General features: G+C 40.5%; 10 protein-coding genes, 2 long non-coding RNA genes and 1 other non-coding gene across 27 annotated transcripts; 7 read left to right on the top strand and 6 right to left on the bottom strand.

Annotated features, from left to right (window-relative positions):
- The first annotated feature begins 542 nt into the window (after positions 1 to 542).
- vdac3 (voltage-dependent anion channel 3) lies at positions 543 to 12667 on the top strand. 2 transcript variants are annotated; one of them, XM_054773668.1, is made up of 10 exons: positions 543 to 620; positions 3462 to 3565; positions 7531 to 7602; positions 7679 to 7728; positions 8186 to 8338; positions 9580 to 9632; positions 9762 to 9989; positions 10356 to 10506; positions 10586 to 10643; positions 10721 to 12667. In XM_054773668.1, exons 2-10 carry the CDS (start codon positions 3466 to 3468, stop codon positions 10810 to 10812), a joined length of 957 nt encoding a protein of 318 aa, XP_054629643.1. In that variant the 5' UTR covers positions 543 to 620; positions 3462 to 3465; the 3' UTR covers positions 10813 to 12667. The 2 variants fall into 2 exon arrangements, with proteins under 2 accessions (XP_054629643.1, XP_054629644.1); XM_054773669.1 differs by lacking the exon at positions 3462 to 3565 and having other exon boundaries at positions 555 to 620.
- ikbkb (inhibitor of nuclear factor kappa B kinase subunit beta) lies at positions 11408 to 33075 on the bottom strand. Its single transcript, XM_054773667.1, has 22 exons — positions 32936 to 33075; positions 32134 to 32255; positions 29505 to 29599; positions 27006 to 27126; positions 26074 to 26143; positions 24595 to 24683; positions 23019 to 23108; positions 22815 to 22939; positions 22098 to 22205; positions 21811 to 21940; positions 21113 to 21307; positions 20914 to 21028; positions 19462 to 19585; positions 19230 to 19381; positions 19022 to 19083; positions 18844 to 18944; positions 18698 to 18747; positions 18521 to 18620; positions 15897 to 16044; positions 15706 to 15803; positions 14013 to 14106; positions 11408 to 13864 (listed from the first exon to the last, which is right to left on the bottom strand). Exons 2-22 carry the CDS (start codon positions 32236 to 32238, stop codon positions 13805 to 13807), a joined length of 2232 nt encoding a protein of 743 aa, XP_054629642.1. The 5' UTR covers positions 32239 to 32255; positions 32936 to 33075; the 3' UTR covers positions 11408 to 13804.
- On the bottom strand, positions 18105 to 18186 carry trnas-aga (transfer RNA serine (anticodon AGA)). The gene has a single exon. It is a non-coding gene; the product is annotated as a tRNA-Ser (tRNA).
- Positions 33076 to 36259: 3184 nt separating the features above from the next.
- Positions 36260 to 56847, top strand: plat (plasminogen activator, tissue). 5 transcript variants are annotated; one of them, XM_054774895.1, is made up of 15 exons: positions 36260 to 36397; positions 47704 to 47790; positions 48100 to 48223; positions 48398 to 48532; positions 50187 to 50297; positions 50988 to 51162; positions 52050 to 52141; positions 52249 to 52423; positions 52495 to 52580; positions 53512 to 53577; positions 53666 to 53870; positions 53969 to 54105; positions 54802 to 54942; positions 55054 to 55202; positions 56068 to 56847. In XM_054774895.1, exons 2-15 carry the CDS (start codon positions 47734 to 47736, stop codon positions 56233 to 56235), a joined length of 1821 nt encoding a protein of 606 aa, XP_054630870.1. In that variant the 5' UTR covers positions 36260 to 36397; positions 47704 to 47733; the 3' UTR covers positions 56236 to 56847. The 5 variants fall into 5 exon arrangements, with proteins under 5 accessions (XP_054630870.1, XP_054630872.1, XP_054630869.1 ...); XM_054774897.1 differs by having other exon boundaries at positions 48100 to 48142; XM_054774894.1 differs by lacking the exon at positions 36260 to 36397 and adding an exon at positions 42589 to 42697.
- Positions 56848 to 57088: 241 nt separating this feature from the next.
- On the top strand, positions 57089 to 67244 carry si:dkeyp-117b11.1 (B-cell linker protein). 2 transcript variants are annotated; one of them, XM_054774899.1, is made up of 19 exons: positions 57089 to 57233; positions 60865 to 60890; positions 60965 to 60996; positions 61084 to 61121; positions 62299 to 62395; positions 62460 to 62530; positions 62599 to 62650; positions 62731 to 62835; positions 63922 to 63950; positions 64134 to 64170; positions 64284 to 64356; positions 64572 to 64602; positions 64732 to 64768; positions 64864 to 64954; positions 65075 to 65112; positions 65890 to 65933; positions 66010 to 66078; positions 66651 to 66809; positions 66907 to 67244. In XM_054774899.1, the coding sequence occupies exons 1-19, from the start codon at positions 57225 to 57227 to the stop codon at positions 67021 to 67023; spliced, it is 1155 nt and encodes a 384-aa protein (XP_054630874.1). In that variant the 5' UTR covers positions 57089 to 57224; the 3' UTR covers positions 67024 to 67244. The 2 variants fall into 2 exon arrangements, with proteins under 2 accessions (XP_054630874.1, XP_054630875.1); XM_054774900.1 differs by lacking the exon at positions 62731 to 62835.
- On the bottom strand, positions 57588 to 58562 carry LOC129180426 (uncharacterized). The gene is made up of 3 exons (XR_008570149.1): positions 58358 to 58562; positions 57863 to 57921; positions 57588 to 57778 (listed from the first exon to the last, which is right to left on the bottom strand). It is a non-coding gene; the product is annotated as an uncharacterized LOC129180426 (long non-coding RNA).
- A 3073-nt stretch (positions 67245 to 70317) lies between the features above and the next one.
- cltcl1 (clathrin, heavy chain-like 1) lies at positions 70318 to 105755 on the top strand. Of its 2 annotated transcripts, XM_054774201.1 has the most exons (32): positions 70318 to 70681; positions 82300 to 82507; positions 85207 to 85475; positions 85754 to 85915; positions 86078 to 86191; positions 86542 to 86715; positions 86814 to 87011; positions 88105 to 88305; positions 88908 to 89060; positions 89220 to 89342; positions 90132 to 90269; positions 90344 to 90508; positions 90628 to 90808; positions 90903 to 91066; positions 91481 to 91606; positions 91933 to 92075; positions 94679 to 94913; positions 95818 to 95940; positions 96022 to 96167; positions 96264 to 96447; positions 97571 to 97763; positions 97832 to 97989; positions 98366 to 98530; positions 98635 to 98910; positions 99639 to 99788; positions 99876 to 100007; positions 100889 to 100999; positions 101249 to 101419; positions 101512 to 101733; positions 102013 to 102039; positions 103824 to 103899; positions 104332 to 105755. In XM_054774201.1, exons 1-32 carry the CDS (start codon positions 70640 to 70642, stop codon positions 104454 to 104456), a joined length of 5055 nt encoding a protein of 1684 aa, XP_054630176.1. In that variant the 5' UTR covers positions 70318 to 70639; the 3' UTR covers positions 104457 to 105755. The 2 variants fall into 2 exon arrangements, with proteins under 2 accessions (XP_054630176.1, XP_054630177.1); XM_054774202.1 differs by lacking the exon at positions 102013 to 102039 and having other exon boundaries at positions 70320 to 70681; positions 104332 to 105754.
- An 803-nt stretch (positions 105756 to 106558) lies between these two features.
- On the top strand, positions 106559 to 130990 carry si:dkey-178e17.1 (tricarboxylate transport protein B, mitochondrial). The gene is made up of 9 exons (XM_054774762.1): positions 106559 to 107083; positions 118747 to 118854; positions 119997 to 120096; positions 126109 to 126247; positions 126336 to 126420; positions 126515 to 126619; positions 128218 to 128333; positions 128431 to 128504; positions 129600 to 130990. Exons 1-9 carry the CDS (start codon positions 106972 to 106974, stop codon positions 129712 to 129714), a joined length of 954 nt encoding a protein of 317 aa, XP_054630737.1. The 5' UTR covers positions 106559 to 106971; the 3' UTR covers positions 129715 to 130990.
- Positions 130991 to 131360: 370 nt separating this feature from the next.
- Positions 131361 to 160149, top strand: LOC129180458 (somatomedin-B and thrombospondin type-1 domain-containing protein-like). 3 transcript variants are annotated; one of them, XM_054774954.1, is made up of 6 exons: positions 131361 to 131497; positions 134818 to 135099; positions 150217 to 150402; positions 150735 to 150825; positions 155445 to 155603; positions 156987 to 160149. In XM_054774954.1, exons 2-6 carry the CDS (start codon positions 134841 to 134843, stop codon positions 157090 to 157092), a joined length of 801 nt encoding a protein of 266 aa, XP_054630929.1. In that variant the 5' UTR covers positions 131361 to 131497; positions 134818 to 134840; the 3' UTR covers positions 157093 to 160149. The 3 variants fall into 3 exon arrangements, with proteins under 3 accessions (XP_054630929.1, XP_054630928.1, XP_054630930.1); XM_054774953.1 differs by lacking the exon at positions 131361 to 131497 and having other exon boundaries at positions 134681 to 135099; XM_054774955.1 differs by lacking the exon at positions 131361 to 131497 and having other exon boundaries at positions 134682 to 135099; positions 150220 to 150402.
- Positions 160150 to 165836: 5687 nt separating this feature from the next.
- snap29 (synaptosome associated protein 29) lies at positions 165837 to 169288 on the bottom strand. Its single transcript, XM_054773422.1, has 6 exons — positions 169121 to 169288; positions 168323 to 168559; positions 168042 to 168235; positions 166888 to 166973; positions 166700 to 166804; positions 165837 to 166095 (listed from the first exon to the last, which is right to left on the bottom strand). Exons 2-6 carry the CDS (start codon positions 168557 to 168559, stop codon positions 165935 to 165937), a joined length of 783 nt encoding a protein of 260 aa, XP_054629397.1. The 5' UTR covers positions 169121 to 169288; the 3' UTR covers positions 165837 to 165934.
- A 127-nt stretch (positions 169289 to 169415) lies between these two features.
- On the top strand, positions 169416 to 196808 carry pi4kab (phosphatidylinositol 4-kinase, catalytic, alpha b). 4 transcript variants are annotated; one of them, XM_054773416.1, is made up of 55 exons: positions 169416 to 169576; positions 170298 to 170414; positions 170742 to 170835; positions 171139 to 171227; positions 172115 to 172187; positions 172267 to 172529; positions 172623 to 172689; positions 172799 to 172947; positions 173027 to 173092; positions 173181 to 173277; positions 173372 to 173563; positions 173666 to 173766; positions 174165 to 174294; positions 174783 to 174912; positions 175005 to 175100; positions 175192 to 175375; positions 175513 to 175616; positions 176015 to 176183; positions 176265 to 176315; positions 180130 to 180238; positions 180618 to 180754; positions 180836 to 180969; positions 181059 to 181141; positions 181213 to 181283; positions 181361 to 181485; positions 181557 to 181638; positions 181752 to 181835; positions 181962 to 182051; positions 182212 to 182331; positions 183046 to 183060; positions 183150 to 183242; positions 183675 to 183831; positions 183907 to 184034; positions 184120 to 184278; positions 185067 to 185218; positions 185305 to 185412; positions 185482 to 185609; positions 185820 to 185978; positions 186046 to 186125; positions 186213 to 186412; positions 187846 to 187936; positions 188360 to 188527; positions 188614 to 188667; positions 189909 to 190029; positions 190113 to 190242; positions 191697 to 191840; positions 191927 to 191997; positions 192473 to 192579; positions 193594 to 193698; positions 193776 to 193901; positions 193983 to 194103; positions 194319 to 194478; positions 194549 to 194638; positions 195792 to 195875; positions 195955 to 196808. In XM_054773416.1, the coding sequence occupies exons 1-55, from the start codon at positions 169478 to 169480 to the stop codon at positions 196004 to 196006; spliced, it is 6309 nt and encodes a 2102-aa protein (XP_054629391.1). In that variant the 5' UTR covers positions 169416 to 169477; the 3' UTR covers positions 196007 to 196808. The 4 variants fall into 4 exon arrangements, with proteins under 4 accessions (XP_054629391.1, XP_054629394.1, XP_054629393.1 ...); XM_054773419.1 differs by having other exon boundaries at positions 192473 to 192558; XM_054773418.1 differs by lacking the exon at positions 183046 to 183060.
- On the bottom strand, positions 176655 to 180091 carry serpind1 (serpin peptidase inhibitor, clade D (heparin cofactor), member 1). The gene is made up of 7 exons (XM_054773421.1): positions 179825 to 180091; positions 179468 to 179746; positions 178753 to 179396; positions 178435 to 178583; positions 178247 to 178371; positions 177392 to 177536; positions 176655 to 177323 (listed from the first exon to the last, which is right to left on the bottom strand). Exons 1-7 carry the CDS (start codon positions 179950 to 179952, stop codon positions 177132 to 177134), a joined length of 1662 nt encoding a protein of 553 aa, XP_054629396.1. The 5' UTR covers positions 179953 to 180091; the 3' UTR covers positions 176655 to 177131.
- A 36574-nt stretch (positions 196809 to 233382) lies between the features above and the next one.
- On the bottom strand, positions 233383 to 242985 carry LOC129180480 (uncharacterized). 3 transcript variants are annotated; one of them, XR_008570157.1, is made up of 4 exons: positions 242923 to 242985; positions 242009 to 242461; positions 240350 to 240421; positions 233383 to 238803 (listed from the first exon to the last, which is right to left on the bottom strand). It is a non-coding gene; the product is annotated as an uncharacterized LOC129180480 (long non-coding RNA). The 3 variants fall into 3 exon arrangements; XR_008570159.1 differs by having other exon boundaries at positions 242009 to 242384; positions 242923 to 242982; XR_008570158.1 differs by having other exon boundaries at positions 240350 to 240501; positions 242009 to 242951.
- Positions 242986 to 245889: the final 2904 nt, after the last annotated feature.

Consider the following 245889-nt stretch of genomic DNA (forward strand, 5'->3'; position numbering starts at 1 on the left):
ACTTAAAATCCTTAAAAGTCAAGAACTATTCAAAACTATAGACTTATTTAAATTAGGTTAGCTCTAAATATTTCATTGATTTAATACAATTGTAAAAAGGTTTTTTGTATCTTTTGCACACCTATTTTGCACATATTGTTGTCGTGAATGATTGCTGGTGATTGTTTTTTTGGATGATGTTGCTGTTCTGTTTTACAGTATATTGTTTCACGCTACTAACTTGTCATTTGACATTTTTAAAACGTAAAAATGATGTAATTCTCAGAAATATGACATCACAGAGATATACCTATTTCGTTACTTTGTGTGAATAAAATTCTATTCTTTTATTTTGAGTTGATCTGGCAAAACTTGCTCTTTTCAAAACAAATAAACATGATTTTTAATAACCTTTTATTTATATAATTTATTCAAAATTGGTAGTCGTACACAACTTTACAAACGTCTACATCTATGACGCCATTAAATAACATTTGTATCCAATGTCAGTTGCACAATGGCTCCGCCCTCAAACCCAATGTCGCGTATACGCATGCGCTAGCTACTATCCCCTGTGTGTTTTCTCCTTGTCCCACAGCAGCGTGGTGTTGTCAGTGTGCTTACATCGCCAAACCTCAAAGGTAAGACAACAACTTTCTTTTTGTTTTTTTTAAGAAGTTCTGACCATGTGGATGATTTACAACATTATGCTTGGGTAGGAACTGTCAAGATGTGTTTGATTGCTGGATAAAGACAAACAGCTGTCATGTACTCTTGTCAGTTCAGGCATATGCACACTTGTCAGTTTATTGACACTCACTACTTAAAACGCATTCGATCTTATTTCAGTAAGCACAAACTGACCGTAATTGATGTTGGTGAGTAAAGTGGTGTTCTATAAAGGCTGGATCTGCAAGGTATAGCCTGGGTAACGTGCAGTGTCTAATAAGAAGACTTTGTTTCCACCGAAACTTGTCACAAGAAGGAAAGGTCATTATTTTCTGTAGAGTGAGGGTCTTATCTGTTGGCACTCACACCACCACAACCTATTGACACCTTCCTTGCTATTGTGCTATAAGAAACAGTCTATGGTGCGCATTAAAACATTAACACCATCAGGTGCATCAAGTATACATGCTGGAATTAGGACTGTAATGATCTATATGCTTAGAATAGTAACTTACAGTAGTTGAACTGTTACAGTCCCACGACTAGTTTTGTACATTCACGCTATATGTGTAACTTGACTGCTCTTGGCCTTATCACACGTTGGTCTATATAGTATGAATGCTCCACACTTGACTTTGATCAAAACAGTAACTGCACATTTTAATTCTGTTGCACAACAAATATACAAAGTCATTTAAAAAGTCCATTTGCACAAATCATCATGTTTCAGGTGATTGCAACGTTAGTGCAACATGAAAAATACATTTTTTTCTTAAATAAGGTGCTGTAATGAATGCATTTGCCATCTTTCCGGCTGTGTGTCACTTTTTTTTTTTTTATCTTTTTGACCTTTGAGCGCCGTCAAGGCACATTGTGTATGAGGGTCAGATGGCTCATAGCCATGCGATATAAAAATAGAACAAAGATGGCCCAGAAGGACAAGTAAATGCACTTGCATTTGATGGATTTAGTCGCGCTGAACCTGGAGGACCCATTTTAAAATCCCCAGTCACATGTGTGTTAGTGTCAGGTTCACCCAGGTACTAAATTTAGAACAGTCTACGAGAGAGGGAAGAGGGGGTCAGAGTGTAGAATAAAGGGGTCTTGGTGTGCGATGAAGGAAGTGAATAGGTACATGACAGACTTGTGAAATGGGTGAACAAATGGGTGAAAAGTCACTTCAGACCAGTCAGTGGACTCACTTTTGACAAATGGGGGACACTTTTCATGGCACATTTTTATGATCAATGTGCATGTTTGTTTTAGAGAGTTGCCGCTTTTAAACGATAACATAACATATAACAATAATCAAAATGCAACCTGGTCTGAATGTGCTCATGTTGATATATTATCGAAAACGGGGGTCTTTGTCCAAGGGCCAGAATATTTCTCAGCAGACACCGTGAATGTCAGATGCTATGGTAAAAAATAAAAAAAGTATTCTGTGGAGGTATTATATAGGCTATATAAAATTTCATCTGAAAATGCCTCCACTGGTTCTATTCCTTCGAAACAGTGTTTACTTTGCAAAGTAAACATATTGGCTTCCCTTCTGCTTTTTTGCTAAATGCATATTTTGTAGTCCAGCTGCTGTTTAAAGTCCAATTTTCAGTTCATTCTATTTTCCTTTTTTTTAGACTAGAGAACGTCATATTCCGTGAGTGGAAGAAGTACTGCATGAACAAGCACTTCTTTACATAGTTAGACTGAATGCTTTACATCAGGGGTCTCAAACTCAATTTCACTGGGGGCCACTGGAGGTAGGGTCTGGTTGTGGCTGGGCCGCATGAAGTATTAGGAATAGGGCTGGGAATCTCAGCGTGCCCCACAATACGGTATGACACGCGGTGCATGGCTCCCGATAATAATATCTCGATACAGTGATAGGGTGGAACAAAAAAATAAATACATTTTATAGTTTGTATTTTGCTGCATTCAGCTGGGATAGGCTCCAGCTTGCTCATGACCCCAATGAAGACAAGCGATACAGAAGGGGTGGAATTTTTGCAGCATATTTTAACCAGACTACAAGCAGCAATGGTACAAAAAGAATGAGGGTGTTTTAGCAACATAAGTGTAAACAGGATTTTAGTTTCAGTGTCTGAAAAACAGTAAAGCTGTTTTAAACTCATTCAGAGAACACAACATCTCATGTCTCTCAAGTAGATCGATGCTATAAAGTAGAATCATATCAAAAAGAAATATTTTTTATAGCATTTACACTACTCCTCCATGTCTAGTCGCGCGCCGCAAAATATGACCCGGCGGGCCGCGCGTTTGAGACCCCTGCTTTACATTATTTGGATGGCAGGCCAAATGAAAAGTTTTGGGGGTCTTTTGTCTGGTCTTTACTCCTCATTGCTGGTATTGGTATCCTTCTCCGGTGGTCACAGATGAAAAGGTGCTTGCTAAACTGAGGTCTCATGCTTGGGTCATGTTCTGGATTGTTTTTTGTGACTTCAGACTTTTGTGATTTTTTTTGGCAGTAGGAAATTTCGGTTGAATTCCTAATTCGTCAAACCTCAAGAGCACCGGATGCCCCTGTAATTATTATGTTTCATTGTGTGTTGAGGTGTTAATCTTATCTCCGCGCCATTCATAGTCTTATCATGTTCCCATGCTGTGCACAAAGTACACGCAGTCATCATCTGTTGGCCTTTGCAACATGAACTGAACATGTGACGCAATAGGGGGTCTCTGCGCTCTGCAGGGACTCCAGCTGTAACAACAAATAAATGCATAATCACTGAGTTGCTATCGAAAAGAGTACATGCCAAAGTTGTCTATTGTCCCTCCTCCTCGCTCCTCTGAAGAGACATGGCAGAAAAAGGAAAGGGCAGGGTGCCGCAGCAGAACAAGACAGGGAACAAAGACCGCTGTGTGACATGTCAGCACCACGCAGCATCCAAGGGACACGGTGAGTGCAGAGTGCTTCATCAGACGCTAGAATCATCAGAGTCCCAAAGATTGTGAGCCTCGGCTTTTTTCCAGTTTGGCTGTGGTTGATAAGAACGTAATCAAATATAGTAGCTGTGTAAGCTAATTGTGTGATGTTGGGATTGGGACACTGATGATGACGGTCTGAGGGCTCGTATATTGTAATGCAATGCAGTTCTTTGACGGACAGCTGGTTGCTGTCCTTCAACCAAAACAGCTAAAGCTAGCTTCCGTCACTTATTCTGCTCATAATGCACACACGGCTACATCTGCACAGTCACATATTGTTAACTGAATACCTCTCAAAACAAAGCATCATGATCTTTGTACAGCAAGAATATATAATACAGCCGTGGAATGAAATGAACTAATATTCATTACCCGTAGGACTACAAATGTAGTTCAATACTTGTAGTGTTATTTTTGTAGCAATGAGAGTTTATTAAAATACATATAGTATGTCAGGATTGTAGTGTATCAAGAATATCACTTTGCTGATGTGTCACAGAATTGCAGCCTGTGTAAAGGAAGGACTGCTGAAGGCGAGTCTTCTTCATGCTTTTTCACGTTTTTACTAGTCAAGTGTGAAAAGAAGTTAACCACTACATTAAAACTAGTTCCTTCACATTCAAGACTAAACACAGCTGACTTTGCGGTGCATATGCTCGTCTTCTTTTAGTATTATTGTTGACTTATTGTTGCTTTCGCCATGTTTAGCCACGAGGGTTCTATCTATGGTCATCAGTACACAGTACACATCATTACCATAGTGCAGGTGCACCGAATGTAGTGTCCACAGAGTATATATGCTTTTGTCGGTAAACTGGCTAGGTGTTGCTATGCAGCTTTAGCGCTGGTTTCTGTGCCCTGCCTGACAGCTTGCAAACACACATTCTGCTTAGTCGTCAGTGGGGGAGGAGGAGAGTAGTCATACATCACCTTCAACCAGACAGGTCTCCTGCAGATGGCAAGGCTTTTCCCCCCCTTCCTCCTTTGTCCATAGTGACTGTGTTTGAAAGCAAATATTTGGTAGAAAATTGTTGTTAAAAATAGCTAATTGTGATGCATTGAGTGCATTGTATGTTTCAAAGTTAGCATGAGTCATCTTGTTTATTGCAAATCGTGCCTCAGTTTGTTTGTTTTGTTTTGCTTTAAAACAGATGTTGTGGGCATTATCAGTTTGTAAAACACATGCTACACACATGGGTATTCAAAAGAATGGTTCTTTCATTCTTGTGAAAGAATCAGTCTTTTGAATACCCTCCAGCAGAGACTATGTAGACCCCATGTAGACTCCACCACCTGTGGGGGGAAAGCATGTGGGTCTGGTGCATTGTGGGCAGCTCGGAGACCTGGTCTCTGGTTGCCAAATCGGGTTCTTGGGACATGCAACGTCAATTCTCTGGTGGGGAAGGAGCCTGAGACAGTGCAAGAGGTTCAGACAATCTGACTAGACACAATCAAACTCACCTAGAACCACAGTTTGGATTCTGGAACTTCTCAAAAGGGGTTAAACCTTGTTTTACTTTAGAGTTGCTGCAGGGGAAAGGAGACAAGCAACTGTGGGCTTATTAATAGCCCCCCAGCTCGGTGCCTCTGTACTGGAGTCATCCCCAGTGAATGAGAGGGTCACTTCCGTACACCTTTGGGTTGTGGAAAGGGTCCTGACTGTCGTTTGTGCGTATGCGCCAAATGGCAGCTTAGAGTACCCAACCTTCTTGGGGTCCATCAGAGGGGTGCTGGAGAGCATCCCTGCTAGTGACGCCGTAGACCAAGTGGCACGCAGCTTCGCCGGTGGTGAAAGCAAAAACTTGGATGTGGGAGGAGTTCGGTTTGGCCATGGAGCACAATTTTCGGTCAGCCTCAGAGAGGTTCTGCCAAACCATTGAAGGCCTCGGAAAGGGGAGGCAGTGCCTTGTCCACACTGTTTACTGTGGGTAAGGAGGCCTGCTAACCTCATCTATGGATATAGTCGGGCGGTGGAAGGACTACTTTCAGGCCCTTCTCAATCCCACTGATGTACCTTCCAAAGAGGAAGCAGAGTCTCAAGGCACAAAGGTATCTGAGGTTGTCAAAAAACTCCCTGGTGGCAAAGATCCAGGGGTGGATGAGTTTCACCCAGGATTCCTGGAGGCTCCGGATGTTGAGGGACTGTCTTGGTTGACACGTCTCTTGAACATTGCGTCGGGAACAGTACCTCTGAATTGGCAGACCAGGGTGGTGCTCCCCCTTGTCAAGAAGGGCGACTGGAGGGTGTTTTCCTATATGGAGATCACACTGCTCAGCTTCCGTGGGCTATTCCAGAGTGCTGGAGAGAAGGGTACGACCGTTAGTCAAACCTCAGCTTCGGAAGTGCAATGTGGTTTTTATCCCGGTCGTGGAACACTGGACCAGCTCTACACCCTTGAAAGGGTACCAGAGGCTGCATGGGAGTTTGCTAAACCAGTCTACATGTGATTTGTGGACTTGGAAAAGGCATTCAATCGTGTCCTATGGGGGCTGCTCTGGGAGTACAGTACGGGGTTGGTGGCACGCTACTAAGTGCCATTGAGTCCTTGCACAACTGGAGCAGGAGCCTGGTTTGCATTGTCAGCAGGAAGTTGAGCCTATTCCTGGTGAACGTTGGCCTCCACTCCACTAAGGCCGCCATTGGTCACCGATTCTGTTCATAACTTTTATGGACAGAATTTTGAGGTGCAGCCAAGGCGTCGAAGGCGTCCGGTTTGGAGGCCTTAGGATCTCGTCTCTGGTATTTGCAAATGATGTGGTCCTGATGGCCTTATCAGGCTGCTTACTGAGGCGGTTTGCAGCCGAGCGTGAAGCTTCTTGGATGAGACTCAGCACCTGCAAATCTGAGGCCATGGCTCTTAGTCAGAAACGCGTGGATTGCACCCTTGAGGCTGGGAGCGAGGTCTTGCCCCAGGTGGAGGAGTTTAGGTATCTAAACTCGAGGTCTTGTTCACAAGTGAGCGAAGGTTGAAGCCTGAGATTGACAGGCGGATCGGCGCAGCGTCTCCATTAAGGCAGTTGCTGCACCTAACTGACGTGGTGACCATAGGGTGGCTGGACTAACCCTAAGAGATAGGGTGAGGAGCTCGGTCATCTGGGAGGGGCTCAGAGTTGAGCGGCTGCTCCTTCACATCGAGAGGAGCCAGTTGAGGTGGGTCGGGCATCTAGTATGGATGCCTCCTGGTACCCTCCCTGTTGAGGTGCTCCGGCGTGCCCAACAGGGAGGAGACCTAGGACACGCTGTAGGGATTATATCTCACAACTGGCCTGGATGCCTCTGTCGTACCGGTGGAACTGGAAGAGGTGGCCGGGGACGGGGGAAGTATGGATTTCCCGACTGAGACTGCTGCTCCTCCGACCCGGACCTGGATAAGCGGAAGAAAATGGATGGATGGATGATTTTTTTTTTTTTTTTGTGTGTGTGTTAAGACAGGAACAAATCTCCCTTTTTACAAAAGTTTTAAGGTATTTAAAAATAGAACTAATGCTGTTAGAAGTTATTATAGAAGTACTGGAAGGACAACATGTACAAACATACAGGGTGTCCGGAAAGTCTGGATACAGGCAAAAATGCATATTGTACAATTATTAAAAAAAAAAAGTGTTAAAAAAGTAATGTATTTAAATTATATAATTTAAAGAAGTAAAAAATAAAAATGACATAATATGTGTTGAGAAAATTGAGATTTATTTTTATGAGAAAATAGAGAAAAAAAATACATGAAAAGGTTGTAAGAAAAAATGCCTTTCTTTTAACAGGGAAACGTTATTATGAGGCAATAATTGTACGTAATGTTGGGGAATAAAATCATTTGATCAAAATATTCATTTTTCTTTTTTTGAAATGGCTCCAATACTCTTTTGAAGAAAATATGGTGACCCATGAAAAGAAATCATTCATGTTGTTGTTTTCTACATCCATTATTGTTTCCTCAGACACAATGGCCGTCCCTCCTGCCTACTCAGACTTGGGGAAATCTGCCAAAGACATCTTCAGCAAGGGCTTTGGTGAACATAACTCCTAATATGACATACAACTAACTTTATTATTAAATTGCATTCATCATCCTTTCATGCCTGCCAGGTTATGGAATTCTGAAGCTCGATGTGAAGACCAAGTCCCAGAGTGGCGTTGTAAGTATTTATGGTCTTCTCAGCAAGTCATACTTAATACAGAGTGTCACTTTTTTCAGTGAGCATGCTGTGGGAAAGTATTCCCTGTCTAAGTACAACAAACTGATCATCTTTTGGCCATGTGGTGCATGTGGTTGTGATACCTCCCATTTCTCGCTCTAACCGAATCCTTTCTCTTGTTTTCTGCTTCTTTCTTCTTTGGATGCCCCGTGTCAGATGGTAAGATAGTGTGTGCGCGTGTTGGGGTTACACACCAGTGCACTGCAGCTTAAAAGAGTACATGTGTACAAAAGCTTGCAGATGGAGCCCATCCAAAGCATAGACGCACTCACCACCTGCCTCTCCTTCGCAGTCTCTCCCCTTAAGATTGGCTTTTCCTCCCTGCCTCTAGTTGCTTCAGTTGTCATCTCTTCACTCCTTCAAAACCTTGATTTCTTCCCTCCGTTTTGTCTTGCAGGAGTTTGCCACCTCAGGCTCGAACAACACAGACACTGGCAAGTCAGGCGGCCACCTGGAGACCAAGTACAAACTCAGCGAGCTGGGCCTCAGCTTCAGCCAGAAATGGAACACGGACAACACTCTGACCACAGAAATCACCATGGAGGACCAGGTGGAGTCCAACAGGAACATTTTTAAACATTTCAATATAGTGGAACCTCCAAAGGAAATAATTGAAAGTGCATTTATCTGTTCCACTTTTAAACTGTCACCAGCATGGACCCATAACAGAGGAAACGGGAAGCTGTTTACTAGTGGCGTTTCATAAGTACAGTCACCCCTCGTTTATCGCGGTTAATTGGTTCCAGACATGACCGCTGTAAGTGAATTTCTGCGAAATAGGATTCAGTATGAATAAATGGAATGAATATCTTCATAGTTAGAGCATGGAAAACCTGTTTATGACTTTCTAAATACAGTTTTTACCATTATTAGAGCCCCGTAGACATTAAATAACACCCCTATAATCACCTTTAAACCCCTATTATTCTTTCTTTACATCACATTGCTCACCACTAATGCTCAGGCTACGTGATCACTGCAGGGACATAAGAGACGGCCACTGTTCATAACATATAGCAAGCTAAACTTCCAAACGGAGTGGGGAAGAAGGACAAAGTAAGAAACCAAAAACGGTACCACTTCCACACGGAATGTGAGGAGAACTTTTTTTTTTCACTCTATCATGTTGGACATGCCATGGCTGACTCCATGCAGTGGTAAGGCAACGTAATCTAAGCTAATGTCTTGTCAGTGTAACATTACTGACGCCTAGTGGCCAGAATACTACATATGACTTGTCTTTCAATGTTTTACACAAATTATAGGCCATAGTCAATCATGAAACAGCAATCATTTATTCAATAATACATTTTTGAAAAACCACAATAGAGCGAGGGAGCGATGTTCGAACGGCGATGTAGCGAGGGACGACTGTATTGCTGGAAAGAGTAAGTATTCAAGAGTAAGTTGTAGTATATACTAAGGGTATGGTTAGCGTCTTTGTAGAAATAATTTGCGTATGTAATTGAATTTATTTGAATTTAATTGCATTTCTGATATTGTACTCAGCAGACAGCGCCCATTTCCCAGTCTATGGTTATCGTCACACTTTTCCTCTCTGCCATCGCTGATACCCTTCTGTGGTAGCGTAACAAAAAGCAAAGTACTTTAGATGCTCACTAGGCTAAGTCTCATGAGACAGTATGATGGTTGACTTTTTTATGTTTGACCTTTTAGTTTTATGCATATTTGTTGAACTGGTACTTAAAACTTGTACAACATGGAGGTTCAACTGTAACGTTAAAAATGAGCTACAATTACTAATTCTAAATGATTTCTTCTGGTCTGCAGCTGGCAAAGGGCTTGAAGCTGGGTCTGGACACCTCATTTGTACCAAACACTGGGTAGGACTTGTCTTCCTCCTTTTTAGTAACCTCTGTAGTGTTTTCATGCAGAGGAAAATGACTAAATGTGTGCAGTGTTATGCATAGCTCAGCTCCATTAATGAGCTCTTCATTCTTTGCTCTCTGCAGCAAAAAGAGTGCCAAAGTGAAGACGGCGTACAAGCGTGACTTTGTCAATGTGGGCTGTGATCTGGACTTTGACATGGCCGGCCCCACTGTCCACGGCGCCGCCGTACTGGGCTACGAGGGTTGGCTGGTGGGCTACCAGGTGGCGTTTGACACGGCCAAATCCATGATAACCAAGAACAACTGTGCTCTGGGATACAAGGCTCCCGACTTCCAGCTTCATACCAGCGTGTGAGTGTCACCTCCATACCAACACGGGCTGTTTGCTTGTTAGCGCCCGCTTGGCTCTTACGTCCCCTAGCCGCCACCTCCACTCATCACCATTTTCACCAGCAAATTCTTCAATAAACCAACTATCCATTTCATTCTGCATTTATATGTATTTTACATTGTTTTGGGGCGTCTGGAATGGATTAATTGGATTCACACAATTTCCTATAGAAAAAATTGCTTAGGTTTTCATACATTTTGCTTTTCATCTGACTTTTTGGAACTAATTAATGAAGAAAACCGGTGTCCACTGTACACAGTAGTTATAAATGTGTGCTGAAAAATATACACAATAGCGGTGTCTTATACTCTGCTTGTATTTTCCAGCAATGATGGCACAGAGTTTTACGGCTCCATTTACCAAAAGGTGAAAAGCAACATGGAAACAGCGGTCCACCTGGCGTGGACGGCCGGAAGCAACAACACGCTGTTTGGTGTGGGAGTCAAATACCAGCTGGATAAGGACACCTCTCTTTCTGTAAGGAATGGTGACATGACTAGTTCTATTCAGATCATTATGTCTGTGGACACTCAGGATGCTTTGTTTCTCCACACAGACCAAAGTCAACAACGCATGCCTTGTCGGCGTTGGATACACACAAACCCTCAGGCCAGGTTTGTTTGTTGCTTTACTGCTGCTCCTTCCTGAAACAACAAAATGAGCATCACCACTGATGCTTTTCTTCCTGCAGGAGTCAAGCTGACGCTCTCTGCGCTTGTAGATGGGAAGAACATCAACGGTGGTGGACATAAGATGGGCATGGGCTTTGAGCTAGAGGCATGAAGATGACAAGAGAAGAAAAAAAGACACGAGAGACAAAAAGCAGAGGAAAGATCCAACCAGCAACATTGAAACACATTCTAAGGGCTTATTTAACCTTGCAGGACTGTTTGTTTCACTGTCTGTTTCAATGCAATATCCATTCAGTACAGAGACTTAGTGGTCACTACATACACAGTCACATCTATAGTAGATAGATCTATAGTAGTAATTGAACATTTTTGTCAGGCAGTTCAGCCAAGTATTAGTCATACACTGGCCAAGTGATTTTTTTGTATTTGTTGAATTAGTTACGAAGTGGTGCAAAACTGCAAGAAGTTGCTCAGAGCCATTCTCAATACAAGCAGATACTGTACATTTTCCAACTACAATTACCATGTTCTCAATCAATGGTGATCAAGTACCACTGCAAAAATGTGGCTTTGCAAGTACAGTAAAGTACAGTTTTTGTACTTGTGAGTCACTGACTTGTAGCATATCCGGAACGTTAAGCATGAAATCTTTGTAGAAGTCTTGACTGTTTGAAATTCATTTTTAAATGGTAGTTCCTGGGTACCACCAGTGATATTCCTACCACAGTTTGAGACTTTTCAAGTCACAGAAGCTACATTAGAAAAGTCTTGCTGCACAATCACCAAACAAAAATGTCACAAAAAGTACATGTATTAAAATAATGAGTTGGTTAAATATGTGCCTTCTGCTATTACTTTGTTTTGCCTGTCATATACATCTCTGCCACAGATAAACACAGATACATATTTTGTAGTAGGGGTGCATGATAATTATCGGACCGACTTTATTAATTATGACATTAAAAAATAGCTCAGATAAAGAATAAATAAAATAATACAATAATTTAAAAAAAAAAATTCTCCAATGAGGTAAGATTACGTGTACAGTGCTGGTGAGCAAATCAAATGCTTTTTTTCACCTGCATGTGATAACGACCTATAACTTCCCCTGTGCTCACTTGTATAAAGCAACATTCATTGTTCCAGAGGAAGACATTTCCCATGCTAGTTGCATCAAATGCTCTGTGATGAGGGGGAAAAAAAACATTGAGCTTCAACACATCAAACCTGCTCAGCCACCTGAAACACCAGCATCGCTACGACGCCCGGGGCTTGGTCCTATCGCCGCAGTGTTTGAAAAGTGCAAAAAGTTTCCCAGAGATGACTCAAAGGTTCATCACAAAAAAATATAGTGCATCCCTAATTTCTAGTAAATAATAATTTTCAGACCATTTATGTTCAATTGGATAATTTCCCACGGCACAGGTGGTTGGGAATCATAGTACTAGATTAGAATTGAAAGTACCTGGATCCATTAAAACTGTGGAAAAGACTGCATTTCCTCTAAATTATCCAATAAGATCAGGAATCTAAACTTCTCAAATGTAAAAAAACAACTAAAAGGGCATCTTTTATTTTATATCTTTTCGCACTTCTTACAGTATTGTATGACTTTGTCATGTTTGACCAGGGTATGAATAATTTTGGGCTTGTTCATATTGAATAGTCCTTATTTCAACTTTATTATCAAATTGTTTGGCTCTCATATTTATAATTTACTATTAGAATGTGCATGCTTGGGTGTTTCATTGTTGCATGCAAGCAAACTTCCCTCACCATTTTTGCCTTGTTGCCAAATACAGTGACTCTAATGAACAGTGCAATAAAAGGTGAAGTCACCTATAATTCCACCACTTCACCTCAGCGCCTTCAGTTGCCCTAAAGGTCTATTTTTTTAGGCTCTTGTCCCGTTGTGTTCAGCAACATTTCCCTTGTTATGCTTGTATAAGAATGTTAGTTCTCTTAACTGATTTTATTGAATCAGTGGAATAAAAAAATGAACAATGTGGTGATCATTTGTTTCTGTGCCTTGACACGTAAACATTACAAATTCATAAATCATGATATCAACGTCTAAAATAATATACAACATTAATGTAACAGGACATTGACAGTATGACCGCCTCTCTTTTAGGTACCAACAGATGGAGACATAGTGTGCAATATCTTACAAAAGTGAGTACATCTCACATTTCAGTAACCACTTTTATGAGATATCTTCCCAGGGGAAAATACTTAATAGTAGTCAGTGTACAGCTCGTATAGCAGTATAGACTTACTATCCACTGAAAATGAGCCAACACACAGCCATTATTGGCAACACAAGCAAGCAGCAAGGTAACTGTGGTGGTAGCGCCATGGTCTGGGGCAGCATGAGTGCTGCTGGCGATGAGGAGTGGCGGTTCTGTGTGTGATAATTATGGCTGTGTGTTGAGTCATTTTCAGAGGACAGCTGTACACTGACTACTATTAAGTTACATCACGTTTAATTTCTATAGTGTGATCCCCTTGAGAAGATATAATACAATGGCGAATGTTGCCTTGACACATGTAAATCTTAAAAAAGACAAAGTTCTCCCTGAGTAGATGCTGATTTTAGTTGAATTTACTTTCTGTCTTACCTACTTGACTGTTATTGGCTTGACATTTTACTGTTATCCGTGGCTAACTTCATTTTACACTTTATGACAGTTAAGAATCTGAAAATGTTACCAAAAAATGGCCGTAGCGGAGCAAATTATTAATAGTAAATGATTACAATTATTATTAGTAAAAATGGTCTCCATATTGGATGTTATCCAGTGACCAGTAACGGATTATGTTCTCAACTCAATCAGAAACATGGTGGTTGTGATGGGGAGGTAACAAGATTGGCCATCTTGTGTAGAATGACACTTCACACCCTTGATCTGGGGCCTCTAAATTTGTTAAAATGTGTATACAAAACAACAAATGAACGCATAAATAACATACAAATGTGGAATATTTGAAAATTTGCGACAGTGCTTTTTAGACTGGAAATACGTGGATTAAGTCACTGTGCATCAAATAAGTCACAAAAGGTGGGCCTTTTTCCCTTCTGTTGAACACAGTTGTGTAGTTTGTGCTCACAGCCACTCAGAGGCAGCAGAGGACGTCCCAATCTAGGAGAGGTCGCTAGAGAAGCTTTGGCTTCCGTGCAGCCACGTCCACTCCCTTAACATCTGAGACACAAAGACAGACAACAGGCTGGGGTGTTAATCGGAAGCAGGCGCTAACTGGAGACATTTGCATTTGTAGATCATGCACGTAGGAGACTTGGCGGTTAATTGAAGCATTTACGGTAACTTCTTCCAAAACAGACCATCTTACCTCCATACTGCTCGCCGACTCCTGGATGGTATCATGCAGCAAACTCTGCAGTCGACTCTCAAAATTCCTGCTCTCCTCCACCAGAGACTCGTCCCTGACACGTACAAAGAGGCAAGTTATGCTGACGCAAAAAGTAGCTTTCACAAAAATTTGTGAAACTTTCGGGGGGGTGCATGGGCCAATTGCAATAAGGTGCAGACCTGGATAACGATGCACATCAAAGGATTTATTATCATATTTGGCCATTACGGTCTGCTTGCAGTGGGCAATGATTCACAAGATCCAGCAGATAAATACTTGCTGTGTGAAAAAGTGTTTGCCCCCTTCCTGATTTCTTATTTTTTTTTACATGTTTGTCACACTTAAGTGTTTCAGATCATCAAATTTAAATATTAGTAAATGACAACATGACTGAACACGAAATGCAGTTTTTAAATGAAATGTTTTTATTATTAATGGAGAAAAAAAATCCAAACCTACATGACCCTGTGTGAAAAAGTGATTGCCCCCTAAACCTAATAACTGGTTGGGCCGCCCTTAGCAGCAACCCCTGCAATCCAGCATTGGCATAACTTGCAATGAGTCTCTTACAGCGCTGTGGAGGAACTTTGGCGCACTCATCTTTACAGAATTGTTGTAATTCAGCCACATTGGAGGGTTTTCCAGCATGAAGCGCCTTTTTAAGGTCATGCTACAGCATCTCAGTAGGATTCAGCTCAGGACTTTGACTAGGCATCTCCAAAGTCTTCATTTTGTTTTTCTTCAGCCATTCAAAGGTGGACTTGCTGGTGTGTTTTGATCATTGTCCTGCTACAGAAACCAAGTTGGTTTCAGTTTGAGGTCACAAACAGATGGCCGGACATTCTCCTTCAGGATTTTTTGGTAGACAGCAGAATTCATAGTCCCATTTATCACAGCAAGTCATCCAGGTCCTGAAGCAGCAAAACAGTCCAGAACATCACACTACCACCACCATATTTTACTATTGGTATGATGTTCTTTTTCTGAAATGCGGTGTTACTTTTACACCAGATGTAATGGGACACACACCTTCCTTTTGTCTCCCAACGGTCTTGGGGATCACCCAGATTTTTTCTGGCAAAATTAAGACAAGCCTTAATGTTCTTTTTGTTCAGCAGTGGGTTTCATCTAACTCTGCCATGCAGGCTGTTTTTGCCCAGTGTCTTTCTTATGGTGGAGTCATGAACACTGACCTTAACTGAGGCCAGTGAGGCCTGCAGTTCTGATGTTGTTGTGTGGTCTTTTGTGACCTCTTGGATGAGTCGTAGCTGTGCTCTTGGGGTAATTTTGGTCGGCTGTCACCACCCTTCACCACTGTTCCATGTTTTCGCCATTTGTTCAATTTTTTGCCATGGCTCTCACTGTAGTTCGCTGAGTGCCAAAGCTTTAGAAATGGCTTTATAAACTTTTCCATACTGATAGATCTCAATTAATCTCGGGGAGGCAGCAATCACTTTTTCACACAGGGCCATGTAGGTTTGGATTTTTTTTTTCTCCCTTAATAATAAAAAGTTTCATTTAAAAACTGAATTTTGTGTTCAGTTGTGTTGTCATTCACTAATATTTAAATTTGTTTGATGATCTGAAACATTTAAGTGTGATAAACATGCAAAAAAAAAAGAAATCATTTTTTCACTCCACTGTATATCGGTGCAAAGGCGTGTGTACTCACAACTGCTGCAAACTGTGTCTGGGGGTCATTAGGGGTGGCACTGAAGAGGGTGTTCGAGATCCATCAGGACTCCCACTTACGGGGCTCCGAACTTTACTCTACACGATATAAGCGAAAGCAATTTATTCATTCACAATGAATCACTAGCATGTTCTTAAACAAATGAGGGATAAAAATGCGTATTTCCTCACACATGCGACTTTGAGGAGGTTCCAGAGCTCCCTTTGTCGCTTCTCTTGCAGACCCATCAGGACTTGTTCGCTCTCAGCCATCTTCATCACCACACCTTCCACCTTTGGCAGCAGCTCCATCACACGCTGGCGACAAACGCCTGTCTTGCTGCAATAACCAACCAAAAAAAAAATAACAAAAAAAAAAAAACAAAGGGCGTGTAAATGTCTTGCTCTGTGTCTTTTTTTATTGCGCTAAGAGCTGGAGGACATTATATAAAGTCTTGTGTGTTCTGTTGAACTGTAATGTGGGTGCCAGATGTGGTCGACATAATTTTGTGAATTAGCGCACAGAAGAACTGTTATCTTGGCCGAGTGGTTAAAGCGATGCCTTTGAAATCCATTGGGGTCTCCCTGCACAGGTTCGAATCCTGCCGATAACAATTTAGTCTTGCATCAACAGGTGGAAATTAATGCAGAGACAAAAATTTGGCTAGAAGTTGGTCTGCACTCCATTGTAGGCGAAGTGTATATAATGCCACTGACCAAGTGAAATACAGAAGCTTTTCTGAATAGTCTCATGTAATAACGTTGATGTTGTCAAAACCATCCCTGTTCACATACGCCGTCAAAACAAAATGTCATAAGCATGCTGGGCCAGTGGTGGGCTACATCACTTTGTGACATTGTGTTATTGTGACCAAGTAGTTAAGGCGATAGCCTAGAAAGCCACTGGGGTATCCCTCTTTAGGTTCAAATCCTGCCGATAACGCCTCAGTTTTGTGGTAACAGATGGAAAGAACTGTTGTGACAGCAAATTGAGTAGAGGTTGGTCTGAGCTCTATTGTAGACTAAGCATATATCACAAGAATGGCCTAGTAAAACACAGAAGCCTCTTTTTTGAAGTCCCATGTAATGACATCAATGCTGACAAAGCCATCACTGTTCACACACATTGCCTGAACAAAATGTAATATGCATGACAGGCCAGCACTGCGTGACATCACTTTGTGAAGCAAGGGAAGGTGAAGTGTGTTATCGTGGACTAGAAATCCATTAGGCTCTCCCCGCGCACATTTGAATACTGCTGATAAGAGCTTAGTTTTGCATTAACAGATGGAAACAACTTGTGAGCTCCATTGCAGACTAACCCTACTGTACAACAATACAGAGGCCTGGGCCTGTACTATGAAGCAAGCTTAACTTATCCAGGGTCTTCTTTGTTTTGCTGCTTAACCAAGCCAAACATTGAAGATGTGGGATACAAAGCTAGATAAAAACTTGATTGGTCGAATCAGGCTTTTCTAGGCTTGTCAGGAGTGTGTTCACATTAACTGATTAGCAGCAAATGTAGGGCTGCAACTAATTATTATTTTAAATCGATTAATCGGTCGATTATTTTTTCTATTAATTGATGAATCAGATAAAAAAAAAAAAACACATTTAAAATTTCCGCCTATTAGCAGGAATCCCTTTAAGAATGCATGAATGGACTTTTTCCCTCCCCAATGTGTATGTCCCCCCATGTGAGTCCCCAATGGACTCACGATGTCCAGCGAGCTTCGCAGTCTAAATTATGTAGCACGACGAGCTTTACGACAAATGTACAAGGAAGTCAGACAGACAGACAGTTGCTAAGCCTGATGCAGTTGACAGGTTGGTGTTCCTGGCACAAAATAAGGACATGCTTGTGTCTTCTTAAATATTTACCTAGAAAATGCTACTGTTCAATTTAAAGTATTTTTGAGTTACTGACATTTTAAAATTTCCTCTTAAACCGGGCACTTGTTCGTATTTTGTTGTTTTGTGCTTTTGTTGAGCATAGCTAAAGGTTTGTTATAAAAAAGATTATATTTGACTTTTTGTATATTTATTTTAAAAAATTGCCTATTGTGTATCTTGCATGAAGCTTTAAAATTTCATGTTAAGTAAATTTCCTCATGTTAAGTATTTATTTTAAAACAACTTGACATACATATTTGGCTTTCATTTCGTCCAAACTCACTTTGCGGAAAAAATATTGGGATATACTGTCTATACTGTCTATCGCCCATCCCTACTTTAATCAGATGCTACTTCAAAGTATGTTATGATGCCCTTATTTACACAGGTGACAAAGCTCTCAACACCACACACACTGCAGTGGAAGGACAAGCCTGAACTCAACTGTAGCACAACACAGATGTCTTTCGTCTTCACTAGACAGTCCTAATGCTGTTCCAAAAGGAACGTTGTCGGCAGGATTCGAACCTGCGCGGGGAGACCCCAATGGATTTCTAGTCCATCGCCTTAACCACTCGGCCACGACAACACAAAAGCAGAGAAGGATTGGGTAACAGGCATGTGGACAGACAACGCCATTCACTGTGTTAGAAATTCTGTAAAACACGCAATTAGATGTCATTAACTGCTCTACAGAAGAGATGCTAGAATTTAAACCAACATACACTACCAGTCAAAAGTTTGAACACTTTCTCATTCAATAGCATGAGGAAGTGTGTCACTTTTTACTAGTACTGTATGTCTTGAGATACTCACACAGATTCATCAGATTAACGACTCTTTCATGTTTTCCAATTGCTTAAAAGTTCCTTGTTTTTTTGTACTCGAGACACATGAAAGCAGTGTGTGACGTGTTGAAATACCTCAGATGTGTGTAGAAGTCTCTGAGCTTCCTTTCGTAGAATTGCACTGCCTGAACAACCAAGCGCACTACCTCCTGGCCGTCACCTGAAAACCGCTGGTCTACAACCAGACCAAAAAGATGCAGAGAATAACAGCACAAATGAGGTAAAGGGAAAAAATGCATGTATAGTACAAACCTCTAGGTTTCTCTCTGAGTTTACGCAGCAGCTCCATGGCCTTTCCCTCACTAAAAACAGAGAGGGATTAGTTCATGATGCATCTGTTGACCAACCCAAAACCTGATCATCCTGATGTGTCACAGAGTAGTTTGCAAGTGTCTCACAGTGTGTCCAAAGCCTCCCCGCTCCTCCACGGCTGGCGCTGAACGTCTAGAATGTCTTGCTGTAGGTGCATCATCTCATCCTCCAGTTCACTCACTTTGGGCTGCAGGCATACCAGCAGTCATTTTAAGAGCAAGTGAGAACGCACATCACACACAGAAAGATATACACACTTTGTACCTGACCACAGCTGACAGCGGTCTGCTCCATTTCCCTCCACACTCCCAGCAGTTTCTCTGAAGCTAGACATGTATACTTTGTTTTAAAACCACAAACTAGGACAGAATGATGTACTATGCACGATAGTAGAGGAAAATAATGTACCCCATCAAACATCCTTTAATTGTTTGCGATATAGTACAATGTTGTTGACCAGTGAAAAGCCTACCAATCCCGGTGGCGGTCTGTTCCTGGTATTTGTCCATGTCTATGTGAAGGCTCGTGGTGAAGAAGTCCAGCTTAGCCATGAGTCTCTGGTGCATGGACACCATCTCATTCTTTTGCTTAGAAAGTGACGAGTTGTGCCTCAGCAAGCTCATGCTGGAAGAAAAACACTGTAATTATTACAGCAAACACTTCGGGCAGTTTGTGCTTTACGTGTGTATGTCTATCTTTCCTACATGGCAGCTTTCTGTCCCTGCTGTAGCCTCTGCCAATCCTCCTTCAGGGAGCGGATGCTGTGCCATGCCTGGCCACAAGTCCTCCTCAAATGGCTGTAGGCCAAAACGTGCTTGGGGTCATTTTCTGGTCAATAAGAAGGCATATAATGATCATTTTATTCATTTAAATAACTCATAGGCTAAATACAGTTGACCTTTTATTCTAAGGCAAATTACATCCAACACATTTAAAAGGTATACAGTACAATGTTTGCATTTGCATTGTAAGAATAGAGGACTAAAACTGTCAGAATAATAAACATGTAAATTAAATTAAAAATGAAATGTTGCAATAAATACAGTAACATACATTAAAGCAGCAAATGTTGTGTGAATGAGGTAAAAAAAGTACTCACAATTAGAAGTAGTAAATTAGTAGAACTTAGAAGTGGCAAATTACTTATTTTCATGACTATAATAATAGTTTCTTATTATGTTAATGAGGGGATGACCCCCATTTCTGTGCATACCTATATAAGACATATACTGTATCTCTGTTATATATGTAAAAATAACAACAAAAGAGAGATATTGATTAAATAAATAATATAAATAATTTTAATTGGTTCCAGACTCAACCGTGATATGTGAATTCCCGCTAAGTAGGATTCCTTATTTATAAAGCAAACATTTTCATAGTTTGAGCATAAAAACCTGTTTAGTCCCTTCTAAATTTGACATTAGAGCCCTCTAGACATGAAATAACACATCTTTAGTCACCTTTACACTTGTATTACCCAATATATAGTAGATATAGTAGAAAATAAGCCATTTAAGACATACTGTAAATATGTCTCATGTTCGTGTGTGTTGCAATAAATGTCTTCCAGACGTGTGGACAGGAGTTTTAGTTGGATTATGGCCACAACAGTAGCCCATTTTATGATTGTTATTATTATTATTATTATGTTATTACTATTGTGCCTGTTGTGAGATAATTCAAACCTGCAATAAAAGCCTGTTGTTCCGGCAACCAAGTCTGGTATTTGTGTTACTAGTGACACCTGTTTACTGGTGTATAATACTATATTTCATCAACATATTTGAATGCCTTATGTTTGTATTTTGGGTTCATTTAGCTATTTTTATGCCTGAAAGTGCTTAATTTAGGCCAACAATATATAACATGTTGCTTAAATATGCACATTTTTGACAAATAATACGCTGTAGTCAATCACAAAACAGCAATCATTTATTAATTATTTTTTGAAAAAATGTGATGGTTAGGGCACGAAGTGGCGAGGCACTGCACAGGCATTTCTGTAAAAAATCTTAAATGATGCACAAATGTACAACAATAAATTATTGGTACATTAGCCAGTTGAAACTGACATTTTGAATAGTTAAGACACAGAGAAGAAGTATACTGTAATATTTTGTCACTAGAGAAAAGGAAAGAATGTGCACACTCACGAACAAAGCAGATGTTTTCGGGGAGGGTGCGAGGCGTCAACGGTGGCTCGTAACTACAAGAGGAGCGATCAAACAGGAAGACGAGAGGTAAGTCTGTCCGTCGGCCATCTATCTCCTGCAGAGACATTATGCATTATCACACAGTGTTGTCAAATATTCTGTAAAGAAGGCATTCTGTGCTATGAGATGCTATTCGTACGCTGTAATCAATGGCACACTGCATGGCCGACCCTTGGGCCTCCAAGGCTAAACCGGCCTCCAGCAGCAGCTCCTGCTTGGCTGCAGGGATGCTTGTGTCCTCTTCTATCCTCTTTTGCAGGTCGGCCACCGTGTCGTCATTGGAGACTGAATATGTCAGGATCTTCGCAGTCGTCATATTCAAAACGTGAACCAGCTAAGCGGGAACGACAAGAGTCAACAATTTAGGACAGTAGTTTTCAACGTCTGAGCACCAGAAGGCATTAGGAGAGGTGCAGCAGCATGAGAAAAATAAAGAACAATTTAAACTTGGTAATCTACCTTTTTACCAGTTTTTGTAAATCACAGAAAAACCCTAATTACAAAAAAGATTTTGAAAATCTGTTTATTTTTTGTGATGTCATCACTGCGTAGAATAGACAATTTCTTCCAAAGTCTGACTGAGTGTTTCTTTCTGTCACTCACACATACCAGTGAAATGGAGAATTATTGATTTTGTCTTAAATCATATTTTTCCAAAAACTTGTGTTGAAAAAAAGGGGTCTTATTATATTCAGGGTTGTCTTGTAGTCGAATCAATATGGTAACAATGTGTATAACACATAATAACACGTATGCAGTGCTTTTCCAGACACCCAAAGATGCTTAAAGTTTGAGGAGGTGGAAAAAAAACCTTAAATAAACCTGAGTAAATCTCACTTTGAGCTGCAGAATAAGATCCAGCTGGGAGAAACAGTTGCTGGGTGTGGCTTCAGGATCTTTGCCTCTTTCTTGCGGAGACCACTTGAGCATCAGCCGCAGCCACCTCTCCAGCTTCTCTGCTAAAAGACTATGACACACACACACACACACACACACACACACACACACACACACACACACACACACACACCCCCCCCACACACACACACACACACACAACATGACAGGTCAGATATAGTATCTCTATTACTCAAAGCAGTCTTATTATATTTGACATGTGTCACCTGTTGAGGTTGTTGGGCTGAGGAAGATGTTTGGAGAAGCGGACCACAGCGGAGAGGTCCTCATAGACGACAATGTCAATGTCTTGCTTCATTCGTAGTTCATTGTGCCTAAAAATAGAAGAAAAGCATTGGTTAAAAATGTAGAAAATCATCATATAGGCACAATACAAGAGTCCAGCACAAGAGGTTCATTTCGTGTGTCATTCATACATTCTAAACAGTTCTTTTTTACAGACCAGAGTTAGCTAGTTTTTCGTACCTGACAGTTTCGACTGCTCACTTGCAGTCTTCCTCACAGTGGTCACGTGATGTTGAAACTGTCAGGTACAAAAAATAGCTAACTCTGCATTCTAAGTGTTTAGAATGGAAGAGCGGTGTCATAAATACAACAAGGAGAAAATTAATCTTCACTTGAAACTGAAATGGGAGGGTGTTTTTTCCTTTTTGCAACCCAAACTGCCCTCAGATTTTATATCTTTCATTAAGCATAACAGTGAAGGACAAGAGTCATTGATGTTGGCACAACCCACATATCCTGCAATTCTTCATGTTGACCACTTCTGTTTATTTAGGTGTTCCTTGTATGTTCAAATTAGTCACGTAACTGGGGTGAATGTTAAGAAAACTCAGGAAAAATTGTTTAATTGTGCAACACCTTGATTTGTAAAGGAAGGAAGAGTTACAGTATTATGAAATGTGAAAGAAAGGTGACTTTACCAGCGAACAGGTTGCCAGTTTGGCAAAAAGGGGCGAAATCCAGTAATGCATTCAAACACCAACGTCCCGAAGCTCCAGTAATCCACAGTGACCGTGTACTTCTGCCTCTCGATGAGCTCTGGAGCCTGGAATATATGATGCACGGAGGAGGAGGTCAAGCAAGACAAGACCATGAGGTCACGTGTCAGTGGGTGTCTGACTTACCAAGTACTGTAACGTTCCCACAAAGGAGGTGCAAAGACTGCTCTGGTCCAGCTCTTTTGCATAGCCGAGGTCGATGATCTTGTGGATCAACTGAGGTTGAAGGAAATAAAAGTCCGTTTAATTTTTAAAAAATAAATGCGTGGAAATGAAAACATAACTTTCCTTTGCATAACAAGTGTATTGCATAACGTAGCAGCAACAGAACCAGTGCTGTAATAGCGATAAGGGGCAAACTGCTTAGCTAGCAGCAAGATGATACACCCAGCTCACGAGACCAGACAACACACAATATTGGACGAGACGCTAGTATCACATGTTTTGATAGAACTTATATGCAGCGATCATGTTCTGATCTGACAAGTCTTCAGTAACTTTGATCAAATGTAGAATTACTACAGCTTCTGTTTGGACACATGAAAGCCGATGAAAAAAAACAGCTACATGAGCGAGTGACGCTTGGAACACCGAGGTAAGTAGGTTGGCGTGCAGGTTTATAGTGTGTGTAAAGCACTTAATGTGCGGTTCCATTCCTGCCTCGTTATTTCCACTTCCATATTATGTGTACTATCATTCACAGCAGTGATGCCATACTGTATCTGATTGGCTTCTGGCTGGCCTGTTCTCGCGAGAGCTTTTCTCTAAACGAGAAATATCATCATGTTTTAATCTACCCCTAATTAGACACCCTTAATTAATACTCGTAATTAATACTTCTAATGAGTTCATTGTAAACAACAGTAGGTAAAGTGTGACATGCATGAGTTTCACACCAACTGCTGAGTAGCGCAGCCAACATTTTAAAGCGCATGCAGAGATAGATAAAGCTGCTGGATGCTGACTGCTCATGATACTTCAAATGATGCTGCTGCCAATAGAGTTAATGGGAGGATGCTTACTAATTATAACAATCAGAAATTATTTTTGTAGTCCACCAAATAAAAAATGATTGTTTACTCAAAATTTGGCCATAGCATGAATAATTTTGGGCTTAACGATAACTGTACGGGCACAGATGTGGTTTTGTTCCTTAGATGTTATGTCTCTTACAGCCGTTTTATTTTGGTTATGGTCCTTCCTGTAGTGTCTTTCTCCTCCGTCTCTTCCCTCTCATGTCATTACTCACACATTTCCCTAACATGCTTCACCTGTGTCCCTTTCCCTTTTTTTCCACAAATATCCTGGCCTCTCCTTTAACAGGAAGGAAATCTGACATGGCTCATTTGGTTCAAATTAATTGTGCCTCAACAAAAAGAACAACTTATCAAAATAATACATTTAAAATAATAATAATAAAATAATAAATGTCTCTCTTTGTTAGATAACGATGCACTAGATGAAGAATAAGATGCCATGGATTGTTACGTAACCTCATAAAAAAGAGGCCCAGAAAGGAAGTTAAGAGCAAACTCAACAAGAACCTTATAAATGCAGGGATAAATTGAGGGATTCGTTTTTCCGTCATAAAGTCATACTGAGGCATAGCTCAAATCTTGTCCTCCCCGTTGAGCCAAAAAACCAAACCTGACCTCATTTTTGTGGTTTGTGTATACTTGTCATGAGGAAAGGTTCAACTCACCCGCTTCTCTCCCTGCTGCAGGACAATGTTTTCAGGTTTCAGATCTCTGTGGATTATCCGTTTCTTGTGGAGGTACGTCAGCGCTGAGGCTGAGAAGAAGGGAAAACAAGGATGTGAGCAATTTACAATTTGATTCATAGCCTAATACAACTTTCATGACAGCAACCTCCAAAGAATAACGCTTCTGAGAATTGATTTTACACTATGAGCATGTATTGGCTTTTTGTCCATCTCCATGTAACCATTTTTCTGGCTTTTCTCGTTTAAATGACATCACAGCACATGCCCACTATTTTTCTTCATTTACTGTTTTTCTAAGATCACAGTGTGGTGTGACATTCACGAGTAACTCCTACAATTCACTTATTAGGTGGCTTTTGATTTAGTATTTTTTCATTGCATTGTGGATTTCCCCCCAAGTTGCTTTCTTCAAGCTTCTGATTGGCTAAAATGTTTGACGGTTATGTTGATTTAGCATACATATGCGAATGTATGCAAATTGGGTTTTTATGTTAGAAAAGATTCTTTGAGATTTAGGAGGGCAAAAACATTGAAATAATAAATATATCTGGATATATCTTTGGGATCACTGTCATGCTGTAAGGTGAAACGTCTCCTCAGCTTTCAAGCACGAGTCTGGTTCATGAATGGTAGAAGATTCCAAGAAGTTCTGGGTCTACAGACTCTTAATGCACATGTGTGGAATGATGGGCGCCAACCATAATCTTGTACAGCATGTCACAATGATTACACTCCTCACATTTCAGCAACTATTTTAATTACAGTATATCTTCTCAAGGCAGAATACTATAGAAATGAAATGTGGATAAACTTTCTAGTAGTCAGTCTATAGCTTTTATGGCAGTGTAGATTTACGATCCACTGAAAATGGCTCAGCTGTCAGCTGTTATTGAGATACATAGCGCCAATCAAGTTGACCGAAAGTGTACTTAATCTGTAAACATTAAGCTAGAAAGTGTTTGTCCACCAAATGTTACAGTGTGAAAGTATGCCAAAGAGTGCGTAGCATGTCGTGTTTGCATGCGTGCGTGTCGATGCTTTCATTATGACTGTGTTGTAGGAAAAGATGAAAGGAGGTCAGTCAAATATCAGGAAACACCCATCAGTGTGTTACAGGAAAAGCCTTTTCTATACTAAATGGCCCACAGCACATGTGCGTTCTGTCAAAAGGTGTTTACGTACTAAGAGACCAGGTCCACATGTTGCACTGAGCGAGCATACGTTGCGAAAGAGAGCGCCGTCATCGATGACGACGTACGCTTCTGCCTCAGCGTGAGCTGTCGCCATGGTGACTAAGCACTGCGGTTTTCGGGTCACCAATGACATCATAACACAGGCCACAAGGACCTCGGCTTTGAAACGACAGGAAACTACCGTAATCACCCTGCCAGCTCATTCAGACGCATAATTAATCAAACAATAGTTACTCTTTGACAAACGTCACGTGGCGATACTCACAAATGTCGCACAACAGAATCAAAACGGAGCCCTCTCGCATTCCACAGCAGTTCTCCAAGAGGTTCAGATACTGCGGCGGGAAGAGGACACAGACAGACAAGAATAATGACCTTCATATCATATGAAACTGTCTTCCTCGTGATTTAGAGCATGCCTTCATTTCGTTGCCATTACAGAGCTATTTTCCATCCATTAAGTACATTGTGTTCCTGACGGATCAGAAGTGCAATAAGATTAGTGCAGACAAGCACAATACTTGACTCAAAATTGTTGATCTTGGTTTCTGTCTCATAGACAAGAAACAAATCAGCTATTTGCTTTCCAAAAGTTTTATGTGATTTTTAATGATAAACTGACTGAGAGGACGAGACTGAAATCTATCTGTATCTGGACATCTGTGCTGTTTAAAAATGGCTTTGTTGCTGGTTAGAATGTTGCTTTTCTTTGGTGTTAATAATCTTCATTGCCTCAGGCTGCACACTCACTGGTTTCAATAGGAAAACATATTCAAAATTTGCTGACTGAAACAAACTGAAAACACCATAAAATAAGGTTGCACCATTGTCATATTTCCCCAAACATAAGACGACCTGTTTTTAAGACAAAATGAAAGACATCTTAGCTACTCAGTAGTTGTTTGATGTATATGCCTCATTGATGACTATTATCGTAAAATTAGCATCAGAAGTGGTCCTCTGTTGTTTACTAACACGCCTCACCTTTGAGACACTGTATCGTAGCTGTATCTCTCCAGGTCACTGGTATGTGTGTGAATGATGGGAAGAAAAGCTCTAATTTGCTTGGTGGCAAGTTGTTCTGGCCTAAATATAAAGATAGCTAGATAACTAACTAGATATAACTAGCTATATAACTAGATATAAAGACAGCGTGGCTCCTCCGATAAACACATTTACTTGTAATCATATCTGTACCTTTCTCAGATCCCCTCCCTGGCAGTACTCCATCGACAGCAGCGGCAGGTCGTTGGTGGCCACAAGCTTTTGCATCCCCTCAGGAACCTCCCTCGCCGCCACCACGTTAGCGTGATCCAACCTGAGTATTGGGTTTAGACACGTTTCATGAATGTATGCTCTTTTACACAGTACATTGAGGTCTTTTAATAGGACGAGTTATTAACAAACAAGCTAAGAAATTCCAGAATGAGGTGATTTGTGTGCCTGAAGACCTGAAGCTGAAATCTATTCATTTTGCTATTTCACTATTATATCCAAAACACTTATTAAGCAGGTTCATATTAAGCAGGTTTCCCCCCCAGGCTTGACAATTATGATACTAGAGAGACATAACAAAAAATCAGATGAGTAAGTACTTGGCAGCAATTGTGAGGAACACACCCTTCGACAGGATGAAACCTTTCGGGCAGCTACCGACAGCATCTTGCCTTACATATTATCATGAGGTTTGTAGTAGAAAGCTCTAAAAAGTAAAAGATTAAGTTCAGCATTGACAGCCGATGAAAGAAACATGGACCTAGACATTTGATCTTAGCCACTTTATAGTGTACATCCTGCAGGACTGGACTGTATAGTTTTAGTGCTTAATAGTTTAAAGAATATAACCTTATTATTGGAACCTGACAACTTTTTTTGTTTGCTACTTACAGTACATATAATGTGGTAAACAAGTAGAAGATGCCTGTTGGGATAGATTGTGGTCATTTTTGACCATGTAGCTGTAGACAAATAGGGGCTTTTGGTCTTCTTCCCAGTCCGTTCATGTTGTCACACATAAGTGACTGTCGGCCAATCATTCAGAATCAAGTATCGTTGGTATCGTATCCAGAGGAATGTCAAAAAGTAAACAAATCAGTTATTTTGGTATCTGTAACAACTTTTGACAATAGAAACTGCACAGTACAGAACTAACTGCCTTGTGGAAACTGACTTCACTTCGTGAGAGCGATTAAAACACTCCACTTCTGCTTTGGCCAGGCAAAGCAAAGGATAAAAATCCAAATAACAACGCTGTGGAGCAAGTAATCAGGGCGTGACAGCGCCAAGAGCAGGAGACACTGCAATAATAAGACACAAGCAGGTTATTGTGAAGCCCTGACATGGTAATTTCTCTGCAGACATACAGTGTTTGATCAAATTTGTGAGCAAACTTGAATGTGTTCTGAGAATAATCACAGGATGCTTTCAGAAGCGGGGCGATCACAACTACATACAGTATATGACCTCACATGGAAAATACATTACATTTCTATTTAAAAACACATTTAAGTGTAGGAGAATGGGAGAAGTTAGCAAGGATAGTCCACTAAACAGAGTATGGCAGAACTCAACCCAAAACACTATTAAGGTCATGTTTTTGTCAGAATAAGTGCATGTAGACATTTGTGCTGTAATAATATAATACCAGGCTGCCTCAAGCATGTCCCCTGGACAGTGTTTGTACCACAAGTGGGGTGGGGATGTATCAGAGGTCTGTGGTCGTAACCATGTCTGTCTGAGAACGATGCACTTGTTAAACTGAAATGCTTTCATACCCACGTTTGGGTTGACACACACATACGTGTCTCGAGTCACAATTTAAAGACACGCCCACAACACAGACATAAGAGGAAATGAAAACACCAACGTGGAACACAGTGCGGAGGTGGCACATTATTCTTTCAGAAATAACCACCTAGTGTCCATAAATAACCTCAAACCTCTGAATATGTTATTCAAGGCTCTGTGTGATTTTTACTATTTTGGGATAGACATTTCGTGTCGAGAAAACAGATGGGGGTGTAACACTAAAACGTCAAACACATGTCATGGAAGTCACAACAAACGAAAGTGTTTTTTTCTTTCTAACACCAAATGGAACGCTAAGCAATGCAACAAAGAGAGTGGATGGTACAAATTAAGAGGAAAACCCCTGAACATCTGGTTCAAAACAGAGAAATGGCGCTGGTGACTGGTGGTGCACTCATGCGCACACAGGTGGGTTCGATTCCAAGCCAGTGCCCCAACAACACCCATCCAGTAGAGGTCTCCTGGATAAATTGCTTAAAATAACTGATAACTTCTAAACGTTACTGTTTACAGAAGTGAGTAAAGAAAGTGCTGTATTTGTGGCGAGTCATGGATTCTGATAAGTCAACATAAATAAGCAACACAAAACATGGACAATACAATTGTCAACTCTGGCATCGAGGAAACACCCAAAACAGCTAATTGAACCGGAGAGAAGATGAAAATACCGTCTTACAGTCGGGTGAAATCAAGACACATCATGAAGGGGATGATGAAATGCTTGATGACAGCAGCGCTTATGTGTACAGCAACAGAAAGCAGGCCTGCAGTGTATTAAGTCATCAATACAATGATCCATCTTTGAGAGCTTTGAGGAGTACAAACCTTCAGTATTGGCCCCAGTGAACTATGAACTTTTTCCCTTTTTTCACAGAACGACTGACTGACCTCTTCATCATCTGTATCTCCAGACACCATCTCTCCTTGTTTCGCTCACTCAGCTCCTGGCGGCACTGTTTAATAGCAATCTGCTCCTCCGTTTCCTGCAAGCACACACACATTATTAAAAATGAAAATGTGTCATTTTTAAAGGGTAACTGGCAGTACAAGGATGTGTTGCCATAAATAAAAGGTCAAACTGATTTGACTCATGTATTAATAACAGAAGAAGCAATGGGCTACAGATTATTTATAGACCATTGTATCATTTATACACTGAACACTCATCAGATACATATGATGTCCTGCAGAGGACCAAGGACATAGTCTATTGTAGTTTACAGTCTGTCAAAAAGGTGATGAGCAACACAAGAGGACATACAGTATCTCATTCCGTGTTTCTCACAGAGTCATCATGGACCCGCTTCCCGTAACCCGATCTACATCCTAATAATAACCCGCGGCATTGTCAACAATACGGGAAGAAGGAAGTTTAATCATCAGCATTGCCCCCTTCAGGTTCTCAGTGTTCCACCCTTAGCTGGAAGAACACCTTTTTTTTAATTTCCTGATGTGCGGTGGCACTTAAAATGTGACTAGTTGTGCTTCACTCATTGTGATTACATCATCTCAAACAGATTACTAACAATTACAAATGACTACTGAGACTAGTTACCGCTCTCAAGAAACAATGGAAATATTGCAATGGCAATAATTGCACGATTAAGTAAATGTACTCAGTTTAAAAATCAGTTTTGCTTGTGTGACAATATCAAATTAGTTAAAAGGGACTGTATGCAGCGGATCTCTTTGTCACAAAAGCATCTTTCCAGGTCACTGGTGCGTGTGTGAGTGACAGGAAGAAAAGCACTGATTCGCTCAGGGAGATGTCATTTGTTTCCACCTGTTGGTTTGCAATGTTAAATCTCTAGACCCTGAATTTAAGACGACGCATCTCCATCTCATATGTGGGTGAATATGATTATGTAGACGTCAGTAATTCAAAGTCCATTATATACACTCACTAGCCACCACATTTGGTACCCCAGCTTAATGTAAAGCACAAGCGCTGGATCGAAAATTCCAAAATAGAAAATTTATGTTAGAAAAGTGAAATAATCTGTTTGAAAGGTAAGTAGTCACATCTAATTTCCACCAAAACAAACAGCAGTGTCGTAACAAATTTCCTTCCTATTTCAGACCACGTCATTTAAAATATTTACACACGGTACAAACTGTTTAAACTACCAAAAGTTCTTATCGTTTGACATGCTAAACATACACACACATCTGATAATGACTAACGCCAGTGAAGCACAGTCATAAAGAAAGGAAGAGGAAGGTCCACTGATCGTGTGTGTTCATACTTCCATACTGTACCTCCCATAATGCTCTCATCCTGTGACTAGGAGTGATGTCATTATGGCGATTACAGTACATCATATTGGATCCACTACAAGACGATAGCGTCCTGGGATGACGTCTAAGTATTTACAGAGCAAGAAAGAATTGGTTTCTCACGCACACTTTAAGAGGAAAACATCTTTACTGTTTTCATCACCTGGGAGACCTTTAAGGGTGAAGCAATCTTATCTGCAATGTGCGAAAAAGATCAAAGTTTCCTTAAATGCAACCTAAATACATCCAGTTTGGACCATCAGGTCAATATCAGAAAACTACTGTCTTGAGTGCTGATGTTATGTGCTACAGTGCACAGTAATAGCGTAAAATGTTTATTTATATATACTTTTTAATGTTTTATTGTTAACAAATTTTTATGTGTGTAAACTCAGCGGACACAAGGTTAGGTGCATTTGCACAATCTCATGGGATCTGATACAAGAGCTCAGCCTTTATAAAACATACCATAATAAAATAATAACAAAAATATGATACTGCTTCAACATGTACGAGAGCTATTAATTTATTATGCTGAGAAATGCTTCTAATATTTTGCTCTCTCTTGCAGCAAAATATTAGAAACAGCTCTCAGTATGATATAGTGCAGTTGTACACCAATAATAAATACATTACTAAATTAATACCCCACTTCCAAAGCTGTTATATTTTCGCTACCATGGGTTTGGCTGTCTATTTTTGAAAATTTAAGCACCATTTGCTATGTGTGTGCAAGGCCAATTTTGAATCAAATTGCATCCGGCTCTGATGTAGATTGTACATTTGCGAGTTTTTTAAATGTCACATCCTGAAAATCATTAAGACTTTTATCCCTGTCAAATCTTCTGCGATTCAAACAATGTTTGCTGCGTGTCAAAATCGAATACAGATTTCATATTTGGCAGCTATTTATTACAGAAAATCCAATTTAACATGTTTATGGCTCTTTTAAGTCTCAGCACACACTCATGTAGCTATAATACGGAGTAAAGATGTTATTACATAATAATACATTCTTGGTCTAGAAGATGTTTATGTTCTGTATGTAATTTTATTATATGTATAGTATGCATAGTATGAAGCTAGTAGATTGTAGCTGTTCACTCACTGATTTTGCATGTGACAACAGGTCTTTGTTCAGTTTGTCTTGGATCGCATTCCGATTGTGCAGGTGTACCTAATGTTGTGGTCAGTGTGTATGTATAGGCAGGAAAGAAGCCAGTAAAGTTCCTGCGGCAACCTTATTTTGCCACCTAGTGACATTTCCAAAGCCTCCGGTCCCCAGACGCTCCTTCAGCTCCCAGGGCCCACAGCTCTGTGGTTGCTGCAGAGGGACGCGGTTCATGACCTCTCCGGCAGCTCCTGCATTAGATCACGCAAACAAAAACAAAAAAAATACAATTAAACATACTATGCTTTTCACAACTGATGCTTGATAGGTTGAAGTATATCACTCTGCAGGTAACGTTATTGTAAGAAAGCATCGACTCTGCAGAACAGTGGCCAGAAACATGGCCGCACCTGACCAACAAAACATGGCATTCATTTTTAGCATTTTACATACTACTAAATATCAAGTTATATTCTTCTTTTTAATCTATAACATACACGCCTTGAAGGACACTTTATACATCTTCAGATGAAACGGTCATAATATGTTTATTATTGTGGTTTGTGGTGGTGCTGGATCAGAGCTTTTTGGAGCCTCTCATGTAGTTGAGGTACTCACAATATCAAAAACACTTTACAGTGCAGGACGATGATCATGATAATAAATATATTCATTCATCTTTCTAAAGGATAATGCTCTTCAAGGTGTTGTAATGTTTTGATCGGTGAGGTCTGTTTAGTAAACGTGTACAACAATGAACTTTACATTCATGCTCAAACAGTTTATGCCGTGATAACGACAGTATATCCTCATTTGATTTGGGCAGAAAAACGACGACATGCGTCTGTTGTTTATACAATGTCTTCCTGAAGTGTTCTTAGGGTTGTTTCATGCACACGTTCAAAGCTATTCGGTGAAATGTCAAGCTTACCTGTTGACTGTTCTAAGCGCCTGAAATTCTGACAACGAGTAAAAGTCCACTCTTTTGTTTTTTTAGTTTAAGTTAGAGAAATGAAAATATCGCCGAAAAGTTCTTCTACTTCCTGATAGTGATATTTCCTGTAAACCTGCATGGTCACGCCCACAAAGAGGCGGAGTCGCAGCTTGCTTCAATTTACAGTAGATGTCACGTGACTTGCGCTAAATATGCAGTACTGTAATATACGTATAAATACTGTATATATAATGGTCACACGTGACATGTGTTTTTATGTAAGTAATATAATACATTGTTGTAAATTTAAAATTTCACAAAATGTAAACATAAATAGAAAGATAAAAATCATAAAAATACATAAATTAAAAATAAAATAAAAAATAAATGCTAAAATAAAAATACCTAAAAATATGATGACTGCGCAACTTAACTTTTTCTTTTTTACCATTTGTTTATTGAGTTTTATGACATAACATTTTAATAGGACAATCAAGTATCAAATGTCTTATTTGCAACAAGTAACTTTTTAAAGTTCTTGCACTCCTCCCCAATATACCCTTTCTGAGAACAACACCGATTTTGTTATCTTTTCTACAGTTTGGAAGACTGCACACTATTATGAAGACGTGATGAGATTTGAAGGTTATATAGTATCAGTAATCTGACAGTTTTTAGTCATGCATTTATTGTTGCTTAATATTATTTAATAAGGGACTAGTTATCATATAGTCTTTATTTATTTATTCATTATATACTACTCACAAAGGATAGGCACAACTGTTATGTTCGAGAACAGCAAGTTGTGGGTTAACTGCGTTACATATTGAACAGCGCCGGTTTCCTCCCACATTCCAAAAACATGCATATTAGGTTAGTTGGAGACGTTTAATTGTGTGTGAATGGTTGTTTGTCTATATGTACCCTGTCTTTGGCTGGCGACAAGTCCAGGGTGTACCCCGCCTCTCGCCCAGAGTCAGCTGGGATAGGCTCCAGCATACCCCCTTGACCCTAATGAGGATAAGCGGCCTAGAAAATGGATGGATGGATGATGTCATTAAATGAAGATGTGTTTGCTTGTCAACTTTGTCATACATAATTATATTTTGAGCAACCTTCAAAAATAAATGCAATTGTGAAATAAATCAGTATTGTGTACATGGCTACTTGTAGGTACAGTACTTGATTACTTGAATCAGTGTAGTTGTCTGTGAAGTGAAATTCATGGAACCACAGAAACCTTCACTGAAACACCGAGACAACATAACCAGCAACATATTAAACATTAAATTTCCCACCACGCCCTTTACTGCAACACGTCTGAGGCTGCTTTAATATTTCACGTCAAACACTCCAAACTCCAAAAGATAAGCTTTTGAACAGGAACGTGACGGCATCTGGTATCATACAGAAGAGATATGATTGGAAAGTATCTGTGTGTGCGTACATTTGCTCATTAATAAGAGGAAGAAGAGCACTAATGGAACACAGATGGGACCAAACCACCTCCGCCCATCACACTGGTCTTCTAAGATACTTTATATGGGCCTTTTATATGAAGTAAACAGAGTGTGTAAATTAACACTTTACACCCTACTTTAAAATGTGCACCATTCTGGAGGAAGATTTCCTGAGGAAGGAATGATTGAATAGTTGTGGTTGTGACTGCCGGTGCCAAGCGGTTCATCAAACTGGCACAATGACAACAACAACACACAATCTTTGCAAAGCACAAGGGTTCACAGACAGTTTCTCAATTGAACAGTCTCAAAAAGAACATTTGTGTACAAGTTGTTACCACAAAAAAGTGAAAATGTAGGTCTTTAGAAGACACAATGGAATAAGGTACTGTATTTACACTCACGGTACACCCGCATACTCTAAAATGACCCAGTATAAGACCTACTTCCAAAATTCTGCCTTTACAAAAACAACATTGCTCAATTTTGATTTAAACCGTCACAATTGTGGTTGTAGTTTACAGCGGTACTACTACTGTAGTACTGTCGTATGATGTAATACTACTGTACTACGTCATACTGATAGTCTGTTTCTAATATTTTGACAGTGATAATAAATAAATAATAAATACAAGTTTACTGTAGGTCTTGTATTGGATCTCATTAGATTGTGCATCAAATTAAGTATCCAATTAGTGTTTAATTCTACACAATTTAAACTAATCTACATTCATTACAATGTGTCAGATTTAAAAGGACAAACTCACGCTTAAAAAAAATGCCAGCTTCCCAAAACCTGCTGTAAAAATATTATGTATTAATATTTTTTTTCAGTCAACCTTTTAAAAGTATTTCAACACTTTAAAGGCCAGTGTGTTTAGAGAACGCCACCTTCTTTTTTTAATAGAAAAAAGCTAAAGTAGAAACACGCAAACACAGACCTTACCAAACATCAATAGCAACGCACACTTATTTTCTTTGCGAGGCACCCTTGTAGAAAACTAAAAATATGGTGTGAAATGTTACTAATGCCCTTTGATTGGCTGCCGACCAGTCCAGGGTGTACACCGTCTCCCGCCTGAAGTCAGCTGGGATAGGCTCCAGCATACTCCCACGACCCTAGCGAGGATAAGCGGCATAGAAAATGAATGGATGGATCTTACTGCATGCTTTGATTGGGAAACTGCAGCTGCGATAGCAGGACTCTTTGCATAAAAAATTGCATTAGTTTATGGGAACATAAAGATGTATTACAAAATTTTCTGATTTTAAGTGGGCCATTTTTGTCACAAGGAACAAAAGTGGCGTTGCCTAATTTAAGTAACAGAGATGACAATCTAAAATGTCTTAAAAATGAATAAAAAATGCCACATGTATTCATTCAACTCAAACAAAATGACTTGAAAATAAAAACCTGAACGGCACAACGTGTCCTTAGGATCTCTTATTAAGGCTCATGCAATACTACTTAAGGAGTCAAGGTTCAAACCTGCAAAAGACCATCCCTATAAATCATCATCTCTGTCAGAAAAGTGAAGTGAGCAAGTAGAGTAATGAGTAAATAGGTTTCTCCTACATTTTAATGAGTTAAAGAGAAACTTTAAGAGAAACTTAAAGGACATGATGTTGAAACAACTTACTCATTATATCTCCTCCCCATACACTATGAGTTACAAACGTCTGGAGAAATGAGTAAATGTGCATCTGTACGTTTTTGTGATTTAAGCAATCCAAAAAATGCTTCTGCTCCTGCCCAGTTCACGCACTTGATGGGAGGGTGGTGCGTAGGGACGTAAGCTCCTCCCCTGCTGCACTGTCATCATCAGGCTGGCAGAACTGCAGCATTTCCCCTCTGAGGTCACAGCAGACGTCCCCCCCCTCTACTTTCTCCTCTCTCTCCTCCACACATGGAACCTTAAAAAGAGAGAACGACGCTGGAGGCGCTCAGTCCCAGATGCGACACATCCACCCAACATCCTAACATCATCATCTTTTTTTGGTAAGCTACTCTTTTCTTTGCACATGCCATTTTTTGTTTAAACATTGACTTTTCTGCTTAGCTACTTTAACTGAGAAATACTACAGAAAAGGCGTTTATATTTGAAAAATGATTATGATACACAGGTGTGGTGTTGTTGCTTTACACTGACTGGATGTGTCTTTCATATGTGAAAGTGTTACAGTAATTAAAATTCGGTCAGAAACAGTTACTTAAAATATTTAAATTTTGATTCAAACATTACATACTGTATGATATGAAAACATGACTAATAATTCTGAAAAAATGTCTTCTAATTATAATGCTAATAATAACAGCCAATCATTCATTTTCTATACCTTGCCCTATCTTTGAGCGAGAGGCGGGGTACACCCTGCACTGGTCGCCGGCCAATCACAGGGCACATACAGACAAACTAAATAATATTCACTAGAAAAACATATTAATATTGAAATATTTAACAGGTGGCAAACATGATGAAATAAAATAAATTTAACAGCATCTTTCTTAATACACTAGGTCCCCAACTTACGAACACAATTGGTTCCAGACGACCGTTCTTATGTCGAATTGTTCTTAAGTAGGGGAAAAGGTAATATTACCAATGATATAGGTACTACATGTACGTGTATACATATACAGTATATGTGTATGTATGTAAATATGAGTTTGGATGCAGTAGTAATATTAAACAAGGATAATTAATGAAAAAACAATAATAAAAGTGATATAATAATACGTAATGATAAATGTTATTTACCTTTGAAGAGTTGGAGTTGGAGTTGGAGGAGGATTTATTGAAAAAAGGACAAATAGTCATCATTGTTAGACTCTTCTAAAAGAGGTAGTGTTCTGTGGGTGGTGTAGAATTAAGCAGGCCTATTAACTCTTCATAAACTTTAATCACACGCTCTGTCTGGGTTGTAGAATTTAGCTTTCCATTTAGCTTTATCTCCCCAGCGTCTAACTCTTCCTCTGTTGGTCCCATTAGCTCTAAGGCTTCCTGTGTTGGTCCCATTAGCAGTGTCACAGTGCCCTCTACTGGTCAAGCATGTACAGTAGCAGTATAAATACTGTTTGAGCGACTACAAGGCAAAACAAAATAAAATATAGACCAGTCGGCTTGTGTTCGTATCCGCGAATGTTCGCTAGTCGGGTGTTCGTAAGTTGGGGACCTAGTGTATATAATATTAAATTTTGTGGTATAAAATGTTTTTAAATAAAAATCTATTAAAACAGGTGCTGTTAAATGTATTTTATATTATCATGTTTGTCACCTGTTAAAGGTTTCATTATAAAAAAAATTTTCTAGTGAATATTATTTGCTTTGTTTATATGTGCCCTGCGATTGGCTGGCGAGCAGTCCCTAGTGGGGACAAGTGGCATAGAAAATGGATGAATGGATGAATATTATTTATTCATCTTTTAATGTTTCATTCATATAAATGACAGTACATTTCAAATATTAATACAAGTGATTTTGAACACATTATTTTGTAGACATTTTAAGGTTATATATATATAAATATACATATACGGAAGCAGTGTAGAAAATGGATGGATGGATATACGGTATTTATACATGTAGACATGCATATACATATATTAATATACATGCATTTTATATATTAAACTAATTACTGCACTCATTAAGTAAAAGCAGAAAAACATGACATTTATATAATGTATACTAATAAAATTAATATATTAATAAGATAAATTTAATATACAGTGTTAAATAGCCCGCAATAACTGAAATCCAGGAAGTAGACAAGTAGTAGTTTACAATTATTATATATGTTTCAAGGCTGTAAAACCCCTCACCATACACTTTGTACACTTTTCTCAGACAGGCAATAACATTTTCTCACATTTCTCTCTTGTTTAAAAACTCTCAAAACGCTAGCGATGACACAGGAGACATGGCAGGACAGCACGAATTGATTGACAATGGTCTGCAGGCAATCAAGACGCAGAAAACAATGGGACAGAGGGAAGAGAGAGACACACAACTTCCCACAATGCAATTCTTCTTAAAGGGCCAGGCTCGGCCTGTAACTGCGTTCATACGCTGTAATAACAAAAAAGAAGCCCAAAAAAATCCGCGAAACAGCGAAAGGTGAACCGCGATAGAGAGAGGGAGACCACTGTAAATGTTTGTTTAGAGCACCTTTCTGAGAACTCAGAAGTTCATAAAAAACTGTAAATCAATGAAATATAAAAGTTCTCTCTATATCTACAGTATATTACAGTAAACAGTTTGGAGGTACTGCATTTTGTTCTGCAGCTACTTTACTTTACTTATTTTTTTCTGGCATTCAGCTGTAAAATTTGCACAGGATCGTGGAGCTGCGGCCTCTTATCACACTAATGAGTCAGATTTGAGCCCCTTGCATTCTTTGGCATTCTTTTTCCTATAGGAGCATACTGTACAGTATGTCATACTGATACTGCTGATACTCGACAGACTTGCATGTTGAGTGAAAGTAGCGTTGCATTCTCTGTGCTGTGGTCATCTGGGTTCATGACTCATCAGGTAAAAAAGCTTTAAGAGGTGGTGATAACTTTGTGGCCGACAATGGCCACATAGTTTCACTGCAGTTTGGAAACAAAAAGTTGAGCTTTCTCAGGCTGAATTTAGGGCATGTGTCCTTGTCTAAAGCTTTTATAAAAAGAAGTCATCAATGCATTCATCTGTGTCTTCCTCCTCCTGCCTCAGTGCAGTCCTGAAAGACGGGATGACTCAGGAGGACTCATTCTCTTTATGCTGACCTCTGCAGATTTTTCCTCCTGCCTCCCATGTTGCACTCTCCCTTTAAACTCCTTCCATGGAGCTGTCTCATCTCCACACCTCCTCCTTACCTGCCTAGTCTTTCTGTCTGTCGACATTTTCAAAGCTTCACTGTGCGTCCAGCAGGGGGGAGCCTTATAGGCAACAATTGCAGCTTTATGCTCCATGGGACTTTTACAGAGCCTGAGTGAGTGAAGAATGAATAATGGTTGCTAAGTAGCTTTCTGACATAGCACATATTGTAGCACATTGTAAAGGAACAATGGCTATAGTGATGCTTTAGTGACCCCGGCAGGTCAAACGGGTTCAAAAACATGTTATGATCTGCCAGTGGAGACCAACAAAAGCATGCCGATGGTGTTGTCCTTCAAATGTTCAGTTCTAAAGACCATAACTGCACCACAATGCCCCCACTAAAGGTGTTTCCTGTGCCAGTTCCTCTCGCGAGTGTTCACTTCATTAAAGGGCCCATATTATAAGATTTATCAACAATCTGAAATAAGTTACAGAGGTCCCATGATAGTGCGTTGGCCAAAATCTGGCACTTCCAAAGTGCTTTTGGTAAACCATACTGGAAACACACGCTGTTGGATATGTGTAGCTTTAATGCTAATGAACTGTGTTTGGCCACGCCTGTATCCAACAGAGTACGTCTCTGACAGAGTACGTCTCCGACAGAGTATGTCTCCGACAGAGTAGTCTCCAAGATGTGCTGTTGTGCACTTTATCCAGTTTTTACACATACACTGTAACTCTGCACTTTTCCAATGAAATAGATGCTATATATCACATACAACAACGTAACACTAAGGAGTGGGACGGGAGGACACAAACGTTAGTAGCGCTAGCATAGCTATGTGAGATTACAATCACATAAACATCAACATCATGCTAGGTTGGCGTATTTGTTGAAGACAAACAAAATTATCACATTTACAGCTCCCATGTCTGCAGCTGATTGATGGATAGCTGGCAGAGCTTTATTTTAAGATAGGAGATATCCAGCTCAGCCACATCCATTTCTCGAGTCCCACATTGAAGAGGACGGCCTGTATAGGGGGCAGGTGGTGATAATGTGGTCTGGACGTTATCGTTTGGCTCTAGGGATATATGTTACAGTTAGAAGATCATTAGCATAGTAGGGGACCATTAAGTCATGCAGATTGCAAAGCACATGGGAGCCATGCTAGAATTAGACTTTTCACATGCAAATGCAAGTATGTTCCGTGCACGTTCTCACCGTTTTAAACTTCCATATTTCGGCCTCATTGCTGGAAGACAAGAATGTCTCACCTCCACCTCTTACAAGCTCAGCGCCTCGTCATCGTTGCACTTCCTTGTCAACATGAACTCGCTGCAAGGAGTCCAAGAAAGCAGTCAAAGTAATACACCACAACTAAATTCATATACAATACAACAATATCCCATCATGTGTGCAGCTGTGCTGGTTTATGTCTTATCTGTTGCATGTGTTTGCCCCACAAATGTGGCGCTGTCATGACTCAGAGTCTGGGTTCTTCTCCTCCTTTTCACTTCTTCCACTCATGTTTGACCTACTAAAGAAACCACACTCCCCTCTAACAACACTCATGACACTTGAAGTTTCCCAAATTAAGAATAGACGCAATTGGTGCCATGACAGTTTCTGCTTCTTCTTCTTAGTGTATTCTTTTCTGTAAATTACTTGGACTAAGAACAGGCACTAAACAACTAGTATGCAATAATAGAATTCTGCCAAAATGTTTGGTTGTATCGCCATCTGTTTGTTAGCGACCAGACTACAGTACTTCCTAGTTTATGGACTATGGGCTCCCATTTTTACTCAAGGGCAGGTGGAATAGTTCCTTTGTGTCACAAATGGCAAAAAGAGAAACTAATACCTCTCACAAATAGTAAATATTCTTTGAGAGCCCCATTTGTAATTGTTTGCCTGTCTTAGTGTAAAACTACCTCCAGGCTGCCCGCACTGGGGCTCAAACACAGGAGTTTTGGAATGGGAGACGAGAGCCCTGACCGTTAGGCCAAAAGACCGGACTGTAGACCCAGCATTGAGTGCAGCTCTTAAGGCAGAGGGAGTGAGGTTTACCAACGTACTCTTGTGCAGTCACACTAGCTGGCATCAGTTACACTAGAAACTAGAGACACTCGAGACTTCTTGGTTCAAGGAGGATGTAAATAAAGAATAGATAAAGGGGGTTCTACCATTTGCGTTTTGGAGTAGGGGGAATGTTTCTGTTGTGACTCAAAACAGCAAAAAGGGAAAATGTCCTTAAACTTCGAAAAAGGCAACATATTTGTGTTTATCTATTTGTTCATTCCTGGAGGTTGTGTTAGGAATAGCATTTACATTTGGCAGGCTACTTCCTGGATCACAGGACTGTACAATTTGATTCTGCAGCACAGGGAACGATTCCATTGTGACTCCAACGGCAAAACGACAACATAACAAAAGTGATAGAAGTCATATTTTTGTTTGTCCATGAGTTGGTTTGCTAAGTAGCTGCTTATTCCTGGTTCATGGAGAATGACGGATGGATAAAAAATTATATTAGAAATACAGTCGTTCCTCGTTTATTGCGGTTAATTGCTTCCGTGATCAGTGAATTACCGCAAAGTAGGATTCAACATTATTAAATAAAATATTTTCGTAGTTAGAGCATAAAAAACATGTTTATGACCTTCCAAATATGTTTTTTACCATTATTATAGGCATGTAGACATGAAATAACACCCCTATTGTCACCTTTACACTCGTATTATCCAATATAGTACACATAATAATAGCAAATAAGCCATCTTATAGATAAATAAGATAAGATAGACTCAGGTAGACTTAGCATTAACAGCATACTTCCTGGTTGCCATTGTCTCATCAATGTAACCTTACTGATACCTAGAGACCAGTGTAGAATACTACGCTACTGCCGCTGTTTATTGTTAAGGAGAGACCCATTATGCACTTCGATTGCTTTATTAACAATCAGAAAACCCATTCAGTGAACATTTGCACAGGAGCTGCTGTCGGCCAATCTCTACACTGCCAACCTGCTGCTTGCACTCAGCTAACAGTCAACTCTAGCCAGTTGGTATCATATATTATTAATTAAGTAATTATTAAGAAGTAGCACAGTACTTCTTGTCTTCACACTTTGGAACTAATATATAACATTTTGAGGCTGTCAAACAGGGCCTCATGCAGGTCAGATACCACAGACTCCAAACAGGGTGGGAGGCACATGTGTTCATGTCTGATGCGAGCGTGTTTATGCATTGCATGGCTTGATACTGTGCGTGTTTCACAGCCAGTATTTTAGCAGGAAACATATGCTTTCAGCTGACAGGGGAGGGACAGAGAGGGGGGACAGCTAATCCCCACAGCTGCACAAAAGGAAAACAAAAAGGACTATACACACGCTCGCTCGTCCGTGGGGCTCAGTTTGGGGGTTAAAAGTATTCGGGTTCAATTGGTTTGTTTGACAAAACAACTCAGATGTGACCCTTCTTTCATGGTGAGTGTGTGAATGCTTTAATAGCCCTTGAAGTGTTGGTTCCTATGTGTGTTTGTGGGCTGTGATATGAAAATACATCTGCTTTCTATGAGCTCAGTCAACCAGAATAGGTGAGTCAGCAGACAGCACAGAATGAAAACTTTCCCAAGATTAGAGGATCAGACATGTATGTTTGGTTACTATGCACTCTGAAAAAAAGTACCTTTAAGGGGCTTCAAATGTAGTGCTTTTGTGTCCATGACACCTTACAACTTGCAGCCAAGAAAGGTACAAACCTTTAAAGGCACATTTGGATTGCAGGAGCTTTTAGAGGACCTATTTATTGTGTGATAAACTGCAGGAACTACAGTATTGTCTAAATGTAATTCTGGGGTAGTTTATTTACCCTTAAAATAATCCCTGTTCCTAAGATGTCTTTTGAAATGATCCGGAACCTTTGGTCTGCAGTGCGGAAATGTCTGATAGGATGACAACTCATTGCAATTTAGCTTTTTTTTAATGACATGCAGGACAAAAAAGTCGACCACAGATGAGTAGACAATGAGGCCATGCCATGGCCTTGTTGGAACCAATTTTTCCAACAATGACACCCAAAAATAATAGTAAACTGCAGTCTGAAATGAAAGTGTTTATTGAAAGACTGTATTATTACTCTTATTACAAGGGAAGCACCAAAGTTTCATGGCCCTAAAGTTGTACAATTTTCCGGAAAAATATGCTTGAAGTCAAACCAAATTTCAAACCATTATCACACGTGCTGTGATGTCATGCGAGGCAAATCTGGTGTCACTTCAGTTCTCTAAGCCACCAAAGAATGGTCAAGAGGAAAAATGTTGTGATAACCATAGAACCAGAAATTGAACTTACACGTATTATAAACTCAGCAACATTTATTAATTCCAACAATACCTTTAACACACCACTAGGTGGCAGTATCTCAAAGCAAACACCTTCCTCTCTCTTTATTGTGGTTAATTGGTTTCAGAGCCGACCTGTGATAAGTGAAGTTAGACTATAGAAAACCTGTTTACTACCTTCTAAATATGGTTTTTAATGTTATTTGAGATCTTTGGACAAGAAATAACACCCATTACAGTAGACATAATAACAGAAAATAAGACATATTAGACATTAAAAAACATAACATAGACTCACACTTAGCATTGCGAGAGTTCCTTTTTTGTTTTTTTGTGGACACTGTCTTAGCTTAGCCAGGACACATACCTGTCAAATACATTGCATAATACTGACATATTCCTATAAATGTAGGATAAAGAATACAGTAGGCATGAATTTACTGCAACAAAAGTGAATCACGAAAGCCTTTGCCAAGAAATAATGTGCCTGTTTATTGATTATGAAGATCGCTTACAGCTTTTTACTTCCAGTAAAAATGAGAAGGATGTTTCTGCATTCTTACAGGTACGTACAGCATATAAATAAAAAGGTTACTTCGAAACAAATGTCAGTCATATTGTGCATGTAGCTTCATTCAACCTACTTTTGTTTCCTCAATCTCAGCACGCAACCCCCACGTCTTGTGACTCACGTTTACTCACACTGAACTTGAGATTTAGCAGCTGCTCCCCTCGCACTCCATTTTCAAATGCAGCTTGACAACACGCTTAGACACACACACGCACACACACACACACCCAACAAAAAGTGGAACATAAGAGGAAATCCACGCTGCGTTTGTTATCTTTTCATTGAGCAATAAAAAGCAAATTGACTAACTGAGTTGACGTTTTCTTCCTCCAGGCTTCCCTTTCTGCTTTCCTCTCATTTCCTCTCCAGTCTACGGTGCATTATTGTGATATTAGAGACGCAATTTTGCAGAAATGCTCAGCTTGAATGTATACAGTGCAAAAGGTTTCCTGTTTCCTCCCAGTGTGTGTGACTTTTATGAAATATGACTAACTTAATTGGATGTGAATGGAAGAGTGCTGCGCATTGAATAAGACAGGGAAGTAAATGATAAGCTGGGGCCCAAACTCATCTCTAATTGAGTGTTATCACTTCTTGTGTGACTCAAGCAATCGACAAAACTTCAATAGATGACAATTGCCGCCATGTACACCCACACCCGTCCCACCCTTTCCTGCCAGTGACCTCGCTTAGGAGGTATGCAGGAAGGAAGCAACAAAAGAAACATAAAATTGTAGATAGAATTATGCAAGGTGACCTGTACTGTATGTATGATTTTCCTGCAATTGTTAGGTCACGATTGATGGCACAACGAAACATGCAGTGAAGTGGTTCAACAAGGACGTTCAGCTCTATTAGTCAGCTTCCTGGATTATTTGATTGTACTGTATGTTTACAACCTTGAGTATGTTTCCACTGTATGCAAAATGGTTGTGAATGTTCCTACTTCCACGTGATTACTTGGAAATACAACATTACTGTAAATGCTCCAATTATCGCTTCAGTTATTCAATCAATCGCTGAGTCTACAAAAACAAATGATTGTCAGTACTTCAAATGAGCTCTAATTGGCATAAGAAATCTCCCAATGTCATTTTTATGAAGCTGCATAAAAGCTGCGCTATTCATTGGTTGGTGTGAAACTCATCTGTTACAGTATTGTTGATAATGAGCCAATCAATGGTACTGTATTAACGCTGGCTGAACAGTTTGCTCCTCACCGCTATTACAACATTGGTTTTGTTGCTGCCATGTTGCGCAATATACATATACAGTCAAACCTGTCTTAGCGGCCACCTTTATAGAACGGCCACCTGCCTATAGCAGCCACTGAAAAATCCCCCGCAGCAAATTTACATGTTATAGACCCTGTGTATAGCAGTCACCTGTCCAACGCGGCCAGCGGCCACCCAGTTTGTCTCCCTTGGTCAATATCTGACCGCATATAGCGGCCAAATTACCGACTCAAGCAGAAGCTTCATGCACGAAAAAGTTTCGTTTTTTAATCAATGAAGCACTGGTCAATACTGTAATGCCGCTTGTTGTGGGGAAGGAGCGACTCACGTCGCCGATGCACTTTAATGGCTTTATTAACAGCGGAGAACACTGCAGGACTTTACATCCACGCCAACATAAACACACTTCCCAACTCTCTCCAAACTCACAGCTAGCACTGAGCCTAGCTCTCCTGCTCGGGACGCCCACCGTCACTTCCCGTCACTTCCTGATGAACTAAAGCTGTAATGACACTTGTATAAAAAGTAAAATATAAAAAACAAGCGTAAGACATTACTAGCACAGCTTTGTTCTGTGGGTCGTGGATTTATTCTATCAGTTATTATTAAGCCTCTAGCTTCCTTTTAGTAAGTAAAAACCTTGGCTATGATTGCACTACATTGTCATGTAGACCTACAAAGTACACTTGGAAGAACAAGAGGTGAATAAATGTATTGCAACTGATGTGAAACTGATGAGGGGTAGGATTAAATAAGCTTTGCTTCTTCCTACTCCTTTTTGGACATGCAAAATTGTGAATTGTACTATGTGATGTGCTACTGTTTGACTCATATGCATGTTCAGGATTAAAACCATGAACCATGATAATAACAAGCCTAGTAGTGCTGTACAACTTTTATCCGCAGTCCGCAGTGCCTTCTACTGGTCAACATTATTATTATTATTATTTCCCTTTTTTTCTTTTTTTTTCCTCTACTGGTCAACATTCAAACTGGACGCCAACCTGTCTATAGAGGCCACCTGTCTATAGCGGCCACTTTTGCAGACTCCCTTTAGCGGCTGCTATAGACAAGTTTGACTGTATATAATAAATGACCACGTGCTCAAAGAGCGCTACATTTTTCTTTCCACTTTCTCAAGCACTCCAAATCATGCATCCATCCATTTTTCTATGCCGCTTATCCTAATTAGCGTCGAGGGCGTATGCTGGAGCGTATCCCAGCTGACTCTGGGCGAGAGGCGGGGTACACCCTGGACTGGTCGCCAGCCAATGGCAGGGCACATGTAGACGAACAACCATTCACACTCACATTCATACCTATGGGCAATTTAGAGTCGCCAATTAACCTAACATGCATGTTTTTAGAATGTGGGAGGAAACCGGAGTACCCGGAGAAAACGCACGCACGCACGGGGAGAACATGCAAACTCCACACAGAGATGCCCGATCTCCTGACTGTGTGGCCAACATGCTAACCACTAAACCACGGCCCCACTCAAAATCATGTTAAAGTTAAAAAAAACATGTTATATAAAATTACTTTTTACATTTCTGAAATAATAATGTCAATGTAATGCAAAACTAACTCAAATAAGCGTCATAGTCAAATGTTAACAATGTTATTGTATTAGTTTGTTTATATTCACTGGCAATTTTCAAAACTACAAGAACATAAAACACACAAAACAGTAAACAATTTGTAAAATTTTTTTATTTTTTATTTTTAACTGAAACACAACCATTTTTTTCATACAAAAAACAAGCTTAGAACTACAAAACTACACAAGAGTATTAGCACTACACACAAAAAAAACCCTTCTGTTACAAGAAGAGGAGAATTTGACTTGACTCACTTGTTAAAATGAAGTCTTTATTCTGAAATATAATAATAATATACAGTACATGCCAAAAGTTTGGACACACACAACATAACTGATGGTCCCAACCCCATTAATAAGGCAAGAAATTCCTCTAAGTAACCCTGACAAGGCACACCTGTGAAATGAAAACCATTTCAGGTGACTCATTGAGAGAACACCAAGGGTTTGCAGCGCTCTCAAAAACGCAAAGGGTGGCTACTTTGAGGAATCTAAAAGATAAGACTTATTTAGAATTATTTCACACTTTTTTTGTTAAGTACATAATTCCACGTGTGTTCATTCATAGTTTTGAGAATCTACAATGTAGTCATAAAAATAAAGAACACGCATTGGATGAGGTGTGTCCCAACATTTGGCATGTACTGTATAAGAAGTTTATACAACAGCGATTGTTTATGTCGTTCACCATTCATTTTTATCTACTTAATGTGATGTAATGTAAATTCATTTTTCACTTGCAGAAAACTGAAGAGTTTCAAACTACATCAACCATGAGCAGAACACTGCTATTGCTCCTGTCTGCTCTCTGCTACTCCCTAGCGGACAATGTAAGTAGTACACTTACTGTTTACTGCCCATGAAACAGTAAGTGAAGTGTGATAATCTCCAAACTTGCCTGTTTAATGTATATGTTTAAACTTAAGTGTCGTAAATATCATATACAACTTGTATGGCCTGTGAAAAAGTCTTTAGCCTCAGAGCAAACATTTAGTCAGCTTAGTAAATTCTCACATTTTGAACAAAACGAATAACAAGAAGTGTGTGGTTAGCTAGCTTAAAGGCAGAGAGAAATACCAATGTTTAACCCCCAGTATCTATGAGGGACAACCAACATTTTTGCTTTTATGTTTTTGTAGGTAGAGCTGTTCCGTTCCAAGAGAGGAACTCGTTTTTACCGAGGTGAGCCTAAGCGGCAGCCAGCTAGACGGACAGTTTTCATTGTTCATGTCCAGAAGCCTTCACCTTCCTTTGACACATCCTGTGAGACCCACCACTCTTTTTGTTTGTCTTTCCTTACAATAACACCTTCATAACCAAACATCACATTCTTTTGTTCCTCTCCATTTTTGTATATGTAACAATCACTACTGTTGAATCGGTTTGTCTTCCATTTTGATTGGCTCATTGTTTGTGCGCGTGTGTGTGTCTTCTCAGCACGTTGTGTGGATAGTGAGACGTCAGCCGTGCGTAATTTTGGGGACACTTGGCTGCGATGGAGGGGACAGCGTGTGGAGTATTGCCATTGTGGTTTAAGAGGACGAGAACTTTGTCACATTGTGCCTGTCATCAGTGAGTGAGACATACAATCACTAGTCTGCTTTCATATCATATTTAATAACTGCAAAGTCAAAACAAGTGTTTGTCTGCAACACTTGTTCTTCACAAAAGAAATGTTTTTTTTGCTTGGAATTGTAACCAGTCCAACACAAAAAATGTGGTATTATTAAGCATATATAGAACACAGACAATCCAAAATGAATTCAAATGTCCATGGGCAGTGGTCAGTTCAAAGCCTCAGGGCTACAGCCAGGCCAAACATATACAGTGGTGTGAAAAAGTGTTTGCCCCCTTCCTGATTTCTTTTTTTTCTTTTTTTTTTTGTGCATGTTTGTCACACTTAAATGTTTCAGATCATCAAACAAATTTAAATATTAATCAATGACAACACAACTGAACACAAAATGTAATTTTTAAATGAAACTTTTTCTTATTAAGGGAGAAAAAAATCCAAAGCTACATGGCCTTGTGTGAAAAAGCGATGTCCCCTAAACCTAATAATTTAGCAGCAACAACTGCAATCAAGCGTTTGCGATAACTTGCAATGAGTCTCTTACAGTGCTGTGGAGGAATTTTAGCCCACTCATCTGAAACATTTAAATGTGACAAACACATGCAAAAAGTAAGAAATCAGAAGGGGCAAACACCTTTTCCACACCACTGTAAATCATAAAACTCTTTAGTTTTCCTGACCTTGTAATGCGGCACAATGTGCTGTATATCTCAACACAGACATGGTGTGTCAGCTGACATGATGGGTTGCTTTTTAGTTTGCCTGTTTGCGTGCCCTTTGTCTTCCCCTTTAATTTCTCCTCCCCTGTCATCATAATTTTTTGTTAGCCTGCCTCACTACTACCCACTGTCAGCTTTCTTAGATGTAGTTTAGTCTGAGATCGTTTGTCCCGAGTGAGCTTTCACCATCCCCCCCACATTGATGAATTTGAGGGTCGCCCCTCCCTCAGACAAATTATAACCCCATTGTAGCCAGCCAAGTTATGAGCTCAGGCCACAGGCGCTGAGCCCACTGCTGGTGTTGTCCTCAGCTAGACCTCTTAGAAAAATAAATAGAAGACCTGACTGTCAACTGCATGAAACCATTTTTCCTCAAGAGTTCTATAAAGTCATGATAGACTAAGCATTACTGTAGCATTACTACAGTTGGTGGTACCAAACGACTTCTCTCCAAGTAAGCTTGTCACTCACACGCACACACCAGTGACCTAGACAGATGCATTTGTGATGCGGAGAGCTGCTGGAAAGAAGTGTCTGAAAGATTGTTAGTAAGTCAACAAACAATAGGGGGGAAGAATTATGATGCTAATTTTATGATAATGACAGAGTCATCAAAAAAATGTTTTGCAGCTAAAAAATAAGATGTCCTTTTTATTGTAATCTACCAGTTGTTATTTCACTGATAATGAAAACAAATATTGAAAAAAAACCCTTCATTTTGTCTTAATAATCTCCTCAAAGAGGTCTTGAAAAATAAGTGTTGTGTTCTATTCAGGGGTATCTTATGTTCTGGTCAATACGGTATATTATATAGTATCTATATCTATAGTATCTACAGTATCTATATATATATACACACTTGTAATATATATATATATATATATATATATATATATATATATATATATAAAATGTATTCTTCTGTCTCTTGCAGACTGCTACATGTCTCATTGTTACAACGGAGGGACGTGCAAGGAGGCCGTGTACTCGTCAGACTACATCTGTCAGTGCCCACCAGGCTTCAGTGGCAATCAGTGTGAGATCAGTAAGTACACATGTTCGTATATCATGTGTTTTATTTCACTTTTATTGGGCTCCAAACTCATCCAAGCATGCCTTGCCTTGTTGTGTGCACTGGGTCACAGTCATGCTGGAACAGAAAAGGGTCTTCCCCAAACAGTACCCACAAAGTTGGAAGCATACAATTGTCTAAAAGGTGCAAAAACACTGTAATATATAATTGTTTTTTTTTCTGAAGAGTGCTTTCTAAGACTGTTAGACACCACACCCTCTCTGTGAATAATTGCACAAACACCAGTCAGTCCCAGCCAGCCAGTGATGGCCTTTATGGAAACCAGACCCAATAAATCTGATTGCTTTTTTAAGTGTATCATTACACCAATTGGAAAAACACTATATAATTGCAATGAGGACTCCAGTTATGCATTTACCACCCTAAATAACTTCAAGAATTAACCTTCAAATTCTGTTTTACATTCAGTTTGCACTTGAAAAACACACATGCACAATCAAACTTGTTGGCATGCACTAAGGAAGTCATTTCAGAGTGATAACATTATCAAATACTGTGAAGAAGTGTTCTGGAAACAGGAAACAGGCTTTGTTTGTTCAGAATCAATGAATTACTCTAGATGAGCTGTTTTTTTAACACCAAACGAACGAGGCACTATCTCATCACTCTGCAATTATTTCTCTAATCTTTTCTTTTCAATAGACAATAGAGAGAACTGTGTTGCTGGGCGAGGAGAAGGGTACCGTGGCACTTGGAGTATCAGCAAGTCAGGATCAGGGTGTATCAACTGGAACGCCACATCCCTGAGAGGGAAGAAGTTCACTGCCAGAAAAGTGGATGCCAGCAGTCTTGGACTTGGCAATCACAACTACTGCAGGTCTGTGGCCCATTGGGGTAAAATACAAATTCAAAGTTGCATTCTGTGCATGCAGTTTCATTTTGTTAGTTAACCACAAATGCATTTTACTTCCACTTTTGCGTTTTTAACAAAAAAAAATGTTGCAAACTACTGCTTGACATAAAATGTTGAGTGCAAATCTTTATTTTATTTTATTTTTTGCATCTGAAGAAAGAATATGTTTAGTGAACACTGTCAACACTGTAAGCCTTTTTTACATGTTTTCATTGCATCTTTTTTTGGAACAATTAGGAGGATATTGCAAAAACTATGAAATCAATGGAATTTGGGTCAAGGAAAGATACTTACATTTCTGCATGGGTGCAAGTGAATGTGTGCATCCAGTCTTGTCATATTTGTTAACATTGCAGAAATAAAGCCTTTTTTTGGCAGTGAATATGAGTTGTTAATACCAAAATTCAGACATATGCTCTATGAAGGTTGAAATTACTGGCCTACATCCAAAATAGGATTTATTTACCTAAGAGAGGAAGTCATTTTTGTAGGGGAAGTCCCAAAATGAAGAATAACAACAATATTATTTTAAAAAGTGTAATTAAATAAAATGTTGTAATATTATAAAATATTTCAAGATATTATTTTTTTTAAAATGAAACAAAACCAATATGTATTTTTCACGTGTTTCATGTATTGTTGTAATAGAAAACACTCATGCAGGAGTTCATGGAGTTTATTTTCATTTATTGTGTGATTAATTCATTTATTATTTTTCCAGGACATTTTTTTTCTGAATGAGAAATCTTGTCACAGTTGAATCTCACCAGATCTTGTGACACTCCTACTGTCATGTCTCTGCTATAGCACAAATGTTGGCAGCATAACAAAAGCTGATCTTCTTCTTTCAGGAACCCTGACAATGACAGCGCCCCCTGGTGTTATACATATAAAGGCCCTCAAATTGCCTGGGAGTTCTGTTCTGTGCCCAAATGTCCAGAAGGTAAAACTTCACATACTTGCTGACTGAAATTGTAATAATTCATTATTTTCAAAGAGGAAAATAAAATAATTATTAGATTTTAACCTTCACCGTGTGATCTGTATCAGATAAGTACGAAGAGTGCATGAGGGGCATTGGTCTGACCTACAGAGGCACAGCATCCCTCACTAAAAGTGGCTCCCACTGCCTCCCGTGGGACTCTCCAGCTATCATGCACAAGTACAACAATGCTTGGAGGTCCGACGCCCTCGAAGTGGGGCTTGGAAGCCACAGCTACTGCAGGTATGCACCCAATGAAATACATTCCCATGAAACACAAGCCACCTCCTAATTCATTCATCTTCTCTCAATAGGAATCCTAATGGTGATGAAGGTCCATGGTGTTACACCTACAAGAACATTCAGCTAACCTGGGAGCTCTGTGATATACCCAAATGTTGTGAGTTGACCTTGTTGACCCTTCTCTTATTCTACACTGTGAGTGTCTTCATGTAAAGTCCACTGGAGCCTCAAATTTCCTCACATTTTAGAAAAAAGAACATATTCACTTCTATGAAATGAAAAATATAATCATGACATCCATAGGACCCCCCCCCCCCCATGTAAACTCTACAGCAGGGGTGTCCAAAGTGACAGTAATTTTACAAGAATAAAGTAAAATTATTAAGAACAAAAAAGTTGTAATTTAACACAAACAACACTGTAATATTATTAGGAAAAATTGTGTTATTTTAGTATAAATATTTAAAGAAAATGACTATATTTTTAACGTCGTAATATTATCAAAAACAAACAACAACATGCATCATTTCATTTTTCAGTATGTGGCCCTTGGTGGAAAACTTTGGACACCCCTGCTCAGCAGCAATTGCAACACAATAAATTGAAAAGAATCCAGAAAATGTTCCGGTATTTGCAACTTCTCAGGAAAAAAACAACATAATTGTAAAAAAATGGTTAAACGAGAAGGTTTAACATGATGTTATATGCTTATATTTATAGAAATGTATGGAATACTCCAATTATCGCCGCTATTCAATTAACCGCTGAGTCTCCTATAGAAAATAACCGCCGGGGTAACCTCTTCATATAGTTTTTATTTACTGTACTCCCCAAGATGTCAGTAGCTGCATTATACTGAGGTGTCATGAGTGCATCTAGCAGCTTTATCCGTTGTTTACAATGAACTCAGCGTATTAATGCTGGTTGAGTAGTTTGCGTACTTACCGCTATTTCAACATTGTTTATGTTGCAGTTGTGTTGTACAATATACTGTACTTGGTAAACAAATGTATCATGAAACATTTAAGATGATTCTAGAGTTAATACATCTACTGTATTAGCGTAACCATGCTGCTCACCTTTTTCAGTAAGTCGCCCACCCACAATCAACCCTCTGGGACCTCGAGCCCCCACAACCAACAATGACAACAGAGGTATGACATCATCATTACATCATCACATCTCCAGTCAGGTTGTGAGCGTTGTTGAAGCATTATCTCACCACGTGTCCTCTCGTAATAGCGACGTGTGGCCAGCGTTCAGACAATACCCTCACCCAGCCTGCCTTCCGTATGTTCGGGGGCCGAGAGAGCGACATCACGGAGCAGCCCTGGCAGGCTGGCATTAACGTTTACCAGCCTCGCGCACGTCAGTACTTCCACCTCTGCGGAGGGGTGCTGATCGAGTCCTGCTGGGTCCTGTCGGCTGCACACTGCTTTGAGACAACGTAAGAATCATCACAGTTGCATATAGGCACACAAGCCATTTAAACATGACAACCATGCAGCACGCATTGAATCACCTGCTGTTTTCGTTGTTGTTCAGGCATAAACCCTCAAAGTTGGAGGTGATTCTGGGCAGGACATTCCGCAAACAGAATTCAAGCAGTGAGCAGATTTTTAAAGTTGAAAAGTACTGGGTCCATGAGAAATTTGACAGTGAGACATTGGATAATGACATAGGTGGGTGCATTTTGCCTTGTTCTAATTAAGTTTGCCTTCTTCACTCTGACCTCTTTCATTGTTTTTGTTTGTAATCAGTTTGAGCTCCTTGCATGACTGAATAGTAAAGAAAAAACATCCTATTCATCATTTAATTGGATTACCTCACATTTTTACTTAATCATTGGTTAGATAGACACAAGGACATTTATATATACAATGATTACATCAGTAACATCAGTAACACATTTGACAACACAAACATGCAGCATACACACTCGTACAGTGGTGCTAAAGAGCATAGATACTGTATTTCCTCAACTATTGTTTATTTGTTATGATGATATAACCTTATTGGGTTATTGGGGTTATAACCTTAACGGGTCACCATTGTATTAACATAGTAATGTCAACTATAGATCATACGGTAAATACAGTACAGCCATCTAGTGGCAACCCCTGTTATTTCATTTACTCAGGTGGAAAAAGTAGCTTTTATTTGAGGTGAGACATTTATTAGTTCAACTGGCAATTAATTGATGCATGGCGCCACTATTTTGAGGAAACGCAATAATAAAAGTTGAAAAGCGCCACAATATCCTCAGGAAATGTTGTGAAATGACTAAAGACTTGTTGCTTGCATGAACTGTAACTTTTTAAAGAGAATCCCATACAGTGGAGAACCACCCTGACATTCTTCCATGCAATCTTTTCCAGCTCTGTTGAAGCTGAAGTCAGACATTGGTGTCTGTGCCGTAAACTCTCCAGAGGTTCTTCCTGCGTGTCTTCCTGATGCTGGCCTGGTGCTTCCTGACTGGACCGAGTGTGAGATCTCAGGCTATGGAAAAGACACAGAGTGTACGCTAAACCCCTATCCCTGAATATTGTGACATGACTTAAATAGCATAGTTATCCAGTGTTAGAGGTGATGATAATAATAATAATCAACTTGACCTTTCGTCTTCACAGTTTCTCCTTATTACTCTGAGCGCGTCAAGAGAGGTTTTGTTCGCCTGTGGCCCAGAGAACGCTGCATCCCTGATGTGCTGTCAGGGCGTACGGTGACTGCCAACATGCTTTGTGCGGGCGACACCAGAGGACTGGATGATGCCTGCAAGGTGAGACTCCCCTGCAATGTTTATCACTGTGGTTGGACATCATATTTACAGCGGTATTTAAAATAATGTATCTCACTATGATGTAGTACAGTTTTACACCGCTGCAACCACAATAATACACATATTGTTTCAAGCAAGTTGATATATATACAGTCATCCTTCGTTTATTGCGGCTAATTGGTTTCAGACCCGACCGTGATAAATTGATTTCCGCAAAGTAGTATACCTTATTTATAAATGGAATATTTTCATATTTAGCGTGTAGAAAACCTGTTTAGGTCTTTTAAATATACACTATTAGAGCTCTCTGGACGTGAAATAACACCACTGTATCACATTACACTCATCTTTCCCAATATAGTAGACATAAGAATAGAAAATAAGACATAATATAGGCTCATACGTTTTAGCATTGGGAGAGTTCCTTGTTGTTTGTTTTTTTACTTCCAGGACTTCTTGCAGTGGCTGATGTAACATTACTGACACCTAGTGACCAGTATAGAATGCTACATATCAACATGTCTTTCAGTGCATTTTCTGAATGTCTTATTGTATTTTAGCTCATTTTTTTTGCTTGGAAATGCTTAATTTAGGTCAAAAATATGTCAAATTTGCTTAAACATCATATTGATTGACTAACAATAAAAACAGTGATGGAGTGAAGCTGCGAAATTGGAAGCAAGATGCAGCGAGGGACGACAGTATCAGAAACCACTTTGTGACCAGCATCACAGTCACCTACAAGACTGGACTTGACCATTTTTAATAAAGCTCTCATGACATTGTTGTTTATGTGCAAGTCATGTATGCATTAGTTCAGCTGTGCTCATTCACGACTACTTTTTGGTTATTCCCCCCCCCCCAGGGAGACTCTGGCGGTCCACTTGTCTGCCGCAACAACAACAAGATGACCCTCATGGGTGTCATCAGCTGGGGTGACGGCTGCGGCCAGAGAGATAAGCCTGGCGTCTACACCCGCGTCACCCGCTACATCGACTGGATTCAAAGCAAAATCAAGGCCAGCCCGGTCTGAGTGACAGATGTATGCTTACGATGTGTCTAAATCAAACTGGTGGATGTTTGACAGCAGCGAAACCACTTTTTTAGAGGGCTGACGGGAACAAGAAGGTTGCGAGCGTTAACACAGACGCTCCATGTTTTTCATTGTGAATGGACAGAATATGTCCTCCCTCTTGTTCATCTGTGTTTGTCTTCATGCACGGACATGTTCAGTTGTCTTTTGTCACCCTCCAACATCACCTCTGTGGGGGGTTTCTGAAGTTACAGAGGTTGACGACACTTACGGTATAGACTTATGCTTAAATGATCCAACTCCTAAAACTAATCTGCTGGTTCAGATTTAGCTAGTTTTCAGTTGACGAGAGACAGTTTAGTTTTGTCTTCTCTGTTTCTACACAACACTCCTCCAGACCCCTGGGTTGAACCCAGCATGTACAACAGGCGTCATGTATTATGTCTGTAAATTGCCTTTTGTATTTTAATTAACGGCTTTTTTTGCTGCACAGCATATCTCTTAAATATGAATAATTTGTATTTCCCAGGAAGGGTTTTAGAACTTTTTGTACTAATTTAATATTTATGTGTATTTTATAGAGATTTACATGTATTGTAAATAGTGTGTCATATAATCTCATCTGGTAAAATACAATAAATCATATTTGCAGTTAATACTTTGTTTTTAAAAAATGTATTTATATATTTATGCACACACACACACACACACACACATACTGTACCTACACTATAATATGATCAAATTAATTTAATTTGAAATCAAGGCTTAGTTAATATATAACTGCTGGCTGTATTACTGACACAGAGGCTGCCGATAAAGAGACTGCAGGGAGAGGAAATGCAAATGGAACCATAGCCCTGAACTGTCCATCATGTTTCTCTGTCTATATAGAGTGTGCTCTTAATCCTTAAACCATTTGCAGCCTGGACACCAAACAAAGACACTGATTTCCTCCTCACTTGAGAGACCTAAATTGAACCCAAATCATGAAAACGGTAATGTATATTTGTTGTCCGATAGGTGGATTTATATCCCTTTAGCCGAAGTGAGCAGGAGCTTTGCTGTTTTATCGAGCATAATTAATATACGGTAATCACAGTGGGATTAAATACATTTTGGTGTGCCTTATACAATATTGCTTTAATTCACAGTCAAAATGTTTCCTTTTCAGCTATTTGTTTTTCTGCTTGTCAAGTTTACCAAATGGCTCAAAATATGTGAAATTGTGAATTACGTAGAAGTTATCCTGTCACATTTAAGAAAAAAAGGTGCAGTGCAATAATTTCCTTAACTATGTTAAATACTTATTATATACAGTATTATAAAGTTTTTAACTACTAACATCGCCTACTAATGTTTTTAATATTCTAAACTGGAAACACTACTGTGGTCGCTATAAAGCATACGTGCATGTCTCTCTTGTATGCAAAGAGAATGATTTGAATGCGGCAGATTTTCCCTTTATTTCCTTTTCCTCCTTCCATAGTAGAGACAACGTTGTGTGCTGTTGTGTTTCCCTTCAGCGAACCTCATCAACGTTCTAAAAATCAAACCAGACATTTAATTTTAAGTACAAAACATACAACAATAATGAGGATAATCCACAACAAAAAAGGGAGTTGACCTTATTTCCTCTGTTTTTCAAAAACGTTCCTTCCTGGTCTTACTTTGGTTATGTCATCACTTACAGGAGACACAAAGAGCACATTGTCACTGCAACCTTGACAAAAAAGTACTACTTTACCCCTCTTTGCCTATCATTTATCAACAGCGTGTGACATGGCGTGTGTGTATATACAAGCGCGTTCGCACATAAGATGTGTTTCACCTTCTCTCACCTTCCATAATCAATTACTCTCCCTTCATAACAAGATACACCTCAGGATTTGCGTGGGAAATCTAACACTGGACTGGAAGTTAATACACTTCCTGATTCTGTATTTTTACCTTTTGCCACTCAGATATCTACTATATCATTATGACACGATGTAATAAAAAACAGCTTTTTGGCATGTAGGTAGCACCTGATGGTTGTTTTGGAGACTTTGTGACCCCAAGATGGTACCATTTGTTGCAATTCTTTAACAGAGAGCTTTGGAGGATTTTTTAGTTCTCTTACCATCCTCCTCACTCAGCCTGGTGGCAAAATTCACTTGCGTCCTTGTCCAGGCTTGTTTACCGCTGTTCCAGTGGTTTTAAACTCGTTAATGATTCCTCTGACAGTAGATATGGGCAGGTGCAGGTGAGCGGCTATTTTCTTGTAGCCATTGCCTGACTTGTGAAGGTCGATGCACATCTGCCTTACTTGAATGGTGTGTTCTTTGTTTTTCTTTCCCATGTGGAAGAGTGGATAAGAGAAATGGCTTCTGTGTCACATCACACTTATACCCCAAAGAAACAGGAAGTGATGAATTACTAATTAAATGTTCCTCGATACTCTGATCATCTTTGTAAAGTACTGTAGAAATGACAGAAATACTTCAATTACATTTATTTCCTAGGAATTGTTAGGGGTGCCCATAATTGTGGGATAGGTCATTTTATGAAAAATAAATATTTCTTACTCTGGGATTTTTTTATTTTCTTAAAATTCACTTGAGATGAAGGTTATATTTTTCTCCAATTTTCAGTATGGTCCTATATTTTTTAGAACAAAAAAAAAAAAATTAGACGCTAAAGAACAAATCTTAACCAGGGGTGCCAATAATTATGGAAGGCGCTATATGTATGCATATACAGGGTGGGCCAATAAAATGTTACCACTATATAATCATACACAAGTTTTTGAAATGAGAAATTCAAAAATCGTATTAACAGATTTGTAACAAAAACGTCAAATTAACATTTGATACCAAAGGTTTCCCACTTTGTCTCTTGTTTTCTACACAGTTCAATAATTGATGACATGTTCAATCCACGTTCCTCTTCTGTGGATTACAGCTGCAACACGCACATTGAAGTTTGTGATGGCATTGCCACACATTCTGTGGGGATACCTGAAGGAGAGCGTGTACTGCAACAACCCACAGACCAATGAGGCCCTGGAGACCAACATCTGTCAGGAAATTCGGAGAATCCCTCTTGAGGAGAATCCCTCATTGGCAATGTTGCAGCGTGTTGCAGCTGTAATCCACAGAAGGGGAGCGTGGATTGAACATGTCATCGATTACTGTACTGTGTGGAAAACAAGAGACAAAGTGGGAAACCTTTGTCTGAATAAATGAGTTTTTAAATGAGATTTAAAAACTGATAGCTCTGTTATACACCGTAGCACAGGTGGAAGGGAGTTCCACTGCTTGGGGGCAAAGGCATCAAAAGAGCATTTTTTGTATCTCATCCTCGAGACTCGGGATTATGAGCGCTGGGCCCTGGGGTGGTGAGGGACAGTTAAAAGTTCAGCCAAGTATGCCGGAGCAAGACCATTTACGGCCTTGAAAACAAACAGGAGGACTTTAAAATGGATTCTAAAACGTATCGGGGAGCCAACGGGAGAGAAAGACAACCGACCTGATATGGCCGTGTTTTGGAGCATTAGCGAGAAGGCGAGCAGCTGCGTTTTGCACCAACTGAAGCCTGCAGAGGAGGGACTGACCTACCCCAGTATAGAGGGCTTTATAATAATCAAGGTCCGCTCTTGACAAAAAGGGTTTCACCTTTGCCAGGAGTGTTAAAATTGGGTGCATTGTGAGGTGAATCAGGGCTAAAAACAATGTACTCTGTTTTACCTTCATTTAAATGAAGGAAGTTCTGCCACAGCCATTGCTTGGTGTTATGCAGACATCTATGGAGGGGATCTAGTCACTCAGCATGACTAGTAGGTAGAGCTGAACATCATCAGCATAAAAATAAAAATGGACATTGTGCTTGCAGATGATTGGTTCTCATGGTAGCATGTCGAGTGAAAATAGGATAGGCCCAAGGATTGAACCCTGCAGCATGCCAGAAGAGAGGGGAGTGACTGTGGAGGAAAAAAATCTTGAAAATGTCCTGTTAGTGAGATATGAGGTGAACCATTGAAGCACAATGTAGCGTTCCACGCGGGAGAATGTCGTTGTGCACTTTCAATAACGCAGCTTCTGTGCTGTGGTGAGCCCTAAACTTGTTAGCAATATCATGGATGGACAGATATGGCTGAAGATGTGAAAGGGCAAGTTTCTCCATGACCTTGGACAGGAAGGGCATATGTGAAATTGGCCGGAAGTTGGAGAGGATTGATGGGTCAAGGTTAGGCTTTTTAGACTACAGCCTACAGGGCAGTGGGGACAACACCCAGCCTGAAGCAGGTGTTAATTCAAAGAACAAGGCTGAGATCGATGATATCCATAACCGTCATTATCCTTGCAGGGACAGTGTCTGGAGGGCCGTTGGTGGGGTTTAGCTGTTGGACTGATTTTTTAAGAAGCGATGGCTATTGCTAGAGATGATGTTAGATATTTAGTTGTTGTTATATTTATGATTATCTACTGAACATACTGAAATCTCTCATGTCTTGCCTGGGTTTGATTTTATTTTGTGATTTAAGTGATTCAGTTCATTATGACATTTTGCAGAGCTGCTGGAAATGTGAATTTCTCTTGGAAATTAATAAAGCATCTATCGATCTCTTTTCTTTTCTTTATGAAACAGAGCTTCTTTGGCAAGCTGAAGAACATGTAAGTCTACAGACCTGAAATAAAACACAATTCTCGTATGAGGCTTTGAGCTCGTCTTCTTCTTCGTCCCACAGCGGCCCTCCTCCGGCGCCACCTAGAAGGACAGGTGATGTCATTACCTTCCTCCTAGAAAATATACTGCTTTATTTACAGCACATGTGTACACCTATGCGCATCTTTGTGTCCCCACCAGGCCACAGTGACAACATTGGGTGGAAACAGCCTGCGTTTGTGAGTTTACACAAGCAAATAATTACATAATATATACATGAATGTGTTTGATGCAAGCCTGGCATCAGGGAGCAGGTCAAAGTTCAGCGTGACAAGGACAGAAATTAGTTTTTAACCAACAAAACGTGTCGAGTCATACCTCAAATTAAATCTCCTGGCGAGGGATTTCCAGATATGAAATATTTAAAAATATTTTTAAATATTGAAACAATCACCGAAAACGTGTTTTTTGGTTGAAAATCTCATTACTGTTAATCGCTTAGTAACTGTTCACTGTCAACTTTTGACAGGTCAAGGCTTTATACACAAAAATAAATTCAATATTGAATCCGATATTAATGTTAGTTTGCTTTAAGTTTTCTAAACTCATGTCCAGGTCAAAGTTCATTACTTAAGCGGTGACACTACAAACCATCGAGTCAGAAGTCAAAGTAAAGGCTTTGATGAGGCTTTCTAGATCTGTGATTACTTTGTGAATGTGCCCTAATATGATGACGCAATCACCAAAAACCCATTTTTACGAGACAATGCACATGCAGCTTATTCAATGTCCTTGACATCATGACGATGAACATGTCAAAGCTTTCAGGCAAAGTGTGGAAAAAAATGTCTGTTTTACAGGCTTTACACACAAATAATTACATAATAGTGTGTTTGCTGCAAACTTCAAAAAGTTAGTGTCTCTGGTCAAAGGTCAAAAATCTATTTGCAACAAACCACTTTGAGACATAGCTCCAATTCAATCCCTGATGAGGGCTGTTGTTATTTTGCCACTATGCCCTTACGTGATGACGCAATCACCAAAAAGGATTTGTTTTAATTAGAATCTGCACTGCTTATTTAACGTTCTTTGGCATCATAACGATTGACTATTGACACATTTTTTGCTGAAAAACATCACAAATCAACACAGAAACGTTTACCATAAACCGATTAGGTTTACTGACATCGTTTTGACAGGCTTTACGGTAAAGGTCGAGCGAATCAACAGGGTCATACGTGCAAATGACTAAATGCATTTATTTTGAAACCATTTTTGCCAAACTTTGTGGACATGAAGTCGGTCAACATCTGCTGCTACGTGCATCAAATGCATTCCATTCACGCATATGATGTAAGAAACAATTAATTGAATGCGTGCACCTTTACGAGTCATTTTGCATGTGATCAATGGCAGGAGGAGGAAGAGGAAGGGGACATGTATGAAGCCCCTCCTTGCGAGCGTCCAGCTGTCAACGTCCCACAGAGACAAGTGGAAGAAAATGTTTATATGGGTAGGAAGAATCCTACGCAAACTGACAGGATCAACACGAACTGTTGATGTGTTTAATTCTGCAGAAAGAGCAACCAGAGTTTCCGTTCCTCAAAGAATGGCCGCACCACCATCAAGGCTTGGTGTCAAACCCCAGGTAAATACAACACACTGTCTGTTGGATGTCTGTTTGGAACTCAATCTGCAATGCCTTCTGTACACTAGAAGCCTCAACAACATCCCAAAGAGCCCTGCTTTGATCCCAACACCAAGAAGCGTGAGTCAGTATGCAGTCTGCATGGAAGCAATGTATGTTCTAAATATGTTGCATCCTCTCTCTCCGCTCTTGCTGGTTAGCACCTGAGGTAGACAGAAATGAGAAGCCTGGCAGGAAAAAGATGACGCCTCCTCCGGCAGTGCGACATGCTCCAACTCCCTTTCTTACATCTAACATGGAGGAAGGTGCACTCCTTTATTGCATCTTACACCAGGCGTGTCCAAACTGCGGCACCGGGGGGCATGTGTTGCCCGTGGCTGTTTTTTATCAGCCTAAGGCACATTCTAAAAATGCAATTTAGCAAAACTAAAAAACAACAACAACAACAACAACAGAAAAATGGAAACATTTGAAAAAAATATTGAGAAAAAAATGTCCAACAGTCTAGTGGTGCATGTCTTTGCTGCCTGGTGGTGGGATGTGTCCTTCAGGACAGTGTCTGTTTTTTGCAGACAACGGGAGGTGAAAAGGCTAAGTAGGGTTGTGTTTGTTATTTTTTTCCACAAACTTTTATCACCCTTGGCATGGCCTTTTTGTCCGCTGAAGAGCTGCTGCCATAATAAAAACTAAGATGAAAACCAAAAGTTGGTATCTTTTTCCAAGAATAACGTAGTAATATTATGAGGACAAATAACATTATTTTAGTAGCAGAAAGTTGAAATATTAAAGAAAAAAAGACATTATTTTTTTAAATATTAAAAAAAAAATAAACAAAACAACAATAAAGCTATCATTTTTGGATGAATTTTTGGATAACTTGGGCAGAAGTTATAATATGATGAGAATAAAGTCATAATATATATAAAAAAAATGAACATTTGAAAAAAGTTTAAATAGTTGACACCCCACAAAAAAAATGTAGAAAATTTAATGAAAAAAATTTGCAAAAACAGCTGTAATAGGACGAGAATACAGTAAAGTCCAAATATCAAGAGAAAAAAAGTCCTATTGTAATGAGACAAAAAGGAGATGCGATGTGGTTTCCGTCACTGGACACTGGACCAGCTCTACACCCTAGCAAGGATACTGGAGGGTACATGGGAGTTTCTATATAGTCTATGTAGTCCACTCATAAAGACATTTTCATACACTTCACGAGTGAGTGAGCGCAGCACACATTATTCCTGAACCATGTAATGATGGCGCCACCTTGTGTCGCTGTGCAAGCACCTGGTGAGGACTCGAAAGCGACGGTGCACCGTAATGACACTAATCAGAATAATAATATATTACATTGTGCAAGGGGTGATTTACGTTTTTCTGTATTTCAGATGTTTATCTAGATCCAAATGAAGAACAGGTAAATTAATTTCAACTTATTTCTATATTTATTCTGTTGATTTTGCACTCAGTCAGAACATGCAAAGAGTATAGGTACAATACTAAGTAAGTTCAACTCTTCTACATCTACATTATAAGTTACCATACATACTGTAAACTAGAGCGCCATTCCCTGTCATCAAACTGTGCTCTCATGTTTCAGGGGGATAATGACGACCTCTATTTAGAACCAGCAGCTGGTAGGGTGCATAAATGTGGACATGATTATGCTGATGCATTGTTTGTATAGTTAGCATGAACAGTGCGCCAGTTGAAATATATTCATTTCATTCCTTCTTCATGTCCCCTTCAGCTTGCCCTCCGGCCCCCCAAGGCCCGATAAGAATGTCTTCGTCTACGAAGACATCACTCACCCCTTCACCTGTGTATGTACCCATCTACCAGATACACTCACTGGCCACAACATTAAGTACACTTACATAATACAGTTAGTTAGTTTAATAGTATGTTTATTATTGTACAGTAGTTGTGCTTTTTTCTTACATTTTCAAGAGTATCCGATGTTGTGACTGGTCAATGTTTTCAGATGAATATTTGACATTCCCTGCACATGTAACTTTAACATACCATCACTGCGCAGAACGAAGCCTCCAGTTCCCAGAGCAAAGTCGGTAAGTGTTCACATCCATGTTCTCTCTTCCTTCCAACGTAAGGACTTCATTCATTAATTCCCAATCATTAGTTACACAACATTACTTCCTGTTGTGTTCACAACATTACAATAATTAGATCTTTTTCAGAATTCCTTCCTGCCCTCATTGATAGAGGCAAAGACAGGTAGAAGCAACGTTCCTCATAATAACACATTTATACCTTTATACCATAATACACTGTACAAAGTTCATTCATATCATCATATTTGCACATTTCAGCTCCTACCTTTGAAGCAAGACCTGACACCTATTCCTCCAAACCGCCCCCACCTAAGCCAGGTTTTAAGCCCCCTCTGCCAGCCATGCTCAGGTAGGAGACGCAGTAAAGTGTACATACTTTTCAATTTATATCGGCTTCATTTTGCATGCCTCATCAAAGTATTCATGCTAGAAACTGTGATTGATTACGACATTCCTGTCTGCATTTCAGCCCTCCAAATCCTCATGTGACGGATATGAAGCATGCAAGTAAGCACATTTATTGAATTCCGAAAAAGATGATCACTTTTGATAGATTGTTTTCAATAACAAATTCCCTATTTTTAAAAATACGCTGCAACTGCCTGCTTGGAGTACAATCCGTTCCGTGATGGTAGTTGACTTTTAAATTATTCTCATTTCAAAACCCCTAGAAAACAAATCATCAATGACGCAGACACAGGCATATTTTGACAAATTGTACAATTTAATATGTTTGAGTTTGGAGGTTCCACTATAATAACCAAATCAATTATTAAAGGGACTGTTTGCATCTGGCTCAAGATAAAAGAACACCACCACCGGCTAGCCTATGTTATCAATGATGGTTTAAAAGACTGAACAAATAAACATTTTTCGCAATTAAACTGCATAAAAATTGTCGTACACTTAAATTCGGGCCAAATGAGACGACTGGCGTTCACTCACCGCTGTCTCTTAGACATGTACATGTGCGTCGTGCGTGCGCACACACAAGCACAGTCTCAGAGAAGCGACCATTAATTTTCAGTCATTCTGTTACGATAGGCTGTAAACTCAATGATGGCTAATGATAGAGGCTAAACTTTGCCAAATCGTCAAATCATTAGCTGACAACAAGCATAACTACTGTAATGTGCGTGTGTGTGGAAAAGGTCGGGATATCATACTTGAAGCCCTTTCAAAAGTTAGCGCCCTCTGGGCACCCTCTTTAATAATGAATATGTTATATAAAAAATATATAAATAATAACGCATACATTATTGTATTCTTTTTCTCTCTAATGAGACCCCGGTGGAGTAACCAGAGTAAACGAAGAGTCAGAGAATGAGGTAAAACAAAAGTAATAAATGATAATAATTGTGTCCAATCGGAGACATCTATATTTATGTTTATATGACACGATAGGACCCAGAATGGTTTGCAGGGGATTGTAACAGGAAGACAGCAGAAGATCTCTTACTGAGAGTCAATATGGTAAGACACCTTCTCTTCCTATTACAAGTTTACTGAACGTAACCATGTTTTGATGAAAAGAAGTAAACACACAGTCATTACTGTGTAAATAGCTGGCAACACAAGTGAGCGCACCTCACAGGGATTGTGTCCCAATTGTGTCCAACGTGTCAAGTGTGAGCATCATTGTTTTTTAGCACTGCCTTAATCCTCTTGGACATGGAGTTCGCCAGAGCTGCAGCAGTTGTTAGCGGAATCTTTAGAATGTCGCAGTACATGTTGACATTCTCTCAATGAACCGCAGATCCCCAGTGCTGATGGCATTCATGCATCCTACCACCATCATGCTTGGCTTTCGGGAAGACGCATTTATCTCAGTACTCACTTGTGTTGCCAGCTGTTTAGACAATAATGGGTGTGTGTTGAGTCATTTTCAGTGGATTATAAATCTATGCTGCTATACAAGCTGTACACTGACTACTCTAAAGTATATCCAAGTTGAATCCCTTGAGAGGATGTGAGGGGTTCCCTCACCCATAAGCAACTTTTTCTTGTCGTGATTAGCTGTCCCATACTCTGCGTCCATGTTGTAGGACGGCACTTTCCTCATCCGACACAGCTCGGCCCAGAACGCCCGCCAACCTTTCACCCTGGCTGTGCTCTACCAGCAGAAGGTCTATAACATTCCCGTCCGCTTCCTGGAGGAGATGCAAGGCTTTGCTCTGGGAAAAGACGGCAAGAAAAGCGAAGAAGTATGCTTGAACAGAATTAAATTAGGGCGAGCCCGTGGAATAATTCTACCCGAAGAAAGCACTCTCAGAGATAAATGCAGCTTCTCCCCTCTTGCAGGTTTTCAACAGCCTGGATGAGATGGTTATGCACCACAAGCTGTGCCAGCTTTATCTCATAGACAGCAAGAGTCAAGCCAAGCACGCTGTCTATTTAACTCAGCCGGCACGCCGTTAGAGCATCTCAGAGGCGTGACATGCAATCAGATGACGTGTCACATGAAAAATGCATAAGAGGCGTCACTCGCAGGCCATATTATTACCTACACCTCCACAATATTATCCAATTGAATATAAGAACTTCATGAAATGGTGTATTTTGATTTTGCAAAGCTTCTGTATCATTGGACTGTTCCTGTTCCTAATGAAGTGTCTTATGAATAAAGATAATTGCGCTTACTGTGTAACTGACAAGCTATCATGAATTTCGTCACCACTGCAAACAACAAAAACAGCAATAAACATTGTTATTCTACATGTTTCCACAGAAACAATCCTTTCATTCACTCTTTGTATCCAACAATACAATTATTCTTGAGTCAACACATCCAAGATCTTTATTACATTTAATCCCGAGCGAGATGAGTCACTGCGGGTAAATAAACAGTTGGCAAATAAACAGATGTAAATCAGAGCGAGGGAGTTTAGACAGCCAAAGAGGTCAGGAAGTGATGTTGTAAATAAACACACAAGCAGATAAGTCGGCTTCATTAAATTATGCAGTCCACATTCGGTAACACTGAAGCAGCTATTGACGCGTTATGTTCCACTCTGTTTCGTGGAATAGCACAGTTCAACGTCTCTTTAAGAGTGTGTTGTGTACCTTCTGTAGTAGCTGGTATAAATGAACACTTAAATGACTTCCTGGAAGCGCTGCTATTTGGCAGGCGGGTGTGAGAAATTCTGCTGGGATGACGTACTGTACAGTATATTCCCCCGAAACACAGCCCCATAACATCCTGTTATCACTATTGATAAAATATATACTGAATATAGCAGGACCGTCACCATATAAATTGTATATATTGTTACAGTTTGAGTTTTTAACCCTGTAAAAGTACAAACGTGTGCCAGTAACATGTCTACTTCCACCCTTAAAAGCTGACAGTACACTTAATTAATTCCTTACTCACACACAGCATAGTTTCCAGTAGAAGAACTTGAAACTTCATTATGCTGCTCTGGTGCCTCACACACAGTGGCCTCTTTGATCAGATCTGCTGTGTTTACATCCTGTGGGCCGTTCTGACTCTATTTCAGCCTGTGTTAAAGTGTTGCTCAGACCAGACAGCTAATTGCATCTAAATGATGTTGACTTTCATTCATTCTTTTTTTTAATCTATCACTTATCCTGCTGGAGCCTATCACAGGCGCAAGGCTCTTTTTTAATGAATGGGGGGTACCAAACCCTAAGGTAGGCGAAATAGCATGAAAGTATAATACTGTTAAACCATTTTAAATATGTTTCAGAGGTCCCACAGTTGTGTATTTGGAGTGTGTTGGCCCAAAATCTAGCCTTGGTGGCCGAAGGCAGGGGTGCCCAAGCATTGTCCTTTGAGGGCTGCATAATGAAAAATCACCGGATAGACGGGCCAGTTTGACATTTAACATTTTGTAAACCAACCCATGTAGATATGCTTCGAAGTTTTCAAGAAAAAACACCCTACATGGGGCATGGCATGGCATGGTTCAGGTGGTAGCATGGTCGCCTCCCAACCTGAAGGTTGCGGGTTCGATCCTCCGTCCTCCTGTGATTGTGTCGAAGTGTCCATGGGCAAGATACTGAACCCTCAGTTGCTCCTGATGCTTTGAGTGCCTTGGAGGTGGAAAAGCGCTACTATACAAGTGAAAGACCATTTACATCTCAGCTTTGTGATATAGGTGGTAAAGCCTATTATTCTTAGGAATATTTTCTCCTTGAATTACTCATTTTTGCTCGTTTTTCTATATCTTTTGTTGTTTTTTTTCAAATATTTCAACATTTGTGTCTTCTTGTAATATTATAATTTTTTCCCAATCTAATTGTCCAAGATTTGCAACTTCATTCTTTGTTTTCTTTTGTCTCTCACAATATTACGACTTTAGAAAACATCTTTTTTTTAATATTTCGACTTTATTCTTCTGAAAGTTACATATTTTTTCAAATACTATTATGACTTTACACTCATAAAAGTAAGCCATTTTTTCAATGTATTTTAAATTTTTTTTTCTTGTAATTATGATTTTATTCTCCTAACTTTTGACTTTATTATCGTAAAACAACTGCTGTTTTTTCCATTTTTGCTGTTGTTTTCTTGTTTAATTGTATTTTTAGAATGTGCCATGGGCCGATTAGAAAATAACTGCTGGTCACACTTGGCCCCTAAGCCGAACTTTGGAAACCCCTGGCACAACGCTACGTTCACACTCGTCATTTTTGGTCTGGTTAAAACACACGTAGTCCATTGCACTGCTAGTACGGTTAGTTTGGTCAATTGTAAATGCAGTCCACTGAAGCCAGGACTGGACAAAACAGGCGGGCCGAGACCCAGATGGACTTTATTCCTGAGCGAGGCAAGCGTGAAAGCCGACGGCACCAAATGATGATGATGTTGTCACCAAATGCAAGCGAAACCAGGTGATAGCTTGCAAAACAAAACAGAAATCTGAGTGAAAATCAGCAAAAATGAGAGTTAAATGTAAGCCCAGAAGTAAGTGTACATACAGTAGTTCAACATACCTGGACTTTTTCAACAAAGAGGATGTTTCACTCAAAAGTCTTCCGACACGTCTCCTTTTATTTTTGGTCCAGACCAAAGTACTGGACTACAAGTGTGAATGCATGTCCACAGGTGTCAATATAAGTATGAGTCGTTGTTTGTCTATATATATCCTGAGTGGTGACCAATCCAGGGTGAAACCCCGCCTGTCACCCAAAGTCAGCTGGGATAGGCTCCAGCTACCCTAATGAGGAAAAACTTATGGATGGATGCAATTAATGACAAAACTCCAAAATAGCTACTGTATCTAACAGAAGCTGCAAATCAGGGCAAAAAGATTGCGCAATGTTTTATTCAGTGGTCGCTTGTTGCGAGGCAGAAGTCAGGTCGCATTAATTTGTGCCCTTTAGGCTAATGAAAAAAGATAAGTAGCCTAAAAGCCACGGCCATTTTAGGCAGAAAGGGACAGGACAGGAAGTGTTTTGACTGACAAGTTTTACATGAATTTGTTTAAAAACATAACTATAATGATTTTGAGACAGGTCTACCGTATATATACAAATCAATAGATATTCCATATTGTCATATAATTGTCTTTGGAATGTCTGTGAGTAAAGTTAGTAAGGAGGAGGGGGCACTGCGGCGGAGGGATACACACCGCACATCTGACCTTCTTGCGTTGACAGCCGTGAGAAACCCCCTCCCCAAAACTTCTGACAGTGTCTCTTTGTGAGTTTAATTTTAGGACTGCCTCCGACTGTATATTTTATTCTAATGTAACACAAAGAGGAAGCTGTCACACACACACACAAAAACACGACTGCTGGGTGTGCGCAAGTGGACTAGTTTTCTCAGCGGAGGTGCTTATTGTGCCTCCGCACTGTCGTGGAGTCTGTGAATGGGAACAGCAGTAACGGTGTTAGAGAGTGAGACTCAAACCACCTCTCTCTCTTACTTCCTCCAAGGCCATCTTATTCCACTTTTGAGGACGTTGTCTTTGGGGACATTAACAAGTGCACATCCAAATCCTCCTTATCGTCCCCCCTTTCCCCTTTCCTTCCTATAGAGGACCCTTGTAGCAGAGACACGTCCAGAATGGCTCAGATACTGCCCATACGATTCCAGGAACATCTGCAGGTAAGGAGAAAAGCTTCATGAAATGTTTTTCTCACGCCTTTTTTTGCTGCAGTTCCTCGCCCTTGTATCCGCACACAGGCGGCACATGGCGCATTTAAATGGGAATGTGAAAAGAGAGCTGCGGGCTGTTGCTCAATATAGCCACAGGCCTGCTTTAGCCAAGGATGACTTGGAGAAATTGAACACTATGCAGATCCACAACGTCTTTTTTACCTGCATCATGTGTTGGCAATGGTAGAAAAACACCACTGTCATTTGCACTGCAGGCGCCAGTGCAGTCACTTGCTGTGTTTTGACACTTGCCGGCGAGACATGAATGGTCCTCAAAGCTGTGCGGCTTCCATGTTGTTCCCATGTCCTGCAGCAGCATTTTACTAGCTTGGAACCGCCAGCCCCAACATAGGGATCTTGGGATAAACCATTTCTTGTATCTCAAAGAGATGTTATGTCCATTCCTTTCCGATACCGCTTGTCCTCATAAGGCTCACAGGTGTCCTGCAGCAAATCTCAGCAGACTTTGGGTGAGAGGCAGGGTATACACCCCGGATTGGTCACTGGTCAATCACAGGACACATGTTTTTGGGATGTGGGAGGAAGTACCCAGAGAAAACCCATGCACACTTACATTTATCAGCGAAATCAGCCGCCATATTTAAATAGTTGGGACTGAGTTGGGATATGTTGGGGTGGTTACGGTATTTCCTCCAATAAACAAGAAAAAAAGTCTTGGAATGTGGATGAGTTATGACGTAAGATGCAGCCCCCTGAATTGCAAGGCAGATTTTGTTTACTATTCTTTTCCTTTCTCAGATGATCCCTCTGTCCCAAGTAAACAGTTGCCAAGCAAACAGCACAGTGACAGCGGCTGTTGCATCCAAATACATTTACCCCATGAATGCAATCAGGAAGAAAAATTGTCCCTCGTTTATTGCGTTTAATTGGTTCCAGAGCCGACCGACTGTGATAAGTGCATTTCTGCGAAGTAGGATCTAATTTTAATAAATTGAATATTTTCGTAGTTACAGCATAAAATACCTGTTTCTGGCCTTCTAAAAACTGTTTTAACATTATCAGAGCCCTGTAGACATAATGTTAAAATAACACCTCTACAGTCACCTTTACACTTTTATTACCCAATGTAGCAGGCATAATAATAGAAAAAAAGCCATCTTAAAGGTAAATCAGACATGATAGACTCACATGTTAGCATCAACATGGTACTTCCTGGTGGCTGTTGTCTCATCAGTGTAATGTTACTGACACCTAGAGACCAGTGTAGAATACTGCTCTACTGCTGTTTATGGTTAAGAACAGACTCCCAATGCACTTCAATTGGTTTATTAGCTCATTCAATCCCAGCCATTTTTCAAAAGACAACACTTTCAGGCCATTTTAGACGATTTTGACTGATTTTTCAAGGCACATAGAATATCGTGTTCCATGGCTACATAAACATGGAACCTACCAAACGCAAGATTAGACTCTCGTCTTTCATCAGAAAAAAAGGTTTGTTTCTACCCTTTTCCGTTCTTTAGTAATCAGCAGTAGAACATAGGTACGTTTCAGGGAAATATCAATTCCTAACGAGAAAAGGGAGAAAAACAGCTTTTTGTGAAAAGATATACTGTAGTTCAAGCTTAACTTTCACTTTGACACAAAGTTTTTGCTTTTGTGACACCTCAAATATCTAAACAACTATACCACAACATAAACAACACAAAAAGGGTTGTTTTACATTAAAAATAACAATTTATTTACAAATATAACAGCATGAACTATTTATATATTTGGAGCTAAACTGTGTGTGTGTGTGTGTGTGTATGTGTGTGTGTATGCGTGTGTGCATGTGTTCAAATTTCTCTATAATGCGTAACCATCTGCACACCACACTCCTCCATGCTCTTCCACTTCCTCCTTGCTGTCGTGCAAAGGATCCATGTCGAGCGCATATCAAATGCACTTTTGTCACCTTGTGGCCGTTGCTATGCGTTGCACTTGCATCACCACCTCTTTTTGCCTCTCGCGCAAATGAACGCAAAAGATGTATAAATACATCTTTGGGATTGGGCGTTTTGATTTATAAACATGGATAAATACGTGTTTGGTATTGAATGAGTTAACAAGCAGAGAACCCATGCAGTGAACATTCACACAGGAGCTGCTGTCAGCCACTCTCAGAGCATCTATGTTGGCAGTCCAGTCCAGTTTATCATCCAGATGCACCCCCAGGTATTTGTAGGTGTGAACCACCTCCACACGGTCATCTTTCCTGAGTACAGGTACTGGGTGTGTCCTGTTTCTGCTAAAGTCCACCACCATTTCCCTGGTCTTGGTGGTGTTGATGTGAAGGCGGTTTGTGTCGCACCAGTCGACGAAGTCCTGGATCAGTTTTCTGTACTTATCCTCCTGTCCTTTCCTGATACATCCCACCATGGCCGTGTCGTCCGCGTACTTCTGTACATGGGAGAGCTTAGAGTTGTACTGAAAGTCGGACATGTACAGGGTAAACAGAACAGGAGAGAGCACAGTTCCCTGTGGCGCTCCCGTGCTGCTGGTCACAGTGTCAGACCTGCAGTTCCCCAGTCGCACGTGCTGAGGTCTGCCAGTCAGGTAGTCTGCGTACATAACATAACACAAAGCTCCAAACAGAACAAATGGTGATTTGTGGTGATGTAGTGATTTGCAGGTCCAATTTTCCTCATGGAATTAATATAGTATTTATGTCCGTCAACCAACAAGTGGACGCAAACTGTGACAACACAGATGGCCCCCCCACGGCAAAACAGGGCCCTTTGTAGCCCTTCACTCTATGTGTCAAACATGCAGTTGGCCTGCACTGTATTGCTGTCTTGGGTGTATGTCCCACATACACTCGCCCACTTGTCTAGGATATGGTGAATAATGACTCATCCTGCTAGTTCACTTTTTTCCCTGCACACGTCTGCAGAATTGCGTTGATGGTTTTCCTGAGCCTTTGTACCCTTGATTATTTTGCGCTGCAACCTGAATGTATAACATCTTTCTCTGTTCGTCTAGTGAGTGATGTCTTCTCAGTTTACTTGTGATACAAATTAACTATGGGAGGTAGCAACCGGTTCATTGATTCCACAGATAAAAAGACAAAGACGTTTTATCATGAAAGGATGTTCAAGGAACTTAAAGAGATTATTAATTTTTTTTTCTATTGAACACCAGCTGGTTGAGGACTTTATGCGTCCAAATCTGTCAGCAGTGTCCCAGCAGTGAAGTTTCAAGGTTACGTGCTTCTTTTTTTGTCCTCATGTGACTGGGATCACCTGGGAGTGTTTAACATTTTTATGTTCTCCACAAATCGTGATTGGTTAATGAATTGCCATCTGTCGCTTTAATACAGGAACAAGAATGAGATCAGGCCTTAGTAAGGTGGAAGAATCCTTGAATCAGTTCCAAATTGTAGAGCTTCATAGAATTTCCTCCATATACCTCAATTTTTATCCAGATCTACATTAAACTGAATATGTTCTTTCTAGAACTTTATCCACAATTTGAATAGAAGACAACTGGATCTCTGCTGGTGCTGCTGTCTAACCAAATTTTGTGGATTATGTGACCTGGATGACTGGGGCTCTACACAGACATATTTCTAGGACCTGCATTCTTTGCCATAAGTTTGATTTTCAAATCGTGGTATGAGTGCCACTAGTGGTACACCAGATTCAGTCACCAGATACAAAATAAATAAATTGGCGGCCAACTAGTTAGCTTGGTAGATTGCTAAAGTATTGTTGAAGCGGTGTCACTTCAGGGATCCCGTAGCCTACGAACAAGTGGTGCATAATGTGATGTAAACAAAGCTAGCAGTATTGTCGGAGTGTACGTCTAAGTATGGCAGATTTATGTTAGACTGGCTGTCCTGTATATCAATCCAGTGACAAAGGTCATAGTGTGGATGGATGATAGGCTGTCATTCTTTTTTTTTTAATGGCATGCGATTGATCGACATTACGTTTGAGATATGATGACAACAAGGAACTTTCCCGATGCTAAAGGGTGAGATATTACGTCTTATTATTGCTTATCATGTCTACTAGAATTCCCAGGGTTTTCTTACTCCTGCTCCCATGCTCTTAGGACAGCCGAAAGGCTGTGTGGTTTAAAATTAATAACTCAGTAGCCTACAATTACCCACCTTTGTTTTGTAAACACAGCCATTACCTGCCAGATTAGCGGTTCGCAGATGATGACTGATTCTCTGAATATATTAGGATATTAGTTCAAAAGTAATCCAGCCACTTGGCTGTCCTTTGGGCATGAAAAGCCAAATGGCTGGGCTGTGGGACTTCTAGTGTTTAAGTAATACGAGTATAAAAGTGACTATAGGGGTGTTATTGAATGTCTACAGGGCTCTAATAATGTTTAAAAAAACATTTTTAAAATGTCATAAACAAAATTTTCCATTTATTAATATTGAATTGTTCTTTGCGGAAATTCACCCATCGTGGTTGGGTCTGGAACCAACCGCGATAAACAAGGGACGACGGTATTTCGTTTTTAATATAAATAAAATTGTATGAGATGATTGTATAACAAAAAATCGATTAAAAGTGCTCAGTCTGTCAGTTGGTTAGGTACTGCAATTGGGGCGCAAGCGTTCAAACGTCTCTGCTCTGTCATGAGTGCTAATTATTGATAGCGTCTCTGAGATAGTGTGTATGTGTATGTGTGCGCACACTATGGGAATGTACCCGTGCACAAGCCGTGAGTGACAACCATTAACGCCACTCCCTCTTTTCGGGCCAAACAACAAATCTCATTCAGTTTAACTCGTAATTGTGAAGAATATAGCATTTTTTTTTTGTACAATGTGTTCTCTGAAACCACTACTGTTAACACATGAACACGGTGGTGGTGTTTTTTGGGTGAAAAAAGTGTCATTTTGAGCCACACAGTTATAGCACCTTTAACCAAAGATTAGCTGAAAGTAAATTCTAGTATTTTCCTTTGCTGAAATATGAATTTTTATCTCACTTGACAATTACCTGTGAGTACAAGCCACATCTTTGAAGCTAAATGTAAGTAAGGTTATCTCGCAAAAACGATGACACTTGTAAAACAGATTATTGTTCTACTTGGTTTGAAACCCATCGCCATAAATTATTTAATATTGCTTCTTCAATAGCAGTAATAAACTGTGTCTTTCACTTCATTTACATAATGCCACAACAGACTACATCAGTCAGAAAAAGGCTCAGTGTTCTTCGCTTGGAGTTTGTATGAAACAAAGTGCCACTTCAGCAGTGTGGGATTAAAAGGAGAAAGAGACAGTTATTTAGCTGTCCTCTGTGGAGGAACTATTTCCACCATTGCGTCCCATAGCAAGTCCCCCTCTGCTTGGTGTTTTGTTGCCAAAAACTTGGTGACGTATCCCCCCTTCCACCTCCCCTCATCTCTTGCTCGTTGTTATGGTAACAGCAGGCAGTGAAATGGCCTTTCACGAGAAGAAGCACAGAGCCCCTCTCACTCCCGCCCCCTTCCTCTGGCCAGCAGCCCCACTTTTGCCAGCCAAAGGGCCTTTATCCATCAAAGTATGACTGCTTGCAGGCTAGTAGGCTCCTTCCGCAGTGATGCTTGTTGATGGAGGCTGTGTGCTCGCTAGCAAGGTCTGGGTTATTAGTTCAACAGTGCATAGTGTTGTGCTTGAGAGGGTAAAGCAGCTCCAAGAAATCCCACTCTGGCACAGTCATGCACCCCTGTGAAAAAAGTTGGCTCCAGTAGAGAGAAAAATGCTTGGAATTTCAAAATGGGGGACTTTGGGCCTCAAGTTGTTTAGCTTTTTTTTTTTGTGGCCTGGTATTTACAGCCGTCTGGGTCGCAGTTCAGGGGTGAAACATGGACCCAGACCGCTTTCCACCAAAAAGAACCCAATGCTGGTTGGGTGCAACTCTCCCATTATACTAAGTGGTGTGTGACTAAGACGCATATTGTTGATTTTAATGTTTTTATGACAGTTTTTAGCATAATCTTGCATATTGGGTTAGGGGTGGGTGAAGTTAACTACCAGTGGTGCGTTGGCGCTTCTCTGGGAACCAGTTCTGAGAGCCAGGAGGCGGAGCTTGGTGAAGTAAAAGCAAAGAACTGGTGCTAAATCAGGCTCGGGCTTCAAACCAGCCAACTCAGTGCAATGAGGTACTAACCGGTGTCTTTTTAGACTGTGTTGGAAGTCAACTGTGACTAGACATGTTCTTGTGAGCTGTGAGGCGCAAAGTTACTCTCCATCATCACTCTTTGCCTTCCCTGTTTATTTCTGTTATCTATCTATGATGCGGGCTGTGCAAAAGAATGTACAAGTGCCATTTAACTGGATGGATGGATCAATAGTGTCGTGTTCACATAGATGGCTGGCAGGGGATCAAGTCCCAATCCATGCCCCATTCACAATTGACTGATGACCAGTCTAGGGTGTCGTCCACCTTCTGTCTTAAAGCTTGTTATGTGCTAGAGCCCGACCAGTCTGGGATTTTGGAACTCGGGCAGGATGCAGCACAAAGACACACAGGAATGGAGCAACAGAATCTGCGCACAGCAAAAAAAGTTAATATATCTGTTACATATTCACCTATCTTAGTTAATCTGTGATACGTCATAATCGACCCGATTAATCGGGCGGGTTCTATTATGCACTATACGAATTAAGCCTGATTTGATTCGCACAGTCTACGCCCAGTGTGTTAGGATAGAATATGAATATAGGTGACATCACTTTTCTCCATCAAACACCAGATAGCATCAGTGGACAGTCTTGCCATTGTCTTTGCACAAACCATAAAACTCCCTCCAGCTCTAAACCACCCGTGTCAAGTTGAGAGCCAAGTCAACCTGTAGCTTTTGCGGCTGCATCTGCACTGATCAAACAATGCCGCTGTGTCAAACCAGCGGATGTGCTGTACAAGACAGGGTCAGCAAATTGCATCAGGGTTCTCCTCCTCAGGATGTTGAGGAAATGTTGATTTCATCCCGTCCGTGACTAACAGGATACTCTGGGATGTTTAGGAGCATCTGTGCTCAGTCACCTAACTAAATCACAAATGCCCAGAAAGCCATTCATAAATTTTGATTGATTAAGACTCACAGTGCTGTCAATGGCTTTCTCAAACACAGATTTTATTACTACAAATATACAAGAATATTTTCATACACACCCTATCTTGCAGGAAACATCCGATTCAAAATCAACAGAAATTTTCTTTGAGTCATTCTCTTCACCTACTTCAATATTGGTGAATGAAATATCCACCGACTGTAGGGTGACCAAGGCAATGCAAATCTTATCAGAGTTTGGTAATGGTATAGTTAATTTCAAACATGCTTAGCAAGTTACATTAAGGAACGTCATACGGTTACTACAATTCAACATACCTGAAAATGAGTAGGAAGAAGCCGAGTTTATTTAATCCTACCACTTCTCCATGTCTCAGCGATTACTGATTGTTTGTTCCCTTCTTGTGTTTAACTTGTTCGCATATTAGATTTATATTATATGCATTTTAGGTTAGGTCTGTACTCAGTCAGTTCCATAATTATACTAATATATACTAAATGTTTTTAGAGCTTGCACGGTTGAATTTCAGCTGTGTTTAATCTGCTTGTGCGCCAAGGCTTCCGCAGAACATCCACCCAGTCTGTGACTCACCAGATCCCGTCAACGTTGTGTCATCCCTTTTTGTGATTCTCGTCTCATGTGTTTGGGATCTCTTAACCCCAGCAGCTGCTAGAAAAGGGAAGGTCCAACATGTGTGTACATGTGTGAGGGTGTATCACTCTACGCCGTTTGTGGGTCACTTGCGACTGGAGGTTATAGCTGAGGTGTGATTTTTGGTTTGGAACGCTCTGTTCAAAGAGGATGTGGAGGATGGCGGGGGGTGTTTCTTGTGGTGAGTCACTCACTCCACCCGAAACCATTGGTTACCAAAGACCTGTTCTTACTGGAATTTAGCACTGCAGCTTCCTTTTCTTCTCATTGGTGCCCTCTCAGTAGGATACTGTGCCGTATCTTGTATTGTATTGTATGTACTTTATTTATCCCACAGCGGGGAAATTTACTTGTTACAGCAGCAAGACAAGTAAAGAGAACAGTGTAAAGAAAGCATAGTGTCTACAACATGGTTCAGGTGGTGCAGGTGTTGTAGAGCCTGACAGCGGTCGGTATGAAGGACCTGCGGAACCTCTCCTTCTTACACCGTGGGTGTAACAGTCTGGTGCTGAAGGAGCTGCTCAGGGAAACAACAGTGTCATGTAGCGGGTGAGAGGTGTTGTTCATGATGGATGTCAGCTTAGCCAACATCCTTCTCTCCCCCACTTCCTCCACGGAGTCCAGAGGACCGTCCAGGACAGAGCTAGCTCGCCTGATCAGTCTATTTATCCTGCTCCTGTCCCTGTCCGTGCTGCCCCCTCTCCAGCAGCCCACAGCATAGAAGATGGCTGAGGCCACCACAGAGTCATAAAAGGTCCGTAAAAGAGCCCTGCACACACCAAAGGACCTCAGTCTCCTCAGCAGGTGAAGGCGACTCTGGCCCTTCTTGTAGAGGGCGTGGGTGTTGACGGACCAGTCCAGCTTGTTGTTAAGGTGAACACCCAGGAATCTTGAGGCTCCTCATACTCTTCTTGTCATCCGTTATCTTTATTGCCTCCCTCCTCCACTCACAAATCGTCTGGCACTCCAATAGTGATGCAGCATATGGCTGTATTCCTCCCTCGGGTCTTGTCGTTGGCTTTTCCAGGAGCCTATCGCTTGTACTCCCCCATGTTGCACAATGAAGTAGGCCTCAGTGCTATGATGGATATTTGTGTCATTGTATGTTAAAGGTGCTCTCCCTCTTCGCCTGCAAACTACACTTTTTTTCAACCCCAAAAATATAAAAACTCCACCACCCGCTAGCAGATGTTACCAACAGTGATTTAAAAGAACAGATTGAACAAATAAATGTCTATATTTGTCACAATTTGAAGTTAAACTTAAAAAAAAAAAATGTTGTTTTTGCATGGCATTCACTTACCGCTGTCTGGTATTCACATACGTGTCCATGGCACTTGCACATACATCAGGGTTTCCGCTACATGTAATTGATCATGGCGGTGCGGCACAACAAAATAAAAGCTGCCACACCTAAAAAATGTGTTTGTTTGTTTTATTTACTTGAAAACAATTTTAAATAATATATTGTATGAATGGATATATTTGCTTTATAGATACATATATATCTTTTTTACGCTAATATTGACCACAATTAGTTTGAAAACAATTTAAAATATCATAAAAATGTTTCAGTGCGCTTTCTTTTGCTAAGCATGCACCGGAATTGCCTGGCCGCCCTGATGGCACATGCGCATGTGTTGACTTTCACTTTATTTCTTATTATCGGGAGAATGAAAAATAGCCCGTAAAATGTGTAGTCAATTGACGACAGCTTGTCACATGCTAACCATATCTATGCCAGCCTGTGTGATCGCTCATGTTTCAATCTCATTCAACTTTCTGGCATTTTTGTTTAGACATTTTCCCTGGATGGCAGCATCTAGCTAGCTCATTTTTGTCCCGTGAGTGAGCTACAAGTGGCTGTTATGTTCATGGGACACATCGATCATCATCACAGCTTACTTTTTCAAAGTGTCACTTACTGTAACAATCATGCTCTCTTGTGATCATTATAATACTTATAGCTTGTCTTCAAAACACTATTTGTTGTTCAAAGTTGTTCAAGTTGTTGTTAGCCACAGTCCTCCCTCCCATGCAGCCCACCACCACATCTTCAAAAAGTCCTGGGGAAACCCTGTACATGCGACAGCTGTCTCAGAGAAGGGGTAATTTGGAGTCATTGTGTGGTTATGATGGGCTACACATTCAATGATAGCTAACAAAAATCGTTATTTGCTGACAACAAACATCTTATGCACGTGCATGTATGTTATGTGGGGCATGGCTTGCTTTGTTGGAGCAGGAAGTGGGCGGGATATACAGTTATTGAGGGTTAGTGCCCCAATGCAGCACCTAAATCAGGGGTTGGCAACCCGTGGCTCCGGGGCCGCATGCAGCTCTTCAGCCTCCTTGTTGTGGATCCCTTCGCAATGCTTGAATATTTGGGCGCCGTGAATGCATCCTGGATGAGTTCTGATTGGTGACTGGTTGAGTTGAATTGCTAAGTTGTGGGTGTTTACATGGGTGGGGGTCATCTAGCTCGGGTAGGTCAGAGGCAATATCATGTCCATGAGGAAGGAGGTTTTCCTTTCATGATGTCATGAAAACCAGGAACTTCAAAAAAAGCGAATGGGCGCCTCTTCTCTCAAAAGTGGAGCAAACCAGTGAGGGAGATGATAGATTTTTCATGTTTGTGGTTACATGTTACATTAAAAACGTCATTAAAAGTCCATTTTTGGATAATGAGGGACCTTTTACGCATTGTAAACTGTTCATGATTATGGAAAGCCTCCTTGATAGCAGTTTTTGTTCAAAGAAAGCAAGGCTTTCAGAAGGTTTGAAATTAATTTATGTGCTTGTATGTGAATCAGCTATTTTCCATTGTTCTCGAAATACTTCCAGAGATTTATAGCTGCATGGAAAGAAACATACTATTGTAGACTATGTGCCTATTGTTCCCTGGCTTTCATGTAGGGTATGCCTGAACACCAATACATTCTTGTAATAACTGATGAAAGGGTGGTAGTTTTTTGCTTGTTTGTCCATCTTCCCCACTGCATTTGAAACTTAAAGCCATTGTCTGTTGTGTCCCTGCAGTGATCCCGTAGACTGCGCATTAGCAATGTGGTGTAAACAGAGAATAATAGGAGTGTAAAGGTGACTATATGGGTGTTATTTCATGTCTACCGGGCTCTAATAAAAATTTTAAAAAAGTATTACATTTGAAGATTAGAAGTCATAACCAGATTTTCCATGCTCGAAATATTCCATTTATTAATATGGGATCCTACTTTTCACTTATCGCGGTCAGGTCTGGGACAATAAACAACAGCTGTATATTTATTTAAATATGGGAGAACTACCTAATGTGCAGTTAAAACAACAAGTTTGTATTGTTTCAATATTTTTCAACAAAATAAGATTGGAACTTTGAAGGTGTATGCTGTCAGTTACAGTATTTAAAAAAACATCGGTATCGGCCAAAGTCATAATCATCAGGTGAGTCTTTTTTGGGTTGTTAGCTTTAGCTGATTTGCTACAAAGCTTCAGTGCTCTCAGACTAGTATTACTTTGATTAATGTTCATTTTGATATTGTTTGTTCTTTAAAAATTTGTTGTTCATTCATTAATAAACAAAGTGGGATTTGAGTATTTGTTGACTGCTTCCCCATTCCCAGTATACATGCTAGCCAGCTACTAATGTTAGTAGTTTGGACATTTGAATGTTTTTCCTATGCTAGAAACCTATTTAGTCAACAGTAAAGCCCGGAAATGTTAATGATTTGGTTATATTTTGAATTGAAGTGAATGTTTATATTATAATTGGATATCTTTTAGCTGCAAATGACACAAATAATGTGTGACTACATATTCATTACCTAATCAAGACTAAGCACAATTATCAGTTCAGGCACCATAATGACGTAATGATGTTTTCCAACTCTAGCTGCAGAACCTGGGCGTGAACCCAGCCAACATCGGGTTCAGCTATCTGACCATGGAGTCGGACAAGTTCATCTGCATCAGAGAGAAAGTGGGCGAGCAGAACCAGGTGGTGATTGTGGACCTGTCCGACCCCACGAACCCCATCAGGAGACCCATCTCTGCTGACAGCGCCATCATGAACCCCACCAGCAAGGTCATTGCCTTGAAAGGTGAGCGTCACATTTAGTCTGCTGCACTGCTGCATGAGAAGTTGTGGCTTTATACCAAGAACAATATTTGTGTTTTTCTATTCAGAATCATGATGTCTGCATGTGATTTATGTAGCTTTAGCTTGAACAGATTCATCTACTAGTAATGCTGTGGGAATATCGTGGTCAAGTAGTGACTAATGTTCTCATGTCATTAGTGTCAAAAACTAAATCAAGATTGACGCTGAGTGCACTCAGTTCGACTGCCTGAATGTCCAAAAGTATTTGTGCGAATTGATTTTGTGACACACAGAGCGCAAACACAAGCATTAATCAGTATGATTCGCCAATAATGCTACTCTTTCTCCCTGAGGATAGTATGTTCTTATTTACCCTCTCCCTTTCATCTGTTTTGTTCTGGTCTATCTTATCTTGACTGACTTTTTTTTTTCTGCTTTCTCTCCCTGGCTTTCTGTCATTTCCCAGACGGTGAGTTGCTATCTATCTGTCTGCCCGCCTGGCGCTCTGTTGTGACGATACAGTAAACTTACCTCTCGCATAAAAGCTTCCAAAATACCTTTCGCAAGTCCACAGAGCTATTTTGGCATCCAATCAATCAAAGGGCAGACAACTGTTTAGGAAACACACACATACACACACACTGGATGTACTCTGCCTCAACATAACTTGTTGGCACTGTCCCTCTATGAGAACTAACGTGTGTTAGCATGACCCGATGTGTGCTGCTAGAGTGAATGTCTGGTATGCGTTATCAGATAGATTATACACCCAGAAGAATCGTCACTTCTCTAGCAATCACATGAATCATAACCTGCATGGTGTGTAATGTTAGTTGAAGTAAAATTTGTTGGTCGCCATATTTATGAGCACATAATATATATATTTTTTAATATAAACGATATGGGACATAATCAATTATAATATGAATTCATTAATTTGTATAAAATATATTTATTGCACACCATATGTAGTTCTTAATTTTATGTTTTGTTTTGAAAAGTTGACTTAAATTAAAAATACAATTTTTTTGGACCCACATAATAATTATAGAGGAGTGTCCCGAGACACCCAATTAACAGATGGGTTGATGCACGAGATTGGGTCAACGAAAAGGAGACGACATGACATGATTTTAACATTCATTTTAAGAAAAGCACAATGAAAAAATACAACTGGATGAACAAACATCCACCCATCCATTTTCTATGCCGCATTTCCTCAATAGGGTCGCGGGGGCATGCTGGAGCCTATCCCAGCTGACTTTGGGCGTCAGGCGGTGTACACCCTGGACTGGTCGGCAGCCAATAGCAGGGCACATATAGACAAACAACCATTCACACTCACATTCACACCTATGGACAATTTAGAGTCGCCAATTAACATGCATGTTTTTGGAATGTGGTAGGAAACCGGAGTACCCGGGGAAAACCCACACACGCACGGGGAGAACATGCAAACTCAAGAGAGAATCGAACCCAGGTCTTCCCGATCTCCAGACTGTGCAGCCAACATGCTAACCACTAGACCACCGTGCGGCCATGAACCAACATAATTACCAAAAAAATATTATTGCCTACATTTTTTTAGACGAATGTGAGTGTGAATGGTGCCCTGCGACTGCTGGCGACCAGTTCAGGGTGTACCACGCCTCACGCCCGAAGGCAGCTGGGATGGGCTCCAGCATACTCCCGCGACCCTAATGAGGATAAGCGGCATAGAAAATGGATGGATGGACATTTTTTCGATCATAGACCTGCAGCCTAGGGTGTCCTGGTGCCAGGGGCACTTGTGGGCATCCTTATGTTCGAACATGGTGTCCAATAACATCACACCGCACGGGTTCATATCGGGGACGCTGTTCCTCCCAATTACGCCCTTCCAGGTCACACTGTCATTGCCCACATGGGCGTTGAAGTCTCCCAGTAGAACGACGGAATCACCAGTTGGGGTGCTCTCCAGCACCCCTCTGATAGACTACAAGAAGGCCTCCTCTTGCATTTATTGATAGGGTCTTCTGAATCACTCTTGGTCTGGCCTGTCACCCAGGACCTGTTTGCCTTGGGAGACCCTACCAGGGGCATATAGCCCCAGACGACACAGCTCCTCACGGAGGAGCTGTACTTTGCAAATTAACATAAATATGGTTAATGTTGACATTGCTGATTTCTCAGTAATATTTTTCAGACATCAGAAATCAAACAGGTCAGAACATATTTTCAGACTATGTGGTTATTTCAGGTCAAATCAATTAATCCTATTGATTTTGAATGGGGTTAGGCTTTTGGATACATTTTTATTAATTGATCAGTGAATTTATTAATCGTCCCTTCTTAAATAATTAATTTAATGAGATGAATTTTCTGAACTCCTGTCCAATGCCGTTGTTGTATTGTACCACAGTGTGACTGTAGATGCCACAGCTCATGTAATGTTGTTCTTCTTTAAACCATAAACTAGTTGAGGCTGATTCAACAGTGCCTCTGCTCGTTGCAGCCAAGTAGTGCACTCCGTTTTGAGTCGAGATTAGTCAATCACAAATCCCGCATAATTGTTCCCAACTCTTCTTGTGACCATGTAAAAGTGTGAGGTCATCAAAAGCTGAGAGACAAAGAAAAAGCCCCATTTCATTCCACAATGAGTTGAATAGCTGCCTGCTTTGCCTGCTTATTGAACTGATCTCTTCCTGCGCCACCCTACAGCCGCTAAGACTCTGCAGATCTTTAACATTGAGATGAAGAGCAAGATGAAGGCTCATACGATGACTGAAGAGGTCACGTTCTGGAAGTGGATATCGATAAACACTGTCGCCTTGGTGACGGACACAGCTGTCTATCATTGGAGCATGGAGGGAGATTCCCAGCCGAGCAAAGTGTTCGATCGGCACGCCAGTCTGGCAGGATGTCAGATCATTAACTACAGAACTGATGAACAACAGAAGTGGCTGCTGCTGATAGGGATTTCTGCACAGGTAACCATGCACTTATTCACAAAAATGTGCTGTAGAACAAGTGGAGTGTTTGTCCAGTCTGGGATTCCTTATCTACATTCTGATAGTGTCCATTCTTCTTTATTTGACTTGAGTTGATATTCAGTCAAGAAGTCTCAAGTGATGGAAAACTGAAAAAACAATGAATTGAATAGCTAGCAGATATTATTTTTTATTAGCGACTGTTCGAAAGAGCAGGAAGAGGAGATTCAGCAATTTACTGTACATTATTTAATGTTTTTGTCTGCTTGTCCTTGCAGCAAAATCGTGTGGTTGGGGCAATGCAGCTGTATTCTGTGGAGAGAAAAGTGTCTCAGCCAATAGAAGGTCACGCTGCTGCATTTGGGGAGTTCAAAGTGGAAGGCAACGGCAAACCGTCCACCCTCTTCTGCTTTGCTGTGCGCTCTCAAGCTGGGGGGAAGGTTAGGCTCTTTGAATGTTGCACAAAGATGCAATAAGTCTATAACAAACAATGGTTTTATTATTATATTAACATTTCTAACACTCTTTGTATGAATGCACACTTTTTACTGTGGTTGTCTCCTTATTGTGGTTCTATGTTAATGTGTTGAAAATTCATCCAGCTGCACATCATTGAAGTGGGTCAGCCAGCTGCAGGAAACCAGCCATTTGCTAAGAAAGCAGTGGATGTCTTTTTCCCCCCTGAGGCCCAGACAGACTTTCCTGTAGCTATGCAGGTACGTAGACAAAGCGTACACTTATGCAGCTTTTCCACTGCATAGTGCCACCGCGGCTCAGCTCTACTGTTGTTTATTCGAGAGGAGATTGTGGGCATCAAGAAAAGCTGCAGAAAAGTGGAGACTGTGGAATCTAATATTACTAGCAGTGGTTTGGCATCAACCCTATGGCAACTGTTTTCCATGCTTAAAACTACTACTTGCTAGTAGAAAAAGTGCCTGGTAGTACATGCTTTTGCCAATGGAAAGCATCAATCTCGAGTAGATCTGTGCCGAATAAGTACCATGCATTGGAAAAGGGAATTAGGGTCACTTTCAGTGTTCAGTGATCTACCTTTGTTTCCTTTCAGATTGGAAGTAAACACGGTGTGATATATCTAATTACCAAGTACGGTTACATTCACCTGTACGACCTGGAGTCAGGGGTATGCATCTACATGAATAGAATCAGCGCTGAGACAATCTTTGTCACATCGCCTCATGAGGCCAACTCTGGAATTATTGGGGTCAACAAGAAGGGACAAGTGAGGGAATATATGACTGTCATGACACAATGTATTATCTCAAAAACACATTTAATTATGCTTCTTAGAACTGTAGTATTTATGTTATGCCTGTATAGGTCTTGTCGGTATGCGTTGAAGAAGAAAACATCGTCAACTATGCCACCAACGTCCTCCAGAATCCCGACCTGGCGTTACGGATGGCTGTGAGATCCAACCTCGCTGGCGCAGAGGAGCTATTCGCCAGGAAGTTCAACACAATGTTTGCCCAAGGAAGTTATTCAGAGGCGGCAAAGGTGGCTGCATCGGCACCCAAGGTTGGTGTAAATGCAAAAAAAACCTGATGTTTTTTATTGTGGAATCTCCAAATTCATCTTAATTGTAGGCCTCTAGAAGATTTGTTCCTCGATTTTGTTTTCATTTTTCTAATGATTTTTTTATGATGCAAACACAGAAAGGTACTACTGAAAAGTGTGGTGATGACCATAGAGTCATAAATGGAACTTGTAATAGTAGTGTAATAACATAAGTGCATAAGTGACACTGATAGGCTACTAAAAGAAGACTGCAAAGTTTACTGTGTTGACTCTTATGAGAAGAGACTCACCTCCCAATCACACATGTCAGCTCCCTCACAAGTCCCTCATTTTCATTGTGAGTATGCAATTTAGTGTTTCCGGTTTTAATATCCAGTGGTCAACTTATTTTTCCATTGTATGACAATTAACAAAGCAAGCCTTCCTCTATGTCGCATGTCATGAAGAGTTAACTTCCTTTTACACTTGTATGGCAGTTAAGTATGTCACTCTATTGCGGACTATTATTAGTCAAAAAAATATTGAAAGACAAGTCATATATAGTATTCTGGTCACTCGGCGTTAGTAATGTTACATAGATGAGACATCACCTTAGATTAGATTACCCATGATTAAAGCGGTGGCTGTCTCTTGTGTCCCTGCAGTGATTCCGTAGCCTGCGCATTAGCAATGTGGTGTAAACAAAGAATAATAGGAGTGTAAAGGTGACTATAGGCGTGTTACTTCTTGTCTACTGGGCTTTATCAATGGGAAAAAAAAATTACTTAGAAAATCATAAACAGGTTTCCACACTCCAGCTATGAAAATAGTCCATTTATTAATATTGAATCCTACGGAAATTGCAGAATGTGAAAATTCACTTACCGAGGTCTGATCTGGGATCAATTACCTGCGATAAACAAGGGACAACTTTATTTCTATTTTCATTGTTTCATTGTTTCCTATGGGAAAAATATTTTTAAATGATTGTGTGTGTCCGATTTTGTCCAGCTTGACTTTCACTTTTATGTCATTATGTTATGTTTTTTTTTTCTTTCTTCCATCTTTTCACAATGCATCTTACTCGATTCCAATTCTTTTATGCCTCACTCAGGGTGTTTTGCGGACAGCAGAGACCATTCGTAAATTCCAGAGTGTGCCAGCTCAACCAGGTCAGGCATCTCCACTGTTGCAGTACTTTGGTATATTGTTAGACCAGGGTCAGCTAAACAAATTCGAGTCATTGGAGCTGTGCAGGCCTGTCCTGCAGCAAGGACGCAAGCAACTCCTGGAGAAGTGGCTGAAGGAGGACAAGGTAAGACTGGACGCAAGTGTCCTTTTTTGGGGTGTCATGAGACACTCTGTTCACGAGCCGAGACGATACACAAGATTGGTTCTATGGGACGAGACGAGATTTTACCATTACGTTCAAGAAAAGTACAATGAAAAAAATAAAACAAATTTATGACAACATATTGCAGTCTACTTACTGTATTTAATTTCTTCTACGTTACACTCTTCTGCACTCTGTGTGCATGCTACCGGCCCTGCCTCCACCCACCGAGACAAAGAGACTGTATGACACAAAAAGGGCTTACTATGTTCACGGCAAGATGCTGAAACCAATGCTTGCCTTTTTGGAGGCGAGAGACAAGGAAAATAGACACGCGTTCACATGGCAATATATTGAGGCTGGCAAAATTATCAAGTTAATTTGCATTTATTGTGTGCTTAATTAATGAATCTATCATTGTCCCAGGCTTGGTGAGGACAAAACTTTTTTTTTTCCCGAACGACAAATCTCGTGACATGAGATCTTGTGACACCACTAGTCCTTATATTTCAATATGACATGCATATTATAGCATCTTTTCTCTATAAAGCAATTTTGCATTTTTTGCTAATTGTGTGTTGCAGTTGGAGTGTTCAGAGGAGTTGGGAGATCTGGTAAAAGCGTCTGACCCCACCCTTGCTCTTAGTGTGTACCTCAGAGCTAATGTCCCCAACAAGGTCATTCAGTGCTTTGCTGAGACTGGCCAGTTCCAGAAAATAGTCTTGTATGCCAAAAAGGTAAGCACCTCGCTGCTATCAATGCATACTGAGCACATACTCTCTCACTCACTCACTGGACAGTTCATTAGGTACACAGGGCCCAATGTAATGTCATACCAGTCGGCATATCTGCATGTTTGACTTGTAAAATTCCCTCAACCTGCTTCCCTTCCGTAGGTTGGCTACACTCCTGATTGGGTGTTTTTGCTGAGGAATGTGATGCGTGTCAATCCAGACCAGGGACTGCAATTTGCCCAGATGCTGGTCCAGGATGAAGAGCCGCTGGCCAACATCAACCAGGTAAACTCATAATCTTCTCATTGATATCATTACCCTTTTGCTGTGAGTTTCGGAGCACATCTGCACGTTTGCCCCTTAAACATACGTGCGTGCAAACAGAAATAACGTAGCCAATATGCGAGCCTCCATCTGTTGTTATTACAGATGTGGCAGCAATGCCAGGAATTCACTGAGTCGGTAACCCTCTCCTCCTTTTTCAAGCCACACCACATCTTTGCTTAGTTCCAGATTCTCTTAAGTTAATTGGTTTCTTGTGTGAAGCAAGCCCCCTAACCCAATTTCAAGTCGGTGGACTTACTTTGGAATCTGGGCCGATTTCAAGACTTGTCGGATGTTGAAGTTTAATACTCAAGATTCACTTCCTGTGCCTTGTTGTGTTGGAAGCAATGGTCACTGTCATAAGAGGCTGGCACTGAGTGTGGGTTGCCGTGTGAAAGCACACACAGTTGAGCTAATATCTCACTTTGCTGGGCTCTGCACAGCACAGTTGTTACAACTCTGATGAAGACATTTTTGGTGAGAAGGCAGTTATATTTGGTGGTATTGTTTATTTTTAGTTTAGCATTCTAATTCCACAGTTTTAGTGAATTACTGCCACCTATAGGACTTTAGTGGAACATCTCCATGTACTGTACATTGTGAGCGCCTATCAAAAGCTTTGACTTACTTGTGCAGTGTGACACTCCTGAAATTGTTCAAATACAGTAGGTGCCTTTCAGTCGCTGACTTTCATGTACAGTAAGTGTGCCCTGTTTTTTTTTTTGTTTTTTTTTTTACTGTTGCCTGTAGATTGTGGACGTGTTCATGGAAGGCAACCTGGTCCAGCAGTGCACCTCTTTCCTGTTGGATGCTTTAAAGAACAACCGCCCAACCGAAGGCCACTTGCAGACACGCCTGCTTGAGATGAATCTCATACACGCGCCACAGGTCAACATCCTGACGCAGCTATTGTTAGCCTTATCCATTATTTGCTTTAACAATGTCTTCAACAATCTTTACAGGTGGCAGATGCCATCCTGGGGAACCAGATGTTCACACACTATGACCGCGGACACGTTGCTCAGCTATGTGAAAAGGCGGGCCTTCTGCAGAGAGCTCTCGAGCATTACACTGACCTTTATGATATCAAACGAGCTGTGGTGCACACTCATCTTCTCAACCCTGAGGTACTCCTAAAGAAGGGTGGTCATTCATTCATGTTTGACCGCGTTTTTTTTTGTTTTTTTTTGATGTGTGACACCTAAATGATTCACATTCTCCATGTTTTTTCCAATATATCTGACAGTGGCTAGTGAACTTCTATGGCTCTCTGTCAGTGGATGACTCCTTGGAGTGTTTGAGAGCCATGCTGTCGGCCAACATCCGACAGAATCTACAGCTCTGTGTACAGGTGGCGTCCAAATATCACGAGCAGCTGGGGACTCAGGCTCTCGTGGAGCTCTTTGAGTCCTTCAAGAGTTATGAGGGTGGGTTCACAGTTCATACTATGTGCCTCCAACTCGGTGTTAATTGTCAGAGCTGCCTTAGGTAATTACACCCTCTGTTCTGTTTCTATTCAAGGCTTGTTTTACTTCCTTGGCTCGATTGTGAATTTCAGCCAGGAGCCCGACGTTCACTTCAAGTACATCCAGGCAGCCTGCAAGACTGGACAGATCAAAGAAGTGGAGAGGATCTGCAGAGAGAGCAACTGTTATGACCCAGAGAGGGTTAAGAATTTCCTCAAGGTGAAACATTTCTCAACTTATTCAATTATCATTCAACAATACAGTCATCCATTGTTTAAGTAAGTAGTCAAACACGTACCACTTCCACACAGAATGTGAGGAGCACTTTTTTTATTCTCATGTTGGCCTTGCCATGGCTTACTCCATGCACTCTTGTCTCTGAGGTACTGTCATGTCTCATCAGTGTACCATTAATGATGCCTAGTGACAAAAATACTGCATATGACTTATCTTTTAATATTTTTTTACTAATAATAGGCCATAGTCAAACACGAAACAGGGATCATTTATTAATTGATGTATTTTTTTTTTAACCGTGACAGAGCAAGGGAGTGATGTTCGAACTGCAATGTAGCGAGGTGTGACTGTAAACGTTTTGCACTCAAACTAACACAATGTTTCTCCCCTGACTAGGAAGCCAAGCTGACAGACCAGCTTCCTCTTATTATTGTGTGTGACCGCTTTGACTTTGTCCATGACCTGGTGCTCTACCTCTACCGCAACAGTCTGCAAAAATACATTGAAATCTACGTACAGAAAGTAAGTGACAGTCAAACTATTTCACTATTTTATGCTTGTTTGTGGTCATCAAAATATTGGTAAATGTCTTCTAGTATTGTATAAGTATTGCATTTTTTCCTTATAGATCCAATGTTCAAAAGCTTTTTAACAGACCCTGTTACTGGAACCTGTTTTTTTTTCTTTACTGACATTTTCACTATCAGAAACAATTGTATGATGTCCTGTGAGATGCATTTTGGCTGTCTACAACCACGCATTTCTAGTTAAATTATACATAAAGGAATTACTTTTCTATAATTAGTTTTAAGAATTACTTTTACAGTATATATATTTTTTGTTTCCAGGTTAACCCCAGTCGATTACCAGTAGTAATAGGAGGCCTACTGGATGTGGACTGTGCAGAGGATGTCATTAAGAACTTGATCATGGTGGTCAGAGGGCAGTTTTCCACTGATGAGCTTGTGGAAGAGGTGGAGAAGAGAAACAGGTAAGTTAAAAAGAGTCTATTTGTCCAACAAATGCCACCTTGACACGTGCACGAATTTGGCCTCGCATTGGCCTGCAAATAACCGTGGCAGTGCGTGTCATTTAGACGGTACGCCTGAAAAGCATGAAGACTAGTTTGCGCACTGTTTACACATAATTTACACATGAGGCATGCAATTTGTGACCGAAAATGGTACGCATTGGCACAAAATGCCACGCTCCCACGTGACTTGTGTACACCGAAGTCAAATACTGTTTATGTCTAGTTTATGACATACTGTAGTACGTGTGCCGCGCATTGTTCCTGCATGGTATGCATCGTCACCACCACTCCTGCTTCTGTGAAGCAGTCGTGGCATACGTTGGTCCCGCGTGAAGCCACGCTATAGCAGGCATCACCCCTAGCTTCATTAATTCTTCTATTTGCAAGGGACTTACAAGATATTAAACTCCAGAGAAGAAGCTCTCATAGCAGAAAAGAAAAGGTGTCTGTATTATCTCACAGCTGCAGTACCACTTCTGGTTCAATCATAAAAAATAAAAAGTTCAGAAAGAAGAAGGCATAACCCTAACTCGAAAAAAGGAAAGCTGGACAGTGCGGGTGAGGGAATGGCTGACTAAATGACATCACTCAGTTTTAGTTCCAGATAGAACTACCACAACTGTTTGCGGGCTGTGGACAGCAAAAGCATGTTGACATGAATAAGTGTCTATTGTAATTAGGGAGCCGCACGGTGGTCTAGTGGTTAGCATGTTGGCCACACAGTCACAGTCAGGAGATCGGTTCAAATCTCCGTTGGGCAGCTCTGCGTGGGTTTTCTCCGGGTACTCCGGTTTCCTCCCACATTCCAAAAACATGCATGTTAGGTTAATTGGTCACTCTAAATTGTATGAATGTGAGTATGAATGGTTGTTTGTCTATGTGTGCCCTGCGATTGGCTGGTGACCAGTCCAGGGTGTACCCCGCCTGTCGCCCTCCAGCATACCCCTGCGACCCTAATGAGGATAAGCGCCATAGAAAATAGATGAATGGATGGATGTAATTAGGGATTTCTGATAACATTGCCCCACTAATATTATCGGCCCGATATTGGCATAAAAATGTGATATCGGTAGATATCGGCATAGTTTTTTTTTCTCGATAATGAAAAACTTTTTTTAAAATGATGTGTAGATGGACATTTTAATGTTCGTATGGCCAGGATGACCACAGTTTGTTCACATACAGTGCAAGCCTACCTCCTTTGTGCTTTTCACAGGCTCTTGTGTTCCTGTCCGCTCTGACTGCTGTGAAGTCGGCTAGCTCCCCATGTTAACATCTGGGATGCTAGCCATTCACTGAAGCATAAATAAGCTTGACGTTCTTGCCAGCTCGTTGCTCTTGCTCGGTAGTGAATTCACGTTTCCCATGATAATTGAAGGTACCGAAGGCTTGAATCTCCACTTCTACACATAGGTAGACAGGGAATCACAACGATGCAGGACGTCACTCTCATGGCACGTAAAAATGTGCTTGAATAAATAAACAGAGCTGCTTGAAAGGCAGGAGATATGTTACACATATTGGTAATTGAGACTTTGACAATATTGGGAAAAATAATGGATAGGTAGATAGATAGATAGATAGATAGATAGATAGAAGAGAAATTTATATTTCCAGCAGCTCTGCAAAAATGTCATAATGAACTTAATCACTTAATCACAAAATAAGACAACCAAAGCAAGACATGAGAAATAAGAAAAATAAGATAGAATAAGATTAAATAAATCAATAAATACGGCACAGATCACGTCAAATTTGTACTGCAATAATATATAATAAATAATAATAACACATAGTAATACTAATACATAATAAGGTAATAAGTCCAGTCCTGTCCAGACCAGGAGATATGTGATGTTACATATGGAAATTGAGAACTGGACAATATCGGCATATCCGTTATCGGCAAAAAAGCCGATATGGAACATCCCTAACCTATGTAACACGCTTTGATATGCACCATCTGCATTGTTTGCGAATAGGTTGCGTTGCATTCACTACTAGTTCACGCAAGTGGTGCCAATTTGTGCATGGCAGAAATTTTGTCAATTTGAAAAAAAATGTTTGCGCACTGGAACACAGCCCCGCACAGTTTACATCACACCTCTTCATGACAAATTTAATCATTGGTACGTAAAAATTACCTTCAAATCAGAGGTGTCCAGACTTTTTCCACCGAGGTCCAAATATAGAAAAACTGAAGGATGTGGGAGGCACTTTGATTTTGTGCATTAAAGATGTTAAAAACAATCCATTGTAGGTCAATATATGCTATGCTCTTTGAAGCAACATGACATTTTAGCTTTGTGTTGTCAGTGAGAAAGCAAATTATTGTAATATATAATAATATATCTCATTAATAATGAATTAATCTTATTTTCAGTAATTGCAGAATGCCAATAAAAAAGATGTGGGCCAGCAATGGCCCCTCGGCCGCATTTGGACACCACAGCTTTAAATCAAACGTATGAGCGAAAGAACTCACAACACTGCCATCCAGTAGAGAAACTGAGTTTCACTACAGAAAACTGAAGCCATTGCCTTTATTATTTGCCATCCAGATTAAAACTTCTGTTGCCGTGGTTGGAGTCGCGTATCCACGAGGGCTGCGAGGAGCCAGCCACCCACAACGCTCTGGCCAAAATTTACATCGACAGCAACAACACTCCTGAACGCTTCTTGAAAGAGAACCCATTCTACGACAGCGCCGTGGTCGGACGCTACTGCGAGAAGAGGGACCCCCACCTGGCTTGCGTGGCTTATGAGAGAGGCCAGTGTGACATGGACCTTATCAAGGTGAGCATTTATAATAACACTGCAGGCCATGTACAAAAGTGAGTACAGCCCTCACATTTCAGCAACCATTATATTTAATCTTCTCTGGAGACATACTTGGCCACTTCGTCACCTTCACCTTCAACTTGCTCAGCAAGGCACTTGTCATCTTGGATATGTGATTTGGCTCGTTGTCATGTTGGAAAACTGCCATACTGCTCAGTTTCCCAAGAGAAGGGCTCATGCTCTGCTTCAAATGTCACATCCCACATTGGAATTCATTCCCTCGATGAACCGCAGCTCCCTATGCCAGCAGCATTCATGTAGCCCCACTGTAGGCAAGGCGCAATTATGTTGATGCTCACCTGTGTTGCCAGCCATAGAGACAATAATGGTTGTGTTTTTGTGTTGCTGTTATTTTCAGTGGAATCATAAACCTACATAGTCATCCCTCGTTTATTGTGGTTAATTGGTTCCAGACCTGACCGTGATAAGTGTATTTCCACGAAGTAGGATTCAATATTAATACACTGAATATTTTCGGAATTATAGCATAGAAATCCTGTTTATGACTTTATAAATATGTTTTTTTTACCATTATTAAAGCCCTGTAGACATGAAATAACACCCCTATAGTCACCTTTACACTTCTATTTTTCTTATATTAATGCACAGGCTACGGGATCACTGCAGGGACACAAGACAAGGCTTTAAGCATAGCATGCTACCTAGCTAACTAATTACCTCCAATTTATTTATTCTAAACTTAAGAAAGGGTTTCAAACGGAGTGGGGAAGAAGGACAAAGTAAGAATCCAAAAATGTTCTATATTGAAAATGCTTGCTAAATGTGAGGGGTGTATTGACTTATGGGAGCTACTGTAAATGAGACAGACCAAAAAGTGTAGGCTTTTTGTTTTTTGTAGGTGTGCAACGAGAACTCGTTATTCAAGAGCGAGTCTCGGTACTTAGTACGGCGGAAGGACCCAGAACTTTGGGCCAATGTGTTGGAAGAAAACAACCCCTACAAGAGGCAGCTCATCGATCAGGTCAGTTGCCTCAAGTGGTTCATGGTTTTTAATCCATCAAACTTAATTACATAGTTTGCTTCTTGCTTTTGTTCATTTCAGGTGGTACAAACTGCATTGTCTGAGACCCAGGACCCTGAGGAGGTATCGGTCACGGTCAAGGCATTCATGACTGCCGACCTGCCCAATGAGCTGATTGAACTGCTGGAGAAGATTGTGCTTGATAACTCTGTTTTCAGTGAACATAGGTTCAGACGATTTTCTTCCACATTTTAATAATTTACAGTACCCGTAGCTTTTAAGACATTCCATTATCTTTTTTTGTTGTGTGTCTCTTTCTCCAGAAATCTTCAAAATCTGCTCATTTTGACGGCCATCAAGGCAGACCGTACTCGCGTGATGGAGTACGTCAATAGGCTTGACAACTATGACGCCCCAGACATTGCTAATATTGCCATCAGCAATGAACTCTTTGAGGAGGCTTTTGCCATTTTCAAGAAGTTTGACGTCAATACTTCAGCCATACAGGTAGTTGGATGATTTTTTTTTATTATTTTATCTCTAATTTTTATAAAATTCTCTATTTCCGAGTCTTTATAGTGCATATCTAATTGGAAGAATGTTGAATACTTTCGTATGCATTATATGACTAACCTGGTGCCATATATAATAAAGAACTCCGGGGGCTGATTTCAGCAAAGATTCATAATGGCGACCTTTACCGCAAATTAGTTTGAGCATCTGTCTTCTCACAACAATGATGCCGTAGACACTTAGGCTGCATTCCAGACTGCTGCTCGGAGGCAGGAAATGTCCCACTTGAAGCTTACAAGGTGCAAACTTTAAGTGATCCAGTGGAAAGTAAACAAAAAGCATGGGTGACTACTGCAAAAAGTGTCTTTAACACGGAGTTGTGAATGTACGTCTATATACGTAAGTTTTCAGCAACCTTTCTCTTCTTTTACATTTCACCAAACTTAATTTACGATGGAAACAGCTCTATATCTAGTCAATAAATACAGATGCATACGTTTTTTTCATACTATTATAAGCAATCGGTGAGAGACACTATTGATGTGTGGTGTCTGATTTCATCTTTGTGGTGAAGTCACGATCTTAGCAAGTTCTGACTTGGTGTTCCAATGAATTTTCCCTTGGTGGGAATGTGTTGACTTCCCAGTTCTCTGTAATGCAGCATTCATTGTGTGGGCCACTCGCGGTGTTAAATTGTGTGATACTGATGCTACAATGCATCATTGGTGCAGCTCATCTCATTGATTAAATCAGGGGTCACCAACGTGGTGCCCGCGGGCACCAGGTAGCCTGCCACGACCACATGAGGTGCCCGCAAGCCTGCTTTTCATTCAGGTTTTTAGTTAATAATGAAAGAACAGTAGAAAGAAATGCATTCTGAAATACAAAATGTGAGTTGTGGACACCAGCATTTTGTTAATGTTCTGGTAAAACAAGCATATTCACTTTGTTTGGGTTTAAAATAAGCTCTGAAAAGAAATGTTACAAAAATGAGTAGCTCTTGGCCATTTTCATTTTGTAAAAGTAGCTCTCACAAGGAAAAACGTTGGTGACCCCTGGATTAGTCTATACTACAAATATGTAATTGATATATTTACTCTGACCTGCTCGGTCTTAGGTTTTGATAGAACACATAAGCAACCTGGACCGGGCCTATGAGTTTGCAGAGCGTTGCAATGAGCCTGCAGTGTGGAGCCAGTTAGCCCGGGCCCAGCTCCAAAGAAACCTTGTTAAAGAGGCCATTGACTCATACATTAAAGCAGTGGACCCCTCAGCCTACATGGAGGTTGTCAATGCTGCCAGCAAGAACGGTAAGCCTTTGATTGAAGCTTCAGCTTTTTACCGCATTGGCATTTATCTTTGAGGTGCTGTCTTGCAGACAACTGGGAAGATTTGGTTAAATTCCTGCAGATGGCTCGGAAGAAAGCACGGGAATCCTACGTGGAGACGGAGCTGATCTTTGCTTTGGCTAAAACAAACCGCCTGGCTGAGTTGGAAGAGTTTGTCAGCGGGCCCAACAACGCTCACATCCAGCAGGTAAGATTAACAACATATTAGTAGTGCAGGGGGTTTCAGGCAGATGACTACATGGGAGGTCCAGCAGCTTTAGAAGTAGAAAGAAAAAACACTTTTTAAAATCTGCTAAGCTAACTAAAGTTATGTCAAAGGCAAAAAAAAAAGTTTATCGTGCCTGCAGTGAGTTGAGTAAACATAGTCTAGGGTGAGCAGAAAAACTCCACAAAACATGCACCAGGAAATGAGTTTTTCAGGGAGTAAAGGAGGGACCAACTGTATTATATTTTGAGTGGAGAATACACTTCAAACAAATACACACAAAATCCCTGCATTAGCGGCATGAATAATGTACATTCACTATGATAATGACATAATAATGTGCACTGTCCCTCTGCAGGTGGGCGATAGATGTTACGAGGAGGGAATGTACGAGGCCGCTAAGCTCTTGTACAACAACGTGTCAAACTTTGCTCGGCTGGCATCCACATTAGTGCACCTGGGAGAGTACCAGGCCGCTGTGGACAGTGCCAGGAAAGCCAACAGCACACGCACTTGGAAGGAGGTAACTGGCATGCCAAGAAACAGGCTGCTGCTCTTCAAGTTGCCTGCCATTCTCATTATGTCCCGTATGACACATCTTCTTTCTATCCTCCCTCTGTCCTCTAGGTGTGTTTTGCCTGCGTGGATGGTGAGGAATTTCGGCTGGCGCAAATCTGTGGACTGCACATCGTGATCCACGCCGACGAATTGGAGGACCTGATCAGCTACTATCAGGACCGTGGCTACTTTGAGGAGCTGATCGCTCTGCTGGAGGCAGCTCTTGGCCTGGAGCGGGCACACATGGGCATGTTCACTGAGCTCGCCATCCTCTACTCCAAATTTAAGCCTCAGAAGATGAGAGAGCACCTGGAGCTATTCTGGTCCAGAGTCAACATTCCGAAGGTGAGAAACATCACCGCTCCCAAGAATGCTGATGCCGAATACTAAATGTGCTATACAGTGGCGTGAAAAAGTGTTTTCCCGCTTCCTGATTTTTCTTTTTTTGCATGTTTGTCACTGAAATGTTGCAGATCATCAAACAGATTTAAATATTAGTCAATGACAACACAACTGAACACAAAATTCACTTTTTAAATGAAACTTATTATTAAGGGAGAACAAAATCTAAAAAGTGATTGCCCCCCCTCTTAAAACCTAACTGTGGTTTATCACACCTGAGTTCAAGTGGAAAAGGTTAGAAAGCCAATGCAAAGCTTTGGGACTTTTGGCCCATTATCCACAAATGAAAACATGGAACAGTGGTGAACCTTCACAAACATGCAAAAAAAAAAAGAAATCAGGAAGTGTGCAAATGCTGATTCACACCACTGTATGTTTATTATTGTAGCTGTAGCGTAGCACTGCACCGCATCATACTGAGTTAGGAACATCACTCAGTATGATGCAGTGGTGTTCTACACTAATAAAACTGCTAGAAGCGCAATAATGAACAATTAACAAATCTGACAATCAATTGGTAAAGCCTAAAATACTTTTTGATATAACTTTACAAGATGCCTTTATTGATGCCATAATTGTTGGGGAGAACTTTACCAACTGTGTATGTTCTCTTTTCTGGATATAAACACAAAAACATGTCATTATGTTTTCTATGTCTGCTTGCTTACTAGGTCCTGCGTGCAGCTGAACAATCCCACTTGTGGGCCGAGCTGGTTTTTCTTTACGATAAATACGAGGAATACGACAATGCTGCCATCACTATGATGTGTCATCCGACTGAAGCGTGGAAGGAAGGCCTTTTCAAAGACATCATCGCAAAGGTAAAACTGCAGTGCCTGGCTGAGCTGCTTTTTGTTCTTGACATTTTGTAATTTTTTCCCTTGAACATGTCTGCTTCGTCTTTTTAGGTGGCCAATGTGGAGCTGTACTATAAATCACTTTCCTTCTACTTGGACTACAAGCCTCTCCTGCTCAATGACCTGCTGACCATTCTGTCTCCACGACTGGATCACAATCGAGCCGTCAACTTTTTTACCAAGGTAATGTAATGAAATACGGTTGGGACAAAATACTGATAGTTGGATATGCCACAGCACTATCAGTTATTGACACTCTCCAAAGAGCGTGCAGTTGTATGCATTGCTTAATGAGATGCAATGCTTATAACTCTTTTTAAAAAATTTTTTTTTTTTTTTACAAAAACAAAGACTCACCACCAATAATATAGCTTGTTACTTTGTTGTAATTAGTGAAGTGTTGACTGATGGACACAGGTCAAAATCAGTCATGTAAATTCACTATTAAACTACACAACAACAGTGACTCGGTGGCGGGAGCAAGGATCAAATTGCCAATCTTTCAGTGTCTGGACGACCTGCTCTGTCAAATGAGCCACTGTCCCCGTGTAGGCGCTGTGGTTTGATAGCATCTTGAGCTCTTTGCAAACATGATGTTTTACATTACTTTATAAATTGAAGATTTGCATCATCACCAGTCCTTCCTTTACGTATGCATTCAGAAGTGTACGATTGGACATAGCAGCACACAAAAAGTATGGAAATATTGTGAGGGCAAAGTGTAACATTGTATTAATCCAAAATATCTTTATTTGAATGTATACTTTATGTGCGAAGGACTTGTTTCCTTTCATCAGTTACATACATATTGTGATGTATTGCATATGATCGGATCGGATCGGCAAGGCTATTAAAAAAAATCTGATCGGATCGGAAGCCAAAAAATGTGGATCGGGACATCCCTATTTTATATTGTAATCATTGGCCAAATAGTGCAATAATGTCAGTTTGTGAGTTACTTTGCAATTCGCAGTGCTAGTAATCAACACAGAGGGCCCACATGACTATCCCTCTGTATGAAATATTAACCATTTTGTTGTTATTGTATTTTTTCTTCTAACCAGGTTAACCAATTGAAGCTGGTAAAGCCTTACCTGAGGTCTGTGCAGAATCACAACAATAAATCTATTAATGAAGCGCTGAACAACCTGCTGACAGAGGAGGAGGACTACCAGGTCTGTCAGTCATCCTCTTAACTAAAACCTTCCTTATTTAAACAGTCAGTGTTTTGCCTTTTATTCTGTTTATGCTGAATTCAAAAGTAAATGCAAATTGGGACACACTGTCATCTGTTCTGGCATCCCAACAAAAACCATTAGATGGCGCTGCTGTTCAGTTCAGTTACAATGATGATCAGGATTCCATTCGCAGCCATTCTGCTCTGAATGTTGTGGGGTTTTTTGTTCTCTGTATGTTTCCCACAGGGTCTGAGAGCATCCATCGACGCCTACGACAACTTTGACACAATTTGCCTCGCCCAAAGGTTAGAAAAACACCAACTGATTGAATTTCGGCGCATTGCTGCTTATCTGTACAAGGGCAACAACCGCTGGAGACAGAGTGTGGAGCTCTGCAAGAAGGACAAGCTCTACAAGGTGAGAGGATAAGGAGGGGTAGTTAGTGCCGTGTATATATCCTATCCTATCCTTGATGAGTTAATTAATCACACTTGTTCCGCCTTTCCCAGGATGCAATGCTGTATGCTGCAGAGTCCAAGGATGCTGAGCTGGCAGAGACTTTGTTGCAGTGGTTCCTGGAGGAAGGCAAGAAGGAGTGCTTTGCTGCCTGCCTCTTCGCCTCTTATGACCTGCTGCACCCAGACGTGGTGCTGGAGCTTGCCTGGCGTCACAACATAGTGGACTTTGCCATGCCCTACTTCATCCAGGTCATGAGAGAGTACCTCACAAAGGTGAGTACTCAATTGAAGTGTGTATTTTTGTCTTAAACAGCCTATATTTTTTGTTTTGCGCTAAATGCTTTATTTTCCTCAGAAGCATTTCTAGCAGAACCATGTTGCTTCAAGTGTGAAGCGGAATGTATGTAATAACCACGTTTGTGTTTAAAGACATATAAAAATGAGAATATGTAATTCATTTTGTAGTAAAATTAAACTCCATCTGATAAAGTTCCAAAATGTAGACCCATGAGGTCACTTGAGGTCATCTCTTTGGGTTTTGTTTTTTTCCAGGTTGATGAGTTTTCGACGAAGGTGACGGTCTCTGGCCCCCTTTTTTATATTTCTCTTACGTGTCCTGTCTGCTACTGTTGTAACTGCTCTGTGATCTTTTTGGTCTCTGATATAGTAGTAACATAGCATGGACTGTAGACTGAGTATGTTCTAACTAGTTGTGAGACTAGTGTGTGTTGGCTTTTGTTTCACTTCAGCACTAAAACAACAAGTTTTACAATTACAGTCAAACCTCTGTTTTTGTACAGCATTGCGCGTCACAAACTACAGTTGTCCGTTTGCTCAGTACCGGAGCATTCTGCAAAATCAAGTGCCCATACAAAGCATCGTACACATTGCTGACTCACTGCAATTTTGTGTGACTGGTAAATAACCTGTGATGGGGCCAAAGAAAGTTGCGAGTGCAAGAGAAACACTACAGAGGATGTACGGGAAGTCTGCATCAACAATAAGTTCCACCCATTCATCATTTATAGTTATTTTGCATTGTTTTCTGCATGTAAAGCTATAATTATCCTCTATAAAATTACTTTTTGTTAATGTTTTTGTGTGTCTGGAAAGGATGAGTTGGATTTACATGATTTCTTATGGGAATAATGTTTTTTAGTTTTCATATATTTGTTTTTCATCTGACCTTTTGGAATGAGTACATGACAAACTGAGGCTTCACTATAGAGCAGTGTCTCATAATTTCAATGGTACAATTAGAGGAAGAATATGCAAAAAAAAATTGCACATGCATGACCTTGCCCATCATCTTGTGAAAGCTCACTTCAGCCATCATCAAAAGACATACGTTTTGCTTTTTGGACTCATATTCAAGCACTAAGGCACTAGTCATAGGAATCAACTGCTAATGTTATCCGCTAGCTAACCATTATCAAAGGTGTAGTGTTTTTGTTGTGTGAATCTTCAGCACAAGATACTTTTTTGTTTGTTTTCTTGTTTGTCAGAACTTCTTTTGACACTTGTATTGCTGTTAAGGATGCTAAAATAATATTTAAAACCTTGCCTGGACAGTTAATGAGGGTTCTATGATGGTGATTGTTTAACCCTGGTTTTCTGTTATTTTCTGTGGCCAAAATTTGTTTTGAAAGTCTCAGCACCAGCATCCCGAAACCAGTATTCTTCTCTCAGGAAATTATCACAACTCAGTGAATATTCAGCAGAGAATTACATTCATTCAGCTGTTGCAAGTTCATAAACTTTGCAAGTGAGTAGACTTTACATTAGGGTTGAATCATTTTTAGTGCAACTGTCTCTGTCCACATGTATCGATGTTAGGAACTGAAGCCGTCACACCATCCTTCTCTGGAGCAGGATTAGTCTCTTCTGGCCTAACAGTTACCTTTCTCCGCTCTAACTCCTCTCTGATGATGCTGCATATAGTGTTATTTGTGTGTGTGTGTGTGTGTGTGGATAATAATAATAATTCAGTCTCACTTGGAATACTAGCATTGACGGTATTATGAGAGACCCACTGATCTGCCTCATGTCAGACTTGTTACTAATAATCATGAACTGTCTCCCCTGTGCAGGGTTAAACACTAACTCCACATGCTTTGTGGCCCCTTTGTTATTATTTTACCTTAATTTGACAAATATTCTATAAAGATGATAATATTTGGGTGTGATTGACACTGTCAGAGAGGTAGTAAGTTATCAATATATTGTTTTTATATATTTATATATTGTTTATTATTGTGAAGATTGTTTGCAGTGTTGTTTTACTGCATCATTCTTGAACGAATGTAATATTTGCATGATTGTTAAAGGGCTTAAAAGTGAATACGGCTCTGTGGTGCCCTCAGGTCGACAAACTGGAGGTGGCTGAACGTGAACGGAAGACAGAAGAGGAGGTGACAGAGCCTCAGCCTATGGTGTTTGGTAGGCGCACAAACCTCTGATTATTCACTTGTTTGAAAAAATAAATGGTGTTCAACCTGCTGTTTGGTCGGAAAAGGTATCTCCAAGTATTTTTACCATAGTTTCCGATATTTAATCTTACTTAGTTGTCAGTTTTTGGATTGTATACACAGGAACTGTGGAAAGTAGTTTGACTTGACACATTTGAAACTAAGATTTTCTTTCCAGTGTTGCTGGTTATCATGGTATTAGTGTGGAAAAAAATGTAATATTTTGCATGAAATTACAGTAAGTTTGAGTCCTGTTGCCTCTTTCATGATGTTAAAAATGTTGCCTCAGTCTAGATATTAAATGGCAAACCAATAAAGGCAAGTTAAGTCAGTTGAAAGCTTTTGTTGTAAACTTGAAATGCATGACCTCACTGTGTGTGTGTGTGTGTGTGTGTGTGTTCAGGCCAGCAGTTGATGCTGACCAACTCTCCTGCTCCAGTGACACCCCAGGCGCCGTACGCAGGCTACAGCTACCCGGCCAACGCTGCGGGCTACCCTGCTCAGCCCGCCTATGGCTTCCCCATGTAGAGGGATCGGCGCCGTCCACTTCCTCCTGTTGCGCGTGCACACACACTTTAGGAGGTCAGCTGCATCAAGCTGCTCTGGGTTGTTCTTGAACTTCAACCTCACTTTCAAATCAGGCTCCACGCTACTTCATTGAAACTGCAATAAGCCCCTCCTCCTTTCTCCACACCCTGTTTCAGCCTTCTTCAATGTTGAGGGATGGTATCAACCCTGCCCTTCTCCTATTTGGGACATCATAGTGCACTGAACTGCAGAGCATGACGTCATCTCCACCCTGTTGCTCTTACATGTTGACTTTTACCATCACAAGTTCTGCGACTACAGCCTTACATTTGTAGAACACGGGCTTAGTTTGCTTCCACACAAGTCACGCTCTGCATAGAGAGACTGTTACCGTGCAATAGCGTTCTTTTATCCTTTCACACAAGTTTCCAAGCAAGCCCATGCTGTTTATGTGCTGTGCGTTTGTTAGCGCGTATGTGTGTTCAGCCTCTCAAGCCTCAGAGCAAGTCGTCACACAACCATGAGACACTCAACAGTTCCACTCCCTCCAGCTGCAAAGCCTTTTCGTAGGACACAGCGATCTGAATCCTGATCTGTTGCAAAGTTTCAATAAACGCTATGTGCTGCAGTCTGTGCATGTGCTGCCAAACTAAAATGCTGCAAGGAGGAGCACAATTTCAGTTTCACTCAAAAGTATATTAAGTATTAACAATGGAACTTTGTCATCTGACTAACAAAACATTTGGGGATGGATGTATGGAGGAGGAGACAATTTGCCTGTGTCCTGGTGCCAGTCGAGTCAACAATAATTGTACTGAAAGCAGTGTGTAATTTAAGATATATATTGAAATATCTAACTAATCAAAAGAATTATTATGGAACATCGTATGTATTGTCTATATTGTGTTGTTGTAGTCTTAAAAGCATAATGACATTTTTGTAAGAAAATGGGACAAAATGCAAAAAAACAGGTTCAGGTTATTAAATGCTTTTGAAGCACGTGTTGCTTGTTTACTTCCTTCCTTACTCATAAAAGCTCTCATTTTGTCTGCACAATCGAGAACAAATTTTAGACACAATTTGGGAGCTTTGTCATCAGTGCATGTTAAAAGTCAGGCCACCATATTACAAACACATGCACAAGACAAATACAAGCGCTAGGTAAAAAAAAATTATATTTTCCAAAATTAATAGTCCTATAATAACGCAATTTGTCTGACACCATCACGGAGGGATTCATATGTGCTTGTGGTTATAATTTGCAGAGATGTAGAACAACAAAATTGCAATACTAAAAGCTGTTTGTAAAATTTGGTTTATCTTATGTGTGATCCACCAGATTTGGAATACAATATTTAAACATCTGAATGTGTTTAATTATATTTTCTTTGTTACTGTAAATTCAAAATGCTGCAGAATATTCAACCAGGATCAGGAACATCTTCTAACTGTGAGTCTATTTTATTCCAATTTGCATATGATTTGTGTCAAGTCCAATTAAATACACAGGTTTAAAAACCAACTCAAGTGAAAATAAACTATTAAAATGTAAAGATGCTGAAATAAAATAAAACTATCGTCTTCCTGTAGAATTTACCACCAGAGGGTTGTTGTTTTTTATTCATATTTTTTATTTAATTATAGATAAGATACAAAATGTAGTGAAGTACGATACTCAAGTAAAACTACAGGTACTTAATATACTACAAATATATTACAGACAGAGCATCTTAATTACCGTAAGCGATATTTTCTGTCATGTCGATATTTCCTAAAACGTATACAGGAAGTTGCACACCGGAAGTTCCAGTACATAAATATAAAAGAATAAAGACAACCTCCTTAATGGAAATAATCAACAACCCGCTATTATTGCATTTGTTGAAATTAGTTGAACCCGAATAATTTAGCAAAATCAAAAAGGTGATTTGCGTTTTGGTGGTGGTTTCATGTTTCAACAGTGGAGCTTTTTTTTTAACAGTGGCTCTCGTGAGTGGTGGTTTCAGGGTAGCGTGAAGTGTGGTTGATTGTGGAGGGCGTGGTCGTACCGTGGAGGAACAGTTATGAACTCTTTTATGCTAAAATATAAAACTCTATTGGGATGAAAACAAACAGAAATGCAAACAGAGAGAGACTAGGAAGCCGAGGGCCCCGCCCTCCTCTGCTTTCTACATAAAAGCGCCCTTCCCTTCTTAGGTGACACCTACCATCCTCCAAGACCTTTCCCTTACTTCCGTACTTCTGGGTTGCTTCCGCCACATCTCTTTTAACGCCGAGATTCGCTCGTCGCCATGGTGACACATGATAGTTATGGACTGTAGACTAGAAGGACCCCAAGTTCTTTGCCCGGCAGTCCACGCGTGTCTACTGTCCACAGTGGACGCACAGAGACGCTACGCAAGTCCGCGTAGCTCCACCTGAGAGTCCGGGAGTGTGCGACAGCCTCGCGCATACGTGTTACAACGGTTAAAAGCCGTGACATTTTCTTCTCTTTGATTGTCTTTTTGTGGCACAAATGAGGGGAAAAGAAACATTTCGAAGCCCATTTCCCACACCGAGATGTCTGGCGGCAGCGGCGCCCGCAGGGAAGTCGAAGTTAACCCACCCGGGAAAAGCGATTCTTGCAGGTGCGTGAAGTAACACAAAATGTATGACAGTTTGATAACTTTTCTTGTACTTACTTTGCGTGTTGGTTAGCTTTAAAGTACTGTAATATTAGTCAAGCATCCTTAGTAGTTGCTTAGTCATCTATTAGTCTTATTATCTCACAAAATTGTCTCACATTTCTGCCACCGCTTTCATTACAGTATATCTCCTTAAGGGACAATGCTATAGAAATGAAACTTGTAGAGTAGTCAGTGTACAGCCCGTATAGCGGTATAGGTTCCTTGCCACTGAAAATGGCTGAACACACGGCTTTTATGGTCGAAATAGCAGGCAACACAAGTGAATACACCAGTGAACATAAAGTGTCAATATTTAGTGTGAGCGCCATTATCTAGCACTGCCATAATCCACTTGGCCATTGAATTCACCAGAGCTGCACAGATTGTTACTACAATCCTCTTCCACTCCTCCATGATGACATCACTGGTGGGGCTGGTGGGCGTAGGACACCTTGTGCTCCTTCACCTTCCTCCCACTTGAGGATGCCACACAGGTGCTCAGTTGGGTTCAGTCTATAAATCTATACTACTATACAAGCTGTACGCTACTCCAGAGTATATGCTGTAGTATTTTCCCTTGAGAAGATGTACTGTAATAAAAAAAACCTAATAAAAATGGTTACCGGAATGTGACGGCTGTATTTACTTTCGTGAAAGGTTGTGTTTGTTTGTGATACTAAGCATTCATACCAAGACTATTTTACCTTAGTGCAGTGCTTCTCAAATAGTGGGGCCGGCCCCCCAGGGGAAGATGCGGTGAACTGTCAGGGGGCTCGTGAGAGGCAGGGAGGACTTTCAGTATTAGTGCAGATCTCCCAACATGTGTGAATTTGTTGTACTCAGCATGCAATTAGACTCTTGAATACGCTTGTATGCTTCACTCCTATCAATTTTGTTGCATTTCTCTGGTTTCAGTTTCCACTTCAGTCTGTACAGTGCAGATAAATAAATAGATATTATCAGTTTCTCAATCATATTTCAAATTGGGGGGACGTATGAAAATATTTCTGAAAATAATTGAGAAGCACTCCCTTAGTGGAAATTATGTGTCAATGCAGCAGCCCTTCCTGTTTTCCCCACTTTTCCAATTTCAATACATGTAGGTGTGCATTTGGGTGTGCAGCTTCCCAGCCTAGGACTGTTTTTTTGGGGGGGGTGAGGTCAGCACAAGTGCCGTTGTACCATAGTTGTGTGTTTTGTATTTGTACAAGGAACATAAAAATGTAATGTGTCCTGTAAAGATATTGTATTTATCAATCATTACGTTCTGTGCAAAAACCCTGAACTTTTGACTCTGTACTGAAGATGGACAAGCAGTCTGTCCATCTTTTCAGGCTTGCAGCCGTCGTGTCTTAACCGCAATTACCTGCTGCAGTGATGTAATTTCATTAAATATCAGTCGTGGTGCACTGTGCTTCTTAATGCTTTTAGAGTGATGCATGTGGAAGGAGTACAAGCCATTGGAAAAACAGAGCAATACTTCGGGGTAAAAGCCACCTGCTGAGAAGTTTAGAAAAGCTCTAAAAGGAACTTGGTATATTAAAACGTAGTATAGTTTGTGATTTACAGTATTTGGGATTTACTCTGTGTGTGTGTGTGTGCATGTGTGAGAGCAAGAAAGAAAGACAGAAAGCTAAGACTAATGTTTGTTTTAACATGAACAGTAAAGAACGATAAAGTTGTGTTTAATTTATTATCTGTTTTCCTGGCTGCGCTGTTCATTCTCCATTGTGTTGTCATTCCTGTGACCTCCTGCTGCTATGTTGTTGATCAGCACTTCCAGATGATTGGAGTGGCTCCTTCAGCGGGGTTCTAATGTGGTCGCAACAGGCTGTCACTTGATTTTAGCTGTGTGTGTGCATACAGCAGTTACACTGTTCACGTGTTTGACTGCTCATTGAAAATATAATGGGAATTGTGTACAATACAACAAAGCTTTCTGTCATACAGTAACGTGTGTGTCTAATATTTTGGTTAACAACTCAGTATGGTGCAGTGGAGCTGTACAAATTACAACCACAATAATAAACATTGTGTTAAACAATTTTAAATGAGTCTGAGAGGTGCCACAATAGTGCATTGAAGTGTGCTAAAATCTAGCCTTGATACTGGAATTTATACTCTTAAAAGTTCTTTCTTTAAGCCGTACTTGGAACATGCCATTTCGTGTGTCTGTAGTTTTAATTCTAATCTCTTGCTAACACGCCTCTATGTGGCTCCAAGAAGCGCTATTGTGATCTTTATCCACTTCTTACGCACACCATACATGGTAACTCTGCACTTGTGTAACAGTGATCACCTGTGCAGCCCTGCATCAGCCGGGACTCGAACCCACCAGTCAGCGCTAGCTGATGAGCTAAAAGCCCGATCTGTCATTACAGCCACATACTAACAGCATCATCATGCTAGCTTAGCTTATTTGCTGAAGAAAAACAAGATGATCAAACTTACAGCTTCCACGTCTGGAGCTGACTGACTGATGGCAGAGTTGCAGGCTTTATTTTAAGCTGTGTAGTGAAGCCTGCATCATAAAAACACATAATTCCAAAAGTGACAGTTTAAGCGCCTCTTCTGTCAAAAGTGGAGCAACCAAGACTCTTGGGACACATATTACTTCAATAACATCATTTTAAAAATCACTTTGGCATAATAATTATTTTACATTACATTAATACCTCCCAAAACTGAGCATTGTGTACGTGTACCTAATGTCTGGTGAGGCGGAAACCAAGAAGATTACACATAGTTTTTCTATGGAATTTGCCCCGATTGTTTCATGCTATTCTCTCAGTGACTATGTTGGGAATCTGTCCCCTCCCCCTCACCCCGTCAGTCCTCAGCAGCCTGATTGACTGGCTTGGGCCGCCATGTCGCACCCTCTTCCCTGCCCTCACTGAAGCTCGTTTCCAGCCTGTCCGTCCAGTTTTGCAATGACAGCAGCATTGCTTTGTGGCTGTCGCCAGTCCTCCGGGCCTCCCTGCCAAAGATATTGAGTGGGGGAAAAAATACACAATTTAGGTTAAGAAGAATGACTGTGCATCACCTCTCACAGTAGGATGCTTAGCGTTCTCTGTATGAAGGGAGAGGACTCTCTGGTGCATGCCTGAGGGCTCTCAGTAGACAAAGCAAAGAAGTAGAAGGTCAAAGCTTAATGCACTACAGCCCACATACAGTGCATAGACAGTTTCAAAAGCTCTCTCCATTCCCATTGGCTAGTCCAGCTCCTCTCACACTGATGGCCGAAGTTGGGAAACGGAACGAGGGCGAGTTTTATCCATGCGAGGCCTGAGGGTGGGAGAGAAATGGCCTTCACATTTGTTGTTCCATTTAGGGTCTTTTCTTCTTGCTTGTTTAAAAAAAAAAAAAAAAAAGATTTATATGTCATCCATAACAGTTTTTTTTTTAAATGCCACATTTTTGTCATCCTTTTGCTTTCTCCACCCTCAGGCAGAACAGAGAGCCTTTCTGAGTGGTTGTCTCCTCTCGGGCTCAGAGGGCTTGTCAAAGTGTGCGCTTATTTCCTCAGTTCCTTTCGTCACTCAGTGCACACACCTCCAGCTCAACCGCCTCACAGCTTGTCACGATAGTACAATGAGAGCCAAGCTTGCTAGCTTTTTGTGAATGTACTGTCAACACTGAAGTAATGATTACAACTTACCATACCACTTTTTTTTTTGTGTGTGTGTGTGAATTGATCAACACACTGATTTGAAGATCATAAACTGTAATCAATCAATACTTTCTATTTTGTAGCCTTTTTTGTCTGGGTTTTAATTACCGTAAATAAAAATTTTACCTACACTGTACAGGGGTGTCCAAAGTATGTCCCAGGGGCCATTTGCTGCTTGTGGTTCTTTTTTTTTCCCTTTGTAGAAATAAAATTAACCAAATAAAACCCTGCAAAAATGGGAAAAATACAGCAAAAAGGCACAATGTAAAGAGAAAAAAGTCCATCCGTCCATTTTCTTTGCCGTTCATCCTCATTAGGGTCGCGAGAGAGAAAGTTTTTAGGCTTAAAAAAAAATATGTCGATCATTTTATTTTTTAAATCATTTTTATACAATTAAAAATATGTGTACGTATATATCCAAGTGGTCCCCCCCATTCTTTGATTTTAAGGCTTTATACGGATGTGTGTTGTTTAACACTTTTAATGATAAAGACGTGAAACGTTCAGTCTGCCTGTCTGTGATGTCATAGTCTTCCGGGTATGTGGTGGTCATGGGAGTTGTAGTGAACCTGTGAAATACAGTTGATTCGCTTCTTCTTCTTTTGGTCAGTTGATTCACTTCATTCAGTATTCATATTTAACTCATCTGTCTTTATTTGAAACACCTTTTAAGTGACATTTATGGAGACAATCCGCAAAGTTGTACGCCTCTAGATGGTAGTTTATGGGTCAGTAGCAGTGACACTTAGTGATGTCATCATCCAGTGCGGCATGTCCAGGTCAAAACACATATGTGCGTTGCAAAACGTCTGTCATTTGTGTATTCTTGCTAGTTGCTGCACCACTCTTTCAAATGGCTGCTGCGATCAGGATGGCAAGCTATACCACCCTCTGTTCATCCTGATTTTGTATTGCATTTTAACCAAATTTTTGTACTCATTGATTTTTTTTTTATTATGTCAGCATTATTAATAGTTTATACCTGATTCCCTTACAAAAACACCAGGAATCTGGGAAACTTCACCTGCATTGTCCAGTGTCCAGGTATTTATTTCAGTCACACTGGTTGAAATTTGGCTAAAATGTTACTGAATCGTTTCGCATTGTATCATTCTAAACCATTCCAAACCAGTGTCTGAACCAATATCGTCCTTGAATTGTATCAGAAACCACGGATCGTGATACGAATCAAATCGTTCTTAAAACAAATCGTTATACTCCTACTAAAAACCCTATTTAGAAGATTGTAAACAGGATTCTATGCCATATCTTCGAAAATATTCCCTTTATTAATATCGAATCCTACTTCACGGAAAATCACGGTCAGGTCTGGAACCAATTAACCGCAATAAACGAGGGACGACTGTATATTAAATATTGTGGAAAAATATACTGTTATGTACCGTAATAATTCTTATTGCTTTAATAATAGGTACATGTTGAAAAGGTAAAAAGTACAATTATTTTCTGGGGTTAACAGTATTTCAATGAGTGGCCTAAGGGTTAAAATTATTTGACAGGGAAATGTTAGCACAATTAAACTTGTAATTGATTGCAGTTCAATCCTGAATGATATTTGCATGCACAAACAGAAACATCAGTCACTTCCGTGTCATTGCACTACATAACTCAGTCTACAGCTGTCCACACAGTGTTGGATGCTCGCTAAAGTGATAAATAAAGCTTGTAGTATGATTACACTTCACGTCTTGTCGACCAAACAACCTAAAATAAATTGTTGTGTTCATGTGAAATGAAACATGTATGCTGCAACCTGTTCAAACAGTTGTCATGTTCATGAATCATCTGTGAGGACTTGTTGTCATTAAGAAGAATCAGTGAGCCATCAGGGAGTGTTGGCCAGCAGGACAGAGGCACCCTAAAAGGCCACACCGAAATGAATAATTCTTTTCATCTTCTTCATGACCGTAAATACTGTATTGTACAGGTCTATTTATAGGAAGCTTCCTGTTTGAAGCGTACGTGACTCCTCTGGCGTTATTCTTCATCAGGAAATATGGACATAATCACATTTTCTTCTGTCACCCCCAGAGAGTTTAAAATGAACATCATCTAGATCAATAATTAAACAATTGTGCTACAAACACATAAGCATGCATGATGATGATGGCTATGCATTATTCATTGTTTGGATTTTAATTTTATCGCCTGCTGGCTAATAGAACCCCAACCTTATACTGTATGGAATGTCGCATGTATTTTTCCAACGTGCAGTTTCAGATTAGACCAGATGTGTCGGATGCTCATTAGAAGCACCAAGCAGGCAAACAGGAATGTAAGGAACTGTTCCTCCCCATCAGCTGGTTATTAGTCTGCTCACCTGGCCACTCTGGAGCATCCATGTTAGAAAAGCTGACTGCACATTCCAGTAAACATGCTCAAAATATTGCATTTTATTGTGTACAACAGGGGTGTGAAAAATGAAATTAAAAAAAAAACTGCATCTCAGCTTTGTGATAAAGGTGAAACAGCCTATTATTAATATCAACTTCAGTCTTTGCTCTTTTTTCCCCCCAAAATATTTCAACTGTCGACTTAAATTAGCCGCGTACAGTCATGGAAAAAATGATTAGTCCACCCTTGTTTCTTAAGTTTATTGATCCATTTTAATGCCTGGTACAACTAAAGGTACATTTGTTTGGACAAATATAATGATGATAACAAATATAGCTCATAAGAGTTGAATTTAAGAGCTGATATCTAGCAACTTCCATGGTTTTCTTGATCATAACCAAAATCAGTTTTTACATGAATAGCTATAGCATTGCACTGCCAAAAAATTGAACTCTTATGAGCTATTTTTGTTGTCATTGTTTTATTTGTCCAAACAAAGGTACCTTTAGGTGTATCAGGCATTAAAATGAACAAGAAACTGAAGAAACAAGGGTGGTCGAATCATTTTTTCCATGACTGTAAATTTACTTCTCATAACATTATGACATTATAACATTATTTTGAGTTTATTCCAATAAGATTATAATTTTTTTCTCCAGCCTAATTTTCTTAACTCAATTTTGTTTTGTGTGTTTCTCATAATATTACCACTACGCCCGTGGAGCTACGTACGTTACTGTACGTAAGGTTTACGTAGGGTCACTCGTGGAATTACTGGATATTACCCATTATTTCTGCTGGACTTGTCCTCTGGACTTCATAAGAACATCGGTACAGTGGCACCTGTTGTAGCTGCCTTTGTGTCATCATAGCGCGGGGATCCCTGCGTTGATACTCCTGCATCCAGGCACGTTTCTGCTTTTATATGTTACATTTCCTTTTTGTTTTCATTCAAAATAACAGGCTTTGCAATCTTGGCGGTCTATTTATGGTGTTTATTGAATAATTCCAAATGCAACAATGTTTTACATTTGGTTATAGTATAAACTGATTGATGTTGCTCACTCAAGTGTGTGCAACGACAGTGACAGGGTTAGCAAAGGCCGAGAATGGTAGCTTCTCGGAGGGTTTTGGTTGTTTCCTGAACTTTTTTTGCCCTCATGATGGACTAGTTTAGTAATAGAGTTTTCCGAATTACATATTTTTAAACAATTAGTAGTAGTTCTGAGGTATAGGAGATGTCATGAGATTAGAACATGACCAAACCAAGCACCATGGGAAATGGAGTTGGATGGAGCACCGGTGTATAAGCCGCAGGGTTCAAAGTTTGAGAGAAAAGTAGTGGCTTGTACAACGGAATTTACTGTATATCATGTTTGAATCATGTCATAACCCATGTATCTAGATGCGGATCGAATCGTTTATCACAAAGAGTGATCCAAAAGGAAACATAAAAAATCTGTACCAAAGAAGCCTAATCATATTGCCTGGTGAAAATGGGGTTTTGGTTCAACAAAACAAACCAAATTTTTTTGGGGACTTTAAAAATTGCACTGGAAGACCAACTGGGACGGGTTGGGTCAGAGATTTTTGGGACAGCGTACAATGGCAATGCAATAAAATGTGTCCCAAACTGTACCAAGCTGACCTGCTTGGTGGAAATGGGGTTTTGGTTCAACAAAACAGACACTGTTTTTTTTTTTTCTTTCAACATTGGAAAGTTGGGGTAGAAAACAATTGGGACGTTTCAGATAATTTGGGATTCTGTACCTTTTAGAAATACCATATGAAACTGTACCAAACCATACTCGCTTGGTGAAAATGGGGTTTTAGTTAAACCAAGCTAAAATTGGGAGTGTTTTTTGTTGGGCTTGGGATTTTTCAAAAGGCTAGTTTTCATGATCCTAGACCCTGTTAATTTTACATTAATCAAGATGGTTTTGATGTTGTGTCTCGATAGAAGGCAAGCGTGTTTTTCCATTTTCCATATTAAGAGCGTCCACAGAGTGTTTCTAGCTAGTCTGACAAGGCACTGCCTCTTTGCTCCGAATATCAATCCTATGCCATTTCCATTTCTTTCCTGTGTAATAGCAAGTGTCAAGGATCTATGTGGATGCATCGATTTTATGACCGTGTGAGACGAGTCGCTGGGGGGATGAGGATGGAGGATGGGATTGGTGCTGCACGATAAAGATTAATGGCCATTTGGCACAACATGTATCCCACGTTTGCCCATTCCACTGGAGTCATTTCTGCAAAAATGGACCAGACAAGCAAAGATGTATTGTCCTCACAGGCTGTTTTAGAGTCTGAAGATTCATCATCATGTGGTTCTGATTGGCTGCTAGTCGGTTCTCTTGTACTGTGGACTCATGAATGAGGTTGATTGTTTCCTCTTCCTCGAGGCACAGTGGCCCGATTAGCGCAGATCATCATGGCTGGTATGGCCTGTTGTGACGCTCATGAGACTTCTGTTAACCCTTGGCAGGCTGACCTGCTGTACGACAGGAGTGGTCGGACTACTTAAAGCTGCCGTATGTCACCAGCTCAAAATTACATTTTTTTTTTTTTCAACCAAAAAATATAAGAACACCACCGACAGCTAGCATATGTTACCAATAGTGATTTAACAGAACATACGTAACCAAATATGTCTATGCTTGTCACAAGTAGACATAAAAAAAAATTGCCGTTCTGGCCCAAATAAACGACTGCCGTTCAGGCTGCCAATCACGGCTGTTTTGCACAAATGTGCATGCCGGTCACAAAAGAGCTCTTTAAGAACAAAAGACTTTAGAAACATATGCTGTATTCCTGTTGAATCAGTGAGTGACGGATGCCTTTCCAACATTGCTTTTGTAACAATATTATTCTTTCGTTGCATGTGTGTTTATTAATGGGGCGCAGTTTACATGGTCCGACCAGGAAGAGGGCAGGATATAATGCTTGCAGCTCATTTGAGCGTGAGCGTCCTCCACAACGCTGCAAACAGCAGCTTTGTATGCGTTACGTCTTTATTACGTGTGTGAACTTGCTGAGGATTTTGAAGAATGGAATGGAATGGAATGGAATGGAATGGAACGTCTTTATTACATGTGTGAACTTGCTGAGGATTTTGACTTTGTGGTTTAATTAGAGTCTTTGTATTGATTTCTGTTAAGAAAGGTGGCTGTTGCACTGGTGAGAGTTGTGGACTTATAGGAAACACTGAAGCCATTGCTAATACAGTCGTCCCTCTGTTGCCTTTTTGTTTTTAAAGTAATTAATAAATGATCGCTGTTTTGCTGTTCCTATTATTAGTAAAATGATTCAAGAGTTTTATTGTCATATGTACAGTAAAACAGGTAGTTCTGCTATGCAATGAAATTCTTGTTCTGTTCATTCTCCCAGAAAAAGAAAGAAAGAAAAACACAAGAAAATGAATAAGAACATCAGAAACATAAATACCAATAAATTAAGCAACAACAACAGAAGAGACATTAATACAAATAAATATATCAATAAATAAATAATAAAGTGCTATGAGTGTGTTGTACTTATTCTTGGCCTTAATTGAGCATTTTCAAGCATAAAAATAGCTAAATGAACTAACGAAATGAACTAGAGTACAAATACAAGGCAGAAGAAGCATTCTAATTGTGAATGTAGGATTCTACATTGCCAATAAGTGTTAGTAATTGTTCGGTGAGACAAGCACCAGACATGATCACCAGAACAGGCATTTCTTGCATGTTTAAATTATCTCATAACAGGTACAATAATAGTATCATAATAATAACAACATGGGCTACTGTTGGGGCCATCAGCCACAACAAGCAAAAACTCTGAACAAATCTGTCCGCCCGTCGTGCCAAGTACACACGAACAGGAGGTTTTTTTTTTTACATCTTAAATGGCTTATTTACTCTTATTATGCCTACTAAATTGGGTAATATGATTGTAAAGACATTTAAAGCCACCATTACAGTACATTGATAAGACAATAGCCACTGCAGGAAGTACGCTGTCCAGAAAAAAACAACAAGGAACTGTTAAAGTGTGAGTCTGTGATTTTATTTATGTCTAATATGTCTTATTTTCATTGATTATATCCACAGTATTGGGTAATACAAATATAAAGGTGACTTTATTGGTGTTATTTCATGTCTAGAGACCTCTAATAATGTTAAAAACCGTATTTAGGAGATCGTAAACAGTTTTTCTATTCCATAGCTACGAAAATATTTCTTTTTTATTAATATTGAATCCTACTTCTCAGAAATTCACTCATAGCGGTCAGGTCTGGAAGCAATTAACCGCGATAAACGAGAGACAACTGTACAGTGGTTCACATAGCTGACTTTTATGCATCTGGTTTAATATTGATTTCCAATCAATGGCCTCTTCACAATTGCCCTGTGCTTGACTGGCAATCAGTCCAGGGTGCCCTAAATCAGCTGGAATAGGCTCCAGCTCCTGCATTGAAAAAAGGCGAAACTGCATAGAAAATGACCGTAGCCATGTTTTTTTTTTTTTTGGAAGGCAATTTTTTTACAGCTCTTTATTAGATTGAAGAAAAAGCTCCCGGTATCTTCCTTTATTGATTTCCCTTAAATTAAATTAGCCCCCGCCCCCAACGGCTGAGATGATTTAGTTGATACACTGTAAAATCAATGAGTTAACCTTACTTAAAAAAACATGCAAACCGGTTGCCTTGAAAAAAAAAAAGAAGAAAATTGAACTTAATAGTTATATTTGACCACAATAGATGTTTACGTTTTAGTTGGTACGTTTTAGTTGTGGCTGAAAAGAAGGTAGTGCCCGTTTTCTTATTGCATTGCTTTTCTCTTTCTAAAAAGAGTACAAATAATCCAGGGTTTGGAGGGGCGATAATCCCAGCAAACATTTCCCATTTGAAATTCACTTCTGTGTCGGCATTTATGGCATTTAGGCGTTTTTATTTTCCTGTTTCCTCCATTGGATGTTGTGTCTGCTTGTGTGTGTTAGCAGATAATGTGTGAGTGTCACAGTGTGCTTTTGTGTGTGTATGTGTCATTGAGTTAATGGAGGATCTTGGCCTGTGTAATGGAGCCCCTCCCAGCAGGCTACATGATTTAATTAATGTCAGCCTTCTCTGTATCCTCCTTCCTTCCTGTGTGACTCATCGGTATTGTGCATTAGGCAGTACAATTTTGGGCAGCCTCCCCGAATCTATGCCAAAGTGGCTGGCTTGAGTTTGAACTCCTTTGCTTCATTTTCGTACTTCACAAGCTTCAATTTTGCTATTTTTCCAGACAGTAAACCTGAGAATTCCTGATTCAACCTGTAATTTGTGCGACTCCTCTGACAACATGGCCACTGTGGTTAAGTTTTGGGGCTGATTCACCTTCTCCCAGCTTGTTCTTGTTCCTCACTCGCCAGCACAGCTTTCAATGTTTATGGAGGGAAAGTAATTTTCGGTTTGGCTGTAATGATCCATGACGTAATGGCACCTTGTTGTCATTCAGGGACAGGTCACTGAGGCATGCAGCAAAGATGGGCTACAGGCTGAGTGGCCGATGTAGCCTATAGTATTGATCCATTTCCTTAAAGTTGTTTCATTTGTTTCTTGTATTTTCAGGTGGTATTGCAGGCGGAATCGAGATTTGCATCACCTTTCCCACAGAGTATGTGAAGACCCAATTACAGCTGGACGAGAAGGCCAACCCTCCTAAATACAGAGGAATAGGTGGGTGTATAAAATGTGCTTATAAATAAACTTCTCTTGACTTGGTAATGTTATTTGCAGGTTTTTATTCTGAACATATTCACATTCTGTGTGATTGCTAACATTGCTTGAAATCCCACCATGGGCCAAAAATGGTATCCTACACTATTTTGATGCAACATGAATTAAAAATAATAATTAGCATTGCATTAGCAATGTGGTGTAAACAAAGAATAATAGGCGTGTAAAGGTGACTATAGGGGTTTTATTTCATGTCTACAGGGCTCTAATAATGGTAAAATACATATTTAAAAAGTCATTAACAGGTTTTCTATACTGTAACTACGAAAATATTGCGTTTTTTTAATATTGACTCCTATTTCGTGGAAATTCACTTATCGAGGTCCGGTCTGGAACCAAGAGAGAAAATAGGACAAAGGGGTTTCAGACAATCCAAAAGGTCTGTCCTGTGGGATACACCGTGCTCATCTACAACCATGCATGCATGCTGTTGTTGATTTTCTTTTTGAGCCTCTAACTTGTGGTCAAAATAAAAAAAAAAAAAAAAAAAAAAGTCTGATTTCATAATTTTTTTTCTCATGTTTTTATGATTTAACTTAGCACGTGTGTTCTAAAATGACCACAAAAATAACCACAATACACATAAACGTGTAAGTTATGATTCACATGATAAACATTTTCTTTTTAAACTTAATTTAGAAGTTTTTTGGCATTTATTGTTAATGCTGTTTAAATTCAAACTTGATAAGGAAAACACCAATAAGAATGTCGTCGTCACCCTGCCTCATAGGAGCTCATTATCTAGTTACCCATCATCCTCTGGTGCATTAGGGATACTGGGCAGACTGTTTCTGTGAATGTTTGTCACCTAAAAAACACACACACCCAGGATCTATTGATGTGTGCTGAATCTTGGGGAACATGCTAATGAGCGCTCCTGACAGCTGCTGCTTTTTCTGCTCACTCGTCAAGAGACAGATAAACTCTTTTAATTGCTGCAAGTGTAAATAGGCTACTGCTGTTTACTAACATGCTTGTCGATAAGTTTGTGTGAAGTAACGAGTCTCCTCCATTGCAGAAATGTCCTCCTATTGCACATGAAACTGTTCTTTTGCACTAAAACAGTGACTTGTGTGTTGCAGGTGATTGCGTGAGGCAGACTGTACAGGGTCACGGTGTCAAAGGACTCTACCGAGGCCTCAGCTCGTTGCTCTATGGATCCATTCCTAAATCTGCAGTTAGGTAGGTGAAAAGGAGTGGCCACTGAAAACAGGATTTCATTAGCTAGATCTGTATGAGAAGTAACAGCCTGCAGATGTTTGCTAACCACAGGGTAAAGTAAATTGGTCAGTTTATTGCATGCACCTCCTTTCATAAAACTGATATTGACTGAAGACCATACAATAGCTCCTGTTTGCATAAGTTGTGTCTTTTAGATGTGGGAGTGAGAATAGTGAGTAGAAAGTTAAATATTCTTGGCTTTTTAGCACATAAACAGGTGTTTGTGTTGGTGGACGGTTAGAGTTAAAGAGCACAAAGAGTCTGCCATGCTAGCGTCTACCTGGAACCACAAACTCACACATTCCAATTATTCTAGTCCATTACCCACAATGCAAAGCAGAAATGCCATGCCGCTCTTGAGAGTGATGATGTTGTTGTTCTCTCACAGCAGTGACATTTACCACCTGTCAAATGTAAGCGCACACACACGCACACAAGACAGGGTTTTACTCACATTCCGGTTTAATTTCACGTCATTTTCTCTAGTCTGTATGCATATCTGCATGTGTGTGGTATCTAAACAACCCATGAGTGTGTGTGTGTGTGTGTGTGTGTTTATATATATATTTATATATATATATATGCTGTTGTCTGCATGATGGAAAGACAGGTCCAGTCAGGCGGAGCAAAGATGCCACTCAAACCCAGGCGGGGTCTCTCAGTGGGCCACAGTCTGGAAGGGTTTGTCAGTATGTGTGTTTGCGTGTGCTTGTCTATGTACTGTACATAGGAACCAAGTTGAGTTTTACACCATGGTGGGGATATTTTGTTTTAATCCGAACTTATTGGTGCAGGGTTTTAAAAGGTATTAAAGGAGGTAGTAAACACTCAATGAGCACAGTGAGCACTCAGTTTGTTAGGTGCCAGTATACGAAACCAAGACATATTTTTAGCAATAATTTTCATTGAAAACAGAATCCTACAAAAAGTAGGGCGTACGAAAACCGTGGTTCCACTGTAAAGTTGTCTCTCGCTACATCGCAGTTCGAACATCGCTCACTCACTATATTGCGGTTTTCCAAACATGAATGAATTAATAAATGATGCTGTCTAATGGTTGACTATGGCCTATTATTAGTCAAAAAAGTCAAAAGCAAATTGTACATATTTTTTGTCCAAAGTAAGCATTTTCAAGCATAAAAATGGCTAAATGCAGGAAAATGCAAATACACCATAAGCTATTAAGAACAACTTGTGAACAACGTTCCATCTAAGCTGCGCATGTGCACAATTGTGCACAGCAAATCTCACAGGATCTAATAATGTTAAAAAACATATTTAGAAGATATTAAACAGGTTTTCAATGCCATAACTATAAAAATATTCAATTTATATTTGCGGAAATTCACTTATCACGGTTGAGTCTGGGAACAATTAACAGCGATACACGAGGGATTACTGTACTGTATATCTCTAACCAAGTTGCTGCATGGTAATCAAGTAACGACATGGTTTGATCTAATCTTATTATCAGTCAGTCTTATGATGAGCCGCAGTGATAAACAGCTGATGCCAGGCACCTGACTAATGTGTATGGTTTCAGTGCCTCTAGAAAAATACATGCCTGTTCTACACTATGCTTTCATTTCAAAGTAATGTTAACTTAACCTAAAGGAACCTTGTATATCAGTATGGTTATTAAAAAAACACACACCCAAGCAATTATGATTAATAGTGAAAATACACTGCAAAATGACTACATCAATAAGAATAAATATAAAAATGTTTTCTACTGTTGTATCTCAGTTCTCTTCCAAAGGAATAACAACTACAAACTCAGAAGATGATTGTTAGGTTTTTTTTATATACCGTAAATTGGCTGTTTCCATTAAGTCATTTTAAAAAATGACTTTTTTTTTCTTCCATTACCCCATCACTTTACTCTGCTACCCTCCTTGCCTCTCACCACCCCCTTTCTTTCTCCATCCCATTAGCTGATTGCCTGCGCGCCATCATGTGCTGCACAGTGTCCTACTGGGTCATCAGAAAGACAGGCAAAGGGCCGTTGACCCCTTCTTCTCCTCAACATTTCATTCACGTCTCTATTGCTCTCTCCTGCCTCCTTTACTTAAATTAGGTACAACTGTGTGTGCGGTGTGGGGGCGCAATAACAGCTAAATTTACAGTATGTGTTCATTTTCCCCATAGTCAACCAAATCAAATAAATTTAGCCAAATCCATCTCAAACTGCTTTTGAGAGGAGAGGTGCTCACATGGTCGCTTTTAAAGTTCTGTGTTTTCATGGTATCGTGAAGGGGAAAAACCTACTTCCTCATGGACATGATACCACCTCTGACCCATCCCTAGCTAAATCAAGCCGCCCGATGTAATATGCCCACCACTTCACGGGGGGGCAGCTTTGTTAAAAAAAAACAAAAATTAAGGCTTTGCTGCACATCTTAAAATAAATCCCGGAACTCTGCCAACAACTGCCAACTATCCATTTGACAGCTACAGTGGGAGCTGTACATTTAGTTTTTCTTCAGTCAAGCGAATAGGATAACTGGTCATGATGTTGTTGTTAAAATGTGGGGGTAATGTTAGCACTGGAGCTCACATAGCTATGCTAGTGTTGCTAACATGTGTCCTTCTGTTCCACTCCTTAATGTTACATTGTTGTGTGTAATATATGGTGTGTATTACATTGGACAAGTGCACTGTAACAGTATGCAGTCATCCCTCGCTACTTCGTGGTTCGAATTTGGCGGCTTCACTTAATCACAGGTTTTTATCATTCTGTTTCATGGTTAAATATGGCCTATTATAAGTATAAAAAAGCATATTGTTTGACTTATAATGAAAACAATGCGTATTTTTTGACTGCATATTTCTTGCCAAAATTAAATTTTCAAGCATAAAAATGGCTAAATGAACTAAAATACAAATATACCTGTAAGGCATTAAAAAGACACATTCAAAGACATTGAAGGCATGCAGTATTCTACAATGGTCAGTAGGTGTCAGTAATGTTATTCACTCACTAGGGAACACATTCATAGCAACACGTACTGTACCAGCACGTGTCTTAAATAGCTTCCATCCATCCATTTTCTCTGCTAGGCATGCCAGAGCCTATCACTTCTGACTTTGGGCAAGAGGCGGGGTACACCCTGGACCGGTTGGCAGCCAATGGCAGGGCACATATAGACAAACAACCATTCACACTCACCTTCATACCTATGGACAATTTAACCTAACATGCATATTTTTGGAATGTGGGAGGAAACCGGAGTCTTGGAGAAAACCCACACACACAAAACATGCAAACTCCACACAGAGATGCCCAAGCGGAGATTCAAACCCTGATCTTCCCGATCTTCCCGACCTATTTAGAAGGACGTAAACAGGTTTTCTATGCTCTTAACTACGAAAATATTTGATTTATAACTAAGGAATCCTACTTTGCGGAATTTCAATTGTCAGGGTCAGGTCTGGAACCAATTCACCGCCAAAAACGAGGCATTACTGTATATGTAAAAAGTGGATAAAGTGCACAAAAGTGCTTCTTTAAGCCATACACTCTGGTGTGAACAAGTACAGCTCATTAGTATTAAAGCTACACACACATATGAGCACACACACACAAAACAAACACACGCTTCAGTAGAGCTTAAAAGCACTTCAAACTTCCAGCATCAAAGATAGATTTTGGCCAACACGCTAACAATACAGTATTATGTACCCCGTGAAACTATAAAATATAATATGTAACCTTTTAACATTGCGACTGTATTTCTTATTTAATTTCCTTCACTTCCTCCTTTCATCTACCAGCCAACCTTGTACAAGTAGAAAGACTCTCTAATGAAGATTGTTCAGCGCTCTGCTGTCCAGAATGACTCCTCTCAGACTGTCAGCCAGAACATGGGGTCATGTTCTAAACCAGGACGTTTGGTCCATTTCCATTGACAGTGGACATCTGGAGGTCAGGTTGGCAGCTTTAGACCAACTTGGCTGTCCAATTTAATGAATAGTGTCGTTTGCAGAGTTGCGGTATAATTTTCTTCCATTTTGAACCTGATGTGTGAAATGTGTACGTTTTGGGATCCAAGCTTGGTCGGGTGTGACAGCAGAGCAGATGTGGCGAATTAATGAGCAGACGAAAATCTTGCAATAAAAAAGCAGACTGAGTTAAAAAGATAAGATTTCAGTAAGAGTAATTAGGGTGGCATGTAAACATGTTGAGCAGACTGGCAAAAGCCAGACAAGAAAACACAGCATTCGTCTGTCCTCCCTCACATCTTTTTGATAGATTTACTGGACAGCATCCTCCCGATCCCATCTATAAATAACCTTGTAAAGGACACGCTGACAAAACAATGTTTGATTGCATTGACGCTTAAAGCCCACCTATCCATCCATGGTAGCCTTCGCTCATCCCTCACCAGTTCTTGAGACACAACATTTCATTTGTAGCGTCTTTTATGAGGTCCGTGCAGAGCTTCCAGCACTTTCTGCATTTTAATTATATTGTCGTTTGAAAGTATTCGCATTGCTGCTTTTGTTTTATGCTGTGCACAACACATAACAGAAGGGTATGTTTGCTTTTTAGTGTGTTTTGTAATGGTCTTCAATTTTGTTTGTTTTCTTTTTATATATATATAAGGGATTAACAAACTGACAACATTTGGATTGAGTATGGTTTATTTCATGTCTTATCATTTTAGATGGCAAAAATGCTATGAAGTGTTTTCTATACACTAGAGCACTGCTTTTTTTGTATGGCGAAAATCCGTAATTCAGACACTCATAAAAGTACCTATTTTTGACACACGACTCGCTCCCCCTCCAGACCCTCCTGCTAGCTTAAGGTTGACATTCTTCTCCGATTTCAGATCACCATTTTCAATAATTGGGACTGTTGTAGTTATTAGATTAGATTCCGCTCCAGAAACCTCCCCTGTCTCTCTTCAATATGCCAAACACAGTTATTAAGTGCATTTGTTCTAATAATATAATGTACAGTATATACTCACCCCTAATGAATGATAACATATGCTGATCGATAGAACAGATGGAATTGGAGTCATGGCGTAGAAGTTATATATAAATCTCATTTTTGCATCTCACAGCAACTATGATGCATTCAAGAACCACCGAACAAAGTATGACATCTCAAGGCGTGATGAAAAAAAACATTATCAGTGAAGCATAAAGACATTAACATGTAAAAATGGTGGACTTTTGTAACAGGGATACATGCACTGTACATTTTACCTGTATTATCACTAGGAATGTCACAAGATAAAAATGTTATAAGATTTCTTGTTCAGAAAATCAACTGTCTCAGTAATAAATTAATCACACAATAAATGAAAAAGATCTCGATCATTTTGCTGTGCTCAATATATTGCCATGTGCATGCGTGTCTGTTTTCCTCGTCTCTCGCCTCCAAACAGGCAAGAAGAGGATTCACCCTGTGCATTGGTTTCAGCACCATAACGTGTTTGTTTTATAGAAGAACAGAGTGAACCCTTTTGTCAGTAATACAGTCTCTTTGTCTTGGTGGATGGAGGCAGGGCTGCTAGCATACACACACAGTGCAGAAGAGTGTAACGTAGTAGATTGCAATATATTGTCATATATTTTTGGGGGTTTTTTCGGCAAATGAGATTTGTTTTCTGCAGAAAAATCTGCCTATTTTCTGAGGAAAAAAAAACAAAAATAAAAAAATATATATCTTTGGACTAAAATTGTGCAAATTTGCGTGGCTATGAATGTGCAGTTATCCAACATTTAGCTGTATTTATTTTATTTCAAAAATAAAAAAAAATTCCCCACTGTTATATTAAATTAATACTTAATTAATATTCAATGTGATGTACAAATAGACATACACAGCCATAACTGTTGCTGTTCTCCTTTAGATCACAAACTGAATCAACAGCGCCTCTGCTGGTTGCAGCCAAAATGTGGATTCTCATCTGTTTTGCAGAAATGTACTGATGGGAAAAAAAAAATGTTTCTGCTCAGGTTTGGAGTGTTTGAGTTCCTCAGTAACCATGCAAAGGACGAGTCAGGTCGACTGGACAGCACTCGGGGTCTGCTGTGTGGTCTCGGAGCTGGGGTGATGGAGGCCGTGTTGGTAGTTTGTCCCATGGAAACTGTCAAGGTATGTGACAGTCAACCTTATTAACACCTGGACTAGCATTTGGACCATTTTCTGTTTAGTATTTAACCGGTTTTTCTCATCTCCTAAGGTTAAATTCATCCATGACCAGACGTCGGCAAACCCCAAATACAGAGGTTTCTACCACGGAGTCAGAGAGATAGTTAGAGCTCAAGGTACATGAACATTGTAGCTGACATCTACTGGTCAAGCATGGCAGTGCAGCTTTTAAATAGTGCCACATTTGACCTCCTCTTTTGTGCCAGAAAGGTTTGAGAGGTACATACCAAGGTCTCACTGCCACTGTGCTCAAACAAGGCTCCAACCAGGCCATTCGCTTCTTTGTGATGACCTCGCTGAAGAACTGGTACAAAGGTCAGCACACAAGTCTTCATGTGTACAAAGAGATTGTCGAAAGAGTTTTCTGTTTACTCTCTCACTGTAGGAACTAATTACTGACGTTAGCTTACAAGGTTTGAAAATTATGTTGTGTATTTTTGTTAAGATGTTGCACCTACCCTGGAATCTCCTGGCACCGCCCGGGGGACACCACATCACACTTTAAAACTCTTCATATACCCAATTCCAGCAAGAAGAGACAAATAAATATGGACTTCTTACCTCAACTCTTATTGCTTACAAAAACAGCATCACCTACCACAGAACGGGTTTTACTAGCTGCCTCTCAGATGTTGATAGTTCCCTGCACCATATCATGATCCTACATATAAAGTGGCGACATCATCTTTTAAGGTGTTCCAGTTGCCTCTGTGCTTACTCTGCAGGGTTTTTTGCCTCCATGTTTTTGTTGGGGATTCTACACGCCTTCAGATTAGTGTCACCTCGCCATTTCTCAGTAATATAGTGTCGTATTGGACTTGCATATGTTATGATAACTAGATATTACTGTATTTATAGAAAAAATGTGGGTTGTCAAAAATAACGTGTTAACAAATTTATTTCATTAATTACATGAAACTTTTTAGTGTAATTAACGCATGCGCACCAGACCAAGTATGCGTCTGTAATGACGGCAGACGGGAGCACGGTGGAGCGTCCCCACACAGTCACACAGAGTCTGACCCTCTTCTATAACTTCAATCTGACCTGAACACATCAACAGCAGTACGAGTCCAACTCACACACGTCCCTAGTCTGTTCATCCTGGGAATGACACTTCCTCGTTCTCTTGACAAGAACGCGAGATGAGGGACACTCAGAACATCACAAAAATGGCTTTATTATGTGTGTGTGTGTGTGTCTGAATGTGTAAATAAACAGGAACATGAAGTGGATATTCATATCACTCACTTCAAAACTATTAATTCAGTACAATTTGCTACATTAAAGTATGCTGGAAAATACACTGAAAACAAGTCAATTTACCTTAAATCACGTGATGTCTTTGAACGCAACCCCTCATTCCTCATAATAACAGGGGTTAAAGTGTAATTCAAATGTTCTGCTACTATTATAGAGACTAGTGTTAGACAAATAGATTTGTAGACTTGTGTGGTATCTTTTTAGCTTGATTTGACATATTCAGTTCATTTGGAGCTGCTAACACATACAGCACAAATATATATAATCCTGTCCTGTCATATAGCTTTCTGGTAATTAAATACACTAAAAATGGGCATAATTACTAATGGTGATTAATCATGATTCATTTAAAAACTGTGATTAATCTGATTTTTAAAAAATTTAATCATTCGACAGTCCTAAAAAAATGATACATATCTACAGTATGTAGAATTAATAAAGGCTTCACCTCATACTTTCTCCCCTAGTTGAGTAAATAAATGGCGCCTCCCACTCTGTGAGGAAATATGTTAGTGTAGTTTTTGTAAGCATTTTCCACATGTAACTGCGTCCTCATACCTATTTAGCGCCAATGGGAGTTTGCATTGATATGCAGTACTTACAGTATTAGTAATTATGACTTAATGGTGTGCTTTGTCCCCTCTCACTAGGTGATAACCCCAACAAATCTATCAATCCTTTGCTGACCGGAGTGTTTGGAGCCATAGCTGGAGCAGCCAGTGTGTTTGGTAACACCCCTCTCGACGTCATCAAGACAAGAATGCAGGTACAGCGTTACCTGTCATATCAATGTTGATTGTATTCATTCATTGTTCTAGACACCAGCGTGCAATAAAAAGGAGGGTTTTTTTGTCCTTCCTTAGGGTCTGGAAGCACATAAGTATAAGAGCACACTGGACTGTGCTGTGAAGATCCTGCGTTATGAGGGCTTGGCAGCGTGAGTGATGCCTTGTTTTTACTGAGAATAGAGAAGAACAGAATGTTATTGTTGAATGTCATTATTGCTGAAGAACAAAAACAAAGGAGTTGAATCTCTTTTAAATGTTATTGATACACACTTATTGGCCACTGTATGAGGTATACCTTGCCTTACTCATATAGCTAAATACAGCAACCAAAACATCAGAAACAGGTCTTTTTTACACCAGTGGTTCTCAACTGGTTTGGTTGCGAGACCCACCGTAACCCTTCAATGACAATCTTGTGCTCTGAGCGTGTACGCTGCGCCCCAGGTAACACACACATGCACAGGAGCCTTTGCTATGCGCTGGCAGTGTCATTTTGAGCCAGTTGCAAACAGTCCCTTTATTGAAAAGACATTAAAGTGCAGTTTGAATTTGATGTAACGCAAAATAACATGCTGTGCCAGCAAAAAACAAATGTTATGATACACTTTGATTCACATATTGAAAAATTATTTGGAAAAAAAAGGGTGTGTAACGGTTTTCAGTACATGTTAAATGTGGGGAGTTGAATCAGAGCTTTTGCACGTGGACCTGGATGAGAAGTGGAACAAGAAGTGAAAAATCAAGCGAGTCCAGTTGGTCTGATTCAACACTCAGCAGGGGAGTTTACGGTAATCATTTCTTCTGTAGACCACCCCTCTGCCTGGGTCCCTAGGTCGAACCGGGCATTAAACAATACCATCATACAATACCTGGCAGTCGCGATTTTCCCCACGCAACACAACGTGAGCTTTCGCTTTATCTTGCTGTGTGTCGAACAGGTCACTCTCTTTCTATGTCCTTCCCCTTCCGCTCAAGCTTGACCAAGTCGCCCGTCAACATGGCACGCACCTCGTAGTGGCGTAGCAAGCGAATAGTACAGAGGCGAGATGCGTTCATGGACATTGGGTCATTACAATACATTTTTGGGCCAAGATCCCGCTGAAAACAGCTCTGTGATCCACCAGTTGAGAATCACTACACCACGATGGGAAACATATTGTTAAAGTTATACTTCTCTGTCAGTGTCAGTCAACACTGAGCTTTATTAATGATGGACTTGTTCTTCTCTCTATCGCCATCACTAGTTTCTATAAGGGGACCGTTCCTCGTCTGGGTCGTGTATGCCTGGATGTGGCCATAGTATTCATCATCTATGAGGAGGTGGTCAAAGTCCTCAACCGAGTCTGGAAGACCGAGTGAGCTGCTGGACGGCAGCTTCCTGCTTCTTTTGCTTGAGTTTAGTATACTTGTACTTACCTTTTATTGTCGTAAAGCTAGCTGCTGAGAGCGCGAATGTTAAACATGTAGTGAAAAAAGGCAATCTGTCGCCCTCATGTGGCCACTTTGCGTAAGTGCAACGTTAGACAGTTTACATGGCCAATTTCACTGCTGTTACATAACTTGATTTATGTACTGAAATCACCTGGAATCTTAAAATCGGTTACCTTTTCAGCGATAAATGCTTTTTACTTCTACTCAGTTCATAGCCTGATATATTCAAATTGTGCGTAACTGTGTCAGTCGTTCCTTATTGCAATGCATATTCATTCATTTAATTATATAAACTACAGTCGCATCCATAAACAAAGCCTTTAATAGACCGATTTGACATTTAGAATATAGTAATTATTTTTTCATACAGTGCAGATTTGATTTCCCAGCTTGATACTTTTATTGTAAAGTATTTTATTCTTGTGCCAGATGCCAAACCTATTGAGAAAAAAAGTATTTACAAAATATTTGGTAAATTCCTGCTGTTTATGGAGTATTTATTGACACTTGAATGTTGCGTATCCATAGGTTTAAAAAACAAAATTGTTGTTGTGTCACTCTAAGTCAGTCTGGATGGTGTTAAAATATGTTTAGAAAACAAATATATATCCAATTGCTGTATTAGAAGTGTAACTGTGAGAGCCAACACACAGACCTCAAAGTGCTGTTCAACTTCCGCTTGATGATTTATTTGTCTTTTGTTTACATTCAATTTTTTTTAATTATTGCCTATGTTTGTAATCTTTTTTTTTAAGCAAACTTGTTTCTCATGGAAATGTAGTAGGGAATCATACAAAAAAATGATAAGAAAACTTTACATTATGTCAGAAATTCAAATGATGTATTCATTAAAAAAAAAACATATGAAGTTTATTTTATACTAATTCTCGTGAAAACATGCTCTTTTAGTGCCATGCTTCATTGAGAGCTTACGCTGAATCTTTCACTTGTGCCTTTTTATTGATGATTTGAATAGCATTACTTATTTAACATTCCTGACGAGCATACTTAAAAAAATGTGTCTCTTCTTTTTCAACACTGAAAAATGCGAGTATACAATAAATGTGCATTTTATGTTTTTCCATCTGGCCGGAGACAATGTGTATACACTGCAGGTGAATGCGCGTCCTTGAAGCCTGTTTGGAATAGACCTTGTCCTTGGTGCACTGTGTAATGGTTCAAGGAGGAGTCCTAACTCATTAAAAATGAGCTTTTGACAACTTAAAAGTATACCGACTTGTTATTTTGCACCAAGTGAACTTTTTGGTTTGCTTTCTGAAGAAAAAGATGGAGTTATGTCCAAAATAATAACAAAAGACTGTTTACTTTGTAAACCCTTTGACAAACTGTACCAGAGGCCTCATCTTCAGCAGCATCAAACAGTGGCACGATTATCTGACGCTGGCACACACCCAGTGATGAGAGAGAGCTCCTCTCCATGCACAATGAGACTTTATGAGGAGGTCCACCAGCCTCCATTCATCCTATCATCATCATTATCATCATCATGATTTTGTCTTTGGCTCTCAGATGTTTGGTCCAAAAACGGCTACAGTTTGTTTAAAACCTCTCATTGGTCATGAAAGTACGTTAAATAGTCTTGTTATTGCATTAATTTTATATGTAACGTAAAGCTCCTTTAGGAAAATGCCATCATTCACCATCTTTCAGAGCGTTTGTCCCATTCAGCTTCATTGGGAACCAGTGGAGGGTAAGTCATCTTTACACTTTGATATCCTCATTTGTTTCATTACCATTTCCGCTTCACTCTTCAAGGTAGTGACTCACTGTGCTTTTGTATTGTTGTCATAAGCAGTTAAAGCTACGGTATAACAAACTTTGACATGCCCGAGCAGATGATTGCAGAGGTTCCGAAAAAGTATTGTAAGTATTGACTTTTTTGCAACCATTTGACTTATTGTCCAATTAAGCTCACATCAAAATGTTGGCCTATGTGTGTTAAACATAACATACAATCAAGAGGAAACTGTTTATCGAGGATCTTTTGGCGCCAACATTAAATACAGTAATCCTTGGTTTGACGTGATAAGCGAAGTTCCATGAAGTAGGATTTGTTATTTATGAATTGAATATTTTTGTAGTTAGAGCTTAGACAACCTGTTTATGACCTGTTTTAAATTATTTTTTTTAACATTATTAGAGCCCTCGGGACATGAAATAACACCCCTATAGTCACCTTTACCCTCGTAGTACCAAATAAAGTAGACAAAATATGAGCAAATAAGCCATTTAAGACATAAATAAGACTGGTACTCATGTGTTAGTATACTGTAGATGTGTTCCCCATGGGACCTGAAAGGCAGGCGAACAGGAAGTGACATTCAGGGGTTTAGAGTTGAGTTTTAGCTTGTGTTTTTTATTTGGGACACACAGTCTTCGCTCGTTTGTAGCGGTTAACCGGTTCTAGACCTGAATGCGATAATTGAATTTCCGTGGTACAGGATTCAATGTTAATAAATGTCATATTTTTATAGAGCATTTGACTAATATGTTTTGACCAGCTAACCAGTTGGCCTCAAATGTATTTCTTCTCAACTTAAGAAGCCAAAAACTTACCACTTCCACATGAATGGGAGGAGAGCTTTTTTTCACTGCCATTTAGGACATGCCATGGCTGACTTCATGCAGTGCTGAGGTAATGTAATGTAAGGTAATGTCTCAGTGATTTTTGTCATTACTGCCGCCTAGTGACCAGAGTACTACATACCACTTGTATTGCAATATGTTTTGACTAATAATATACCATAGTCTACCACGAAACAGAGATCATTTATTAATTAATTTAGGAAAAAAACGCGAAATAGCGAGGGAATGATAATCTAACCGTGATATCACAGAGAGACGACTGTATTGTGCCTGCTGTGAGATCATTCAAACCTGCAATAAAAAGCCTGTTGTTCCGTCAAGTCTGGTGCTTGTGTGTCTTACCAAATATTACAGTAGCATTACTGACATCTAGTGACCAGTGTAAAATACATTGTTCCCTCGTTTATCGCGGGGGATAGATTCCCAAAATAGGCCACAATAAGTGAAATCCGAGAAGTAGCCTACTTTGTTTACAGCTATTATATGTTTTAAGGCTGTAACCCCCCCACAATACACTTTTTACACTTTTCTCTGATGGGCATTAAAATATTCTCACATTTTAAACCCTCTTAAAGTTCAAATTTCGTTTGTATTTTAATGATCAATATACTAGGTTGGACACAAGAAATGATGAAGTGACTCACGCGTATTCACTCTGCCTTCGTCAGTTAACTAGTTTGCCAGAGCACAAACGAGATTGATTGACAATGGTCTACAGCCAATCAGGACGCAGAAAACAATGGGCGTGTTCTCCCTTAGCCAGTGAGGGCTGTTGTGGCTCTATATTAAGCCGACTATTGTCTACTGTGGGTTCCTAATATGCTCTACAAGCATAAACACACTGAAAGAGGTGGAGCCACACATCTTCAACATGAGTATACAACACCCTCTACTGGTAGCAGTAGTAAATACAATAACACACATACAACGGAGCACCGATAGATCGCCCTAATACACCACAAGGACGCCCAACAATCCGCGGAAGGTGAATCACGATGTAGCGAGCGAACACTGCTACATTTCATCAATGTCTTATATTTGTATTTGAGTTGATTTAGCCATTTTGATGCTTGAAAATGCTTAATTTAAGCAATAAATATGCATATTTTGTGACTAATAATGGGCCTTATTGGGCCTTAATCTATTTTGGAAAAAACCATGAGTTGAAGCCTGAATTGGCAAGGGGCGACTGTAAATATAAACATGAATTGTTCGAATATGAATTCATTCAACACAATGTCAACCCATTTTTGACATGATCCATAATTCATTCAATTGTGACAAGTAAGCTTAAATAATTATATTGAAGCTATTTATTATTAATTCCGTGCCATTTTAGATATTTCATTACCTTTTTTTTTTTTTTTTACATTTTGACCCCTCCATACATGCCAAAAAACATGAAAAAAGTCTTTTTTTGTTGTTGTTTCTTTGACAGAAATGTGTAAAACACGTGTTGACCCAAATATAAGTTTTCCTGCCCTTGAAGGGTCTCAGCAAGATAGGTTGTCTTATATTTGACATCTAGAGATTTCTGCATGAAAACCAACAAGTGGCACCGTTCGAGCTTTTCTTCATGTCACTCACACACACACACACACACACACCAGGGACCTGGAAATTGTTGGAAAAAAGTGTCTCAAAGACTGTTAGCGAACAGAGAAGGAATTAGTAAGATAATGCTGATCAGTGGAGCAAGGTCATCAAACACCTGACGACATACGATTTTAAAAATTGTAATCAACCAGAATGATTTTTGTTTTAAAAATATTTGTGCAAAAACAGGTCTTTAAAAAGATAATATCATATAAAATATTGTCTGAAAAGGAAGAATAGCTCTTAACTGGGGCGAACGATCAATCCACAGTTGATACACTCATACTGTTATTTAGACAAATCAGCCCGCTTTAGTTCTTTCATCAATACTGTATATATGCATTTATTCAATGTGTCATGCGTTTTCCCACCTTCAGTTATATATTGCTTTCCCCCAAATTATATTGCTACAGTTAATACAAGTTTAACATATTGATGAATGAAAACTGAGCAGTACTGTGTTTGTAATGGCATATTCGCGTACTGCAGCAGATTAAGAGTATTTAGGTGTACTGATGTTGTGTTTACAATGTCAGTGGTTGAATGGAAGCTCTTTTAGCAGGTGTGGTGGTCCACCAAGCTCGAGAAGGAGAGAAACTGGGAGGTTGGTACAGTGAAAAGTGCTTGTGAAGACGCAACAGTAGCTCCAAGGGGCGTGACCCTGCACTGGCTCATAGAGAAGAGTGGTGCGCACTCAGGCTGCACTTTTACGCATCACTGCCTCGTTATTGTCATCCATCCCAGAGTAGGACCATGCTGTGTGCGGCTTTATTGTAGATTAGAACAAAGAGAAAACTACTTTGAACCCTTTTTTTTTTTAATATCCAGATTGAAGATACAGCAGGTTCGTCATGGACGCGCACAGAGGGAGCGCCTTCGCGCGTCTGGACTTTGTCCTGCTGTGCGGATATTTGTCCATCCTGTGCGGCGTGATGGTGGTGCCCCAAGCCGAGGCTGGCTGCAGGGAGAGGGAGAGCCCCAACTGCTGCACCGGGAGAAACAACGACTGCTTTGAGTTCACCAGGAGGAAGACTGCGTGCTACTGTGATACGTACTGTCAGAAGACTGGAGACTGCTGCGAGGATTACCAGAGTGTCTGCCAAATATCTGGTGAGTCAGTAAATCCCCTTAAACCATAGATTCTCGAACTGTGGTGCGTGTGCCACTTGTGGTACCCTGTAACGCTAGAGCTAAAAAAAATACAAATAAAATGATATCAATCTTGTGCAAAAATGGTGGTACTTGCAAAGCAAACTATTATGAAGGTGGTACTTGGTGGAAAAAGCTTGAGAACCATTGCTTTATACAATCAATACTATCGTCCATTGTTGCTGGTCTATGAGACAAAGTACACGTAGACGTCTACCGGGCTCATTAATGATGTTTGTTTTAAGTTCCTCCTAAACGAGGTTTCTTTAATGGTCAGCTGACCCTTCAGAGTGTATTTACCAACTTTCATTAACTCAACTGGTTTGACCCATGACCTTCACAATGAAGCTTTAAAATGTGACAGACTAGACCCGACAACCGGACTAAACCTAACCCCGGTCATCCACACAGAAATGGCGTTCTGGGTGCCCTGAAACTGTATTTTTGTTCAACTGCTTCCAGAGTGGGAAAAGCTGAAATCCAACTTTCCATGTAGACGAGCAAATCCGCTGCTTTTTTGAAAATGATGACATCACCGACCCGTCGCCGTCACGTGACCAGAAGTGAGCTTTGACGACAAGCCAACATAATATCTGAATATGTGGACTGGCATGACTCACCGCAGTCTGCATTCTCCTGATATTTTGTTGTATTACACTCCAAAATGACTTGCAGGAGTACCGTCATTTCCGACGTATAAACCGCTGCTTTTTCTTAATCTTTGAATCCTGGAAACGATACAGCGGTGCGTTTAATTTATGGCTAAGTTCTAATCTCAAGACATCTCCTTTATTTCAGAAATACTACTAATCATTTAAATACATAAATACTCGCAGGCGGTTGTTGTTCAGTATAAAAGTCTGCCTCAAGGTGTCATCTTACGAAGAATGCTAAAATCACCACACAGCAACTTAACACTCAAACGGTATCTAGGAAATATACAAGTACCAATATGAGTTTAAAATTAAAAAAAAAACAACAATTGTACCGTTTTCCCATAATGGATTGCGTCCATGCGAAGCATTCAGTAGAGGACACGCAGCATAGAAAATGGATGGATGGATGACGCTGCAATCTGGCCTCTGTCCACCAGAGGAGCCCAGAGCCCAAAGGGAGGCTGACATCATTGCAGCGCCCGGCAGGCACCATAAGATAATGTAAGAATTTTAAGATCATTTAAATCTGCACTAAAAGTCGGTTGTTCCGGTGATCAAGTCTGCTTGACTTACTGAACAATCACTGACACCTAGTGACCAATGTACAATACTGCATTCACAATTTCAATGTGTCTCAATGGCTCATATTTGTATTTTAACGAGGGAAAGGCTTCTTGAGACGTCATCTGTACTTCTGTGAAGAATGTGTCGGACGTTTCGCTCCTCATCCGAAGAGCTTCGTCAGCGAACTAATCGACTCCTGTACGACTGAGAGCCTACACAGACGCATATTTGTATTTTAGTGAATTTAGGCATTTTTATTCTTGAAAATGCTTAATTTAGCCAAAAAATATAATTTTTTTAAATTTTTTGAGTCATAAGAGGCCGTATTCAACTACAAAACACATCATTTATTAATTAATATACAGTATGTTTGAAAAACCATGATGGAGTGAAGCTACAAAATTTGAGGCGCAATTTGGCACGGGACAACTGTATTTCGCATTGTTTTCTGCATGCAAAGCTATGTAATGTATTTTTTTGTTCATATTTTTGGGTGCCTGGGTTTTCATCAGACCTTTTGGAACAGATCAATAACGAAAGCCGACATACCACAGGATTACAAGGAAACAGTTGTAATTTTACAAGAAAAACATATCATTTTACGAGAGCGAAATCGTAACACATGAGAATGAAGTCGTAATGTTACAAAAAAAAGTTACAATTTGATGAGAATGGGGACTTCATATTCAAGATAAGAGTCACGATTCTCTAGATTCAAGTTGTAATATTACAAGAAAGAAAGTTTGTTCAATAAAATCTGTCGTATTAAAATAAAGAAAAACCCAAGCTGATTTATTGCAAAAATAATATTAAAAAAATATATATTTTGCCTTTTAATACAAAAATAGCATTATTTTCTGACAATAAAGATGTAATCTGTAAGAAAGAGTTTTATTTTTGCGAGAAAAGAGTACGTACAGTATAGTTCATTACGATAAAAAGTCGTCATTTTGTAAACGATTAACTAAAGTTACATTAAAATACATTTATTTTTTGTTGTCTTTGGTACATTATCTAACCAGATGTGTTTTTAACAAATATGTCATGATATAATGTAGAGAAATTCAGGGTCTTAGGGGGAATTTTGACATTCAGTCGTTAGAATTACAAATGTACTCTCATAATTTTCTGACTTGTCTTATTTTATGACTTTATATTTGTAACGCTTTGACATTGTTCTCTAAAATGTGTTGGGGCACTGTCCTCTCTTGCCTTACATAGTGCACTGCCACCACTTGAGCCGTTGCACACAATGCATGGCAGCCGCCCAGTAGTGGAAAGTCCTAGACTGGTCCAAATTCAAGTTTGGGGTTGTAAGGCTGAACTCACTGTGCTGGCTGATGCTATATAAGGACAAAGGAGGGCACGGGTGCCATGGAAACACACAGCCAAAGATGGATAGGATAACTAACAGGCAGGAAACACTCCGAGCCTGTGGAGTGTGTGGAAGCGTCTCAAGTTGACGTGTGTTCTTGTGCACGGTGTCTTAAGTGCTCACTAACAAGCACCTGCAGGGAACAAAAGTGGATGAAAGCGCTCTTAAAACATGAGCGAGCCCTCTCTTTAAGCACACACACGTTATGCATGCATACCTTAAGTCAGAAACGATGTCAGAGAGGGGTTCGTGTAACCGCACGTGTGTTCTTGTGGTTTACGGTGGCGCAGAACTACACTGTATCGTACTCAGAGGTGCTCCTCGGTTTTTTGGTTGCTCTATTTGGTACGACGGAGTATTAGTGCCACATTGAAAAATTATCTGAGATTTCCAGAGTAAAGTCGTACATTTACGACTTTATCTCTGTAAATTTACGAGGAAAAAAAAAGATGTACATTTACGAGAATAAAGTCTTAATATTACGTGACAGAGGGGAAATAGAGCGTAGCGAGAATAAAGTCATGAATACACAACTTTATTCTCGTAAATTTATGACTTTTTTTCCTGTAAATGTGCAACTTTATTCTTGTAATATTACGCCTTTTTTCCCGTAAATTTAACACATTATTCTCGTAAATATACAAGAAAAAAGGCATACATTTACAAATTTATTCCTGTAATATTACGTCTTTTTTCTCATATATTTACGGCTTTTTTCTTGTAAATTTACGACTTTTTTCTCGTAAATTTACGACTTTTTTTCTTGTGAATTCACAACTTCATTCTTGTAATATTAAGCCTTTTTTCTCGTATATTTACAACTTTGTTCTCGTTAATGTAAGAGAAAAAAGGAATACTATTAGGACAACAAAGTTGTAAATTTATGACGATTTATTCTCGCTCTGCTCTATTTTCCCTCTGACATGTAAAATTAAGACTTTATTCTCGTAAATGTACAACTGTTTTTCCCGTAATTTTACGACTTTATTCTGCAAATTTTTTTCGTGAATTTTTGTAATTTTTTTTTTTTTCCAATGTGGCCCTAATACTCCTTCGTAATTTAGCAACATGGCAGGAGAAAAATATTAAAAACAGCTCAACATTGCCCATTTTATGTCACAGCTAGCCAAAGAGAGGGAACTTCCTACTATCACTTGATCTGTGTGTGTGTGTGTGCGTGTGCGCGTGTGTGTGTGTGTGTCCATGCGCGTGTGTGTGCATGAAGTTGAAAGCTAACATAACAAGCTCACCTCAGGTCACTGCTCAGTCATCATCATCATGTTTTGTACAGCTTTACGTATAGCAGCTGCTTCCTTAGGTCAACTAACGTCTGTGCATGCACTCACTCACATGTTACGTGGCGCTCCACTGGGCTTGTCATGATGCTACACGCCTGCACACGGACACACACACACGCACACACACAAACGCCATATTGTGAGCCACAACAACACCGTTTTTAAATATACCATATAGAGCATGTGCAACATCTCAGAAAGTATTTGTTTATTCACTTCTATGGTTTCAAACCCTTTATTTCACATTTTACCTTTTATTTAATATTTTATTCAATATTTATTTACACACCCAAAACAGTTACTTTTTGTACTGTCCCATTGTTGTTTATTCATGCGTTTAATTACGACAACAACTGCTCAACAACTCTTTAGAAATGTTTTTTTTTAAAGAATTTTTTACAGAAATTTGAGAAATTTTGATTGAAATTGATGTTTTTCAAGTAAAAAAAAAAAAATATATACTATAAATAAAATAAATACAAAATAAACAATAAAAATGGCAATAATAATACATGTATTTACAATTTTTTTTACAGGCTGTTTAGAGTTTTTTTCAGATCAAGATTGATTGAAATTGATAGATTTATTAACAGAAATTAATCAAAAAGCACTTTTGTCACAAAAAATATGCCCCTGTAAAATGATCAATCAATATTACAAGTATATAAGTTCCACTCCAGTCCTATAGGTGGCGGTAAAGTGCATTACAACTGCCTTGCTGTGCTGCCGCTGGGTCTTTTGGGTCGTTGTCAGAATAGGCTCCAATGCAAGGGAACCATAACGATGAAATATGAAAGCATATTCCTTAATCCCCGCTTGTATTTGGATGCTTTCATTTACTTCCAGTACATTTAGTATATTTTGCACGGGTGTCCTTGCCAAAACATGCAGCAGTATTATGACAGAAGGCTAGACAGGACAAATATTAAGCATAGAAGATAGCCCTGAAGGAGGTCTGCGCTCGGGGCTTACTATAAAGGATGTGTGTTTGCTAAGGTGGTCCTTGACTTCCTGTGTGTGCAACCTGAGCACATGTCCACTTAAAAGCATACTGTACATGCAACTTGTGGCTTGGCTCCGTTCCAAGCTACATTCAACCCGGACTTGTCTGATTCCGATGCTGCAGGTCTGCTTCGCATCAACATCAGTCTGCCACGCTCTGTGACTAACCCGCGTCAGCTGCAGACCAGCACGGTTTTTTGGTTGAGCGGCATCACCGCCATCCATAATAATATTACCCAGAGTGGGACATCAGACGGAGCTTGTTGATTTTTGCAAGAAATCAGCGTAAAACTGTCTTCTGGTTAACGAGGAAGGTGTTAGAAAAAAGGAAAATGCGTGTGTTTCAGTTGGACGGTACAGCTGCTCGGTCCAGCTGGCCCGTTTTAAGCCGTCTAGGTATAAACATCCACTCCACACCCGGGTCAAAGACAGAACATGTGTGATGGAAGACAGGGGAAGCAAGGAGAAGGCATCCGGGTCAGGACGTGACAACATACAGTTCCCCTGAGGGGGGCTTTAAGATGGGGGGGATGGAAGCGGGCGTGCTGGAGGGAGTGATGAGCAAACTTGTGGTGAAACTATCAGGTGCCACATTTTTGGAGAGGAAATGAGCTGTGGACCGATTTCATCACTGTCCTTGATGGTGCAAAAAAAAAATCACAAGTTTGAAAATGAATTTATTGATCTTATATTTGCTTTGGCAATTTTTGCGAATTTGCCATCAAGTGCTATCATCGAGGTTTTTTACTTACAATGCAATTTTTACTTTACTTTTAAACTTCGATGGCCAAGATTACTTAAGAAAGTGTTCTTTAGCATAATAATACCGTATAAGCGCGTAGCTCAGGGTGTCTTTTATGCGCACTGTTTTTACACCGAAAAATATGTGAGAGAATGACATGAAATTATGATTTATTCTGTTATTAATAATGTAGAATATGTAATCGCTCACTGAGAAATGAAGTACAAAAATCGACGTCATTGAGGAAATTCTTTCTTAATTCTCCCATAAAGTTGAACTCAGTTAAGTAGTTCCACCATAATCGAGCTAAACAATGAAGAAGAAAAACATCTGATAAATGCAAACCTAACTTCCAGGGAGCACCTAAAAATACATACATACATTTGTTTTAAATTATGACACTTGCGAATGGTAAAATGTTCCTTAAAGCATCGCATTCTTTATGGTTTTGTTAAAGTGACAGTTTGGAAAAAAAAAGAGAAAAAAAAGAAAGAGGGAAAAAAAAAGAAGAAATTTTGACACTGGCACAGATTATTTCCATTATTGGATTATTGGGGAATTTTATTTGAAAATTTTGAATTTGGAACTGAATTGGAACTGAATTTGGTTGACCAGCGTTCGGTTAGATTAAGATATTGTTCGACATTCCACTCTATATGATATAGTTCTGTGTTAGACAGTTGGCCTCAGACCACCCAGGCTATTTATGTGAAGAGACCCGCTTCTCAGGTATACACAGTCATCCCCTCTCTCCTTGGTTGTCATCGATGTTCCTGGAGGGAACACAAATGTATTAAGTTGTATTTATTTATACAAACGTGCAGGACTGGTAATAATGCTAAAAAAGCTAACGTGGTATGTCACCTGTCATACAGTCACCCCTCGTTTATCGTGGTTAATTGGTTCCAGACAGCGATAAGTGAATTTTCTCAAAGTAGGACTCAGTATTAATAAACTGAATATTTTAATACAGCATAGAAAACCTGTTCATGACTAAATAAGATTTTTGACATTATTAGAGCGCTGTACACATGAAATAACACCTCTATAGTCACCTTTACGCTCCCATTATTTTTTTCCTTACTCTACATTGCGGAGCTATAATGCGCAGGCTACGGGATCACTCCAGGGACATAAGAGACGGCTGCCATTCATAGAATATAGCAAGCTACCAAGCTAACTAGTTAGCCTCCAATTTATTTGTGCTAAACTTAAGAAGGGTTTCAAACGGAGTGGGGAAGAAGAACAAAGTAAGAAGTCAAAAACGTACCACTTCCACATGGAATGGGAGGACAACTTTTTTTCAATCTACAATGCAAGACACGCCATGGCTGACTCCACGCAGTGTGTTAAGGCAATCTAATGTATGTCTCATCAGTGTAACATTATTGACGCCTAGTGACCAGAGTGCCACATATGACTTGTCTTTCAATATGTTTGGAGTAATAATGCATTTTATTCATGAATTAAAAAAAAAAACGTGATAGAGAGAGGGTGCGATGTTGGAACAGCGATGTAGTAAAGGATGACGGTATTATTGTATTACCATACAGCATATTTTTACATTTGTATTACGGTGTTAAAATGTTACTTAAAACATTGCGTATATAGTTGATCAAGGTTTTGGAATAGTTACAGCCTGACCCCGGAACAGATGATTTATATTTCCAGTACATATTGGTTTGTCTTAAAATTTGTCCTGCGCTGTGACTTGTCATTTGCTACTAAAAACAAGACATTTCCCCACAAATCTCAAGAAAAATAGACTATTGTGGACCATAATGCTATTTAATACATCATAGCATAAGATAAAAATCCCCCAATAGCGTGCAAATATGCCCCCTAGAGGCTGTTCGCAGCATAGGGATGACATCACAAGCAATCTGACGGGACATTTAATGCATTTAGTGCTTGGAGGTATATGCCATGACATCACTGACACATTATGGACACATGTTATTCTCTCCATGAGCTCATCTTTTTATTTTCTTACATTAAAATGTCAGGTGTTTTGGAACTGGAACATTTTTGTCCTTTGCTTAAAAATGGTATGTAATTTATTTTTGGCGCACAAAGTGTAGTTTACAGGCATATTGAGACATAGCTGAGTTTTTGTGATTTTCAGTATAATTGTGATTATACTAGGTTAAAACGCGTGGGGATGGCTCTTGATTGCACCTCACATGCACTCCAGTCAGCTGTGTTCTCTTTATAATAATCAATTGTCTTGTCTGTCAGGAAACATTTCCGTGCTAAGCTGTTATTAGTCCTATTAACAGGCTAACACCATGAGATCTGTCTGACGGGACCACGTCCCTGCTGTCTACATGGGTGTGAGAGGGTGTCTGTTAGGGGGTCTGTTGTCCCCCTCCAGAGAAGCTGGACATCTGGGTCCTATCAGCCAGGAGGAGGTGCAAGCCTGAAGAGAAGGGGGGTGGAAGTGTGCTCAAAAAGAGACAGATGGAGGGAAAGTGCAAGGTGATTAAGGGAGAAGGAGATAACGCAATTTGTTGTGATTCCTCCTTTGTCACGACACCCTAAAATGGAAGCAGAATTCAGGCAAGGGTGACAAAAAACGGGAGATAGCAACCCAGTTATCTCCGAGTGTGGCTTGAAATTGTGCGACAAGCCAGGGGACAAACTTGGGGTCCACATTCAGTGCTTTTTGCTCCATTTCATGCTGTTTGTGTGAAGTTCTGCCAACAAGTAGAATTACTGGAAGTGCCTCCAAGCAGGACTGTTTTTTATCCTCTATTACAGTGTTTGTAGCAAAAACACCGTTTCCTTGTAAAGTTGGTTTCTTGAAGGTTTGGTAACTAATCTTTGTTTTGGTTCCTGTAAAGTAAGGAATAGCGCTCATGGTTGAACTGTCAAAAGAAGTGAAAAAATATGTCAGAGGGAGGTGTGATACCGTGTGTTCCTTTCTGCAATCGACAGCGTGCGCTCTGGCTAGAATGAGGCAGTAAATGGGAAACTCATTTCGGCCACTTGTCCTTTCGGTCACTACCCAAAACTCATGAGCATAGGTGATGATAGGAACGTAGATCGACCGGTGAATTGAGAGCTTTGCCTTTCGGCTCAGCTCCCTCTTCACCACAACGGACCGATGCAGAGTCCGCATCACTGCAGACGCCGCACCAATCCGCCTGTCGATCTCGCGTTCCATCCTTCCCTCGTGAACAAGACCCCGAGGTACTTAAACTCTTCCACTTGGGGCGGGATCTCATCCCCGACCCGGAGATGGCACTCCACCCTTTTCCGAGCGAGAACCATGGGCTCGGAGTTGGGGGTGCTGATTCTCATCCCAGCCGCTTCACACTCGGCTGCGAACCGATCCAGTGAGAGTTGAAGATCACGGCTCAAGGAAGCCAGCAGGACCACATCGTCTACAAAAAGCGAGACCCAATCCTGCAGCCACTAAAGCAGAACCCCTTAACGCCCTGGCTGCGCCTAGAAGTACTGTCCATAAAAGTAATGATCAGACTCGGTGACAAAGGGCAGCCTTTGTGGGATGGGGGAGACTCAAATGGCACAAAGAGAACTCAATTCCTCAAACGGAAGTGGGAAAAAAAAGTTTTGCACCATATTTTGCTAGTTAGCAAGCTATTTACCGATGTTGTAATGTTTTTGTGTAATCCTGCAAACGTAGCGTTCGCTAATAGAACGTTTTTAAATCAGTTGAGTGCACATGCTCCACATGCTGACAAATACCACTTGTTTCCTCCCCTGGGGTCAGAGGTCAGAGGTGGCGACAGGCTTTTTTTGCGGCAACGTCTGCGAGCTCAGTGGCGGGCCAGACTGTCAGCAGGCTTATCATGTGGGTGGCGGGTCTTGTCGCACTGCCGGTACCAGAAACAGAGAGCAGGACCAATTACCTTCTGACCCCTGGAGACTTGAGGCCCTCACAGGACACGCTGGTGGTGGTGGTGGTGGCGGTGGCGGTGGTGCTTTCTGTGTGGGAGGGTGCGAGAACTTGCCGACCCTATCCATTTCATTGTGCACCCTTTTCCCCAAAGACCCTAATTGGCCGTGTGGCAGGGAGGGAAAAGAAACAATGTGTGTGTGTGTGTGTGTGTGTGTGTGTGTGTGTGTGTGTGTGTGGAAGAGGATAAGAAGAAGAAAGCAGGAAGTTGGCTTCGGATGAATCAAAATAAAAAGTCACAGTGATGACTGGAAATGGAACGAGCCCAAATGGGTCACTTTATCTGACTTTATCTGACAAATGTGAGTGTGTGTATGTGTGGCGATCTGGGAAAGGCGGGTGTCAGGTGGGCAGCACTAATGTGCAGGAATGCAGAGATTCCATAGTGGCTTTGTGGACTGGCTGTGTCACTGAGACAGCCGCCCCCCCCCAACCCACCCTGACAAGACCATGGGAATGAACAGAGCGGGCGGTACCTTGAATGCGCCCTCTCTCTTGTCTCTCTGTCACACACACACACACGCACGCACACACAGGGCTTTGTGCTTGAATGCAATGATGAGGATGGGGCGACATAGAGTAGATGGCCATGTAAGGAGGCTACGAGTCACTTATTATTAGTTATTCGCTCTCCCTCCATGTCATTTCTATAGGGAAGCGAAATTCAACCGGTGGTCCGTGGGCATACTCCACCAGGATGTCAAACTGCCCCACAAGTATATTCAAGTGTAGAATATCTACAGTTGGTAGACGGCTGTCCTAGAATAGGGGTCCCCAACCACAGGGCCGGGGCCCAGTAGCGGTCCGTGGGCGGGGCCGAAATGGGCTGAGGAAACCTTTCAGCCACAATGATAAAAAAAAAAGACACACACAAAAAAATACTTTTGTAAATAACTAAATACAATTTTAAGTAAATGCATATAAATTTAGGAAATATGGACCATTATTTTATTCAAAAAATAATATAGGTTGAAGTTTTTGCATGTTTATTTTGTTTGTTGCGAGTGTCCCACTTTGTTTGACAGTCCTTGAACGCACCATTGTACGTGCGCTAGCCTTCTCCGACTCTGCACAGATGGTCAACTATACTGTAATTTTATCGGGGTTTTTTCACTTCATATTTGTTCCCAAATGGTGATACTCTGTGGGAATGCATCAAGGTAAAGTCTGATGACGTTATTGAGTACTAATGTGCTATATTTGTTATTTCATGCTAGCACACTGCCTGTCACCACACACATCAAGCAGCGGCGCTATAATCTTCTCTCTGAAAAACAAACTCCAAACTTACAGTGGTGGATGGTGGGTCTGTGTTCACTTTGTGCTTTTAATTTGATGTTGTTCCTGTTTTAGTTTTACACAATACATACTAAATGAGATAAATTACATTGCTTTCAACCAATCAGTTTTACAGACTTAGTTATTAGTCCTTTAAACGTGTGTACCAAATTCTATGCAAATTTAACTAAACAGCTTAAATTTACAGCGGGTGTTTCGTAGCGCTAAATGGTCTGTGTGAGAAATTGACAGTCAATCCAGCTATATGGGGTTTAATAAGAGAGCCGCCATGCGGTGTATTAAACTACAGTAACAGCACAGTTGCTGTTATAGAGACGATATTTGACTATTGCCTCATCTGTTAAACAATCTATGGTAGTGGGCAGGACATGCTCAGATGTTACACAATCCCTGAAAGCCTGAAAACAATGTAACAGTTGTGAATGTACAAAAAGTTGTTGAACTTTGAAATCAGACACCTTGAGTACTTGGGGTCAGATAGTCTTCAAAACCAAGAGAGTTTTGCTTTGCTTGCTTTGCCATATAGGATAATCATCCCTGCAGGTTTGTGAACTGATGATTATTAGTTATGGTAGAGCTGAATTGGACTGATTTAATTTTGGACTTGTGTTTGTGGTGAATTGCATCTAAAATCAATGGGGTTGTTGCACATGATGTCCAGTAAGGTAGGTTGGACATGTAAAGTGCTGACCAGTTTATTCCCACATCCTAGTTCATCTCTATAAACGCGTGCGTATTTGTATTTCTGTGTATGTGGAGCTCCTCTCACCGTCTTTGAGTGTGTTTATGAAGTGTGTAGTACTTCCTGTCTCTAAAGGAGGCCTGCTGTAGTATGTCTGCTGCTATGAAACCTTAAAGTCTGATTCCCGCAAGGATCTGCTTAGCTTTGATCGGAGCCGCCATCTAACTAATAGAACTTCCTCTTTAGTTAGGTTGACGTAATTAGCTAAATCAGCCGTCTCAATTGGAAGACTGATTGCTGCTGCTGATTCTGTGTGTGTGTGTGTGTGTGTGTGTGTGTGTGTGTGTGTGTGTGTGTGTGTGTGTGTTGAAGTGTGACACTGAGTGAAACCAGAGACTTTGCCCGTTTTTCTTTAAGTGGGGGCCACTTGTGTGACCTGACTTGCAGACTTCCTGAGTCTGATCTTGACATTAGTGGATGCTAATGAGCCATTTGTTCTCTCGGTCACCACCCTCTTACCTGAGGCGCTGCTTTCACTGTCACTACGACCTCTTGGAATCTGCAGTTGTTTGTTAGACGTTCCCAACTTGTGTAAATCTACAATAGTTCTTCATTAGGGCTTCACTACCTTCCTTGGACTTTCCCTCTGTTCAGAGTTTTGCTCCATCCACTGAGTGCTGTCAAACACTTTCTTTGATGCTGCCAAAGAGAAACTACCATCTACAGTCAATTATGATCATGGATAAGAAATGCATAGAGCTTAAAAGACATTCTGGAACCTTCAGCACCACTTATTAAGATATTTAATTTAATATATGTATATACAGTGTTCCCTCGTTTAACGCGGGGGTTTGGCTCCAAAAAATACCAGTGTTAAGTGAAATCCATGTAGTAGAAGTTGATTTTTTTTTTTTTTGTTCATTATATATTTTTTTGTTTACAGGACATGTTTTTTCATTTACAGTGTATGTTTTTTCATTTTTTTTCTTTTATTATGTATGTTTTAGGGCAGGGGTCACCAACGTGGTGCCCGCGGGCACCAGGTAGCCCCCCACGACCACATGAGGTGCCCGCAAGCCTGCTTTTCATTCAGGTTTTTAGTTAATAATGAAAGAACAGTAGAAAGACATGCATTCTGAAATACAAAATGTGAGTTGTGGACACCAGCATTTTGTTCATGTTCTGGTAAAACAAGCATATTCGCTTTGTTTGGGTTTAAAATAAGCTCTGAAAATAAATGTTCCAAAAATGAGTAGCTCTTGGCCATTTTCATTTTGGAAAAGTAGCTCTCACAAGGAAAAACGTTGGTGACCCCTGTGACGCCCTCACCACACACTTTATACACTTTTCTCAGACATGAGAAAATATATATATGTTGCGCATACAGAGGGTCTTGAAAGCAGGCATCGCACCGTGGTCCATGGGCCGAATCAGCAATGTAGTGTTTCCAAAATAAGCCTGTCTCCTTCATATTAAAAACGTGTTCAGGCTTATATCCCCCTTCCTCTGCCCTGGCATCCGCATGGTCTTGTTGCGGACACTTAAAGCCCTTTTTGCATCCTTGTTAAAATATATTGCTGCTGTCGTCCTTATGTTATTTCCCTCCTTCTTTATGGTATGAACCGAACATTCATTTATTCCGTCACGGCGCCCTACAGCTGCATAAGTTCTACCTTTCTTCAGCATGTCCAGAATTCCAACTTTTTGTGCGTCTTCCTCTGCCTTTTGGGTGTAACTGCAGGTGCCATTGTCGGTCCAGAGCGTTTAGTCGACATTGTGAGTTTTGTCGGGGAGAAAACTTGCAAACATACAGCACTAAAGAGCCACACCGCTAGCGATCGAACAATTATGTAAATTAGACAAGCTGAACGCATTCTGTACTGTACAGGACACAGGGCACGGACGAGATTGATTGATTGACGATCTACAGTCCCTTAGCCAATCGGGACGCAGAAGACAATGCGGGTTCTCCCTGAGGGAATCTGGACGCAGAACACAATGCGTTCATACGCTGTAATAGCGAGGCCACATAAAGTGAACCGCGTTATAGCAAGGGAACTGTATATTCAACATGAATGTATCATTTGGACCAGTGTTAATTTGAAAAAATTCCAAATAAACTCCAACATGTTCACTGATAATACATAGAACATGTGCACATAGTACAGAGAAGATGCACTGTATATAAAAACAACAGTTCACATCAGTCATTAAGGGTCCAAAATGATGATGAGTGTATGTTAACTTCTGACCACTACTGCAAGTAGGAAGTGCAGTGAATAAATATTTATTTTCACTAAGCCACGGAGCGCACACTATATACTGTACGTACTGCGTACAGTTTGGAAGCCAAGTAGGAAGTATACAGTATATGAGCCATTCCTACAGTCCGGTGCCATTTGTGTCCCCATGACATTACATGCTGTATTTGGTTTAAAAAACATGCCAATTTCAATTTGAACAATCACACTTTCAAATTGTACTTGCTTACTATTATTTCAGTTATATTGTAATTTCATTCTTTTTCCTCTTTCTTTTTTCCCTGTGTACTGTATCATTTTGGGGAGGTATTCACATAAGCCTCTTTTGGCTTCCATCCTCTCCTGCACAATGATTTTAACTGTTTATAAATTGTGTTGTTTCCTCTTTTTTCTCCTACTGTTTATGATGTGCAAATAAATAAATAAAATAAGTGATCTTACTTTTTCGCAAACTGGTATGTCTCCACTCATTTTCACCCGACTACAGTTACAAATATAAGTCATAAAAATGTAACAATTTCTACATTTTTTGCTATTGTTATGTAACATGATTTGTCAACTTTCTGAAAAAATGTAATTTAAGTTTTTAATGCTTTAAAACTTCAAAATAAGGTTTGGCACTGTGTTGACGGTCCCCCGTTATAAATATCCCTTTAAACCAGTGGTTCTCAATTATTTTCTGTCAGTCCCCCACTTGGGGGGACAGAAATGTTTTCGTTTCCTTCCATGTGACACTTTTTCCTTTAAATTCTGGAGTAGCGGAGTGTAAAAATACCAACACATATTGTTGGAATCCTGTTGAATTGCATCAAGAGTTTAGTCAACTTTCATTCACAGATACCTGGAGCTATGACCACATATTAGTAAATGCTATACATTTGATGTTGAAGACGTGGGGAAAAGCTCAATACCACTTATACTACCAGTCAAAAGTTTGGACACACGTCCTCATGCTGTTGAATAAGAAAGTGTGTGTACTGTATAGTAAAATACGTTACGTATTAGTAACACACAAAAAATAGAAGAAAATGCTAAAAGGCTAAAGTTAAAGTTGAGTGTAGCCTCCTTACACTGCACAACAAGTTAAACATACTACTGTATACTATGGTGTGCCACTGTGGCTGTGCGAGACAGTATGATGCAAAGTACTACTACACCACTACAGTAAAAAAAAAAAAAGAGTTAGATTGTACAGGTGTACCTAATGTGTCTGCTCAGTGTTTCAAGTTGAATTGTGTGAGTTACATTCTTCCTGATCTTTATATGTGCTTCCCTAGCAGCCATTGACTGTGTGGTGGGCTCATGGGGTCCTTGGTCCTCATGCACGTCTCCGTGTGGGGTGGGCAGCACGGAAAGAAGCCGCCAAGTGTCCGTCCCTCCTCGAAACGGGGGGACCCCCTGCCCGGACCTCAAGCAGCGCAGAGGGTGCTTTGGAAACAACGAAATATGCAGCACGGCAAAAGGTGAGAAAAGCGTGACCTTTTTTCCTCCCCTGCTAGGCAATCTGTTACATATTAATGCCCTCTCTCGCCCTCTTCCTCCGGGCCACTGTGAGATCCGTTACCGATTGTATATTGTATAATAGGCAACACATCTGCTCCTGAGGGCTTGTCTGCAGCTGTGTTGCATCACTTTTCCAGGAATGAAACACCACCATGCAGATAAACACTTTCAGGGCAAACCCATAGGAAAACTTGACATCACTTCCTCTTTTGAGTCACATGATCAAGGATTTGTTTACTACCCCAATGCCTCATCATGTTGTTCAAGCCAACGTTTTTCCTTTGACTTGCAGAGGTGGCAAAGATCCTTCCAGATTCCTTCAAGAGGAACTTTAAGGACCCTTGGAGGAGGCCTCACATGCTGATGAAGGAGGAGAAGGCCAGGTAAGGTCGACAAATGGCACTTCACTCTCCATACAGTGGAACCTCAAGGGAGGAACCCAACACATGCCAGGATGCTGATGAACTGATTTGTTCAGATTATGAAAAACATACAAAGCTATTGGGATAGAAATAATCTGTTCCACGTTCAAACTATCAAACATGGAAGGGAGCAAATGATTACGCATCACATTAAAACGTTTTTGTATCCTTGTTAAAACATTGCTGCAGTCCTTCAAACCGAAGATTCATTTACAGGCTAGCAAGCAAGTGATGACACAGGAGACATGGCAGGGTGGCATGAAGGAGATTGATTGACAATGGTCTACAGCCAATCAGGATGCAGAAAACAATGGGCGGTGAAGACAGACGAGAGAGGGAAGAGAAAGACACTCAACTTCCCACAATGCAATTCTTCTTAAAGGGCCAGGCTCGGCCTGTAACATCGTTCATAAGCTGTCATAAAAAAAGAAGCACAAAAAAAAATTCGGGAATCCGCGAAAGGTGAACCGCGATAGAGCAAGGGAACATTGTGCTTTGAACGGGGACACATTTCACTCAACACACTTCTTGAAAATCTCAAGTATTTTCAAGTCATCAGATTAAAGTGTGAATCAAGCCCCGAGTCATTGATGTCAAAGTCCAAGTCCAGTTGCAAGTCTTTGATGATATTGTCAAGTCGTGTCCAAAGTCATCAAAATTGTGACTCAAGTCCACACCAATAGTACAACAAATATCTCAATAACTTTGATAACTTCGTGTGCCACATGCATCTCACACAAGAGTAAAATAGAAGTGATTCACTGTAAAAACAGTAAGCGTTTACCTTAACTTTGATGATAAGTGGTCAGAATGGAATCGTACTGCTTTGAATGTGAGCCCACTTATAGTACCACACAAAAAGTTACATCACGTAACTTCTTCATCATCTCGTAACACCTGTTGCCACAAAAAGCCAAAGAAAAGCAATCACGGAACTGCAGCAGTCATGTTGCATAATTGTGGCTCACACTCCTCAATTGTCGGCATAATTATAACGATCACAAGCTTCTATTTAGTTGCCAACAATCTTTTTTTCTCGAATATGTTCTTCTACCCTTTAGTTAAAAAGCTTCGACAGTCAGATCAATGCAACTTTGTTATCCAAAAAGCTTCACTGAGACATGCAAGGCCAAGGTTACCATAGCAATCAGAGCCTTGAGACTGCTTTGGCTGCGATATGAACCTGAGCGTCCATGTGCAGCGTGCACACTTGACCTTTGCTGATGAAGCCGCTCTAATCCAAGTAAAAAAGTATCGTAGCCGTCCTTCTTGGAAATGGTCCTTGTGGTCTGATTGCTGGAAATGCTACGGTATACAGTCATGGCTGCTTTCCAAGACGACCCTTCCAGCCTTTCTCACTGATTAAAAGTGACATTGTACACCTGTGTTTTGACCGAGTATCAGCGGTTTGGACACACATTACTCAAGAAAATAAGATACTAATGGACAAGGATTAAAAGGCCCTGATGTTGTCATGAAAACGGACACTGATAATAACTCAGTGAAAACAATCTAGAGAACTGAACTTTTGGGAAGATGGGAATTAGCCTCCAAGTCAACTCCCCAAAAGTTTGGAGACACTTGCTCATGCTATTGAATGGGAAGATGTGTCAAAACTTTAGACTTGTACTGTAGTGTTGCGTCAACTGTCAAGTTCTTTTGGACTAAAGCCAGCCTGCACTTGAAAAGGTTGAGAAGATCATCCAGGACGTTTCATCAACTCAACTCCAGTAGATTTTCTTGAGTTTTATTTTACACTTCAACTATTTAAAGGAGCTTGTCAGGTTAGGTTGATAACCTTTGAATCAAAGAGGAATAGCATCAAGTTACTACTCAGAGTGACCACAGTTACCAGTACTTACTAGTGGTCTCTCCGGTCTTCTATGGTTAGCATCATTTAAGTGGTGCCGTCTCTTCCTTGTCCACTCAATTGACCAGTTATTAAATATGTACAACCACCCTGCATCATATCATGCATGTCATAGGTATGTCACATAGGTATCCATCCATCTGTTTTCTATACCGCTTGTCCGCACTAGGGTCGCGGGGGCTGCTGGAGCCCATCCCGGCTTTCTTCCGGCGAGAGGTGGGGTAGACACTGGAATGGTCGCCAGCCAATGGCAGGGCACATACAGACAAACAACCATTCACACTCACATTCATACCTATGGACAATTTAGAGTCTTCAATTAACCTAACATGCATGTTTTTGGAATGTGAGTCTGTGTGTGAATATGAGTCTCGCATAGGTATCAAACAAGTCAATTTTGCATCATATTTGTATCAGCGATTTGGAAGAAATGCATTTTTAGCATCATAATCAGCATAAGAATTTTCATACTCGTTGATGAATACAAGTACAGTCACGTACAGTCATGTGATGCTCATTTTTAACAATATATTATCGAAGATTACATTTTTTTTTGACAATTGTGTGCCAAAAATATCCTCTTTTTTTCCCAAAGGACTATTGGGGCCACACTGTAAAGAAATTATTTTAACTGCACACGGGAAAAAGTGTTAACAAGAAACAGAATTGTGAGACTGATAATATTAATATTATTATATTAAAACGAGGAAAAGGCTTCTTGAGACGTCATCTGTACTTCTGTGTAGAAGGTGTCGGACGTTTCGCTCCTCATCCAAAGAGCTTCGTCAGCAAACTAATAAGTGCTGGTAGCTTAGGCCTTAAATACAGTAAGAGTGGGCGGAATTGGTGTGCCAACACCCTCCTCCTATTGGTTTGTTACACTAAGCCTGGGCGGAGCAGTGGTATAATCCTATCCTGTTATTCACACCTACGATAAAAGGGAAGTGTCGCTCCCTGAATTGGGTATGAACGACTCTGATACTGGCTTGTTAGCATCTATTGTTCTGGCTCGGCCCTGCCTTCACCTCATTTGCAAGACTAAGAGCTGTGGGTTTTGGTCTCAGTAACCTGCTGAACACAGGGTCCAAATTAAACCTCAAACCACCATTCCGATTCAATGATGGGTTCTGTTGTTTGACAAAAATAGCTTCCTTTTCTCCTCTTTCAAACCATCTGTTTTCTTTGGCCAAAATCTTAACCTCGCTGTCCTGAAAAGAGTGATTGGTAGCATTCAGGTGTAGATGTACTGCTGATTGAGGACCACTAGCATTGTCCCTGCGATGTTGATAAAGCCTTTTTTGGAGCATTTGCTTAGTTTCCCCAATGTAGTGCTCTTTGCATTCCTCATCTTTACAGTGGATGGAATAGACCACATTGCTCTGTTTCTGGTTTGGAGCCTTGTCTTTAGGATGCACTAATTTTTGTCTCAGGGTATTTACTGGTTTGAAATAGGTAGGAATTTTGTGTTGCCATAAGATCCTCTGGAGTTTTTCGGAGACCCCCGCTACATAAGGGACTACCACTCCTCTCCTTTTTGCTTCTTCTTACTGTATTTAAGGCCTAAGCTACCAGCACTTATTAGTTTGCTGACGAAGCTCTTCGGATGAGGAGCGAAACGTCCGACACCTTCTACACAGAAGTACAGATGACGTCTCAAGAAGCCTTTTCCTCGATGGACAACTCCTGTACGACTGAGAGCCTACACAGACGTATTATATTAAAAGTTCAAACTTTAGTAGAATACTTTGGGTTGTTATTTTTTATTGTGTGAGATTTTTCTGAAAAAAAGCATTTATGTTTCAGGAATAAAATATACCAGTGTTAAGATAAGAATTTTTGAGGATGTTAGACTTTTGCATAATAGTTTTATAGCTTGTATTTTAAATATTCTAAGACTAAAGTCATAATATTACTATTGTTTTTGTATTTAAATGTAATGACCGCAATAACAGGTACACCTGCACACTCCATTACAAGAACTGTCAAAATTTTTGCCTTAGCAAACAACAATAATACGGTCAGAGAAGTGTTAATTTATCAATATTTGTATTATTGTGGTTGTAAATTGCACTGCACCGCATCATTATAGCTGTTTCTAATATTTTGGTTGCATTATTTTGCTTTTAGAATTGTTGATACAGTTCTTGCTTGGATCTGATTGGACTGTGCAAGTGTACCTAATGAAGTGTCCATTAAGTGTATATGACAGGACATGGGTTTCAGTTGGATTGTGAGTGGTAAATTGCTTAAAATGTATGCAAAGCTGAATGTTCATATTGTGTCCTTGCAAAAGAAAAAAAATCAGATGTTTCAGCAATGAAGAAAAAAAACATGGCTGTGTTTTCTCAGATCAAACGCCCAATGGGGATGGTGTTTTTTTCACAGATGGCTGAAGGAGCGACAAAACAAATAGTGTGGGAGTACAAAGCATCTGCCAGAGAACACGTTATTATTGTCTCCGGAGCGCAGGCGGAGCTGTGTTGATATTAGGATATGCTGCAGGTGACATGACACTGCTGGATCACCTTCAAATGAGGCTGCTGTTGTTATCTGAGCCTTGATTGGTCTTTTGTCTGGCTCAAGGCGCCATTAAACACAGCTTGCTTCCTCTATCTGTCGAGCCAAGTTCACCCACATGCTCACGTTGGTAGGTGATGTTGGCATTTGTTAAAATATGACTGATCTGGTACTTCTTTTTTTTCTTTTGCAGCTACTGCGTATATTTTAGGGTGAAACAAGCGAGCGTGGCGTGCAAATTCAAACTATGGAGCGCTCAGCTGGTGAGAGACAGGCTTGTGTGTGCAGAGTGCCAGAGTGACGCCATGTCCGTGTCAGACCGATGTGGAGGAGACGGCCTGGAGGGCACCAGGTAATATAAAACATTGACATCAAGATATTAGAATTGAAATGGGACATACTTGTATTTAGCATTTTACAGCAGGAGCAGTGGGATGTTTTCCGCCTGGGGCGCCCACCAATCCACTATTGAGACTTTTTTTCCTTTAAGAGTACCGTATTTCTTTCCACCCCTGAAGCGAGCACACAATGGAATAAGTAATTAAAGCACATCGGATATTAAAAGACAGTACTGTTACTATCTTGGCATGTACGGTACTGGCTACTGTATATGGCAGTTTCTGCTCTAATAGACGCTGTCCCTCAATTCATCTACTTGAGCAAATCATTGTCCATGTGACATCAAGCAGCAGGCAGGAGTGTGAGTCAACAAAAAAGACACACAATAAATTATTAATTATTATACAAATTTTTTCCCCCATGATAGTATGCAAACAATTTCATTTAGTAAAAATGTGTATTTTTGTTTTGAAATTCTGTTTATTAAAATATGGAGGTTTAAAATTCAGTTTGCTAAAATACGCTGTTTTGAAATTCAGTTTATAAAAATTCATCCAAATCAATTTGATGTTTCAAAATTCACATACACACTTCCAGGAAATTAAGACTTTCCAATTCGATTCAGTCAATGTGTATCAAAGCCAACCAGTCAGGTATAAACCCTCCAATGTGGCTGAATTACAACAATTCTGCAAAGATGAGTGGGCCAAAATTCCTCCACAGAGAGACTCTTGCAAACACTTGATTGCAGTTGTTGCTGCTAAGGGTGGCCTAACCAGTTATTAGCTTTAGGGGGCAATCGCTTTTTCACACACGGCCATGTAGGTTTGGATTTCTTTTCTCCCTTAATAATAATACGTTTCATTTTAAAACTGCATTTTGTGTTCAGTTGTTGTTGTCACTGACTGATATTTAAATTTGTTTGATCTGAAACATTTACGTGTGACAAACATGCAAAAGAAAAAAAAAGAAATCAGGAAGAGGGATCTGTAGATAATCCTTCTGTTTATAAAATACATTAAAAATGGGCATATTTCAGACAAAATGGTGAATAATCATGATTAAACATTTTAATAATTTAACAGCCATACTAATACATTAAAATAAGTCAGATGTCCAGCATGTACAAAGCTGAACAGACATAACACAGTACAGCTCACATCTTAATCATTTGTGGACGATTGACTTCCGAAAACGGTTGGAAACTGCTAATGTGAGGCAGTTACACATTCAACTGCATTGTAACACAGCATGTCTACCACCACCACAGTTTCAGTTTCAGTGAGATGCCTTACAACAAACAAACACCTGGTACTCTCTACAGCTGAGTAAATTACCCAAACCAGCCACACTATAAGTGTTTTGTGCCTCACCTCTATTTTGTTCTACTTTCTAGAACCTTCTGGGCAGCAGCTTCAGTCGTAGGTTGTCACGGCTCATGGGTGCGAGAGTCGTCGTCTGAAGGCTGCCGGTGTCCACCTTATTCTGTCCTCTTTGTGTGACCAGCCGCGGGCCCCAGCACACGTCCACGTAGAAGGACCGTTTTGTCCTCAAACAGCTCCCGCAAAACTCTTGCAGAGCCTTGCCAGTCAAGCCCACAGATCCAGAATCTCTGGATGGATGGGTTCACTCAAGGAGCTCAGCAGCATCCTGCCACTTGTTTTTGTATTTTCCACCTCATCCTCAACCGTACTGTATTACTTTCTACGCACGCAGCTATACTTGCTTCATATTTTACTGCCACATTGTTGTACTTTCTTTCCTCCAAAGCACAGCAACCTCCAGTGTGCATTTTTACCTCTTCTGCTATCTACCTCCATAAATGACAACGCGTAATATGCAAAAAATATGATTTAGCTTTATGCATGTACTACTCTTGATTGTCATGTGTAATGTAATATAGCTTCGTGTATCCACGCCTTTTCACAGTTTCACAGTTTAAGGCTCGATTCAAAGCCTCATAAGTGAGTTCTTTTTTTTTTTTTTGTTCATATTAAAACAGTGGAACCTCTAAAGTTGAATGAAGTACAAATTCGGACAAAGTTTTCAAGGAAATTACTCCTCTAAAGCTGCACCAAAATCCAGAGGTTGAACGGTACTGGCTTGTTTTGTGTTTTTGATGATGATGACCATAGAGCAGGAAATGAAACATACAGCATAGTGACATAGAAAAGCGTGATATATTTGTCCTGACTGCTCAGTACAATATGGCTAAGTCGACAATAATAATAGAGGAAGAATGGAACGTACACCGCAAAGTCAGATAGTGAAGAGATTCACCGCCCTAGGTACCAGCAGCAATCTCCCAGGGCATGTCTGTCATCAAGGGTGAGTACATGTTTTATTATTGATTTGTTGAATTTTGATTGTAGCGGTTAACTTCTTTTTACACTTGTATGATAGTGAAACGTGACATTTTTATACTTATTAAGCAGTAATCCTTCCTATTTCCATAAGCACCCATGTACAGATTATGCCCTTTTTCCCAAAATATAACATTTTAGCCATAATATTCTAATATTTTCTAGCATGTCAACATTCCAGAAAAATTGGACTGTCCCAAATAATGCATTAGTCTGAATAGTCTGAAGACTTATTTTTAAAGACAAACTCAAACACAAAAAAACAACAAATTAATCATTTTTTACAGTCAGGTTTTCAATATCGGTTCGGAAGAAGGTGAAAGTAAGAAGCCAAAAACGTACCACTTCCACACAGAATGGGAGAAGAACTTCTTTTAACTATGTCATGTCGGACATGCCATGGCTGACTCCATGCAGTGTGAAGGTAATGTAATATAATGTCATGTCTCATCAGTGTAACATTACTGACGCCTAGTGACCGGAATACTACATATAACTTGTCTTTCAATATTTTTGGACTAATAGGCCATAGTCACCCACGAAACAGCTATCATTTATTAATAGGGGTGTCACGAGACGATACGCGAGATTGGGTCTACTTCTAGACGAGACGAGATTTTAACATTACTTTAAAGAAAAGTATCATAAAAAAAGACAATATATTGCAGTCTAGTAAGTTAACTGATACTACGTTACACTTGTCTGCACTCTGTGTGTATACCAGCGGCCCCGCCTCCACCCACCAAGACAGAGAGACTATAACTGACAAAAGGGCTCACTCCGTTCATGCCGTTCTATGGAACAACCGTGCCAAAGTGCTGAAACCAATGCACAGAGTGATCCCTATTCCTGCCTGTTTGTGGGCGAGAGACGAGGAAAACAGACATGCACATGGCAATATATTGAGGCCGGCAAAATGATTGAGTTCATTTTCATTTATTGAGTGATTAATTAGGTAATTAATTTATTTTCGGGCCAGGGGACAGGTTTTTTTCTGAACGAGAAATCTTGTCACGTTTTAATCTCACAAGATCTTGTGACACCCCTATTTATTAATTCATGAATTGTTGAAGAACAGAGAGAGCAATGTTTGAACCGCGATGTAGCGAGGGCCGACTGTATAGAAAAGGATATTGTATTACTTATAATTCCTCCCGTCAACCTCTCAACCTTTGAGACACTTTTTTAGCGGGTCTCTGTTTGCAGCTGAATCTCCAGGTGTGTGCGTGAGTGGCAGGAAGAAAAGCTCTGACTCGCTCAGGGAGAAGTGGTTTGTCGCCACCTGTTGGGTTGCACGTATAAATCTGTGTATAATATAAGACCACCTGTTATGTTTTTAGACTTTTTTTATAGTGAAAAAATATGGCATTTCTTCATATCATCCTTTGAGAACGCGTGTTGTTACATTTCATCAGCGGTTAACTTCTTTTTACACCTGTTGAATGTTAAAACTTTCTTTGAAACGGTTTATCCAATTTGTATGATAGCGACAGTTCGACCCTGGAATGCGTTCTTTCCATTTACATTATTTCCTGTCCTTTAAAATAACAAATCATTTCATCTTAGAGGTTCCACCGCTGTTTTTCCATTCAGTTCAGCAGCAATATCAGGCATGATCTATACTCAGGTACTTCGATGTATTAGTCTCCTGCTTCTTCAGTCATGACTGTCTTGTTTGCGTGGCTAAAATCAATCCAACATTTTTATTTTTTTTGGGACGGAATATCGTTGGAGTGGAAAAACAGCCATTTAACAGAATTTCAGTGTCCTCAAGGAATTTTCACTCCCTTCCTCCTTAGACAACCAATTACCTTCACGTGGGAGTTTTATCAGTAAAGTAACCATCCTGGCCTTGCCGCCTTTTTACTCCCAGTTTGTATTCATTAATGGCCTAGGAAGGTCAGACACAGCACTTCTAGTCCTGTCCGCTTGCATGTGTGTGTTTCTTCCTGCCAAGAAACAGCAGATTAACGTAACATTCTTGACTTCAACAACACAGCTCATTCAAGCGCATGAATTCCAAATACCACACACACATACCAGAACGTTCCTTAAAGTGGAAAGCTGTGACTTGTTATTTCTCTCTCCACATGTATGTGTTTGTGTTTATTTATTATGAAACAATGAATTTATTAGTGCAGCGCATCAGCCTCATGTACACTGTCCTTTAGTGAAAATAAACAACTATACAGTCAATCCTCCTCTTCCTCTCATATATTCTAATGGGAGTGCCGATGGCTTTAAATTGAGGGTAAAATTGCTATCCACCTTTATTTGTGACACACCACTATTTTTAGTTTTTGGTCTCTCTGCAATTACGGCCAAGAGTGGTGTTGATTATATCTCTCACTTTGTGCTTACATGCAGCAGTTAAGAAAAGAATGCAGGTGATGTAAATGCAGGCAAACATGGAGCCGTCAATATAATTTTACTGCATTCTCTGCATTCTGCCTCGTACCATAAGTGGGATGACGACAGGCCAAATGACTAACTTGTGTATATAATCATGTTTTCGCAACTCAGGGGGAGTTGTTGTGTTGTGTGTGATGGAACCGCCAAAGACTAGGTGTGGAAAGCACGTAGGATAACTTAAAACAGATTAAAAATGGTTTACGTGACAGGAAATGGGTCCCCGTAATGCAAATGGAGTCCCATCCGCCCAATTCAGTCTCATTCTCCATGAATCAGGAAGTAGCTTGCAAACTAACGTTCAAATGTTTTTTACTTGTGTTGGAATTATTGAGTTTCTCTTTTTGCCATTTGAGTCAAAATAGAAGCGTTCTCCATACCTAAAAATTAGTTGAGGTAAGGTCCCGTCATCTTACAACATTCTCTGTGAACCAGGAAGTAAACCTGCTAGCCAACAAGCAAATAAACAAACAAACACAAATATCGTGCGCCATACAATTTGCTCACCTTTGATGGAGACATTTATTTTCTCTTTTCGCCATTTGAGTCAAGATGGAAACATCCCTCCATAACAGAATAAAAAATGGTATGGTCCAGTCATCGGACATCATCCACCAGGAAGTAGCCTGCCAGCTAACAAATGGATGGACAAATAGAAATACAGCGCTCCACAGATACAAATAAGGTACTCGGTTGTTTTTTTTCACTTTTATGAGCAGCATCTATTTTCTGTTTTTTCCATCTGAGTCACAATGGAACCATTTGCTCCATTAGAGAATTAAAAATTGAATGGTCATTCTCCATGAACCAGGAACAAATGGACAAAAAAATACAGCGCTCTACCGTTTGAAATTTTGATCTACATGATCAAAAGTTTAAGACAAGAATTTACATTTTGCACTGTTGGATTTTCAGGAGCTTGAAAATAGACACAAAAATGTTTAAGTAAGTGAAATAATCTTTTCATCAGCTGATAATAGTTTAATACCACAGCCTTTAGAAGTCAAGATCTTTTCTGTCAGGTCTTCACGCTGTCATGATCTCTCGATGGCAAAGGCAAAAAAGTTGCGGTCGGATTGTTGAGCTGCATAAGCAAGGCCTCTTGCAGAGCACCATTGCTGTTGAGGCTGGACACAGTAAGACAGTCATTTGAAACTTCTAAAAAATCCTGAGGGTTATGGAACATAAAAGACAAGTAGTAGAACCAAAAAAATTTCACCGGCCCTGAGCCGGAGGATCCCATTGGCTGTCCATCAAGACGCGGCCATCTTCGGCCCAAATGAAGGTTGTTACTGGTGCCGAGTGCAGTCCAATAACCATCAGACGGCATCTGCGAGACGAGGGTTGTAAGAACAAAAAAGGTCTTCAAAGGCCACATCTCCTTCAACGCCACAAAATTTCCTGTTTGGAATTTGCACAAGAACACCAAACATGGGCCGATGAAAGGTGGATAGTTTTATTCTCTGATGAGAATAAAACGGTCCTGATGGCTTCCAATGTTACTGGCATGACAAGGAGATCCCACCTGAGATGTTCCACACGGCACAGTGGAGGGGGCGCCATCATGATCTGGGGTGCTTTTTCCTTCAATGGAACAATGGAGCTTCAGGTTGTGCAGGGGCGTCAAACGGCAGTTAGCTATGTGGAGATATTGCAGGCCCTCATCTGTGTGATAATGACTGGGTTTTTCAACAGGACACCACTACAGTTTACAATGCCCGCCTCACAAAGGACTTCTTCCAAAGGAAAAAACTTTTTTGGACCATCCTGCATGTGTTTTTTTAGCTATTGGCCTTGTCTTGCTTTCTCAAAAATGTTTTTGTCTCACTTGCATTTCTTCTTTTTGCATTTTGAAGTTCTACTTAGAACCTCCTTAAGATCCAACAGTAAAAAAATCCAAATGTTTCAACTGGTCTTAAAATTTGGCTATGGAGTGTATTTATTTTCTTGTTGACGTTTTTTACCCAAGAATCAATAACGGTATGGTCCCGGCCCCTTACATCATCATTTTGTTGGTGTGCTAGTCGACTCCAGCGCGACATCATTGTGTTCCTGTTCAGTGGTCACATGACATACATGGATCCGTTCCATTTTATGCCGTAAGAGGGTGCGTTGCAGCACAAAAGCCTGAACGTACAAAGTTACCCTAAAAGATGTGGAAGTGACACGTGTTTTTTGCATTTATTAATATTTATTGTTACTTTATGAGAGTAATCGATACTCATTTGATACTTGAGTATCGATACGTCGATACTGTGCCGATGCGCCCGTCACTACTAGCCAACAAACGGAAGGCCAAATCCAAATACAGTTCTCTGCAGTTTTTCAGGTTTAATTGTAATTACCATGCATCAATTTACAATATAGAGACATTTGAAATCCATTTTTTTTTATTTTTTGCTTGTTTTGCCGTTTTTCATCTTGAACTTCACCTCCTCCGTCAATCTCTTCAACTGTCCTCCCCTCTTTTCCTCACATCCTCCCTCCTCCGGCACAACTCCCCTCAGTCAGCACAAGTTTTTCTTTTTTTCTTCTCTTACTATACGTTGTCATTCCTGATGGGCCCTGACAACAGTGTGTTTTAGGATTAGACCCAGTGAAATGGGGGGGCATTCCAGTACCGGCAGCCTTTGTCACAGGAGGGCCACTGTTGGCTTTTGACAAGACAGCTGTTCAAAGCCCTCCCGCCAGGCCTCGTGAAGGGAATGGACCCAGGGGTAACTTCCGTTTTTTGCTTTCGTTGTTGGTGGATGAACGAGGAAGCTTCTATACCTGACGTCTCATTTGTCTCACCTCGTTTTTATAATGTTTAGTGTTGATTCTTAGGAAGAATACCACTTGTTTTGATGTGGAATGTTGACGCACAGCTCTGCTTCTTCCTACCCCTTTTTCGGACATGTGAAACTGAGACTTGGAGCATTCAATGTATGCTGTATACATGTTCCAAATAAATGAAACCACAACCATAACCATAACAGTGAAGTGTCAGGTAGTGTCAGATTGAAGGGGACCCTTAATCAATTGGGAAACTTACACTCCAGATAAAACATTTTAAGACCAGTTGAAAAATTGCACTTTTGGATCATAAGCAGGTTCTAAGTAGAGCTTAAAAATGCTAAAAGAAGAAATGTGAAAGAGACACACTTTTTTTTTCAAGCATTAACGTGAAATAAGCTGTTTAGAGTCACAATTTAGAGTCACCAATTAACCTAACATGCATGTTTTTGGAATGTGGGAGGAAACCGGAGTACCCGGAGAAAACCCACACACTCACGGGGAGAACATGCAAACTCCACACAGAAATGCCCAACGAAGATTCAAACTCAGATCTTCCCGATCTCCTGCCTTTGTGGCCAACATGCTAACAACTAGGACACCGTGCGACCCGAGTAGCTTTTCCATTTTTGTTAATCACCTCAGAAGAAGATGGCTTCATGGAGGGCATCCACTCTCTGGAACTGATGTACATTTTTTTCCCTTGCCATCCATCCTCAAATGTTCTCAATTGGATTGGAAAATGTACATCAGTACATCACAGTGCGCAGGGATACGGCGGGAGACAGATATAACGGCAAGTGTTTTGTGAGGTTTGAGTTTTTTGAGAAGGCGTTTTTGTGATGCAAATGTTTTCATCTTTTGAACGCATATTGTTTTGAGAAGCCAAAACCTTCCTTTGAATTTGAATGATCAACCTACAGGTCGGACACAAGAAATGATTAAGTCACTCACGCGTATTTCACGGCTGTGGCTGTGCCTTTTTGTGCTGGTGTTGTTCCGCTGTGCTGTAGCGTTTTTGTGTCCTTGTTAAAAGATACTGCTGCAGCACTCCTGCTGTTGCAGTCCTCCTCGAAACTAAGATTAATTTGCAAGCTAGCAAGTAAGCAAGATAGCAATGACACAGGAGACATGGCTGAGCGACACGAAGGAGATTGATTGACTGTGGTCTACAGCCAATCAGAACGCAGAAAACGGCGGTGCAGACAGGCGAGAGAGGGAAGAGAGAAGCACTCAACTTCCCACAATGCAATTATAACAGCTTTCATACCTGTAATAAAACATTTTGAAATTAAATGAAAGAAAGAATGAAAACAAATGAGGAAATGCTATAAATATTAATAAAGTAGTCAAAGAATGAATAATGCTGGTCTGGTTTATGTTGGTGTTATTTAAGTAAATAATTAAACAATTGTAGCAGCACATGAACTGCTTTCGTCTTATAGTACCTTCTGTATCTAATCTAATCATCTAACAGTCAATAAATTGAGACTGTGTTACTGCGTGTTCCACATTATTTGCAAACAATGCATAAGGTTACATCACTTCAGCCTTTCAGCTTGAGAACCTTCATGTTAGTTGGGACCTCTATGTTCCACCCTCTGTTCGGTCTCTGTGTGTTTAGGGAAGACTCCGCTGTAATTAAACAGTCATTCTAATAAAGGCTTGCGGCCTCTTGCTGCCAGCTGCTCCCAACACACAAGAATGATAATGAATAGACGTCTGCATGAGGCCAGAACACAACACAGCACAGCTGGCATACACATCTGTCAATACGGCTGTAAATAAACCACCATAATTTGCGACATCATGCACTAAGCAGGCTGACACTGGTTTAAAACGAATAGTAAGAATAGGGTCATTTGCAACACAAACTAATGCAAATTCTTTGCAACACTATTGCGCCATCTTGTGGCAGGTTTGTTTTGACGAGCATAGCTGATTTCAGTAATGACGTGAAGACTATTTTTGCCACAAGAGAAAAGTCTTTCACTGTTTATTTCATATCCAGATAACATTCTATACGCTAACTGCTCATCATTCACACTGGTCGACATTCAAATACAGTCATGGAAAAATATTATTAGACCACCCTTGTTTCTTCAGTTTCTTGTTCATTTTAATGCCTGGTACAACTAAAGGTACCTTTGTTTGGACAAATATAACAACGGCAACAAAAATAGCTCATAAGAGTTTGATTTTTTGGCAATACAATGCTATAGCTATTCATGTAAGAATGTCAGTGATTTTGGTTATCAAGAAAACCATGGAAGATGCTAGACATCAGCTCTTAATTTAAACTCTTATGAGCTATATTTGTTATCATCATTATATTTGTCCAAACGAATGTACCTTTAGTTGTACCAAGCATTACAATGGATCAATAAACTGAAGAAACAAGGGTGGACTAATCATTTTTTCCATGACTCTAATTTAAATTTATCAAAGCAATAAATGGCTCAGCACGGATTAGAGAGTAGAACTCAGGTGTCGAGGCTCAAAAAGATAGAAAAACTATGTACAAACCAGTAAGGCAATGTTATTTTGTACATATTGATTGGATCAATGCATTACATTGAATCCAAATATGGAGTCTTTCCTGTATAGTACACAAGTCAAATATGGTAGCATGTATCCAGATGCAACTGTGGCGAATTAAAAAAAACAACTAAAACTAAATTTTAAGGAGCATACTATAGTTTAAAAAAAAATCTGTGAGTTTATTCATGAATGGGCTCGGATGGAAGCTTAGTGAGATGACGACTCATTAGGAGCTCCAAAGTCCAAAGAGTTTCTTCTATTTGAGCTTCTTAAGTTGCTGGTTTGTGTTGTTGATCTTCATGTCCATCTTGTCCACTTTGTTCAGCAGAGAATCAATTGAGTCGTCCTGGCTGTCAATCTCAGACTGGAGACCCAATCCAAGATTCTTCAGCCTACTCAACCCATCCGACATTTCATCTGGACAGTGCAAACACAGCATCTGAAAGTTACATGGCCTGGACTACGTACACCCATAGACAATAACATGTTCTCTGGCTCGGAATATGTTTAGAGTGAAGCCTCCAAAGTCAAACACAATCTGTTCTGTGATGCTATCCAACCGCCAACTTGTTCTGATTATCGATCATCATATGATTACTATCGATTAGAATAAGAAAAATCTGTTTCGGAGTCAAACCATCATACAAGTGTAAATGTAAGTTAACCACCCATGTGTTTGACGTGTGATGGAATCAGGGAGGGCGGATGTACGTAGCTCAGTGTTCTCTTAACTGTTACGTCAAAGACAACCTTAAATATTAGGTGCAGCTCACTTTCCAGTGTACAGACTTCCGAAATGTTGCGCATTTCCAGCTCAAAGTCTGTTATTCTACGTCTTCTCTTACCATTACCAATACCTTTCTGTGGTGACATCAAAACAAAACAAAAAACGTGGAGCTCATCTTGCAATATTTGCTCATGTCACAAGGCACAATAAAAGATCATGTGCAACTTCAGAAACATACTTTCCCAGAAAACTAATAGGCTTTGGAGGCTCCACTGTATGATAACAACATTATACCTAAGTTTCTGTCCAAGGTCTGGTGTGCTTCTCGAAGGTGTCTGTTTTGAGGATGTCCATTCTGTCTGGATAAGCCGCCGTCAACTGATGCCATGGCTCCAAACCCTAGAAAGAAGATGTCAAAGTACACTTTGTGCATTTCAGCCAAAAATCATATTTACTGTCAGGTAATTGCTCAATCTTTTTACCTCCTGTCTCCAACTTTCTTAGGTTGGGATGACTTGCTTGGTATTTGTCTTCCTGCTCTCTACTGGTAGCCAAGGCACTCTCTAATCTGAATGAAGACAATATTTGTAATATATGTGCACACAGGAATCGACACAGGATCAAATGTGTAGATTTTTGATGTAGCTTGGCCATGGTTAGCTGGTTACGTCAGCACGTGATCGGCATATGCCGATAAATGCCTTTCAACGCCGATCACAAGCCGATCACCTGTGGCTAGGACTATTCCAGCCCGCAGCGATCCCTGCGTGCAGTGTATTGTCTTGCCATAGTTAACATCTCGGGCAGCGTCCTCCTCCCATTTTTGTTCACACTGTGGTGTGCCAAAACAAATAAATCATGTCTGCCGTGTGGAACTTAACTGCCAATAAAAACCTTTAACCTAGTACTTTAAGATGGCATTTGAAGGACAAACACTTGATGGAGTATGGTGAATTTTCGAGGCACACGGTGTGATCATCAAACAGCAGCTAACGCTGCCATGTGGACAACACTCGCTCATGTGTGTGTGACAGTCAGAACTTGAAAAAGAATTGAATTCAACTGACGAGATGACCAGCCTTTCTCAGTGTTGGAAGACACCGGCTTCGCCGAGTGCTCTCTCACTTGCCTGGAAGTCCTGCCGTGCTCCACCAACGTACTCTCACATCCAAAATCTCCTTAAAGAAGGCGTCTCATCCTCAGTAAGTTTCACGAGTGGTACATTATATGTTCTCTCGAAAAAGTACGATAAGTAAAATGTTTTTGTCTAAATTAAGGTGATTTTTATGGTTCATTGTTTTCATTTCATACAACCGGTAGCAGGGGTGCAGCCAGAAACTCTGGGTCCTATGAAAAAAATCTTGTTGCGCCCCTCCAAATTAATTGCTAATTTTAATAACTGCCTATTTTGGGGAAAGTCAAGAGACCTTGGAATTGTCCTGACTTTTCCCCTTTATACGGCACCCCTGGCCAGTAGCACTCATCATAAATACATTGAAAAATCTATAATTAATCGGTAATGGTATCGGTATCTGACGATTTCGGTCCTGGATGATCTGTATAAGAATCTGCAGCATAAAACCCTGATCGGAGCATCCCTAATATTTTATAAGTCATGATGTCCTGAGATTTTCACCTGTCATTGGCCTCGTAGGCCTTGGGCTGCTCTGGTGGTGGTTTTGTCTCAGGTTTGCCTTTGAAGTAATTGACCAGTCCGCCCCAAACACTCTTGATGCTGGCAATGTGCTTCTGGCTGGTTTTCAGGTCCTGCTCCATGTTATCCAACATTTTGTCCGTTCTTTTCAGAACTTCGCCCTGACGCATCAGTTCCTAGACAAACAACAATGAAGAACACGAGTCATTGAGGGTAATACAACTTTGTGCATGCTTGGATAAATCCAATTACCATGACATTACCTCTGCTGTTTCCACACCCATCTTCTCAGATTCCCGAATGAGACCAATGGAGCGGTAGCTGCTGTCGACAGCAGACTGAGCGGTACGCATCACTTCCCGCTGGAGGTAATGTTGTCTCCTCTCTGCATCGCTCATCCCGCTGTCTTCAGGAGCGCCATCGAAGCCCTTGTTTTTAGACCGGAAGTCCTCGTCGTCGTCATCGTCTGCAAACGGGTTGTGGGACTTTGGGTAGGCCATCTGATGGCCACACAAGCACAAGCTCTTTTCACAACTTAGCTTCTAGCTTTAATGACACTTTCTGTCTTTGTTTGGTAAGCTCTTTTTTCTCTACATTTCTCTCCTAAGCATCATTCCATTTCTCATTCAAAATATAAACATTTTCACTCTTTGTTTTTGTTACTTCTGATATTCAAATGGCCATCTAATTATACCCGTGATGCCGTTTATCATCAGCAGCATGTAATAACGTGCTGATTTGAAAAATGACACCACTCTTTGATAGAAATGCTACTTTGTATACCAGCTGGACAGTCAACAACATTAAATACAAATTATGTCAAAACGCCTGCTTTTCCACTTAACATATTATGCAATTAATTGATGAAGAACAAAAATTAATGCTACTCTGTTGCTCTGCGGAAACGACAAGTATGAGCATTAGCTGGCTCATCAAACACATTAACGAAAACAACCACACCCTTGGCAACGTGACAAAATTGTCCCCTTATTCAATTAGAATATGTTATACTTAACACAAAACATTAAAATGATGAATAAGAGTTATTACAAAATACAAACCTTTGACCGACGTGAAAAGCTAGCGACTGCTGCTCGGTCAGCTGACTATCAGCGACTAAACACTTCCTGACTAGTCTGGTGACGTCACACACTCGCTCGGCGTTGCGCAATTAAAACGCGTCAAAGGTTTTGAATGCTAAGAAATGTGGCATTTAAAACATAGTAAACGCTTCAATACGGAAAAAATATTTAATTAGAAAGTTACATCGATTAAGGAGGAAGTTTCTAATAAAATTAGTCCCTCCTCGCTCTCCGTACAAGCTTGAGTGAGGCTGTTGCTTGCGCGCTCTCTCTCTTTCTCTCTCTCTCTCTCTCTCGGCTTCCCTAGGCTGAGCGTTGCCTGATGTGGAAGTAAACATGTCGGTGACAGGAGGTGGCCAAAGAGGCTTTTATTTCAACACAGTCCTGTCACTGGCACGCTCTTTGGCCGCCCACCAACCTACGCCGGTGGAAAAGGTGAGCCAATACGCCGTGTTTCGCTACAATTGGCTATGTAAACACGAGCAACAGGGCATTATGGTCCGCTTCCGCGCAGGCGGCGGTGGCTTTATTTAGATGACTGACATGACAGCAACACTACTGTTGACTTATCGTCTATAATGACGAATCTGTTGAGCTTTATCACCACAAATACTGAACAGAGAGGATAATTGCAGTTAACTGTGCACCATACTGAATAAATGTGGACTGAATAAATAGTCCACTGCAGTCAAACTGGTTTACTTGAGGGAAGGGAACCTCGTAACTGCTACAACCGCATTTAATTATCTTCTAAATTAAAGGTTAGCTTGTAAGAAACTGAAGTAAAATGTTTTAAGGTTTTTGTTATTCCATATTAAATGAAATACAGTTACAATCAAACATAAACATGTCTGTTTGTGTACAGGAATCCACACATTTTGATTCATACACTGTAAATCAGGGATGTCCAGCAGGTAGTTCGCAAGCTACTAGTAGCTCGCCGTCTGTCAGTAGCAAGGCAAAGGGTCAAAGAATTAAGTACTTTGGTGTTTACGTTTCGAAAGATGCAAAATGATGCAAATTTCAGATGAAAAATGATAGCTTGTCATTGTTTGGTTGCAAAATATAATGTTATCCAAAACATCAAGACCATTTTCAAAAGTTTATTTGTTTTATTTGTAGTGCTGTTATTTTTCATAATTAATTTGTGTTTTAGGTCCAGAAGCTACAATGTATGTGTCCAGTGGAGGTGCGTGGTGTGTTCACACTGGATGTGCGTCGCAGAGATGCTGTCATAGCGCTGGCTGTGTTTCTAGTGGAGTCGGGCTTACAGGTGGGTTCTCGCTTAAATAGTATTGTATCATTACGGTACTTGTAACCAGCCTCTCACGAGACTCCACATGCTGTATATCACCATAATAAGCTCATACCTTTAACCTAATTAAACTGGTGATTTGTCATGCATCTGACCCTCTAAGCCTCTTTTTATCATTGCATTAAGACTGGCTGCCTGAATCTTCCCTAGAATCCAATTACTTGGAGCTCTTTTAATACATGTTATTTAATCTGATTTGTTTCTGTGTTGCAACATTATATCGTTTGTAGCTTAAAACAAAGTGCATTTGTTTGTGTTGTGTAATTATTTGCTTTGCACCAGCAGCACAAAGACATAGTTGTTTCCTACTTGCTGAGCCTACTGAGAGGCCTCCCGCGAGTCCAATGGATCGAAGAGAGCTTGGGAAAGAAAGGAAAGGGTAAGGACAATCCTCTTACAGTTAGGAAACTTATTGTATTGTGGCAGTGCCAGCTCCTTTTTACATACAGAGGTGCAGCAGCATATCATTATCATTATCATCGAACCACAGTGCCACATGCCACTTGAGTCTAATTGGCATGCACAAGCACGTGTCAAACACAAGGCCCACATAACTGTACGTGCTACACTTTTCATTCTAGCTTAAGGAAATCTGCTCAAATGCCCAACATTAGTTTCTGTGTATTACTGCTTAATTATGGCATTCACTGATCTGTAATTTTGTTTGCTATCTACTCCTCAGACATTCTCCCAGTTTCTGAAAACTTCAGCTTCTGTTTAGTGACTCTTTTAGCAGATGTGGCTCAGAGGGACCAGGACTCCAGGCAAGAGGTCAGTTTAATGGGCCAGATACACTACACAGCTATGGTTATTGCACCAGAACAACACTGATAAACTGGGAGGACAAAAGTATTTAAATGGACATCTACAGTAACTGGATGAATTATTCAACCAGGGCTTGGACGAGACCCTTACTACAGTATATACTTTTGAATCTCAACTATCTATCTTAAAAATAAATTTGGTTCAATTGCATGCTTGCAATTTTGGGGGAATAGCTGGGGAAGGGCCTTTTCTGTTCTTGCATGACTGTACTCTAGTGCGCAAAGGAAAAATCATAAAGTCAGGCTTGGATGAATTTGGTGTGGAAGAAACCCATCAAACACTTTTGAGTTGAATTAGAACAGACATTGTAAGCATGCCCTGCCTCAGGTCCAACATCAGTGACTTCTGACCTCACAGATGTTTAAAAGGTATTCCTGCTGGAGTAGTAGTGGAAGCTATTACAGCTGCAAAGGGTGACCTATTCTTTAGTCAATGGTAATGACCAAGTGTCCCTATACCAGTGGTTCTCAGTTATTTTTTGTCATGCCCCCCAGGGGACAGAAATGCCCCCCCCATTTGAAATGTTATTGAGAAACTGATCATGTGTTTATTTATCTATACTGTACAGACTGAACTCAAAACTGAAACCAAGAAAATGCAGCAAAATGGAGAGCTGTGAAGCATACAAGGGTATTCAAGAGTCAAATTGCATATTGAGTATGATAAATTTGTACAAGGGATGCGCCAGTCGATCGGCCACCGATCAGTATTGGCCGATTTCCGTGAAAAATCATGTGATCAGCATATGCTATTACTATTGCAGAGGCTAATGAGGTAATTGTGAATACTGTATTCGTTAGGCTGTTTAGCTAAGTTGTACTGCTTTAATTCAGATCTTGGACACCATCATGGAAGTCATGCAGACATTGCAGGAAATGTGCCAAACACCTGATAACCATGACAAAGGTAATATCACACTCAAGAGTCCACCATGATGGCAAAACACAGTCCTTCAAAAGCCCTGACTTTTCCTCTCAATGTGTAGTCTACCTGTGCAGACACATTGTGCCCAGCCTGTTCGGCATGACACGAGCTTTCGGCCGCTACAGTGTCACTGCCGAAGCCCTTTTGTCCAAGTTGTTCCCCAAAGACACGCCTCAGACCCATTACGTCACAGAGGAAACAGAGGGTGTGCGGCGTCGATCCTTCAATGACTTCCGCTCTATCATTCCATCCTCCCTGCTGACGGTTTACCAAAATGACACGCTGCGTCGACACCCTGCAGCTAATCCTGACTCGTCTGCACAGGTGTGTGCATATAAATGACATTTTTACCACCAGTATTACCATGTTATATGTATAGGATTTTGTTGTCTTGAGGTTAAGTGGTGTTGTTCATAGGTTTGTGCAGATGTAGGAGGAAACTCACCCTGCTCTCCCACAGCACTTGGCCCACATTATTTTGAAGGTAAAATACACAGATGAATCTTTTGGGAAACCATATTTAATAGTACAGTATTTTATTACGCTTTGGTTAAGTTTAGGGTCAACAACTTAACTCTTCTATGTCCTTTCAGGTGCCTACCTCCCCAACAGCACAGTAGTGGATCCTGACTACTATTTTTCCACCATCAGCTCCAGTTTCTCAGTGTCTCCTCTCGTCCTGGTAACAGAAGAAAATGAGGTTGAAGTACCCGTTGATCTTCTCCAGCAGTTCCTCAGCATGGTAGGTGTCTACTGTAACGCTGACCGAACACACCTACAGCATGCTTTTGCATCAGCTTGTGGTTTTTTGTCCTCATCAGGTGAAGGTTTTTGTTTCTGAGTCTTTTTTGAAAACCCTTGACACCACCATGGCTGAAGCGACAGAGGTAAATGTGCAACAGTCGAACAAGTCAAAACAGTGTCATTTTATTCATCTAACTTACCTGTGTCCTTCCCATTTCTGTTCTTGTAAAGTCTAACCCTGGAATCAACCTCTATTACAAAACCTTCAGTGACCCTCTCTATGTATGTGTCTTCAAAATGCTCCGGGACACACTATACAACATGAATGGTAAATCCATATTGATTCTAAAAGAAAGATGAATTGTTGAATTTAAGTTAACGTACAGTACAGACTGTTTTTCTTCCTCCTCTGTACTTCTCAGCCTTGCAACCAGCATTTGTGCGAGAAGTCCATGACTTTGTTCTGGAGCAATTTAGCAGCAGTCAATCGGAGCTGCAACGAGTACTTCATGATGCGGGGGGGTTGCCAGGGGAACAGAGCCCCCTCAAGCTTCGTTGCCAAGCCAACGCTGCCTGTGTGGACCTCATGGTGTGGGCCGTCAAAGATGAGCAAGGTAATCAATTACTAGCCTGGAGGAGCCATACACTCTGTTTAGCTATAGCACAATCACTGATCACTGATCAGCAATATGTGTGTGTGTCTTTCCACATGTCAGGAGCTGAGAACTTGTGCAGCAAACTGACCGAAAAGCTGCAGTCAAAAACTTCAAGTAAAGTCATCATTGCTCACATGCCCCTTCTCATCTGTTGCCTGCAGGTAAAACACTGAAATGTCACACGTGGCTGTACTATAATCACAGGCCACAACAGTAGGAAAACCTGCACGTCTCTCTTGAAAAAAATGCGTCTTTACAAAGATAGCAGTGCGCCGTTTTGTTCTACTTGGTGTTGTACATGTTTTACATGTGAGAGCCAAAATAATAGGAACACCGCTCAGTATGATGCAGTGCAGTTTTTATATCATTAAAATCAACTTCCACAGTACTAGACATTGTAAATACTTCTGACTGACTCAATTAAAACTCAACATTAGTATCTCTGTTGTACTGAATCCTATTATTGTATGCATTTGTACTCGAGAGTCATACATTTCCATTAGGTTTGGCTTTGAGTAAAATAAATTCTGCATATTAACGTTGTCCATGTTTTTCTCAGGGCCTGGGGCGTCTGTGTGAGAGGTTTCCTGTGGTGGCTCATTCTGCTACAACATCTCTCAGGGACTTCCTCGTGGTTCCTTCCCCCGTTCTCATAAAGCTCTACAAGTACCATAGCCAGTACAATGCAGGTACCAGCACACAAGTAAACATAGGTAATGCTGCAGAGGGTATTCTTTCCAACAGGTCTTAAGGTGCAACCTACGAGCTAGCACAGCAGAGCAGTGCAACACAAGTGATTATGTAACACTGTCATTACCACGTCTGTGTCTCATCCAGTATTGATCAACACACAGTGTTCCTTGGTGAATAGCTCCACAATCAATCAATCAGCTCTGCTGTGAAAGCAAACATGCTCTGTAGTAGAACCTGTGAGATTAAAAACAAGCCCTTCCTGGATACTGGTCACGCCCCAAATTGTTTTTGATTCCAAAACCTTTACCAGAGAAAATAATGCCAATAAAGTAAATGCATATTTTTTTCTACAGTGAAAGTTTTGTGCGACTTTATGGACATAATTTTTCAGAAAAGGTTGCTCAAATTCTGAATTGTACAACTTAAGGGACAGTTAACTTGTATTTAACCCCTCAATCATTTGAATTATGTTTTTATGAATAAGGCACAGGAGAAATCAGGATCAACGTGACCAATGAGCATTCTCAGTCCACACTGAACGTTCTGTCCAACAAGAAAGACCAGCCGTCCATGTACGAGCAGCTCCGAGATATTTCCATCGACAACATCTGCAGGTCAGACGCAAAAAGCTGATGGAGCTTTGACAAGAGAAACATATATAGCATCAAAAAAAAAATCTAACTTTGATTCCTTTTTGCCTGCGCAGATGTCTAAAAGCTGGCTTGACCATGGACAATGTCATTGTGGAGGCCTTTCTTGCTAGTCTGTCTAACCGTCTTTACATTTCACAGGAAAATGACAAGTGAGCAACATCTCTGCATTATTTCTAAATGTTTGTGAACAAACATTCAGCTCTTTTAAAGCTCATTTAACATCCCCGTCTTCTTTGCTAGGGATGCTCATCTCATTCCAGATCACACCATTCGGTCGCTGGGCCACATCGCCGTGGCTCTGAGAGACACCCCTAAAGTGATGGAGCACATCTTGCAGATCTTACAGCAAAAGTTCTGTCAGCCTCCTTCCCAGCTGGATGTGCTCATCATAGACCAGCTGGGCTGCATGGTCATTACAGGAAATGTGAGTCTGAATGAGCCATTTGGCATCTGCCACTTTTTGTTCTAAAGATCAGTCAGTATAGGAAGCGTTTATTACAAAAGTAGTTCACAAACATAATGTTCAAAATTGGTAAATATTGCATCTGTTCTGTCATGTAGCAATATATCTACCAGGAAGTGTGGAACCTGTTTCAGCAAATCAGTGTGAAGGCCAGTTCAGTCGTCTACTCCGCTACCAAGGACTCCAGAGATCATGGCTACAGGTAAGTGTCATCGCTGCTCACATTTATTGAACCATACATACATTTTTACACACAAGTGTGTGATTTTGAGTGAATGTGTTGCCACATTCTGATAACTGCAGTATTAGAAATACCTCACATTATTACAATTTTTAACATTAGTTAGTGAATTAATTAACTGAAGGGTTAGGTTTTTCGTTATTTTTTTAATGTATTATATTATTATCTAACACATCTCATTATGATGTAGTGTATTTCTCCATTAATACAAAATACAGTCACAAAAATAAACATATGGATGGAGTTGTGTGTACCGTATCCTGTATGTTTATATTGAGTATTAGGTAGAATGGTAGGTTGGTAGAATTCTAACGAGGGGAATACAATGACTCTTCGCCTTTGTTCTATTCCCACTCAAGGCACTGCTCCCTGGCGGTGATAAATGCGTTGGCCAACATTGCTGCCAACCTGCAGGGGGAGCAGCTGGTGGATGAACTCATGGTGAACCTCTTAGAACTTTTTGTCCAACTTGGCTTGGAAGGGAAGCGAGCCAGTGAGCGTGCATCAGATAAAGGGCCAGCGCTCAAAGTACGTGTTTGGATAAATCTCCATGCGTGTGCTTTTTTTTTGGATACAAAAAAAAATTAATAATAATCTTATCTTCTACAGGCATCGAGTAGTGCTGGGAATCTCGGTGTTCTCATCCCAGTGATTGCTGTGGTGAGTTGGTACTTTTAAAACAAGCTACAAGCCTAACATTCAGTTAGTTAAATAATCTACATGACAGGTGAATCCAAGCTTTTAGCTAGCATGCAAGGCAGTGGGCAAATATTTACCAAGTTAGCTGCAGTGCGAACAGCTGCTGAATGGTTGCACACTCACCTGCCGCAACATTAGGTACACTTGCAATCAAAAAACTGTCACCTCTATTGCAATCAAGAAATGCATTTACCATTTAAGACGGTGATACACTGTTTTGATCGCCACTATTAGAGGGGTATTAATTTAACAATATTTCACAACAAACATCCACACCACAGCTAAAGTGTAAGAGACAGCTCAAAATATGATGCCGTTTAATTTGGCAAAAGTACAAGCTATAGCCACAATAGTACACATATTGTTACTTAAATATCTCTCTGACAGTGCCAATAAAGAACATACTAAATACGGCTCTTGTATCTAATGATGCGTCCAGTCTATAGTAGTGGAGAGTCATAAAATATTTTATTAGTTGTTTTTGTAGTCAGTTCTTATTAGTTTCTCTGCAGCTGTGTCACTACAGCATTAAGGCCTTGAAGGGCACCAAAGGGCATTTCTCCAAAACACATTGCAAAAAAATAAACATTAACAGACACAGGATGACATCCATTGACTCACTTGGACAATCTCAGTGTTCAAACACAACACACACGCATAAAGGCTCATTGCCCCCTATTACATTCTCATTTTGCAGCAAAGAAAATGTATTAAAACACAGTCAAGCTCCCCCAACATTGAAATAGGAGAGAACAGTAGAACTGCATTTTTCACATTTTAGTTCTGTGACGGATTGACCACTCGACCCATGAACACAAAGCACTGAGTGCGCCGCTCATAAATGAGGAAGAGGAAGGGATGATCTACAACGAAGCGGATCTGGGAGGAGAGAGGCATGAAGCCCACCTGGGTCAGAGCAGCCGCCTCAGTGCCTTCCTCGTTCACTGTGATCGTCCCCTGGTGCTTCAGCTTTGTGAGGATTTCAAAATAAGAGTCAGACCAAGCTGCTTCGCCCCCTTTGAATTCTCAGGACTCACCCAGTTCATGGCAACCTTATCCGAGGTCATTCCAGAGAAGTCCGCAGCGTCCTGGAACAAGTCAGTGAGCCCCATCTCCTTCAGATTGTCTACCAAGTCATAATTCTGCTCCAGTTTGAAGCGAGGTATCACCACCTCACGAGTCCTGCAGGGAGTCCCTAAATTAGCATCACTGAATAGCCCTTTAAATGTGGCCAAGCTCTAACCACCCTTACAGAACTATGGCTGAGCTCTCAGTCTGAATGGTGCTTCTCTTTTTTTTTTTTAAATAGTGGACCCTCTGAGCTTGATCAAAATTAGTTCCAGAAGGATTTTTAAATTTTAAGTTTGATTAGACAGCAATGCCCAATTACTCGCAACAAGCTTTAACATACCAGATACTGTTATGTTTATTGCAAGTCCAAAAATAAGTGCTACAAGTAACTGTACTGAACACAAAACATACAGTACCTTTGAGTTCCACATTTTAGTAATATCTTTTTAGTTGTTTCAGCATTTTCCCTGTTTGTCTTATCATCGCTCATATCTTTCTGATAGGGTAAAGACACCATAAGAAAAGCACATGAAAACGCAACTAATGCAAAACTTCGGACGGGGAGACGGAGGAGATCAATTGATTCTGAGTCACTTAGTCTGGCACTATTTACGTTTGGGTTCTGGATTTTGTTTGACTTTTAGACCGTGTTTTTCTTGAAATGTTTGTTCAAATTTGACAGCTGAGCCATTCAAGTTCAGAGGGTTCACTGTATTCCCCCAAACCCTCTAAACTCTAGTCCCCAAGTCCTTACAGACTTCACTACTGCCACTCATATCACAATTTGTCAGCTTGTCGTTTGTTGAAAGGAAGAAACTGACCTGTTAGTCATGTTTTTGAGCCACTTGTTGACCACTGTGGGTGAGATCTCCTGCTCCAAAGTCCTCATCCCGGTTATCTTCCTCGGCAAGGCGATGAGCATGCTGATGTCTCCTGAGTACGGGAGCTGAAAACAGCGGTATGACACAGCTCAGTTGCGCTTTTACTGGTCCGGGATCTTGTAACGCACCTGCAGGACGTCACAGTCAAGTTCGTGGTCAGCAGCGGCCAGGTAGTTCCCCTTGTTGGTCATCATCGCCACTCGCACGTTTGTCTTTTCATTCACTCGGAAGTTTCGATAGTGGGTCATCTCTTTGGGAAATTTCTGCTCCCATGTGCCTGGTGATACAAGAAATTGTTGGGACACCTAACCCTTACATAAACAGCAAATCAACACAGAAGAAAATATGGACTTTTTGGACAAGAGCGTCCAAAACCTCTGTTGTATTTCATGCCAGAGGTGTTTGATGGGGTTGAACGATGCTTGAAAGATTCTGTGTATACCCACCTTTAAAGTACAGGTAGTTGAGCAACATCAGGACCATATTTGGGTCGACACTCTTAAGTGGCTCCTGGATTAACCCCTTTGTGATCTTTAGGATGCGGCTGTTAGCCTTGGTCAAAAAGGAAGGGTCCCTAAAGTCCACAGACTGCGGCTCTGCGAAATAATAAGCCTTTGTCTCTGCACGGAAAGCATCTTTGACTGAGACATCCTTCTTTACGTAGACATCGTTCACGGAGCGCAGTGTGTAGCCAAAGTTTCTCCGGAATAGCCTGTGGGTCAACTTCCTGAAGAGCTTATGCACTGTTGTGTTGTCATAGTGGCTGCTCGCGTTGACAAAATCCGCAAATCCCAGAACCTTGTAGAGCTGATCGTGGGTTCTGGGTCCACCTCCCAAAGACATCATCCCCATAGCGATGGAGATCCCAGCAGGTGCGAGCAGGATGTTGTCAGTCTGGTTGACGTCATTGCGGAGACTTCGATAGAGGTTAAAGCCAAAGCGGCCGTTGACGATGTTGAGGCGTTGGAGGCGGGAACGGCCGTGGAAGAGCCGCAGGAGTCTGGCACGGCGAATCTTTGGGTCGGAGGGTTCGGCGAATATGTCGATGTCTGGTGCAGGAGTGGCTATCTCATCAATTTCATCCCCCTCACTGAAAAACTGTGTTAACTCATCATCCAGCATTCACATTGTATTGCCTCAAATTATCCCGACAATACTCACATGTAGTCGTCACTGCCTGCTGACAGAATCTTATCAAAATCAATGTAATCTTCATCCTCAAAGCCATCAAAAACCAGGTCGTTGGTGATTGTGTTTTCTTTGTGGAACTCCAAGGGAATGGCTTCCATATCCCCTGCCGCCTGCGCTTGAGAGCCCCTGGGGTCCGGATTCTGGTTACTAAAATGCAAACTGAGGTCTTTGATGGCTGCCAGTGTTGGACTGACCAGCAGGCAGGCCACAGAGACCACTGTCACTATCACCTGCATCCTGAAGGCTTCACTGGAGAAGGGACATTAAACACAAATAAACAATACCCAATAACAAACACTGAAATTATTTGCGCTCTGTGGGTCTTACCTTCGCTGTGTGCTGCTGCGTCTTTTTGTGGGGCCAAGAGCAGAGAATTGAATACAAAACTGAACTTTGACGTCGTCTCCTCCTGAACAAATAGACCAGATCAAATAGACTCTGTGACTGAATAACATCCTTTAGCTCACAACTCAGTTCGGCTTCATAGTGGTCACTGCACGCTTTAACAACAAAAAGCCATCTATTGGTTGATGTTGATGTAATTCAGTTCACAATATAAATAAGTATAATGTCATATTAAGGTTGGCCGTGCTTTCCATTGTCTTATGTTTTGCCCCTTCTTTAATTCGCAGTTGACCAGACGGCTTCCACCCATTAAAGAGGCTAAGCCCCGCCTCCAGAAGCTCTTTCGAGACTTTTGGTTGTACTCAGTGGTCATGGGTTTTGCTGTGGAAGGATCAGGTTGGATGAAGTTGATTAAGTCAAATATTTGATTTATCATGCAAGAAAAAATGTACATTGTATATTATAGTCACTGTACCTACTGCCTATTATTATCTGTGAAGAATTGTCACCTATTAACTATACATGCATACTGTATGTACACATTTATGATTTGCTATGCTCAAGTAGGTGAAGTAACCATCAATTAGAGACTATTATTACTAAATAATTGTACACATACACCATTTGTTACAAGGGTGTATTAGGGCTACACTGAAAAGGAAAAAAATTGTACGATGGGCATAAATTGTTACACTACCAGCATAAACCTTTAATATAACCCGAGGACTGTTGGTTGTTGCTTAAATCTGTAACATAGCTGGTGATGTCTTTGCAGGGCTGTGGCCCAAAGAATGGTATGAGGGTGTTTGCGAGATTGCCACCAAATCTCCTCTCCTGACCTTTCCCAGTGGAGAGCCCCTTCGCTCCGAACTGCAGTACAACTCTGCCCTAAAAAACGACACAGTCACACCGGTAGTGCTGAAAAAGCAGAATATTTCTTTGTCTACGATAATGTCAGCGTAAGTTGGTGATAAAACCTTTTACATTCTCCAGGCAGAGTTGAGTGAGTTACGAGCGACCATCAACAACCTCCTGGACCCTTCCCCTGAAGCATCTGCCCTCATTAACAAGCTGGACTTTGCCATGTCCACATACCTGCTCTCGGTCTACAGATTAGAGTACATGAGGTTTGCGCCATGACTCTTCTCCTCTATGTTGTATGCTAAAGCTCTCAAAAATGCCAAAAACAATTCATTTTATATTTGCATTCTTGTAGGATGCTTCGGTCCAATGATCCAGACCGCTTTCAGGTCATGTTTCGTTACTTTGAAGACAAAGCGATCCAGAAAGACAAATCTGGTGAGGGTCTTTTGATCTGTACATTGTTTTCTTCATGCATGGTCCTCAACTGTCTCTTTCCATCATCTCAGGAATGATGCAGTGTATCATTTGTGTCGGTGACAAGGTGTTTGAAGTATTCCTCCAAATGATGGCTGAGAAGGTGGGTGTCACTGCAGGACAACATAGAGCAGAAGATTTACATTCCCAACATATGTTCATACTTCTGTTGTATTGTAGCCGAAGACCAAAGAGCACGAGGAGGAACTGGAGCGTCATGCCCAATTCTTGCTGATCAACTTCAACCACACACACAAGAGAATCCGCAGGGTGGCAGATAAATATCTCTCTGGTTTGGCAGAGACGTGCGTGATTGTTGTTCTGATCATTTTAAAGATAATGTATGTTTTTGTGAGCAGTGTCACATTTTTACCAGATTCCCACATCTGCTGTGGAACGGCCGTGTGTTGAAGACCATGTTGGACATTTTGCAGACCCTCTCATTGTCTCTAAGTGCGGTACGTATCAGGAAAGAGCTGGTGTACATGATGCAAAATAGCTTATTTGTTGTTATCTGAAGGAGAAATAATATTATAGTCAAAAGTGACTTTTTTGTCCTCCACTTGTTAAGGACATCCACAAGGACCAACCATACTATGACATTCCAGATACCCCATACCGAATCACTGTTCCAGACACGTATGAAGCCAGAGAGGTAAATTACCACTAGAGGGCAGCACAATATTAGTTTAAAAATAAGTAGCTTCTTTTGTGCCACTTCCCATTTTATTAATATATCTTGTATTTATTTTTACACTCAATATTTTTGTGCCATTCTCAGAGTATAGTAAAGGACTTCGCCGCACGCTGTGGTGAGATCCTGAAGGAAGCAATGAAATGGGCTCCTTCAGTCACAAAGTCCCACCTACAGGTCAGTTTTTTCGCCTTCAGGAAGACTCAATTCAAGATGTAAAAATAATCCTTTGAAAGTAAAACCACTGTAAATGATAATCCGTTTCCATGAACTGACCTTATGATTCAAACATTACCATCTTGTCAATAACCTCTCCTGTGTGTGTCGTTGTGTGCAGGAGTACTTGAACAAGCATCAGAACTGGGTGTCAGGTCTGTCCCAACACACGGGCCTGGCCATGGCCACAGAGAGCATTCTGCACTTTGCAGGCTACAACAGGCAGAGTACCACGCTGGGCGTGAGTCAGACACACGCAAACACACACAGAGCCCATGGCCCTCTGTGATCGCCACGTTCAGTATTGCATCCAAGCAGCATTCGGTTATCTTCAACAGACATCTTAAGTGAATTGTAAATATGTGAAGCGATGCATCAAATCCAGCTTTCCATAAAGCGTCTAAGTTTATAAGAATGATTCCACCTACATGGCTTTTTAACGTTGCAGCAAACATGTCATTTAGCTGCTTGCATAGAACATTTGTGAGCTGCATCAATGCCTTGCATCTATATTTTGTGCACGTTAATGTGCTTTATTGGGTTGTATGCCTCACCCTTGTTTACAGCATCTTACGTCCATGTGTGCTAACTTACTTGGAGGGGTGGAACATATTGATTTGCTCTGTTATCTAGTGATAATATGTGGTGACATGATTCCTACCCCTACTTATTTAACAGTGCGTGTTTACACTAGTGTTGTGCTGTTTCCACGTGTGGTGTGTGTTCTATATGTGTTTGTCAGCTTGCTTTCTGCTGCTCCGTGTCTTTCATTTGCTTCATTTGTTTTATTTGTCTCCATTAAACCTCATCGAACTACCTGCCTGGTTGGTCGGGTGCTTTACGGATTTGGCTGGCTACCTGATTACTTGCCTGCAATGGACTGGTGGGTTGTTTTGGCTGGATGGTTGCTAACTGGCTATGCTTGTGACCTCCTCTGCCCCGTGGCCAACTGTAGGCTGCTTTCCCACAGGTTGGTCAGAACAGTGAATACAAAGGAGGAGGGCACCGGCACATATGTTGCATGCTGAGCCCCAAATGACATTGGGTTTTTCTCTCCAGACCACCCAGCTGACAGAGAGACCAGCATGCGTGAAAAAAGATTACTCCAACTTCATGGCATCACTCAACCTGCGCAACCGCTACACTGGAGAGGTACACATTTTTGTAAAGAGTGTGTGCAAAAAGAGTACACCCCTCACATTTCCACAAACATTTTTATGACAGTATACTGTATCTTCTTAAGGGTCAATACTATAGAAAGTAAAGTTGAATATACTTTGGAGTAGTCAATGTACAGCTTGTATTGCAGTATTGATTTACTATCTGCTGAAAATGAGTCAACACACAGCCATTATTGTCTAAATAGCTGGCAACAAAATGAGTAGCAAGATAATTGTGTTTGGCCTACAGTCAAGCAAGGTGGTGGTAGTAGTGTCATGGTCTGGGGCGGCATGAGAGCTGCCTGCAATAGGGAGCGGCAGTTCTGTGGCGGATATATAAATTCGACAGTGACTACTTTCATTTCTATAAAATGGTCCCTTGAGAAAATATATTAAAATGATATCTATAATACCTGTCTATCAGGTGGCCGGTATGATCCAGTTTTCTGAAGCGACACACAGTCAGTCAGACCTGAACAAGTTGATGATCGAGCAGATGACGAGTGCTCTGGACAGCCAAGATCCAGAGGCCTTCACCCAGGCCATGTTCAAGATGGCTGCCTTGCTTATAATCACCAGAAGTGAGTCTTTTCAGAAGAAATTGGTGCTGTAAAACTTTTTAAATTTGGCTTTGTTTAACACACGTCTCTTTTCAGAGTGTAACCCTCAGCTGCTGCACCATCTGTGTTGGTCGCCCCTGAAGATGTTTACAGAACACTGCATGGAAACAGCTATTGCGTGCTGGGAGTGGCTTCTGGCTGCACACAATGGTGTTGAAGTGCCAGTGGGTATTACTCTACATGGATATATTAGCTTTTGAGACTTTCATAGAGCGTGAATCAAACTTTTAGTACTTCCTGTTTGTCCAGTTCATGCGTGAAATGGCAGGCGCTTGGCAGATGACGGTGGAGCTGAAGATGGGTTTGTTCTCCGTCACCAAGGAGGAGGCGGGCCCTTTGGCTGTGTCAGAGGAGAGCCAGCCTGCACCCTGTGCCCCTGATGTCATCCCTCACTTTCTGTGGATAGAGGTCAGTGCTTCTCTATACTTAAGCTATGTTCAAATGCATTCATATTGTGTACAGTCGTCCCCGAATATCGCGGTTTTTCAAAAATTAATTAATAGATTGTTGCTGCTTCTAGGTTCACTATGGCCTATTATTTCGTGTGGAAGTGATACATTTTTGCCTGCTGAAGTCCTTCTTCCTCACTCAGTGTCAAACCCATTCTTATCTTTACAATAAATAAATTGGAGGTTAACTACTTAGCTCGGTATACAGTATTGCTATGTTTAAAGCGGTGGCCGTCTCTGGCCTGTGCACAAGCGTTGCGCAATGTGATGTAAACAAAGCTAGCAGTACTGTTGGAGTGTATGTCTATGTATGGCAGATGCATGTCAGATTGGCATGAATGTATCAATGAAGTGACAAACATCATAGTGAGGGTGGATGATAGACTGATGGCGATCTTTTTTTTTAATGCCATGTGTAATCGACCCACATTACATTTCACATACTACAACAACAGGGAACTAATAAAGGTGACTATAGGGATGTTATTTCGAAAATATTTCATTTATTAATACTGAAACCTATTTTGTGGAAATTCTCTTCGCATTTGGGTCTTTAACCGGTTTACTGTGATAAACAAGGGATGACTGTACTTCCTCATGATCAACTCAACAATTTTGAAGCCTAATCCACTGAGTTGTATAGCTGTCACATGCCCTTAAACAGTAATAACATATCCATTATTCTTATTATTGTTTTCTTTTAACAGTTTTTATTGTCTCTGTATGCCTGTCTTATCTTCTCTATAGTTTCTAGTGCAGAGGTTCGAGATAGCCAAGTACAGCAGCTCAGACCAGGTGGAGATTTTCACAACCATCCTACAGAGGTCACTGTCTCTGAGTGTTGGAGGAGCTAAAAACAACTTGAACACACATGTCGCTGCCATTGGACCAAGATTTAGGTGCGCTGCCTGACTACCATCATCAACTGTGAGAGAAGCCTAAACACAAATAAGACCACTATTGTATCCCTATTGTATCATTACAGACTGCTCACTCTGGGTTTAACTCTTCTTCATGCCGACGTGGTGACAAACACCACCATCAAAAATGTACTTCGAGAGAAGATCTATTCCACAGCTTTTGACTACTTCAGGTAGAAAGAATGAGAGTTACAGTATAGGAAACAAAAAGGAAAACTCATCCTTTTCTCTTTCTCATGTAGCGTCAATCCAAAATTTCCCACGCAGACCGACAAGAGGCTGAGAGAGGACATCAGCATAATGATCAAGTTCTACGCCAGCTTGCAGTCAGACAAGAAGTATCTTGCTGCCACCCAGCTGGTTCCCCCAGGTTCAGCATTAACCTTTTTTAAATATGCACTAACACATCACAGCATTAGGTGCAGTTCCACAAACTTTCTTTTTGGATACGGCTCTTGAATCTGATTAATTATATTGCGCAAGTGTACTTAATGTTGTGGCAGGTAGGTGGACTTTCAGATGTCGGTGGTTGAAGACTTGACACACTAAATGCAGACCAATGTATTTCGATGGTTTTTAGATCCACAAGACATGTCTGTGAACAGCCTGTCTGTGATGGCAGTGACAGACAGCCGCAGTAACCTGGATGCAGCCATGGGTCAGAGGCAGCAGGTGGCTCAGGGATGGATTAACACCTACCCTCTGTCCTCTGGGATGTCTACCATATCCAAGAAATCAGGTAAAAAACACACACTCTGAGCTTTATTTAAATACATTGCTGATATTTTTCTCCTGTCTTGTTTAAGGACTCTCCAAAAAAAGCAACCGAGGCATTCAACTGCATAAGTACTACATGAAACGTCGGACCCTTTTACTGGCTTTACTGGTAATGTTTTATCAGGCGTGACTACATTCACAAGTAACTCATTATCTACTTATAGCTCAGTGCCAATGTCACTTTCCGGTATTGTAGGCCAGCGAGATCGAGCGCCTGACCATCTGGTACAACCCCTTGTCAACTCAAGAACTGGCTATTGCCACAGAACTGTCAGTGGAGACCAGCATTGCCAACTGGAGGTCCAAATACATCAGCTTGACGGAAAAACAGTGGAAGGACAACGTCAACCTGGCGTGGAGCATTGCTCCTTACCTGGCGCTGCAGCTGCCCGCTAGGTAGGCCAAGCCTTTGCAATGCAACCCTGCCATTGAGATAAGATTCTGAGGTGATGCATGCATTAGTATTAGTCATAGAAAGCACTATGAGACAGAGACAAAACTGATCCATGATTCACGCTAGCCATGGGCCGGTATCAGATTCTGACGGTATGATAACCTTGGGCAAAAATATCATGGTTTCACTGTATTCTAATTACAGCTCTAAAATGTGTTATTTTGAAATATCTTTTTTGAAAAGAAGAGAGAAAAAAACTTTTTATTATGTTTTATCATTTTTAAACAATATAACACAACATGATGGAAGTGGAACATATTTATGTACGTAAGTATATCGGTAAATTAAAAAAAATAACTGAATTATTTCTAAATAAATAAGTAAAATGTGCTTGTGTCCCCAAGTTTCACTTCTGTTTCCGGGTCATGTGATTGTTGTTAGCAACTGTTGCTAAGTGGTTGTTGCTTGTTGTTCAGTGGGGGATGAGCGGTTTATACCACTGCTCCTTGACTCCTGTCACGTTCTGAATCACATCTCCACATTTGGTGACCCTCAACATGAGTAATATGTCGACCGACAATGACGAAAACAGTGCGGTCGTGCCGGTGTAACGACGACATGTGTGCCTTCGTCAAATTCTGCCAGCTAGTGTTATCACACGCATGCGTAGAACAAAGAAAGGTTGTAATGGGAGTAAATGTTGTAAATGTGCATCCCTTTTGAAGGAGTCTTTCATGTGAGTACAATGTTTCGACTAAATAATGCTATGGTTATGTATTTTGTCATTCACTATATGTTTTAAGCTGCAATGTGTAGTGTCTATACTGTACGTGTTTACACTACAAGCGATTAAATGATGACATTTACGGCTTAAGTTATGATATTCACGTTAACAGGTCGAAAATGTACTTATATACACATTAGTTCAATAACTGCAAAGCCAGGTGGAATACACACTAAACCCACACACCACGGGATGCAGAACTTTACGAGGGCACACTTCTCGTAACACTGGCGCTGCTTGATCCTAACGAGGAAGCTAACGTGGCGCTAGACCCTCGTCGGTTAAGTTGCCTGACTTGGCAACAAAGCCCATGCCCGTGGTTTCAGTACACCGAAGCCCAGTGCCAACTGCGAGGAATAACAACACAAGACGTGACCAAGTGTTTCCACGTAGTGGCTGCGCTGGACCTCCACTTTCTCTCGTACTGCAGGACGGTATGAAGAAAAAATTCAGTGGTTTTGAAACTGTGACTTTTTCATACCGTGGTATACCTTCAAACCGGTAACCAGCCCACGCCTGATTCACACAGTGGAGGGAATTGAGTATTTACCTCAATTACTACTGGCATGCATATTGTAGCATACATTTTTGCAGGTACACATACATGGAGATCTGTCTGACATAATGTTTATTTTATGATCTGGTTCTCAGGTTTAAACACACTGAAGCGATCGTGTCTGAGGTGACTCGGCTGGTGCGTCTGGATCCAGCTGCTGTGTGTGACATTCCTGAGGCAGTTAAGGTGAGATCCTTTCGAAGACTTTCTACAATAATTTGGGTCCATTAATCAGGAAGAACATTCATCCGGAAAGAGGGTCTGCTGGCTCACAATTTCCATTCTGTCCATTACTCAGGAGACTGTTTGTTTGGTGTAAATGCTTCGTTGTGGCCCAGTTTGTCCCTTTTGGAATAGATGCTGTTAATGAGTTGATGCTGCACTCCCTCCAGAGTCCATCCACTTAACTTATGTCGTAATGAGCCTCTCACCTGTGTAATGACAAACCTGAGCACATAACATCTCCCTGATGGCCCTCATCCATTCAGTGGATGATCTTTCTTGACATCCTGTACAGTAGTCGTTTACTCCAATCATGTTATTTAACGACTTGGTCACATTTGTGTTTGTGTTTAATGTAAAACATTTAACACGTCATCTTCTCTTCAGTTCCTGGTGACATGGCACACGATCGACGCAGACTCTCCCGAGCTGAGTCACATCCTATGTTGGGCGCCTGCAGATCCACCAACTGGACTGTCCTACTTCTCCTCCATGTACCCCCCTCACCCCCTCACAGCACAGTACGGGGTCAAAGTGCTCCGCTCTTTTCCTCCCGTACGCCCACACTTCACCTGTTGTCTTTGTATTTTTATAGTGGATGGTTATAATTTCTAACATACTTTATATTTTACTCTTGGTAGGACGCCATCTTGTTTTACATTCCTCAGATTGTCCAAGCACTTCGTTATGACAAGGTGATTTTACAACGTTTGCCATCTATAAGTATATATACTGTAATACGCAGGGGGCTGTATGGGGGAACACTTTTTTTTTCACGGGGCCCAAAATTCTTGGCGGCACCCCTGATAATACATACACACCAGATCAAAATTTTAAGACCAGTTGAAAAATTGCAAGAATTTACATTTTGAACCCTTGGCTCTTAAGGCGGTTCTAAGTAGAACTTCAAAATGCAAAAAGAAGAAATGGGAGTGAGACAAATAATGTTTTGAGTAAGCAATTTATTACAAACATGCATTACACTGAAATAGGCTGTTCATCAGCTGATCAAAAGTTTAAGACCATAGCTCAAAAAAAAACAAAACACCACTAAAATAGAAATGACATTTTCTAAAAGGACTGCGTAATGAGTAGTTGCACCATTCTTGTTAATCACCTCAAAAACTGGTTTGAGCATGCTCGATGCCAGTGGGAATGTTACTCCAGGTGGTGAAGATGGCTTCTACGGAGGGCATCCACTGTCTGGAACTGATGTCCATTTTTGGACATTTCCCTTGCCATCCATCCCCAAATGTTCTCAGTTGGATTTAGATCAGGGGAACACCCAGGATGGTCCAAAAGAGTGAGTCCTTTGTCAGGCGGGCATTATGAACTGCAGCATTGTCCTGTTGAAAAACCCAGTCATTACCACACAGACAAGGGCCTTCATGAGCCATTAGGGATGCCCCCTCTCCACATAGCCAACTTCTGTTTGACACCCCTGCACAACCTGGTTCCATTGAAGGAAAAAGCACCCCAGATCATGATGGTGCCGCCTCCACTTTGCCGCATGGAAATCATCTCAGGTGCGATCTCTTTGTCATTCCAGTAACATTGGAACCCATAAGGACTGTCAAGGTTACATTTTTCTCATCAGAGATTAAAATGTGCTCTTGTGCAAATTCCAAACGGGCCATTTTGTGGCGTGGAAGGAGACGAGGCCTTTGAAGACGTTTTTTGGCTTCCATTTAGGCTGTAGTCTTAACCTTTTGCTCAGCTAATGAACAGCCTATTTCACTTTAATGCTTGTTTACTCCAAAAATGTTTGTCTCACTCCCATTTCTTCTTTTTGCATTTTGAAGATCTAATTACAACCTCCTTAAGATCCAACAGTGCAAAATGTAAATTCTTGAAATTTTTCAACTGGTCTTAACATTTTAGTCATGGGTGGGCAGTATATGTAGATTATCTGCTTTTCACTTGAACATCTGTCCAGATGGGTTACGTGAGGGAGTACATCCTGTGGGCCGCTCAAAAGTCACAGCTACTCGCCCACCAGTTCATCTGGAACATGAAGACCAACATCTACCTGGATGAGGAGGCCCACCAGAAAGACCGTGAGATAGATTTTTCTAACACATGCAACTTATGCACATAAGCATGAAGAAAAAAAAAATCTCTTTCTTTGTTTCCTCTGCAGCCGACATTGGCGAGTTGTTGGAGCAGATGGTGGAGGAGATCACCAGCTCCTTGTCTGGACCAGCCAAGGACTTCTACCAGCGAGAGTTCGAGTTCTTCAACGAGATCACCAATGTGTCTGCCACAATCAAGTATGAACAGTCTATACCAACAACAGACTTCTATTATTTGATAATAACACGCACAATAATAACATCATAACAATAGTCATCATCATAGTAATAACACGGAGTACTGTTTTTGCCGGACTCCAGCTAAAACGCAACTCTGAATCCCGGACGTCACTTCCTGTCCACACTTTCGGAAGACTTTTATTGAAACACACACGAGCACGAGTCTTATTTATGTCTTAAATGGCTTGTTTTGTCTGATTACATCTGCTATAATGTCTACAGGGCTCTAATAAGGGTGCAAATTGTATTTAGGATGTCTTAAACAGGTTTTTTATGCTCTATCTATGAAGATATTCCGTTTTTTAATATTCAATCCTACTTGGCAGAAATTCACTTATCGCAGTCGGATCTGGAACCAATTAGCCGCAATAAACGTGGTATTACTGTTCACCTAATATATCTGCTATATTTTAAGTAGAGTATTTGTGTAAGTCATAGCATCACTGATACCACACATCAGAGTAATGTCATTGTTTTCAACTCTGAGGTATATTGAAGTAGCGGTGTGATTGACAATATAGCCAAGCTAACATATAGAAAAAACAGAGGACAAAATATGTGAAAATGTTGCTTTAAACAAGAAAAAAAAGAAAATGCTGCTGTGTAAAGTAATAATGGCATTAAAACAAATTATTCATTATTAAGAACTACTGTAAGAGTGAAAACTAAGAGACATGCTAGCAACAGCAACAAGTAAGCTATTATGAAGTCATTTCATGGAAAGGGGTTTGGCCGTACGAAGCTAAGTTCCCCTGTAATGCATACTTTTCTTTCAGACTGCATTTTGTTCTACCACAAGATATGCACACTTTTATTTTTAAATGTATTCTTTTCATTATTTTCCCTTTAGATCAACATTTAGACAAATATTAATCTGCTGCTAAACTAGAAGAGCAAACAAAGCAAAACCCCAAAAAAAAGCACCATTTGAAGGCTTAAAGCTGTGCCACTGAATGACGTTATTGTGGTTGTTTGAAGTGATTTTTAAACTACTGGATAAAAAGGTAAACAGCCAACCAACCCCATTCTAATAATGATTGCTTTGTTTACAACACCTTGATTTCCCGTGTGTTCCAATGTTTTGCTCGTCTCCCGCCTTGAGCTACCTGAGCTCCACTCCTGAAAGGCTTTGGTTGATCATTTCTGAAATGTTGTGTTTGCTCTTAAGTCGCTCTGATTACGCATTGGTCTGGAAACTACTCAGTTAAGCTTATTGTTATTTCCTCTTGACACATCCCATTTGGGGATGATAATACTCCCCTCAGTCCTCATTAGGACGGCAATGGCAACTATCCAGGGATGAATCTTCCTCCCCAACAGAGGGTAGCTGTCACCTAGAGTGTCGAGTCATTCCGTGAGATACCCATGCATGCATGCATGCGCACGTCACTTGTTCTGTTTGTCTCCATCAGACCTTTCCCCAAAGGGGAGGAGCGGAAAAAGGCCTGCTTGGAAGCCCTGTCCCAAATCAAAGTCCAGCCTGGCTGCTATCTACCCAGTAACCCGGAGGCCATTGTCATAGATATAGACTACAAATCAGGGACCCCAATGCAAAGGTAGGGCTTGTGTATGCACTGTGTGACAGTCACTACTTTGATTCCTGAGGAAAGTAACACAGAACATTATTAAAACATGTTTTTAGCGCTGCCAAAGCTCCTTACCTGGCCAAATTCAAAGTAAAGAGATGTGGAGTCAGCGAGCTGGAAAAAGAAGGTACCTAAGGATGACTCTTTAGGATCTACTTTGTGCACAGCTATTGTTTTAGCTTTGATTGTAGCAGGTAGTTTTTGAAAGTGTGGCACAGTAGGCCTCCCCTCAAGAGAATATAATAAAACTGGGGCCTCACCTACTCCCAGAAAAAAGAATTTTCTAAAACGTATTTTGTGGAATTTTCTGCTGATCCCAGACTCTGTTTACTCACACACTGTCGGAACTAAAATCAATGAATTCTATCCAACATTTCATATAAGTGAAAATAGCTTAGCTTTATATTTCTGAAGCTGCTGTGCCTTTCCTGAAGTCTTCTAGAGCCCACCCACACACTAACAAACCCTGCTCTATAGTATAATAACACCATGATAATAATAATTACTTAGCACAGCTTTAAAGTGCTGCAAGAGCTTGAGAATGCATCTTTGAAGTGCTTCAATTTGACCTGAAATATGGACACTGGTCTTCTCTCCCTCAGGTCTGCGATCTTGCTCCAACTCTGTGGATGAAGAGAAAAGTCAAGAGGAGGTCAAGAAAATCTGCTGGCAGGCGGCCATCTTTAAAGTGGGCGACGATTGCAGACAAGTACTCACGTTTCTCTGACATTACTGGAACATTTCCCACCATTCATCTCATGATGGCTTCACGACTTAAGCAGTGTTTAACACTTGTACACATTTTGCCTCTGCATTTGCCATGGCAATGTGTTTTATTTAGTTATTTATTTATTTATGGCACGCCTGGAAAGCGTGGAGACTAGCTTTCGCACAGTTTGCATTCTGTTTACGCATAAATTACGCACTTGGCACACAACTCGTGACCGAAAATGGTGCGCATTGGCATGAAATGACCACTCTCCCGCACTGTTTACGTGTAGTGCATGACAATAGTGTGCGTGATGCGCATTGTTCCCACATGGGTCTGCACTGTCACCACCGCTTCCCGCATCCGTGAAGCATTCGTCGTCCATTGCGACCCGCGTGATGCCACACAACAGCAGGTATCACCCCTAGCTTAATGAATTCCTCAGTTTGCATGGGACCTACAAGATGTTGAACTCCAGAGAAGAAGCTCTCATTGTAGAAAAGAGAGGTACTGTAAGTCGAGATTATCTTGCAGCTCCAGAAAGAGAATTTGCAAAGAGTAGGAAGGAGGCATAAACTAGAAAAAAGAAGCACGGACAGTGTGGGAGAGGGAATTGCTGACTAGAAGACGTTGCTTTGGGCATTATGATCACTTATTAACAGAAAATAATAAGGAAGATCCAAGAAGCTACAGAAATTGCTTGAGAATTCCCCTCCGAATTGCTACAAGAGGTGGTGGAAAAGTTAACCCCTTCATCTGAATGAAAGTCTTTGATTATGCACCTCCCACATTGTTTAGGCATAGGTTGCGGTGCGTTCACGTTGTGTTGACGACCAGTTCACGGAAATGCATGCATTGTCTTTGCTGACTGGCACGCAGCCCCACACAGTTTACACACACCTCACAACAGTTTACGACCAATTTATTCATTGGCCCTTCAAAATAGTGTACCACCGCAGCGACAAAATGTGTGCAAGTGTAAACGAGGCTATATTTGACTTACTGCGTGTTTAGGACATGCTGGCTCTTCAGATCATCAGCCTGTTTAAGAACATCTTCCAGCTGGTGGGCTTGGACCTCTACGTGTTCCCTTACAGGGTGGTGGCCACCGCTCCAGGAGTAAGACCTCTCACTTTAAAAGCGTTTGTATGGCATCACAAAGCTGAGGATGTGGCATCTCTTATGTTCGACCACAGTGCGGCGTGATCGAGTGCATCCCCGACTGCAAGTCTCGGGATCAGCTTGGCCGCCAGACGGACTTCGGCATGTATGATTATTTCCGCAACCAGTACGGAGATGAATCCACACTTGCATTCCAGAAGGTAAGCATGGCAGTTTGTTGCAGATGTGCAGCAATGTTCCTGCTTGTGTGGATGTGACTGGCTTCCATGTCTTCCTCGTAGGCGCGCTACAACTTCATTCGCAGCATGGCGGCATACAGCCTGCTGCTCTTCGTGCTGCAGATTAAAGACAGACACAACGGCAACATCATGCTGGACAGCCAGGGACACCTCATCCACATTGGTGTGAAGAAAAATGTCTTTCATGGGGGTTGGGGGGTCTGATCTGATTGCTCACTGAAATTGAATTTGAATTCAAATGAGTCTCCTGCACCTGGTGGGTCACTGCCCTACCTGCCCCTAATGCAAAAGCACCGCTGTGTGTATATGTGAGCAGGTGTATGACTGCCTCATGACAGACCGTATACAAACCAGCGTCTTGTCCCGTTTGATTCCCAGACTTCGGCTTCATGTTTGAAAGCTCTCCCGGTGGCAACCTGGGCTGGGAGCCGGACATCAAGCTGACGGACGAAATGGTGATGATCATGGGTGGCAAGATGGAGGCCACACCCTTCAAGTGGTTCATGGAGATGTGTGTCAGGGGTTACCTGGCAGTCAGGTGAGTAGTGCTCTAAAAGTCATGCTAACGTGGCCGACTAAATAAGACTCATGTGTTTGTGGTAAATTAGACCCTACATGGACGGCGTGGTCTCTTTGGTGAACCTCATGTTGGACACCGGCCTGCCTTGTTTCCGAGGACAAACCATCAAGTTGCTCAAGTAAGCGTGCAAGTGGCTGGAGTGTGTTGTACTTTAGATACTAATTGATTGGTCGGAATTTGGTCAATTGATTGTTGATGAATATGCTATGATGTTATATATATTTCAAGAAAAAAACTGCATCTAAGCCTTGTGATATTCTTTTTTTTTTGTGAACTTTTTTTTTTACCCCATTTTTGCTGGTTTTTTGTTTTGTTTTTTTTTTTAATTTTCCAAATATTTCTATTTTTTTTGTGCAAATGTTCTTCTCGAAATGTTATGGCTTTATTCCCATAATATATTGACCTTATACCCATATTATGACTTTTCCCCCCAAATTACAACTTGATTTGGTTTTGTTTGGTTCTCATAATATTATGATTTAAAAAACAATTGCACTTTTTCTTTAGGCAAGGCAAGTTTATTTATAGAGCACAATTCCTACACAAGGTCATTCAAAGTGCTTTACAGAAAAGAAGGGTAAAAATCACTTCATAAAATCATTCCATAAAAGCATAAAATCATTCTAAAATCTGAAATCATTACATAAAGTTTCATAAATTATTCTATAAAACAAAAAAAAAGTTTAAAAATGAAGAGTGCCGATAAAATACTTTCAGTTGTAATATGCACAGTTGACAAGCATTTCAACTCTATGCTAATAAATCAATTGTATTTTTCTTGATAATGTGATTTCATTCTTGTAAAATTGTGACTTTTTTGTCGCTGCAGTATAACTTTTTTCCTTATATTTTGACTTTGCGACTGTTTTTTCCATTCCTGCTGGGTTTTTTTGGGTTTTTTTTTCAATTTTCTTCTTGTAATTATGACTAATTCCCATAATATTCTTTTTCCCCGACCTAATTTTCCAACAATTGCAACTTTTTTTGTTTGTTTCTCATAATATTCCGACTTTTGAAAAAGGTTGATGTTGTTTTTCCTCCTGATATTACGATGTTATTCTTGTAAAATGAAGACTTTTTCTAGTTAGAGTACACCTTTTTTCTCCTAATATTTTGATTTTATTCTTGTAAAATTGCTGGTGATTTTTCAACTTTGGTTTGGTTTTCTTGTAAATTCTATTTTTTAGAATGTGCTGCGGGCCGCAAATGGCCCCCAGGAAGCACTGTGGACACGCCTGCTTTACTCGGTGTTCCATGTCCTGTTCTTTTAGGCAACGTTTCAACCCGGGTTTGAGTGAGAAAGAGGCAGCTTCCTTCATCATCAAGGTCATTCAGAACTGCTTCCTCAGCAGCAGGTTGCTACCAAACACACAACTCAGCACAATAGCAATACTCTGCTTCCAAATCCATGTCTAATTGTCTGTCTTTTTACAGGAGTCGAACCTACGACATGATCCAGTATTACCAAAACCAGATCCCCTACTAAACGTTAGTGCCTGAGCATGTGTACCGACCGATAGATGGCATGTGTAAGTATCTGTATACGTGCCTTTTATGTTCAACATTAATTGCAGATTGTTCTTACAGTGAATTGTTTGACGTATTTCTGATTTGAGTCACGATTTTTTTCAATGTAATTTATTGTTGGTATTGACGCTGGCATCTTGACTTGTGTGCACTTAAATCTGATGTTAGTTTGCACGCTCGCTTAATACTCGGTGGCCATTTGACATGATTTGTAACATCTGTTGATTCTTTCAGAGTATAAATGTACTGAGATACTTAAGTAGCAGACCAATGTGGCCTATTCTGGCGTGTCGTACTTGATCGTTCTACCGTGCTTGCTTTTAACGGACCGATTCTTTCTTTTTAACACTGTGGACTTGCTTGTATTGACGTTGGTCACAGTTGCCATGGCGGTGATGCACTAAATTGTTGTTTTATGTATTTGTCATTGCCAAATGGGAGGGAGGTACGTTAACACACTTTAATTTTGTCTTGTTTGGATGAAGGTGACAATTGAATGTTGTTGCATGACGTTCTCCACTAGCTTTTTGGTGATTTCGTTTTTTGGGTTTTTTTGTTGTTGTTTTTTTTTGGTCAAACTTGCAGTACCCTCTCTGTTCACATGGTTCTTCATTGGAATGTCACTGATTGTAACGAGTCTGCCTATCTTTGTACATTTATAACCACAGCTCGTTTTCTGTCTCTTTTTCTATATATTTATGAATCACAATGCAAAAGATGTGAAATCAAATAAAGATATATTCATTTATAAAAAAGCCCTTTTGCATCAGTTTTTCCTGTTTGACATGTCCAAAACTGTCCCTGTGTAATGAAAAGTTTTTTCACTTTGACCGCATCAAGTCTAATTTCTGATCTAACCATTGATATACTGTCACGGATTTTAAAATATTTATTTTTCTGTTTTTGCGCCCCTGCTTTTTTTCCAACAACAAAACCCAAAAGTATGCAATATCTTCCCAAGGATGAGGGCTATTTTACAAATCTTAACCACGTGATATGTATTATTATAAATGCTATTTACATTACAAACTCACAATGACGGGACAATGATTTTTTTTCCACGTGATCCATTTTTATATAATAATCCAGAACATTTCATCCCTTCCTTTCACATTACATCTTTGTTGTTATTTCAATCATATCCACTAGGTGGCAGCAAAACACATACTCTGTATAACACATTAAAAAAACCCAGGCCATACCGCTGATACGCTATGAAGTTTTGCTGTGGCTTTCTCCCTTTTGAGGTGGATTATTTGATATTTGTCTGATTAATAAGAACATAGCAGCCAATGAGAAAGCATAGCTATATAGCAAGATGAGATGTGACACCGCGGTGTCATGGGCAGTGGTCATGAGTTCGCTTGAGAAATGATGAAAAAAAAAAAAGTGCTGATGCTCGACTGACGACAGTGTCACGTTTGATGAATATTTCATTGCATACAAATGTCCACCTTGATGTCTTCTGGTTGAAACCAGATCGCTGAGCGTCATTGTATCTTATTCCTGCAGCCTCACACACTTCAATACCGCTCCCATGTATAACTTGTAACTACCGTACTTAGGCTCATAATTATGTCTCCCTCTATCATTACTTTGTGACAAAACAGTAAACACTGATGCCGAAGTGCAAATTATTATTATTAACAGTAGTAGTACAACATGATTTAGTAATTATTATTATTAACAGTAGTAGTACAACATGATTTAGTACAATGTATGTTTAATAATAAGAATTTTAAAAATATCATTTTTTTGCTCAAATCCTTCCATCCATTTTCTTTTTTTTTTCTTCTTTTTTTTTTCTTTTCTCTCTCTTCTAGGAAAAAGAAGTGAGGAAATCAGGAAAAAAAATGAAATACATAGAAATAGAAAAAACGTAAATGTTTTTTTTTTTTTTTTACATCTTTACAATTTTCAGAGTGATATTACACTTTTTTTTTGTTTTGGGGGGTGGGGGTGGGGTGGGGGGGGCCAAGTCATTATTTTTATTTTTTTCTTTTCGATTCACCACATAAATATAGCTTTTTTGCATTTTCTTTATAGTTTCTTCTCTTGTTGTATAATATATTACTTTAAAATATCTGTTCATTGTTAATCATTTTAAAGAATAATGTTAGTTGATATTTGAAATTATTGTCATAATTAGGCTTTACAGCGTAAGGCACCAAATTTGTTCCCTGCACATTTTGGCCAATCATCATCATTTGTACCAGTCGAATTTGTACACATCAAATGTGTCCTTGCATCGCCCCTCCACATCCTCATTTGCTTGTTTCCATTGTTTCCATTGACATCCATTTTCTTCCATCCATTTTCTATACCGCTTCATCCTCATTAGGGTCGCGGGGGCATGCTGGAGCCTATCCCAGCTGACTTCGGGCGACAGACGGGGTACACCCTGGACTGGTGGCCAGCCAATGGCAGGGCACATATAGACAAACAACCATTCACACTCACATTCATACCTATGGACAATTTAGAGTCGCCAATTAACCTCACCTGCATGTTTTTGGAATGTGGGAGAAAGCCGGAGTGCCCGGAGAAAACCCACGCGCACACGGGGAGAACATGCAAACTCCACACAGAAATGCCCAGGGGAGAATCGAAACCAGGTCTTCCCGATCTCCAGGCTGTTCCTGTATTGGCCAACGTGCTAACCACTAGACCACCGTGCAGCCCTGGTCAAATCCTGATTTATCATAATAATTTTATTATTAGGACGTAAAGAATTATTTTACAACTTTGTTGATCAAAGCAGAACTCATCATAATGCTATTATAATCTCAGGAAAATAAAATCAAATTTCATTTAAAATCAAGATTCAAATTTGGATCAAAAATACAATTAAATACAATACAATTCAATTCAGTTTACGTTTTTATTTGTATTGTAATGATTTAAATGTATTCATTTCTATTTTACGCTTCAAAAGTTACAAAGTGCTTCACTGCATAAAATCCAACACTTTCAAACAAATTTAAGTAAGGGAAGGAGAGGCAAGTAAGACACAATATCAGAAGAAAAGCATCATTCAAACGTAGAATCCAAGTTTCCATTCAGTTGTCAGCCTCGTGCAGATGTAGACGTGATGTTTGTAGCGCTATCTTACATTCGCAATGCACAAAAGAGAACATAAAAAGAATACAGTGATGCTCAAACGGCTTTAAAAGGCAACAGCATAGACGAGCACAGCTCGAGTAAACATGTTTACCGCGCTGTGCGAATGTGGACATCATCACTTGTGTGCAACTGTCTTGTGACATGTTCATGCATGATGCTCGGTGCCATAATGAACTCTCCTGACTGTTAATCTGTGCAGCCCTCGAAGCTGCAGACAGACACTGTACGGAGGAGAAAAGGCCATTTGTTCAAAGGCTGCATGCAAACAGTCAGGCCCATTGATGACACGCTGCAGCTAATCACAAACAGTGATCGCTGCCATATCCCCAGTAGCAGCGTTTATTTATCTATATATGTGTGTGTGCGTGCATCTAGGGGTCATGCTCTTCTTAAATATTCCTCACAATGTACAGCTGATTTTGATAAGGAAAAGGGAACAAATGATAACAGTGTTGTTTACTGAAGGAATAAACATTACACTAGTTTCCAACTGAAAGTTGACCAGTGGAATAAAAAGTTAACGGGACATCATATCAAGGTAGAATTGCGTGCAAGCTTTTTATTTTTGACCTAATAATAGTGTTATTCATGTTGTGTGTCATGACAATGATTAATAATTATTTGTAATTCTAATTATATGATATAATAATGACTAACTATTATTATCATGACTTGTATTAATGGTATCAGTGCATGCTTAGGGGGTTACGCTACATTACAAGAAGGAAATTGCAGTACAGTTACACCAGTTACACCCCAGTCCAGCAGATGGAGTTGTTTTTCCTTTTTTCCAATACAGTTCAATATAAAGAGAGTATACTGTGTATATATATATATTTTGTAATATTCTTCTTTAGTTTTAGACGAGTATCCATTACGGATCATACATATTTGCAGAGTACGAGCATGAAACGATTACAGCTCATCATTACCCGTAATAATTGGGTAACTACTTATGTATTCACTCTTCACGCTCTGTGATTGGCCGGTCACACACAGCGACTGCCCCTCCCTGGACAGACTCGCTGCAGCCAGAGAGTGGAGCCATGCCTCTCACTCTTTCACACACGGACACAATACAGACAGTAACCCTGCTCGCTTGGCTCGACTCCTGCTCATGTTCTCACACACACATACACAAACACACATACACAATACACATAGAGCTAAATAATAAACAATAAACATAGCACGCCACCTTGCAGTTTTATGCTCCGCCCACTCCGAGTACTGATACGGATACAGATCATTTAGATGGGTGAACAGATACAGATACAGATACAGATACAGATACAGATACAGATACAGATAGTGGTGTACTCACTCATCCCTAATGGATAGCATATGGTATTTTTTCAATATTATGATGATGCTCCGAGCGGGAGGTCGTTCCTCCCAATCACGCCCCTTCAGGTCACACTGTCATCGCCCACATGGGCGTTGACGTCTCCCAGTGGAACACCGGAGTTACCAGCTGGGGTTCTCTCCAGCACCCCTCTGATGGACTCCAAGAAAGCTGGGTACTCTGGCGCGTACACGCAAACGAAGGTGAGGACCATTTCCCCAACCCAAAGGCAGAGGGAAATGACCCGCTTGTTCACTGGGGTAGACTCCAACACACACGGGGGGCTACTAATAAGCCCGCACCAGAGTAGAACAAGGTCCAGCTCCTCTTGAGGATTTTGGTTCCAGAACCCAACTGTGGGTCAAGGTCAGCCCGACTACATCTAGTCGGAATGGCTCAACCTCTCGCACAAGTTCGGGCTCCTTCCCCACCAGAGAAGTGACATTCCATGTCCCAAGAACCAGATTTGGCTGCCGAAGACCAGGTCGCCCAGGCACCCGCCCTCGACCGCCACCCAAAGCACATTGCACCAGACTCTTATTGTTGCCCCCGCAGGTGGTGGGTCTATGGAGGGGAACCCGTGTGGCTCCTTCAGGCTGGGCCCGGCCGGGCCCCACGGGTGAAGGCCCGATCACCATGCGCTCACCTGCGAGGCCCCTAAGAGCTAGTGTGAGGAGCTTAGTCATCCGGGAGGGGCTCAGAGTACAGCCACTACTCCTTCACATCGAGAGGAGTCAGTTGAGGTGGCTCGGGCATCTAATCCGGATGCCTCCCTGGTGAGGTGTTCCGGGCATGCCCAGCCAGGAAAAGGCCCTGGAACAGACCTATAAAACACGCTAGGGGGGATTATGTTTCAGAGCTGGCCTGGGAACACCTTGGTGTGTGAAACTGAACGAGGTGGCCGAGGACTGGAAAGTCTGGGCTTCCCTACAGAGATTGCTTCCCCTGCGACTCGGACCTGGATAAGCAGAAGAAGATGGATGGATGGATACAGTATAGGTATGTAATCTGTACAATACATATACCCTAACCTTCATCACCATTGCTGATGTGTGTGCTCAATGCTGTGATGGCTTAAGGGAAAAGTGGGGGTTTAATGACAGAGACCGTTCAGGTAAAGACACAACCGCATACAACACATACGTCTCCTTCCTACAATAAAACTGCACCAGAGTTAGAGCATCTCTTTGAACAGCCATTTAGGTATAAGGAGAAGGGGCTAACGAGGGCCCTTAGGAAGAGTTCTGTCTCTGTCTCATCTTTGTCTGTGTGTGTCGGTGCCCGCAATCGATTGAATGGGACCCTGTGTTGGCCCTGTCCTTATCATGTGACCTTTGATCTGTTTGGACAGCGTGACCAGCAGATGCTGTGACACACAGCCACATGCAAACTATGAAGCACGAGTCTTTGTCATACGTTTGTGGAATATCCATCATCTATAATGATCAACACAATAACAATATGACTCGTTACAGTCAATAGTGTTTATTCCAACACTAAACATGCATCACAGCTTTTACACTCCCACATTTGGGCCAGCCAGACCACCCATCCCTGCCAATGACTCCCACTTGCACCCCCCCATATGGGTTTCTAAGCCCTGCACAAAATTAGTCAAAACCCTACCCGAAAGTTATTTTTGTTACTGCACAATTCACAGAAAAATTAAAGGAGGCCACTTTGATATTTTTGACATTTTTGTATAGTTTTTGCATTTTATAAAAAGGCTAAAACAAACATTACATACATTTAAAGCCAACGCTTTGTGTTATTAATTATCAGTTTCAACATTTCCGTTTTTTTTCTTTACATTGTGCTTTTTTGCTCTGTTTTCCCAATTTTTGCCCCTGGTCCGCACTTTAGACCCCTGCCTTGGGGTGTCACAAGATGTCGCGTCACAATTAAAACGCGACAGACAAAAAATCCCTCATGGGCACTAGGTCTGGGATGATAAGAAATAAATTCATAAATCACAAAATAAATGAAAATGAACTCAATCATTTTGCTGGCCTCAATATGTTGCCATGTGCATGCATGCCTGTTTTTCTTGCCTCCCGCCTCCAAAGAGGCAGGAAGAGAGTTGGTTTCAGCACCTCGGCATTTGTTCCATAGAACAACGGCATGAACGAAGTGAGCCCTTTTCTTAGTCATACGGTCTCTTTGTCTCGGTGGGTGGAGGCCGGGCCGCTAGCATACACTCAGAGTGCAGAAGAGTGTAATGTAGTCAAAATCAAATCAGTAAATTGCAACATATTGTCATATATGTTTTATGTTTTTTCATTGTACTTTTCTTAAAAGTACTGTTAAAATCTCCTCTCGTTCTCCGAGACCCAATTTTGTGTATCGTCTCATCTCGTGACCTCCCTACCCCTCCCCTAATCCTAACCCTAACCCTAAAACAAGGCCTAACCCTAACCCGGCCTGTGGTTTACTCGCACATTACATAATCACGCATCTGTATTAAATATAAAACACAGAAGGGGAAAATAACTCCATCTTCTGGACTGATGCGGAACTGCACCCTCCGTCATTAATGCAGACTGGCCATTGCTCTCCATGTGTTAATAATAATAACAATAATAATAATAATATACGTAATAATAGTGGTAGTGTAAAATATTATTAATAACTAAATAATACAAGGTTGGCACTAAGTGGGCATTCTACTTTTCACCACAAACACAATCCCCCAAACAAGCTGGAGAAGATTAGAACAGAACAGGAAGCACTTATCTCATCCTACCCTCTACACCTCGTGTTTACATGCGTTTAAACACCATCGACTAAAATGATTTTGTGGCAGATGAAAGGTAATGTTTCTCCCCAAACGACACTTGAGCTCCACTGGCCGCCGTCCATGGCAACCAGGCGACAACAAAAAGCCTCTGCCACTCTCCCTAAACCCGCCCAGTTGCCACGGAGACCCATTTGAGGTGCCCGGTGGTGACCCCCTGACCCGAGGGGAGGCTGGTGAATGTAGCTGAAAGCGGGTGGGGGGGCGACCGGTTCGGGGCATCTGGGGTATCATCTGGCGCGTAACAAAGAACCCTCGCCAGCTGGGGAGGAGGGCAGGAGAGGGAGCTGTAGGACGGGGGCACCAAAAAGCGAGAGAGAAGCCTTTTTTTTTTCTCGTCCTCTTCAGAGAGAGTGGCCATTGACACTGTGCATCTCATTAAGATGTGTGCACCCCCCCTCTTAGGTCCCTACATGGGTCTGGGGCGCAGGGTCCTGGCAGCTGCTTGGACCATTCAAGCTCAAGTGCAGTCCACTGCAGGATGGGGAGGGAAAAGGGTTGGAAAGAGGGGAAAAGGGTGGGGGGGTTGGACATATGCCGCCACCACTGGGACTATTTGGAATGGTGGCTGTGGTTCAGTTTGTCTTGAACATGCTGAACAAAGTTGAGTTTACACTTGTACAATTCAACATGCTCGAAAAGGAGTATTTAATCCTACCACTTTTCTATGTTTCAGCAAATACTAATAGTCTGTTCACTTCCTGTATTTAACTTTGCATGTGTGTAGGTAGGAAGTGGTAATGGTACCTTTTTGGCTTCTTACTTTGTCTTGTTTCCCCACCCCGTTCGAAACCCTTTCTTAAGTTTACAATAAATACATTGGAGGCTAACTAGTTAGCTCGGTAACATGCTATGTTGCAAGCGGCGGCTGTCTCATGTGTCCCTGCAGTGATCCCGTAGCCTGCACACTACAGTTGAGCAATGTGTTGTAAACAAAGAATAATAGGAGCGTAAAGGTGACTATAGGGGTGTTATTTCATGTCTACAGGACTCTAAAAATGGTTTAAAAAAAGGATTTATAAAGTCATAAACAGGTCTATGCTTTAACTGCAATAATATTGTGTTTATTAACATTGGGTCCTACTTCACAAAAATTCACATGCTGTATATCGCGGTCAGGTCTGGAACCAATTAACAGCGATAAACGAGGGACGACTGTACATTAATTCTTGAATAAAATCAACAATGAACAAGTACAGGAAACCTGTGATAAACATTGTATAATGAATAAATAAATGCACAGAATATTCCAATTATTGTAATTGATAACAGCATATTCAACAATAATCACAATAAATGATGAATTCGGGATACATGACTTTAGGCACTTTTGTACTGTAAATTGGCTCATATTGTTACACTGTTCCACAGTTTTACTCCATGTATTCATGTGGTCCAAAAATAACTAAAGCAAAGTCATGTTTGGCGGCTAAACATCCCGAGTCACTTTCTTTTTCGTTATTTACGTGATGCAAGAATGGTGTGGCATCATCGGGGCGCCAGATGAGGGCTCCGTGCCCCTTCCAGTGGATGATAAAATGTGCTAACAGCTGCCGGGTGGCAACACACGTAATGGCAAAACGCAAACAATGACACACACACCACCCTAGACCTCCCAGAACCCCCTTTGGTGCCCCTGCCAAAAAATAAAAAATATATAAGAGTGGGTATACATAAGGCTCCCTTAAGGGTGGGCCGTGGACGTGTGTGTGTGTGTGTGTGTGTGTGTGTGTGTGTGTGTAGGCAAGGCAGCACAGCAGGACTGTTGTCAAAACAGAAAATGTGCCATAGGGTGCAAAAGGTTGGGGGTCTGTTCCGAAGGGGAGGGGACAAATAGGTCATGTGAGGGGTGGGGTCTATGCTGATGAGATGTTGCAGGTATCTTAGAAGGTGGCATCTGTCAAGCATGTGAGCATGTGAGGAATGAGAACAAAACAAAAAAACGTCTGCAGAAATCAGCCTCAACTCTCCTCTTCAGCCCCCCCACTCCTGTCATCTGGCCTGATGAATGGGGCTTTGCGTGTGGATTTTAATTACTGCTCTGTGGAGGTGGGAATTGGCCATGCATTAAATTGGAATGAGACACATTTTTCCCCTCAGCAGGGGAGGAAGGAGCACAGGAATGGGAGAACTGGTTACTGTATATTAATTGAACCATCCGGTGGCACAAAGTTGCCGCTGTAAGCTCAAACAAGCGCGTCCTTTATACCGACGCGGCAAAGACAGAATGATTATGAGGGCTCGTGTAAAGCGAAAAGATCCATTTTCAGCGGGAAGAACATGATTTCTCCCCCATGAAAATCATAAAAGTGAGTTACTCAGAGAATTCAAGACCACGTGCAGGCGTCTGCTCTGTTTATTGTTGCGATGAAGGTCTTCCCCCGCTGTTAAACAGGGATCAAAAAAGAACATAACGCATGTCAGATTCCACGTTACACTCGTCCACCGTTGAGTCCTTTCACTCCCACAGCAGAAGGCATGTTTTCAAAGTGCCATGCGTTTTTCAAATTCTTCCAAAATGCGATCTTGAACGAGAGAACACTGTAATAATTGATCGCTGTTTTGTGGTTGAACATATTGAAGCAAATTGTACTTTTCTTGGCCTAAATTAAGCATTTTCAAGCATAAAAATGGCTAAATGAACTCACTAAATGAACTAAAATACAAATACAAGGCAGAAGAAGCATTCTAATTGTGAATGTAGTATCCCACATTGGTCACTAGGTGTCAGTAATTGTTCGGTGAGACAAGCACCAGACGTGATCGCTAGAACAGGCATTTCTTGCAGGTTTAAATGATCCCACAATAGACACAATAATAATAACATAACAATCAACAGTAATGACACAACCTACTGTAGGGGCCCATAACCCACGACAAGCTAAAACTCAACTCTGAACCTCCAACGTCACTTCCTGTCCTCCACACATCTGTCCGCCCCCCACTAAGGTCCCCCAGGGAACACATTTACTGTGACACACACGAGCAGGAGATTCAGTTATGTCTTAAATTGCTGATTTACTCTTATTATATTGGGTAAAACAAGGGTAAATGAATTTAAAGGGGCCATTACAATACATTAATGAGACAATAGCCACCGCAGGAAGTACGCTGTCCAGAAAAAGATACTTCTAAGGAACTGCTAAAGTGTCTATGTTATCTTATTTATGTCGAATATGTCTTATTTTCTCTGACTATATCTACTGTATTGAGTAATATAAATGTAAAAAGTATGCCATAACTACAAAAATATTCCTTTCGTTAATTGAATCCTACTTCACGGAAATTCACTCATCACGGTCGGGTCTGGAACCAATTAACCACGATAAATGAGAGATTGCTGTAATTGATTTGGGAGTTTCTCGTCCATAAATGGATAGTATGCCTGTTTGTGGTTTGTGTCAGCTCTCCCTGTCCGTTCTCTGGTGGAGGTGGGGGCCTATCTAATTTTCATGAGTCTTGTAAGGAATTTATAAGAAAATTCATGTGTGTAAATGAATAACGTCTCTCACGTTGTCTGGTTGTGTTCTTGCCCTCTCCCCCTGGCTTTTATCTACTTTTAGAAAGGCCTCTTGGCCAAGTTGTTAAGGAAACCACATGGTGATCATGACTTATATGTACCCTTAAAAATTTGCTTTAGGGCCCAAATAATCACAAATTCTACATAGCCACAAATGGTCATGGAAACACAAAAAAAGAAATAAATATGAGCAGCTAGTTAGCTAGTTGGATAAAAATATTACATATCGGTATATGAGAATACATGATACTCTGATTTTCTGCATGTTTAGGCTGCAATGATATATAATAGTGACAGCAAATGGTTATGCTTACCATTGGTCTGTCCTAGCATCTATATTGAAATAAATAAGCCTTTATTATGAGATTATTATGGTGTGGAAATATGTTGGTAAAATTGCGCATCATCATAAATAAACGTCCGTCTGTGTCTGTATGCGTGACTGTGGTCAGTTCATTATCACATGATGTTAGTGGAGGTCGCCCGGGTCAACACATGGTCATCTGTAATCAGCTGAGAGGCTGAGCCCGCTCCTCTTTGTTGATAAGAGGCCAGACGAGCAAAGGACAGCGAAGGCATGAGCTGGCAAACAACATGTGACCTGCCGCAAAGATCTTTATATCTTTGTCCATGTTGAGGCACCTTTGTGCTTCCAGCGCTCGGACGAGCCGGACTCGTTGCCACTGACAAAAGGGTTCATTACGATACAGCGTCACGGCGCCTCGCCCCTCCTTCCTCCGTCTTAAAGCCTTGCATCAATGACATGGTGGCCATATTTTAATGACCGAAAACCAGCAAATTGTGTCCTGTCATTTATCTTTTTGTTAAAAAAATACAGTAAAAATACACATAGTTGCAAATGGTGATTAATCATGACGAATTAACTTGTAAAATGTGATTAATTTGATAAAAGAAATTGTAATCATTTGACAGCCATAATTTCCATACATTGAAAGTATTCCTCCTCCGTATGGATATAAGATTTTTACAGTATTAATGTTCAAAAACCAGCACAGAAATGATTCCAAAGGTCATAAGCTTGTTAAGTTTTGGAATGTCGTATTTTTAGAATACTACAGTGAGAATTTGAACTGCTGTTGTGCATGACATTGCCAATTTTGTGAGACTTCAACTCGACAAGTGTCATAGGATTACTGTAACTTTTCTTTGGCTTTTTGACAACACTAATTGAAAACGGCGCCCACGCGGCAGCCCCTGGACGTTACGTCACATGCAACAGATTGCTACAATGTTATATAAACCAGGAGACATTTGTGACTTTTTAAACAAACAAACAAAAAAAAAAACAGGAAATATCCTGGAAAAACAGGACGTTTGGTCACCCTAGTCAATAATGGGATTTAGTTTTTTGTTTTTTTAGTACATCATTTCCGGTTTTCCCTCTCGTGAAAGCGCCAAAAGGTCCACCAAAACAAAAGAAATATGAGCAGTTATATGAATATGATATGTACAAAAAAAGTGACTGATGTCGCACGTCGGTTAGCTCCAACAACGCACTGGATGTCGCTTCAGTCGCCATTGTTAGCTACTACAACACAGGAAGCTAAATAGCTAGTCAATCAAGTTGTTGTTGCTCACTGTCAGGAGAACACTGCCCCTAGAATTTTGGTAGAGAATTGCAAGTCACAGGCTCAGCCCCTGCCAAAGAGCCACAACAGGATCCAGACACCCTTCTGAAAAATTGTAACAAAGGAACAAACCAGGAAGTATCCAGCTAACTACCAGGTAGTAAGAGAATGATGTTGTTTTCTCTTCTGGTTAGCATTAGCATTCTGTATCCGCATAGGGTTGGAAACGTTGTCTTCTTTTTAATGAACTTTGACAGTTTGAACTGATGACACCTACAGGACGTAAGAGGAAATTTGGGAAAAGGCTGAGCTTTGCCCTTATGTCCTACCCAGCTGTGTCTGCTGTGTGTCTTAGCTATCGCAGGGGTGTCCAACCTACATATTGAAAAATGAAAGGATGCAAGGGCCACCCTGATATTTTGTAAGCCAACTCATGTACATTTGCTCAGAAGTTTTACATATATTCCAAGAAAAAAATGCATTTCAGCTTTGCGGCATAGATGAAATGCTACTAATATGACATCATTTTTGCCCATAATATGACGAGTTTTCATATTTTAACTTCATTCTCATGAAATCGCAGCTGTTCTTTCCATTTCTTCTGTTGTTTATATAATAGTTTTCCAACTATTTCAACTTTCTTCTTGTAAATCTTCTTCTTGTCAAATTATAACTTTATTCCCTTAATATTTTGACTTTATTCTCATAACTTTTTCCCCAACCTAATTTTCCAAATATCACAACTTCATTCTTTGTTTTTTCCTCATAATATTACTTTATTCTTGTGAAATTATGACTTTTTCATTAGATTGAACCTCTTTTCTCCTTAATACTTACATTTTATTCTTGTAAAATTACTGCAGATTTTTCCAATTTTTGTTGGTGTTTTTTTCTTTAGTTTTCTTGTTCAATTCTATTTTCAATGTGTCACGGCCCAATAAACAACAGCCCCGCTAATGGCCCCGCAGTTTGGACACCCCAGATGTATGGAGATAGACAAATAGATGTCTGATCCTTCTCTGTGATTCCGTCTCAGTGCATTGGCAACAAGCCATGCAGGGTAAGGCCTTCTTCCGCCTGTGGTCTTCCCTTCTTGGCAGAGCTCCCAGTTTTTTGTGTGTGTATGTGTGTGTGTGCGTGTGTGTGTGCACGCGTGTGTGTGCATGTGCATGACCAAAGCACTGAAAAAGAAAGCAAGAGAGTTGTTGCCTGCTCCATGACCCCCCTCGTGTAAACATGGATACACTCCGCCGATGTGCTGAATGGCAACAATTATGAGAGAGGTGCTCCCCCTCCACCACGCACACACACACACACACATTAAAATCATCCCATGGACAGCACCCTTCAGAAAAAGCACATCTATACGCTGAAGTTCTTGCAGGGATAATGTGGAAATTGCCAACTATCCACATAAAGTGCATAGCATGAAGAAATTACCAGAATGCTACGTCAACGAGACCGCTGCCATTTGTGAGATTTGTACCATTTGAAAAGACATAAGGTGATTGGTTGTATGCATTCTTTCAACCCGACACCGCATAATCACAGAATGACAAATCATCTCTTTTGATGGGATGATAGCCGATCGTCTTGAAAGCCACCTGTCTGATACTAAAACAACACAGCTCAGTCGTAAGAACCGCTGTAAATCAAGGAAGCCACCTCCAATGACAGGTAACCATGGCAACTGCTCAGCAACTTCATTTGCTCACAGTGTCCAACACTAGAAACATAGCTTAAAACCATCAATAGAAAAAAGAGCTTCTCTTATTTGGATCCCAAAGGTAGGTTATAATGACAGCTATATTATTACTGGATTTAAGCTGTTAGTGCCAGACAAATTGAAGAATAGTGCTCTACTCAGAAATCCATTCAATAATTTTGTTTGCTTTGTTTTCAAAATATTATTCTATTATCATTATATTTCAACTTTTTCTCATTAGAATTTAATATACAGTATACTATATTATGGCATACTACATAATATGCATGGTAACATACGACATTATCATATTATATTGCATTGAAATATTTCAAAAAATATTTTTAAAAATTATGATTATTGTTATTTCATGTGTTTCTCTGCCTTACAGTGCATTTTGAGGTAACCAAGGTAACCAAGCATAGTTCTTATTTATCATAGGGTTTTAAAAAATAAAATAAAATAATAAATAGAATATAATAAATCATAATAATTATTAATAATAATGATAATTAATAATAATCCAATAAAACATATTTGTATTAATTTCACGTCATTCTATATGTTTTACGATGAAAACATTGTGTTTTTACTGCCTCATTGTGAAATATGCTCAGCCTGTTTTGAACCCCCAGTCGAGTAATCAATTCTAGTTGATTATAGTTGACGGGCTAGCATACAATTCTACAGTTTAGTTGATGTTTTTCTCATCAAATGTGGCTTTAAAGGGCGTCTCGTATGGTCCATTGTAATTTTAAAGCTACAATAATCACACAGTACATGTTGACATTAGAATAATGTGGACGAGATCTACTCAGCCAGGACTTATCTTACTATTCTGCAACGCTGAACTCTGCACTGTGAAAAAATGTCGACAATACATGCAAATGTGTTTCCTTTATTGCAGCAAGAAGTGTGGGTGTGAGCTCTGAGGGGGGCAACCTGTAGCACAGGTTTGAGCCTTGCAAAGAAGCAATTACAGAGGCAGCAAAGATTCCCCTGGCATAGAGGAATGCGGCTCGTTCTTTCACTCATCCCCTCTCTCTGTAATCTGTTATTCTTTTTTTTCCTCCCTCTTTTTCTCTAATAGCTACCCTCTGCACTCCCCGCCCCAAGGGCCTGTGGGCCATTTGCTTTATATTTGCATGCTTGGTGTAGGTGTGTGAGCGGTTCAACTGTCTGTTTGAATCTCAAATAGCCCAGAGAGGCACGCGTCATTGCTGGGTGGCAATTCTACTTGTGTGAGGAAATGATGAAAGACCTTCAACTGTGCCCCTGACTACCTTTGGGCCTGTCCAAACACTATTACTATTTGAGCGTGTTGCAGAGTTAATATTCATGATCCTGTTAACTGACTTTTGCGTTCATATTGACGACTACAGGGCCGGCAGTGCCTCCTTAACTGGTTCCTGCCAGTTCGTGCATGCGTGTGCAAAGTGTTGGGTATGTATGTGCATGAGAGTGAAATGCGCCTCAAGTGAGAGCTGAGGAGTGCACTTTCATCAGGAATGTGACTTGGACTCACAGACGGAGACACTGAGATGGCTACGTGCAAGTATAGACATATACAAGCAACATTAGGCACACCTGCATCATCCAATGACATCCAATGGAAGAGCTGAAGAGCAGAACCAGCCATGTGCAGTCAGGGGAGGCAAAATACAAAACCGAATAATAACATCAAAATAAATATATTTCTGTATGATTCTGTATGATTACTATTGTGGCTGTTGTGAGATCATTTAAACTTGCAATAAAAGCCGTTTGTTCAAGTCTGGTGCTTCGCTGGTGGTCTCACCAAACAATCACTGTCACCTGGTGACCAATGTAGGATACTGCATTCACAAGCTGGTGGTCTTAATGGTTTATACTCTATTTGTGTTTTAGTTCATTTAGCCATTTTTATGTTTGAAAATCCTTAATTTGGGGAAAAAATATTATCCATTCATCCATTTTCTATGCCGCTTCTCCTCATCAGGGCCGCGGGGGTATGCTGGAGCCTATCCCAGCTGACTTCAGGCGGAGTACGGGAAAAAAATACACATAATTTTATTAAATATGCATATTTTTACACTAATAACAGACTAATAACAACATAGTCAACCACAAAACAGCAACATTTTTTAATGTTTGAAAAGACGCAATAGAATGAGGGAGCGATGTTCCAACTCCGATTTCACGAGGGACAACTGTATAATACAAAAATATTATATTTATTGTATACATTTTTTTGGTACATTGTTCTGGTATGTGTGTGTGTGTGTGTGTAAGTGTGTGTGTGTGTGTGTGTGTGTGTGTGTGTGCGTTCATATGTGTCTGTTTAAAAGGTACAGTACATTCACACTATATGACTACCGCTTGTAATACCACTTTGTTCCTCTGGAAGTGTTAGTGAGTCACTTAAGCGCAAAGAAAACTGGCATTATGGTAGAAGAAAAACAATCTAACGCAATGTAGCATTTTGAGAAATTCGCCTTACTACACACATAAAAAAATAATGCAAATACGTTCAGTGGGGCGATTTCAGCATTCATTTTGGTCACTAAAGTGTTGGAATGAAATATCCATTTAACCTTAAAGGCTTAAGGGTCACATAAAGGACTATAACATTTCCTTCACCTCCTTTGGGCTCTTCAGCTAAATTTAAAGTGACTCTCCTCCAGTTTGCTGAGCCAATCAACATTTTAATCAATAGCAACTCTCAATCAATTGCCTACCATTAGCGCAGAGTGGTAACTGTAGCTAACTTTGGCTATAGAGACTGTAATGTCCTGGGTTGCTCCAAAATACAGTAGAAGTAGTATGAGTATACTGGCAAGTAAAGCAAAATTAGCACTGGATTGCTCTTAAAAAGATCTTGTTTGTTTTTCATGGCAATAAAATTAGCAACTTCGTTTTTCATGGCAATAAAATTAGCAACTTCATAAAGAAGCGCTTCAAGCTAGACTGCTAGACTGTTATATGGGGACAACAGCAACAGCGTTTACATACCGACTGTTAATAGAGCCCGAGCGGCGCCGTCCAAAGTCCCTCTTGAACCTCTGGAAATGTTGACTTGAACTTTTTTATTTTATACATATTCTGAGCCCCGGCCTTACCGTGCACAAAACCCACCAGAATTTGCAAGCGCACCAGGTCCAGCGAAAGGAGAAATCCCCAAAACTCACTCACTAGCGCCCCCAAACAGACGGCAAGGCGTTTTTCGAAATGTAGCTTTTCTCAAGCTCAGACAAAACAAGTCGTGAAGCTATCTCATACAATGAACCAGTTGAATCCTGTACAACCCCCCTAGTTTATCATTTCATTTTCCATTTCTTTCCTCGTTTACCATTTATTTTATTACTTATGTGTACTTTAATTTCTTATTTTCACTTTCACTGTGGCACTATTTCATCCTGGAAATTGACTTGAAATCGATGCCATATTTGTTGCATACCTTTACTTCTGTCTTAATTATAAAATGAAAACATTAAGAACCTCAACTGACCTTCCGGTCCCTTCGGCAACACTTCCTGTATCTGGCATGTCCGGTCATCAAAATAAAAGCACGGCAGTAAAACATGGGTTACACCGCACATTCAGCCCACGCTTTTCACTCCGAAAACTCGCTTGCTACTTTGGCTTTGCATCATGTTTTTTAGAGCAGCCCTTTCTTATGGCGTTTTATTTGTGGCAGAATTTTGAGGCAGCAAAGGCGGATTTTGAGTCAACCTTAAAAGAACCACTTTTTTTTTTTTTTACTTTGGCTTGGTGAGTGTATGTGGCACTGAACGTTCGTTTCGGCGTAGTAGCGAAACGGTTAGCAAGGAGCATTTAGCTCTCTTAACTCCGCTGCCCCATTAGTGGGTAAGTAAATACGTGCAAACAGGACCTTATCACTGGCTGGGCGGTGGTCGCCACTGTGTTATATGTTGTTTCTAGGGCTGTCAATGTTAACGCGTGGCCACCCCACTGGCCATCTACTGTAGACATTTCAGGTATCAACTTATGGCCACCCATATGTGAGTAATGGTCTCACCTTTGCCACCCCAATGGAAAATTTGTGGCTCCGCCAATGCCACTGTAACCGCTGGTTGTTTATACTCGGGACCGTCAATAAATGCCTATTGCGTTGAAGAGCTTGTTTAAAAAAAGAAGTCATATATTCTAAATCACACCACAAATTGATTTATAACCATGTCAAATATTAATCCTACCCTAAAAGTATTTTCGCACTCCCATTTTTTCCAATGTTATCTTTTATTGGAAGGACTTTTATTGGATTAGGGACCTGACTCACACAGGTGTGTTACAAAAGCCAAACAATATTGTCGGTCATGCTGTGCAATAAAAAAGTCAATTCAGCAATACTTTGGTTGCATTATTTTTCATGCCTTGAAGAGCTGTTATGTGTATTGTTATGTGTTTATTTCATTTATAGTTGAGGGTGGATTTTATTTTGTGTGCTGCATGGCGCTGAGAATGCGGGAAGAGGGAACATTGGTCCACATCTCTGGTAATACGTGTTTTGTAACAAGAAGATGAAAGTAAATTACTACCATTCAATAGCATCTCTTATGACTGCAGCCTTCTCTTGTATGCAGGTATTCAGCACTAAAGAGGTCCCCTCATGAGATGTTTCTGGGTCATTTACACCTAATTATATGACTTCAACAACACGACACATGTTCCTAATAGCGCTGTATTTTAGTCAAACATCTGATAAAAGTGGATATGTCAACAAGTTGTGCAATGTAAATGAGATAGGTGACAACATTTGCATTAGAAACCAGCAGTGTATAAACGGATTGTCCAAAATGTTTGCTATTACATTGCAAAAGCATGTTAAAGAAAACAGCAGCATTGAGTTTAGGCCTGCTTAAGTAATTCTCCAAGCAGATTAGGATGCCTGCTGCATGCTTACAAGGGATTGGGCACACAAGCAAGAACACAGTGCACACAACACATCAAACCAGATTACCTCTCCGCTGTGCCACTGTGCACAAAGCGCACTGACACGGGAAGGTTGTGTCCTGCTTACAAACATGCCAGCATCCGTGCGACACTCTCTCAGACATGCGACGCACACACTACACGCATGCTACGTTAACAACTAGCCTTGTGCTGTGTACATGCACTGCCTGGTTGGATCACACTGCTAACACTATCAGCGTACATTTGAAGCACTAGGCTGTATTTACATACACGAGCCTAATGTACGGTATATATATTTTTTGTTAGCTGTGAGATTTAAAAAAAAATAGAGAGAAATGAATGAAATGATGCTATTTTGCTTTATTGCTTTATCTATTGCTATCTATTGCTTTTTTGCTTTATCTATTCTTAATAGATCATTATTCCTGTGAGCAAAGTTAATTATGTTATAGATTCAAGTTGCATGTTAAAGAAAACGGCACAATCAAACTGAAATAAACAATTAGAATCAGGGGTGTCACGATACACCCAGCTCACAAGACGAGACGATGCGCGATAATGTGTCTCGTGAATGAGACGTTATTTTAACATTCATTTTTAATAAAACCACAAGGCTACTACAAGGCTGCACAAACAAGGCTTTTTTCATGTAACTAAGTCACAAAGCATTGCAAGTACATTTTGAAATGTTTTATAACTTTGAATGCATGACCTTAGCATGATGCTTTCAACTGTTGGGCTTTTTTCCGCAAATTGAAACAAAAAACTAAAAATGATATATGTTAAAATAATGACGGCAGTTGTAGCGGCTGCTGCTAATCATTTATGGTGACATGTTGTTATGTAGACACATGTAAAATCGATTGTTGATTGCAGTAGGTTAGGTTCATGTTTATGCTAAAATAACTACTACTGCTAATGCTTAAAGTGCCATAACAGGAGGCACGTCCGAATTGGAGTCTACTACTGCATGTTTTGATAAACATCATATGCAGCGATAATGTTTTGATCTGACAAATCTTATATAACTTTGATCCACTGTAGAATATTTAAAGCTTCTGCGTGGACCTTAACGGCGCAACAGCTGTTGAACTAAAAAAAAACAGTCACACGTCACGAGCGAGTGACACTGGGAGGGAACACTGAGTGCAGGTAGGATTGCAAGGTTTATAGTGTGCGTAAAGCACTTCATGTGCGGTTCCAATCATGCTTGGCGCACAGTCGTGTCAATATTACGTATATCATCATTCACAGTTTAGTTCATAGTTCAAAGTCTGACAGACTTCCGGCTGACCTCTTCTGTCGAGACGAGAGATGTTCTCTAAATAAGAAATCTTGTCACGTTTAATCTTGCGAAATTTTGTAACACAAGATCTCGTGGCACCCCGACTTATAAGGATACATTTTAAGCATTGGCGATATTTAAGCGTATGAAACTGTTCCATATTTAAGCATAGATTATCATTGCTGTGATGAAGATGGAGGCTATGGGGGATATTTAATTTCCATGAAAGAGAGAAAGAAAGTGTAAATGTGTTTTCTGCAGGCTATTTTTCACATGTTTCTGGACGGAAACATCATAAAATAAAGTTGAAAAAGGAGAGTAAAATTACATTAAAATTGAAAAAATAGTCCACAAAAATACAACAATATATGCACAATTTGGAGTTGGTTCCTGTAACTCCCAAAAGATGGTGTCTGGAATGGACACAGGCGGCACTTCGGCTTGACTGAACGGAGATCCAGCACGAAGACGTGATTGCTATGAGATATGCGAGGCTATCTATTGACAGCACCATGTTTATACAAGACATGCACATATAGAAATGGAGCCAGTGAGGGCTACACAGAGCAGGGCCTGACCCGGTGTGAGGGTTTCGGCGTCCCACAGGGCCATGGAGGATCTCCATGGCTGAGGGGAGTTAGGTGATCTATATTCATTGGTCTGCTTTGGCGAAGCCTGCTGTCAGGGCTTCCCCACCCCCAACGGTACACCAGTGGCCAGGGACCAGTGTGTGTATATATATATATATATATATATATATGTGTGTGTGTGTGTGTATGTACACTTCTCTCTCATGGCACTAATGCAGCCTGACAAAGATGAATGGAGCTGGACCACCCGCCTTCAGCAAGCACAAGTCCAGAGTGTCAACGCAAAGGGAGTATTCTACATAAAAATGGCAAACAAGTAAAGGTGAGGAGGAGGAGGATGAAGGAGAGGTGAGGAGGATGGTGAGAAATGCATTACATTACACAGAAACGGGACGGAGTGGAGGATGGTGGTGAACTGCAGGTGTTGGCCTTGCTAGGACTGCAGCAGAGGGGGGGAGGGACAGAACGGCGAGGATGGAGAAGATGATTAGATGGAGAGGAGGGTAAAGATGCTGGAAGAAGACCAAATAGAGATAGAAGACATAGGAGAGGGAGGAGAAACAGTCTGTTTCATAAGAAAGGCCATTTCTCCTTGTCACAGTGTATAAAAAGGATTCATTTACTTGACTTAAGCCAAGTCTTAATAATGCATTTATGAATATAATAATGCTGGGCAATACATCAAAGCATATCATAGCAAGTTCCAGATACCATGCAGATGTCATTCCACTCCATAAGAGGCAGTAGAAGTAGTATTTTATGGGTAATCTTGAAAAAAAATCACAAATGGCAATAAAAACAATACCTCTTATAATGCATTAATGAACATTTGAAAGACCCCTATGTTGCTAAATCGACTTTTTAATAACAGTAATATGTGTTCCAATAAAACCTGTTCATGAGCACCAAATGTGAGAAAAATCTATCATCTCCCTCGGTTGTTTCTCCCCTTTTGAGAGGAGGCGCTCAAACGGTCGCTTTTGAAGTTCATGAGTTTTTATGACGCCATGAAGGAAAAAAACAACTTTTCATGAGCTCATCCCGTGTATACGCTCACCACTTCACACAGGACAGCTTTGTAAAAAAGCAGGTTTTGCTACACGTCTCAAAATAGAGACTGGAGCTCTTCCAACTATCCGTGAGTCAGCTACTGTGAGTCGCTGTGAGTTTCATCGTTTTGTTTTTCTTCAATGAGGAGGCTAACCTAGCATGATGTTGCTAATAAAATGTGAGTGTAATGTTAGCATTGTAGCCCACACAGCTATGCTAATGTTGCTAACATTTGTGTCCTCCTGTCCCACTCCTTAATGTTGTTGTATGTGATATATGACACCTATTACATTGGACAAGTGCCCTCGTTTATCGCGGTTAATTGGTTCCGACCGTGAAGCAGGATTCCATATTAATAAATGGAACATTTTTGTAGTTAGAGCACAGAAAACTTGTTTCTGACTTTCTAAATACAGTCTTTACCATTATCAGAGTCCTGTAGACATGTAATAACACCCCTGTGGTCACCCTTACACTCCTATTATTCTTTGTTTACACCACATTGCTCAAATGTAATGCGCAGGCTACGGTATCATTGCAGGGACACAAGAGACGGCCATGGCTGTAATCATTAGCCTCCAATTTATTGACTGTATTCTAATCTGACGGTGCGAAATATGTCAATTTTGGCCCGGAATTACTGTGTACGTGCAATTTGTAGTGTGGCGTGGAAACGAATACAGAGTAGAGTACTAGGCCTACATGAAAATTATGACATTTGATTTTCTTCGCTGGACTTTTTGATGATCCAAAAAATGTAAATGGCTACTCTGTTGACTTCTAAAACAAATTAGCTTCACATAAGATATGTGTTAATTCCACTTCAGGAGATATGTGACCGGGATCGGCATCGGGATCAAAAATTGAGAGTTGGACAGCATTGGCATATCGGATATCGTCAAACTAGCCAATATCGGACATCCCTGCTTATTATTATGATTACATTGAAATAAGTACGTCGCCCGAAGTCAGCTGGGATAGGCTCCAGCATACCCCCGTGACTCTAATGATGAAAAGCGGCATAGAAAATAAATGGATGGATGGATGGATGGATGGATGGATTAAATAAGTACGTTTTGTGACATAACAATGCTACATTATTATCATAAAAATGGCATTAATAATCTCCAAAAAAAATACAATCTCAAATGATCTTTTGACTATTGTCACCCTGCTGTCAACCTTGTAGCTCAAACACTTGTAGCACAGTGCAGTCAACCTTGAGCCACAATGACAACAGCGTGTGATTAAATGTATCCGGGGCCGTGTACAAGATGCTGCGCTCCTGTGCGACGTGTTAAATGGAAGAGAACCAAGGTGAGATGATAATAATGACCCTGGTAAATGTCCAGCCAGTGGACGCCTATTTGTGCAGCAAATGAATGCATGTACAGTGTCACTGTGGAGCACTTGGAGGATTAATGGCCGTGAATGATGAGTGGGATATAATTCCATCAGCTTCTTAATAAATCATTTACCTTCACTTCCTTGGATCTGGGCTGTATTAGATGGGGTGGGGGTGGTGGGTTCATAACATGAGGGGAGGACGAATGGGGGTACTGGAGGTTGCTGCGGCAACACTAATGACACCCAAGCCCTATTTCGGTGTGCTTTGCAATGTAATTGCTGCAGGTGCACAGCTTATTGGTGCCATGCAGCTTACATTTAAGCTGGTGCTCATTTGGACTCCCTTTTTTTCTGTCCACGGTGGTTTTTCTTGATAGATTTAACATGTGCAGCCACAGGTGTCAACGTCAACTTAAACACTCTACAGTAATCCCTCGTTTTTCACGATTAATTGGTTTCGGACCCGACCATGATAAGTGAATTCCTGATTTGCAGCATAGAAAACATGTTTACGACCTTCTAAATACAGTTTTTAACATTACTAGAGCTCTTTAGTTATTTTGAACACAAACAAACAGACAAACAAACAGATAAGCGCGGGCAAAAACATAATAAGATAAGGTAATACTGTAGATAAGGTAATAAGATTCGTGTGTTGCAATAAATGTGTTCCCTAGGGGAGCTGAGTGGCGGGCAGACAGGAAGTGACGTCGGGGGTTCAGAGTTGAGTTTTAGCTTGGAGTGGGTTACTGCAGCAACAGTCGTCCGTGTTTTTATTAGGGATTTTTATTAGAGATTACTGTGCCTGTCGTGAGGTAATTCAAACTTGCAATAAAAGTCCATGGCTCCAGCCGTCAAGTCTGGCGACCAGTGTAGAATACTACATATCATTTACAGCGTCTTTGAATGCCTTATATTTGTATTTTAGGTCACGTAACCATTTTTATGCTTAAAAATGCTGAATTTAGGCAAAAATATGTAAAATGTGCTGAAATAAGCGTATTTTCACGAATAATTGGCCGTATTCAACCACACAAACCGGATGACTTATTAATTAATGTTTTTGAAAAACCATGATAGAAAGAAGCCACGGAATTCAAAGCACAACGTGGAGAGGGACGACTGTAGTTATTTATATTACGCAGTGTGGAGTTTATCATGAATGCCCAGGAGCGTCCGGGGCGGAGGCGAGGCAGGAGGGGCGGCCTGCGTGCTAGGCTAACGGGGTCCAGTTGGGGACATTTGCCGCTTGCCGGGGAGATCGGACTTCGGCGTCTTGTGGACACAGAATGTTACCAGCATGTAGGCTTTCCCACGAGGGCAAATAGCATCCTGTACCAAGTCTACAGCAAGATGAAAGGTGCTTTGAAGGCTCTTCCAAGTCCCCATTTTGGAAAAGCTAATGTCTCTTCTGTTGTTGTTGCTTAATTTATTGTTATTAATGTTTCTTCTGTTCTTATTCATTTTCTTGTGTTTTTCTTTCTTTCTTTCTGCTGGGAGAATGAACAGTACAAGAATTTCATTGCGTAGCAGAACTACCTGTTTTACTGTGCATATGACAATAAAACTCTTCCATCTTGAATCTTGAATCTTGAAAACCCTTAAAGGTGCTATCCCTCATTGGCGCCAAATGACATTTTTTTCCACCCCAAAATAAGAACACCTCCGACATTTGTCGTTCGGCCCGAAAAGGGGGAACTGTCACTCACTCATAGCTTGTGCACCGGCACATGCCCGTAGTGTGCGCAAACATACACACACACGCAGGCGTCTGAGGAAGTACCTTCTTTTGATGCAGCTTCTTTCGGAGACACGTAGTTGAAATTGACCTCTTTTGTGATCTAATTCATTTGCGTGTGATGAAGTGTATAACTTCTGGCCAGATACCTGCCTACTGCTATGCACTATTCTAAACTGTGAAATATATTTAAAGAAAAACAGCCTACATCTCAACTTTGCATAATAGGTGTTTTTTTTTAGAATATGCTGCTATAAAATAAATAAAAATAAAAAAAGAGCTGTGGCCGCTAATGGTCCCCAGGTCGGACTACACGGCCGGTGTGAGGTTCACTGGCTGTTTGTGCTGTTGTAGCTGTTTTAAAACATATTTTTTAAAGGAAGTGGTGACAAGCCGTGTAAGTTGCTCTTTTGCTGTGCTCTGCAACAACATGGCACACAAAGAATAATCAGTAAAACAATGCAGCTAATTTTAAACACAATAATTATCATTAGAATAAATAACTGAATGAAAACAAAGGTACAAAAAGTACAGAAATCAATAAGGAATTGAGCTCAATACCAGCGTTATTACTGAGCTAAATTGACATATGAACTCAAACAGCATGAGATTATCCCCCAAAACAAATATGTGCACTTGCACTCAGCAGCACAGAGCTGAAAAATACACATCTGCCAGAGCAGCATTGAAGAAAGTTATACACGTAAGTCTCAATGTGCCTCACATGGCACGCAGCTGTGGTGTGTTTCAGGACAGATCCGATCCGGTACCAATCCTTTTTTTTAATAATAAGCTTTTGTTACAAACATGAATTTGTGGAACTGAATATGGTTATGAAAATAGCTCTTCAAAACATAAACAATAATGCAAACTAAGTCTTGCTGAATTTGCTTTTTAATTACACAGCATGATGAACAATATTGTTTGGCTTTTGTTGAAACCTCTGTGAGTCAGGTGCCTAATCCAATAAAAGATCCAATAAAAGTCCATCCAATAAAAGATACAATTGGAAGAAATGGGCATGCAAAATACTTTTAGGGTAGGACTAATCATTTGACATGGTTATTACCAGCATGTGAGCTTTCCCACAAGGGAAAATAACATCCTGGACCAAGTCTACAGCAACATGAAAGGTGCTTTGAAGGCTGTTCCAAGACCCCACTTTGGAAAGGCTGACCACATCTCTATATTCCTTTATCCAACGTACAGACAACTTCTTAAAAAAGCTCCCCCTGTACGTACAGCAGTTAAAGTGTGGAATGAAGAAACTGATCAAGTACTTCAGGACTGCTTTGGCTGCACAAACTGGGATGTGTTTAAAACTGCAGCGGGGAGGGAAGATTGTACTGTTGATTTGGATGAATATGCTTCTGCTGTTACTGGCTACATTAGCACATGTATAGAGACTGTTACCACCACCAAGTATTACAGAAAATACCCTAACCAAAAACTGCGACTGCATTTGTCATGGGCACCGCTGATGACTACAAAAAGGCCAGATATGACCTGAGGAGGTCCATACGGGAGGCCAAAAGACAGTACAGACAGAAGCTGGAGGGCTACTATTACACTTATACACCTCAGACCCTTGGCGCATGTGGGCGGGGCTCCAGCACATCACAGACTATCGACAGCAGAGTAGCGTAGCCACGTCCAGCCAAACCACACTTCCAGATGAGCTGAACGAGTTCTATGCCCGCTTTGACACCCAAACTCCTGATGAGCAGAGAGGGTGGCTGAACCTGGGGAGCACACAGGACTCACCTCTCATGGTGACATCAGCTGATGTGCGCAGGGTTCTAAACAAAACAAACCCACGAAAAGCAGCAGGGCCAGACAACATCTCAGGACGTGCACTTCGGGTTTGCTCATCAGAGCTAGCTGATGTGCTTGCTGACATATTTAACCTGTCGCTTGCACAAGCATCTGTACCGACCTGCTTTAAGTCCACCACCATAGTGCCCGTACCCAAGAAGAGCAACGTGACCTGCTTGAATGACTATCGCCCTATAGCACTCACTCCTATTGTTATGAAGTGCTTTGAAAGAATAGTCATGACCCACATCAAAAAGAGCATCCCGGCGGCAACTGTGGACCCTCTACAGTTTGCATATCGCCAGAACCGGTCCACGGATGATGCAGTCAACACTGCCATCCACACAGCCCTTTCTCACCTACAGGGCCAGGACACATACGTCAGAATGCTATTTATAGACTATAGCTCTGCTTTTAATACAGTCAGCCCCCACAAACTCACTAATAAGCTCCTCACACTTGGCCTGTCTCCCTCCCTCTGTAACTGGGTGTTTAACTTTCTCACAGGCAGACCCCAGTCAGTCAGAGTCCACAACCGCACATCCAGCTCAAGAATTGTGAGCACTGGGACCCCACAGGGGTGTGTGCTGAGTCCACTCCTCTACACGCTCTTCACCTACGATTGCGTGGCCTCCCAGAACAACACCAGCATCATTAAATTTGCGGATGACACTACAGTCATCGGACTGATCACTGGTGGTGTTGAAACATCATACAGAAGAGAGGTGGCGGACCTCATAGCTTGGTGTCGTGATAACAATCTCCTTCTCAATACAGATAAGACTAAAGAGATGATCATTGACCCAAGAACAAGGGAAAAGGAGCCGCATAGACCCCTGTTTATTGCTGAGACTGAGGTGGAGAGGGTGAAAACCTTCAAGTTCCTTGGCACACACATCAGCGAGGACCTCACCTGGTCTCACAACACCCAACAAATTCTGAAGAAGTCCCAAAGGAGACTGTACTTCCTGAGAAGACTGAGGAAATTTGGCATGTCCACCACAATCCTGAATTGCTTCTACAGATGCACTATCGAAAGTGTCCTTACCGCCTCCATCACTGTTTGGTACGGTAACTGTACAACACGTGATAGGAAGGCACTCCAGCGGGTGATCAAGACCTCACAGAACATTGTTGGGGCAGCCCTCCCCTCACTGCAAGACATTTATAAATCTAGAGTCCTACGCAGAACACACAACCTCATCAAGGACAGCACACATCCACAACACTCATTATTCACACTCCTACCGTCAGGCAGACGCTACAGGAGTTTGAAGTCCAGGACCACAAGGCTGGCAAACAGCTTTTACCCACAGGCCATCAGGCTCCTCAACGAAGCACTCGCACACGCCGCACGCACACACTCATAGCACTTTATTTATTTATTTATTTATTTATTTATTTGTATTATTTACTTGTATTAATGTCTCTTCTGTTGTTGTTGCTTAATTTATTGGTATATATGTTTATGTGTTTATGTTTCTTATGTTCTTATTCTTTCATTTGTTTTATTTCTTTTCTTGGGAGAATGAACAGAATAAGATTTTCATTGCATGGTATAACTGCTGTTTTACCATGCACATGACAATAAAACTCTCTCTCTCTCTCTCTCTCTCTTATAGATCAGTTTGTGGTGTGATTTAGAATATATGACATTTTTTTAAGAAACTCTTTTCAATGCAAAAGTAATTTATTGACGGTCCCTAGTATAAACAACCAGCAGTTAGAGCAGCACAGTGAGAGGGAACTAATGCTGTAGCTACCGACGTGAAACGATTATCCGATCTTAAAAATACAGCGGATCCATAGTGAAGCGTAAACAACCTAAACATGCAAAATTGTGGGCTTTCTAACACAGTCAAGAAACGAATTACACACTCGTACAGCTCAAAAAATGCACTAATTTGTCAGAGTACCACATAAGAAGACCAGCTCTCATTCAGCACACAAAACATTAAACACTATTAATGCACACAGAACAATGAACAGCTTTGTGCCTTTCTGCACTGTACCTGCGCTGTGCAGGCTGGTCGCATGAGGCGTTCAGGCACATTACGTAACTATAGTAGTCACGCTGTTTTTAATTTTTATTTAAGCACCCCCTATGGCAAGCCACGTACCCCACAGTGGGAACCTAGGCTTTAGAGATAATTACTGGACTCCCAGGTAATGCTTTGTACCTTTTCCTTTGCCAAAAACATACGGAGGCGTTCTCAAGCTGTTAAAAGTCAAACTTAAAGGGTAAAAAAGCAGTACATTTCCACCACAAAAGCTACATTAACTTACATTAATAACTCATGTATTGTCTTCTCTTATTGTCCATACAGGCCCACAAGGCACTTGTCTGCTTAATAAACAGTGAGGCCTGTGCGAGCACGAAATACGGCAAGACGACGATTAACCCACATCCATCCCACTGAGGAGACTCAGTGAGGGGAGAGGCTTACACCCGTAGGCTCATTACTGATTACCACATTACTGCTGAGTATGCTAAAACACATACTGTAGGCTCTAGGTGGGCTGGCTCAGCGGGATCGTAGCTGCTGGAGAGGATGGGAGAGCAAAAGAGGGTACAGGGCGGTGGTGAGACCACTAAGGAAGAGATGTGGGCCAGTAATAAATACGATCTAAAGAAAAAGTCCTCAATGTGACTATAAAAAGGTTCATATATGACATCATGTGTTCCCTGCAGTGCTCATGAGATCCAGTCACAGTTATAAATCATCATAGTAGAGGAAGCACTTGACGCTCATTTAAAACATTGCAGGAAAAATGCCAGCGAAGAATCCTGCAGCTAGTGCTGTGAGCAGATGCGAGGTCAGAGAGGGGGGGTTTTAGGTACCGGTACCCGTGAAGTGAAAATTGCTGATTTCACCTCCGCTGTGCAAGTGTGTGCATAAACGCACCGTGACGATTCTCACATCCATTTCTGCGTATTTGTGCACACGGCGTGCTTGTTCACGTGTCCCCTCGAGGTACTTGAGAGTTTTATAGCCTGTCCACTTATTGCCTCTATGTTACATTACAGGCCATGTTGGCCAGGCCATAATGAAGTTGCCTTTTATTGGCTTAGCAGTCAAAGTAAAAGCGATACGTCCCATCTTGAGGACACTGCTTTAGTACATACTGCCAATGTGAGAGTAAACTTTTAATGCCCGCATCGTCGATACTATTGACATGCACAGATGCTATCATAAGAACATCATTTGGCAGGGTCATGATACTCGTGATTGTAATAATAGTAGAGTATTTTGGATTTACTTATTTTGGTTTTTCAGTATTCGCAACAGTGATTGCTAGCAGTGATTTTTACTTGCAGTAGGAAGGTCCACAGATCATCGACATTCACGTTAATATTGATTATGCAAGAAAACTACAGTTTTAGAGTTAGTTGCTTATTATTGTCAATTGCACATATAGGATTCAATTTCAATGCAATAAAAATGAGGGGGTAGAAGGAGATTCAACTAAGGAATTTTGGATAAGAAAAAACAAAACAAAATTAGAGCAAGATAAATAGGAATGAGAAAATTTCTTTGAATTCGGTTCAGTTGTATGTAATTTATTTGGCTGAAATTGTAGTCATTGTATATGTTATTATTATTGTTCTTGTATTTCTATAATTATTGTTATCGCAATTATTATTACCTTTTAAAAACTGTGAATTTGGTTCAGTTCCTCAGTCTAAATTGATGTGCCTTAGTCATTAGTTCCTCAGTAACTAGTCTAAATTTATGTGCCTTAGTCATTAGTTCCTCGTTAGTTCTTCATTAGTTCCTCGGTAACTAGTCTAAATGTATGTGCCTTAGTCATTAGTTCCTCGTTAGTTCTTCATTAGTTCCTCAGTAACTAGTCTAAATGTATGTGCCTTAGTCATTAGTTCCTCGTTAGTTCTTCATTAGTTCCTCAGTAACTAGTCTAAATGTATGTGCCTTAGTCATTAGTTCCTCATTAGTTCTTCATTAGTTCCTCAGTAACTAGTCTAAATGTATGTGCCTTAGTCATTAGTTCCTCATTAGTTCTTCATTAGTTCCTCAGTAACTAGTCTAAATTGATGTGCCTTAGTCATTAGTTCCTCGTTAGTCCTTCATTAGTTCCTCAGCGACTACAGTATCTTTGTGTACCTTATTGTAAAGTGTGACCCTATTACAGTTTAATAAGTGTGAATTTGGTTCAGTTCTGTTTGATTTAATTGTCACGATCTATGAGTTAGCCCGCGTGACAGTTTAGTGTGTTTACACTTTTATGCCTTAGTTCCTGTTCTGTGCTCTTATTTTGGTAGTACTTCCTGTTTTGCCTGGTTTGTGTCCGCCTGCTTTGCTTTCTTCTTTATCTCTTGCACCTGTTGCTAATTTGAGTTGTCCTTCTATTTAGTTCAGGTGCGTGCATCTTACGTTGTTGTTGCATTGTCGGTGTTTGTGTTCGTGTAAGCCTGACACGCTACTGCAAAGCTTTCTTTATTGAGTTCCTGCTGCTGCGCTGCAGCCATCATTAAAAGATACGTTTTTCCTGCAACTAGTGCCTGCTTTCTGCATACTGGGGTCATCGCCACTATGCCAAAAACAAGACGTGACATTAATTGCTTTAAAGTACATTGCTACTTATTTCACTATTATTGTTTCCATGATTATGATTATGACATTTCCAAAGCTGTGAATTCACTTCACTTATATTTTATTGAGATGGTTTAAATTGCATTTATTGATGTCATTTTTTCCCCATAATTATTATTATATTATCAAAACTGTGGATTCTGTTTTATTAATTTGATTTAAATACTATGCATCGTTTATTTTATTACACATATTTAATTACATTTATTTATTATTTATTTGGCCGTTTTTATAGTTTTACAACTATAGTTCTACGTGCAGAAAACCATTGGAAATGCATATAAATACATATAAATGATACATGAAAGGGATAAGAGCTAAATTAATATTTAAGGTTACTTTTACCTTATTACCTTATCTTACCTTATTATTTAGTTTATTTCAAACATGCATACAAGGTTACATTGGAGTACATCTTATATTTACAGTTCTACAATTCAGCATGTCTGAAAAGAAGTAGGAAGAAGCAGACCTTATTTAATCCTACCTGCTTTCCATATCACAGCAACACACTAATGAATTTGCTCACAAGGAGCCGAGTGGCAAAACCCACGATGTGTGATCCATGAACGGGCCGATACGTCTGATGGTTCAATTGGAACTGGCAGTCACACAGTCCTCTTCGTCATGCCATGCACTTCTCCACATCATGAGACCAGGATGACACTCAAAGGTGCATCAACTGCCACACTGCAAGGTGCCAACAGATTGCTCCCAGAGGGAAGCAACCACCTTTTACCCAAAATGGAGCCAAAGAAAGTTACAAGTGTCAGCATTTTGATAAAGAAGGTGAGAAACACTATTGAATTCACAAAATAACTCGTAAACACAATGGTGGTTTCCATGTTGATCTTGCTGCCACATTGTGCTTTTCCATTCATGCCAACCACGTTTTCAAAGAAGTTAAACGTGACCTTAAATGTTCATGTGTCCATTTCACTCATCATTTACATGCATTTAGAATTGATTTATGCACGTGAAACTATGATTGTAAAACTACAAGGTATAAGAACATGTTTTGTGTTGTCATTTTTTAGACTTGTGGGGTAACTGTGTTAGTTAGCAAAGAACTACAGCGTCAACCACTGATGACATCATAGAGGGGTGACGGAGCTGACTTCCGGTTCCTGTTTCCGGTTCTAACAAGGAAGGTTTTGTGATAAGAATACATGAAGTTATTCAATACCAAAGACATAGTTATACATTTTTATAAACCAATATTCTGTGTGCCTTGACAGATCAGTCGAAATCATCTAAAATGGCCGATACTGAAGGGGTTGTCTTTTGAAAAATGGTTGGGATTGAATGAGTTAAGGACACAACTGGACTCACACCGTGTATTAATAACACGACACAATGCATGCCATATTGTACGCTAAATGGAAAACACGCTAACACGAGGGTCCACTGTGTATACTCTATATGTTTACGGCTGTCTTCAACTAAGGATTTTCATAGTCAAATCTGATCTGTTAGATTTTGCCCACAGTCGACAGTTTTGTTTTGTTTTGTTTGAGAGTACAGTCGTCCCTCACAGTATTGCAGTTCCATTATCACTCCTTCGCTCTATCGCTGTTTTTTTCAAAAATCTATTAATAAATGTTTTTAATGTTTTTAAACTGTGTTGTAGTTGACTATGGCGTATTGTTAGTCAAAAAATATTGAAAGACAAAGGTGTATGTAGTATTCTGGACACCAGGCGTCAGTAATGTTCAATTATTGTATTACAAGATGGCGCCCTCTGAGGCAGACGTCTCTGTTTCACACTCCCTAATCTTGAATCTTATTGAGACATGACATTACACCAGCCAGTGCATGTCCGACACCACAGAGTGGAAGGAAGTTCTCCCATTCTGTTTGGAAGAGGTATGTTTTTGGCTTCCTTGTCCTTCTTCCCCACTCCATTTTAAACCCTGTCTTAAGTTTAGACTACAGTAAATAAATTGGAGGGTAACTAGTTAGCTCGCTAGCCTGCTAATGGTTGAAGCCATGGCGGTCTCTTAAAGGTGACTATAGTGGTGTTGTTTCATGGGCTCTAATAACGGAAAAACTGCATTTAGAAATTCATAAACATGCTTTCTATACTCCACCTTTATCAACATTGAATTCTACTTCGCAGAAATGCACTTCAGTTGGTTGGGTTCGAAACCAATTAACCACAATGAACGAGGGATGACTGTACAGCTAACAGGGATCCTTACAAATAAATAGAACCCGTTTGCAACTTTTTCCAGCTCCTAGAAAAAGGCTAAAACACTCACATAAACAAATAAACGTGGTAGGTGTGCAATAACAGCGCCTTTATTTATTTAGCGACACAGCAAGATGAACAAAAGCAAAGTGCACATATGACAGAAACAACATGGCTTGAAAAACAACAACTAGCCAAAACTCAAGTTAGCAGTCTAATTTATTGGATTCAAATCCACAGCCTTACCCCTCTTAAATGATACGCCATGTTGGTTGTTGCTGTGTGATATTTAAGGAGCTGCTGACACACGTTGCTCTTCACTTTTATGGCCACATTTTTAACCTTTTCAAAATACTTCCACACTGGATGATTTTTTAGCAGCCGTTATGAGCCAATAAATCAGTCAATTGTAAAGATTGTGGTAGCGCTCACCTCAGCTCCTGTGGATTGCACAACCGCAGTGGGTGTTAAACACATGTTATTTTCAATTCTTGGGCAAATTAGGCTGATTCTGTGTCAAAATAGGGTGTTATAACTAAAACCAGGACATTCTATGTAAAAATGTATGCTCGGCTGCAGCCATGAGCGCCCCGATGTAGTCAGAACGGTACAGTCTTGATCACATAACATTTTTATATGACTGAGGTTGATAGTCGAATCAGACTCCTCCAAGTCGACTATTCTACGACGTCTCTCTATACTGTGTATTGTTATTTGTTGACAGTGTATAATTAGGAAGTGCTACAGCAGAAAGTCTCATGACCAAGAGCCCCACTGCCACACCTAATCAATTACTATTAACAACCTTGCTATGTAATGCAAGGTTTGACACACATCACGTAGTCAAAGGATCGCAGTGGGAAAGGGGAAGCTAAAATAATCAATTGCACACAAGCACACTTCATTTGTGTGTACATCTGGGAGGAATGGATACACAACACAAACACGAGCGTCATGGCCCCTGTGTGTGTATGGAAACACCCAATATCCCCACACACAAATTAGCCTCCACCCTCCCTGCCATGCTCACACACACACTATAGCTGCCAGGCAGGGCGGAATTACCAAAGATGTGCTTCAACTTGCCCAGCCACATTCCCCTGAAACCATGGCAACGTAGCGAGAGCATATGTGATGCGTTCTCCCGCCTTTGAAGGCTCTTCAGTGCCCATCAGAGAGGCGTACGGGCCGACTGAGGGCAGCGGCGGTGAAGCCACTCCACATCCTTCACGAGCTGAATAGGGTCAAGCCTGCATGGCAACAATCTCCTCTTCCTTTGTGGTGCTCGGGCACTGTTAAAAAGAAACCAGGGGAGCATAAAACTCATTCACTGCCTCACCCACTCACTTGCACACAAGCACATCCTCGCTCTGCCCCTTCTTGCACAGCTGCAGAATGTGAAGGTCTTATGGGAATGAAAGGGTAAGTGCAAAGCAACCTTAAACTGACCCTGGCTTGAATTAAAGTGCACACACACACACGCACACACTATCAACTCTGTCTTTTCAAATTGGGAGCCTTAGATGATTGCTGCATTCCAGAAAACTGGGAAAAAATGACAGACGTGCGCAGTGACAGCAGTGCACTGATGCACAATGCACTGATACCACCACCGTACCTCCTAGAACAACTACAATAATGTAGTACAATGAATGAATCCATGGCAAGTGGTGTTGTTCGAATCAATACTGAAATATCCATACTTCCAATACCAGCTCTTCATGCTCTGACATCGATTCTCAAATCAAAATATTGATACTTTTGATACTTCAGTCATTTGAGGTGCCTGCCCCTGTCGAAACAGGGGCCGATCGTAAACGGAGCCATGTGTGAATTGTGAATAAACGCTTCATTCTTATGGTAGTTCTTCATAGTTAATCATTTATTTCAGTGGTTGTATTATTTTACTTATTGTGTTTTTTATTGTTTAAAGTACTATTTTCACATATTTTATATGATTTTGTCTTGTTTTTTTTGTTGGTGTTTATTAGCTTGGCTATTTTGTATCACCCAGCTGCCTCAATATACTTAAGGGTTTAAAATAAATACATAAATTACATTATTTATTTATTTAAATTAATGTATTTAAATAAAGAATTTATGTAATCAATAAATTAATTAAATGTAGTGTATTGTTTGATAAGAAATAGACAACTTTTTAAAATGTACTAGATCTAGTAGGTGATTTTGCACAAAGTATCAGTATGTGGTTGGTATCGCCGATACCAGCCTGAATTTTACTCAGTCTCAGATCGGAAATGAAATCAGTGGTATGGCACGTCACTAATTCCAGGGTCGACCTGTTGCTATAATAAATGCTTTGTTAACTGTGCCGACAATATCGATATCAATCACCTCAGTTTAGGTATCCAACTTCAAAATAGGACTGTGAGAAATGGTAAAAACCAAGCTGCATTGAATGCCTTGTCAAAACAAAACACACTATAACAAATAAACTATGGAAGCTTTAGAGAAGAGATTTTATCCAAGAGGTGACTGAGGGCCTCTGCAGCAAAGTGAAGACCGACAAGGCAAAAGAGGAGTACCGATACAGCTCTACTAGGGCAGCTGCTATTCCACTTTAACTTATTACGGCGACAAGATGTGCTACCAAACATCAACAGACGAGAACAAGGGTCCCCTGTGTTTATTGTATTTCTTGGCATAAGACGACACATTTTTGTCCAAGAGGACACTGAGGGCCGCTGGAGATTGTGGAGATGAGTACAGCAGAGTCCAGACTTAAAGGGATAGTTCGTATTTTTTTACATGAATTTGAATGATGAAGACGCTCGCATCTTCTTCCACTGTGGAACACATACGTAAACAAGCACTCCGTCGCGGAACGTTTCCGCATGAACAGGGCCTAAGTTGTCTTTCAAAAATGATCTGCTGATTGTCGTCAGCCATTTTTTGTTTACTTTTGACGCCCAACCTTGGAGGTTGGACCTTGTGATCGCCAAGTGTGATATTTCCTACTTGAAAGTAGCCTTGAATGCAGCATACTGTATGTGGTATGTTGATAGTAAGACAACCAAAAGGTTAGCTTACACATCTCTGCCTTTCACTCACTGGTTCTCTCCTCAATTATTCATACAGTACACACTAACAATCTCTTCTCTCTCTCGCTGTTTCTCTCTTGCCGTCGCTGACAGCCAATGGCCAGAAGCCTTGGGGGAGGGCATGGAGAAACTTTGGAACCAGGAGAAGCCTTCTAGAAGCCTCCTGGAAGCACCTGCCACTCACTCACTCAGCATGATCTGCTAGAAGCTATCTGATTGCACAAACTGTACACATACTCGTGCATGTGCATTCATCGTACGCACCCGCTCCCTCCCTCATAAAAGCATCAAGGCACGCTGAAGGAAGCTTTGAGTGAACAATGCTGGCACAACTGCTGTGTAAGCATTAGCATAGTAATGGTGTCTTCAACACGGGGTCAGGAGAAGCTCTTCTGTTATTAGAAGCACACCAGGTGCATTAAATCTAAAAATGACCCGATTCAACTCCTTTTAGTCTCACGGCAACATTTATGTGGGCCCACTGATGTTTATGGAAATGCATTACGTGCAACATGTGTGAAAACATCACGGTAGTCTTGCAAGGACAACAAACCACACACACAACCATGGATTGTTTTTAAACATGTTTTTCTATTATATTTATATCGTACACAGCACATAATGACACAATGCATTATTTATGCATGTCTTTATTGAACCGCTGGTTTCATTTTTTGCAGCAAATGCTCAGTGCATGTTTGGAAAGTGCACACAGACGCAAGGAAGATATCAATTCTAGAACATCTCAAGTTAAAAAAGCATCAAAATGCACAAAAGAGATCAGATTGATAGATCTCACTGTCAGGCAGTAATACCATGTGATTTCTATCAGAGAAGAGAGATAATTATAATAATGAAAACATTAAAATAACAATATATGAATATATTATACAAATAACAGATAGCATATTTTGCAAAAATAATAGTAACAAAATAAGTGCAAGAACAAAATATGTGCAACGAGGGATTCGGTTCCCAAAGTAGCCTGCAATAAGTGAAATCCACGAAGCACCCAAATTATTTTTTTTTACAATGATTATATATGTTTTAAGGCTGTAAAGGCCCTCACCTTACACTTTATACACTTTTCTCAGACAGGTAATAACATTGTCTCACATGTCTCTCTTGTTTAAACATTCACAAAGAAGTTCAAACCTGAATTTTAATGATCTACCCACAGGTAGGATACAAGAAATAATTAAGTCCCTCACACGTATTTTTCTCCTGCAACCGTGCCTTTTCGTCCTGGCGGCGTTCCGCTGTACTGGAGCATTTTTGTATGCTGGTTAAAACATATTGCTGCAGTCCTTTGAACCTAAGATTCATTTACAAGCTAGCAAGCAAGCAAGCTAGTGATGACACAGGAAACACGCAGGGCGGCACGAAGGAGATTGATTGGCAATGGTTTACAACCAAGCAGCATGCAGGAAACAATGGGCGGTGCAGACAGACGAGAGAGACACCCAACTTCCCCCAATGCAGTTCTTCTTAAAGGGCCAGGCTCGGCCTGTAACAGCGTTCAAATGTTGTAGTAAAAAAAAAAATCAGCGAAACAGCGAATCTGCCAAAGGTAAACCGTGATAGAGCGAGGGAACACTGTATGTGTATTTTTACTGTATTTTTTGAACAAAAAAGATAAATGACAGGACACTATTTTATATATTTGCATCTATGAACTGGAAATTGAAATGGTGCTAAAAGATAGAAGACATGAAAATCTAAAACATCAGTCTCTTCAATAGTAACAGAACATTTAAACCGTGTTATTATGAGCCATGATGGGTTGAGTTCAAAGACATCACAGAATTCTTTAAGTTCAATTCAGTGTTTTGAGCGTAAAGGCATTTTCCGGGATTTCCGAGCATACTAAAATGCAGAAAAATGTACTTTCGCAGTATGAGTTACGATAGTCAGTGATAACAATATCCACTTACTTTTTTTTTTTGTCTTTGTTTATTTAGACTACACATACACGCATAATAAACGGGACACTATTGTGTCCCGTCACAACAGAGAGGGGTGGCTTAACATGGTGCGCATGCGTTAATTACGCTAAACATTTTTACGTAATTAAATAAATGAGTTACCGTTATTTTGACAGCCCTAGTTATTAGTAGTAGTAGTAGTAGTACTACTAGTAGTAGTAAACTTTAAAGGAAGTACTGTATTGTAATCGACCAAAAAAATCAGTACATTTCTGGGGTTAAAATGTTTAAAAAAAGGTTTTTAAAACATGCCTGGATTGTTGCATTGTTATGTCAATGAATGACAAGCTGAGATTTGTGCCACCTTTGGACATAAGCTCATGAAGGGCTGTGCAAACAGTCCTTCCAGGGGTGAGGCTGCCAATGACCACTTTCCCACAATGCACTCTGGTGGCTTCAAGACAAAAACAAAAGGGTGTTGGCCGCTCTCTCGACATATCTTTGAGAAACTACACTTACAAACATTAGGACATGAAAAGACTGCCTGAGGGACTCTCAGGTTTGTAAAAGATAAAGACAAGAGAAAGAAAGACATGACAATGAAGAAAGCGTAAATGTAGTTGTTCCTTTCAAAGTCACCTTTGAAATATATTTTTTTCTAATCTGTCAATAAATAATAATGGGACATGTATTTACAAACTTATTTACAAGAAAGAGCACTCTAAATCTGAAATAGTGTCTAATACTTTTTCATACTCTTACTTGAGAGCCAAACATGGGCAAAAATGATGCCTCTTTCATCACTTTTTCTCATATGGCATTCTGAAGACAGTTCTAACAAATTTTAGCTGACCTTATTACCGGTCAGCAGTATTATAAACAAGTGGAGGATACTTTGTGGTTATCGACCCAGTAATCCTTAGCAAGAGTGTCCACACATCATTAATGATGGAGAAAAAGTACATGGAGAAATGGCTCCCATTATAATATAAGCACTTTGTCGCCAACAATTGTCTTTTTCAAATATCTAACACTGAAATGGAATCCGAATGCAGCATTTAGGCCACCAAACAAGAGTTTAATTTATGTTTGCGCATGTCATTTTGAAAGAACGCATTTGCATACCTTGCTGCTGCGTTGAACACCCCCCACTTAATAAGTGACATTATTAAATGAGCTATTACAGCAGCAGTAATTGAATAGCAGTCTTTGCACACGTAGATGCATAGCAGTGGGAGTACATACAAACTCGGATTAACAATTAAAGTGAGGCTGTGAATGATAAATTAGGGGGCACCTTTTAATTCACTCAGCACCGGGGAAAATTGAAAGCTATAACCACCACACACACACACACACACGGTAAACACGGAGATGCAAACAAATTAGTGCAAAGGGGATCAGATTAGAGCAGCCAATGAATTTAGGATGATTATTCCACAAGAGACAAACATATTTGCCTACATTTTATTGACGTCTTTATTTGTGTGTGACTGTGGAGCTCAGGTGAATGACAAACAATAACATCTAGAGGACACTTAGTAGTGCCCACCACTTTGACGTGTGTTGTAAATTTGAACTTTAATGTAACACTCCTGCTAATTGAATTGCCTCGGAGACGCAATTAACAATAATGACTCATTAGTGACTTCTTTTCACATTGGCGTGGAACTTTGAAGCTTGAACGCAGTCCAGGATGCTGGACAACTTCTGATTTGTTCACATTCTGAAACAGGTTTTCCCATTCGAAGTAAGGGATGTCCAAATAATCCATTCCAAGGTCAAACTGTCACCATTGTAAATCCTTTATAAGCTTTATCAAGCAACATTTTAACATTCTTTACGCTGTCATACAAGCATAAAAAGAAGATAACCTCTGCATAATAAAACAAAAAAACCTACTCTCCCCTTCTTGATGGTGCTACAGAGGCAGAGAAGGAGATTTATACGCTTTAAGCTGTTACCTGGAGCATAGGAAAAGTTCAAAACAATAAAGTGTACTGTATATTGATGATGCGTGATGAACATGCACGGGAGATTATGATGGGTGCCTCGGAGCTGAGTCTCTCCAGAAGATGAAAGACAACTTAGTCTCCGTATTGCACTGAGCAGCCAGGAAAGAGACGTTTTCCATGTGGCGAAAAGTTACAATTCCACTTCTATGGTTATAATCACACTTTTCATTTTTACCATCACTGGTGCCCTTCTGTGATGGCGTTACAAAAAAAAAAAACACACACATATCCAAAAGGCCAATGAAAGGGGGGGCACTCGTGTGGATTCTATAGACAGACGGACAGACAGACAGACAGACAGACAGACAGACAGACACACAGATAGACACACAGATAGATAGATAGTTAGATAGATAGTTAGATAGATAGATAGATAGATAGTTAGATAGATAGATAGTTAGATAGATAGATAGATAGATAGATAGACAGACAGACAGACAGACAGACAGACAGACAGACAGACAGACAGATAGATAGATAGATAGACAGATAGACAGATAGATAGATAGATAGATAGATAGATAGACAGATAGATAGATATAGATGCTCACTGAGTTGGCATTCTTGTGCTGTCCTGTAAAAAGCATGTATTTCAAAATGTCGTGAGTATTTATGCCACCTTATATGCCACCTTATTTGTCAAATAAAATTGGAGATAGCTATTTTCATTGGAGAGTGATGAATATTGCGGGATTCTGAATGAGAAAGTGACGTGTTGAAATGATTTCCATGTGTTAACTATCATTTATGCATGCAAAAATGCACAGCACAACTGTAGTGTGCAATAGTGTACTCCATGAATGTATTATCCATACAGAACAAGCATTATCATAAAAAATACACTATTGCACTGGTTCTAGATTATTCTGTCATGCCCCGTCCAGGGGGACAGACATTTTTCCGTGCCCTCCCAATTTGAAATAATATAACTTGAATGAACTGTACAAACCACTGTATAAGTTGCTGGCACCAATTTGTTCAAGCATGAATAAACCTGCTAACCTTGAAGAAACTTTAGAAGAACAATCCCCACTGGCTCTCTTGGTCCCCATCCTACCCACCACTATTTGACAAAACTGAATTATTGTAATACATTAAAATATTTGTGTTTATTTTGTTTGGGCAGGAATGTCAAACATTATCATTCATAATAATGATATGCTCATAATATGTACCTTTTTAAAATTATATTATCCATACATCCATTTTCTATGCTACTTCTCCTCTTTCAGGTCACGGGGCCATGCTGGAGCCTATCCCAGCTGACTTCGGGCGACAGGCGGGGTACACCCTGGACTAAAATAATTTAGAAAAATATAAAAAATACATTTTAAACTGAACATGATACTAAATAAATAAAACATCCGCTTTCCAGTTATTGTGAGAAATGACATGGTTCTATCGCTAGATGTTTACAGAAAAAGTTACCTGAAAAGTTTCTGTGTACTCAAGGGGAAAAATAGCAACTGTTAGTGTGAGCGAAGAAACAAAAAAAAAAACAAAAAACACATCCCAACTGGCACACTGCAGCACAAAGCCTGTCATCCACTTATTCTTAGCTCTGAAAATGGCTGAATGATGATAATGAGTGTGATTACCAAAATGAAGGTCTGTAGTCACAATCATCTAAACTGTCCATCACAAAGAGAAAAAAGGATCTAAGAGCTAAGTGTGTGTGCGTGTGTGTGTGTGTGTGTGTGTGAGAGAGAGTGAGCTTACAGTAGTGCAGTGTAGAAGATGAACTGGCATTAGCATGCTGTGAAAGGGAGCAGGGCCCGGCTTGGAAGGGAGCAGGTGAAACTCTCACTTTGAATCATTTCCCCTCCCGCTCCGGCCTATTGTTCCTGTCCTCACACATGGCAGAGGCGCAAAGAAAAGATCCTATTATTCCCGCCCAAGCCTGTTCTCCTCATTTATGGTTTCAAGAGGGGGGAAGAGACGGGGGGAATATTCTGATGGAAAGCAGGGCCTCAGTGGCAGCCGAGCAGTTGTGTGCCAGCTGAAAGGAGTCGGCGGGCTGAAGCAGCGCCGGTGCCCACCACCTGCCGAGAGCTCTTTTCTCCTTCATCTCGCTCTGCTTCTCTTTGCTGGGCTTTTCACTGTCAAGTGACTCAGCAATATGGGTTCAATTCAAGCTAAAAAGAGGAGAAAAAAAGCACATAAAGAGAGAAAAGATTAATTTATTGAGCGGAGAATAAGAAAGGCAGGCATATAGATGTCTACTGTACTTTGTGTTGCATTCAAAGAGTAAAAGCAACACCTGGCAACAGACCAGGAAGAGAAGAGCAAACACAACACTTCACTTGAGTAAAAATCCACCAGCCACAACATTCCAATGACAAAAACTGTATCCAATATGCTGCCTTTTCAAAGATAGCATTGCTCAGTTTTCATTCCAGAGAGCTATACATTAAACAATGTTTAATCACGCGGTTTGCAGTGGTGCACAACTGCATTGCATCACACTGCGAGCTGTTTCATATATGTGGACTCTCTCTTGTGGCCAGGTAAGCTAATGGACACGCTTTCTAGTATATAAAGTAAAGCTCTTCTATAATTAAATAAACAGTGGTACCTCGGTTAACATCCACCCCGGTTAGCGCATTTTTCGGTTAACAACCAACATTTGGATGCTAAAATTGTTGTCTTGTGTTAGCCCACTTGTTTAGCATCCAAAATACTGTCCAGTTTGTTCACAATGCCATCTTGGACCACAGGCACAAGATGAAATCTTGCACAGTGCAATAACTTCAGCAGCAGGCATAATCATCACTACACACACCAATGTGTCTCCTTTAAACCGCTCCCCCTGCAACCTGTCTTAACTAGGAAACTTTACATTACACTTGTAATGTAACAGACGCTACCTTCGTACTTTGCTACCCCTTTCTTCTTCAAAGAGATGGCCGTAGCACCGGCCACGAGACACTCGCCATCGCGCCCCACCACCAGGTCTGGCTCTACATGGGGACCCCGGTGACCCGCATCCGGGCAAGGGAAAATTAGGTACATTATTTTTACTCTTCATTGAAGTCTGTTGAGCCACTCTTTGTCTGGTCCCTCCCCTAGGACCTGTTTGTCATGGGTGACCCCAGCAGGGGCACAACAGCCCCCGACAACTTATCTGCTAGGATTACTGGGACATACTAACATACATCCTCCACCACGATAAGGGGGTGGCTCAGGAAGGAGGCTGTTGGTTTTTGTTTGAATGTATTTTTTAGAATGCACCTCAGGACTTCGGACACCTCTGGTTTAAAGTTACGGAAAAAATATATAGTTGTGCCACTTGTACCATTTCCTACTCATTCTCATGAGAATCAGAACAGTACAGAATATGTCAGAGATATGTGAGTCAACATGGCCCTGCTTTGGCCTTGTCTTCATGTCTTTACCTGCCAACACAGGCCTTGGACACCCCCCGAATATGAGATCAGGTATTGATTTTCCCGATGTACTCAGCCGTCCATCAATACTGATGGCTTATTGATGAAGGAGTGAGTGAATCCTTGTCTACCGGGCCAACATGAGACCAGTACATTCAAGGAACCATCTGTGTGTCGAAATAATGAGATAGGGCGAAAGCAAAAAGTGTTGTCCTATGTATGTTTGTGTGTGTGTGTGCGTGTGTGTATGTGCAAAGAAAAATCAATATACTTCAACACAAATGGAGATATATACATTGCCTGCAGCGCTGCACTTTAGTGCCAAGACACGTGTCGGCCCGGTGGGACGGCGTGCTGCGCTTGATCCCTGAGGTCCCACACCAAGAAGAAGAAGAAGGTGGTTAACCAAAGTGGATTGGAGAGTGGGGGGGGGAGCGGCATGGCAGACTGGAACAGGAGATGAAAACAAGCGGCGATGAAGAGGAGAAGCGCCGGAACAGGGTGAACACGACGTGGAGCATGGAGGACAACATTAGAAGGGACGACTACGTAGGCAGTTTATTGTAAATAATTGATGTGTATCAAATCATGAGAGATTTATGCACACGTGCTGGAATGTGTAAGTCCTACGTAGGGTCTCACAGGGGCATATATACAGTAGCTTGTTTGTATGGTACTGTAGCTCTCCTTCACTTGAACAGAAACTTTCGACCAATAGAAAACTGCTGGTGCCAACGTGAATACTCGCTCACATGTACTTTTTCTTTCCTCTTTAGGTTTATTACAGCTCACATTACAGCAGTCACTTCTGTTCAGTATGCCTTCTCTAAAATAAGTTTACTTTCTATAGTAGTGTCCTATGAGAAGATACAGTATACTGTACCGCAATATGTACAAATAATGTACATTTGTTTACAGTCCGTCCCAACGCCACTTTGCAATTTGAATTTCGCGGCTTCACTGTATCAAGGTTTTCTAAAAGATACAAATTTCATTAAGTATGTTGTTTCATGGTTGAATACGGCCTATTATTCGTCAAAACCTTGCACATTGAAGCAGACTTTACAGAGTTTTGCCTCAATAAAACATTTTCGAGCATAAAAATGGCTAAATGAACTAAAATACAAATACAAGGTTTTCAGAAGATGCATTCAAAGACGCTGTGGATTATATGTAGTCAGTAACGTTACTATAATGTTCTGTAAGACACACAAGCACCAGACATGATCATTGGAATAACAGGCACAATAATCCCTAATAAAAATCTCGTGCTCGGGCTAGTGCTCGACGTCACTTCCACATTTATTGCAACACACACAAGCACAAGCCTTATTTATGCCTTAAATGGCGTATTTCCTCTTATTATGTCTACTATATTGGGTAATATGAGTGTAAAGGTGGCTATGGGGTGTTATTTCATGCCTAGAGGGCTCTAATAATTAAAAAAAAAACATATTTAGAAGGTCGTAAACAGGTTTTCTATGCTCTATCTTCGAAAAGATTTGATTTACAAAGATGGAATCCTACTTTGTGGAAATTCACTTATCACGGTAGAGTCAGGAACTAATTGTACAATATTTAATGAAACAAATACGCTGTTATTACCTTTCCTCACTGATCGGCTAGGAGAAATCATATGCTAGCGCCTTATGATGATGTCCATTCTGACTTGTGTTACCAAATGTGGTTCTCTGCCCTATAAAGGTCTGTTTTTCACTACTTGTTATTTGTAGTCCATCAACACAAAAGATGTCATTTTGTGTTACTATATGAAAGTAAACAAGGAGAAAAACTAAAGCACGTAACATCAGCCAGTGAGCACAACAAGGCCAGGGCCCCGTCTGCCTAATATCAGCACAAAGGAGGAGGTCATCTGGCGCTGGAGATAAAGATGGGTGTGGACCCTGTGTGTGTATGTTGTGTGCTGTGTGTGTGTGTGTGTGTGTGTGTGTACCTTTCAAGCAGACATTGTCCATCTCTCTGGCCCATCATGGGCAGGCCAGGCATCCCTCATCCACATTCCTCAGATTATAGAGAGCCATCCAAGACGAGCAGAGGCAAGTCTGGACCCACCTGGGCAGAGCCTGGTGAATTCCATTCATGCTCGCTCATATGGCCCAATGGGATAAGAAAAAAACGGGACACTTTTAACAGCACATCTCACATTTGAGGAACCTACAAGGAGCACTATGGGGTCCATGCTGTACCCACCCTAAAATGTCTGTTGGTGCTGACTTTAAGGGGGTGGTGTGGGGGCTGGGCTGGGTATCGACACCAGGACCATTGTATCTCTGCAACCCCCATTCAGGGTCATTTAGCATGTGACACCTCTATGGGCAAAGAGCATTACTAATGGCGTCTCAGCTGAGCAATAGCCGTGCCATCTCTCTACTGCTGTGACCTCAACCTGCATCATGATGGATATGATATAAACACCTCACCATGCACATTATCAACCAATATTTGGACATCCACAACACACACACACACAAATAGATGAACTGTAACAGGCATATACACGGTGTCCATCAAAATGAGCAATAGCATCATTGCTCTTGTACAATCAATGGCGTCACTGAAACAATGACGTCAGCTTTAATTCATATTTTCTTGTCAACCAGCTCCACACAACTGTGTTTTGTTAGTTTAGGGCTGTCAAAAATAACGTCTTAACGGCGGTAACTAATTTATGTCATTAATCACGTTCGATTTTTTTGAGTGATTAACGCATGCGCACCAGAGCAAGCACGCCTGCATTGATGCCACAGTCACACGGAGACTGCCGCTCTTCTAAAACTTCATTCTGACCTGAACACATCAACAACAGAACAATTCCAACACCATATACTGTATGTATCTCCGACTCACACAAGCCTCTCGTCCGTTCATCCTGGGAATGACACTTCCTGATTCTCATCACAAGAAGGCGAGATGCATTCAGGGACACGCCGAACATCACATAAGAGCTTCGTAATATGTGGGTGTGTGTGTGCAAATAAACGGCAAGATAAAGAAAAACATGACGTGGATATTCCTATTACTTACTTCGTAACGCTTAATTCGGATGTACAATTTGCTACATTTACATATGCTGGAAAATACACTTTAACAAGTCAATTTACCTTAAATTACGCGATGTCTTGAACGCAACCCGTCATTGATCATAATAATAAGGGGTTAAAGTGTGATTCAAATGTTCTGCTACTATTGACTAGTGTTAGACAAATAGATTTTTAGACTTGTGTGGTATCTTTTAGCTTGATTGACATATTCAGATAATATATACAAATATATATAATGCTGTCCTGTCATTTATCTTCCTGTTAATTAAATACAGTAAACATTGGCATATTTCAGACATCGCTGCTAATGTTGATTAATCATGATTAATTAATTTAAAAACTGTGTAAGCTGATTAAATTTTTAAATAATTTGACAGCCCTAGTTTTCATATGATATTTTATGAACCCAAGCTAACAGAGCTGCAGCGATAATTTCGTTATGTGTCTTGACAGTGACAACAAAGCTGTTGTACTTGCGGAAATCTTTCTTTAGGTGGTTAGCGAGCTCAAAAATATTTAAATGTGCTGTAGAATCTAGGTTGATACTGACACTTTTATTTTGAGGCTTCCTTTGCACTGAACAGGAAGTCAGCTGCTATTGTTGCCTCTCACTGTTAGCGAGGAAGATCTCATGTCGACATAAACGCAGCGATTTTTCATTGAACTGACTCCTTTAGGTCTCGAATTTCAGGTCGACAAAAGCAGTTGACCATGTTTGTTGATGTCAACTTAAGCGAGCAATTTTTAGGAAGACCGGGACTGGTCGACATATGCGATACCGACTTAAGTGGGCTCCACCGCAATAGCAAAAAAATAGTGAAAATCACTTTTAATTCAATATTTTGTGTTTAATAAATCTACATTTTAGTTTTACGTGCACAACTCTGCCACAACATGAGCAGTGAAGATTTTTTTTCTTTTTTGCTGACACTGTCCATTTGGTATTGATTTTTAACAATACAGCATTTTTATTATTGTGGTTGCACACTGCAAATTGCAAACAAAATTGAATTGCAAACATCTAAAATTAAGGAATTTTTGACCCAAAAAATATTTTGTTACTATGTTAGCCTATTTTGCATATGTCAGATAATACACTTGCACTCCAAATTACTCAACGCCATTGTAAATCATTTTTATTCGCCAAGCTCATACCTTTGCAGTAGTTTGCTCAAAAAATATTTCGTTCAGCTCCACCAATATTACAGTCATGTTTCTTGTATTTTTAGTTTGTATTTTTGGAAAATCAATGTACTTTACCGGGGTGTCTAAAATGTACAAATATGTGAGACATAATTCTGAAAAAAGCAAAATAAATAATGTTTTTATTGTTCTGTTGGCAGACTTCTTTGCTTAATTTAAGAAGTGTAGCTCAGATTTGAGTGCACATGACTTAAGATTAGCAAATGTGTAAGTGCCTGGTAAAAACAAAAATACATTTACATATTTTTTGTAAAAAATAAGAATGTTCACCTTGACTTCAGACATTTAACCTTGCTTTTATTTAAATTTGTGCAGCATAGTTTACAGCGGCGTAGACGTGCAGAGCTGTATTTTACGGTGCTAAATAAGGGAACAAAAAATACCAGAAACAATCGCAACGCAGCCAAACATGCTAAAGTCCAAACTTTCCAGTGCAGTGTCTTGTAGATCCCAACTGAATGTGCAGACGTAACTAACGTTGTGTCCCGTGACACAGGTAAGGTTCAAAAGGCCTCATTTACATACCTGAGGAGGGCGTGTGCACGTGTGTTTATGGTCTGTCAGGGATGCTCGGGCATTCCTGAGCGGTCATCAAGAGAAGTTTAAAAACAAAAAACGCTTGGAGAGTGGTGAAGGGGAGGAGTTAAGGGCGGCTGGAATTGTTTACCTCAGCTGGCTCTGCCCTTATATCAAGACGTTAGCGCTGACAATGAAACAGGCTCACTAGCTTTGTGTTGCAGATGTTCAGTAGCAGTCAAATGTTTGGAGCCTCTTGCTCATACTGTTGGTGATGGTAATGCTTTCATTCATTTTCAACATGCATACATGTCACCCGGAGTACATCAGACAGTACAGTTCACACTTCCACATGTCCAAAAAGGAGTAGGAATAGTTGAATGAGAAGTGTTGACCCTTTGGTACGTTTGCTCATTAGACGTAACAAATGACAGCAGCGCCTCAGGACTTCATCTTCAATTTGCTGAACAACACCATAAATGCACGACTGTAGACGAGCACAATGTACGTATATGTACTAGGGATGTCCCGATACGAATTTTTTAATAGTCTTGCCGATCCAATCCAGTTCCTTTTCTTTGTTTTGTTTTTTTTAAATACATTTTGTTACAAACATGAATTTGTGCAATTGAATATGGTTATGAAAAAAGTGCTTCAAAGAATTACAAATAATTTAGTTTTTTATTACACAGCATGACCAACAATATTGTTTGGCTTTTGGAACAAACCTCTCAAAGATCCACTAAAAGTCCATTCAAAAAAAGATCAAATTGGAAAAAATGGGCGTGCAAAAATACTTTTAGGGTAGGGCTAATCATTTGACATGGTTATAGATCAATTTGTGGTGTGATTTTAAATATATGATTTTTTTTATTTTAATAAGCTCTCTTCAACACAATAGTCATTTATTGACGGTCTCTAGTATAAACAACCAGCGGTTACAGCGGCACTTTCTCGCACCTCCGACGTGAAGTTCACCACGATACACCACGGACATGTCTGCCTGGGGGTGTTGCGTTTTCTTTTTCTTGCAGGTGGTGGGAGTCAAGTGACA

The sequence above is a fragment of the Dunckerocampus dactyliophorus genome, chromosome 4 (assembly GCF_027744805.1).
Source record: "Dunckerocampus dactyliophorus isolate RoL2022-P2 chromosome 4, RoL_Ddac_1.1, whole genome shotgun sequence".
In the NCBI taxonomy this organism is placed as follows: Eukaryota; Metazoa; Chordata; class Actinopteri; order Syngnathiformes; family Syngnathidae; genus Dunckerocampus; species Dunckerocampus dactyliophorus.

Bases quoted from the DNA above. Each gene is read 5' to 3' on its own strand.
- si:dkey-178e17.1 (XM_054774762.1), top strand. From the start codon at position 106,972: ATGAGGGGAAAAGAAACATTTCGAAGCCCATTTCCCACACCGAGATGT. The intron at 126,248-126,335 runs GTATGTGACAGT...TCATCTCCTAAG, and splicing joins GTCCCATGGAAACTGTCAAG to GTTAAATTCATCCATGACCA. The intron at 128,334-128,430 runs GTACAGCGTTAC...GTCCTTCCTTAG, and splicing joins TCATCAAGACAAGAATGCAG to GGTCTGGAAGCACATAAGTA.
- serpind1 (XM_054773421.1), bottom strand. From the start codon at position 179,952: ATGTTATTCAGTCACAGAGTCTATTTGATCTGGTCTATTTGTTCAGGA. The intron at 177,537-178,246 runs GTCAGTTTCTTC...GACTCCCTGCAG, and splicing joins CTCAAAAACATGACTAACAG to GACTCGTGAGGTGGTGATAC. The intron at 177,324-177,391 runs GTGAGTCCTGAG...ATCCTCACAAAG, and splicing joins ATAAGGTTGCCATGAACTGG to CTGAAGCACCAGGGGACGAT.
- si:dkeyp-117b11.1 (XM_054774899.1), top strand. The intron at 64,955-65,074 runs GTAGGAGACGCA...TCTGCATTTCAG, and splicing joins CCTCTGCCAGCCATGCTCAG to CCCTCCAAATCCTCATGTGA. The intron at 65,113-65,889 runs GTAAGCACATTT...CTCTCTAATGAG, and splicing joins GACGGATATGAAGCATGCAA to ACCCCGGTGGAGTAACCAGA.
- LOC129180458 (XM_054774954.1), top strand. From the start codon at position 134,841: ATGGACGCGCACAGAGGGAGCGCCTTCGCGCGTCTGGACTTTGTCCTG. The intron at 150,403-150,734 runs GTGAGAAAAGCG...TTTGACTTGCAG, and splicing joins AATATGCAGCACGGCAAAAG to AGGTGGCAAAGATCCTTCCA. The intron at 150,826-155,444 runs GTAAGGTCGACA...TTTCTTTTGCAG, and splicing joins ATGAAGGAGGAGAAGGCCAG to CTACTGCGTATATTTTAGGG.
- snap29 (XM_054773422.1), bottom strand. From the start codon at position 168,559: ATGGCCTACCCAAAGTCCCACAACCCGTTTGCAGACGATGACGACGAC. The intron at 168,236-168,322 runs GTAATGTCATGG...TTGTTTGTCTAG, and splicing joins TGGGTGTGGAAACAGCAGAG to GAACTGATGCGTCAGGGCGA. The intron at 166,974-168,041 runs GTGAAAATCTCA...GTCTTCATTCAG, and splicing joins GCCTACGAGGCCAATGACAG to ATTAGAGAGTGCCTTGGCTA.
- vdac3 (XM_054773668.1), top strand. From the start codon at position 3,466: ATGGCAGAAAAAGGAAAGGGCAGGGTGCCGCAGCAGAACAAGACAGGG. The intron at 7,729-8,185 runs GTAAGTATTTAT...TTTGTCTTGCAG, and splicing joins CCAAGTCCCAGAGTGGCGTT to GAGTTTGCCACCTCAGGCTC. The intron at 9,990-10,355 runs GTGAGTGTCACC...TGTATTTTCCAG, and splicing joins TTCCAGCTTCATACCAGCGT to CAATGATGGCACAGAGTTTT.
- cltcl1 (XM_054774201.1), top strand. From the start codon at position 70,640: ATGGCTCAGATACTGCCCATACGATTCCAGGAACATCTGCAG. The intron at 85,916-86,077 runs GTTAGGCTCTTT...AAATTCATCCAG, and splicing joins GCTCTCAAGCTGGGGGGAAG to CTGCACATCATTGAAGTGGG. The intron at 86,716-86,813 runs GTGAGGGAATAT...ATGCCTGTATAG, and splicing joins GGGTCAACAAGAAGGGACAA to GTCTTGTCGGTATGCGTTGA.
- pi4kab (XM_054773416.1), top strand. From the start codon at position 169,478: ATGTCGGTGACAGGAGGTGGCCAAAGAGGCTTTTATTTCAACACAGTC. The intron at 185,219-185,304 runs GTGCGCTGCCTG...GTATCATTACAG, and splicing joins GCCATTGGACCAAGATTTAG to ACTGCTCACTCTGGGTTTAA. The intron at 187,937-188,359 runs GTGAGATCCTTT...TCTTCTCTTCAG, and splicing joins ACATTCCTGAGGCAGTTAAG to TTCCTGGTGACATGGCACAC.
- ikbkb (XM_054773667.1), bottom strand. From the start codon at position 32,238: ATGAACCGCGTCCCTCTGCAGCAACCACAGAGCTGTGGGCCCTGGGAG. The intron at 18,621-18,697 runs GTTTGTACTATA...GTCTGGTTGTAG, and splicing joins ACTCAGAGAGAAACCTAGAG to ACCAGCGGTTTTCAGGTGAC. The intron at 15,804-15,896 runs GTGAGGAAATAC...TATATCGTGTAG, and splicing joins ACCTCCTCAAAGTCGCATGT to AGTAAAGTTCGGAGCCCCGT.
- plat (XM_054774894.1), top strand. The intron at 48,533-50,186 runs GTGAGTGAGACA...TGTCTCTTGCAG, and splicing joins TCACATTGTGCCTGTCATCA to ACTGCTACATGTCTCATTGT. The intron at 52,142-52,248 runs GTAAAACTTCAC...GATCTGTATCAG, and splicing joins TGTGCCCAAATGTCCAGAAG to ATAAGTACGAAGAGTGCATG.